The sequence below is a fragment of the Microcebus murinus genome, chromosome 4 (genome assembly GCF_040939455.1).
Source record: "Microcebus murinus isolate Inina chromosome 4, M.murinus_Inina_mat1.0, whole genome shotgun sequence".
NCBI lineage: Eukaryota > Metazoa > Chordata > Mammalia > Primates > Cheirogaleidae > Microcebus > Microcebus murinus.
This window is the reverse complement of record NC_134107.1, coordinates 30,863,770-31,147,946: the sequence shown is the minus strand read 5'-3', so window position 1 is coordinate 31,147,946 and position 284,177 is coordinate 30,863,770. Positions and strand designations below refer to the sequence as shown.

Sequence of the window (284,177 nt, the reverse complement as noted above, 5' to 3'; positions counted from 1 at the left end):
AACAGAAGTCCCTTGTTCCTTTGAGTCTGCTTTCTTAGAAACAGGAAGTAGAGTTTTGCCAAAAACACAAAAATAAACAGATCCCTGGGGCATGGAGTGTAATTTGAAATTCAAAACTCTTGAGGGATGTTGGCTTTTTTTGAGTCTGATTGGTCCCAGCAATGCTCATGATGGAACCACAGATTGGGCTCCCAGGGTGCTCCTACGGCAGGAATACGTTAGACATTGACAAATGGTGCTGGGCTCAGAGCGTGTGTGCGGCACCTGAGTGACACAGAGTGACATGCAAGATGGCAGAGAAGAGAAAGGTAATCTCCGGTCCTGACAACCAGGAAAGGCTCCCCAGAAAGCATGGAATTTAATTGCCATTGAAAGAAAGGAATTATTTTCCTTTTTAATATTATAAGTTTTAAAAAGTGATACCTGATCGTTATTTGAAAAGACATCAAGAAATATAGAAAAACACAAAGAAACACTATTCTAGGGTTCTATAATAATAAAAAGATAGATGGTTTGAGGACTAGGAATGGGAGAGTGGAACATATGAGTGAAATCAAGACTTTACTGTAAAACTTTACATTGGAACAAGGTCAATTTATTAGTTATTCACTAAAGAAACAACAGATAAGTATATAGGCAGAAGTAATTTTATAAAAATATGACCTTACATACTATTTAAAAAGTAAAAATCATTCAATTTGTCTTGAAATCAACTTGAAGAAAAAGAAATGGAAGGAATCACTGAATTCAAATAAATTTTTTAATATAAATCATATTCATCTTTTAAAAATCTTTAAATTCATGAAGATTTTGGAAATGGAGCAATTATGCTTTTTGAAAATACATGTTTCCATTTTAGACACGCTTGATTGACTACTTGCTGTGAAAAATGGTAAAATTAACTCTGAAGTCGTTCCTTACATTTCCTTTCCTCAACTTACTGATTTGGATTAGTATATTTCCATTTTTACATTGGTGAGAGTTAAAAACTTTTATTCTGGCCAGGTGCGGTGGCTAACGCCTGTAATCCTAGTGCTCTGGGAGGCCAAGGCAGGCGGATGGCTCGAGGTCAGGAGTTAGAAACTAGCCTGAGCAAGAGCAAGACCCTATCTCTACTATAAATAGAAAGAAATTAATTGGCCAACTAACATATATAGAAAAAATTAGCCAGGCATGGTGGTGCATGCCTGTAGTCTCAGCTACTCGAGAGGCTGAGGCAGCAGGATTGCCTGAGCCCAGGAGTTCGAGGTTGCTGTGAACTAGGCTGACGCCACGGCACTCTAGCCTGGGCAACAAAGTGAGACTCTGTCTCCAAAAACACACACACACACACACACACACACACACACACACACACACAAACCACTTTTATTCTTTTCGACAAAATCAAGACCAAAATTGCAAAGTTCTTTAGTCTTATATCTAAGTTTAAGTGTGTTAAATGTTTGCCATGGATCCTTTCCCATTGGTTATTCATTTTGCACTTTTTAATTTTGATTCCCCTCCTGGTTGTCTGGATTTCATAACATAATGAATTCCTGTTGGTTCCTCCTGGGCATATATTTCTCTCTTCTCTCTTCCTAGTAGCTCCCAATTTCCCTTGGGGATACATAGAATTCTGAGGAGACTCACTCTTCCTTCAACTGTAGCTGTGGAGCCCATCACAGCACTCCATGTCCTTGGTGGGTGTTACCCATATGACCCAAGATGGTGTGATCAGAGTGTGTCTCAGGACTTTGTGCTGGGAGTGTTGGGACATAGGATGCACCTCCTCAAAATGGTGTGATGTGAACCCCTAGAACTACTGCAACTGTCTTTTTGTTCCATGAGAGAAGTCAGCCTAAGGATAAAGTGAACATGCTGAGGTGGATAGAACAAACCAAATTTCAGAGAACTGCTGCTGGATCCCAGCGACGTCAGGGCTCAGGTTGGGTCTGGACCTGAAGCACTCCCTCTTACTAGACTTTTCAGTTACAGGGGCCAATAAGCTCTTATTTCAGATAGTCTGAGTTTTTTGTTGGTTGCAAAATGAAGAGAACTAGTTAATAAAATTGCGTAGGTAGCTGATGACAAAATGTGGCTCCTGCAAAGTGTGTGCCTATAGAAGAAATGATAGGAGTGAAGCTTCAGAGGCCAGAGAACAGAAAGCATGGGGACCAATCTTTGGGAGTTGAGCTTTTCCTTGTTACAACAAGGGGCCTTATTCTTGTTAAGGAATAGAACATTGTGATGACAGCATGCCTATTACAGTATAAGCTATTTCCTTACAGAAAAAATTTTATCTGGGGCTGGGAAAATGCAAGAGAGCCAAGAAGCACCCAGGAAGAGTTGAGAGATGGGGAAAAGGACTCATCCTGGCTGACAGACAGAGCCCATTTTATTCTCTAGTGGAGAGTTTTAAGGCATTGGGTATAGTTCAGTCCTGGGACAAGTAGAGACAGAATCCTGGGTAAGGGAAACCTAAACTAATACTAATAAAGGTGACAGTTTTTAATCAAAATTCTGATTGCAGTTGTCTGTCTACAGGGCAAAGTTTTCTCTTGCAGTCTCCTGAAAGAGTTCAGCTTTGGAGCTACGAATTGCTGATCTGGTAGAAGGCATCACCTATGAGGAGTGGGCTCTCACCAGACACGAATCTGCTAAACTGCCTTACCCCTGGACTTCCCAGCCTCCAGAACTGCGAGAAATAAATGTTGTCTTTTAATTTAAAAAAAAAAGGAAGGGAAAATAAACCATCCCTATGACAAAAGGGATATAAAAGAATAAAAAAATTAAAGAGTATAATAGACATATGAGGCACAGAAAATAGATTTTAAAGCTCTATAATTATAGTTCCAGAATGAGAAGAGAGAGAATATGCTGAAGTAAAATTTGGAGAGATAATGGGCAAAAGCTTTCCGAAATGGACGAACCCTACAGGTTTAGTAATTGTTGCAAATTCCAAAAGGAAAGAATCAGAAGAAAATCACACCTAGGTTTTCATTGTAAAACCACTGAAAAGCAAAGACAAAGAGACAAAGAGAAAATCTTTAAATTAACAGAGAACAATAAGACAGTAATATGACTTTTCTTAAGAAATGATGGAATTCAGGAGACAATGGAATAACTTCTTCAAAGTGCTGAAAAAGATGTCCAAATTAAAATTCTATACCCAGAAAAAATATTCTTCAAACGTTAGGCCAAATAAAGACTTTGAAGACAAGCAAAACCAAATTGAATTAGTCACTATCAAAACTAAAGTTAAATAAATACTAAAAGGAGTTCTTCAGGAAGAAGAAATGTATCCTTATTTAGAAAAGACTCCAAAAGATCACTCAATCTTTTCCTCTGTCTCTGGGTACACATATCCTCATCTCTCTCTTTCTTGACTACACTGGTCCAGTCATTGAAGACTTTCCTCTTAAATCTCCAAAATTAAAAATTTTACACCACCTAACTAACTGTGTCCAGGCATTGGCAGTCTGTCCCATCTGGACATTTTTCTTCACAGCCAAACGGAATTCCTCTCATTGTTCCTAGGACTAATTGTCTCTTTAAAAACAAAACACTTTTTCTCCCTTGCTATAAAAGTAATTCACATTCAGTTGTAAAATGTTTCTAAAGTACAAAAAATGTGTAAATAAAAGTTATCCATGTATTCATTTCCTTAAATAAATATTTTTAATATTTTCTTTACCATTCTCCTTTTATTGGATATACAGGTTGTATAACAATACTCTTGCATGATGAGTAACCTTATAAACATTCTTTTTATAAATCTATATATTTCTGATTATTTCTCAAGAAGCATTTCTTACATTTCTTCTTTCTTTTCTTTTCTTCTCTTTCCTTTCCTTTTTGAGACTGGGTCTCACTATGTTGCCCGGGCTGGAGTGCAACAGGTATTCACAGACACAATCATAGTGCATTTCAGCCTCAAACTCTTGGGATCAAGCAATCTTCTTGCCTCAGCCTCTTGAGTAGCTAGTACTCAAGTAGTATGTACCACATGCCCATGTCAAGAAATATTTCTCAAAGTGGGTTTTGGGGGTCGAAGCTGTAGATTATTATACTAACTTATGTGTGTACATTACCAAAAATGTATGAGGGTTCTCCTTTCTCCATAACCTTGTCAACACCTGTTATTTTTAACCTTTTTGCTAATAGCCATTCTAACAGTGTGAGGTAATATCTCCTTGTGGTTTTAACTTACATTTCACTGATGATTAATGATGTTGAGAATTTTTTCACATACCTGTTGGCCATTTGTGTATCTCCTTTTGAAACACGGCTATTTAGGTCCTTTGCCCACTTTTTAATTGGTTTATTTGTTTTCTTACTATTGAGTTGTTTGAGTTCTTCATATATTTTGGATATTAACCCCTTATCAGATGTATTATTTGCAAATATTTTCTCCTAGTCTGTAGGTTGTCTTTTTACTCTGTTGATTGTTTCCTTTGCTGTGTAGAGCTTTTGGTTTTATGTAATTCTATTTGTCTATTTTTACTTTCATTGTCTGTGCTTTTAGGGTCATATCCAAAAAAAATGATTGCCCAGACCAATGTTATGGAGTTTTCCCCCGTGTTCTCTTACGATAGTTTTATAGTTCAGGTCTCACATTTAAATCTTTAATCTATTTTCAGCTGATTTTTGCCTATGGTGTTGAGATGAAGGCTTAATTTCATTCTTCTGCATATGGATATCCAGTTTTCATAGCACCATTTATTGAAAAAACTGTCTTTTCCCCTATTGTGTGTCCTTAGTATCTTTGTCAAACATTAATTGAGTATAAACTGAGTGTCATTTATTTCCATGCTCTCTACTTTGTTCCATTGGTGTCTATTTTTATGCAAATGCCATGCTGCTTTGATTACTATAGCTTTGTAGTGGATTTTGAAATAAGGTAGTTGATGTCTCCAGCTTTGTTTTTTTTTTTTTTTGAGACAGAGTCTCGCTTTGTTGCCCAGGCTAGAGTGAGTGCCGTGGCGTCAGCCTAGCTCACAGCAACCTCAAACTCCTGGCTCAAGCAATCCTCCTGCCTCAGCCTCCCAAGTAGCTGGGACTACGGGCATTCGCCACCATGCCCGGCTAATTTTTTGTATATATATTAGTTGGCCAATTAATTTGTTTCTATTTATAGTAGAGACGGGGGTCTCGCTCTTGCTCAGGCTGGTTTCGAACTCCTGACCTGAAGCAATCCACCCGCCTCGGCCTCCCAGAGAGCTAGGATTACAGGCGTGAGCCACTGCGCCCGGCCAGCTTTGTTCTTTTTGCTCAGGATTTTTTTTGGCTATTCAGGGTCTTTTGTGGTTCCATATGAATTTTAAGATTGTTTTTTCTATTTCTGTGAAAAATATTATTGGAATTTTATAAGGATTTTATTGAATCTGTAGATCACTTTGGATAGTATGGACATTTTAACAGTTAATTCTTCCAATCCACGACCATGAGATGCCTTTCCATTTATTTGCATCTTCTTTAATTTCTTTCATCAGAACTAGGACTGGTATAAAGCTCAGAAGCTCTCCGGATTGCTACTTCAGCCCATATACACTTCTTTTCAAGTACTCTGAGGTCATGATAATTTAACGATTGGGATCTATTAATAAATTCAGGGGGGCGATAATATTAAACTCTATTTGTCAGAAGGATGTTCTCACCTTCCCTGTGTTCTTTTTTCCCCCCTAACCTCACCAGTATTTCCCAGTGCAGTGTTTTCATTGTTTCTTATGAAATTCTTCTTATGGAGGGCTTTCTTATGTATAATTCTCCAGCACCATATTCCATGTAGTCCAGGCTCTTACACCATCTTGATCAGGGAACAGGAAACAAGAAGTGACTTCAAGATAACTCATGTTCTTTAGTTATATTTCTGAAAACCCGTAAAGGATAAATGCTGATAGCAATTTTTAAAAAATGTTTTTCCTCTTCTATCTACTTCTCTCAGAACTGCTACTCTCTTTTGCTTCTCACAATCCTTTTCCCTCCTAAAATTCATTCCACCAACCCCAGCTTGTGCTTCCTTCTCTTCCCTCCTTCTATCCCTTTTCTAATTCTGATCCTAATAGTTTGGAAGATTCTTCTGGCAAGGAAAGAACACTTCCACAAGCATGGGGGCTGGCAAGAAATTGAGTAGCCAGGATCTAAGTAATCACTGGCAGGCAGAGGATTGAGGAAAACTTGGAACAGTTGTATATTTAACAATTTTACCTGTTCACATAAGTCTTTCACACAGAGTAAACAGTTTGAATGTGTGTTTGTAGGAATATATGACTTTGTTTCCCTCCAGTCCGATAGCACTCAACCTTAGCCACTGGATTATCTTGATAGCAAACGAGGGGAATCAACTTCCTAAACTGCAGTAGATTGGAAATAGTATATTATAAAGCACCTATGAAGTTCTAGACTCCTGGGATAACCTCAGGCTCTTTTGTTTTTATGTTTTCATGAGTCAAGATGCTCAACAGAGACAAAGGAAATGGTGGAGGGTAATGGATAAGAATATAGGCTTTGGAACTACAGAGACCTGCATCCCAAGCCTGGCTCCAACATCTTTATGATGTTGGAGATAATGATTACTTTGCAAGATTATTTTGAAGATTTAATTATATCATTCAGTCAATAAGTATTTATTGGGAGCTTCTATGTGCCAGTATTGTTCTAGGCACTGGGACTGTGATAATGAACCAGCAAACAAAACTCAGTGCTCTCAAGTAGAGCCCAGTGATAATTGATGTAAAGTCTGCACTTGCCTGACACATAGCAGGCATTCAATAAATGAAAGAAATAACCACACCATTGTTAGATTTCATCTAAAATACTTGCCTTTCTGGTCTTGTTGGATGAAGGATAATAGAAAACTTTCTCTGTTCAACTAAATAAAGTGTTAGAAGATTAAAACGGCTAAGTTGGAAGGCTTATGGTCTGTTTCACTGCTTCAAGGGATTGCTATCACCTTGTAGTCACCCCCCTCTCTGATTGCCCAACGATTCCTGCTTCCTGCTATTCCTATCCTTATATAGTCTGCTCCTGCAATGTGCCAGGTTGGGGACCAACATTATATGGCAGAGTAATGGGATGTCACTTCTAAAATTAGGTTATAGCAGATATTGAGTTTTCCCTCTTGGGCATGCTCTTGCTTCGTCTCTGAGATTCTTTGCTCCTAGAGAATCCAGCTGTCGTGTCACGAGCAGCCCCATGGACAAGGCACTGAGGCCTCCAGCCAATAGCCATGTCGGCGAGCTTGGAAGTGAGTCCTAAAGTCCTGTTCTCTTAAACAGTAATGGTCCTAGCCTTACTATGCATCTAGAAGCTAAGGGAACATTTGTTTACCCTCTGGGCCTGTTTAATCTATAAATTTCAACACATTAGCTAAGAAAGAAAGCTTATATCTGAATCCCTAGGGAAAGTGCCATTTTAAAATTATTGCATTCTGATCTTATCTCTCTCCAGAGTCTGGGTGGAGGGTGGAAGGGGCACTTGTGGTAGAAAAGAAAGGCTTTTCAAGTCATCCTGTTATACCAGGACTGGGAAAGTCAAGGCAGAGGCTGATAAATGAATCTCAGAGTCATGCCAGATCCAAAAAAAAAAAAAAAACCAACAACAAAAAACACATGGAGTCTAAGGCCTGAGCTGTTGAGACTTTAGACGAAGCCTCCCCCAGATGAGAAACCTCTAGTGTTTTTTCTGTTACGACAAGAACCAGGACAGGAACTACCAAGGTCCAGGGCGCCAAGTTGCTGCATTGTCATAATTTGCCACACTGGGAGGACTTTGGAATTTTCTCGTATGTGTGTGAGTGTTATGTACACTGGACTCCAGGGTAGGAGGTAGGTCACATTGCTTGTTCTATCACAGCACCACACAGTTCTGGGCATACAGTAATGTTGAATGAAGGTAAGAACATGCATTTTTCAGCCTCTGAGATTATATTTGCTTATTTTAAGATATATTCTCTTTTTCCATTATAATTCTTAAAAAGCCCCTTCTTCCTTCCACAAAAACAAAACAAACCACAAAACCAAAATAAAACAAAAACCCATTTTGATGCTTTAATAATAACTAACAGCTGTTCGCCTTCTTCTGGGTGTCATTTGCTGTCTATTATTGCATTTTTTTTTTCCCTTCTCAGTTTCAGATCAGAGCCCCAGTTTTCAATCAAGGAAACACACTCAGAAAAGTTATCTTCCTTCTCCAAATTATACACTTCATAAAAAGACAGAGATGGGATTTGAACCTCAGGCTGTCTGACTTCAAAACCCCATGTACTCTCCACTACCCATACTGTCTCTCTCCACATGCTGATGATATAGGCTTTTAGTCTCCAGCTATGTGGCCACCCCCTCTTGACTTAAGAAGTGACGTGCATTTTCGCAACAACCCTATGAGGTGGCCATGGTTGGCCTGTGACTAGGTTCACAAGAAGCAGTCAGTAAGTGGGAATTGTGATGACTACAGTTATTGCTGTTTCAGTGATGTGGTGTTGGGTCAGCTGTGCAGGGTGACTACAGGGAGCACCCACGTGCACCGATGCTGGGCTGGACCCTCCCACATGCTGCCTTCACCTGGTCTCTGGCTGGGAAGGTTGACACCCCTCTGCAGAACTAAGGTGTTTTTCAGGGAGCTCTTTCATCACGTTGAGTTTTCTCCTACCATGGCCTGAAGAACTCGTGCTCCCCTCCTCAACCTCAGTCCCAGCTTGCCTCCCCCAGCCAGCTGGCATCTGTAGGGAGAAGGCTAAAAAAGAATTTTCAGAAAATGCATTAGATTTTAAATTAGAAAACTAGACTTAAGGTCCAGTTCTTCTACTTTCAGACAGAGAAGGAATGTTTGTCGTTCACCATTGATGTGGGACACCTTTGGGGAATCATGGTGTCTCTTGAAGTCTATATTTTCATATCTGAAAAAAGTGGAAAGAGAATGAATATTGAACACCTACTGCATGTCAGGAGATCAATGTAAGTTGTCTCAACTATTCATCCTAACACCCTATAATTATTGTCACCATGTTATAGATGACAAAGAGGTTAAGGGAGCTCAGGGAGGTTAAGAGATTCACCCAAGATCTCACTGCCATTGAGTGACAGAAGAGGAACTTGAATGCAGGTTTTCTGAAAACCAAGCCGTATGCTCTTTCTAGCACATCAACCAACAATTCCAAAGGCTGCTCTAAAACCGTCTGCTATCCTTCCCTCTGTGTATATGGTAGGACACAGTCTCCTCTTTGCTTTGGCCTTTCCATAGGTAAACATTTCTTTGCAAACTACCCACAATGCTGGGGACAGATGCCTGCAGCCTTTCAGTGGAGTTTCAAAGGCTATAACACCTCCACCTGCAGGCAAGGTAGGACTCTACCTTTTGCAGGTAATTTGGAGTAATATGAGCCTCTGGTTATTTCCCGAGAGTGATTCCTCTCTGAATCTTCAAGCTTAAACACAAATCTAGCTTTGGTCCCTGTAACAAACACAATGACACAGCCATGTGACTCACCTACCAGTCATTTCCAGTGGCTTTCCAAATCATGGCATGACATGGTACTGACCATCCAGTATGTCTCCCTGGAAACTGGTTCTTAGGACATGCCTGAGAAAGTCATTTCACAGGTCAGCCACCTGCACTGTGCCATTCTGTTAGGATAGACAAAGGAGGTGAGGAATGAAGTCTGGGAGCAAGGGGGATTCATGGCTTTGAAAGAAAGAAATCTCCTTTTTGCTAGGAGAAATTACTTGATCACTGGACAAGCAATTGGTTTGGGATCTGTTGAGAGCCAAGTGCTTGGAATATAAAAAGAGATGATTTCTGGAACCTTAGGGGCAAAAACAAGGTTGGAATATATTGTCTGACCAGCATGAGTGGTAGAATATTTGACATTAATGACAATTTAGGAAAATCTGGAGTTTTCCAATTGGTGTAAGGCATGGGACTCTGCCTTACAATCTTACAATCTACAACTCTTACAATCTTTCAGTAATGGAAAGTGAAATTGTTGGAATTGAAAGACCTCTCTTTCCAAATGTCCTCTTTTAAACATTGGTTACCTAAAATTCCACCTTGCCTTTTTTGCCTTTAGAATTTTGATCACTATTAACATGTAAGTGTTCTGGGAAGGAATCATACATGAGATCAGGGATAAGCATCACTCATCTTGCTATTTCAATTGATTAGAAGGAAAAAACTGGGCTATTGTGTTGAAAAGGACTCAGCAGAAGGTGGCTGCCCTCCTTGGGCTGGAATGAGAAGTGGTAGGATGGATGCATTCTAGGCGCATTTGTTGACCCTACAAATACATGCATTCATTTACTCATTCAACGGTGATATTACTCATTCGATGGATGATATTTGAGCATGAAAGGAGGATCTAGGAGTAAATCATGAAAATAATCAAATACTTTTTTCCCACTAAAATGAATATTGTAGAGAAGTTAGAAAGCCAAGATGAAAGGCTATAAAAAAGAAGAAAAATCAATAGTTTCATCCCCCAAATATATGTTGTATGTATTAACATTTTCGTATCTTTCTAGCATTTTTTATACATTACTTTTTAAAAACTTACTTGAGATTAAATTACAGTATTATTTTGTGCCCTGCTTTTACATTATTATTATACCATAAGCATTTCTCATATTATTACAAACCTCATTGATACCAAAATAGACACCGTATTTTAAGTACTGATGACCTGTGTGCGCTTGATATTATGCTAAACACTTTGCATTCATTATCGCACTTAAGCTCCACATAAGTTAGCAGGTACAATTACTGTTTTGATATTACAAGGCTGACACTGAGGCTTAGAGAGGTTAGTTTGCTTGTTCTCACAGCTGAAAGTGGAAGAGTTGGGATATAAACCCAGGCTTGCCAGGGTGTTGAACACGTATTACTGTTTTTGTTAAGGATGGCATATGTCATAGTTTAATTGACATTGTTTTTTTCTTACTTAATGATACATAAAATAGGACGCATCTACAATCAATGGCACCTTGGCATAGATGAAATTTAGCTGTATTGTTGCAGGATTACTCATTATAGCTCTACAAATCTCTACACCCTCACCCAATCAATTTTGAAAAAATATTTCATTATCTTTTCTTCTCCATGCATGACCTGCTATTGTCCACAGCAACCATTCTGAATTCCCAAAGGATTGGAAGAGGTATGGAATTTGTTGAATTAAACACTGTTGGCAATGCAGGTGAGCAGGGATACCAGACAAAATGACTCACCAGGGAGAAACTTGAGCTCTGCTGATGAATTTGTGTGCTTGGCCAAGATGCATTATTCCCTTATGTGCTACGAGTCTTTCTCTTCTCCTGTAACAGTGTTATTCATTATATTCTTTCAAGTGGAAAAAAAAAAAGATTGGTTTGATTGTTCTCCTATTCATGGGCATTTCTTTTATTTCAATATATTTACCATGTAAATATGGTAGGAGAAAGAATGAAAAGATGATGGCGGAGAAACTCTAAGGATGGAGGGGAAAAAAGAGACCGCAGAGGAATTGTTCATTTTTTCATGGTACTGTGTTCTTCTACAGGGTGGTCGTAAAGTCTAGAAACATGGGTGAATATACATAATACATGTTTAACTGATATCACACAGTAGATGATATGCTCACAGTGCTCTCATTGTCGATGCACGATTCAAAATGCTGATGAAAATTGCAATGAATGCAATACTTTACTGCATTTCCATCAGTCCCAGCACAGGTATCTGTGATGTTTTGCCTCAGATAATTTGTGCTTAGATTTTCATTGGATATACTGTGCCCATTAATATATCCTGGAAGAGGAAACATAGGGGGTTCAGTCTGTGACAAAGTAGATGTTGGTCACTTTGCTTTATGTTGTAATACACCCTGTATTATGGCTTTTATCACAGTCCGTCTGGTTGAAAAGGAGCATCTGTATATTGCATATTCCTTTGCCTGACAGTGTGACAATACCTTAATATATATATGTTTAATTTCTTTTACACTCATAGCAACTTTTTCCCATGAGAGAATGAGCACTTGGAAAGAAAGAATCTCCTTTAGCTGCAGAGCTAATCACACTCCACGGTTTATGGAACATAATTGTTTTTCATCCCTGAAGGTTTCTTTTTGTTTTACTTATTCATTTATTGTCTTTTATTTCATGCCTACTCCCATTTCTGTACTTCCTCAATGGGCAACCATTCGATTCTATGTAATGTGTTTTTTGTCATGTTAGGTCTTTTTTAATAGGTGTTTTTCAAATATATGTTTTTGTTTATGTGCTTTATTTCAATTTTATGCAAATTGTACTTGATTATATATCTCATTCTATTTTTTATTTTTTCTACTAAGTATAACCTTTTTGAAGGTCTCTCCATAATATGTTTACACCAAATTCATCGTCACAACGAATTCACCGTTTCTCACTGTGATGCCCCAATGTAAGTGTCTCCCACAATTTGCCTCTGTCCTCTCCCAATGACAAATATGCCAGCTGTCTCCAACATTCTGCCACCCCAAATATTGCAGCAGTGAACATTCTTGGACATGGGCCCTTATGGGGCTGAGTAAAGAACTCATTGGGATGTGCAGCTAAGATGGAGCTGCTGGGTCTCCACTCCACTCACAGTGCATGAAGGTTCTCGAGAGTTCTTATCCTCACCAACACTTCCATTGTCTAGCCTGGGATTACTGCTAGTCCAGAAGGTGGGAAGTGATATTTCTTGTTTTAAATTACTTCTCTCTACAACATGGTGACTATAGTTAATAACAATGTATCATATACTTGAAAATGGCTAAAAGAGTAGACTTGAAGTGTTCTCATCACAAAAAAATGGTAAGTATGTGAGGTAATGCATATTAGTTAGCTCATTCCACAATATATACATATTTCAAAACATCATGTTGTACTCCATAAACGCATGTACTTTTTATTTACCAATTTAGAAAATAAATTAAAATTTTTAAAAATAGCTTTTCTCTGATTACTAATAATTTTGAGTGTCTTTCATACACTAAGTAACCTTTTGTGTTTCCTTTTTTGCATATTGTCTTTTCATAATCTCAGTCTATTTTTCTATCAGGGCTATTGTCTTTTATTGAATTTGCTTCAATATTATAGACATTGGTTTTAGGGATTGCAAATATCTTCTAAGGTGTTCTCTTACCTTCCTTTTTTAAGTGCTGTGATTCATCTATTATTTTTTTTTTCATGGTGTCTGTTGATAAACAAAAATTCTTCATTTTGTTATAGTCAAATATTTCATGGTTTTATTGTTTTGTTTTGTTTGCCATAGAGTTTGTGCTTTGTAAGTTTTATTAACTCTTCCCATTCCCCCTACCAACTCTTAGGTCACAAAGATATTCTACATTTTCTTCCACTTATTTTATAGTTTTATAGCTCATATGTAGGTCTTTAATCCACCTAGAATCTACTCTTGTTTATGGAGTTAGATAGGGATCGAATTTCAATTTTCTTCATATCCTAGTCAGTTTTCTAGTCTCCCAGTGATACTGATTTTAAAAAGTGTCTCTCTCAAAGAATCTGTCATCTATCTATCATCTATTTCTGTCTGACATTAATTTCTTCTTGTCCGTTGGCTAATTTGTCTCTTTCTGAACCAATACCACACTGTTGTTATTCTTGATCTTCTAATATGTCTTAAAATTAATGTTGTGTTGGTTATTTGTGAGTTGATATACATTTTAGATAATCAAGTTCCTTGAAAACAATTCCACTGGAATTATAATTGGGATGGCATTAATTTTACAGGCCCTCACCTGAGACCCAAGAGGATTTTTGGCGGTTGGTGACTTTGTGACCCTTGGCAATGGGCCAGATGTGGTGCTCGGTGTCAGGGGAAGGGTTGGTGGTGTCTGCATATCTGGTGAAGCCGGCACTTCAAGGCACTCCTCGGGTTCCTGAAAATCCTCACCAATAGGGATGACTCATGGTTTCGTGAGGAGCTGCTGATCTCATTAGTTTCAGAAGTGATTGCATGGCTGGGCAGGGACTCTCGGGTAGATGTGGCACTGACGGGGCGCCCCTGGGAGCAACACCTCTCACTTCTCCGGAGGTGGTGAAATAGCCAGAAACCAGTTCCTACCCAAACACCGGAAACCACCACCGGCCAGGTCATGTCCACACACCAGCCAGGGTTATCATGAGGTTGTAATCTGCATAGTCCAGAAAAGTCACTCCTCCGCCCCAAATTCTAAATGACTGATGGAGAAAAAATGTTTTCAGTTGCAATTAACTTTCGTTGTTTGTTATTACTAAAGGCCCATGTGCCACACCACACACACACACACACACACACACACACACACACACGCACAAATATTCAGATGAGGAAAGAGCCTAATTATTTCACTTATATTCAGAAAAAATAAAAAATAATTGGACTTTCTAAGCAATAACAAAGATGAAAAAGGAAAAGAAATCCTAAAACCAACAAAAGAAATCCATACCTCCAGAAATGATCACTGTTAAAACCTTAATTTTACTTTTCCTTCTGGATTTTTAATAAATATAGTTGTGAAATATTTCAAACACAGAGGAATATACAGTTTGTCTTTCTTTTTGAGAGACAAAGGATTATAATGGCAGGTACAGTTACAGACCACAGGGTACCTTAGCCCCAGCCCTACTCTCTTCCTTCTCTTCTGAGAGATATTAATAACTACTTCCCTAAGTTCCCATGTTTATTTTTATACTTTAACTACATATGTATGTATCCCTAAACTGTAAATAGCCAAATTTTGCACATTTTAAGACTTTATTTAGATGGTCTTTTGCTGTCTGTATCATTCTGCGATTTGCATTTTATCAATATTGGTATGTGCTGTTCTCTCACCTTCATTTTAGTTCTGAATAGTATTCCATTATATAAATATATCACAATTTATCCATCTCTATTGATAGATATTTAAATCATTTCCAAATTTTTGCTCCAAGGGAAAAGTGGCAATAAACATTCTTGCACTTGTTTCCTTGTGCATGTGTTAGAGTTTCTCTGGAACACTAATTTGGAGAGTGTGAGCATCTTTAGAGTTCCTAGATAAAGCCAAATTGTTTTCCATAGTCGTGGTATCAATTTGCCCTCCTGCCAGCATGCATTAGTATTACCATTCTTCCATGTCCTCACCAGCACTTGGCATTGCCATACTTTTGCCTTTTTATAAATTTGATGGATGTGAAATAGTATCTCGTTATTATTATAATTTGCATTCCACAAGTATTAATGAGGTTGAGCACATTTTTATATATTTATTGTCTTTTCAGTTTTTCTTTTCTGTGAGTCTATTTGTCCCATATTTACCATTTTTAGTTTTCTTTCTTAATGCAGATCCAAGTTCTAGTATCCTTCTAGTATCAGTGTCCTTCTACTTAAAAAAATACTTCTGGTATCAATTAATCTAGTGAAAATGTGAGGGCAGTGAATTTTACCAGCTCTGGTTTGACTGAATTCTAGTTACTTTGCCTCCATATGTAAAATGTATTTTTGCTGGGCAGAGAATTTTAGGTTGATGAAAAATATTCAGCATTTAAAAGGGTTGTTATATTGTTTGATGACTTACCTATATTCTAAGGAGAAGATTGCTATCATTCTGATCTTTGTTTCTTTGTGGCTGGGCAGGGACTCTCGGGTAGATGTGGCACTGACGGGGCGCCCCTGGGAGCAACACCTCTCACTTCTCCGGAGGTGGTGAAATAGCCAGAAACCAGTTCCTACCCAAACACCGGAAACCACCACCGGCCAGGTCATGTCCACACACCAGCCAGGGTTATCATGAGGTTGTAATCTGCATAGTCCAGAAAAGTCACTCCTCCGCCCCAAATTCTAAATGACTGATGGAGAAAAAATGTTTTCAGTTGCAATTAACTTTCGTTGTTTGTTATTACTAAAGGCCCATGTGCCACACCACACACACACACACACACACACACACACACACACACGCACAAATATTCAGATGAGGAAAGAGCCTAATTATTTCACTTATATTCAGAAAAAATAAAAAATAATTGGACTTTCTAAGCAATAACAAAGATGAAAAAGGAAAAGAAATCCTAAAACCAACAAAAGAAATCCATACCTCCAGAAATGATCACTGTTAAAACCTTAATTTTACTTTTCCTTCTGGATTTTTAATAAATATAGTTGTGAAATATTTCAAACACAGAGGAATATACAGTTTGTCTTTCTTTTTGAGAGACAAAGGATTATAATGGCAGGTACAGTTACAGACCACAGGGTACCTTAGCCCCAGCCCTACTCTCTTCCTTCTCTTCTGAGAGATATTAATAACTACTTCCCTAAGTTCCCATGTTTATTTTTATACTTTAACTACATATGTATGTATCCCTAAACTGTAAATAGCCAAATTTTGCACATTTTAAGACTTTATTTAGATGGTCTTTTGCTGTCTGTATCATTCTGCGATTTGCATTTTATCAATATTGGTATGTGCTGTTCTCTCACCTTCATTTTAGTTCTGAATAGTATTCCATTATATAAATATATCACAATTTATCCATCTCTATTGATAGATATTTAAATCATTTCCAAATTTTTGCTCCAAGGGAAAAGTGGCAATAAACATTCTTGCACTTGTTTCCTTGTGCATGTGTTAGAGTTTCTCTGGAACACTAATTTGGAGAGTGTGAGCATCTTTAGAGTTCCTAGATAAAGCCAAATTGTTTTCCATAGTCGTGGTATCAATTTGCCCTCCTGCCAGCATGCATTAGTATTACCATTCTTCCATGTCCTCACCAGCACTTGGCATTGCCATACTTTTGCCTTTTTATAAATTTGATGGATGTGAAATAGTATCTCGTTATTATTATAATTTGCATTCCACAAGTATTAATGAGGTTGAGCACATTTTTATATATTTATTGTCTTTTCAGTTTTTCTTTTCTGTGAGTCTATTTGTCCCATATTTACCATTTTTAGTTTTCTTTCTTAATGCAGATCCAAGTTCTAGTATCCTTCTAGTATCAGTGTCCTTCTACTTAAAAAAATACTTCTGGTATCAATTAATCTAGTGAAAATGTGAGGGCAGTGAATTTTACCAGCTCTGGTTTGACTGAATTCTAGTTACTTTGCCTCCATATGTAAAATGTATTTTTGCTGGGCAGAGAATTTTAGGTTGATGAAAAATATTCAGCATTTAAAAGGGTTGTTATATTGTTTGATGACTTACCTATATTCTAAGGAGAAGATTGCTATCATTCTGATCTTTGTTTCTTTGTATGTGATATGTGTGTTTCTTTGGATAATTTTAATATTTTTCAAATAATCTCTAGTTTTCAGCAATCTGATTATCAAATGTCTTTATGGGTTTTTTTTTTTGTTTGTGCTTGTCTTTATGAGTTTCATTCAAGTTCTTGGATCTGGGGATTTATCACATTTATAAATATTTTGGCCATGTGTCTGGAAAAAATTTTTCTCTTTTTTGTTCTACCTTAAAGACTCCAATACTTAAATGTAAGACCACTTAATATTGTCCAATATATTACTAAGACTCTGTTTATTTCCTTTTAGTATTTTCTCTCTATGAGATTCATTTTGCATAGTTTATATTGCTACATCTCCTAGTTCACTAATCTTCTCTTCTGAAGTTTCTAATCTGCTATTAACCTTATCCAGTGAATTTTTTATTTCAGATATTGTGCTTTTTATCTCTAAAACTTTTATCTGATATTTGAAACATACGTTACATTTCTCTTTTCACTATTTTATATTTTCCTTTAAACATCTGAACACAGTTAAAATAGTGGTTTTATTTGTTTTTCTTTCCTGCTAATTATATCATTTTTGTCATTTATGGGTCTGTTTCTATTGACTTATTTTTTTTCTCCTTGTTATGGATCACATTTTCCTGCTTGTAATGTCTAAGAAATTTTTATTTGCAACTGAATATTATGATTTATATGTAGTTAAATATCTGAATTTTGATGTTTTCCTTTGAAGAATAAGTTTTTTGTGTGTGTTAGGGAGTTAAGTTCCTTGTGATTCAGTGTGATTTTTTTTGTAGACTTGTTTTTAAGCTTAGTAAGGTGGGTCTTGAGTAGGGTTTACTTTAAGAACAGTTTGATTTCACATAAATTGAAGCTTCACTAGCATGTTATAGTTCTTTGGGCATCTTTACTGAATGCACTCAGTGATCAATGAAGATTCTTCACTCTTCATTCTTCTAGTTAAAGCTGGAAACCTTCCTATGTCTGTGTAAGTTCTGGGAACCATTCTGCTCATAGATTCTTAGTCACTCTTTGCTCTATATTATGGGATTTAGGCACATAAATCCTAGTATTCAGGAAATATTCAAGAGGGCATATATTCATATTTGTAGAGTTATTTTTCTACAAGTTTCTCTTCTCTTCAGAATCTACTCCACAACTTCCAGCCACCTCAGCTTTATTGAATTCCAATATCCAGAACTCATCAAGGCTACTATAGACTTATTGTGATCCCTCTCCCTGCTTCATAGTCTAGAAAATCTTTTCAGAAAGAAAGACAGGGCTGGGCACAGTGGCTCAGTTATATATTTTGGAAATAAAATGCCATAATTTGTTGTGGAATATAAGGATAAATAGGAGTCAGGGATGCTAAGGATTTTGGCCTGAGAGAATAAAAGGATGGAATTGCCAGTATCTAAGATGGGGAAGATGTGAGGGCAGATTTAGAGGGGAAAGCAAGGAGCTCAGGTTTAGATATAGTGAGATAGATGCCCATTAGGCATTCAAATGGAGATGTTAAGCAGGCAGTTGGATATACATATCTGGAATCAGAGGAGATGTGTGAGCTACCAATAAAAATCTGGGAGCTGTCAGCATAGAGATGATATGAATGCCATAAAACTGGATGAAATCATTCCAGGTGTGAGTATAAATAAAGAAGAAGTCTAAGGGTGGAGCCCTGGCCGTCCAACCTTTGAAAGTGTAAGGTTGATAAAGAAGACTCACAAAAGGAACCTAGAAAACCAGGCAGATGTGACACTCTAGAAGAAACTGTTTTATGTAGGAGTGATTAATCATGTCAAATATTGCTGGTAGGGCAAATAAGAGGATGAGAATTGGCCACTGAATTTATCAACATGGAGGTCATTGGTGGCCTTGATATCAGACAAAAGCTTTCAAGAAAGAATAGGAAGAAAGGAACATAACTGTAGGGACAATTTGGAAGATGAAGCCACTTCTTGCAGACAATATTGCTCAAGTCTAATCCCCACTGGGCATAAAATATCATCAGAAATTAGATCACAATTTCAAGGAGGAGATATCCTTTATCCACCAGCACAGACAAGCACCCAGGATGACCTAGCTTCTCTACCTACAAAATCTTCAGATATTTTAAGATATGCTAGCTTTAACTTCACTACCTTGAAGTATCAGAAGCTGCTCCTTGTTGCCTCTATTTAGGACACCTAAATGCCTCTATTTAGGGACAAGACCAGTGTCCCTTTCCATGGTATTGCCCTTATATCCAAGTAATAGGGGCTCCTTACTGAGCTCCTCCTTTCAGAAGACTCCACTCTAGCCTCTCTCTTGTTATAACTCTCCCTTCAGGGTGAAGGGTCCATGGGACAAAAGGAAGGGACTCGCCTGGAGCCCACGTCCTTCCTTCAAAGCCATGTTACCAGATCCAACAATTCCCTACTCAAATGGTCTTGAATCTGCTTCAGGGGCCTATGAAGACCTTTTCCCTGGGTTTACTCTTCTGAAGATGAACTGCATCTCTGGGAGAGGGAGTGCTATCATCAAAACTTCTAGGGGGTTTTGATTGAGGTTCAGTTACCACACAAAGAGCCAATTATTCAGACAATGAGGATTGCCAAGGAAGAAAGGGTGGTGTGCATCAAGAAGTCTGCCCAGGGGCCTTCAGAATCTCAATTCCCTTGTTTTTCAGAAAATCCACCATTTTTGGGAAACAACCCAAAAGTTCAAGTAGGTAGTTAAGGAAAAGGATTATAAAAAAAAGTATATGGGCATCATTGAAATTTCTTCATAGAGCTGGCTTATAGTAGCCAGTGGGCACCAATTTTTGAGAAGTATGATGAAGCTTGGATGTGTGGTCTTGGATATCCACATACATGAACATGCAAGACATTCTTGATGCAAGATGGGGCCAGGGGTAGGAAGAGAAGGAGAAGGTTCCTGGAGCATGGCAGGGGCTGGTTCTTCCAGAGCCACTATGTTACAAGGCACTAGAGAATTCCAAATTGTAATTTGGCCTTCTATGTAGTTTTCAAGGTGTATTTGTCAAGTTAGGGAGTAGAATATATTTAACAGTACGTGAGTTTCATTTATAAATTTTAAATACAGGTATTTAGAAATATGACATCTAGACCTTTATTTTAACTCTTGCTCTGAGCTCACCTGAGTGTTCTCCCACCCTAGACACCAAGATACCCTGTGCCTGTAACCTACCATGGTTTAGGCAGATATTCCTTGGATTTCATTCCTTATGGAAGGAGCAGGGAAGGGATTAACCATACCACACTGACTCCCTGCCCACAGATCTAGACAGTTGGAATTATCCAACATGGCCAAATCGAGTTATGTAGTTCAGGGCTTTTTAATTCATGCCAAATTGGTGGGTTGACAGTGCTGAGGAAGCTTGAAAAGTTCCCGGGTCTTGGCTACTTGTCCAAAACCCCATGAACCTGTGGTTTGGCATGGCTGATTTTCCAAAGACGCTTCTCTTGATAAACCAGTTTGGAGTCCTTTTCTGACGTCATTGCAGTTTCTGGTCTGGCACAATCTGGTTGTGACTTTGCCCACAGAAGTAAACTGTGGCCAAACTGAGATTCTACATAGCAGAACCTTATCGCACTGAACAAAACGTGTTCCTTGCCCTCACACAGTTCATACACATGGACAGGTGAATTATGGGAGAGACACTATAATGGAGATACAAAGAGCAGTAAAATAAATTCCAGACCAAAGGAGCCTCCATGGACAAAACCTTTGGGAAAGAAGTAAGATCTTGACATTTTGATGGAGGTGGTAGGGGATAGGTGAGTGGCGAGTGAAAAGGACAAATCAGACAGAGGGAACGGTTGGGCCCAGGCCTCACTGTGGCTCTGGGATGATGATTGGTCCAATGCTCTTGTTGCAGAGTGAAGGGAAGGAGTGGGTGAGTTCCCTGTGTTCCCTCTTGCCTGAGATCCTTCCTGTAAGCTGCTCCATTTGCTGGGATGCCCTCCTCCAACCCCTGCACACCACAACAGTTTGCTGAGTGTCTCATAGGGCATCTACCATGTTTCCATGAAAATAAGACAGGGTCTTATATTTATTTTTCCTCAAGAAGACATCCTAGGGCTTATTTTCAGGGGATGTGTTATTTTTTTTAAGTACAGTACAACAATCTACATTTATTCAAATATACTTAAATTGTCTTCTTCTGGAACATCATCATAACTCTCCAAACCCCAAATGCCATCCCGAATTTCTAGCCACTCTATTTCCTTTAGAACCATTGGCCCCAATCTCCCCTGTCAAGCAATAGAACTCTCATTAAATGAGCAGGACTGGCTTATTTATCAGAGGTCCAGTGAGCACTGGGTCCAGTCTGCACAGTGGAGCAGAAATGATCTCTCTGGGCTCAGTAGGAGACTGCTTGCTGAAGCTTTCCCCTATCCCCTGGTGTTTGTGGGGTGTGAGAGAGGCCCACAGTGCTGAGTAAAATGGCAGCCACAGCTTTCCTTCTTCCCCCTGGGGACACACAATACCTAGAGCGGAGCATCCCGTTCCCCCCCTCACTGAGGAGACTTTCCCCTCCAAGCCTCAGCTTGCAGCACACACAGGATGGCCGGGACCTGACAGGGGGAGCCAACCTTGTTGGTGGGGCTGCCCACACCTTTCCAGTCACCTCTGGGGTAGTAGCTGTCACAATGGGGTAGACGAGAAGGGCTGCTCGTCTTCTTTACCACTCTGCTACGAAATGCATGGGGCTGTGCAGATACGCTGTGTAGCCACGCCTATTGCTAGGTCTTATTTTCGGGGTAGGGCTTATATTGTGCAAATGCTTAGAAATCCTGCTAGGGCTTGTTTTATGGGTAGGTCTTATTTTCGGGGAAACATGGTATCTCTCCTTCATAACACTTGTTGCAATGTAATTAAATAATTAATGATGTAATTATTTGTTAATGTTTTCTCCCCTTTGCTTATATATACAGTCTATGAAGACTGAGATCATTTTTATCTTGTTCATGGCAATATTCCCACTACTCAGCATGGAGCTGTGTACATCATAAGCACTCAAAAAAAGACTTGGATAATGAATAAATGTATGAATGAATGAGTTAAGAAATAACATATACATTAATTACCAATGCATTAATTGATTTATAGGACTGGAAGAGTAGGTTGCAGTTAGAATGTGAAGGTACATGAATGACATTCTAATGAGTTTAGACTTCATCTGGTAAACAATGTTTTATTTATTTTTTTATTCAAACTCAAATAAATATCCATGTAAGTGTTTATTTTCTGTTAGACACTGTGTCAAACACTGAACATAAAATGATAATTAAAACACTCTGCCAGGATCTTACAAAATAGTAGGAGGAAAGAGATAAGGAAATAACTGTAATTAAAAATGTGGGAGATCATTATTAGAGCTATGTTCCATGTATGTGAGAATACAGACAATGGACTAATTTTTTTTGCTTTGGGAGGCAGTAGGACAGTGAACGTCCCCAGAAGAGATGACATCTCACTGAGGAATTTAAGAATAGTGAGTGTTTTCCAGATAGTAAGAGAGAGGAAAGAATGTTGTGGGAATTTCCATTTTCAGCAACATGGGAAACTGGATAGTGTAAAAATTATTTCTGGAAAAAAAAAAGAAAGAAGAAAAAAAAAAGGAAGAAAACCCACTAATGCTGGATAAAACATAAAGTAAGAATCTTCGAAGCCACATAGCTGATATTATATAGTAAGAAAAGATGGGAACCCCTTAGATGCTAAATCCGAAGTTGGAGTATAAATCCACGAAGAAAAGTGAGCACTAAATCTAGCAGCTTCTCTAATAATCTATAACCTAGACTTGTTAGTTTTTGACAGTTGCTGTAACAAATGAAGACCAGGGATAAGGGCTTTAGAATGCTCATCGTGGGAGTCAGAAGAGAGATTGTTACATAAAATTAAGATCCTAAGAAAGCTACTCCCTCAGTGAAATATATGTCTAAGAAAAAAATGTATACACACAATAAGGGTGTTGGCAAGAAAGGAGGTGTGTCTCCATTTTGGCTCAGGGTAGAAAAACTGTTTGCCCCAAGCATTCATCTCTACAAGTAAATCCTCATATGAACTCAGATTATAACTCATACCACCGTGTGCTACAGGACACCTCAAACCGAATATCAGAAGTAGTTCCTGAGTTAGTTCTCTCAACTAACCGGCAAGCGCGAACACTAATCCTTCTGGGGGATTGCCATAGCTAGTGTTTTAATAATCACATAAGTAACCTCACATAGGTTTTGACTTTGACATATATGATGTAGAGAAACTCTTGCTCACAGGCCCAAAGAAAACATAAATAAAATTATTTATTAGTAAAGGTGGCTTCAAGAGTTCAACATTCATATAAATGGAAATCTGAGAATAGCTAGTTTAAAAAAGAAAAGGAAAAAGATACCACTGGGTAGCTTTTGTGTGTTGATGACAATCCCTCTTACATGGGCTTTAAAGACAGGCAGAATGAGGTTTGAATCTGGTCTCGCCCCTTTACTAGCTACATGGCAAGATGCAAGCTGTTTATACTCTCTACGCCTTGGTCTTTGCCTCTGCAGACAGAGGATATAAGACCCATCTTGCAGATCATTGTGAAAATTAGGTATATGATACACAAAACACCTAGCACATAGTAATGCTCTGTGGATGCCAACTATTATTACTGCTCCACTGAACGTATTGGACAGCGACCCACTAAGAAAAGAAGGAAGAGGAAAGGAGCCAGCTACTTACTGAGCATCTCCAACATCTCACTTACTTTCCAAGAGAAGGAAAGATAAAATCTTTAGGGCTGGGTAAATTCAAATGACAGAAGAATATTCCCTCCAGGTAAAATGTGAAGTGTAGGTATGAGGGTGTGGTGCAAAAAGCATAGGAATTGGAGACTCAGGATCTGCATTTGAGTCCTGGATCCACCCCATATTGGATCTGTTACAGCGGGCAAGTCATTTAAGATTTAAGTCTCTAAGTCTTAGTTTATTCTATCTGAAAAGAAAAATAATGTGCCAGACCTTTGTGTGAAGTAGGAGAGAAAATATGCACAAAAGCTCCACTCTGCAAAGGGATATGCAAAAGTCTTAAAATCAATAGTAACGATATGTTTCTTCCTGTTTTTCACCTTTCTCTTTACAGAATTCTCTTCTCTGCACCTCTTTGGCATCCAACGTTCTATAGCTGGTTCTAGGGTTCACCCTCCTATTTGCCAAAAGTTACCCATTCCAAATCCCACATCCTCAGAGTCTCGCTAGAGAACTGGCTGATTTGATGCTTCAATTTGTACTCATCTATCAGTGGATAATCATGGATTCTCCCCCATCCTGTTACTTTCTTGGCTGTTATGTCAGCATTTTAAAGACGAACCTTCAAGAGGGAAAAATCCTTTAATGAAAATACTGACAAATGCTCAAAATTTTAGGTGCCATGGTAGACTGTTGGGTGAGGCCCATTGGGTCAAACAAGACTTCCTCAAATGACACCAATAATAGAATATCCAGATAGCATTTTATGCTGCACACACACACAAAACACTTCCATATCTGTTGTCTCATTCGATTTTTACATCAGTGCCAGGAGGATAAAAACAGAGATAGGGTTTGTGGCTCTTGGTTTTGTAGATGAAGAAGCTGAGGCTCAGGGGGTTATGAAACTAGGTTGCACAAGAGCACACACCTGTCTAGTGGCAGAGTTTACGGTGTCTTTCTTGTGCTCCTCCTTTCTACCCTGTCTTAGAACACTTGGGCACACCTATCACCTGAGCCACCCAAGAGAGTATGGTAAGTGTAGAGCCGGCACAGACTGGTTCTTCTCTTTAGTGTTTGGTGTTACCAATTCCTAGGGGATCAAATTGCCAGGTAGTGCCAGCGGGTAGCCCAGAAAAACCCGTCACAGACTGTTGCTCCTTGTACAGCCTAATGCATGCCGCTAGCACCCCACAGGTTGGGTACACTGGATGCAGAGAGACCCAGCTTTCCAGCGCAGGCTGGGGCACGTGGTGAGGGGTAGACCTGTGTGTCTTCCACCTTCCCCAACTTTTTCACCACTCTCGAGGGTTCCCCCATTTAGAGCAACAGGTAGTTGCCCTTTTGGTCAGCAACTTTAGAAGTGATAATTAAGTCCTCCTAATGACTTAATAATCATGACTTGCGTGTCAACCAGCTGGTGTTTGCAGGCTCCCTTGCAGTCACTAATTAATGCTGCACCCAACTTCTCGGCGGCAGCTGTAGGTCACCTTGATTACCTCCAGGGTGTGGCTTAGTCACTGAGACGAGCCAGGGATCTGTGTAAGGTCACCCCAGCAGTGGCTGCAGCTCAATCACCCCACCAGCCAGTGGCAATCAAGATGTAGAGTCACCCTGCCCTCAGTCCCTTCCTCCCCAGGTCCAACTGCTCTCATCCTAACTTGCCTATGGGTCCATCTTCCTTGGAGAAAGGCTTCCATCCAACTTATGTGTCCAGGTACCCTAATTATGAAAGGTGGTCCAATGCAATAATTTACATTCATGTATTACTGATTAATATGACTTACTGTATTCCACCACAGGTATGTGCATTTTAACAGAGGGTCTTCTGCTACTCCGAAACTTAATCCATAGGGATAAGGTTCTAATGGCACAATTCCAGGCATCTATCACCATCCCTAAATAAGCTGTTCTAGCAATGGGCTCTTTGAGGAGAGGGTCCTCACGCTACCTGCTTGAGTTCTTGCTGGCTTTGCCCCCAAGCCCTTTGTCTCGCTTGGGCTTGGTCATTGGTGCTCTCTCTAGGTTCTGGGGAGATGAGCTCTTACATGCAGGTACAACACATTAATTAAGAGCTGGAAGCCGGTTCTCCCTTAATTAATTCCACCTGAATCCACATTCCCTCAGACAACCCAGCTGTGTGCCAAGCGAACCTTTGTCCTGGTGTGATCTGGGCCAGCCCAGCACATGGTGCCAGATTTTGGGATACTCAAACCCATGACTCACAGTGGCTCGATGCTTGCATGTGTGTGTGTGTAAGTACGTGTGCATGCTTGTGCCTCTGTGTAAGGCAGGGCAGCAGGTGACCACCTGAGGGATGAATCCTGCCCCAGCCACTTTAGCTGGGAAGCCTGTGCGGACCAAACGAATGAAGTCCAATAAAGTGCAGATGGATGACAATGACAGTTGAACTTGAATCTCTCAATTACATGTTCTAATGAGAGGCTAGGGAGGCACAGGGACGCAGTGGCTAATCCCATAGCATTTACAAGGGGTTTAGCTATAATCGGGATGACTTCTTATTTATGCTTGAGCTATGATTATTAAAAAGGAATTGATTGGGATTACAAATTGAGAGAGCCAGGCAGGGCTGGGGTGTCTAAGATTTTGGAAAGCCATCTTGAATAGTTGTGGTTTTCTTGTAGCTCCTTATGCAAAGGGGAGGTCCTGAGCACTTAGTCTGGGTGGAAACAATGGGCTACAAATTATTTTAGCTGAGGTACTGGAAAGATTCTGCAGCAAACTGTTTTATCGCAGGCGTTCTCAGTAACTGGAGTTTAAAGACTTGGTGAGGGTTCTCAAGGTAACACCTATGGAAAATGTACTTTCTCTCCTCCTTCATCTTTCCAAGTCCTGAGCTCACCCCTTGCAAGCTGTGTAGGTTGGTCAAATAACCATTCTCTGAGCCTCAGTTCTTTTATCTGTTGTAATTTGGCAGAGTTTCTGCGATGATTAAGCGAGGTAATATTATAATGATTATGATTCTCATTTGTGATCGTGATAGTTAACGTGTATTGAATATTCACCACCTGCCAGTTTGTGTTTATATTACCAGTTTCCAAATACCTGGTGAGATACAGAGCAGGAAACTGGGGTTCAGGGAAGCGACATAACAGGCGCTTAATAAATGCTCATTTTCTCAAGATAGTATGTGCGAAGTCATTCCATTTGGGTTAGATTGAAAAGCCATTGTGTGGTGATAAAATGGAAAGGAAAACATTACAGTTTTATCTAGGAGGTGGGTCTGTATACAAACCCGATTTTTCTCCTGTTTAGTAATCTGTATTTTCTAAAATGATTACTTATTACCTTGATAGTATGAAAAAAATCATACTGGAGGCAGAGGGTGTGGGCAGGGAGGATAAAGGTATCTCTCTTGCTTGCCACCTGCCCTCGAAGAGAATGGACACTTGCAGGTGAAATTCGACACATTTTTCCTATTTCATTTGCCATTTGCTTTTTTTTTTTTTGAGACTGAGTCTCACTCTGTTGCCCAGGCTAGAGTGCCGTGGCATCAGGCTAGCTCACAGCAACCTCAAACTCTTGGGCTCAAGCGATCCTCCTGCCTCAGCCCTCCAAGTAGCTGGGACTACAGGCATGTGCCACCATGCCCGGCTAATTTTTTCTATATATTTTTAGTTGGCCAATTAATTTCTTCCTATTTTTAGTAGAGACAGGGTCTTGCTCTTGCTCAGGCTGGTTTTGAAATCCTAACCTTGAGCAATCCTCCCACCTCGGCCTCCCAGAGTGCTAGGATTACAGGCGTGAGCCACCCCGCCCGGTCTCTTCATTTGCTTTTTAGGTTAGAATTACAAATTGTATCAAAATCAACAATTCTGCAAGGAACATTGGCTTTATTTATTTACACACACCCATATATATACACACACATGTGTATGTTCTTCTCCCACTCTCTGAAGATGAGTTCTGAACACTTGACCCCAATTCAACTATGTGTGACATCAACTTCTGTATTCAAGGCCCAGAGTGTGTAGGGCAGGCGTCCTCAAACTACGGCCTGTGAGCCACATGTGGGTGTTTTTGCCCGTTTGTTTTTTTTACTTAAAAATAAGAGATATGCAATGTGCATAGAAATTTGTTCATAGTTTTTTTTTAACTATAGTCCGGCCCTCCAATGGTCGGAGGGACAGTGAACTGGCCCCCTGTTTTAAAAGTTTGAGGACCCCTGGTTTAGACTGAGAAGTGAAGGCCCAGACACAGCAAGTTCACCGCCTTGGGTCGTAAAATAAAATGTTTTGGTGAAAGCACCTTGGAAATGGAGACGTGCCCAAACCCCTTTTTAGGACATGGGAACATGGTTTTGTTTAAGGACTGGTCTTGGTACTGTCCATTTGTCACCTATGGTTAAGCACAAGGGCAAGTTCTAGGAGGCAGAGTGGTGTGGTAGAGGGAGAACTTTGGTAGAATAAACCAGGCTCTCACCTTGTGGTACCATGAAGGCCTCCAAAGAGTGGGAAATTCACTCATGAGATCCATGGAGTTGGCGCTGGGGGTGGCGGGGAGGCTGGTGGAATTCTCCCAGATTCTGTCCCCTCAGTGGAGGTGACCCAACCATGGCACAAGGAGGACTTGGCTGGGTAATATTGCTAACAGTACCCTTCATTAAATTTTACGCACTTTAAATATTATCTCAATTAAATCTCTCAATAACCCTAAGAGATAGGTATTAATACTATTGTTAGCAGCTTCACGGTTGAGGCAATTGAAATTTACAGAGGTTAAGTAACTTGTCCTCGGTCAGTAAGTGGCAGAGCTGAGGCTGAAACCCTGGTCTGTCTGACTCTACAGCCCCCATGTTCCTATCTCCAGCAACGTGCTGCCTTACCAAGCTCACCAAGTCAAACTCACATCAGCTTCATGTCCTGCAACAGGTACCACGGTGGCACTCTCTCCACTGAGGGCAGCCAGGTGGGGACTCGCTGTCCTCTGTATGCACGCTCAATCCTCAGCTTGGGATGCTCACAACAGCCCATTCCCCCACCTCCACCTGTTGGAGCTTATGTATCCTCAGGCCCAGCTGAAGTCTTCCCTGATCTTCCTATTTGAAATTAATCTTTCCTTCCTTGGCTCAATCACAGTGAATTGTGCATGAGTAAATAAAATGCATATAGATATACATAATTGATACATGTGTATATGATTTATAATCATATAAAATGTCCTCTGTCCCCCAAAGATATCCAAACCTAGTCCATGGAATCTGTGAGTATGTTATCTTACATGGCACAAGGGACTTTGAAGATGTGATTAAGATTAAGGACCCAGAGAAAGGGAGATTGTCCTGGATTATCCAGACAGTCCCAAACTAATGACTGAGTCTTTGAAAGTGGAAGAGAAAGGCAGGTGAGTGGGTGAGAGAGAAAGCACGTGAGAAGGACTTGACCCAACATTGCTGGCTTTGAAGCTGGAGGAAGGGGGTGATGAGTGAAGGAATTTGGTGGCCTCTAGAAACTGGGAATAGTTCTCAGCTGACAGCCAGGAAAAAACAGCACCTCTGTCCCATAACCATAGGGAACTGAATTCCACCAACGACATGAGCGAATAGAATTCTAGAGCCTCCAGAAATGAATGCAGCATGCCAACACTTGGATTTTAGTTCATGGAGACCTGTGTCAGAATCCTGACCTACAAACTATAAAATAATAAAGTTGTGTTGTTTTAGAACACTAAGTTGATGGTAATGTGTTGCAGAAGCAATAGAAAAGTAATATGCTTTCATTGGGCCTTATACTTTTATTATAGCATTTGTGCCACTCCGCTACTGTGATTGCTTGAGTATGTATATATTTCTCTCACTGGCTTCTTCTTGAATGGACTTAAGTCTTAGTAATTTTCATATTTTTCTCCAGTGCCTCACACAGTACCTGAATTCCATTGCATTGCACTGAGTCATCTACAGTACCTGAGTGACCGATATGTACACAGCATCATCTCATGGGCAGAGGAATAAAGTCAAGTCCACTGGGTATTCAGTGGAACACTTTTCCAGGCACGTGAGAAGAGTGATATGGCCAAGTTCAGTGCAGCCATATCCCTTGCTTTGGCCAAGAGCTACGAACAAATGCTTTGTCCCTGTCTTTCCTCTGCAGCACACTACCTGGCAATGTTCCAGAAGGCAGGGGTCTGGCAGCTTGCGTCCCTCAGCGACTGCAGTGTGCAGAAGCTGCTGGCTGACCCACAACAGACACATAGCATAAGGAAGAAATAATCTAATTGTTTCAACATCTCAGATTTTGAGGTGGTCACTACCGCATAATTTAGCCCACCCTGACGGATAAAGTCAGTTTCTGCCATTTGGGTTCTTACACTCTTTGGGGAGGGAAATAAGGCACATTCACAAATAACTACTGTGTAGATTAGGAATGTTGGTGTTAACTGTAAGTCCTGGTGTTAGTATGTATTCTTCCAGATTTTATATACACACATTCACACATGAACACATCTATAGATACATAAGTCCACAAAAGTAAATGCTTCTTTTTATGAAAATGGGATGATACGCCACCTATTGTTTTGTAATTTGACTCATTGCCCCTTGTAAGAAAGGACATTTAACCCTCTAACATCTGATGAGGTAGGCATTGTCCCTTTTTAACAGATGAAGAAATTGAGCTGAGAGAGGTTCATCAACCACTTCCAGTTCACCCAGCTGCCAAGGGATGGAACAGAAGGACTGCAGGGGTTGGAGCAGCCCCATGAACAAGATAAGGCATGAGCTCTGGAGTGATGTAGACCTGGTTCAAATCCCAGCTTTGTACCATCATATGAGATGCTGGGGAAATTGTTGAGCTTAATTGTCTGCTTTGAAATATGGAGGTGATAACATCCAGCCTGCAGAGTTGCAAGGATTGGGAAGCAATGTACACAGAAAGCGCAGCATGGTGCCTGGAGCACAGAAGGTGATCAATAGGTGACAGTGAAGTCTGTGTCTTCTTCAGAGAAGGAGCAGCTAGTTTGGAGCATGGTGTCACCTAAGTTATTAGCTAACTGGAAGGCAGATGAACTATGGTTCAGAATTGTTGGGGTGGTTTTCAGAACCTGCCCTAAGAAAGGGTTTTATCTATGCCATCGGTATCTTTGCAATGGCTGCTGATGGAACATGACCTCTCTGTGACCTCCAGGTTTGGTGCTTGGATGCTACTTGCAACAGCACAAAGCAAGCCCTGACTCACCACCAACCTTATGTGGGCGGCCCGGACCCTTGGGGCCATAGCCAAGACTTAATCTCCTGGCCACCTGCAGCCAGGTCTGCTCAGGCCTGTGCTTCGAAAAGTTGGAAATCATAGACTTGTGAAGTGAGGAGTGCAAATACGGGCTCCTGGAAAACCATGCACCCTGGGGAGCAACCTACAAGGTTTGTCCTTGGCTTGCTGAAGCCCTTCCTTTCTTCTTTATCCTAGATATTGAAGATACCTCTTACTGTTGGTTTTTCTTGTTACAAAAGCAAAGTACCATCATCATGGAAAATACAGATAAGCAAATCTTAACTCTTTGGTGTTTTTCTATTGTATCTTTCTCTGAATATGTGTGTATATATATATATATATGTATAAAAATAACACATAATGCATTATGTTGGTATTTTTCCTATCATATCTTTTTCTGAATATAGGTATACATATGTACACATATGGATATATTTACATACATATGCACAAAAGTAATATATAAATATTAGAAACATCTCTCCACATCAATGAATATATTTCTATCACATAATTTTTAATGACTATATAGTGTTCTAATGAATGAGGGTACTGCCCAAATTTTTGATCGGGAAGATATTTAGGTTATTTTCACTTTTTAATTTTTATAGCAGTGTATCTATAAGACTATATCCTTTCTCAGATCTTTCATTACTTCATAATTTCCAGCAGTAATATCTCATATCTCTCATTACTTCCTTGGGACAAACTGCAGGGTCAGAAAGAAAATACATTTTTAGGACAGTAATCTTTACTTTTTGTTGGGTCCCCTTCTTCTAATTTCACTTACTACTACTGCAAAACATCTCTGGGAACCAAAGCAGAAGTGGGTGTTGCGTCTTAATATCACTGAGTCCCTAGCACGGTGCTAGTGTCCCAATTAAAGTGGATTTCCCTTCTGGCTTCAGTAGCAACAATAATAACAACTATTACTGCTGTTGTTGTGGCTGCTGTTGTTATTATCTCCTGCACTGTTCTCCTGCTCTGAGATCCCCTCCAGGCGGGCTCACTTGGGAGGAGGGTGCCACTGACTTCCCATGGAGAAGCGCACAGAGGTTCTGGTACATTCTCTCTGTCTGAGCAAGTGAGGCTGAGCTTTGCCTGACCCCTCAGAGCCCCTCAACTCTAAACAATAGGTCTTCTATGCTATTTGCCCAGTGACACCTGCAAAAGTCTGGCGCTCATTGTTATGTCCTTTTCTTGGCAGCTCATCTATTGAGTTTGGCTTCTGCTGACTAAAGTGAGGGAAGCTGACCTAGTTGAGAAGAGCAGCTCAAAAGAAAAGTCTTAGTGTTGCCATATGGCCTGAGGGCTCCATGTGAACCTGTCAAAATAAATATATATGAATTAATCATCCCAAACCTAAACAAGTCCCAGCATTGAGCACAGTATACGGCACATAGTACGGGCACTCTGTAAATGTTTGCTAAGCAAAAATATGGATGGTGGAGGAAGGAGAATATTAATGGTCTTTTGCTTTATCTTATGCAGATTGCATCTCTCATACCCAGAGTCAGGTATTTATGTCTCCGGGAGTCCTTTCCCAAGAGACTGGAAGGATGATGCCTCGTATGTAGGGCTAAATACACACTCCACACTTCAACCCTTAGACAAAGACCAGATGCATGTGTCTAACAAGTGCCGTTAAGTTTATGATAAAGAAGAAGATTGACTTGCCCACCATAAATCAAGTGTGATACATAATAAAAATATTTTCAGATATGCAAGATCTCAAAAAAAGAAGAAAAAGAAGAAGATACTAGAGGATGCACTTCACTAAAAAAAGGAATGGGGATTAGACCAAGACATGGAATCCAGGATCAATTTAGGAGAAAGTTTCAGGTAACTCTTAGGATGATGACAAAAGAAAGACCAGAAGAATAGAAGTGTAGCAGAGCAACCAGCCTAGACTGTGAGTGAAAGACCCCAGGTCTCCAAAAGAGATGTGCGTCCCCAAAAAAGAAAATGGAACTCTTTGATTCTGTGATGGGTTTGACTTCACTCCAAGTTGTTTAGCCTTGTGTGAGAATTTGGGATATGAATTAATATTAGGTGCATAAACCCAAGCAAACGAAAAAAAGACATTTTTGACTATAGAAAAAATGTATAAGAAAGGAGCTCTAAACATGGTACATTATGTGGCTCCTCTGTGAACAATATTTTCATAGGTGTTAGCATGTGAACGGTGAATATTGATTAACGAGTGTTTATATTGTGGAGGGCTACAGAAGAGCAAAGTGGAGGGAGTAGAAAGAGGTAAATTTTTACCCTCCATTATAGAAAGTCAGAAGAGAAACGTCCATGATTGAAAACTCAAGAACTCGCAGTATAAGCATGTTATTTAATGATAGAAAGATACATTCCAAAGAAATAGCTGAAAGGTTGAAAGTTGGTGGCTCTTGGGAGAGCAGCCTAAGGGCAGAAGACACAGAGCAGGGGCTGCAGTTTTTCATGGTAAGATTTTGACTTTTCAAAACTGTGTAGATAGATTATTTTTTAATTCAATTAATATAAGTACCAGAGGGTGTGTAACTCAAGAGAATTGATGCAGACTTGTTCTCTTGGGGTTTTCATAGCCAAATCAGTATTCTTTTTTGTTTTGTTTTGTTTTAAAATCACGTTCCCTGTGATTGCTTCAGGGACAGTCGCAAAGTGAAAAGGGGTAACCGAGGGGTTGAGGCTCTTGGACACTTCTATCAGGTTTATGTGTTGAGGTGCCTGGTGAGAGTTCATTTGAATTAAAGGGTCAATTTCTTAAAAAATTTATTTATTTTTTTTTTAAGTTCGAAAGCACAGATCTAGACATAACCTTCTAGGCCCTAGATTTCCCTGGTGGCCCGGTGGGTCACTGTGCCATGCCCAGGGCCTCCCTTAGAAGAGGCAATGCGTTATTCTCCATGCAGGAGAAGGGGCCACGTCTCACCCTACGGCCTCTAGAAGGAAGAACAGATTCATGATGGACTGTCTGCAACTTTTTATTCATTCCTTCTGGGCCCAGTGGCCTGTGTCTGTGAGTTTAATGATTTGGGAGTGTGGTATGATTCTGGGCGCCTGGGTCCCCAGCCTGCGATCCTGCCTCAGGTGTTCCACCCAGCTGAACCGAGCCACTGGGAACACAAAGCCAGGACACACCAACTTTATGACATACCCCTGAGCCACCATCGAATCTTTATGACTTGCCAGGCACTGCTCTAAGCATCTTGCAGGTATTAATTCCTTTAAGCATCACAACAGCACAAAAGGTGGGTACTGCTGCTCTCTGCGTTTTACAGATGCGGAATCTGAGGCACAGAGACGGTAAGAAACAGGCCAGAGTCACGTGGCTAGCAAGTGGCAGGGCCAGGATTTGAACCCAGACAACCTGAGTCCACAGCTCATGCTCTTAAACAGCTTCTCTTTCTTGTGCCCCTACCATACACGCTTTTGTCCTCCTTTTCCTCAAATGAGCCCACAGACCCCTTCGTGCAGACTTTCAGGAAGGTATTCTCTGCACTGTCATTCCCTCCTATGTCGGGCTTGTTTTTAATTAAGCTGTAGTTTCAGCAAACTTCAGACTCACTTAAAACTGAAGCCGGGAGAGAAATCCTTCATTGACTAAACATCTGGCACACACAAGCAAACCATGATTTGAAGTCATCAGCGGCAATTGGATACCCATGTTGTAATGGTTTGGAATTAAGGGTTTAAGTCTCACACCCAAGGGCTGACACCCAGGGAAATTGCTCACTAATCTCTGTGGTTGGTGCTCAGGCAGGATGGCGGGGGGCCGGGGCTCTCCTGGGGGGGGTGCGCGGAACCGAGACGCCCCTCCACGCAGCAGACAACACCCCCAGGGATACTTTTAGTGGATGGCCCCAGCCACTGAGTGAAGGGACAGGGGACTATGGGTGGGCATGGGAGCCGGGGGGGTAGGGTGGGTGGGAGATGGGCCCTGCCTTCACATGATTGCTCACCCACCCCTCCCCTGACACTCACTCCAGCCTCAGTGGAACTTCCTTGCCTTCCTCCACCATGCCAGGCTAGCCCCTGCCTCCGAGGCTTTGCACTTGCCCTTCCCTCCTTCTCCTCCTCACGTGGGGTTCACCCCAATGCCACATTTTCAAAGAAGCCATTCTGATCACCAGCATTTAAAGCGGCCTCACACTTCCACGATCATTTCTTTTTCACATCCTGTTTCTTTAAAACAAAAAGCAAAAACCCTTCATAGTACTTATTACTGGCTGAAGTTATGTATTTATTTATTTTACTTTACTTATTTATTTACTGTATGCCTCGTCCCCTGCCATGAAAGCTGGGACTTTGCCTTGTAAGTTTCATTACCCCCAGAGCCTAGAATGGTGTCGGTGGACAGTAGACACCCAGCAAAATGCTTCGTGACAAATAAATGGATGGATGGATGGATGGATGGATGGATGGATGGATGGATGAACGGATGGGTGCTATCCACACACTAGGTAGGCAGGAGGACAAACAAGGATGTTCTCACTGGGGAATTATTCTTCTCCTTGCCTTCAGCAAGCCATGTCCTTCTCCAGTCCTCCCTCCAGCGACGTGGCGCTGAAGAACTTGTCTCCGTACTCAGGGACACAGCGTGAAGTGTTCCTGTTGGGAGCTCTGTGACTCTTCTGGAGGACGAAGGCCAGGATTATGTCTAGGCAGAGGGAGCTCTGAGTCCCACTTAGTCCTGTTGTTGGGGATCTCTTGGTGGAGGGAAAGACCAGCCTTCACGGTTGCCTTCTAGGTGTCTGACATTGTAATAGCCTGGCCAGAGCCATTGATCCAGGGCTCTCTAGTCAGCATTTCCCTGACTCCTGTTCCACTCTGCAGAGGTCCCTGGCTAAGGACACCCCTAAGCTGATGAGCAGGGCCAGGCACCTCTTGCACCAGGGGCTGGAACTTGCCCAGCTCGGTAGATGTTCCTCTCTGAGCCTTTTGTCCTCATCCTTGCAACAAGCATATAGTCACAACTGCAGTCATGAGGGACCGCATCCACAACGGAGGTCCCATGAGATTATAATACCATTTTTTTTTACTGTACCTTTTGTATGTTTAGATGTGTTTAGCTACCATTGTGTTACAGTTGCTATAGTGTTCAGTACAGTAACATGCTGTACAGGTGTGTAGCCCAGGAGAGCAATCTATACCATGTAGCCTAGGCGTGTAGTAGGCTGTGCATCTAGGTTTGTTTAAGTGCACTCTATGATGTTCGCACAGTGACAAAGTCACCTAACTAGGCATTTCTCAGAACATATCCCCGTTGTTAAGCGACGTGTGACTGTGCTCGCCTCTAAGACATTCTTACTTTGCCAAAACTATGGAGACCATGATGGTAGGAGGTCAAAGCCGGCTTCGGTGGGACTTTTGACGTGAGCCTTTTCATTCCCTGCCCTCCTGCCTCACCCGGGAGTGGTGCAACCCCATCCTAATGGGTCACCAGACTGGTGAAACCTGAACAGTGGGAGGCCAAAGGAAGCACTTGATGACAAGAGGGTGGGGAGGTGAGCAAGTGGAGGAGAAGTGGGGGCTTTAGAAAGGGGCCTGGGGAGGGCGAGGAGTGCAGGGAGAGGCACTGGAGCTATTTATTTTCAAATAGAGACGGATTTTATATTTCAACTTCGCTGTTTTTATCATAGTGAAATCTTATGAGGTGGATGTGAACGAGGCCCTGTATGCATTGTTATGCTATTTGGTTTTGATAAAAAGTGGCATTGTACAAGATGTTCCTTGGCCACGTAAAAGCTTGCTGCATAGCTAATGGTGGCACGCGGCCATACCACAAGTTGTGCAATGCCACGGCAGGGAAAACAGAGCCGCTTCTCAGGGATTAAGGCTGGTATTTCGGTTTGAACTTTAAGAAAGAGATTGAAGGAGCAAGAAAGAAAAAAGAGAGAGGGGGAAGAAAAAAAAAAGAAGAATGGAAGGAAGGTAGTAGGAAGGAACCTAGGAATGAAAAAGCAAAAGAGAAGGATAAGAAGCAAAAGAAAGAGAAGGATACCATTTAATGGGGGGAAATTCTCTTTGCAAAATAGGAGAAAGCTAATAGATTTGGAAAGAGAAGACATTTCTTTGTTCATTTTGCTACTTTCTTTCCTGTCTACTCTTGTTCCAAAACCTACCCATGGCTCTTTGAGAAGAGCCCTTAGAGACAAGTTGGTTCAGTGGAAGGAGAATGGGTTTAGAATCAGAGAGCGAAAGATCTGGATGCCATGCGGGGCTCTGAGAAGGTTAAAAAGCACCTGGCACATCATAGGTTTATAACTCTTGGTTTGCTTGTTGACAACTCATCTCACCTTACTGAAAATTGTGGGCCATCACCTTATACACAAGAAATCTATTTCTTAGTCTTATGTCTGAGCAATGAACTTGCAGACAGTAAAAATCTGGCCCTGTTTTGGAGGAAAACTCAGCCAAGACATTGGAATTCAAATAAATGCCTTCCATTTTGTGCTGTCTCTAAGAACTATGACCTGACGTAGAAAGAAATCCATCCGATTATTGATGACCTGGAGAACCATGTCCAGACCCAGTACAGACAACAGAGCTGGGACTGTCAGTGTGAATGGTTGGCAGTTGAGTTGGCACCTGGTGAGTTCTTTTTCTGTTGTCACTAACAGTTGTACAACATCTGATGTCCTCCCTTCCTGAGCAGGTCAGTGTTTGCGTAAAGAGAACTTGTCTGAGGCTCCCAGCTTCTTCTCTCACTAAGTCCACCACCTTGTACCCAACATTCCCACCACCCCAAATAAAGTGGACTCTCCAGATTTTATGGGGCTACTGAACATACCCAAGCCTTTGTGCATTCTGTCCCCTCTGTATGCGGTTCCCTTCTTTACCACCTTGGTCTGACGAGCACCTACTCATCTTCCATGATTCAAGTCCAGCCTCATCTCCTCTGTGCAGCCTTTCTCGACTCCTCCCTAGAAGAACTTACTACAGCCTTCCTTGGCCCCTAATGTACCCTGAACAGACTTCTGTCATACCTCCTCTGCCTCCTTCCCTCCTCTGCCTCCTTCCATTCACCTGGAAGCTTTCAGAGCTTAAGGACAATACATGATTTATTTCTAGTTTCTGGCATATAGAGGGGCTCAAAAATTGTTGAATGAATGGATGAAGTGAATAATAGGGCTAAAGAAACTTTCAGAAAATCAACTGAGAGATCTAAAAAAAAGCAAAAGGTTGGTTTTAATATTCTGAGCTATTTTACTCTTGTCATAGTTGCAGATTTATTTAGACCCTCTTCTAATGAATAACCAACACCTTCACCAGGCATACTTGGCATATGACACCATGAATATGCAGGTTCAAGACCAGATGTGCTTTCTGAACAAATGGAACAGAAATATGAGCTTTTAAAATTATGTAGGAGTCCATTATACTCACAGAGGGGAGGGAGTGAGGTAGGGAAGAAGACAGGAGTAGAAGGAGAGAGGAAAGAAGATCAAACCATTGGGCCAGAAACTCTATTAGGAGCTTTTACATACAGTATTTCATTGCTCTTCAGAAAGAGCTTATGGAGGTGGGTATTATTAGTCCATCTTACAGACAAGAAAATCCTGGCCCAGAGAATTTTTATAGCTAGCAGACATAAGAATTGAACCAAAACATGTCTGCCTCCTTGTTCTCAGGGGTTGTAGAATTCTAGAAGTTGGACTGTTTTAAGAGTTTTCTAGATTACCTAGTCGTATTCCTTAAGTTTGCAAGTGAGGAACTAAAGCCCAGAGACATAGGAGTCTTGCCCCTGGTCACCCAGCATTTGATGGGAGAGCCTGGAACTCAACCTCAGGCCCCACAAGCTAAACCTTGTGAGAAGAGGGTTATGGAAGAACGGTTCATGCACAGGTGAACACAGTGCCCACCGCTTGGATGCCTGGAGTGGCTGGAGTGGCTAAGGCCAGAGTTTTAAAACAAAACCAACTTCAGAAACTTCAAAAATTTGAAAAATCATGCAACTTTAGACTGATTCTGAGAAAAGAGAGAAAGTAGGTTGCATACTTCACTGGCCTATGTATCTCATTTTACACTCTTGAATGGATATTCATTTATGTACAGCTAGAGAATACTCTAGATTAAACTAACATTTTAATTAATTGCTCATCTCTATTTTTCACATTGGTAATATTTTGCTGGAATTTTCATGGTGCATTAGAAGATTATACATTTATTCTGATGAATTTAAGACTTCCTTCCTCATCTTCCATTGAGTAATAAATCAGATAGCATAGGAATTCATGAAAAACGTTTTTGTTTTTTTCACCCAGTATTCTGAGGATTTCTTGTTGGCTTTCAGAGAAGAGCAAACTTGAATGAGCTGACTTGGTAACAGCAGCAAAGGAATAACTGGGGCTCCCTCTCCCCTAGGTGCTGTTCCAAGTACTTTAGAGGTATTATTTAATTTAATGATGATAAGGACCCATGAACTATTTATTTTTCTTAAGTCAGTTTTATAAAACTTACATACAGTAAAATTCACACTCTTTTGATGTACAAGATGATGAGTTTTGACAAATGTATGCGGCCATGTAACCACATCACAACCAAAATAGCAAATATTTCCATCACTTCCAAAAGTGCCCTTTATCATCAATCCTGTCCCCCCACCCCCCAGGCAATACTGATCTACTTTATATCATTTTCCAGAATGTCATAAAAATAGAATCCCCCAGTATGTAGCCTTTTGTTCTAGCTTCTTTCAATTGGCATAATGCTTTGGATATTCATCCGTGTTGTAAATTACTTACTTTTATTATCTCACTTTACATAAGAAGAAACTAAATCCCAGGCTGGGTAAGTGACTCACTCAAGCTTATAAATAATGGAGTCAGCACTCATACCCAGCCAGCCTGATTCTCGCTCCTTGTGTTCTTGTTCAACATCCTGCACCTCTGCACTGACCGCAGGGCTCCCGCTGCGAGCCTGGCCCAGGCCATAACGCAGTGAGTGGTCTTGGCTGAATGCTTTACTCGTTTGGATGTTTCCCCCACTGTACAATCATGACGTCAGTTTTACATATAGACCTCCCAGATGTTGTGCCAAGAACACAAACAACTTCATTTTTTTTTTTTTTTCCATTTCTGAGTTTGATCCAGAAAATGTCCTAGCATGAAGCTACAGCACAACTTAGTCAAGAAAAATATTCATCTGCTCCCTAAGGAGAAGTCTCTACCCCCTGTCCTCTGGATTTCTAAGTCCTCAGCTTTGGCTGCCACATGGTGGGAATTGAATGAGTAGTGACTGAATGAATGGTGAATCCTAGTTTAGTCACTTGCTAGCTGGGTGGCCTTGAGCCAGTGGCTTAGCCTCTTGAAGCCTCAGTCTCCTTATCTATAAAATGGGGCTCAAAAAGCTGGATTGAATGTTAAATAAAATAATGCACATAAAGCGGCAGTGTGCCTAAGTCTGGTAACAACACTGTGAGCATTAGGCCTTCTTATTTTCCTTCTATCACAATTATCACTAGAATTGAGTTAAAACTCAGATATGATCATGTTCTGAAATGTAGAAGGAGCCATGCAAATGTAAGATTTAATAAATTCACGCAACAAACATTTATTGGCCACCTGCTACGTGCTGTGCCTTGAACTAGGCTAGAGATGCGACAATGAACAACAGACTCCTCCTAAGCAGGGAGATTATGCTGCTCCCTTGAATTACTCCTGCCCACAAAAGACTTCTGGCTCATTAATTTTGTCAAATGTATATCAGTAATGAGGATAATAATAGCTAACATTTATTGAGCCGTTTCTAGGTGCCAGGTACTATGTTAACAGCTCATTATGTACATTTTTTTTTTATCGAACCCTCCCAATAATTCTCTGTGGTTCCAGAATTCCTTTTTCCAAGTGAGAAAAATGAGGTTCAGAGCATTGAGTGACTTTGTAGGTAAATGACTGAGCTGAGATTTGGAGCCAAAGCCTTGAGCTTTAAACTGCTATATTCACTGGTCTTCAATTATCTAATATTCACTAGACATTGGATAGCAAGAGCTGCCAGGAGGGCTGCCATGATGCACAGGTCCCAACCGCACCTCGGCCTCCACTGTCTGAGTGAGTGGTGCCCCTGGGCGGGTGCGGGGCACCACACCTGGCTGCCAAGGTGAAGGCAAGGGCTGTCCATGGCAAACTCATCACCCAAAAGGATGTTCTTGACACATAGTAGGTTCTCAATAAATAGTTGTCAAATTTAAAACAATTTTTAAAAACCTGTCCTTCTGCTGGTGTGAGCACTTACTTGAGTTTAGAGCCTGAAACAAGAACATTTCTGGTAGAGAAGAAAAACACACAATCACTGTGAGAGGTGAGGTCACCAATACCACCCGAGGTCACCACCTCTCATTCCTGCCCAAGCAGAGAGCTCGTGCTCCTGAGTTTGAGAGGATGAGAAGGAAGGTACCAAAACCCCAGGACTTCCTTTTAGTCAAGGGAAGCTCTGTGGAGGTGTGTTTCTCCGAGGACTGTCACAGGACACTGGTGAAGCTAGAAAACTTTCCCAACACAGACACTGCAGCAGAAGCGCATGCTCATCACAGTGGAAGGAATGTGGCAATTGTAACCTGGCATTTTAAAAAACGAGACTCCTCCAGCATTCCATTATAAAGAGAAGGAATCTCCTTTTTAAGAGGAAGAATAAGAGAATTCCTCTGCTATCCTTCAGATGACTGCCTCATTTCACTATGTACTTTTATGTCTATTCATTTATTTCTCCAGTCAGAGGTTCCCAAACTTTCTCAATTAAGGCACCCTTTGTGTCTTAGTAAACTTTTCACAGCATATTAAGCCAAAAGAAATATCTCACAGTTATTTTATTAAGCAGCGAGGTCCCTACAGCTTCATAAACATTTATATGCTAACAACTTAGTAGGTGCTAGAAAAAAATAATACACGTTTTGTGAAAGAAACAATTTAATTCTTAAAAAACCTACAATTACTAATCAGATGCATGCACCTTTAGGGCACGCACACTTCTCAAATCTTAGACAGTGCGGGTTGCCCTATTCCACAATGACTTTTGCAAGACTGAGGATATTATACTACCTGACTACTCCACATGGAGGGGAAACAGTAGGGATGGAAAGCATTGTACTGACTTAACATCTGGAGACAGGCGGCTGCAGGAATTGGTTCAGCACCTCAATCATGTCAAGACTGACAAGATGATTCTCTTGACCTGTTCCTCCTGTTAGCAAGATGACTTCTACACTCCCAAATGTCAAACGCACACAAAGCAGGAAGGAAGGAAGAAAGGATGGTGTCAACCTCCTTGACTCCCTTTTTATAAGAAAGTGAAAGCTATTTCAGAGACTGTCCCCTAGCCCAGCAGGTGTCCAATTATAGTCATGTGCTGCATAACAATGTTTTTGTCTACCATGGACCACATATACAATGGTAGTCCCATCAGATTATAATACTATATTTTTACTGTACTTTTTCTTTGTTTAGATATGTTTAGAAGCACAAATACTTACAATGTGTTATAACCGCTTACAGTATTCAGTACAGTAACACGCTGTGCAGGTTTCTAGGCTAGGAGCAATAGGCTACACCATCCAGCCTAGGTGTAGTAGGCTATCTAGTCTAGGTTTGTGTAACTACACTCTATGATTGCATAATGACACATTTCTCAGAATGTATCCATGTTGTTAAGCGATGCATGATTGTATATCTCATGGGCCAGAAACTGTGTCATATGCCCATCACTGGCTGCAAGGAACACTGAGCGAGGGACCATTTAGCTGGGAACAACATGCCCCAAGTCAGGGTTCATTAGCAGAGAAGGAAGATATTGGGTAAACAAACAGTGTTTACTATAGATTCACATTTACTTGTACAAAGATCAATAGGACAAGATTAATTCCTGCTCTCAATAATCCTAAGTCTAGCCTGAAGACAAATACGCCCTTCTCAGAAAAATAATTACTATGTGATAACGTAAACAGGTGATATTGCTGTGGGAAGGTACCTAATTTGCCTGGGAGGGTCAGAGGGAGTTCTAGGACAGAGGTGACCACACTGCACTCAGGAAGAAGAACAGCAAGCACAGAGGTCCAGAGACGTGAGGAAAAACGTGTCATGTGGGTTGAACAGCACGTGACCCAGTGTCTGGAGCCCAGGATGTATGGCAGGAGGGTGGGGATGGCAGAGATGAGGGGTTCTGTGGGGAATAGCATAGGCACATCTACTACTTTTCCTTGTTTTCCTTTGGTCCTGCTTCTTCATTTGGGGAAATGCTCTTTCACACACTACAAGACTGCCTTTCACATGGCTCAACTTTCCATTTTCTGAGCGTAGACTCCCGACCCATGCAGAACCAATCACCTTTTATAGGAACTGATGTGCATGCTGAGAAAGAGACTTTGCCCTAGGGAAGGTGTAAACCTGGAGCTGCCAGTAGTTATATTTTCCTCTTTCAGAGTAGAGCTTGTCTGAAGAATGGAGGAGTGGAGTGGAGAAAGAGAAAAGAGAGAAGACAGAAGAAAGAGGAGAGAGGAGGACTAGTAAAATAATTCTAACGTCCTGGATCCAGTTTACCTAAAACCATCTCTATGCCAGAGTTGCTTAAGCTAGTAACATTTCTGCTTTTAGTTAAGCTATTAGGTCACTAAATGTGAAATATCCAATTTCGAACCAAAAGTGTAGTTTATTATATCTCACACATGAGGCAGTACAATTAATCAAAGTATGCACCTAAATTATAGACACTGATTTGCCATCCTAATGGTAGTTTGTTTATGCCAGCAGCAAAGAAGCCTGGAGAGCTAGTGGCAATGAAATCGTGAAAGACATTTTCCATATGTTGTTGAGAATTGAATATTTTTCCTTGCTATACGTGATCCAAAGCCTGGAAGGAGTGGTAGTCAGTGGGTGCAAGGACTGGTGAATACGGCGGATGACAGAGTTTCCAAGTCCAGCTTCTGAAGTTTGAGTAGCATTGTTTGTGTGACATGTGGTTGTGCATTGTCTCACAAGAGGACTGGCCTGTCTCTACTGACCAATCTCGGCTGCTTAATCACTAGCATCCTCATCATTTTGTTCAACTGGTTGCAGTAGACATCTGCTGTAGTGGATTGACCAGGTTTCACAAAACTGTAGTGGAGAATACCAGTGCTGGATCACCAAACACACACCATTAGCTTTTTCTGATGAATATTCAGTTTTGGACTGTGTTCCAGCACTTCGTCTTTAGCCAATCATTGTGCTGAACGCTTGCAATTGTCAAAAAGAGTGTATGGTGTAGAAATATGGTGTAGAAATGGTTCACCTTTATGTTATGACAGCAAAATAAAGCAAGCTTTGAGGTAATTTATCTTCTGACATTTAATTCATGCGGTACCCATCTATCCAGCTTCTTTACCTTGCCCATTTGTTTCAAATGGTCCAATATTGTTGGAATCATAACATCAAACCTTGCTGCTAATTCATGTGTAGGTGGAGATGGATTTGCTTCCACTACAGCTTTCAGTTCATCATGATCCACCTTGGTCTCAGGTCACCCGTGTGGCTCATTTTCAAGATTAAAACCACCAGAACAGAATTTCTCAAGCCACTGATGTACTGTGCATTCATTAGCCACATCCTTCCCAAATACTTCATTGATATTTTGAGCCATCTGCCCTGCATTGGGCAGACAGAACTCATATTTCCACAACAGAACTCATATTTGAAAATGACACAAATTTTTGACTTATCCATGGTTTTACCAAAATTGCTCTGAAAAATATTTGAAAAATAATCACAAACCATGTGTTTGCAAGACTAGGCATGTACCTTCATGATAAAAATAAAACAAGAAGTGTCAAAGTGAAATGTCGGAGAGATACCAACTGCCAAACTTAGTACTTAAGGAAATTGGACATTTCATACTTAATAACCTACTTTGGGTTGAGTTCCTATCACTGGCAGTGGGAAAGGTCATGGCAGGGGGTAGAATCTAAAAGCAGGAAGTCCAGTCAGTAGCTCCCACAACATTCCCTCCTCCTCCCTGGCTACACCCTGACTGCCAGGGAGAGAAGGGAGACCACTTGGCACCCTCCTCACCTCCACGTTCATGTGCAGGCTGAGAGAGGCGCTGGTTCTCACCCAGCTGGCTGGATGGCACCCACTTCCTGTCCTGCGAGTGTCGGCCGCCTTCCCGGGCTGTTATCTGACTCCACTATCAGCAGGGGCATCCAGGAACACATCAGACTTCTAGGAAAAATGATGTTCTACAAGAGCAAACTCATGAGGCCAGAGCCGATGGTAATTCTAGCAGCCATGCACACAATGAAGCCCTGGATGTTATTCACGGCCTCCTGGTATTCAGGAGTCTGGTGCGAGCTCTGGCAGCCAAGATAACCAGCGTTCCTGAGCCGGTAACTCAAATCCTCAGAGGCTGTAGGGCTGATAGCCTTTGCTTTTAAAAAGAATCATCTGCAGGTTTCAGTGGTTCTTACATCTCATTCCAGAGACTACGAGCTGTGTGAGCCTGGGCAAATTACTTCACCTCTCTGAGTTTCCAGTTCTCAGTTTTAAAGAGACGTGATCACGGGGATTACTGGCATGTATTGAGTGCTTACGGTGTACCGGACGTGCTAAGTGCTACACACGTATGCGTGGAGTCACCTCCCTCTCAGGAAATGTAACTGTAGGGAGTGTGCCCAGCACAGTGGCTGGCACACTGTGAGACTGTCATCCAGGTCTGTCATTGCTATTATTATCTGTGGTAGCATAGAGACCATCAACTTGAATCTAATCTTTCAACGGATGAGGAAACTGACACCTAGAAGCAGGAATGACTTGCCTAAAATCAAGCAGCATAAACAGGTACATACACAAAAGCAGCAAAGATTATAGGGTATCTAGAAATGATTTGACCTAGAATAAACATAATTTCTATGGAGAAAACTTCAAAATTCAAGTGGAAAACATAAAAATGATCTAAGTGGCCATATTGCATGCTCTTGAACAGGCAACCTCATATTGTAATGGTAACAGTTATTTCCAAGTTAACCTATGTTAGAGGCTGTCAGATCTCAGTTGGGCTTTTTGAGGAAGTTGGAAAATCTATTTGAAAATGTCTGTGGAGGAAGAGAGATCCATGTTTCAACTTTAGAAAAGAAGAGGAAAGAATAACTTTATCAGTCATTGAGATATATTACAAGGTGGTAGTAATAAAAATGGTATTGGTACAAGAACAAACAGGTTCATAAATAGTATAAAGGCATATATATATATATATCTCCCCTAATATATGGCAGAGGGGGCATCACAATTTTATGAGGAAAAGCCAGGTTGCTTAGTATATGAGTAGAGGAAAGCGCTTCACTATTGGGAGAAAAATAAAACAGCACACCTACCTAAGGACATTCCAGATGAATTACAAGTATAAACATGAAATATAAAATATTAAGTTATTAGGGAAAATTATCTTTGCTACCTAGGGCCAGGAAAAGAATTCATAAACAAAAATATGGACTGCATTTCAATAAAGGACATTATGGGCAAAGTCACTAGACAGATGACAGGAGAGAGAAAGATTGTTGCAATATCTAAAATTGCAAAGGCATTTGTACATAGCAGAAATGGTATCCCGTGACTCAACTAGAAGACAAGAGCAATCCCTGTAGGAAAAGAGTATCTTATGAATAATTACAGAAGAAACCTTAAATGTTATTAAACAAGTTAAACGGTCAACATCATTAATAGTTGATAAATGAAAGTTAAAGCAATAAGATATCACTTTAAGCCTAGTAGACTGGGAAAATTAGAAAGCTGTGTAATGCCAGTGTTGATTGGGTACAGGGATACAAGAACCAATATGCACAGACACTGATCAACACTAAGGGGAGTGTAGACTGATATAAACGCTTTGGAGAAAATCTGGATTATTTAATGAAATGAAGAATATACATCCCCTTACAGCCCAGGAATCCCACCTTTGGGCATGAATCCCAAAGAAATTTCTATCCAACTCTCAAAGGGGTAGATTGTATTGTTGTTCATAATTATTTGCTCCCTTTCCCAATAAAGACTGTACACCCCATCCATCTCCATGTGATTTTCAGTGCCTGTCTATATAGGACATTGTGCTTCTCTGACTCAGTGGCAGGCTTGGCCTTGTGACTTGCTTTGGCAAGTGATGTTTGTCACTTCAAGCAGAAGCTGCCAGTGCCATTCATGTTTTCCTCTAGCTCTGTTGCTCTTTTTCCTTTGCCTGGAGTAGGGCTCATCCCAAATAAGGATTTTTCCTTCAGCTTGGATCCTGGAATGAAGGAGTATGTGGAACAGCAGGGAGCCTGTTGCTACCAGCTGCAACAGGTGGCATGAGCAAGAAAGGAAAATTTGTGGTTGTAAAACACCCAGATGCTTTGTTTTGGTTTTATTATTACAGCAAAACTGACTAATGCAGGAGGAGAGGAGAGGAGAGGAGAAAAAAAAATAAAAATAAAAAAAAAAAAAAAAAAAAAAAAAAAAAAACTGACTAATGCAGGGACTTGTGAACTAATTTTTCATTGTGGTGCCTTTGTGGTGGCAGATTGTTGGGGACAGCTCAATGTCCATTGCTGATAAAACCTGGCACATACTGTGGTGTATTAAGCAGCCATAGCATATGACAGAGCACATGTCCACATGGTACTGTGGATGAATCTTAATAAACCAATGTTTAATTAAAATAATAAGAAATAGAATCATATATAAAGCCAATTCACATTAAAAACATAAAACTATGGTGCCTATTTTGCAGTAATACATACTCATTAAAAGATTAACACATTGGCATGATTGTTCATGGAGTGGGAGAAGAATGGGAGTTGGGTGTGGAGATAAATAGAATTTTAAAATACCCAATCCATTGAAAATTTTAAAAATTTGAAAATTTGATAAAAGAAAAGAGAGAAGGATCTCATATCTCCCAAAAACCTGTTTAATTGTTTTTATGCCCACTGCCTCTTGTATTATTCACATTCCCACAGCAACAACAATAATACCCTAAACCATAAATTGTTTCTTATGTCTTCACTACATTATTTCCTCTGACTCCTGTGAGAACTACATAACATAAAGACTGCAGATACAGCAGTTCTCATTGGACAAATTTATAAGTGGGGCTGAGAGGGTCCACTGGTCTTCCTGGTAAGAGACTAACAAGAGTGGCTCGCCATGACATAGCAAGTACTAGGTGACATGCACTATTCTGAGCATTGTGTAGATATTAACACATTTAAATCTCACAACAATCCCAAAGATAGTTCCTATTATAATTATTATCATCTCCATTTACAGCAGAAGAAATAGGCATGGAGAGGCAGAGGGGCTTGCCCTGCAAACAGTCCCTGGTAGATCTGGGATTTGAATCCAGGCATTCTTTTATTTTTTTTTAAAGTGCTAGCAATTGTACCCATTTAACATCCATTTATTATTAATAGTTTTTTTGAGGAACTTCCATACTGTTTTCCATAATGGCTATACTAATTTATATTCCCTCCAAAAGTGTATAAGTGTTCCTCCTTCTCCACATTGTCCCCAGTATTTGTAATTTTTTTGTATTTTTGATAATAACCATTCTAACAGTTGAGATGACCTCTCATTGTGGTTTTGATTTGCATTTCCCTGATAATTAGTGTTATCGAGCATTTTTTCATATACCTTCTGGCCATTTGTATATCTTCTTTTAAGATGTTTCTATTCAGCTCATTTGCCCATTTTGTAATGGAATTGTCTGGCTTTTTGTTGTTGAATCATTTTAATCCCTTTTATATTCTTGTTATTAATCCCTTTTCAGATAAATAGTTTGCAAACATTTTCCCCATTCTGCAAGTTGTCTCTTCACCCTGGTGATTGTTTCCTTTGCTTTGCTAAAGTTTTTTAGTTTGATATAATTTCTTTTGTCTATTTTTGCTTTTGTTGCCTGTACTTTTGAAGTCCTCTCCATAAAGTCATTGCCCAGACCAATGTCAAGAAGATTTTTCCCCTATTTTTTCTTGTAGTAGTTTCACTGTTTCAGATCTTATATTTAAGTCTTTAATCCATTTTGAATTGATTTTTTAAAATGATGAGAGATAGAGGGTCTACTATTGTTTTTCTGCATATGGATATTCAGTTTTCCCAGCACCATTTATTGAACAGACTCTCTTCCCCAATAAATGTTTATGACAACTTTGTAAAAAATAAGTTGGCTGTAAATACACAGATATATTTCTAGGTTGGCTGTAAATACACAGATATATTTCTATTATCTATTCCATTACATTGGTCCATGTGTCTGTTTTTTTTACCAATACCATGCTGTTTTGGTTACTATAGCTTTGTAGTATATTTTGAAGTCAGGTAGTGTGATGACTCCAGCTTTGTTCTTTTTGCTCAGAATTGCTTGGGATATTCAGAGTCTTTTGTGGTTTCATACAAATTTTAGGATTTTTTTTTGATTTCTGTAAAAGATGTGATTGGTATTTAGGTATGGATTGTATTGAATTTGTAGATTGCTTTCAACCATATGGTCATTTTCACAATATTAATTCTTCTAATTCATATATATGAGGTGTCTTTCCATTTTTGTATGTCCTCTTCAAATTCTTTCATCAGTGTTTTGAATAATAGTTTTCCTTGTAGAGATCTTTCACCAACTTGGTTACATTTAACCAAGGTATTTAGGTATTTAGGTATTTAATTTAATTCCTAGGTATTTAATTTTTTTATAGCTATTGCCAATGGAATGGCTTTCTTGATTTCTTTTTTCACTAATTAGTTGTTTGTGTGTAGAAATGCTACTGATTTTTGTATGTAGGTTTTATATCCTGAAACTTTACTGAATTTATCAGTTCAAGGAGTTTTTCGTGAAGCTTTTAGAGTTTTTTGTAATAAGACTATGTTTTCTGAAAGAGGGACAATTAGCCTTTCTCTTTTCCAATTTGGAGACTCATTGTTTCTTTCTCTTGACTAATTGCTCTGACTAGGACTTCTAGTACCATGTTGAATGGAAGTGATAAAACTGGATATCCCTTGTCTTGTTCCAGACCCTAGAAGTAAAGCTTTCAACTTTCCCCTGTGCAATAGGATGTTGGCTGTGGGTTTGTCATATGCCCTCTATTGTGCTGAGGTATGTTCCTTCTACACCTAACTTATTGAGAGCTTTTGTCATGAAGGGATGTTGAATTTTATCCCATGCTTTTTTCAGCATCAATTGAAATGATCATATGGTTTTTGTCCTTTGTTCTGTTCTGTTGATATGGTGCATCACATTAACAGATTTGTGTATATTGAACCATCCTTTCATCCCTGGAGTGAATCCCACTTGATCATGATGAATAAACTTTTTAACATGTTGCTGGATTCAGTTTAGTAGCATATCATTGAGGATTTTTTTTTTTTTTTTGCATCTATATTCATCAGGGATACTGGCCTGTAGTCTTTTTTTTTGCTGTAATATCCTTGCCTGATTTTGATATCAGGATAATGATGGCTTCATAGAATGAGTTATGAAGAATTCTGTCCTCATCAGTTTTCTGGAAGAGTTTAAGAATTGATATCAGTTCCATTTTGAATATTTGGTAAAAATCAGCAGTGAAGCCATCGGGTTCCTGGGCTTTTTATCTGATGAGAGATTTTTATTACAGATTCAATTTTGTTACTCATAATTGGTCCATTCAAATTTTCTATTTCTTCTTGGTTCAATCTTAGTAGGTTGTGTGTATTCAGGAATTTATCCATTTTCACTAGGTCTTTTAATTTTTTGACGTATAGTTTTTTCTAATAGTCTCTAATGATCGTTTGTATTTCTGCAGTATGAGTGATAATATCTCCTTTTTCATTTCTGATTTTATTTATTTGGGTTCTCTCTCTCTCTCTCTCTCTCTCATTAGGCTAGCTAATGGCTTATAGATTTTTTTTCTTTTTTATTTCAGCATATTATGGGGTACAAATGTTTAGGTTATGGATTCTTTTTAAAAAACTAACTTTTTGTTTTGTTGATCTTTTGTATTTTTTTAGTCTCAATTTTGTTTATTTCTTCTCTGATCTTTATTATTTCTTTCCTCCTACTAATTTAGGGTTTGGTTTGTTAATGCTTTTCTAGTTTCTTAAGATGCATTGTTAGGTTATTTATTTAAAATATTTTTACTTTTTTTGTTGTAGACATTTATTACCATAAACTTCTCTCTTAATACTGCTTTCATTGTATCATATAGCCTTTAGGATGTTGTGTTTCTATTTTCATTTGTTTCAAGAAATTTTTTAATTTCCTTCTTAATTTCTTCCTTGACCCATTGGTCATTCAGGAGCACATTGTTTAATTACCATTATTTGTACATTTTTGAAAATTCTTCTTCTTACTAATTCCTAGTTTAATCCATTGAGATCAGAAAAGATACTTGATATGCTTGCAATTCTTTTACATTTGTTGAGACTTTTTTGTAGCTTACCATTTGGCCCATCCTGGAGAATGTTTTATATGCTGATGAAAATAATATGTATTCTATAGTCTTGGATGAAATGTTATATAAATGTCTGGTAGGTCCATTTAGTCTAAACTTCAGTTTAAATCCAATGTTTTTTTTGTTGATTTTATGTCTAGATGATCTTTCCAATTCTGAGAGTGGAGTCTTGAACCATTATTGTATTGGAGTCTATCTCTCCCTTTAGAGCTAATAATATTTGCTTTATATATCTGGGTTCTCTGATGTTGGGTACATACATATTTACAATTGTTATATCCTCTTGCTGAATTAAGTCTTTTCTCATTATGATCTTCTTTTTCTCTTTTTAGTTTTTGACTTAAAGTCTGGTTTATTTGATATAAGTATAGCTATTCCTGCTCACTTTTGGTTTCCATATACGTAGAATATCTTTTTCTATCTCCTTAATTTCAATCTATATGTACCTTTACAGGCAAAGTGAGTTTCTTGTAGGCAGCATATAGTTTGGTCATGTTTTTATTAATAATTAATTCAGTCTATATCTTTTGAGAGGGGAATTTAATCTGTTTATATTGAAGAATTCAAGATCACAATTGATAGGTGAGAACTTAGTCCTATCATTTTGTTAATTGTTTTTGGTTGTTTTCTATTTCCTTTTTTTCTTTCTTCCTCTCTTAGTGTTTATCACTGCAATTTGGTAGTTTTCTATAGTTTGGTTTGATTCCTTTCTCTTTCTTCTCTGTGTATGTGCTCTCCCAGTGACTTTTATACTTGCATGTTTTTGTAACAATGATTATTGTCTTTTCACTTCCAGATGTAGTATTTCCTTGAGGATTTCTTATGTGGCCATCCTAATGGTGGTGAATCTCCTCAGTTGTGCTTGTCTGGGAAAAACTATTTATTCTTCATTTCTGAAGCATAGTTTTGCTGTGTTTAGTATTCTTGGGTGACAGATTTTTCTTTCAGCACTTTGAATCATCATCCCATTCTTTCCTGTCCTATAAGGTTTCTGAAGAGAAACCTCCTATTAGTGTAATGGGGATTCCTTTTTATGTGACTTGATGTTTTTCTCTTGCTGTTTTGAGACTTCCCTCTTTGTCTTATTTTTTTTTTTTTTTTTTTTTTTACAATTTGACTAAAATGTACCTCAAGAAGGACCCAAAAGAGTAGAATCTATTTGGGAACTTTTGAGCTCCCTGAATCTGGATGTCCATAACTCTCTCCAGACTTGGGAAGTCTTCAACTACTACTTTATAAATAGTTTTTCAATGCCTTTTCTCTTCTGTTCTCCTTCTGGAAATCCCATAATACAAAAATTTGTCAGTTGATGGTGTCTTGTAGCCTTTCTTCACTCTTTTTTTTTTTAACTTAATCCCCAGTATGAAAGTAGCTGTCTTTACTCTTTTTCATTCTTATATCTTTTCTTCTCTGACTGGGTAATTTCAAATTACCTATTTTGAGTTCAGAGATTTGTCTGCTTAATCAAGTCTGCTGGTGAAGCTCTCTTATTTCCTTCATTCAATTCTACAGAATTTCTTTGGTTCTTTTTTATAATTTCTATTTGCTGAATGCCTCATTCATATCATGAATGTTTTTCCCAATTTCGTTTAATTGTCTTCTATCTGTATTTTCTTGTATCTTACTGAGTTTCCTTAAGATTATTATTTTTTTATTTTATTTCTTTTATTTCAGCATATTGTGGTGGTACAAATGTTTAGATTACATATATTGCCTTTGCCTCACCTGAGTCAGAGCTTCAAGCATGTCCATCCCCCCAGACAGTGTGCACCACACCTATTAGATGTGAATATACCCATCCCCTCCTCCCCCTTCCACCTGCCTGACACCCAATGAATGTTACTACTACATGTCCATGTAAGCGTTGATCAGTTAATACCAATTTTATGGGTTCTTCTCCAGTAATTTGTTGATATCTTTTTCACTGAGCTCTGTTACTAAATAGTTATGTTCCTTTGGTGGTGTCCTATTTCCTTGCTTTTTCATGTTTCTTATGTCCATGCATTGATGTCTGTGTATCTGGTGGAACAATTGCCTCTTCCAAATTTTTGAGAGTGACTTTCATGGAGAAAGATTTTCATCTGCAGTTGGGTTTTAGTGTGCTGGGTAGGAAGGATATGGTGACTCTGCTTCCAGTTAGGTACAGTAGTATAGTTTCTGTGCAGCTTCTTCAGCTGCATTCAACATCAGCAATGACTGCGGGTGCCTCAGTGGCTTAGGATTTAGAAGTTTGTGGCAGTGGCAGCAGAGGCATAGGCTCTTAATGTCATTATGTCAATGGCTTTTGGGGTCCTCCTATTCTTGTTTTCCCAACAATGGGGAGACTTAGCCAAGGGGATTCTTCTTTGTGTCAGGCCTGACACAGCCTATAAGCAGGTGCAGTGGCACTGGGTCCCAGGTACAGGTGCTCAGAGCAGCTGTCTCACAAACTTATTTGGCAAATGAGTCTTGGGGTGCAGGGTAGTTCTCTGTGAGAAGGTTGGAGGTAGGTTGCTCACAGAGCCAGGATCTGTCACTCTGAGGCACTCCCTACTAGTTTCGCCCTAGGGGCCTGGGTTGTAGCTGTGATTCTGCCCCTAGGGGGCAGGGCACAGCACCACTCTACTTCAGGGAAGATGAGGTGCTCTGGAGGTTTTGGCCCACGGAGAAAAGTATAGCCATGGAAACCTGAGCCAATAAGGTTAGTGGCAACTTGGGTCCCAGGGATGAGGTACCATGTAGAAGTGACTCTGAACCCTGGAACAGTGAACCTCAGCAGTATCCCAGACTTTCTGAGGCCAGGTGCAGTGGCAGCAAGTGCCCCAGAAGGGTGGAGCTCAGCAGTCATGTGGTCCCTGAGGGGTAGGCAGGGAACAGCACAGAGATGACTCCACTCCCCAGCGGGAGGAGTGTCTTAGCAGCTCATGCTATAGGGGCTAGTCTAGCTCCAGGGAAGCAGGAACTAGAGTTGCTTGGCCTATGGGGCAGGGTGTCTCAGCTCAGCCACTGCTCTGTTTCCCTGGGATGTGGGGTACTACTCACCTCATCCCTGGAACGTGCAGCTGCTCAGCTTGGCTGGGCACCAGTTCCCCAGGGGCAACATACCACTTCATCTGTGGCCTGACGGGCATGACTGCCCAGCCCAACCAAGTCACCGTTTCCTGGGATGCAGAGCACCATTTCCACCTAGGCACCAGGAGGTGTAACTGCTCTGAACAGCCAAGGTGCTGTTTTCCCAGGATGATGCGTCAGGTCAGGCCTGTGGGGGCAGGAACAGGGGTAGCTGGAGTGTCTCCACCTCCCCTTGGCCCCATGGGGAAGGGTGTAAAAGCTGCCTACAGATCTCGCTGTCTCCCAGGAAAAGTAACAGCAGAAAATGGCCCACTGGGTATTTACAAAATGGAAATGGGGAATAAGAGCTAGTTTCAGAGCCCAAAAGCAGTTGGGTCAGGCCCTAGGGGACTTGGGTTGGAGCTGTCATTAGTGGGAGGATAAATCTCCAGCTAGGTTTTGGCTCCATGTCAAAGAAAAAGAAGAGCCTGGTGACATGAGCTCTCTCTCCTAATCTGGGGCTAAATTGGGCTGCTGATGGAAATCACAAAGTGGACATATTTCTACTATTTTGCCATCCAACCACCTCAGAAAGAATTAATAATTACATAGTGATAGGTTAAACCGATGCTTACAAAGTAACAGCATTCACTGGCTTTCTTATATCCCTGATTTCCTTTATACCTCACAATAACCCTGTGAAACAAGTATTATTATTAATAATATTATTACCCATTTTACAGATGAGGAAACCAAGCCTAAAGACATTCAGTTGTTTCCTGAAAGTTGCACATTTTGTAATAAATCCACGTCTATCTGCCTTAGAACTCATGTTCTAGGATGCATATTGGATCCCTACATGAATTCAGTTTAGCAGTTCTCTCCTCTTGCCTCTTGTCTACCAGAATAATGTCTGGTAGACAAATTGGAGTCAACATTCCTCACTCTGACCCATCTATGGATAGGGAGTACTGGTGGTTCCTAAAGGCTCCAAAGATCCTTCATTTCTGATCATTTTCAGGGAGATTATTCATTCTGAGGCCTGAAGTACGTGTTGATTGGAATGGAAACTAATATCAAGAGAATATTTTGGGCATTTTTTAAAACGTGAAAGATCTATATGATCTGAAGAGAAACCAAAGTATTGGGTGTTTTTTTTTTTTTAGTAGAGAAAGAATTACGGATGCATAAAGTTACAGGAAAGTCTTTTCTCAGGAGGGAAGAAAAGAAGGTGCTTGGATGCAGAGAAACCGAGTCACCGTAGCTGGCATAAGGTCAGTGCCCTGTGTCGGTGAGAAAATCTCTCTCCCTCCCCAACCCTGTGGCTGTTGACTCTGGCAGCCCAGAGTCCCTTGGGCATGTTCATCAAAGTACTAAAAATTAAGAACAACTTCTGGTTGCCAAGTCCGTGGAATCTCAACTCCAATCTGAACCCTGAAGCTTAACAATCCTTATTAACCTGCATTAGCTTTTGAAGATGGATAAAAATGAAAGGAGTTGGTGCTGGTATTCAAAGCACCTTAGGGATGACTTCTTCCCCTGTCAGGCCGTGGTGGCCACGGCCTCAGGCGGGCTGCATGCAGGCAGATCCACAGGGAGCCCACGGTTCCTCCCCTGTGCACAACATATCGCAGAATCACAAAATAACCTTCCCTCTCATATGAGTTGCAACCAAAATAGACCTTTGACTTTCAACTCTTCATTTACTTTATCTTTTTAAAACTTAAATTCAAATCTTAAAATCTGAAAAATGGAGAGACTGATGGAGGATTCCAGTTCTGTCCTTGTCACCCTACTATAATCAAATGACTTAACCTCTTTGGAACTTTGTTTCCTTATCCCAATTCAACAAGAGAAGTAATAGTGGGTTTTTTTTTTTTTTGTTTTTTTTTAATGACTAAAAAAGTATTCAGAGAAAACCACTTTGAGAATCCTTTAGTTGCTTTGGGGTAAATAAGATTAGCTTCCTAATAGCAGTTTCTGGCACAGTTCCTCAGCCAACTTAGCTAAACTGAAAAAATAGCTCCATGATGTTGTAATGCTGGGGTAAAGTCACGGTGGGTAGAAAAATTATTAGGCAGCTGCCAAAAAACACACGCAAATTTATAAAGGCAGTAGTGACCTAAGCCTTAGAGATAGAACAAAATTATTCATTTTTATGCAGCTTAACACTCATAGTACTCTTCGGTGTTGGGATATCAGCTTGGTAAATATCCAAGAAAATACAAGAATGGAGACATATTTTGAGGTATTAGAATTCCCAAAAGATAGAGCAGAGAAAGAGTTAGAAACCAGGGGTCTGAGGGGTCTGAAATACTCCAGCAAAAATACTGCATCACTCGAAGCCTTTACATTGAGGCCAAGAGAGTGTCTTCTTTCTGAATGACCTGCTTCATGCCTTGTTTCAGAAAAAGAGACCTACTGGAAAGTGTGCTTCATTCTAATCTGGAGTGCAGTTGGTTAGGCCCGTAGTGATTAGAGAAGCTTATGTCAGGGCACAAGCTTTCTGCCTCCTCTCTTCTTCTCCAGTTGAGTATCAGTGTGTCCAAAGCACATGTGACAAAAGGACTTTGTACAAAACTGCATGTCAGATTCTAAGGATGTAGCAAGATTATATGTTTAAAATATATATATTATGATTTCTTATTTCTACTTCCTCAAGCAAAAGTCATCCATTGTCTGAAGGAGAGTGGGCAAAAGGAGCAGAAACAGCAACAACTTAAATTTATTGAGTCTTTCCTAAGTGCCTGGCATTGTTTTGACCACTTGAAACATATTATTTAATCTTCCCAGCAACCTTATGAGATGAGCGCTATTATTATCCCTAGTTTGCTGATGAGGAAACTGAGGCACAGAATGTTTAAATGACATATCCAAGATCAAAGAGCTAGGAAAAACAGACCCCTGACATGTTCATTGTTCATTTCAGCTTTTGCCTTCCACACTAGGCTAATTTCAGAGAATACAGTAATGAAAACAAAAGCCATTGATTTGCAAGTTCTTGGTTCTCTTTTAAGCCATTTGTTGAAATATAACATTCACACATACCAAAACCGAAAAGTACACAAATCAGTTGTACAAATCAGTGAAGTTTCACAAAGTGAACAGTCTTCTGTAACTGGTACCCCGATCAAGAAACAACATTGCCTCCTCCTCAAATGCCCTTCCAATTGCTAGCTCCCCCACAAGAGTGTGTTGATTTCTAAAACAATAGATTTATTTCTATCTTTTTATCCTTTTATAATTAGAATCATATACTATATACTATGTGCTTTTTTGTGTCTGGCTTCTGTCAACTTAAAAAAATAGAGACAGATGAATCTCTAAGTGAAAAGGTTTTATTTGGGAATAATATACAAGAAGTAGCATTGCTATCCAGGACATATATACAAAGCAGGGTGGCCTCCGGTATGTCCACTGAACAAAGGAAAAGGTTAGGGTTTGGGGGGAGAAAGAGGAGGTTTATGCAAGTTATTTTAAAAGAAAGTTCATTTGGCACTGGTAGCATCTTACAAGAGTTGGAGAGTCCTGACGGGGGAGTGTCAGTAGTTGCTAAGTAGGACTTGTAATTCTGTAGTTGCAGTTAGGCCCTTGCAGTTTTGGACTGGGCTTGTGAGACAATTTTTCAGGCAAGTGTTTTTGTATAAGTGGCTAGCTGTCCTTGTGTTGCTAGCTGTCCTTGTGTAACTCACGTAGTAACCTGCGATGTGGAAAATTTTCTTGTGATAGTTCCTATTATCAGGCAAATGATATGTAAAAGTCCTCCCTCCCTGGCCTTTCCTGGCTCCATTTTGCCAGAAGTTGACACAAATGACTCCACTGTGAATCTGACAACTTTCACTCTTCTTTCACTCGAATTCATGTGGCGAGATCCATTCATATTGTGTTTCTCTCTTAATGATGTATGGTATTCTATATGCATATGCAAAAATGTATTTATCCATCTGGCTGGGTATGATGGGTCATGCATGTAATCCCAGCACTGTGGGAGGCTGAGTCAAGAGGATCACCTGAGACTGAGTGTTCAAGACCAGCCTGGACAATATAGCAAGACCCCCATGTCTACACTCCCCCAAAAAGTATTTATCCATTTTACAATCTGAATGACATTTGGGTTGTTTCTGGTTTGAGGCATAGTATCACTATGAGTATTCTTGTACATATCTCTTGATAAACATAAACATACCTTTCTTTTGGATTTATATCTAAGAATAGAAGTGATGGGTTAGATATTATACCCTATGCTCACTTTATAGATATTGCCCAACAGTTTCCCAAAGTAGTTAAACCATTTTATACACCTCCACACAGGGTATGAACATTCCAGTCGACCCACATCCTCGCCAATATTTTCTATTGCTTTTCTTTTCATTTTAGCCATCATAGAGGGCGGGACTTCCAATAGGACTAGCAGAAAACAGTGAACAGTGAAAATGTGGAGCTTCTTGTTTGAAATTGTTAAGAATTGTGACAGTAACAGCAAAGCATTAAACTAAGTGCAAGGTCCTTTTAAGTGTGAACCCTGTGTGACGGTACAGGTTCCGCGCTCATGAAGCCATCCTGGATGGTGGTGGTGTAGTGATACACGCTGTGCTTTTAATTACATTTCCTTGATGATTCATGAGATTGAACATATTTTAATACGTTTATTAGCCATTTTGATTTCTTCTTTTAAGAATCATCTATTCAAGTCATTTGGATTCCTTCTTTCTTTTTTTTCTCTTTTTTTAAATTTATATTAAATTTACTTTCTTTTTTATTTTATTTTTTTTTTTACTAATCTGTCAGTATAATCATTCCTGAGATGGATTCCTTCTATTTGATTGTCAGTCTTTTAAAAATTAATTTGGAGAAGTCTATCGCTTTTCTGGATATGAGGCCTCATAGATAAACATCTATTTATAGATGTGTGTGCATCAAATCCCTTTTCCCACTCTGTCTTTTGCCTTTATACTCTCTCCATGGTGTCTTTTGTTGAACAAGTTTTTAGTTCTAAGGCATTTTAACTTATAAATTATTTCATTTATGATTAGCTGTTTTTGTATCAGATTTAAGAAATCTTTGCTTAGCCCAAAGTCATGAAGATATTATCAACTGACTTCTTCCAAAACCTTTATTGTTTTATCTTTTTACATTTAGATATAAAAATTCTTTGGAATTTAATTGATAATAAAATTGCAAATATTTATGATATACAACATGGTGTTTTGATATATATAGATGTGTACACATTATGGAATGGCTACATAAAGCTATTTACCACACATGTTACCTAAATACTTATCATTGTTTTGTGGGGAGAACACTTAAAATCTTCTCTCTTAGCTATTTTCAAGTATACAATATATTGTTATTAACTGTAGTCACCAAGATGTACAATAGAGCTCTTAAATTTATTCCTTTTGTCTAACTGAGTTTTCAGGGAAGCTTTGGCTGACCATTTCCCCTTTGCGCCAACCTCTCCCCAACCAACTCATTGAACTCTTTCCGTTTAAATCAGGTTCTTTGAGTACTTTTCTCCACCCACACGAATGCTCTGCAAGTCCATGCCAGTATCATCTCACTGGCTAATTCTGACACACCCTTGAGTTCTCAGATTTAATATCTCTTCCTTTCGGAAGCTCTCCCTTCTCTCCCCAGGACCTGTGGCTTCACCACAGTAAATACACCTCATGTTTATTGCTCAATACTAGGCAATAGTATTGAGACTCCAAGCCTCTCCTGGGGAGGAATGGTGTTTCTCTTGCTTCTCATTGTGTCCCCCACACTTAGCAGTGCTTGGAGGACAGCAAGCACCTAATGAATATTTGTGGAATTAGTAAATGACTTTTGCATTAGAAAGTCTACCTTTGCAGGTTGGCTCTGTAAAGTAGTGTGTTTCAAATCTGTCTCCCTACTACTAACATCATCAGTTGCTCTGTCCCACTCACCATCCTAGGAGTTGGAAATAATTTTCTATGGTCCTTATAATAATCTTGCAAGGTAAGTATGACTGCCTTCATTTAAAGAGGAGAAAATTGATGCTCAGAGAAGGTAACTGGCTTGTTCTAGATGACAGGATCACCCAGTGGTGGATCTTGGGATTGAACCCATGTTTATTGACCTCCAATGCCCAAATCTCTCTCTATGCTCCACGACACTGCATGCTTCCTCTTACTTAAGGTTCTGATGAACTCTACACACTCAGGTGTTATGCAAGCATCTTCCCTTTCTTCTGAATTTCCCCACAGAGCCTAACATACTGTGTTGCACACATGTGGGATCCAGAAAATGAGCAGACCACACTAGTGCATTTCCAACAAACAGATGAGCTCCCCATGGCTCTCTGCTGTCTCACATACCATTTTGTTTGCTTTATCCTAATTCCTTTCATATTTCTTTTCTTCTTTAATTCCTTCCTTGTGGGTGACAGTTGTCACAGCTCACATCTGTTGAAATATTTGCCCTACCTAAGGAAATAGCCAGATAAGCAGCAGCGCTCAACAGTAATAAGAAGGGCAGCAGAGCAATAAAACCATGGTAATGCCCAGGGATGGAGTCTACATTCCTCTAATCCCTCCCTGACTAATTTGCTTTGAACTGGACCCACCAGTACTCTGGGCATCTGTTTGTCTATGTGCCTCATGCATGGCACCTTGCACATGGTTGCGTTCACTAAATATTTCATGAATGTCTATCCTGAAGGAAAGGTTGAAATATCACCAGTCTACTTCCATTTTCAAATTCTTTCTTCCAAGACACTACTTTGGGCTCCAACTCCTAGATGTGTTTATGCCAATATTACTCAAATCTTTTTCTTTCTTTCTTTTTTTAATGTAGAGAAGTGGGTATGGAGTTTAAATTATAAGAATCAGTGGTAGAATAAAACTCAGATTCAGTTCTCCCTCAGCACCTCTTCCCTGTGCCCCAGTTAAACAGATGACCAAAGCCCTTTCTTATGCTGGAACCAAAGGCCAAAACTTAAAAAAAAAAATCCAGCATCCATAAGATGAGGAGGATACATCCTATAAAGGGCTGATAACCAGAATTTATAAAGAACTCAAACAAATCAGCAAGAAAAAAAATCAACCCCATAATGAACAGAACCTTTTCAAAAGAAGATACACTAATGGCCAATAAAAGTATGAAAAAATGCTCTAAGTCTCTAATTATCAGAGAAATGCAAATAAAAACCACCAGGAGATATCACCTAAGCCCAGTGAGAATGGATGTTATCAAATGTTCCCAAAACAACTGATGCTGGCGTGGATATGGAGACAAGGGAACACTTACATATTGTTGATGGAACTTCAAACTGGTACAACTTCTATGGAAAAAAGTATGGAGATACCTCAAAGAGCTAAAAGTAGACCTACTATTTGATCCAGCTATCCCACTATTGGGTATTTTTCAAAGGAAAAAAATTCATTTTATCAAAAAGACACCTGCACTCGAATGTTTATTAAAGTACAACTCACAATCGCAAAGATGTGCAATCAACCCAATCATCAACACAAGTGGATTAATAAAATGTGGTATATGTATACCATGGAGTACTATTCAGCTATAAGAAACAATGGTGAGATAGCACCTCTTGTATTTTCCTGGATAGAACTGGAACCCATTCTACTAACTGAAGTATCCCAAGAATGGAAAAACAAGCACCACATATACTCACCAGCAAACTGGTATTAACTGAGTAGCATCTAAGTGGACACATAGGAACTACAGTAATAGGGTATTGGACAGGTGGGAGGGGGGAGGGGGTGGGTATATACATACATATTGAGTAAGATGTGCACCATCTGGGGGATGGTCATGCTGGAAACTCAGACTTGTGGGGGGAGGGGGGAAAGGGCATTTATTGAAACTTTAAAATCTTTACCCCCATAATATGCTGAAAAAAACCAAAACTCAATAGAAACTAAGTAGTTGGGAAGGGGAAGGAGGGGACAGGTAAATTTACACCTAATGGTTATAATGCATGCTACCTTGGTGATGGGCATGCTTATAACTTTGACTCAAACTACACCAAAGCAAATCATGTAATCAAAATGTTTATATCCCTAGAATATTCTAAAATATTTTTAAAAAGAGGAGGTAAAATCATTTTAGTAGTTCCTAGCTTGGGTTCTCTGAGGTCTTAGGGATCGATAAATTTAAAAATAGTGGTAGTCTTTGGGTTTTCGTGACTATATCTAATAATCTAATGAAATCGTAATAAGACAACAGATATTGGACAGGTTAATGGAAATCTTAACTTTTGTTTGGAAGGTGGGAAGCTGCAAGTGATATAAACCTCATCCAACTTGCTAAAGCAAAAATGTGATAATTTGTTGGTTCTCGTGACTAAGTAGTACAAAGATAGACCATCTTCAGACCCATCAACAGCCAGATGATCAAATAATATCATCAGGACTCTATCCTGGGGTGACTAACCATCTTGATTTGTCTAGGATTTTAAGGATTTTAGAATTGAAAGTCACCCATATTGGGAAATCCCTCAGTTCTAGGAAAATTGGGACATTTGGTCTCTGTTTTCCTCTCTTCATCTGTCAGTGTTGATTTTTGGCTTTTATTCTCAGGGAGGCTTTTCACATGATAGCAAAGACAACCATTGTCAGTTCTAGATTTGCATGATCCCTGTGACTAGTAATCCCAGAAAAGAAAGAGTACCCATATCCTAATAGCTCCAATAACTTTCGGAGTATGACTCTACTTGCCTGCTTTGAGTTACAGGACCTCCTCCAAACCAATTATTGGGCCAGAAAGATTAAATACTTGGCTGGCCAGCCTGGGTCAGATGACCACTCTGAGGTGGGAGATGTGAACCGTATTATTGACTACCTATTATATAAGATGGGGTAATGCCCAGAAAGAAAGATGGTAGACAGACAAAAAGAAGACCCATTAAACTGAGATATTCACTGAGTATTTACTCCATGCTAAGAAATTATAATATAGTTATTACTGAATAAACATTTTAGAGGGAAAGTCTTTTGAATGGAAAATGGGCAACATGTATTTAAAGGGTGCTTATTGGAGGGAAGACTGAGAAGAACTGACTTTGATGACCCACAAAGCCATAGGAGAAACCATAGAAGTGAATTTGTAAAGCTCCATTTAGCCTCTTTACAAACAAGGGCCTCCCTAGTACCATGGTTCTGCTCTGTCCACCTCACATGCGAAGGATCAGGGCACTTGGGGCCTTCCTATGTGTCACAGCAGGGAAACCACCCCATACAAATCAGAGAAGGCAAACGACCCATGAGATCTACCACATGGGGAGATTTTCAAAGCTTCCCTAGGGCCATCTGCCTCAAATACCTTTCCCACTTGCTCCCTTGGCTTCTTGATGCTCAAAGTTTCTCTCACAGAGTTAGAAATAAGCCTTAAAGTACAATTAGCTCTAAGGGGAGGGACCCTGAGATTGAAAATCAAGCTAGGCCAGGTGTGGTAGCTCATGCCTGTAATCCTAGCTCTCTGGGAGGCCGAGGTGAGTGGATTGCTTGAGGTCAGGAGTTCGAAACCAGCCATCTCTACTAAAAATAGAAAGATTAATTGGCCAACTAAAAATATATAGAAAAAATTAGCCGGCCATGGTGGCGCATGCCAGTAGTCCCAGCTACTAGGGAGGCTGAGGCAGGAGGATCGCTTGAGCCCAGGAGCGTTTATTCTACACAACAGCAATAGCTTCTGCCATCTAACATACTATCTATTTTGCTTATTTGTTTGTTTATTCACTTCCCCAAGGGAATGTAAGTCCATGAAAGATCTCGGACAGCTTTGTTCACTGCCATATCCCCAGAATTTAGAATAGTGCCTAGCCCCTAATACATGGTCAGGAAATATTTGTGAAATGAATGAATGAAATTAATTTATACATGTAAAGTATTTAGAAAAGAGTTCAGCACATATTCAGCATTCAAAATGTTAGTTATTACTATTTTCATTATTATGTTGGAGTTCCACAAAGTAGAAATGTTTGTTCTAAATTTCTAACGTTAAAAGAACAAAAAAATAGGATCTCCTTCTCATGATTTTTAAAAAAGAAAGCAAACAATCTGTCCCTAATGTTCTCTGCTGCTCATACCTTTATCTGCTCTAGATCCAGAGCACTTTGTTCTTACCTAGTCTTGATCTCTGCGGTACTCTCACCAGGGAAGGCAAGCTTCTAGGCAAATATATGGAGAAACTCCATATAGGCAAAAATGGCTTCTTTTAGTTATGAGGATCGAGGACACCAGTCAATGCCCATTTAGTAATATAAATATTGATAAGAAGGAAAGCTCCAGGTCTTGTTTGTACCTTCAAAAGTCTGCGTAGCTTAGGGCCCAGTAAGAACCAGATAGTAAGATGGAGTCAGAGTCACATGTGCTCTGTATTAAGGGAACTTAACCTCTCCCTCTTTGAAACTTCATCTTTCACCCTGTGTCTTTCTGGTTGGTGAGCAGTTCTCTGACGCTATTCGAATTCTGCTTTATATATACGAAGGGGCTCTGTTAAGGCTGGAGGTGTCCTTTCTCTCACTCCGAACCCCTCCCTGAAAAGAAAACACAAGAAGATATCAGGCTAGCCAAGCTTCACCTTCACCCACCACTTTAAGAGTTAGCAAGCGGCTTCCCAGACGTGATCAGGGCCAAGTCACTCAGGATTAGACAGGGACAGGAGATGAGGTACTTAGCAAGGGGCCCAAAGGCTTTTTGTATTGATCAAAAGAGGTGCCCACCAGGCAAAGAAAGGCTCCTAGTGCAAAGCACGCAAGACTCAGGAATGGAGTGGAGAGTGTAGGAGCAGACTTTGCGGCCATTAAGAAGCAGCAGCTGCTCCTCTGAAGCAAACCTGAAGAAGCTGACCCCAGGTGAAGCTGGGTGGATAGCAGGGGCCTCACTGCTTTCTGTGTGACCATTTTCTAGGCTGGTGGGAGTCCCAAGGGTGGAACTGAGGTCAATTCCTATTTGTCTTGCATTTATGCATCCTATTTGGGCTCCTGTCCAGCTCCTGCAGACATAAATGACCTCCTCTGTGAAAAGTAAGCACCAGGAATGAGAAGGGACATGTTTTGTCCCACTCAGGATTACCCTGTAGAGCCTGTGGCCATTGTGGAGGCAAGGAAGGCGGGAGAAGATGACTCCATTACTCATTCATCTGTTTGTGCATACTTGCAGGGCACTCTGCTAGGTGCTGGATATAACAATAACAATAATGAAATAATGACTCTCTGTGCCAGGCCTGTGTCAAGTGCCTTCCTTTATGAGCTTATTTAAATTTCACAACAATCCTATAAGGTAGGCACGTTATTTACATTATACAACTGAGAAAATTGAGGTTCGGAGAGGACAAGTAACCAGCCCAAAGTCACACACCTAGCGATGGTAGAAATAAAATTGAAATCCAACTTTGTGTCTGTGTTTTCAGCCACCATAAATATTAGTGTGAGTTTCAACACTCATGAGGTTCATGGTTTAGTGGGAAAGACAGACAGACAAACAAACAGGTGAGAGGTGTGGTCATTGCTAAATAGTTAATCAATTTTGGCCACAGTGTAGTAATTGCCATAGCAGGAGAATTACTGTCTGAAGCTTTGAATGATAACTAAGTACCCTTTATATTCTCTACAAAAGGGTTTCTAACCCTTGGCATTGTTACCATTTTGGTCCAGATGATTCTTTGCTGTGGGGGCTGTCGTGTGCACTGTAGGATGTTTAGCAGATTCTACTTATTACGTGCCAGTAGCACTCACCCCAGTTAGGACAACCAAAAGTGTCTCCAGACATTGCCAAATGCCTGGGATTTTCCCAGAGTTGAGAACCACTGCTCTACAAGAATTAATCATTTAAAAGACAAGAACTGTGTCTTATGTATCATTTCACTCTTCCACCCTCCACCCCAACATACACATATCTATAGAACACTCCACCCAACAGCAACAGAGTACACATTTTTTTATAAGCACCTATAGAACATTCTCCAGGATAGACCATATTCTACATCATAAAAACATCTCAATAATTGTAAAAGAAAAGAACATTAGTCATATGTTTTCTGACCGCAATGGTACTAAATTAAGAAACAAAAACAGAAAGAAATATGGAAATCTCCAAATATTTGGAAGTTAACACATTACAAAATATCCCATGGGTATCAGAAGAAATCACAAAGGAAATTAGAAAATATCTTGAACTGAAAGAAAATGAAAACATGGTATGTCAAAATTTATGGCTTGCAGTTAAAACAATGTGTAGAGACATGGTTTTAGCTTTAAATGCATACATTCTAAAGAAAAAAGTTCAAATATCAATAATCTAGGCTTCTATTCCAAGCACTAAAAGATAGGAGAGGAATTAAAATCCAAAGCAAATAGAAGAAAGAAAAAACAAAGATCAGAGTAGAAATCAATGAAACAGAAAAAGAATCACACCAAAAGTTTGATTCTTTGTAAAGATCAACAAAATTAATGAACCTTAAACTAGATTTACTAACAAAAAAAGAGAGAGAAGACACAAATTATTAAAATTTGGCATAAAATCACTACAGAATCATACAATCACTACAGAACCTACAGAAATTAAAGCATTATAAGGAATACTATGATTAACTTTATGTCAATAATTGGGAAACATAGAAAAAATGTACAAATACGTAAAAAGATATAAAGTATTAAAACTTAATCAAAAAGAAATACTATTAATAAATCTAATTAGACACTATCAAGTAATCGAATTGAATTAATAATTTAAAATCTTCCCCCATGCACAAAAAGAACTCAGGACCAGAAAGGTGGCCTCACTGGTGAATTCTATCTAACATTTAAAGTCGAGATAATACCAATTCTATGTAAACTATCAGAAAATAGAGGAATGAAAAATCCTTACCAACCACTATTACCCTGATACTGAAGTCAGACAAAGAAATCACAAGAAAGAAAGAATTATTCACCATGACCAAGTGGATTTTAACCCAGAATGCAAGGTCAATTTAAAATCACCAAATCAATGAGTATAATACATTATATTGATAGAATAAAGGACAAAAAAATCTTAGGATCATTTCTAGAAACTCAGAAAAGCATTTGATAAAATACAACATTTATTCATGATAAAAATCACAGCAAACTAGAAATAGAAGGAAACTTCCTCAGCCTAATGAAGGACATTTACAAAAACCTATAGCTAACATCATATTTAATGGTGAAATACTGAATTGTTTTTTCCTAAAACTGAGATCAAGGCAAGGATGTCCAGTCTTGCCACTTTTTTCCAACATTGTACTGAAGTTTTTATTTAGTGCACTAAGTCAAGAAAAAAATTAAAATTGTATAGATTAGACAAGAAGAAGCAAAATGGCCTTTATTTGCAGACAGCTCACTTTTTACATAAAAAGCCTAAGGTATCTGTAACAAAAACAACTATTAGAATGAGTAAGCAAACTGATCAAGGTCACAGGATACAAGATTAATATAAAAAATCAATTGTATTTTTATATATTAGCAATGAACAACCCAAAAATAAGATTAAGAAAATAATTAAATTCATAATAGCATCAAAAAGAATAAAATAGTTAGAAATAATTTAACATAAACAGCACAAGATACTTTAGCAAAATATTGCTGAAAGAAATTAGAGATCTAAATAAATTGAAAGCCATGCCCTCGTCATAGTTTGCAGGACTCAGCATTTTAATGTAAAATTCTCCTCAAATTAATTTGTAAATTCAACACAGATCCTACAAAAATCCCAACAGGCTTATTTGTTTAAATTAACAAGCTGATCCAAAATTAATATGAAAATGCAAAGGACATTGAATAGATAAAACAATTTTGAAAAAGAAGGATTTATACTACTTGACTTCAAAATTTACTATAAACCTACAAGAATCAAAACAGTGTAGTATTGACATAAATATAGAATATAGGTCAATGGAATGAAGTAGAAGAGTACAGAAATAAACCCACATATTTATGGTCCATTGACTTTTCAACAAAGGTGTTGATGGGGAAAATTACAGTCTTTTTCAAAAAATAAAATTATGATAATTGGATAGCCATATGCTGTAAAATAAACTTTAGCCCTACCTCACTCTACACATAAAATAGTAATTAAAAATGGATCATAAACCTAAATGAGCTACAAGTATTACATTTCTATAAGAAAACCTAGGGGAAAAAAATCTTTGTGACTAAGCAAATAGTTCTTACGTAGGACAAAAAAACCCACAATCTATAAAAGAAGAAAACATTTATAAATTGGACTTCATCAGAATTAAAAATTTGGCTTTTCAAAAAGCACCATTAAGAAAGTGAAAAGACAAGACACGGACCGAAAGAAAATTTAGCAGATCAGATATTTTATAATGAATATGTATTGAAAATATATAAAGACTGTGCACTGAATAAGAAGAAGACAAACAACCCAATCGAAAACGGAGAATGGATTTGCCGCAGAGGGTTCACCAAAGACATATAGACTACAATAAGTACAAAAAAAGATGCTGAACGTCATCCCTTATTAGGGAAATACAATTCACTGTCACAGTGACATACCGCTGTATACTGACTAGAATGACAATTTACTTTTTAAAAGAAAACACGTGTATTGCATTCTGTGGGAAGAGCTTGACTCAAACAGTTGTTGATGCGGTACGGAATCTGGCTTCCCCACGTGGCGGCCTGGACACACTCTGACTTCTCTTTCCCAGTTCCTCACCTGCGAAACGCAGAGGAGAGATCCCTGCCCCGTGGGTCACCGTGAGGTCAGGTGAGCTCATATTTGTAGAGTGTTTGGAAGAGTACCTGGCATACAGTAGGTACTCTGCAGCTGTTAAATAAATAGACTCGTTTGGGCTGGTTTGGGGCATCAGTTTCCCATGGGGTATTCGGAGGCGCCGCCTGGGAACTGTGTGCGGTACAGATGTCTGCTTCCAGGTGTCGGTGTTTTGGGGCTGGAGGGCGGGGGTGACAACATGGCCAGATGGGCATCTCTGCAGCCATGTTCCAAGGAGCCCGGCGTTCCGTCGTGTGTGCAGGGGTGTGTGTGTGTAAATAGAGCGGGGTGATGTGGTAACAAGCCACTGTGGTCTTGCTGGAGTGTTCCCTTGTGGCCACCTGTGCCATCTCCCAGACCCCGCCTCCCCCTCCTCCGAGAGCCGGCAGCCAGGGCCAACCCGACGCGCACGCGCGCTCCACGTCCCGCACTTGATCTGATCCGCTCGGAAGGGTCACACAGCCCGGCTTCCCACATCCTGTGCTTGCCTTTACTTAAAAGGCCCAAATGATTATTCCAGTGACACCCCTGTGAAAAATTTTCCATGAACTTTGGGCTAAAACCTTCCTTTATTTAATTTCACCTTAATTGCATCAATTAGGCTCCTTTCATGTTTGCTCAACAAACCCTTTTGTTTCTTTCACTCAACTCTGAGCAACAGCTGCCAAGTGGAGTCTTTGTTCTGAGGCCCTTTCCTAATGGTCTTCACACCAGCCCTGTTTGTTCTCTCGGTGGCAGCTCCTAACGAACCTGAAAAGTGTGGCCATTAAGCCACCCAAGGCAAGCTTAGTTGCCAGCTGCCATTTACTCTCATCCAGTTCCCGGAATGGAAAACAAGCCCTTTCTTCTCTCATTTTGAAAGGAGTATGTTTGGTTGTGTTGGGAGAGGCATCAGAAACCCTAGGGTGACTTGAATTTTCCCCACAGTCTCACTTGGTGACACCCCTCACCCCTCCCCCCTCCCCAGCCTTCAGTCCCTCAACCACTGTTGCTGTCTTGGGCTCTAGAGTCTTCCAACTGGCCTCCCTCTCTCCGCTCTCCTGCTTCCCCCATTCTCACTGCTGCAGACACTGATCATTCTCGAATGAAGCCCACCACACCACTCCCGCTCTTAAACTTTTCCATGGCTTCTCGCAGAATCCAGGCAGGCACACTGCCCACTCCTTAGCTTGCTGCTCCAAGCTCTTTAGCCTTGACTCTCCAGCCCCAACTTCTTCAACTCCTGGGCCCCACTTGAGAAAGCTTTTATCCCAGATGGCTGTCATCCTTCCCCCCTTCTGTATGCAAGCCGTTCCCCGTTCAGGGAAGGGGCTCTTACTCCCCTCCCCCTTGGATCTGGCTGGCTGCAGTGACTTACTTGATCATCAGAATGCGGCAGAAGTATGTTCTGAAACTTCAAACCCAGCTCATAAGGAGCTTTGTATCTTCTACCCAGGCCTCTTGAAATACTCACCCTAGGAATATTTGCTCTCGAGGAACCCAGCCACCCTGAGATCGCCATGTCACGAGAAACCCAAGCCACATGGAGGAGCCCTGGATAAAGAGACACCATGCAGAGAAGAAGAGGAGCCAAGGAGTACCCAGGCACCAGAGATGTCAACGAATGCCAAGTAAATGAGAGATGAACCATCCAGCCAAGCTCTTCTGCATTACTTACAAAATTACAACCAAAACAAAATGGTTGTTGGGGTAATTTGTTTTATAGCAATAGACAACCAGGAAGTCACCTCCTCAGACAATTCACTCAGACCTTCTTAAAGTCCATCCAAAGCTATCAACTATATTCCCATCTCACTGTCTTGCACCTGCTATTTTCTCTATCTGAAATAACCTCTCCATTCTTCTCTGTGTGGCTCACGCATGCTTTTTCCTTGGAAAACCTAAGAAGGTTTCCTTGGAAACCTAAGAGGCACTTCTTTGGCAAGACATCTTTTTAACCTTTCCAGTTTGTGTGGAATGGTTCCCCTCTAAAATTCATTCAACAAATATTTATTAAGTGCCTCTTCTGTGCCAGACACTGAGGTCTCAACAGTGGAGTGTATTCCCGTGATGCCCTGTGGTTCCCTGGTATATCAAGGGCTTTGTATTCTGTTCAGAATGGGTTTCTACTTTAGTGTCACATTGAGCTCCCCAAAGGCAGAGACTGTATGCTTCTCTCTCTACATCCTGAGCATCTAGCATGGTGCCAGTATTAATACATAGCAAGTGCTCAATAGGTTCCAACCACATGAACAAATGAATTGTGACCTTCAGTTGGTGTTTGTATGAGCAATTGAGTTTAGGTTTGGCTGAGTCCATCCAAGCTGATTTCTGCCAAATCCAGCTTCCTGAAGTGGAAGCATTGTCACAACCCTGAAATGACAGTGGTGGGAATAAAGCCTAATCGCAAATTTCCTGGTTTGGGTTCTCTTCAAATGCAAATGCAGTGACACTAAGAACCTAAAGATGGAAACACTATAGAATGAGCATTGGGAAAGGCTTGCCCTGAACAAGGCACAAGGAAAGGTTCCTTGCCCTGCACAAGGAAACCTTCCACTAGGATGGTGAAAGGGAAGACTCAGCAGGTGCAGCATCCGTATCACTGTGTACTGTGGGTGTATTACCTGAGCCTCTGAACTCAGTCCTTCTGTCTCTTCCTGCCCTGGGGGTAGCAAACAAATAAAAGGATGAGAGGAGGCCAAACTCCTAGGATTTTCTGTTTTGTTTTGAATATACTAAGTAATCTCAGAAAGAGAACCAGTTCTTAAAGTCAAAGTGATGTGTGCTTGCCCGGGGCTGGATTCAAAAAAGAGATTTATCAAGATGAAAAAACTCCATGTTTTCAGGAAGCTGCCTTGTAGTTACATATTCCTGTGAGCATCACTGTGATGTACTGAGGAGCCACCCAGCCAGTCTGGCAGTTGTTTGTCAACGTGGCACAGAGAGAGCAAAAGCCCAGAGCCCAGAGAAAAAAACAAGCAGTTTGTCCATATTAGCTCAACCAGGGGTGATTTTACCTCCTCAACTCCAGGACATTCGGCAATGACTGGAAACATTTTTTGGTTACCATGTTGGGGTGGGGGCAGGGGACTGCTGGCTTCTAGTAGACAGAGGTGAGGGGCGCTGCAAAACACTCTGCAACGTACAGGACTGCCCCCACTGCAAAGACTCACCCAGCCCATGTGGATAATGCCAAGATTGAGAAACACTAATCTCAAACTCTAGCGTACATCAGACCCACTCAGGCTTGTTAAAACACAGGTTGCTATTTGGTAGCCCTGGAGTAGGGCCCAAGAATTTGCATTTGCACCAAACTCCGGGTGATATCGATGCTACTCTTGGGAACACACTTGGAGAATCATTGGTCGAGAGCTCCCTTCCTATACAGCAAAAGCTGAGAGTGAGGACCTCTCACTGAGGCATGAGGAGGTCAAAGAAGGGAGCCTCCATGCAAGTCTTTTGGGGACCCCTCTGACCGCTCAACAGGAATCTTTCCCTTAGGTCATTGAACTTCATTCCAGTTCAGGCTAAACACCTACTCTGGGTTGAAACTGAACAACAACACAAAACAAAAGCAAAAACAAAAAACATAACGAAAACATGCTTGAAAGAAAAAGAGCAAATGAACCAGGAAGGGAAATCGTCTACAACGTGGGTCAACTTTTTGGCACATTCCACGGAAGGACTCACAGAGCCGCTAACAATAGCTCCAATTCTCTGGATGGGGCAGCCAGATTAACAAAAGTTCAATTAGTAAGTCTTGGCAAATAAAGGCAACAAACAGTTTGGCAATAATAAATTAAGGCCATGTTTGGCTTTCACCCAAGCTCAATACTGTCTCCCTGCCAGGCTTTGTGAAGGGTGGCTTTGAAGGCTTCTGAAAAGGGTCCATTTCTCAAACAATTCCTGCTTTTGTTTGTGGCTGTTCTTCTCTTCTCTTCGCTCCTTTCGTCACTTATCATGAAGGGCACTTACAGGAGCATTAGGCTTCTGTCCGCACGGAGTTTGCCAGTCCACTCCCCCTCTTCCCAAGAGGGCACAAGGAGCCCGCTGCCAGCTCTGCTGTCACGCAGAGGACATCCACGGATGAGACCTACAGTACGGGAGACTCAAAGAGAGGAGCTTTCTAGTTTAAAAATTCCATTTCCAAGAAAACAGAGAACAAGGGTTCCTCATGCTTAGAGACGCTGCTTCCATTCTGACCGTGTTCCTAAGGATGAGGAAATGAAATCATTTGCTGAACGTGGCAAGCACCTTAAAGCTTTGCAGAACAGAGTGTGGCGGCCACAGCCCTCTAGGTCCTCTGCACCCCCTGGGACTTGGATAACAGCGTTAATAAGAGTGACATTATCTAATATTTATTGAGCTTTTCCAGACATAATTCTAAACATTCTGCATCTGTTATTTATTCTATGTGTCCCTTTTTAGAAAAGCCTGTGAGATAGACATTTTATTATTCCCATTTTATGGGAATAATGAGCAAATAGAGATTAAGTGTCTCTGCAATGGAGATAGAGATGTTATTTCTTTTGTGGAAAAATGCAATCCGACTCTTTCCAATGGTGTAATCGTTGTGTGCTGGGTGAATATTCTACAGTCTGTAGAGTGTCCTGTGCCAGTGGTATGTTCTCAGACAGATGTCTCTACTTTAAGCAAACATGTTGGAGAGCAACGCTTATCAGCCTCAGGTGGGGTCCTGCTGGCAGTTACTCCGTGTTTCAACTGTGCCTTGGCTGCTGGCACCGATGGTTTGGGGGCAAGGAGTAATGTTTAGGTTGCACTTGGGCAGCACTGAACGTACAGAGAGGTGAATCCAAAAGGACAAACAGACCTGCCAACAACAACAACAAAGAAATGGCAGACCTAGTTTAAGATTTTGTGAAATTCAATCTCATGGGGTGATTTTTTGGCTTTAGTGATCATCAAGGTCACCCTTTATCTGCAATCCCAGCGTCCCAAAAGGGGCAGCAAAAGCTCAGGAGACGAACCTACCCAAGGATACACGGTAAATGGCAGAAGTGAGATTAGAACTTGGGACCCCCGACCTTATTCTTGTGCTCATTCCATTACACCCCTCAGTCCCTACCATTGGTACGACTGAGGCATGAGCCAGGTAGAATTTCTGGACCCAGGGGATCTGGTAAAATTCACAGAATTGCAGAATCTTGGCATCTAGAGAGATCTCACCTGGTTTAATCTCCTACCTTCTAGGAAGCCGAAGTGAGAGCACCAGGGACATCACAGGCATTTTCCTGTGTCTGCACTTGGAGATGTGAGCTCCAACGCCTCACAGCATTGATTAGCCCAGTGAACAAACCTCGTGGGTCCTACTCGGGGGAGAGGACTGCAGCAATCCAGACACAAGCTAAGGTGCTGACTCGGCAATTTTGTACCTACCATTTACCAAATAGAAATGAAAACATAGCTCCATAAAAACACTGTACATAAATGTTCATCATAGTTTTTTATTCACAACAGCCAACAACAGAAACAACCCAAATAAATGTCCAACAGAAGGATAAGAGATAAAGGAATTACGATTTGTGCATATAATGGAATACTACTCAGCAGCGTGTTAAAAATGAACCACTGAGGCACGAACGTATGCAGAGGAGTAGCGCAGACACCATGCCGAGTGAAAGATGCTGGACGCAGGAGAGAACATATTGTGTTCTTCCATTTATATGAACTTCTAGAACAGCCAAGCTAATCTAAGATGAAAAATCAGAACAGTGGTTGCCTTGGGGGACAGGAGAGATTGACTGGGCAGGGACACAAAGAAACTGGGAGATAAAAATGTTCTAGATCATGATAGAAGCATGATTAAACCGATGTCTTCATTTGTCAAATTTGTATGGCAAGGATTTGTGTTGTGCAAACTCTGTGTAAATGTTACCTTACTTAGAAAATAACTATAAAATAAGAGTAATATTAACTGAGCAAGGAAGGAGGAATGGAATGACATGGTAATTCTAGAAGCTGAGTGATGGGTACACAGAGCTTCACCATACTATCCTATTTATCTTGTATGTGTTTGAGATTTTCTATGGAAAAAAAAAGTTAATAAATAATACTAAGCCTAAAGCAAGGCGGTGGGAAGGACAGATGAAAGAAGCCAGGATAGATGAAAGACACTAAGCATGGACTTGAAGTGCCATGGCAACTACTGGTATATAGAGGGCAGTTTTCAAAGGCAAATGTTGGAAATGATGCAAAGTCTCAGTGCTGATGCCTTTAGCAAACGAGAAATAGGTTCCGGGGGTGGGAGCACAGGCTGAGTGCGAGGATACGCCATTCTGAAGTGCTGGAGGGATGAGCAGGAGAGGCCCAGCAGGAAGATGGAAAGGAAGGAAGACGCCGTCCTATCTCTAGTGTCCTGCTGGATTCGAGCGGGAAACTTCAATGGCTGCAATAAATTACCCCAAGTCTCGTGGTTCAATAAGCTAACCACGAGTAGCAGGTGAGACGCAAGTGCCCAGAGTTATTTACACTGGATGTTTACAATGCGCCAAGCCCTGTATCCTGCTGAGGCTACAGTCTAGTGGGAGAGACAGGCACATCAATATAAGTTCAATATAAACGTGGTTAGTGTGAACATAAAGGTATGCAAACATGATATAGAGGCCCAGAGAGGGGGCTCTTGGCCTAGCCTAGCTGAAAGAAAATGGGATATTCTTGAAGAAAAGCCTTGATCTCAGATGGAAACCACAGCTAGATGGTGCTTTTGGAGTTTGAGAACTTCCTGGATGCCTAAGAAGCACCATGCTGTGAGCCCCACACTCACCACTTGGGCTAGAATTCATATAATCGTAGGCTTTGGGAATGGAACGAACCCTGAGTTGGATTCAGAGGATGTTTAACAGGTGCCTACTGTCAAAGACATTGTGCTAGGTACTATAGAGGGGTTCAAAAGTGAGTAAAAATACAGCCCCTACCTCTAAGGAGCTCTATCTAGTAGTGGAGACAGAGGCAGGTAGACAGCTATACAACTGTGTATCACGGAGTTTAACATGCGAAAAGAGTGGTAACTTCCTCTACACATAAAAAAATAACGCAAAGAAGGAAGAGGTAACGTACAACTAGGACATCATAGAACAACCCATTCATTTTATAAATCAGGAAAGAGAGTTTCAGATAACTCATCTCACCTGTTCAAGATTGCCTAGCTAGTCAACAATTTCAATTGATTTCTGAGAATACTGAGCTATTTGATCCTAATTCTGGCATTCTGACCTAGGCTTCATCTCTAAACCGGAGCTGTTCTGTGGCAGCATTCCAATTCTTCCGTATTTACTATAGTTAACACTTGCTCACCACCCACGCACTGCTCTTCCACCCTCCCCCTTTGCTATAAGGAACTCTGGCTACAAGGTACTCAGAGTGGATCGAAGTCATTGCTCCCCGAATATGAGCCTAGTGCACGACACTATAAAATTCCACCCTGGACAAATGGCACCACTGACTTGCTTCCACTGGAAGCCAATCTCGGCATCAATCACACCCTTTACATAATCTCTAGTTTGTGATTAAATACTTTTTAAAAATACAATTACTTATGGGCCAGACCTACAGAGGCCTTTGATTCATAATCGGCTGATTGTTTCTAGAAAATTAACCAAGGGAGCAATAATACCCAGTTGGCTCTGCAAGACCCATTGCAAACCCACACCCTAATCCCTGCAGCTGCCCAGGGTAGAAAGACTTCTTCCCAAGAGGGCCCAGCCCTACCTCTCTAACCTCAGTTTTCCAAAATGTAAATGGGTTGATGCCTGACTCCCTGGCTCAAAATCTCTCAAGGCTCCCCATTATCCTCTGGATAATGTCCCAAATCTGTCGCTCCCTATGAACTATGAAGCTTTTCATGCTCTGGCCTCTGCCTCCCATCCAGCCCCAAGGGACCTTGCTCATTATGCCCGAGTCATCTTTGCCCCTTGGATCATTGAATCACAGCTGCAGATTCCATTAGCATTCCTATTAGCAAATATTCATTCATATTCATATGTTCTTTCACTCATTCCTTGATTCATTCAATAATATTTCCTGGGACTTCATTACGTGTTGTCCCCAGTGCTAGGCACAAGGGATTAAGTGATGAACTAGGGAGCCAAGGAACTTTAATTCTCAGAAGTAGACATGAATGAAATAATCACACATCTACAAGGACTACTGCAGGAACCCTGCTTGCTGCGGGGGAGAATATTTGAGGCAGGCCCACAAGGAGATTAGCTACTTCTCCCCACGGAGCCAGGTCTCTAAGATAGGGCTCGCCACAGAGGATAAGGAAATTGATAGGCAACAGAGAGAAATAAAAGAATACACAGAGACTAAGGTATAGTTTATAGTTTTATATATGTATATAAAGATCAGATATAACATAGCGGGGGGCACCTAGGAGACTGGCATATCTCCATAAACACCGGCAATATGGTTACATTCATACAGGTTTTTATAATCACAGACATCAATTACAAGTTGTCAGGGTAACACATTTGCATATCAGGGAATGCAGTTGTTAGGGGATACAGGTAGTGGGTTAGGGTCAAAAGTCCTCTCAAGGGGCTTTCAATCTATCTAGGTGAACAAACAGGTACAAAATCTTTCAGGGGCTAACTTCTAAGTTCTAAGAAGTAGTTGTCAATTAACAAAGGTAAAACAAAAGAGGTATAGTAACTCTATATTTCTTTGATTAGTTATGGTGGACTTAAAGGTAGACAGACAGGAGAGAGCAGGAAGCCCATCTCTAATAAATAGGTTGTTTATAACCACCGGGGGGCATCTCTGGGCAAAGTGCACTCATTGTCTCCGGCTCCCATCGTGGGGGCCATATTTGCTTTGCCTTGTGTCTCAAGACACAGGGAAGCTCACAGATTTTGAGATACCAGGAAGCGTTCCTGGAAAACATCCCTACCGGAGATTTGAGAGCTCTCCCATGATAGCAGCCTCTAATAAGTGAACCATTGAGCTCACACATTCCTTCAGGGCAAAACCCTGCAAACTCCTGTTTCTGTCTTTAATATAGTAATATTGGGTTATACAATAAAAATAATGATCTTATGAGCCACATTTCATTAATTCCTCAATCATATTTTCCCAACAGACTACAACTGTGAATGTACAAAGAGTTGAAGAAAGGACATTCGGGCAGAGGCAACAGTAAGGACAAAGGCCCTGGAACTGACACAGATATTGCAGCAAAGGAGGGACAGAATGAGTTGAGGTTGGAGAAATAGCCAAGCACCAACCACGTGGCACCTTGTAAGCTGGGATAAGGAGTTGGAAATTTTTTCAGAAGGGAGGATCTTAAGTACTGGGAATAACACGATATTCTCTGATGTTAAAGGATAGTACTGTGGACTGCTGGGAGGAGAAAGAATTAAAGGCAAACAAACCTGGGAACTGAGAAACCTGCTAGGAGACTACTGTGAAGGACCAGGCCAGTGGGGTGACCATCTAGCCTGGTTTGCCTACAATGGAGGGGTGCCCTGAAGGTGGAACTTGTAGTAGGAAAACCCGGAAAGTTCCAGGTAATCGGAATAAGTTAAGTCACCCTCCAGGAAAGACATGATGATGTCTTGAATTATAGGACGACACCAAATGGAAGGATGTAGATAGCCCAGAGGTAGATGACTCATTGATGGACTGGACCAAGGGGGCAGAGAATAAGAAGGGCTCTTAGCTTCTGGCTTTTGTAACCAGGTAGCAGGGCCTTCTATTGAGAAAGAAAAGAGGGGTTCCCATTTCTGTCTGCCTCGGAGCTTTTTGAGCAGAAAGCAAGCCCACCTAGAACACAGTGAAAGAAGCCATCTGCTGACTGTGTCGCAAATCCCAGGACTTCAGCCAAATAATTGATGTCTTGCACTCAGGCCAAACGCATGGTTACTTAGGATTAACTTTGTGTCTGTCTTGTTTTCAAGGAGGTCAAAGCAACACATAAATGTTATGATGCTCTTCCTGAAATCCCCATGTGGCACCAACTGACCAACTGAGAGATTGACAAGGAGACAGAGGGAAATTAGATTATCATGATTGTTGCTGATAAAGCCAATATCTATCTCCATGTGCTCCCTGGATAACTAAAAGCGGATGAGAATGCATCTTCTTGCAGAGAGCCGGGTAGCCCAATGAGAGGGCTGCATGGTACAAGGAGCACAAACTGTGTGTTCCTGTCCCGCCTCAGCCACGTACCTGCTGCGTGACCTTGGGCAAGTTACCTAACCCCACAAGCCTCCATTTCCTTACCTGAAAAATGACAGCAATAATTACCTACCTTGCAGGGTCATGATGAAAAATGAGATGTTACATGCTTGCTGCGTAACACAGGCTTTCAGTAATGGTACCGAGCATTGTCTTGACTTACATTGTTCTCAGTATGGTATTTAAGCTTTTTGCAATACACTGTACCCTGTTTCCCCCAAAATAAGACCTGCCCATAAAATAAGCCCTAGCAGGATTTCTAAGCATTTGCGCAATAGAAGCCCTACCCCCCACCCCCAAAAGACCTAGTGATGGGCGTGGCTATGCAGCATATCTGCACAACCCAAGCATTTCGTTTCGGAGTGGTAAAGAAGATGAGCAACCCTTCTCATCTGCCCCATGGCAGCTCTATTGCTCAACATGAGAGATTGGGGCCAATGGTTCTAAAGGAAATAGAGTCGCTAGAAATTCATGATGGAATTCGGGGTTTGGAGAGTTATGATGATGTTCCAGAAGAAGACAACTTAAGTATATTTGAATAAATGTAGATTGTTGTACCATACTTAAAAAATAACACATCCCCTGAAAATAAGCCCTAGGGTGTCTTCTTGAGGAAAACTAAATACAAGACCCTGTCTTATTTTCGGAGAAACACCGTAGAAGACAAAAGCAAATCAGTGTTGCCTCTGACCCACTTTCCGGGAGACCGTCCCTGCATTGCCTCCCAAACAGGGGCGATATGGTAGAGCAGATGGAAGCTCAGTTCAGAGCATACACAGACCATCTGTGTCTGAATCTCAGCTCTGTCATTTGTTGGAAGTGTGTTCTAGAACAATTTACCTGACTCCTCTGTGCCTCACTCTTCTCACCTGTAAAAGAAGGATAACTTCCAATGTGAAAACCTTACAGAACTTTTGTGAGTATTAAATGAGATTATCCAGAGTTGGGTGTGGTGGCTCCAGCCTGTAGTCCCAGATACTCAACAAGCTGAGGAGGGAGGATTGCTTGAGGCCAGGAGTTTGAGACCAGTCTGGGCAACATAACAAGACTCCTGTCTCTAAAAAACAAAAATTAAAAATTAAATTAAATTTTTTAAAAATAAAAATAAATGACATAACCCATGCTCAGTGCTTAACATGGTTCCTAGCACACATAGAGAACAAAATAAATATTATCTACTATTTGCTATTATTAAAAGTGGGAAAAGGTTACCACTGGCTCTTCCCACTCTCCCATTCACTTTCACTCATGACTAATATTATACACGTGTGTATCAAGAGGGTTCTCACCTTGTACAGAGACTGGGTTCCAAAGGTAGCATACAAGATAGAAATCACAGGTATTCAAAAGTTTCCCTGAAAATACCTTCCAAATGTCCCAAAATACTGTGTGCTTGGTTTTGTGCTTATAACTATGTAAATTGATATGTATGTATGCATGAGTTTATAATACATTCAGAAATTTACAGTACATAATAAAAATTATATAGGCAAAATTTACTTTTACAATATCTCATAGTATTTTAATATTTTTGGCTAACACGAGTAGCTGAATTTCCGTAGGTTCAATGCATGTGTGATGTGATCCTATGGTGATTATCAAGGTCAGAGTTTCTGTGCAAAGCTAGTTTTTTTCTGTAGCTAAAAATACAACAGATGTAACATTGAAGGGCCAAGAGATGTAGTATTTCTTCATACAAAGTCACAATTAAAAATATAAATAAGCTGTCCATCTGGGTAAATACAAATAAATAGCCATATCTATCATCATTGATTGAGTAACATGCATTGACTATAATAAATCAGCATATGATACATCCCAGACTCTGTGCTAAGTGCTTTCTGTGCATTTGGGAGAAGCAGCACAGCCCTGTGGCTAATTCTCTGGAATCAGCTGCTTGGGTTCCAATCCTTGCTCCACTTTTACTAGCTGTGTGACCTTAAGCAGGTACTTGCCCATCTGAACCCCAAATTTTCTCATCTCCAATACAGGGCTAATAACAACACTTGAGTCATTAGGTTATTATGAGAATTAGAAATAAATACAAAGTGCCTAGAATAATGTTTTGCCTAGAGGAGGCACTCAGATGTTAGCTTGTGTTATTATTATTTCACCTGTACATCAAACCTAGGCAGTAGCAACTATTCTTTTCCCCACCGTTTTACAGAAAAGGGTGTTAGGACAGAAAGTTCATGTAACAATGTTTACTTAGCGTTTTACCACAAACCTGGGACATCGTTGGAGCTTCACCTAAGCTCTGTCACTTCATCCCTCACTTAACCCTTACAGCAACCCCATGAGGTAGGCACCACACCAGTCCCGTCTTTCAAATGAGGACACCCACGCTTGTAGGCATCACCAGTGAAGTCTGAGGACCTAGTTTGAAGAGAAGCCCGCCTGAATCTCTGAACAAGGAGCCAGAACTTCCTTTTCAGTTTATCTACATTCTGGGTAAAAAGAGATCATCTTCCTTTAAAACACTGTTGCTCTTTGCCTGTTACATGTGAAGAGTGGGGGAAACGGGGGGTTATTTATTCCCTCAGCAAGTGTTTATTGAGGGCCTCCCCTGCTGGCAGCTGGAGTCCCTGTGACGAAGCTCTGCTCCCTGTCCCAGACCTGCACTAGGACGCTGGGCCTTCGACCACCCGCGTCATCCCTCCCGTGGCCTGCTGGGAGAGGTTTCCCAGGTAGCATGTCTCAGCCCCAGGACATCGGCCCTGTGAGCTCTTCCCAGCAGCTAATCGGTCCAACCGGCCCTGACTAGCTCTCCCACCGGGAGAAGGCTGTCTTGGGAGATAGGACTGTCGTCAACCAGGGAACACACAGAAAAAGCATGACACGTTGGAACTTGTGGCAGAAGCCTGAATCATTTAATTTTTCTCCTTTTGCAGAAAGATTTTTTTTTTAACTCCTCAGGTTAAACTGGTTCACTTGAGTTGCCCTGATTTATATCTGTTCCTCACAGTTATTGATTGACCAACAAGTTGGGGCAGCAGTACAGGCTTCCGATCAACCTTGAAATGTCCGGAAAATATCTGAGTTTTTGCATAAATGGAATTAGGATTTCCCCCAAATCTGTGTGCTGTGGTCCTTAGAGCTTTGAACCAGAAGCCCTGAGAGTCCAGCCCAACTCTTGGTTTGCCTTGAAAAGTCACGTGACCTTGACTGGGCCATTCATCACCACCAGCTTCCGTTGGGTCTTTTCCCATTAGAGCCAACCAGCCAGCCATCGGGTCGTGTTCAAGACTACCATTCTTCGACCCTTGGATTTGATTTCCAGAAACGTCCTGGGCCCATGAAATCTCCCACCCGCCCATCGGGCTTGACTTTGTATGTTACTGTCAGAACGACGCTGCCGACTCAAGCAGATAGGTAGAGAAATGTGGAAAGTGCTCTTAAACTAGGAAAACCACATATAAACTCATTTGGTAAGCAAGGGGATTTTTTTTCCCTACACTGGGTTCTAATGATGGATTTATTCCCCCCCCCCCAGATGTTCTAGTTTTACCCTTGTGTCCAAACAAGTAGAAAGGCAGAGTCATTTTCTTTAAAACATAGGCAACCCAACAAACCACTTGGTCCCAACAGAGGCATGCACTTCCATGTGACCAAGAAGCGTGAGAATAGCCAGGCAGCCAAGCCATTAGGTTCCTCTTCCTCACCTCCTTCCGCCCTTCCAAATCTAATCAGTAACCACAGGGATGTGGCAGCAGGTATTTTGATACCCAGGATTCCAAGAACTGTACCAAGCTTCTATCAGAACTGTTCAGGTTTTCAGAGCCAAACCAACAGGAAATGACTTTTTCTGTTCCCAATTCATCAAAAGGATAAAAGAAAAATTGCCAAACCTGACTTGCCAAATGACCACGATCATGCCAGAAAGAAGGGGGATGACTGAAAAAAGAAGTCGATAAACCTGAAGCCACCATCCCCACCCCCTGCACCACACACACACACACACACACACACACACACACACACACACACACCTCCACCTCTTTCCCCAGTATGGTCAACAGACAGTTACATCAGTATTAATTTCTGCTAAGATCAAACTTAATATATCTAGAACCCTTAGAATTTCCCCCATAGGAGACCCTAAAGCATAAGAGATAACTCGATTTGTTGCCGTTGGACTCTGGCAAAGGACTCTTCTGTCTTAATTTCTGCCAAAGAAAACAACAAATCTCTCCTTCTCAACTCTTTTACTCTCATGCCAAATAAAACAGTAACTCTTTTCCCCAAACTTCAAACTGCAGTATCAAACCTGTTTGTGACGATGATGTTAATAACAATTTGGAAATTTGAATTTCAAATGGGTTATTCATCAATCGGTAGAAACAAAACTTGATAAATTGGGTGTGCTTCTTCTAGATGATGTCAAGTACCTAGCCCATGGCGTTTTATGGTCTACACTATATGGGCTACAACAATTATGTGAAATTCAGATTATAACCATTAATTCTCCATTGCTTTCTTTTCCACGTAAATATAGGGTTTTTTGAAAAATTGAAACAGCTACTGCTGGCTGTAAGTAAATGTTAATGGAAGAATCATTAAGAAGTATACCTGTGATGTCAATTTTTTATAAGAAATATTAAGTTGAGGACGGGAGGCAATGTTGTGTGGGTCTAGAATTCTAGAAAGACTAGAATGTTCATCACCCCCTTGGTGACAGGGCCAGCTCTACAAAAATCAGTTGTGTGACCTCAGCTAAAACATAACTTCTTTGGGCTTTTTTTGCCCTTTGTTCTTTTATAAATAAAAGATTTGGGCCAGATATTTTCCAAGTTTACTTTAAAAATCTAAGTTTCATTAACTCTATTTTAATTATAATTGGTGCTTTCCTCATTGCCTTTCACTGTCAGTAATTATCACCTAAGCTAACCCTGCCTGACCTTATCCCAGACATGGATTAAAATTCGTTTTTGCTAACACATCCTTTGGTATACAACATCAACCAGGTAAGACTTTGGGACTTCATGACAACTAAATATCAAAAGCCCTTCCCAGTGACATCTCCTCAAGATCTGACAGTGCCTAACAGCTTTTGGTTAGGGCACTTTTGTTTAAGCAATCGTCCCTGCACCTTCTCTCCTTCCTGGGTTTTAGGTTCTTTCGGTCCCCTCCTCGTCGCCTTCTGCAGGGCAGCAAGAGAGAGAAACCCCACACAGACACAGAGAAAACAATAGGCACATGGTAGGTATTGATCTGCACTGCCAAGCCTAGTGACAACATTTTCCAATCACAAGTGGTAATTTTCCACTCGTTTTTAATAAAGAAATATTGTCAACTTTCCAACATCTTAAACTTAATTCCAACATCTTAAACAGGTATTATGTGAGACAAATATACTGGTGTGTCTCTTACAGCAGTCCCCAACCTTTTTGGCCCCAGGTAGGAAGATGACAATTTTTCCACGGGATGGGGGCGGGGGCATGGGAGGTGGAACTCAGACCCTGATGTGATGGGGAAGGGGCAGTGGTAAATACAGATGAAGCTTCTCAGGCTCCTCCGCCGCTCACCTCCTGCTGTGTGACAACCTCCCCCCCCCAAGTTTCAAGGAAGACAATTTTTCCAAGGTGAGGGAGGGAGGGATTCGGAAGGGGCAGCAGAGCTCTGCCTTCCTGTCCCTAACAGGGCTGCCCAGGGATTGGGGACCACAGTCTTAACATATACTTTTTAATCTGCAGGCTTTAAGATCCTTATGAATAAGAGAATATTTCTCAGAAACTACTCTCAGAAAGAAATTGCCCTTTCTATGGCAATGTATTTTAATATGGTCAATAATTTTTTTATATAATTTTAAAGTAATTCATGTACATTATAGAAAATTTGAAAAATACAGGAAAATATGGAGAAAGAAAATTAAAATTAAATGTACCCAGAATTCTGGGATTTTTTCCTTAACTTGGTGTGGGCACATACACATATGCATGTATGTTATATATGCTATATAGTTACATTTTTAAAGAGTCGAAGTCATGTTGGGGGTATAGTGAGCAGGGATTCAATAATGACACATCCAACCATCTCCTTTGGAGCATCACATAAAGTAAGGCTTATTGCCCACACAGTAGCTGGAGAAGGTCAGGAGTGTTGTCTAGAGTTAGCTGACCCTGGGGAATCTCCTTGTGCCAGTACTCTGGTAATCTCATGGATTTCATGGCAGCAGCTAATGGGATTATAATGACCACACATCGTAATCCTCCATGCTTCCAGGACAGATATGATGCCACCTAGACCCCTTCAAAGACATGTTCCTGAAAAAAGAATTTACATTTATGTTTGCTTAATCCAACACTCCTTTTCCAAGTGCTTTCATATCTTTGCTGATAGAGGTGCTTGACAACTTTGCAGTTACAATGGTGATAGAACATCTCATGTTTAGCCAGTCAAAAAGATTTTTCCAACCCTTATATTCCATGTATATTCAAAATTATACGGGAACCCATACCACATGGAATAGTGATTAATCCTAGCTTTGATGTAGCAGGGATAGGGAAGGTCTATGTCTTCATTGAATTGCTATTTCCTAGTTCCTTATTATAAACTGCTAGAGAACATGCTTGGTGCCCAGTTGGTGTTGGCATCTTCATGAGCACTCAGAACTGCACCTTAAAATGATGGTTGAGTTGATGAGCATTGGTGAGGTATATCACCAAGAAAAGAACTGCTAACATTTATCACCAAATATCCCATAGCCATTGTTTTGTTCCATCTCTGGAACCAGCCTCAAGGCAGATCAAAGTGACAATATAACATCATGAGTTAGGTGAAGAAGCTGGAGATAAAATGATTTGCCCTAGGGTCATAGCAGGAACCTCGGGTTAGAAGTAGAATTTGAAAAAAAAAAAAAAAAGAAGTAGAATTTGGGGTCAGTAATTGAACTCAACTGGTCACCAAATCTCTTGCTCCTTTTAACCCTTTAGAACCATCCTAAAGAGTTGTGCTCCCTTCTCTCTTTTGTTTATGCAACTTCTGAACTTGGTTATTTCATTAATTTCAGAAACATTTATTGAAGACCTAATATAGACACAGCACATGGAAAGTAGTTTACATAATACACAACTTTGGGGGTATATGCTGTATAAGTTGGACACTACCGAATTCAAACCTCAGCTCTACTTCTTACTAATTCATTACTTTAGGCAAGAGAATTGGCCTCTCTGTGCCTCAGTTTTAATTTTCTCATCTGAAAAATGAAAATGATAATATTATATATTTCTCAGGCTTGTTATAAGTAAACTATTGAGACTATCATTATTTTTATTACTGTAACATGTGTTAGCCCCCACGAATGATATAAAAACATTCAACTAATTAATATGAATCCCAAGAGAAAGACACCCTATGAAGTGAAAGAAATTAAAGACCAGATGAGGTCGTATGTGCTGTATAAATTCAGAGAGGAGAAAGTCAGTGAGGGATAGGGTGATCAAAAAAAAAAATAGGTTTCATGGAGAATAAATGGCTTCAGTTTTGTTATAGCAAAGAACACACCATGAGCACAGGCAAGGATATTTAGTTGAGAAAAGTATGCCTGGAGTATGTAAGAGTGGATGGAGTGAGGAATACCTTTGAAGCCAAGCTGGGGAGTGATTAACTAGGCAACCAGTATTTATTTAGTGTCTATTATATTTCCAGGCATTTTTGCCTTGATGATGCAATCATAAGCAAAGCATGGTCCATTCCTGTTTATAGTCTTGTAGAAATAAACAAAAATTGGCCAAATGAGAAAGGAAAAGTTTCTTTATTCTGAGCTTGCAACGGAATCAGCCACTGTCTTTTGCATTTTGGCAGAAACACAAAGGGAAGCGGAGGAGCAGGAAAGTTTTATAGGGAAAAAAAGAGAAGGCTTCAGGTATGCCCTGACTGGAGGCTGTTGGCATGGGAAGCTGTAGGCAAGATAACTAGAAGTGGGCATCCTATGTGATTGGTTAGGGAGCATATTTGGTTTTCTCTGGTTGGTCCCAAGTTGAAAGGGGGAACAAAAATTAGGGAATCTGTCATTTATCAATCAAGTCCTGGCCAACTGGGGTCAATTGTTAGCTTCCTAACAATTATTGTCTCTAGAGATAACAATCTAGCTTACTGCAAGTCTGACTTACAGCAGGTTGGCTTCCTGAATTGTTTATTGCAGATAAGGGGGCTGGTTTGCTGGGCAGGTTTCTGCAGGTTGTGAGTCAGAGTTCTATTTTTATACATGGCTGGCCACTGCCCATTTGTATATATTCAGGTTCTCAGTCTAGTGGAGAAGAAAACTAAAAATGTTGTGGGGGATGGGAGCAAAGAAAAAAAGATCAGAGCATTACAGGGCCAATGAGAGTTGGGCTGGGAAAATCTACTTTGAATAAGGTAGTCAGGGAAGTCCTCTCTGAGGAGGTGACAACTATGCAGAGACCTTAAAGGTGAGAAGAAGATAGCTATTTGAGAAGCAGAAGGAAGAACATTTCAGGCCAAGGGGCAGAGAAATACTCTGAGTCATAAAAAGCATGGTAGGTCCAAAGAAATGACAGGTCAGTGCAACTAGACAGGAGTAAGCAAGGAGAGGGGGCATGACATGAGATTCAAGAAGTAGTTAAGATTCAAGTAAGACAGAACTTTAGAGAAAAGATTCCATGGAAACAAGGAGCTTAAGCACAGAGAATATTCAGGAACCTTGTTGTAGCATTCCAGGTGAAAGATGATGGTAGTGACGTGGATTAAGGTCATGGTCAGTTCCTTGAGACATCTTGAATAAAGGATAAAGAACACCTGCTGATGGCCTAAGTCTGAAGGAAATGAGGAATGGGGATAAAGGGAGGAAACAGAGATAATTCCAAAGTTATTGGTTTGAGCAACTGAGTAAATGACTGTGGCATTTACTGAGATGGGAATACTAGACAGAGAGGGAAATATGCTATTGGGGGAGAGGGAAGTTAAGTTTATCTTAGGTATTAAGAAGAGCATTAGTGTACCAAAAGCCATCTGGAGACAAGAGGCAGGATAGATTAAAAAACCAGAGACCACTGGGATGAGCCCATGTTGACAGTTCACACTTTATTTAATTGAGAAAATAGACACTCAAATAAAGAACAGGCAAGAAACATAAGAGCTATAGAAATGAAAGCTGAAAATAAACTTTAATTGGGAATTCCTGGCCCCAAAGTTACTGGTCAGTTCAGTTAAAAAAAAAATGACAACAAAAAGTAGAATTGCTTGGCATTGTGTAGCCCTGTGTAACCTGGTCTATTGGCTGCACTTGAAATGTCTCTTGGTGATGCAGTCATGCAAGGTATTTTCCATTCCTGCTTACAGTCTAGTGGAAATGAAGAAAAGTGTCAGTTTCAGGTCAGCTACTAGTCATTTAAGAGTGAAAACTCTCTGTGAGCTGTTGACCTTGATTTCTATTTCATGGAGTAAACAAAAACAATCACAAGAGAACTTCCAGATTCCCACAATATCTACTAACTGTTGTGCCTTCCCTCTCATCACAATTGGAGAACTATCCATGCTCCAATCTGAAGCCAATACTTCCATTCTAGATCCTATCCTTTCTCACCAATTCAGGGACGTTTTTCCAGTAATTCTCTTCTCTCATTATTGGATAATTTCCACCAGCAATCAAACTGTCTGCTCTTGCTTCTGTTATCAAAAAAATAAAAATAAAAATGCAAAAACAAATTTGTTAACTACTTCACTCTGACTTGACTTCCTCCACCAGCAAATATCTCATTTCACAGCTCTCATTTTCAGCAAACTCCTTGAGAGATCTGTCTCTTGGATGTCTACAATTTCTCTCCTACCATTTTCTTTAATTTTCCTTTGCTCAGGTATATGGAGGTATAATTAACATACAGTAAAACTCACCCTTTTTAAAACATACATTTCTATACATTTTGAAAATGTATTGGTCATGTAGCCACCACTACAATCAAAATATAACACATACTCATCACCTCAAAAAGTTACCTTGGACTTACATGCCAAAAGTCTGAGTTTTCAAACTTTTTACTCAGCCCACCAAGTGACAACCAGGAAAAAATAATGACAAGGTGTCACTTGATCTTTTCTCCCGTAGTAGAAAAATTCACTTGTATTCTGCCAGCCTTCTTTCAGTTATATTTTCATTTCTTAAGAACTAACATAGTTGGGATCAGAGTATAGCAAAGGGAAATAACATGGTCTCTGCTTGGTACTTTAATCCAAAGACAGAAGAAGTGGCTATGTCCCCGAGAAGCCTGTTTCATTTTGGAAATGATTCAGCTTTGTTTCAGGGAAAATCTAAAGTTAATTCACAGATTTAGAAATGAACAAGGAAGACAAAATTTAAATTTTGTTGCCTTGAATCCTGTTCAGAGCACCATTTTGACAACATGACTAATTCCTGATTCTTTCTCATTCGGTAGAGGATCATCTATAACAACTGAAGAAATAGTTTTGTACACAAGTATATTTGGGCAATATATAGCAATGGAACTAAAAACCCATTTACTATCCAGTTACCATGTTTAGGCGCATACTAAGTGTAGCTCTAGACCCTGACCACCAGGAAAATTTGAGAAAACTCTAGTCCCTTCTATTAACAGTTGCCTATGAATGTTATCATGAAGGGGAAAAGTTTGTTCTTGAGGCTATTTCCTCATTAAGTAAATTGGACCACAACTGTGGGGTCAAAATATGGAAGGATCAAAGCACCAAGGCTAAAGACAAGCCAGTTGTGACACCTGCTATATAAACAAAGAGAGCAGCATAGTGCTCCCTTGTCCTACCTTTCTACACAGCACTGGTTCCAATCCACCCATGGATCCCAGCCCTTGATTTCCCCAAATTCAGTATTCCAATTGGCATAGGCAGGATTCAACTTTCTGGGTCCCTTAATTTGCTGTATATATACTCTACAGTAAATATGATTCATTGTGAAAAATAATCTCTTCAAGAAACCTTGATAACAAAATACCAGATTCCCTATTAACAAGAAAAGGGGATCAAGTTTCACAGGCCAAAATGGAAAACAAGAAGTCCGTCAGAACATATATAGATGGCATGAGACAGCTCTGATCTCACGCCCCCTGTGTTGAATGAGAGTCCCTGGCAAACCCCAAAGCAGTGAGAGCTGTAAATACCAGTCACCTGGGAAACAAGAATGTTCCTTTCCCATTTAGTCATCCTCCGAGCTCTCAGCAGAACTTTCATCTGTAGCCACTTTCCAATTTGTGCATCTGTTCTCTCCTGTATTTCATTGTTATTAATAGCTATAGGAATGTGGGCTTTTTTATCTCCCTTTTCCCTTTTGGTTTTCTTAGTGTCTCTTTCCTCACTTTCCTCAGAACTACTGGATGCTGAATCATCTGACTGGGAAGTGTCGCTTTCTGCCTCTAAGAATAAAGCAAAGTTTTTGAGAGACTTTTTCCTGGATTTTGTCTTGTGCTTATGTGGTTATTTCCTTTTCCTGGTACTAGAAGCCTCCGTTTCTTCTGAGAACTCGCTTGAAGAATCTGCTGTTATATCCACGGCTTTCTTTTTGCTTTTCTTCTGTTTTTCTGTGTGACCTTTTCTTATGATTTTTTTCAATGGGATTTCTGTGACTTCTTATGTTTGTGGGATTCGTGGGTAGGTGATTTTACCTGGGGAGATTTTTTTTTCCCATTGGTAAAATCTTGCTGATCACTACGGTCTGTTTCAAAGTCTTCAGGGTATAACTCTGTATAACCACTGTGACCCCATCTCTCTGGCATATTAGTTTCATAATCATTTAACTTCTTGTTCCAGGATTTAGCCTTAAGAAAATCATCTTCCAGTGTCCCAGAAATGTCATTCGTTGGCCTCCTATGGTCTCTTTGGCTTCCTTCATCAAAACCATCACTACACATCTGCTTGAACTGCTGGGTATCATTTTCCTTTCAGTCCCACAGTGAGCATCTTCCATCTGTTTCTCCAGTTCTCTTATTTTCCACATATCTGATTCCTCCTGAATCTCATTGTGAGCATCTGTGTCCCGGATGACCTTCCCCGGGAGGACTTTCCGCAGTGGGACCTAGGACATTCTTCAATCGTGTGGTTCAGCCTCGCATGGTGCGGGGAGGAGGCCACCTGGGAGAACAAGCAAAGAGCTGGCTTAGATTATGTGTTTTCTCTTAAGAGATCCAAGGTAGTTTGTATTATATGAAGAATTTGTCCAATTCATCTAACTTCTCAAATTTATTGGCACCAATGAGTTCATAATATTATCTGATTATCCCATTAATGTCTTTAGGATATGTTGCAATATCCTCTCATTTTTTTTTCTCTCTCTCTATTCTCCTGTCCCCGTTTATTAATTTTATTGACATTTTGAAAGAACCAACTTTTGGTTTCATTGTTTTTTCTCTACCTTTTTTTGTTTTCAATTTCATTGATTTCTGCTTTTCACTTTTTTCTTTCTTTACTTTTATCTGCATTTGGTTTAATTTGCTCTTTCTCTAGTTACTTAAGGTATATCTTGTAACAATGATTGGAAACATTTTTTTCCTTGTATAAGCATTTGATGTTATAAATTTCCCCTTGAGCATTGCTTTAGGTGCATATTATGAATTTATGTATATATTATTTTTTAGTTTCTTCCATTCAGAGTATATTCTAATTTCTCTTGTGATTGTTTTAATTCAACCCGTAAGTATTTTAGAAGTGTGTTATTAATGTTTAACTAATAAATGTTAGGATAGTTTCTGGATATCATTCTATTAATGATTTCTAGAATAATTCCATTGTGAAAGAAGTCACAAGTAAAAAAAATTTAAAATTTAAAAACATTAAATTTTTAAAAACATTGAAATTTAAAATTTTAAAACATTGAAATTTTGTATAATTTCAATGTTTTTAAATTTTTTATGACTTCTTTCATACTCCAGAATATAAATTCTTGGTGAATATTCTATGTATATTTGAAAAGAATATAAATTCTGCTGCCGTTTAGGGGAATGTTCCATAAATATTTATTTCATCAATTTGTTGTTCAACTCTTTGCTAACTTTGCTGATAATTTTGTTTGCTTGTTCTATCAATTGCTATGAGAGGGGTGTTGAAGTACTCAAATATAATTGTATATTTGTCTATTTTTCCTTTAGGTTCTATTATTTTTTCTCCATATATTTTGAAGCTCTACTATTAGATATGTAAACATTTAGAACTGTTATGTCCTCTTGATTACTTTGTCATTATGTAACATCCCTTTTTATCTCTATAATATTCCCTATTCTAAAATCTACTTTGTCTAATATTTATCTGTTCCCTCTAGCTTTCTTTTAGTGTTTGCATAATATATTTTTTACCATTCCTTTATTTTTGTATGTAAAGTCAGACTTTTATCAATAATATATAGTTGAGTCTTTCTTTTCTACCCAATCTGACAATTCTATTAATTGTAGTATTGGGGTTTTTTACATTTAATGTAATCTTTCCATGTGATTGGACTAAAATCTACCATCTTGCTGTTTTGTTTTCTTTTTGCGACATCTGTTCTTTCTTCCTTTTTTCTGCCTTCCTTAAGACTATTTTCCATGATTCTGTTTTCTCTCTTTTATTGACTTACTAGTTATACCTCTATTTTGTGTAAAAAAAATTGTGGTTTCTCCAGTTATTTTACAGCCTCTGTCTGATAGTTGCAACATCTGGGTGAGGTTCAATTTATTGTTATCATTTGACAATGAGTCATCTTATTTTTGATTTTTGATTGAATGCTGGGCATTGTATGTTGCAAAAGAATAGATACTAAGGTGATTAGTATTTACACCTAAAAATTGACACTCCTTTTCTGTCACTTAACGTAGAAAGGTTGAGCTGAGGTCAATATTTTCAGTAATTAATTAACCATGCAGTCCAGAAGACAATGGGATGACATTTCCAGTATTAAAAGAAAATATTGCTAACCCAAAGTCTATGTCTAGAAAAACTCTCCTTCACAAATGAAGGAGACCCCAGACAAGCAAAAACTGAGGGATTTCATCATCACTAGACCAGACTTACAAGAAATACTCAAGGGAGTCCTACATCTAGAAGCAAAAAGATGATAATCACTGCCATGAAAACACATGAAAGTATAAAACTTTATAGATCAGATACACAAAGATGAAAGAAAAAAGAATCAAACCTTATCACTACAGAAAACCATGAAATTTCAGTGATAATAAGAGAAGAAGAAAGGAAAAAGGATATACAAAATAACCAGAAAACAATTAACAACATGACAGGAATAAGTCCCCACCTATCACTAATAATATGAATGTGAACAGATTAAATTCCCCACTTAAAAGATATACACTGACTAAATGGAAAAAATAAAAACAAACAAAAAAACAAGACCCAACTATATACTGCCCACAAGAAACTCACTTCACCTGTAAAGGCACAGATTGACTGAGAGTGAAGGGATGGAAAAGATATTCCACATAAATAGAAACCATAAGCAAGCAGGAGTAGCTATACTTATAAAAGACAAAATAAACTTTAAGTTGAAAACCATAAAAAGAGCTAAAAAAAAAAGGGGGGGGTTGTTAAATAATGACAAAAGGATCATTTCAGCAAGAGGATATAATAATTGTAAATATATGTTTACTCAACACCAGAGCATCCAGATATATAAAGTAAATGGTATTAGATCTAAAAGGGATACCCCTGATTGATTTAGAACTCTTTAAAACTAAAGACTGGGGCTCTGACATTTGGGATGGCACAGCTAAATGGAGACAGAATTTTCATAGATGCATCTCCTACCCAAAGCTTTGGTTCAGTCTCTCATGAGGCACTTGCATAAATACACACGTTGGGAGCATGATGCCTTGATGGGTTTGGTGGGACCTCATTTGAGAGTACCTCATTTATAACTAACTGTTTATGTGCTGGGGGTTGTCCAAGAACAGAAGGTGACCTACACAGGGAGCCCAACATGTGGGGTCCACCCGTTCAATGATCAGCAGTTTCCTTCAGATGCCTACGCTTGAATTGGTAGATACCTTTTTGGGCTGGGAAGAGGCTTGTCTTACCTGGAGGAAAGAAAGGAGCATCTGAGGTTACTGGACTCCTTCTGGAGGGACTCACTCTGAAATGACCTCCTACCAGGAGCTGACAGGGCCTTCACCGAGTTCCTGCACACATACAGAAACAGGCCTCAGAGGACGGTGGCCTGATGGGCATCAACAGTCCAGGGAAGGAGGCCAAGCAAATGGAGCATAAATGCTGGCGATGAGACCATAGACAGACTGCTACAGAGACAGCTAGACAGCTCAAGTTATCACTGTGTTTGGCTACTCCATAGCAGTGCCCACTGGGGGAATCCTTGCTTCCTGCCATTTATACCTGAATCTGCTGCACACTGTCCTGTGGTTGCCCATAAACTTCTTCGAGTGGACCCCCAGTGGGAACCTGGTGAACCATTTCTCCAAAAAGCTGAACACGGTGGACTTCATGATCCTGCAGGTCATCAAAATGTTCATAGGCTCCTTTACTCCATACAGAGAGATAATAGACCCCCCCCCTTTGTAGTGGAGGTAACACACCAAGTAAGCAAAGCCCTACACCTAGAATGGAAATTGCATGAAATCTATATAAAGTGGGATAAGGTATTGCTGCTTGACCCCCTCTGGATAAGGGTGGCCCCTAGAAGCAGGCTTAAGTTAAGCCCCTAAGAAACAGTTTATGGGAGACCCTTCCTAACACCCCAAGATAAGTTTGGTAATATAACCTTAGGTGAGGAAAACAGAGTAAAGCAATTTGTCTAACAATGCACACCTCATTGAAATTGTCAGGAGTGAAAACCTTGGGTCCATCATGCCAGAATAAAGAGGTGTCCTGTGGAAGAAGAGGACCCAAACCCCCAGTGGATGAGTCAGCTTTTAGGTGATCTAAAGTATTTGTTTAAGGAAATGGGAAAAATGAAAATGATGATGTTTTCACTAATCTTTCTTTGGTTATTTGTCCTGTCTATAGGATAGAGGGACAACTCCTTAGTGAGGATTTCCCTGGGCTATCAACTCTTCTCCTGATTTATCTCACTGCTGGGGTTGTTAACCTAAACCTTGTTTGGTGCAAGTATTTCTGTACATGATTTCTGAATTCGCAGAAGCCAGTCTCTCAGATTACCTACAGGCTGCAACTAATAGCTCTGCACTCGGAGGTCCCATGTTTCTTTTTTACCCTGTATCAGACATTGTGTGCAAGGTGACAGGAAGGACTCATGGTCCTGCTGGTGTCTTACATACCAAGAGGAGTAAAAACCCTCTTATCAGGTACCGTCCATCTCACCTTGTCAATCCTCAGGGTTGTAGTTCTTGTGTACGCCCTTTTCCACCTGGTAATCTGTTGCATTCTTTATTTCTATAAATCTACTGCCAAGACTTTGTAATGATATAAATAAATATAAACCTTCCATGTAAAACATCACCCCAATTCAGCAGGAAGTCACTTGCTGGGTACGTCACCCCACCTCCCATAGATAGGGAAGTGGAGAATATGTAACAGAGAAAATGGCCTGAAAAAGGGTAAAAATGTTTTCTGTCTCCTCAAAACCTCCTCACCCTTTTTAAGAACTAAAACCTACATCGCTGCCTCAAGCCAGTGGTCTGGGAGGGGCAGGGGAGTGTCCTTTGTTTTTCGAGACACAGGAGATGGCTTGGGGCAATTGCCTGGGCAGAGGTCACGAGATTGTCTTCCCCAGAGATGGGGTTGATCAGGACCATCAACTGTAGTTAAGCAGCAATAGTCTAAAGCTGAAAACCCTCCCTTTAAAAGCTCTGTATTTCTGCTTGTAGATAGGACTGTGTACTTTAAGATGCGAGGCTGCCATACTCCTCATTTGCCAGCAAATTAATAAATTCCCCTTTCCTTCTTCTCAAACCATTTGTCCTCACTCTTCTGATGCAGCCTTGGGGACAGGTGCCGAACTTTCAGTAACACTCAAATTCCCCACTCCAGTGTTGGGGACCTGACTGTCACAATACTTAGTAAGTTATAAGTTATAGAGATAATAGCATCACCTCATGGAGAATGGATAAAAACAATCTCTCATATCCAACAAGCTGGGCATCGTTGCTCTTAGTATTATAATAGAATTTTTTCTAGTCTTCTACCCTGTATATTTAATATTTAATGTTTCATGGCGGCCTAGGTTATGGCATATGTTAACTCGTTTAATTTTTGTAACAACACTTTCAGCCAGATACTGTAATTATCCCCATTTTAAAGGTGAGAAAACATAAACACAGAGAGATTTAGTGGCTTGCCCGAGGTCACATGCTTGGTCAGAGCTAAAATTTCAATCCATGTTTTCAGCTTCCAGTATGTGTTGTACATTTAGCCACTATCATACCAAACAAACGATTTTACATTCTGGCATGGTGAAGTCATAAACACTTTTTCATGTAGAAACCTATTCATAGGCATTAATTTTAATGTCTATCAAGTCACTATATCATGGTTTCCTTAATCACTTCCCCTACTCTTGGACACTCATGTTATTTTTAAATTTTCACTTTTATAAACAAGGTGAGATAAATATCTTTGTACACAAAGTCTTTTCTGTGGTTAGGATTATTTCCCAGAAATGCAGATACAAAGTTAAAGGCAAGAACATGTACTTGGCTTGGATCTTATCACTGGGTGGTTTTCCAAACTGGCCCACTTTCTGTCAGTAGCCAGCAGCTTCCTGACCTGGCCCTGGATGTTCTGATCCAGTAGGCGCTGGGTGGCTCCCAGGAAGTTCTATTTTTACCAGCTCTCCTGATTCTGACACTGGCCCATTTGGAGAATGACTGACCTATCCAAGTGCTCTCCCTTTTTTTCTCCCAAAAAAATGCTCCTTTATTTATTTATGGATACATTCTAGAATCTTATATGTGTTAACCTTTTGCCACCACATTCAGGAACAAATCAGTGGTAGTACCTCCAATTAAATAGGTGTGGTTACAAACCCTAATTCGTTCAAGCAATTCAATAAATTCATATGAGGTGCTGGACACACAAGAGTGTACAAGACAAAGTCCCCATGTTCTTGGTACTCACAGGTCATATACAAGAAAACAAGTAAAAAAGATGATTTCAGAGAGTGATCTATGCTAAATCACCAGAATGGAAAAATGTAATTAAGAGTGGTTTAGAAGCATGGGGCATGGGAGGGCTAGTTTATACGGGGTGGTCAGAGGAGGTGACATTGTCTGGAAAGGATGGACAGATCTGCCAGAAAATGTTCCAGGCAGAAGAAACTGCAAACTTGAAATGTTTGAGCAACAGGAAAAGAAAATCAACCAGGTGGAGTGTAGCTAGTGAATGCAAGAGTGAAGAGGAATTTGAAGAAGGAGGCAAGGTCAAATGATATAAGGCTTGTGGCCTTGGTAAAGAGTGACTGTGGTCATGTTTGGGATGCCACTGGTGGGCTTTGAGCAGGGAAATGACATGCTGTGATCCATATTTTTAAAAGCTCACTCTAGCTTTTATGTGTAGAAGGGGATGGAGAGGGGCAGAGGAACAATTGAGAGACTCAGGAAACCCCTGAATCCCAGCAAGAGGTGAGGGTGGTTCGGCCTAGCGTAGTGGGAACGGGGATACTGAGAACTGAGGAGATTCCAGCTGTACCTGGAGGCAGGGGGGTGGGGAGACTGCACAGAAGAACTAGAATCTCATGTAGTTTGAGCCAAGAGCAGAAACTAAAGGTTATCCCCCTGATGGATGAATCGAAGCTGAGGGTCTTGGATTCTAGTCCTAGATGTCTTGTCACCCAGCCATGTGACCTTGAGGAAGTCATTTTATCACTCCTGGCCTACTGGTCCACATAAGGCAATTTTTAATTCTAACATTTTTCCTGTCCATTTTTTAATATCACATTCTCTACATCACCTCCTTTTTTCCAACAAATGTTTATTTGTTTGTTTGTTTGTTTGTTTGAGTCAGGGTCTCACTCTGTCACCCAGACTGGAGTGCAGTGGCATGATCATAGCTCACAGCAACCTCCAACTCCTGGGCTCAAGCAATCCTCCTGCCTCAGCCTCCCAAATAGCTGGGACTATAGGAACGTGCCACCACACAGACACATGACACCACACTCAGCTAATTTTTTGTTGTTTGTAGAGATGAGGTCTCACTATGTTGCTCAGGCTGGTCTCAAACTCCTGGCCTCAAGGCATTCTCCCCACCTTGACCTCCCAAAGTGCTGGGATCATAGGTGTGAGCCACCGTGCCCAGCCAACAGATGTTTATTGCATGCCTACTAAGTGCCATCACTTAGTGACTCAGCCAGACACTAAACCTCCTCTTCGAGCAACAGCTTGGAAAAGATGACTGATAGTAAACAAATAATTGTACAAGTAATTATTTACATTGCTATTGGGATAAGAACTGCTAGGGAGACCCCCAGGAATACAATCTCAGGGGACCTAGTCTTGGAGGTTACAGGAAGGCTGCTCTGACGAAGAGGTGTTCCGGCGGCGTCACTGGTGAGGGCGCAGTCTGTGTAAGACAAATCAAAAGCCTCTTGGGCCACATTTCACGAACTTTGGCTCCACAGGCATCAGTTACTTTCTGAATCATTGCATGCGAGGTGGAAGTGACTGTACCTCAGATCAGCCACGAGGGGCCACGTGGTTCTGGGTACCTTCTCTTCCGAGGTCAGCTAGCGCTCTTTGACAAAGCCAAGTATTTTTCCTAGAATTGAATGTCACAGGAGGCAGATTATGTGATCATTTCATATGACCATATGAGTGAAGGCACTTGGCAACACAGCAGCCAACTCGGTTCCTTTCTCTGCCTCCAGCCCAGGCTTCTGGGACGGAACACCAATCGCCACGGGGATAGGGCCTCATTTGGCCTATCCATTGGGAAAATCAGCCCACTGCTCATTTATCAATTTTGAGGATTATGTCAGGAATGAATCTCTTCCATACACAATAGTGAAAAGTGCTTGAAGTTGATCTGGTCATCCTGAGAGTGACAGTTGCACCCAGATAAGAATTGTCAAGCGTGATCACTCCAGCCCTTCCATCTACTCCCCCAACCTTCAGCACCAGCTGTCACAGGAAGACACAGACACAGGATCTCCACTGGGCAAGAGTTTTCAGGATCTTGGGGCTGATGTCCTGTCTGCCTTAGCAACAGGAGCCAGAGAGGGATCGCACTGTTTTCTTCCTCTTTGAAGGCTTCTAGACAAACTCACTGTGGGTAGGATCACCCCCTGGCCAATCCAAGGTGCTAGCCCACCTGGCCACACTGTGGAAGGAGAAGAAACACCGCTTTGTTTGGGGCTCGAGAGCATGAGAAGAAAACAACTGGGCTTTGCGTCCAGGGCCCTCCCCCAGTGTGTCAAGGGCAGCCAGAGCCCATCAGGAGGGTGTCCTGTTGGCCAACTGTCTTTCTAATCAGAAATGCCATGGTCATTTTAAAAACTATCTTTATGTTGTATTTCCATAACGCTAAACCAGAGCCCATGCCCACCCACCCATAGCAAGGCATCGGGGTGCAATGGTTAGGTTAAAAGATCCCGTAGTGAGATGTTTAGTTCCAACTGTAAACCTTGTGACTTCAGGTAACTCACCTCTCAGCTTTATTTTCCCCTCTATCTGGAACAGAGAAGAGCACACCTGTCATAGGTTTGAAATAAATAATAATAATAATAATAATGAGCTGGTGTAGGTAACTGGCTCAGTCATTGATATTGCAGCATTGCTAGATGTCCAGGAATCTGTTCCCTGCTGCTGCTGCTGCTGCTGCTGCTACTGATTGAAGGGTGGTCTGGTCACCAGCTACTGAGCACAAGTGGCCACGTGACAGAGCTACAGATAGGCGATGGACCTGCTGCCAATTCTTCCTGTCGCTGTGGGCAAGTCACTTGATCTGGAAATCCAGGGTCTGAAAATGAAAAGAGCTAAATAAAATTTGCTCTAAGATCCTGATTAGCACATTTTCATCTTTTAGAAGGGTCCCGTTAGTCGCTGCTCCAAGTTAGTGGTGTGCTTTCTGGGCTTCCACCTCCCCTTCTGCATTCTCACCCCCACCCACCAAACCCTTCCCACCATGCTCTCCCTGCGATCCCTGGTAGGAGCGACCTCCTGCTCGTGGATGCTGTGTACGGATGTGAGTGCTGTGGCCCACCCGGAGGCCGTCTTCCCTGGCTCCCTCTCTCTGCAGATGAGGAAACTGGGGTTCAAAGACGTGAAGGGATCTGCTACCATCACACAGCTGAGGGCCACAGAGCCTGGCCTAGAACCCACCTTCTCCTATTCCAAATTCCTCATCCCCACTGCTTCTCCTCCTCCGTCCAAGTAAGTATTAGGGGCACAGAGAAGGTGCCACAGTGCCGAGACTCCCAGGGGCAGGAGCCTTGCTTGGAACTGAACTTCCCAGGCAAAGGCCGTTGCTCCTTGGGCTTCCAAAGAGGCCAAAACACAAGAATCAGAAGGCCCACAATGGCTGTGTGATTTCCAGTAAACAAATTCCTCTGTGTCTTACCCCTCCCCTCAACCCTGACTATTCCCAAAGCCTGACTTGCCCCTAGCTTACCAAGCCATTATGCTAAAAGGCCCTCAGGTGATAAACCCGAGTTTCAGTTATGAAGTCACCAAAGGTAGTATCCAGCCCCCCGACTCCTACTGAGGGAATTCATCTGAAGCTTTAAGCCCCGTTCCCAGGGTTTTGTGCTCAGCTTTGGAGTTTCTCTTCCAGTGAGTGAACAAAGCCTGTTTAGAAACCAAAGCCTACCCACCAGTCCCCGGAGTCTAGGCCCAACTGCTCTATTTGTGCAGCCCAGAGGGGAGACCGTCCGCTGCCCGACTCAATGGGCCCATTATGCACGGCTCATTCCACAGTAGAACACTGTGTCTTTGAAGGCCTGGCAGCAACTGGTCCTGCCTGTTTTAGAGTCAGTACATTCTGTTTGCTGCGGGGATGAAGGAGAGCAGCACACACCACCGTCTCGTCTCGCCACCATAAATGCCGTTTCGGGTTAATGATTACCGCGTACAGTACTACTGTAGTCAAACTGCACACAGCAAGCGCCCTTCCCATGCAGCCTGGCAGGCATCACATAAAGGGGATTATTGTGTGCGACAGGTTAAAGAGTGAGAGGGGCCTCTGGGTGCCAAGTGTGGCCTCATAGCTCATATGCTCAGGAGCGGGGAAGGTTGGGACACTGTGCACATATCTTCTCGTTTTTACAAGACAATCTATTTACATTCACTATTGACACTGGGGTACTGTTACTGATGCCGGAATTTGTGTCATTCAATAAAATACCCTATCAGCCTAACCTGACATTATAGAACATCAACTAGATCCCACAGGGAAAAAAAAAAATGTTCCCAACTCAGGCCAGAACCGGTTCTTTTGCGGCCAGAATGATCCTACTTCTCCCGGGGAGTCGTGTGGGCCTGTCTATAGACCGGCAGTTGGGGGGTGTTTCTAACCACCTGGATGACTGAAGTTGATGGCTATCAGGCCTGAACCAGCCTTTTCTGTCTGCCAGAGACAAAGCAAGAATGTTCCCCTCCTTAGGTGTCAATTTACAGGCTTTTTCACATCGATAATTAAGCAAGGTTTGCCACCTGCACTGCTATTTAATGTTTAGGGGTTCCTCCCAAGACAGTCCTGACAGTGCCTATAATCAACCCAGCTGTGACTTGGCCTGTTTGCATTGCCACCTCCAGAGAGAGGGAATTGCTCCAGGGCTAGAAGGCCATGACCTTGGCCATGTTCATGAATCAATGGAAACCAGATGCATGACTTGGCAGGACCAAGGAGACCCTCTTCTCCTAGGAAAAAAAAATCTCCCAATGCCTAAAATTCCATCCTTAATGCACCATTATTTGGTGTCAGGCATTGTTCTTTGCTGCAATTCTCACTTAAAGTCTAAATAACTCTGGATGGGTAGAAGCATAGGTCTCTATCATTGAAATATGAATTTGTTTATCTGATTGGGAAAGGTGGGATGAAAATCCTGGGTGTTGGAGGTGAGGGAAGCCGCACCAGAAGTGGGAGAAGGGAATCTAGAGAGACGGGAAACAAGTTGAGTGCTAAGAAGGAACGGTGGCATCAAAGGCACAATGACGGTGTTTTCTGGGTGGCCTGAGTAACAGAATCTTGTTTTCTATTTCCAGTTAGAGATCTTCTTGCTGTAGCATGTGAAGAGCCTTCCTGGGAGCGAAACCAATTCACAGGAGCTCAGAACCAAAACTGTCAGAGAGCCATAGTCCTAATGGTATCACCTAGATGTGACTGCACCTGAAGCCAGCATTAACCTCGGACTCTTTAGTTACAGCCAAAACATTCCTTTCCCCTTTCCCTTAAAGCTGTTTGGGTTTCTGATGTGACCAAACAAGATTTTAGTATTAATATTATAACAACTCTATCATGTAGTTCACAATGGTGCTAGTACTAGTAGCATCCTTCTCTACCCAGTTCTGCCAGGTTCCAGTGAACTTGGGCCTCAAACCTGGGCCTTGGTGTACCCCTCAGTTAATTGGGGATGATAATGGGGCAGGGAGCAGGGAGGAAACAAGAATTACTGTTATGGAAGAACTTTGCTCTCCTTAGAAGAAACACATTGTAGAAGACCAGAGTCTTATGTTGACAAAGGCAGATTTCACAATTTGACATTGAGAGTACTCTGGAGTTTTGGCACTCAAAGTGAGGTCCTGGCAGTGGATATCACTAGAATTTGTTAGAACTGTAGAACCTCGGCTTTATCCCAGGGCTACCAATCAGAATTTCCATATTCACAAGGTCCTCAAGTGATTTGTGTGCACATGGGAGGGAGGGACTCACTGTTCAAGAGACCAAGAGGCCTTAGGTACAGTTGCATTTGTTTTATATACTGGGATACCATGCATAGTCTCAGTTAAAAGTAGGTTCTTTGCTTCCAAAAAGTTTGGTGGATGGGTGTCAGAGAAGCAAATAAAATTGTCAGTTGCTAAAAAAAAAAAAATAAAATAAAATTCAAAAAAGCAAAATAAAATAAAATAAAACAAAAACAAAAAGTTTGGAAAACACTTATCTACTTCCATCTTCAATTTCACAGATGGGTAAACTAAGGCCAAGAAAGGATAAATGACTTGGATGAGATCCTCGGCTGCTCAGTGAGAAGCAGTGCTCTGAAAATCTTTGTGACCTTGCGTTAGGCAAAGATTTCTTAGATGTGATAGCAAAAGCATGATCCATAAAAGAAAAAAGATTGATAAATTGAACTGCATCAAAATTAAAACTTCTGCTCTTCAAAAAATACTGTTGAGAAAAGAAAAAATAAGCCACAGATTTGTAGAAAATCTTTCATATTCTTATCCTCTCAAGACTTGCTGAAACAAAGTACCCCAAACTAGGTGGCTTAAACAACAGAAACTTACTGTCTCGCAGTCCTGGAGGCCAGAAGTCTGAGATGAAGACGTTTGGCAGGGCCGGATGCTTCTAGTGGCTATGAGGAAAGGATCCGTACAGGCCTCCTCCTGGGCTTGAAGATGGCTGTCTTCATGTTCTCAAGGTGTCTCCCTGTGTACATCTGTATCCAAATTTCCTTTTTCAGATGGATACCAGTCATACTGGATTAGGGCCCACCTTAATGACCTCATATGAACTTGAAGGAGCTCAGGAAAATTCACCCCACAATATGACTCCGTGGTATACAGAGTATTTTGAATTAAAGGCCCTTAGAGAGCAACGGGCTTTGGAAGGAGCTTTCACTTCTATCTGCATAAACTGGATGGACCCATCAAAAAGAACAATTGACATCCCCTCCCCCTCCCTGTTATCTCAGTATGGTACAGAAAAGAAGATCAAGAACAGCAACCAGTCCTGGCCCAAATCATTTTAAATATAATACCTGTCTCTCAGGTGAATTTAATTTCCAAAGAGAATTATTTACAAGTCAATATGTTTCTCCCCGTCTAATCATTCTCCCAAGTATCTATTCATCCTCCCTATTAACAATTTATTTCCCCTAAACAGAATTACCTATACTCATTTCTCCCTCCCTCTAAAATGAGAGTATATAAATTTCTGGACCCCACTGGGATATTGGGAATTACTCTGTGATGTGTTCATGACCACGACAGACAAGTCTCTATCTCTTATTAATCTGCCTTATTGTGAGTTGACCCTTGAGCAAACCTTCCCCGCACCCCCAACAAACTCAATTACCTCTATAAAGACCCTATTTCCAAATAAGGTGACATTCCGAGGTGCTGGGGGTTAGGACTTCAACATAGGAATTTTGGAGGGCATCATTTAACCCATAACAGGAACACAGGGGAACGTTTAGGAGCTGAAACTATAGTACTATATTTTAATTATGATGGTGGTCTGATGAGTGTATGCATTTGTGAAAAGTCATAAAACTGTATACTAAAAAAGGTAAATTTTTCTGCTTATAGCATAATTTTTAAAACTCCAGAAAATAAAGCAGTTCTCCCCAATTTTTCCTCCAAAAATGATTACCCTTTCTGATCTACTGCACTGTTCAACTATACAGTACCCCGAAGCAGATCACAGTGTCATAGAAGATGCTGTTTTTCTGCTGTATGGATGTATCTATAAACAACATTCCACCCAAGCATAAAGACTCCATCCCATCGAATGCTGCATTTAATGAATTGCTTTTCTGGAGCAGGATGAAGTGACGCAAAGTGAGGACAAGCCGGGAAGATCTGGTTTGGGGCCTGCCAGGCTTAGCCAGGGCTGGGCTCCACCCACTGCAGGTAGAAGCTGCACACCGTGGCCACAAGCGTCTGGAGTCTCAGCCTGCACCAGAGGCCACTCAGAGGTCACCTGCAGGAGAGGGAGACAGGAGATCAAACAACCTGCCAACTCCACTCAGATACACAGGAAAGAACTCAGGAGGTGACCTCATCTTTGCAGGAGGGGGACGGGAGGGCGGACTGCTCTGCACACTCCACGTGTGGGCGGGGGCGTGCATGTGGGTTGGATGCTTGCAGACGTCGTTTCACCAGGGAGGAAAACTGTTCAAGGGGGCCAAAGACAACAAACCTTAGAGCCCTCCCGCCTCCCCGTCCTACAGCTTCTCCTGCCGCTGTGCGTTCTTATCTGTCTCATCGTGCTACCATCTGACTGCCAGCCCCTCCGCAGGTCACTGACCATAGGCCTGCTCTGGCCAAATATTAATAGAGTCGCTTGGCCAGTAGTGGGAGCGGAAAGATCCAAAGTGTGCGACGGCACATGCTGATTCCCTGGCCCCCAGCTTTCAGGAAAGCTGTCCTCTCAAGCAGGTGGCCCCTTCTGAACTTGGTCAGTGTGCTCAGGGCTGGGGTGGCTGGGGCTGGGAACCGAGGGGGGGCACGTGGCAAGAATGGAGCACAGAGCTTATGCTCTCCAGTGGCTCGATCGATGGGAATGTCCCCCAAATGTGGCTGAGCTGGGTTTGGAGGACCGTGGAGCCACATGGCCGCACACCGGGCAAGACGGCCGGGCTCTGGGCAGCCTCCAAGGCGCCTGACAGAACCACCAGCTTGGTTCTTTCCGGTTATCTGTCAGAAGGGACATCACTGTTGTGTTAACCTTCTCAGCCTTCGCATTTTTGTGGACGCTCTGTCTAGCTTCTATCCTGTCTGGTCCTGCTAATCTGTCGCTTTGTGTTTTTATTTCAGGTACTTTTTTTTTTTTAATCTCCTCTTCCTAATTTAATTTCCTAAACTGAAACAAGAAAACTTTCTATTTTCATGGGCTTAGTTTTCTCATCTGTGAAATGAGGGTAGAGGAAGGGTGTTTCCTTCAGCTCTGCGTCCACAGAGCAGGAGATTAGACTCAGAAGGTCGGCGTTTCCAAGTTTCGGTTTTTTTCCTCACACGCCTATAAGATTACCATGGACTGTTATGTCTCACGCACATACTCTCATTTAGTCTTCACAATGACCCTGTGGGGTATTATTACTGTAGGTATTAACATTGTAGTATTTGTTTTCTAGGCTGCTGTAGCAAAGTACCCCAAACTGGGTACAGTTCCATCTGAGGTAACTGAGGCAACTCTTGTGTTTGTGGGTAACTCAGATCCTTGGTGGTGAATGGGAAAGGCTAGAAAAAACTCAGCCACCCTAAACAATTTCTCAAGGACTTTCTTTTTGCCCAGGTTAATGCAAAATGCTAAGTAAGGATTTGAAAGTGAAGACCTGACATCTAAATAATAGCAGTATTTTCAACCTTGTTTTTCACTTAGACCACAATAGGCCAGGAGCCACCAACTAGTTTATTTTCTTCTCTGTATCTTTATCTATTTGGGATAGAATTTAACAGACTTCTCTCATATCACAAGTGGCTGGCAGGCAGGACTTGATTCAGGCATTCTGACCCAGGGTTCACACTCCTAACTATTCCACTGCAACATTTCAAGGCCGGTCACACATCTCTTTGGCTGTGTGGCTGCTGGTGCGTCATTTGGGCTCTCTGAGTTTAACTTTTCTCATTTGGCAAATGGAGACAGTTTCATGGTTCTCGTCAGAAATAACGAGCTGTTCTGTGTGAAAGCCACTCAGCCCAAATGGATGTCTGCCCCTCACAAGAGCTCTCCTCATTCTTGCCTGTTCTCTTCTCTTGCCTCTATGTTGGCTGCCACTTGAGTAATGACTGTGCTATGTTTCCTGGAACATTCTGGAACAAGAGCTAAGTTGTGGAAGACTTACTACATGCCGGGTATTGTACCCAGTACTTTGCGTGTTTCACCTCATCTGCCTTTTATTTAACCTCACAACAGCCCTGGGAGGCAGGTGCAACAGTCCCCATTTTATAGGTGAAGGTGAGGCCAAAGAGGTTGAGCAACTTGCCCAAGGTCACGTAGTGGTGGAGCCAGTTCTCACTCTGACCCATTCGATTACCCACTGTGCCATAGCAGCAGGAAATGTGCTAGGGCGAGGGCAGGGAGAAACTGCATGGCTGAGGTTGGAGGTATCTTGTAAGCTCTACCCACAAGCAATAACAAGAATATAGGTTAGGGGAACCCTTATACTTTTTTTTTTCTTTAAATCAAGCCTCTCATCTTTTTCTCATCATTTGTGCTATTGGTCCATATTGAACTTCTCTAAATACCCAGATATGAGAGAAGCAACTTTTACCTGAAGTTCTGGATGTGCACACCCAAATAGATAAAGATATGGAGAAGAAAATAAACTAGTTGGTGGCTCCTAGCCTATTGTGGTCTAAGTGAAAAACAAGGTTGAAAATACTGCTATTATTTAGATGTCAGGTCTTCACTTTCAAATCCCTACTTAGCATTTTGCATTAACCTGGGCAAAAAGAAAGTCCTTGAGAAATTGTTTAGGGTGGCTGAGTTTTTTCTAGCCTTTCCCATTCTCCACCAAGGATCTGAGTTACCCACGTTCCAGAAAGGGGGAGGAAGAGCCAGAAAATGACCCCAGGCCAGCAGCAGGGTGGGCTCCACTGTGTTCAAAGACCCATGATGCTCCCAGCACAAGAGTCAAGGCCATAAGGTAGAAAAGTCTGGCAGCTGACCTTGCAGGTGCCTCTCTGTTGTCCTGCTGGCTTCTCACCTCCAGGCACTTATTCACTAACTATTCCCATGGGACCATCTTCACCATCAGTTATTTTCTGCTCAGATATTTAGCTATGCTTCAGCTTACATGGACTGAGAGTATTTATATTGTAATAGAGGATATTTGGAGACCCAGAAGAATTAATCACCAATTATAGCCTCTCAAAGAGAAAGGATTGAGCCATCAGCTAATCAAGAGGCTGCAGAGGCACAGGTCTCCACGGGCAGGCCAGCAACTGCAGACGTATAACACAGGCTCATGGCAGGAGGGTATAAGGAAGATTGTGGCAGATTGGAGAACCATGCCCCATCTGGGGGCATTCAAAATCCAGCTTCTGAAACCACTCTTTAGGAAAGATACAAACACAAATACAAAGCAAAACAAACAAATAAAAACAGCTACACTCCAAGTACAATGTAATGTCGGGCTTGGATCCTGGGACAGAAAAGTGACATAGTGGAACAACCAGTGAGATGTGAATGAAGCCTATAGCTTAGATAATAGTAATGTACCAATGTCAATTTCTTTTTTTTTTTTTTTTTTTTTTTTTTTTTTGAGACAGAGTCTCGCTTTGTTGCCCAGGCTAGAGTGAGTGCCATGGCGTCAGCCTAGCTCACAGCAACCTCAAACTCCTGGGCTCGAGTGATCCTTCTGCCTCAGCCTCCCGGGTAGCTGGGACTACAGGCATGCACCACCATGCCCGGCTAATTTTTTTTTTTATATATATATCAGTTGGCCAATTAATTTCTTTCTATTTATAGTAGAGATGGGGTCTCGCTCTTGCTCAGGCTGGTTTTGAACTCCTGACCTTGAGCAATCCGCCCGCCTCGGCCTCCCAAGAGCTAGGATTACAGGCGTGAGCCACAGCGCCCGGCCAATGTCAATTTCTTAATTCTGACAAATGTACCATGCTTGTGTAAGGTGCTAACATTAGAGGAAACTGAGTGGTGGGTATGTGGGAAGTTATGGTACTGCCTTTGCAACTTTTTTTTATAAATCTAAATTATTCCAAAACAATAAGCTTATTTAAAAAATAAAAACAGCTACATCTGCAGGTAAGATCCATGATAATAGTTGCATCATTTAAACAGTTATGGGGCTTACTTACTGTGTCTGAGAGCTTGGTGTATATTAATCCATTTACTCCTCACAACAATTTTATCAGGTAATAAAATTATTCTCCTTTTATTGATGAAGAAACTAAGGCACAATCAGGTTAAGTGCCTTGCCCAAGGTCACACAGCTACTAAGTGGTAGAGCCAAGCTTCTAATCCAAGTGCACAGTATTTTTCCTACAGCAGCCCAAGTGAGAGATGTCAAAACATGTCAGTCAGAACCAGCAACTCAACTGGGTGATGACTTGTACCTAATGGGGCAGGGCAAGACTGAGTCTAGTGAGGCGCCTCCTCGGCTGTAAAATTTAAGGAGGCACTACCACCTCACACCCATTAGGATGGCTACTAAGTTAAAAGAAAAAAAAAACCAGAAAATAGCAAGTGTTGGCAAAGATGTGCAGACATCGAACTGGAACCCTTATGCACTGTTGGTGGACTTGTACAATGGTGCAGCCACTGTAAAAAAGAGTATGTCAGTTCCTCCAGAAATTAAAAATATAATAACTTTTATAATCTAGCAATTCACTAGATGATTCTGATATTCAGTATTCCCACAGCCCACCAAAGAAAAGAATTAACATGTATTGGAGGAAACTGAGATGCAAAGAGGTTAACTTTTACTTACTGGAGGTCACCACTGGTTAGCAAATGAGTTAACGATGGATTGTCTGGGAGCTCAGGGACCAGGGGAGGATGCATTTGGGGGCTGGGGGCTCTGGTGTCCCATTCCAGGGCGGTTCTGCCTCAGGGACCCGAGTTTGAAGTGCTCATGAGGACACCAAGCCTGCACAACCTCCACCAGATCTTTTGGACATTTAACCCACCTTCCGGCTCCAGGCTGATTTTAAAATGTGTTTCAGAACTAACCACCCAGCACCCTGCTGTCCTGTGCCAACTCACTCGGGAAGTTTCAGATCAGGAGGCATCAGAGGGACAAGTCTCTGCAGCAACACCCCAGGTTTAGGCGCCGCCATTAACAATGCAAGTGCAGGGGAGTGACAGTTGATTTATTAAATAGAGCCTTTGGCATGTCCTCAGCCCCGCTAAGGTTCATCTGTCATCCCCTGTCAGCCCTGGGAGCAGAGGTGGATGGGCTACATGTGCTAACCGAGTTCCATTAATGTCTCAGGCTCCGGTTTTATGGAGACTGATTTCTTAATTTTTGGATCCCAATAATTAGAGTCATGAGATCCTGTCACAGTCCTGTAGGCTCCCACCTCTCTCTGCAGGTTCCTGTTTTCTTTACCAGGGAGCAGACAACTCAATTTCTTCTTTCTTGGCCTGCAGGGTCTAGCCCTGTCTGCCTTGCAGCACGCAACAACAGCCCTTCCCCAGGCCCTCTCTGGCTTCCGGATGCAGCCCCCTAGCCTGTGGCTTACAGATGCTTCTCCTTTCATCTCAACTGGGGGCCATGCTGCCTTGCAGGGGACATTTGGCAATGTCTGCAAACATTGGATTGTCACAGCTGGAGCTCAGGGGTGGTGCCACTAGCATCTAGTGGGTGGAGGTCAAGGCTGCAGCTAAGATTCTACAATGCATGTGTTATGCTGATGGGGCATGCCATCCGGAGAATTTGGTCACCACCAGTTTAAAGTAGGGGTACCCACTTGATAAAAGGTTCTCCCAGACTGTATTAAGTAATGCATATATTTTCACCTTTTTGAAAGTCATAAAAGACAAGGACAACTCTGAGTGATAGACAGCAGGACAGGGAACAAGCAAAATTAGTCTTTTGGAATTCTGATATGATTGCATTTTAGTTAACACGGTGGTTAGAAGTTTGGGTGTAAAACCTCATGATCTGGGTTTAAATGCCTGCTCTGCTACTTGGTATGTGACCTGGAGCAAGCTAGTTAACTTCCCTTATGCCTGTTTTCCCATTTATAAAACAAGGACAACTTATTTCATGGGATTATTTTGAGGATTAAATAAACTAATATATTTAAAGTACTCAGGACAGTGACTAAGACATAGTAAGCACTCAGTAGATGTCATTCAACATAGTCTACATGGCCTTTTCTGAGAAAATGCAGGATTTTGGCTTTTGAAACTATTATGGACCTCCTTTTATCAGTTAAGATTAGGCTTGACTGTGAGTGACAAAAAATTCAAAGTAAGAGGTAGAAGTTTGTTTCCAATTCATGGTAGGTGTTGGCAGCTGGTAGGGCAACTCCACAGTCTTGAAAAACCAAGAATCCTAGCTTTTTACTCCATAATCTTCAACCTGAAGATCCTACCTCATGGACCAATATAGCTGCTTAAGTCCCAGACATCATATCTGTGTTCCAAACCAGCTGGAAGGAAGAGCACATGCCATCTACCTTTAAGAACATCTCATGAAAGTTGCACACCTCCTTCTGCATCCATGTTTGGGCCACAACCTTAGTCTTCTGGCCAAACTTAGCTGTAGGAGAGGCTGGAAAATGTAGTCTTTGCTCTGGGCAGCCATGTATTTAGCTAAAATCTGGAGGAGAATCTATTGCTGAGGAAGGACAGACCAGAGGGGATACTAGAGAACAATTAGCAGTCTCTACCAAATGTCCTGACTTAGCTGTTAACATCAGAAGGGCAGAGGCATAGCGGATTGCCAGTAATGTTTCACTGATAATCATAACAACACTGAATCCAGAAGGACATCTACAACTGTTCTTTCCTTTGGCCCCAAACTGGCCACTGTGATTCCTCGGAGCTCACCTTTGGCTTGGAACCTGGGAAGGATTCTGGCTAAACCACGCGTTGAAAAGCTTCTCCTCTCTTGGCCCCTCAGGAAACCTCTTTCTTCAGGGGGAGGGAAGGCTCTCTAGTCACACAGCCCCTGTGGGCCCCAGAACCCCTCAAGTCCTTCTACTTTCTCTTCCCCACCCAACATGTTCCCTTCCTTGGTCTGTAAGCTGGCTTCAGTGTTGTGGTCCCTTTTTCTGGCTAGACATGGAGAGGGCTTAGGACGGCTGTGTGTCGGGAGAGGAGGGGAGGAGGCGAACCGTAACACCAGGCCAGCCAGACCTCTGTGACACAGTCAGACGTGTTTGCAGTGTAAGGGCCACTTTCTTATGCCCAGTCCTGTTACACACGGCTATCTCAGTGTCTTCTCCATTTTGAGGTTATTTCTGCCAAAAGCCCCTCTCATTAGCCTGCCTTGGTGTGTGCCTGCCCCACAAGGTGGGTTCTCAGTTGTGTCCTAGGACAGGTTCCCCACTGTCCCCTTCATGGACCACTAAGGACTCCTGCTGGGAGTTGAGCATAGGATGCTAGCTAGACCCAGGTTACTCATGCAGCCCCCAGAGGGCAGTAGACCTTATATTATCAAGGCCAGACAATTCCCAAGCCCTGCCAACCCTTGCATCAACTTTTACAATAATTTATTACTAAAAGGAAAGGAAACTAATTGTTACTGGGCTAGGAACTGTGTCGGAGACTTAAATAGGTTCATTAAATTGTTACAGCAACCTTTTAAGTTAGGAGATTTCAGCTTCATCTTACAAATGAGGAAACTAAAGCTCAGAAAGATGGAATAACTTTCCCAAGGCTGTAGATCTAGAATCTGGTGGCACCAGGACTGGAGCTCAGGTCTGATGCCCAGACTATGTCCTCTCATTGGCTTATACCTGTAATCCTAGCACTCTGGGAGGCTGAGGCAGGAGAATTGCTTGAGGGGAAGAGTTTGAGACTAGCCTGAGCAAGAGTGAGACCCCCATCTTTACTAAAAATAGAAAAAATTAGCCAGCCAACGAAAAATAGAAACAGGAAGAAATTAGTCGGGCGTGGTGGCAAGCACCTGTAGTCCCAGCTACTCAGGAGGCTGAGGCAGGACAATCACTTGAGCCCAGGGGTTTGAGGTTTCTGTGAACTAGGCTGATGCCATGGCACTCTAGCCTGGACAACAGAGTGAGACTCTATCTCAAAAAAAAAAAAAAAAAAAACCCTGCCTCTCATTAAGTGCATATGATTAGTCAGTGTTGTGGGGAATCAGGTGTGGAGAATCAACAAAATTAATGCAATAAATATTTACAGAGCTTCTACTAAGTGCCAGGCATCAGAGATACAAAGATGAATAAGATATAGCCCCTTGAGAAATGTCAATTTGGCAAGGGAAACAGTCACAGATTATTTCAAGTGTATTATTTCAGGTGTATCTATTCATAAAGATATTACAAATACTCCACAGCATAGTCTATAGCTGGCTAAGAATTTAGGGGAGGGGGCAGGAGACTTCCTGGAGGGGGCAATCTCTTGGCTGAGTCTTAAAGGATGAGTTTGAGGTAGATAGGTAAAGAGCATAAAAGGCATTCCAGGCAGAGGGTACAACATGTGCAAAGATTAAGAGGTAGGGCCAACATAACACCACAGCCATCCCTTCTGCAGGGATTGGCTCCAGTGTAGCATTCTAACTCACATTCAGTAAACATGTTTTATCTAATAAATGCATTCTTCTCCTACAATGCCTGCAGAAACCTTTCTGGCCACATAGTCAACTTGTTGGTCACATTCTGCTTGTCTTTTTCTCATGTCTCAGCCTGGCTCCCACGTCCACCTCCTCCCTTGAGCTCAGGGTCTTTATGGAGAATGTTCTCTTTTTCATCAGCAGGCATTTTTGCCATGCTCCTGAGACTCCATCCCGCTTGCATTCATTGGAAGCCCCATGACTGTTGTCCTGCTTGGGGTCCCACTGAGATTTGGGGCAATGAAAGCACCATCTTGAGTGAGTGAGGTCTTCTCAGAGATTTTGGCCTTGAGGAAGACTGAGCCCATCTTCTTCCCTCACACTTCTCAAACATGGTTTCCAAGCAACGCTGCTGTCAGCTCAGCCCACTGAGGGATCTCTGCCTCCACTGGCTCCCGGATGTCAGTTGCCGGGACACCCAGAGGAGGCGAGCGCGATGTTTGCTCTCACTTCCCCCAGCTTCATGTTGCCATAGCCCTTTTCCACATCTCCATGGTGGGTGCCAACCTCTCTGCTTCCCTTTCTCAACTTACTCCAGGCTCCCCCTTCCCACCCCTCCCACCCCCATCCCCACACACATTGCGTTCTGTACTCAGAAAATTACATCCTACAGCTTTCAGTCAGAGGCAGGAATGTCTCGGGTTGGATCTTATTAACAACATCAAAGTTCCAGGTGATCTTTCTGCCAGTGTTTCCTGGGGTGGGAGCCTCCTCTGGCACCCCTGAAATCACACCAGCTTGCGAAGGAGGTGGTGCTCTACAGACTTAGGCAAATTGACTCCAAACTCAGACAAATCTGAGTTCCGTTCTGGGCTCTGCTGCTTCCTGGCTAGGTGACTCTGGCCAAGTGACTGAAATTCTCTGAGCTTCTGAATTCTTGTCTATAAAGCAGGGATAAGAGTACCACCTCTGGGAGTCGCAGGGCGCCGAGATGAGAGCATGCACGTAAAGCACTTGGCACGGGCACTATGATCACAGCGCCCCTTGCCAGCCTGCAGGCTCTTCTTGCTCATACATTGATTCATTTGACAATGTTTGTAAAAGAAAGCAACGTCTTTTTTTATTATTCAGATCACATCACAGAATAATCAAATTTCTTTCCTTAAATAAAATTTTAGGCCGGGCGCGGTGGCTCACGCCTGTAATCCTAGCACTTTGGGAGGCCGAGACGGGCGGATTGCTCAAGGTCAGGAGTTCGAAACCAGCCTGAGTGAGACCCCGTCTCTACCAAAAATAGAAATAAAATTAATTGACCAACTAAAATATATATACAAAAAATTAGCTGGGCATGGTGGCGCATGCCTGTAGTCCCAGCTACTCAGGAGGCTGAGGCAGTAGGATCGCTGAGCCCCAGAGATTGAGGTTGCTGTGAGCCAGGCTGACGCCACGGCACTCACTCTAGCCTGGGCAACAAAGTGAGACTCTGTCTCAAAAAAAAAAAAAAAAAAAATTTTAAACTGTTCCGTCTTTTCTGATCTCTTTGGAAGTAACACTTTAGTATGTTGCACATGCACAGCAGAGAGTAAAGTTCATTGCAATCGGTCTGCCCACTCTGCTTCAATTTAAATAAGTTATCATGTTGGAAATGAAGAACTTTGGCTGGAAATTTTGCTCCAACTTTTAATCTTCTTAACTCAAGTAAATTATAATTCATCTCCTCCAAGTCAATTTTAACTGAGTGCTAATGATGCTAATGATGCCAACCACTAATGATGCCCAGAGAGAGAGATTATAATTACTTTTAATCATACTGTTTTTGCCATGGTGTACATAATTTCTGGTAGTCCACAGATATATATTTCAAATTCGTAACTACATGAATGTATTTTTATTTTTTTCTATTTATTAATTAGAAACAGATTATAAAGGGAGCAAAAGCAAGTCATTAGTAGGAGGAAAACCACTGCATTTTAAAGAGTTATGATTATTAGCTGGGCGCGGTGGCTCACGCCTGTAATCCTAGCACTCTGGAGTTCGAAACCAGCCTGAGCAAGAGCAAGACCCCGTCTCTACTATAAATAGAAAGAAATTAATTGGCCAACTAATATATATATAAAATTAGCCGGGCATGGTGGCGCATGCCTGTAGTCCCAGCTACTCGGGAGGCTGAGGCAGGAGGATTGCTTGAGCCCAGGAGATTGAGGTTGCTGTGAGCTAGGCTGACGCCACGGCACTCACTCTAGCCTGGTCAACAAGCGAGACTCTGTCTCAAAAAAAAAAAAAAGAGTTATGATTATTAATTATTCAAGTCTGTAAGTTGTGTTCTAGTGCCAGTAATGCAATCTTCTTTCAATTTTAAGGTAGCTGCTGTGTTTGGGCCTTACATTATTCTACAGCTAAGGTGAGGCATGACTTTATTTTTAAGGTACTTAATTCAAAGGTTTTCTTCTATGTGGTAAGAATTGTTATATTAAAAATATATTTTAAAAAACTCAATTGTAACAAAATCTCTTTTCTTGGAAACAGTTTTTACAACTTTGTACCCAGGAATGACTTTGTTACTTTGTAAAACAGTTTCCCAACACAGAAACTATTAACCCAAACAAAGAAATGTTTCTATTGCTAAAATGATTATAATGAAAATGAGCAAAAATCCAAGGAAAACTACGAATCCTGATTTGCTGAGGCTCTGAGGCTTAATTTAAAGGACGTTGTCTCCAATAATGACAGCAAAAATCAAGATGATCTTGGGCAGTGGAGAAAAGCAGAACTGAAGAGAAGAGGCGAGGTGATGTCTCATGAAGTAACCAGGCCATCAGTCACTCGCTCCACATAAATCTCCGAGGCAGCAGAGCTCGGTGGTGTATGCTACCTTGGTTCTCTCTTCTTGATTCCTTCTTGGACTCATTAACCTCATTAAGACATCATCCACTTCCTCCAGAACTAAGTGGGACTTCGGGAGATGAGTTGGGTACAAGTTCAGAGATTCTGGCTTCAAGCAAATCCCCAGGTGGGATTCAGGGCCCCTCACAATCTTGCTGGTGATCTCTGCAGAGAGCACTGCAAAGTCCTGCTCATAGACTTTGAAGTCGGATCACAGGGCTGCTCTGGTGTGACTAGCCCAGAGGAGCCTGGGCTGAGGCAGGGGCCATGCACGGTGGGGGTCCATGGGGTAGAGACCCCAGGAGGAGCCCTCGAGACCAAAACTCATTTGACAAATACTGAATTACTACTGACCATCTGGTGTAGTACTAAGCCCTGAGAACACTGGCCTGAACCAAAGATGACCATGGGTTATGATCATGTGATCGTTCCCCAATGAGTCAAGGCGTTGAGAGAGGTGTTGGCATTTGTGGCTCAGTTGCTTTCAAGGGACAATAGCCCTACTGTGTGGATAAGCACGTTAGAAAAAGGCTGCCCATCAGTTGATTTCTCAGCCTGTTATGTGGCTTCTTCCAGACCGTTTCTGAGGATTTTCTTTAATTGGTTGTGTGGTCTAGGAAAAACATCCAAAATAAGGAATAGGACCATTAGTTCCTATATTCTTGGTGATCTCACAAAATTATCCCAGAAAAACACTTCTTGGAGCTCAGAAAAATGTAGGACTGTCAGTTAGGTAGAAGAAACCCTTATCCAACTGAATGTGTATGTATGTGTGTGTGTGTGTGTATATATATATATATATATATATATATATATATAGCATTACTATAAAATAATAAACACATTTTGAAATTATTCTTATATTTTGGGATTGCAAAATCATATGTGCCCATTGTAGAAAGGTTAAAAAGTACAAATATATATACACATGCACACATACATATACATATATATGTGATTTATGCTAATAGTTGGTAGTTTAGTGCAGCATTCTCAAATCATGGTAAAAAAGACCCCCTGGGGGTCCCTGAGACTCTTTCAAGGGGCCCACAGGGTCAGAATTCTTTTCATAATAATACCAACCCATTAACTTCTTTGTTTACTCTTATTATCTCATGAGTATACAGTGGAATCTTCCAGAAGCTACAGGACATGTGATGACATCATCACTTTAACAGCTGGTATGCTTATGCATTCTTATGTTTTTAAATTTCCTTGTTTTAACTATGAATACGGTAAAAAATGGATAGATATAACTCACACAGACAAAAATTCCCTGTGATCCTCAATAATTTTCAAGAGCCTAAAGGGGTCCTGAGAGCAAAATGTTTGAGAACCACTGGTTCAGTGTACAGCAAATTTTTTCCAGTCTTCGCCCTATGAATATGTCTAATCATAAAAAATTGACATCACATTATACTTAAACTTTTTGTCCTTTTTTGTCACGTATTTAACATATTGGATTTAAATATATCTATATAAGACATTAATATATCTCTGTTATTAAATACCCTCTAAACAATAACAACAGCATTTCTAAGAGCTAAGCTCAGTTCCAAGTACTTCACTAGAGTTACTATCAACACTTTTACAAAGGAACTATTATAATCTCCATTTTAATAAAAAATTAATGTTAATCACCTTGTCCAGGGTTATACAGCTGGGGAAAGACAGAGTAGAAAGTCAAACCTGCACAATGCCAAGGCACAATATTGCATCAGATGAATGTTCCAGAATGTATGTACTCTTTCTGTAATTTTTGGATATTTAAATTTTTAATTCTTCAAGGATATAAAATAACACAATCTGAGTGTCCTTGAATATATAGCTTTGTTGGGATCACTGATTATTTCCTTGTAATCAATTCTCAGAATTATTGGGTTAGGCCATACCAATTTTTTCAGAATTTTGATACATATTGCCAAATTATTTTCTAAAATGTCTATACCCCTTCAGACTTCTACTCTCAATACTTGGAGAGCATTTGTGTCAATTAATCCTCAGTGATATTTTTGCAAACATGATGGACAAGGGAACAATATTTCATTGCTTTACTGAGTATTTCTTTAATCTCCAGGGAAGTCAAATATCATTTAAAATCTTTTTTGACCATTTACATTTCTTCTGGTGTAAACTGTCTGCTCACTTTAAGTTTTACTTTTATTTTTCTCTGACAAGATTAACCTGATTTTTATTCACACATTCATGGCTTTATGCCTCGACATGAGTGTTACCCACATCAGAGTGATCACCCAGACACTTAATCTAATGATAATACCATTTGATAAAAAATATTTGGAACCTCCTTATGGGACTTGCATACAAATCAGTTTATAAACCACACAAGAAAAGAGAAAATTCTTCATATGAACCATTATTATCACCTTTAAAAAATGTTATTTGCTCAGACTCTGGGAGGCCAAGGAAGGCAGATTGTTTGAGCTCAGGAGTTTGAGATCAGCCTGAGTAAGCGAGAGACCCCCCCCCCCATCTCTACTAAAAAAGTAGAAAGGAATTAGCTGGACAACTAAAAAGAATATATATAAAATTAAAAATAAAGTTTAAAAACAATGTTATTTGTTTTGCATTTCCCCGATGATTAGAGATGGTGCTGGTGGGACTGCAAACTAGTTCAACCTCTGTGGAAAGTAATATGGAGATACCTGAAAGTGATACAAGTAGATCTACCATTTGATCCAGCAATCCCATTACTGGGCATCTACCCAAAAGAAAAAAAGACACTCTATAAAAAAGATACCTGCACTCGAATCTTTATAGCAGCATAATTCACAATTGCAAAGATGTGGAAACAACCCAAGTGCCCATCAATATATGAGTGGATTAATAAAATGTGGTATATGTATACCATGGAGTACTATTCAGCTATAAGAAACAATGGTGATAGAGCATCTCTTGGTGCTCCTGGATAGAGCTAGAACCCATTCTACTAAGAGAAGTATCCCAAGAATGGAAAAACAAGCACCACATGTACTCACCAGCAAATTGGTATTAACTGATCAACACCTAAGTGGACAGATGAGAGGAGGGAGGAGAGGATGGGTATATACATACATAATGAGTGTGATGTGCACCATCTGGGGGATGGACATGCTTGAAGCTCTGACTCCAGGGGCGAAGAGGGGGAAAGGAACACACATAACCTAAACATTTGTACCCCCATAATATGCTGAAATAAAAAAAAATGTTATTTGTGTTAAACAAAAAACACACAACACTAAGGTCCTCAGGAGACATGTCTAAACTTATTTGTTTATTAACCTTATTTGCCAGGTTGGATCTAAATAAGATTTTGGCAGTCTGCTGGTATTCAGTCTACTCTCAAGGGACTCGGAGTTGTCATCACAGAAGTTATCTGCAGCGGACACTGTGGGCACCCTGCCCAGTTTCCCCTTCGCCTGGCTGGTGCACGCATCCCCCAGGTGCTATCAGCAAAGGCTGCTAAAGACCTGCAGCTGCCCTTCTTCATAGACTGCTGAACAAGCGTGCCCTCCCCCAGGTTAGGCACCCCATACCCCAAGTGCACCCAGTAGCCAATACTGACACAGGGAGTCAAAAGACACACATCCTTGCCTCAATGGGGCTGCCAACTATGTATGTGGTCAATTTGTGCTCCAGAGCTTTCTGTGGGACCAGACTGACCCTGGTCTTCAGCCGAGACCACATCCTGACTTAACTTTTTTCCCTTGCTCTATACTGCTTCCCTCACTTCTCATCTTTTGAGAGCACTTTTCTAATAAATTACTTTCATGAGAATCCCTGCCTCAGGCTCTGCTTTTAGGGAAACCTACCTAAGACAGTTGGTACCAATAGTGGTCACAGGAAATGGACTCCAAGGATAGGATCCTGGAAGCAGATCACTCACTGACTGGATGACAATGAGGACCCCTCCTGGCAGTAGGTGGAGTATTGATACTCCCTGGCTACTGTGGCAGCGCAATGGCTGAGAATTTTGCCTGTGGTAACCTGGTACGCAGGTAGAAAAGGATGCACTAGTTAGTGCAAAGTCTCTGGCATTTGAGAGATATGGAGCAAATAGTAAACCTAGGACTGTGAAATTAGGAGATGACTGCTAAGTGCCATTGATTCATTGAAGAGAAAATGCAAGTTCAAATGTATTAATCAGCCATTTAAAGCAGAGAGCCTCTTTGGTGGCCTTGGAGGCACTCATCTCCTGTAGGCAGACAGTGGGCAGAGCTGAAGAACAAGAATGGAACCTAATGGGAAGGACAGCAGAACTCTAAAACAGGCTGAATTCTCAGCTTCAGTAAATATCCTACAGCAAAACCAGGACCCTGATAGAAAAAGAGTGGGACCCTAAGACTTGGGATACAGATATCTGGGGAGATGCTCTTGAGAACCTTGAAACCCCAGCTTTCAGATTTCTCTGAACCCTCTTGGTATGCATAAATGGGCCAGTCCCCCTCATTAGAAGATATACCCCCCTCCTTTTTCTTGAAAGAAAATATAATACTAAAACCTCAAATGAGGCAGGTAGTTTATAATGCTTGCTCTTAGGATCAGTCATCACACTCCCTCCAGGCCCCCAGACTTATACTTAGGGTCAAATATCACTAGGTACTGGTAAAGTACCAGGCCTTCAAAGGGAGGAGGGGGATTATACGCCAAAGGAGGTACAGAATCGGGTTAATATGTACCAGTAGGAAGTGGATGAGGATGGCTAGGAGTGGACCAGGAGGATGCTGGACAAAGGCGGAAGGGTAAGGGAATGCTTGTCCAGGTAGGGTTAAGGGCCTCGGGAGATATGTCTAATATACTGATGCAGTAGTTGTTAGCAGCTTAGAAAAAGTGATTAGTTGCATTAAATGAGATAGAGATGCCAGATTGCCTGGTATACTGTGAAAGAAGGGATTAAAAGACTCAGAGAACCAAGCATGCTAGGATGAGTCAAATACATGAGACTGGAAAACCCATCGGCTGTGTTCCCATTTACCAAGGTGACAAGGAATGCACGGGGAAGGGCTGAGGGTGGGAACCAGAACTACTGAGAAGCTCTATGGAGACTGTTCTCTTTAGGCTGGGACTGACAATAGAAGATGCTACTCCAGAACTGGACTCCCTGTAATCAATGAGAATTATTGGGTCCCAGAATAGCAGAGGCCAGGCCACTCAACTTTCAGAAGCAAGATGAACACAGTTACTGTAACATTGAAATGGTACCCAAGGAGGCCTGACCCACAAGTATCTATGAAAGTGATTAATAGTTCCTGTTGTTCATAGAGGCAAGATAAATTGTAGCCAATAATATTTGCTTAGCATGTAAGATCAAATGAGATCAAGAATAGATGAACATACTCAGCTATATTCACTCTATTATTTAAAAAGAGAGAGAGAGAGAGGAAAAAAATTGAAGAACAGAATAGATGAACAGAAGGCCGAGGCCAGCCATCCCAACAGAAAATAAGATCTCTTGCTCAGTTTCTAGACTGGGATCAATGTTCAGATCCACAACCCATTGACTGCAAAAGGGGTTGGGTCCCCATGTGAGAAGGCACTGAAGCATCTTAACAAGTATATACTGTTAGTGATTCACCCAGTATGTCCCAAAGAGACCTGTGGCTATTCACATAGGTAACTATACACTGGGGAAGGGAAATATACAGTTCTTTCAGGTGCTATTGGATACAAGGTCAGAGATAATCCTGACACATGAGGACCCAACATGTCCTCATGACCCCTTTTAGAGTAGGGGCTTATGCAAACCAAGTAACAAATGAAGTCCTCACCCAGGTCTGTCTCACAGTTGGTCAACTGAAGCCATGGATCCACCCAGTGGTCATCTCCCCAGCTCCCCTAAATATAAATGGAATGGACATTCTTAACAGTTGACAGAACACTTGCATTGGTTCTTTGACCTACAGAGGAAAAACAATTGTAGGAAAGGCCATGTGGAAATCCCCAAACCTGCACCCTTTGGTCGAGATAGTATACGAAATTGCTTGGAATCCTAGAGAAATGGCAGATTGGTGCCACCCTTGAAGACATGTATATAGGTGGGGCTGGTGGTTCCCATAATATCTTCATTTAATTTATCAGTCTGGCCCCTAAAAAACTGGATTATACAGGAAGACAATGTACTGCTACAAATTTAACCAAGTAATTCCCCCAAATGTAGCTGTTTTTCACTAGAGCAGATAAACACATTCTTATGTATATGGTATTTAGCTAACATCTGCCAAATATTTTAAGTGCCCATCAGAAAAAGGGATCAGAAGCAGTTGACATGCATATGCCATGAACAGCAATATATTATACATTCACAGTTTTGCCTCAAGGCTATGTTTGTTTTCCCCCTTCTCTGTCACAATATAGTTCAAAGAAACCTAAACCATCTGATGATTAAGCAGCATGTTACATTGGTCCACCTCATTGATGACATCATGTTAATTTAAACAGATGAGAAGTGGCAAATTCTCTGGACGCCTTGGTAAGATACACATGCTTCAAGGGATAGCATTTTAGGGATAAACTCTACAAAGATTTAGGGGCTTGCCACACTAGTGAAGTTTTAGGGTTCCAGTGATTTGCGGCATGCTGGGTTATCGTGTCTACTAATAAAAAGCTTTTATTTGTACCTTATATGACTTTGTACCTTATATAACTAAGAAAGAAGCACAATGCTTGACAGGTGTCTTTGGGAGGTAGCATATTCCATGCTGGAATACAGATCCTCTTATGAGGTGACACAGAATCCTCCTAGATTGAGTGGGGTCTAGAACACTCCTCTAATGAATCGCTTAAAATAGAATTGCCATCTCAGGTTCTGCTTCAGAAGAGACAAGGTTATTTGGAGCCAGGAGACAGAACACTCGGATATGAGTTCTGCTGAGTTTTCTCCTGGCCAAATGACCAGGCATGTTATTTTGCTCCCTAGACCTCCATGTTCTTACCTGTGAAATGAGGGGTTTGTGCTGGCTCGGCGTTTCTTAACTTTCTTCCATCAGATAACAGACACAACAGATGAGATTTACGTGCACGACACACTCCCAAGGGTGTGCCCCCAGCACCCTAAGGAAGGTTGCAGGTTACGTGCAATTCCCAGCAGGCTGGCTGCAACCCCACCCGTCCTTCCCATGCAAGAAAGGAGACCGGGGTGCAAAGTGGTAAAATCAGGATAATATCGTAGGCATAACCTTGACTCTACTTATTTGTTTTTTAAAACATCATTCATAATCTATCGCACTTTAATGTGTTTTTAAAAATTATTTTTAACGAATCTCATAATGAGTATGTCTTGACAACATGATTCAGAAGCAGTGGTTAAAAAAGCTCTTTAAGATTACTTCCTGCCTCCCAAGTTTTAGATTCTCAAAATGAATCCCAAAAAAAGTTTTGAAGCGTTTATGTCATGTCGGTGCGCCTGTAATACCTGAAGCAAGAGCACTCCTTTGTATATACAAGTTTGCGTCTAAGCTGAATTTGTATCTGATGGGCGCTTCATTCAGTCATGTACCTCGTATTTACTGATTGCATAATTTTGTGTCATTTCTAATATTCTGGGATTCTAAGATGTGCTGAGTCGAATTAAAATTTAGTGTCTTTACAGTAGCGTTTCAAAAAGTTCAAATTAATAAGTGTCAAAAGAGAAAAGGGTTCTATAGTCAAAGAAGTTTGGAACAATTAAGATTAATCAGATTTCTTTACTGCAGAATTTAAGTCCTTATCTAATCTGTTAATATGCCTTGTGAATCTACAGGAGAATAATTTAGTCTGCAATGCTTCCCCAAGATTTTGAACATGGAACCCCATAAAACAAATATTTTGAGGAACACACTTTGGAAAAATTGGCCTTACAACAGTAGTAGGTTTCAAGCATTCCTACACAGTTTTGAGATAATTCTGCAGTGATACCATCCATGCTGGCCAGCCCCCATCTAAGAGAATTATGCTCTGAGTGAAATACAGTGTTGTCTAATAACCATGTCTCGCTCCCTCCCCCATTACTTCCTTCACCATCTACACATAGTCCAGATTTCACAAAAGCAAACAAACAGTGGCTCTGCTCTGGAAGGTGTACTGCCACCCCTCTCACTGACAGCCTTTCATGGCAAAAATGGACCAGAGATCAAAATTCCCAGTTCTGGACCTTGCTCTGGCACTAAGTAGTAAGGTGACCAGGGCCTGGAGATTAAGAATTGTATTAATGAGATACAATAATTAAAATAAGAGTAGGTGTGTTGGTAATGAAATGATGTTTTTAAAATGTTGTTTAGATATAAAATAAAATAAGCCACCTACCACATTTTCAGGTACATAGTTTGTGACCATTTTGAATTTGAGAACCTGGAAAGTAATATTAGTGGTCCTGTTTATAAAGCATTCTGTGCCTGAACTGTGCTAAGTGTGTTTCATTCAGATCTTTGTTCATACGCCATCTCCTCAAAGAGGACTTTCCTAACTATTCTATCTCAGATAAGCCCTCATCACTCCCCATTCTCTCATCAGGCTTTATGCTTTATAGAATTTATCACTGCCCAACATTATGATCTATTATTTTACTGCTTATTTTCTGTCTCCCCAACTATAATTTAAGCTCCATGAGGATAGAGGTTTTCATATGTTTTATTCTATGCCATACCCTAATATCTAGAACAGTGCTTGGAACATTACAGGTCCTCAATGAAGTATTTATACATGGAAGACATTGATGAATGAGTCCTATTATTATCCTCATTTGGTAATTGAGGAGACCAGGCCACAAGAGGTTAAGTCATTTGTTCAAGGACATAGTTAGAAGCAGCAGCACCTGAATTCAGATCCAGGTCTGACTTCCAGCTTCAGCCACGTGGCTGTATGGCCTTTTTTTTAATTTTTTTTTTTAAACTTCTTTTTTAAATTTAAACAGGTCTTTGCAAAAACAGAAGCACAGAAGGGAGCATATATAGAATTAACCCTGCAAACTTATCAAGAAGCATTCATTAGCCATTCTGCCGCTTCCTGAAAATAGTTTTAAAATACCTTTACATTTTACAAACTTTGTTAATATTGAACTGAATGCTTTAAAATGTGAAGATTAAAAGGTACTGATTTGTAGTTCTTTATACCAAAAAAACCTATAACCCTACTCACTTTCCTTGGCTACAAGGGGATAATTGGGAAATATATTTTAGTGCCTGGATATGAATTTTTTTAATTGCATTAGATATACAGTTTTTAAAAAGTCCTATGCACTTCTGTTTCTGTGTGACCAAATAGGTTAACAGGTAATTTAGACAGAACCCCACTATTAATAAGGTTAGAGGAACAGATTTCAGATCCTGATTTCAGAAATGGGTAGCTATTAGATAATGAACTCGTGCCACCCAAGCTGCAGACCGAAGGGAATGATGGCCTTTTAATGAATATCTTGTTGCTTCTCAGAAGGTGGTATCTGGCCCCCCTGGGGGCTCATTAAAGTGTAGATTGTTGGAGTTTACTGATACATTGAAACAGAGTAGATGGACAGAGAGAGGGTTGAAGGAGAGTAAGGGGTAGGGAAAGGGAGGAGGTGCAGAAAAAAGAATCGTATTGGTCTCAGCTGTCAATTCCCAAATGGACCAGTCTGGCTCTCTGGGACTCATGTCCAAACCCTCCCAGAATGAAAAAGATACAGCAGAGGCAAAGAAGCTGCAGGAGACCTGGGATGCTTTGATGCCCAGGTAGGAAGACAATAGCCATTAGGCTCTTTTCAGGTCAGCAGCTCTGGCAGCACCAAGAGACACAGCACTGGCCCAGATACCAGAACTATCCTGGAGGACACAGAGGGAATCTCAGGCATCAGACATCCACACGGGGGCTGGAGTAGAAAGTAATGGGGCTGTGTGCAAATGCCTATAAAACACCACCTGGGTCTCCCAGAAAGCCTTGCAAAGTGGGCAGAATTTACCAGGGTCTGAGTTCCCATGTTTAAGTAAGTGTGGGCAAGTAGTAGGCATTATATTTATTATTGTTATAGCAACTCCATTAGTACCTACAAATATTATTTTTCCTCTTTCAAGGTCTCTGTTTTCTTTCATCTGGTTGGATCTGGGTGGGTCTCCTCCCTCAGGCCACGCTGGCCTCCTAGGCTTCTCCCCATGTGTGAGCCAGAAGGCAAGACCAAAGTGCAGCACTGATCCTTCCTTCTTTGGGACTATCTGTAATTCTCTGGTGGCTTTAAACAGAAAATAGAAAAAAAAAGGCTGGAATAACAACTACATGGGAAGATTCAGAATAGCTCTGAAGTGCCACTTCCTGGTGTTCCCTCTCTCTGGACATGGGTGAGCTCCAGAGAAAGAAAAGAGCCTTTTGTCCTTCCCTCGGTCCAGGCCCAAGCACCTTGCTGTACCTAAATTCCAAAGTGTCACAGGATTTGAGTGAAGTTGCCCTTCATTTCTGGTAGCTGAGTTTTCTGGAGAGGCCCCTTCACTATTGAGCTGTTAACTCACCACTCCTTTATTTACATATTAGTTAGATGAAGTACACCCACTCAGGTTGTGAAACAGCATTCATTGTTTTTGGCGAGTTGCTCTTTAGGTGTAGTCCAGAATCTTCATTCTGAGGGGTTCAAAAGTGTTTCATCCCCATGTCAACCGCATAGTTATGGCTGGGAGTAAAAACTTTGACCTCATAGATGAGAAAAACTCCCAACAGGTGAAGAAAGTAATTAAGCAAGGGACTGCATTTTTATTGTGTAAATTATACTACATTTACTGTAAAGCTAAACTCCCAATAACCCTTATAAAGTCCTCCTAGGTAATGACTTAACCATGAATAGGGAGTTCCAGGGCTGCAGAACAGAACACGTTTGTCCTTTAAATGCTATTGGGAAAGAGCAACTAGATCGAATTTGAAAAAGGCAGCTTTCCCAGTCTTCAGTCACCGAAGGTTTGGCGTGGCTTCAGGGGTGGAATTCTGGTTTTCCCCCCAAACCTCCCCAGCACTGGATTATGCAAATCTTAGGTGTAGCAAGAGTTGGGCATGAAATCAACCGCAATTTTGGACTGTTCGTAGCTTGCATGCAGCTTGGTAGCATGTGCTTTCTCTTCTCCTGGGCCATTTTGTTCTTCATTTCCCTGGAAGTGAGAGGCATGTAACCATTGCCTTCAGGCTCACAAGTTTGCAGATCTCCAGGGAGCACTATGACCATAGAATACAATTGAAAGTTGCCTCCTACAGTTGGAGGCAAACACTGACCCTGATTCCTCTATAATGGGGCCATTCATATAACTGCCTGCCAAAAACCATGTCCATGTCTAGTTGGATATTCCATTCTAGCACTGTTTTCCCCCCATTTGGTTCAGGTTAAGTGATCTTTTTAGCCTCACTCTGTTTATAATTTTTCCCATTCTTCATTCACATTGGGACCTTTCATCTGGTACCAAGGGTTACTATATACAACATCTCTCACAACAGAAATTAGGGAGTGAAAGAAAGTTTCTAAGCTGCTCTAAAGAGGCAAAAACATTTGGTCTGAAAATGGTGTGAGAATTGGCTTTGTGATGGAAAATAAAATTCTAGATCCCAGATCTTGTGTCTTGTGTTGAGATGAAATGAAAGCATGGTGTTCGTGGTAGGTGATAAGAAAAGACAATTGGTTTCCCTACTCCCCAACATAAATAGGTTTGTTCTTCTTGCAACAGGACTTTACTTACAAAAACAGCTGGTTCTCTGAAGAAGTATGCATCCAACTAATCCTCCACACAGATACTTGGCTTCAAAAGAGAAAATAAGTTTGCCATATTCAGCATTAAACTTGATTGCACTTGCCTCTCTGCCTTTAAACAAGCACAGTTGTTTTACCCATTGGGACTACAGGCATGGTGCCTAGGCTAGAGCCCAAGAACATTTCAAGAGCCAATTAAAATACCTGAAGCCTGGGGAGAAAAAAGAAAGAAATGTTTTTGTTCCATTGAACATTGCAATATCAAAATTTTTAAATGTGTCATGACATAGCCGTAAATTATAACATATGTCAACTTCATCAATTATTTCACTCAATATTTCTTTTTTTTTTTCTTAGAGACAGAGTCTCACTCTTGTTGGCCCAGCTAGAGTGCCATGGTGTCAGCCTAGCTCACAGCAACCCCAAAGTCCTGGGGTCAAGCGATCCTCCTGCCTCAGCCTCCCAAGTAGCTGGGACTATAGGCATTGGCCACCATGCCCGGCTAATTTTTTCTATATATTTTTAGTTGTCCAATTAATTTCTTTCTATTTTTAGTAGAGACAGGATCTCACTCTTGCTCAGGCTGGTCTCAAACTCCTGAGCTCAAACAATCCACCCACCTCAACCTCCCAGAGTGCTAGGATTACAGGCTTGAGCCACCGCACCCAGCCTCAATATTTCTTTTTTTGAGACAAGAGTCTCACTCTGTTGCACGGGCTAGAGTGCCATGGCATCAGTCTAGCTCACAGCAACCTCAAATTCCTGGGCTCAAGCAATCCATCCGCCCCAGCCTCTCAAGTAGCTGGGACTACAGGCACACGCCACATGCCCAGCTAATTTTTTCTATATATTTTTAGTTGGCCAATTCATCTCTTTCTGTTTTTAGTAGAGACGGATCTCGCTCTTGCTCAGGCTGGTTTCAAACTCCTGAGCTTGAGCAATCAGCCGGCCTCAGCCTCCCAGACTGCTAGGATTACGGGCGTGAGCCACCCACCCGGCCAACACTCAATATTTCTTAAACATCTCATTACAGTTAAAAACAATTTGTGGATTGGATTTCCTCACTTAAAATTTCTCATGGGTACCCAATAGTTGCTGAAAAATCATAGCCAATTGTGAATCAAAGGAGTTACTAATACAAAAGTATTTTCAAAAGCCAAATTAGAAAATACCTTTAAACAATTTTTTTACCCCAAATTATGTTGGATGTGAGTACATTGGCTATGTCTGATAGAAAAATATGGGTGGAGCTGCCTAGGATTTAGGGAATCCCCAAATTGTTCCATGTAGGGGTCATTTCCCCTCCCTGAAATATTCTCTTTAACTTTCTCCACAACCCACATTCTTCCCTGCTTTAAACCGTTAAAGAGCTGTTCCTTCCGCCTTCCCGGCAGCCTCCGCGCGGCGCCTGCGCACGCCGTGACCTTTGGCCCAGCTGCTGTTCTGGCTCCGAGATGCTTCAAAGCGGTATTAGAAATGTGTGGGTCCCCATGAGACCCTACTATGCCCAAGTTTACCAGGATATCTGGATCGGAATGGGCTTGATAAGCTTCATGGTTTATAAAATCAAGAGCGCAGATAAAAGAAGTAAAGCTTTGAAAGCTCCGGCACCTGCTCGTGGTCATCGCTGACCAGCCTCACTCAGCGTGCACAGGAAGTGCGATGTCAGTCTCAGTGAGCGGCCATAGACGGGAACAGGGAACAGCCTGTACACTACTATAAGTGCCGTTTAACACACACACACACGCACACACACACACACACAAAGTTAAAGAAAACTCCCTCAAGAACTTTTCTTTGTTCTAAGCCACTGGGCTCCTTGACTGTTTCTTTAGCAACCAAACTTGGAAAGACTGTATTTGCTTGTGTTTCTGACAACAATCCTATAATTTTATTCTGAGATCTTAAATCTACATTATGTCCTGTTTCTGAATACTCTCAAAAAAAAAATCTACATTATGTATTTATGTTATATTTCTATTAAAGTGGGAGCCTTGGCTGCGAAAGTGTTTGTTCATTCATTTTTTCATTCAGCAAACCTCCCCATATGTTGGGTGCTTGGGATACAATGTTGAGTAAAGCATGGTATTTGGCCCTTCCTTTCAAGACATTCGCAGTCTAGGAAAGAAGATAAGAAGGAAAGCACAACTGCTCCTGGAAGTTTACTCTCTCTTGCTTAGCCTGGCACTGGGCTCAACATGTTTTCATTTATTTAGTAAGTGTTTTCTGTGTGTCAGACGCTATTCACAACACAGGTGCTGTTTAACACTGGAAAATATTAATCCATTTAATTCTCAAAGCATTTCTATGAGGCTTTACTATCCTCACCATTTTATAGATGAGGACTTTGAAGCACAGAGAAGTCATTTGCTCATGATTAGTCACAGAGCAAATAAGTAGCAGAGGTAGGATTTGAACCCAGACAACCTAGCTTCAGAGCCCATCCTGCTGGCTTCTAGGGTATGAACTGAATCATGTGATCAGTATCTGTGGGCTCTTAGAAAATGCTACCTAACTCATTAAGGACAGGTAAGATGAAATAGGCAGGGAAGTCTTCACAAAGGAAATATTTAAATTGCTTTGTATGAACAGGACTTTTCCCAACAGATACATTTAGAGTACAAGATTGAGAAAGGCATTCCAAGTAGAAAGACTAGTCTATGCCATAATCTATATGGATAAAACAAACAGATACCATAATTTGTTCTGGGAAATGCAAATAGTTTATATGACTGGAACTCAATTTGTTTAGAGAGGATTCATGGAGATGAGGCTTGAAAGGGAACCAAGGAAAATACAATCTTGTTGATCATTGTGAGGAGTTTGGCTTTTGGTCATTTCTGACTTTGGTTTGTTAAATGTTGATTGCCCCTCCCCCTGCACTTCTACCCCTTCAAAACCATGAAATAAAATCTTGATAAGTTAAGCTATGCAAAAAAAAAAAAAATCCTTAATATTCATGGAAGAAAATGCCACAAAGTCAAAAGTCAACCAAGAAATTAGGATAAAATATTTATACTGCACCGCACAGTCAATTTTTCTTTATGTACTAAGGGTGAATATGAATCAATAAGGGGGGAAAAGATCCAGCAAATCAAGAGACAAAGACAGTGTAAATAAAAGGAATTTAAACATTTCTAACTGTGCTCTGCCCACTTATAATAAGAGAAATGCAAATGAAGACAAGAATAAGATATCATTGTCACTGTTGGTTTGGCAAAGACCAGGGAAAGAAGCCACTCGTATTGCTGGTAGGAGAGTGAACTGGCACAACCTCCATGAGGGCGATTGGGTAATATCTTTCAATATTATACAAGTGCATATTTTTTAACCTGGCAGTTCTTCTCCTAGGAGTTTATTCTACAGGTATATTCACACATGGATATGATATACTTACAGGGATATGTATATTACAATATTGTTCGTAATAGCAAAACATTGGAGGGAAACCTATGTCCTTCATTAAGGAACTGGTTAAGTGAATTACATTGCATCTATACCATGGAATTTTAGGCTGTCTTTAAAAAGAGAAAGTTGAGACCAAATGAGGAAGAGGAGACCAGACTGGAAGAGGAGAAGAGACTGGATGAGGAAGAATAGATGAGAAAGGAAGAAGAAACAAAACCAGAAGAGGAGACAAGACCGGAAGAGGAAGAGGAGACTAGATCAGAAGAGGAGACCAGACCGAATGAGGACAAGGAGATGCGACCAGATGAGGAAGAGTGTGCTCAATTCTTATGCAATACCTCATTCAGACCTCATGAACCATCCTATAAGATAGGTATTGTTCTTTACCTTGTTTACAGATGAGGAAGCTAAGGTTTAGGGAAGTTATATAATCTGCCCAAGGTAACCCATGAAACCAAGAATAAAAACCAGGCCTGACTCCAGAGTCTCTGCTCTTAGCCATTATGTGAGTCAGGTATCTTCTTTCTGCCTATATGGTTGTTCCCACGGCTTCCTCCAAAGGTCCTCAGGCTGGCCCTGGGCCTGAGCCACAGCTGCTGTCCTGGTGATTTCCAACTCCAGATTTTATTTTTACTGTGGATGGTGGAGGGGCACAGTCCTGGGCTGAAGGGCAGAAATTGGGCTTCTTGTGCTGTTCCGTCTCTGGACACAAGAGGGTGAACTCTCAGTGGGCATCTCTTGCACTAGGCCTCACTTGCCCCACCGGTAACATGGGAAGAATAATCCTACTCCTGGTGCCTGCCAAAACTACTTTTTTCTTTGAGATCATATATGGAAGAAATCTGCATAAAGGATTAGCACTTATTAGACTATGTATAGATCTAGCCCCCAACCAAAGTTCTAGATTTAATTCCCAAAAGTTCCCAGCAAACTTGGAAAACCTCAAAAGGATCCTTACCTCCTTGCCTTTCTTCATGCCTTTCCACGTATCTGAAAGGCCTCCTCATCATCATTTACCATAATCCTATCAAAAGGGCCTACTTTATAGGTTTCCTCCTACAAGTGTTTGTGGACAGCTGCTCTTGAAATGATCCATTTGTTCTACCTAATCTTTAAGACAGGCATCACTCCTAGCCTTACCATATAATTATTGATGTGTAGGGCATCTCTTTGATGGAGGACATGTGTTGGTTTTTGCTTGCCTAATATCTTCTCCCCCTTTTAGTAATAGCAACTTGATTTTCCTCTGGGAAAGTGAACAACCTTCCCTAACTTTTAATCCATATAATATGGATGGGGTCAACCCTACTTCCAAATCCAGAGGTAGGCATGTGACATAGGCCTATTCAGAGTTACTTTAATGGGTTCAGTGAAGGGCAGGTGACTCAATTAAAAGCATTGAGAATTACTTCTAGGACTTTTGCTAGGACCATTGGCATAAAAACCTCTATTTTTGCTACCATTGGATGTAAACATGGAGTGGTGAGGGGCTTTCACATAGAAAAAAAATTCCTGAGAACAAAGCCACCCAAGAGCAGGTTATAGAAAGAGACCTAATCTAGAGGATAACATTGTTGGAAACCCTTGGATCTTAGATTCATCTATTCCTGAAACTGTTAATAGAAGTAACCTGCCTAGGACAAATTCTGTCCCCTGCCCACATTCTTTTTTTCCTTTTAAGCTAGTTTGTGTTGGGTTTCTATAATGTAGAATAGAAAGATAGGAACATATCCTCAATTTGTTTATGAACTTCAAGGGGCCAAAGGTCTGACCTTTTTGACTTTATATCTCTTAGAATGGTACCTGGTAAGATGGAGGGTGCTCGAGGTGTGATGATTGATTCATTCAATCTCACTTTCCCTGGGCACCTACAAGGAGCTGAGCTAAGCACTGGAACCACAAGGAATAATTAGGCATAGTCCTTATTACCGAGGAGTTCTGAATTTAGTACAAGGAGGAGGTATGAAAATGAACACTTTATAACACAACTTGGACTACAATAGAAATCTGAGCAAATTTTTGTGGGATTCCAGAGGGTTGGAGGTTTGGGGAGATGACATGAAGGAAGGCTCCTCAGAGGAGGTGACATCTGAGTTGGGTTCTTAAAGAATAATAGAAGTTTCTAGGCAGAGAAGTGGGCATGGGGAAAAGGTGTCCCAGGGATGATGTATTCCAGGTGGAGAGAACAGATTATATATTAATAATTATAAAATTAATAATATCACCATCTTCTGTTCTTCCTGTAGCCTCTTCACAAGATCCTTCCTCTTTATTTTCCTCTGCCTCATCTAGCAGTGGAACCATCATAGTGGTGAAGAGCACAGGCTCTGAGCTCTGAAAGATTTTGTTTCAGCTAGACAGGGTGCCTAATGCCTATAATCCCAGTGACTCGGGAGGCTAATATGGGAGAATCACTTGAGCCCAGGAGTTTAAGAGCAGCCTGAACAACATGGTGAGACCCCATCTCTACAAAAATAGAAAACTTAGCTGGGCATGGTGGTGCACACCTGTAGTCCCAGCTACTCAGGAGGCTGAGGCAGGAGAATCACTTGAGCCCAGGAGTTGGAGGATGCAATGAGCTGTGATGATGCCACTGCATTCTAGCCTGGGCAACAGAGGGAGACTTTGTCTCAAACAAACAAAGAAAAACATTTGGTTCTGCCACTTACTACACACATGAGCTTGAGAAAAATCACTTACATTTTACAAATAAGGACAATAGTGTATTTGCCTTATAAGATTATCAAGAACATTAAACAAAATTACAAATACAAAGAATGTGCCTGGCACAAGGTCATTCTCAAGAAATGTTAGCTGCTATTATTTTTATTGTCATAATCAAGAACCTTTAAACACTAAGGAATAAAAAACCAAACTCTAACTGGCACAAACAGTAAGGAAATTCTTCATTGCACATAATAGGGGGTCTCAAAGTGCAGCAGGCTCCAGGCATGGAATACTCAGGGCTCTGACTCCTTTTCTCTGCAGTGCTCCCAGCTCTGCCCTCTTCTTTGTATTGGCTCTGTCTCCAGGCTGCCCTCATTGTCCAGAGATGGCTGTGTCACCAAGTCCTATACAATTGTGACAACGTGACAACATTCTTCCTTGTTCACATCCATCATGGAGAGAGGAAAAAACCTCCTCCCCCAAACAGAAATATAAATCTGCTTAGGCCACCTTAGCTTATATGTCTATTTCTGGACCAATGACAGTGACCAGGGCAATTTCCTGTCTTGATTAGCTTAAACCTGGCTTCCTGAACTGGTCACTGGTGAGGTTGGGTGACCACTATTGGCTTAGACTATTTGGGATCCACCCCTACAGTTAGAGATGGCTTCCAGCTTTTTCCTGATCACATGGCTACATTATAGCATGGGCAGAAGGGCTCTGTTAGAGAGAAGGAAGGAATAACTGGATGTTGGATGGACAACCAACAGCGTAGTGTCTCCTGCAATGATTACTATTTCATTTTTTTGCATGCTAGTTCACATGTGTCTCTTGAGGCCTTGGCTCAAATTGTTTCTTATCAGTGAGGTTTGCCTTGACTGTACAAGTCAGTTAGTCAGTAAGTCAGTGAGTCAGTCTGTCTCTCTCCACTTGCAAAGACAGACCTCTTTTGTTTTATAATAAAAAGCTGCTCATGTGAAAAAAAAGAGAGAAATAAAAAGAGAAAGTCTGTCTTACATGTGTAAATGTGGCAGTATCTCTAACACACAATGAAAAAAGCACAGTAAAAAACAGTGGATTAGATTTGTTATCATTTATATGTGAGTGTGTTTAAGGAAATATATACATACAGGCTTGAATATACATTAAACACTTCTGGAAGAATCATAGGAAATTGATAACATTGGTTTCCTTTAGGGAAGGAAACTTTATAGCTGAGATAAGAGGGATGGTGAACATCTACTTCTTAGTATATAATATTGGGGTCTTTTGAGTTTTTGCCATGTGTTACCTATATTGATTTTTGGTTTTTTGGCCATGTATTATCTAGTTTTTAATTGCTAAGTTTTAAAATGTTGGTTGACCCACTCTGCTTGCATTGTTCTGTGTTTAGTAGGAAGGTCAATTGGTATATGTTTCATGGACTTGACCTTCCATAAAACTCTAAACTAAGCTTCTTGGGGGAGGGAAAAGAGTGAAGAGCTTGGACACAATATGCTGGAGCCAAGGGTTGAAGGTGGCCCGAGGAGGCTGGTCCTTCTCCTACCTGCTGGTGTGGAGTCAAGGCACCGGGCTCCCTGCAGGACAGACAGGTGGGAGAGAACACAGATCTAGGGAAAGGCGTGCAGCGGAGCTCTTTGGAAGATTGTGTTTACACTCCTTTGCAAAGGCTGGCTTGCTGGTTAATCAAACCCAGAGATAAAGATTGTGAAACTCCTGTCTGGCCTGGGTTTGGGTTATAACCCTGGGTATGTGTTCACTGCCACATTCTGGCATGTAAGTAATCTTCACTGACCCTAATTAGAACACAGCTCAGTTTTCCTGAAAGGGATGAATTTAGATATCTATTTTTAGTGAAGTATTTGGTATCAGTCTGCTTTGGTTTAATGTGCTTATGTGACCTCGCTGAAGGACGGATTTCCTCAGCCAGTAAGGCTGCAGTGCAGAAGACCAGAGTGCCCACTTAAAAGAGACCACTTAGACCTCACAAGGTGTAATTAATAAAGAGAATCAAGGATCCAAAATGATTTCAACTGACAAGTCCAGGCCCTTCTAACTAGTGAAAACTGCCCAGTTGCCTTGCAATATTTTTTTGCCAGGAGACAACTCCTAACTGAAATGTTTAAGCGACTTCTTGTTGAGCTGGTTTCGGAGGATTAAGCTCAGTGTAATTTCATCTTTCCCAGGTGTGAGACACTTGCGTGTGCAGTAATATGATTCTGTACTGTCAGGGAAAACAGTGTGTCTTTGTCAGCACTGTTTCACAGTCAAACCCCTGAATCATGACCTCACTTCCAGGTAATCACTCTTCGCAGGCTTAAAACTCCTGGTGTTACTACTTGCCCTTCTGCTGAGAGACACAAAGGTTTGGCTGCTGGCGTGTGGTCATGCCGGTCAGCAGAATGGGGAGGATCTGCGCATTCCCTTTCCAATTCCTTGGATTCAGCTTCTGAGGGCTGAGCAATCCTATCTCTATTTTCAAAAAGGGTAAAAACTGACAGCCTGAACGAGAGTGATACCCTGTCTCTACATAAAATAGAAAAAATTAGATGGATGTGGTGGCATGCACCTGTAGTCCCAGTTAACTGGGAGGCTGAGGCAGGAGGATAGCTTAAGCCCAGAAGTTCAAGGCTGCAGTGACCTATGATGACACTACTGCACTCTAGCCGGGGTGACAGAGTAAGACCCTGTCTCAAAAAATAAAAGAAAGGTAAAAAACAAAATGTTTAGTAATTTTTATTTGCTTTAGAGGGTATTTAGATCAATTATTTTTCTGATGCTTTGGGTAATATCTTCAAAAATGGTTTTCTACTGAATGTTTTCATTTTTGATATGTGATATATACCCTGATATATAAAGTACTAGCTACAATTTGTTAATAATAGCCTACATTTATTGAGTTATAACTAAGATTCATGTACTGTTCTATGTGCTTTCATGTATTATTGCATTTGATGCACAACACCGGAATTATCATGTCCATTTTACAGATTGGAAAGTACAATGCAGGCGAAGTTAAGCAACCTGACCAACGGCACTAGGCTGGTAAGTGGGTGGTTGTGGGATTCAAACCCAGGAATCTAACACTGGTGTTAGCACATAACCACGAAGTCATTCTGCCCCCATTAATATATGCCAGACATGTGACAATGCGAAGAGGTGATGTTTGTCATCCTCCTTTTACAGATGGGTAAATAGAGTCTCAGAGAGTTGTCATGTTACCTAAGTCTCACAGGTAGTAAATAGTTACTGCTAGGTCAGATCCAAATCTGAGCTCTTAAGTCACAAATCTTCTGATCAAGAAAGGTAAATCCTATTTCTATCTTGGTCCACATGGAGACTAGCACGTGTGATTGACAGATATGGGCTATGTTGCCATTTGGCTGCACCTGTCCATACAGTGAGGGATTGGAAGTGAGAAACAGTTGTATTCTGAGCTAGGGATTATAGAAATGTGTTATTCTAAGTCTTGCCGCCTTACAGTAGCAAGGAGCAAGAAAAGAGTCTCAAAGAGATGGAGTCTTAAATATCATAGGGCAAGCCCGATAATGTCACAGATGAGAAACTCTTGCCTTAGCAACAGAAAGAAAGCAGCTTACGCAAAGTCACAGAGAAAATGTTAGTGGCCTTGCTGGGGTTAGAGTCAGAGTCTCCTGACACCTAGTCCAGTGGTCTTTCTGCTATACCTATTGGTTTCCACAGAGTTTTGCTGGCCCTTGCATTGCAAACCAAAAGCAAAAAAACCTGTCTGGGCACTGTTTCTTGTTCCATGGTTTAAGGTCAGTCTTGTTCTTCATTATCAGCACTTTAAAGTCTTTTATCAGAAGTCTCTATCCAGTTAGCCTGAACCAGATGGAACTGCTGCTTTTATGAGTCAAAAAGTTGAATATGACAAATTTATAATTGTTCTGATTGATAGCTTTTCATTAGGAAGCAGCGATTAGCATATTTGGCCTTAAATTTTGTAAATTAGGAAATCATGTTCCCTTACTGGATTACTTCTTTATCCCTCTAAAACCCTACCCTCTGAATCTATATGGATACTTGCTACTCTTCCTTTTCCTTCTAGAGGAAAACAAGTAACAACTTGACAAGAACAGAGGAGGTTCACCATAGCTAAGGCTTTCCCAAGGCTACCAAATAGAGGGGTTGTTAATATCTTCCGTGTCCTTGGCAATTAAACTTTAAGATGTTCCTTCCTTAATTCCACCATTTTCACCACCAACTTCTTTATAATGCATTCTCATAGCACTCCATAGCTTTCTCTTGTAGCACTTATAGTTTTCTACTCACTTGTAAGATTTTATGACTAACTTCTTCCAGCTCCATGAATGAGGCCAGAGACCTGACTGGTTTTGCTCATACTACATTGGAGCACTTAGCACATTGTCCAGGGTAAGGGTAGATGCTCAACAAATATAAGTTGAATGAAAGAATGAACAAAAATCAAAACAGAATGTTCTGATTTATTCCTATCCACCCCATCCAGTGAACCTAATGTAAGAACATGCTATTTAAATTTAAATTCAGTAATGGAACTCTATAGAAATATCCCATCTTATCACTTGGAGAGACACACTTGTCTCAGGCCAACCAATGACCTACACTGGGTGCCAGTGTACTCAGGAGGCAGCCCTGGCAAGGGCTGTCTTTGAAATTTCTTTGTATGGCCATGAGGCTAACATGTAGGGTAACTTAAATTTGGATCTCAAACTTTAGGGGGTTTTAAAATCCCTCAGCAAGCCCTCGCCATAAACATTTGGTCATCATGCTTTCTGACCACTGGGATGAACATTCTGGCAACCCCCCGCCCCACCTCTCTGGCAGGCACATATGTGCACAGAGCAGGCCCAAGGATGGCCTTGCAGTAAGTCAAGCCATGTGGACACCAGCTGGTAGAGCCACTACAGCAAACAGAAGCAGGAGTTGGAAGTGTGGAGGCAGAAATGGAAGATTCACTCTTCCTCAGTTCATGAGGGTCAGAGGAGTTTGTGTTGGTTGAGTCACAGTCAGAACCAATTGGGGCATAGTAGAAGGTGCTCTGGAACAGATTTGGGATGGGGTGGGGGTCTTAAGATTTTTGAGTCAAACCATACCTGTCATCCCTTGTCACTGACCAGTCCCTCTTTGAAGAAAATCACCTGACCCTACAATTAATCTATAGACTGTTGATGACCTAGGAAGGCCAAATCCATACAGACTAACCTATATCCTGCCCTCCCTGCATTCCAGAGTGGTACCTGATATTATGCCTGATGTTCCTGCAGAGAATGAGACTTAGAGTGATTGTTTTGTTTGCCTAAGCTAAGGCATAGAAAGAGTGATCTTTCCCCAGCCAGAGTAAGTACAGTATGACCTGGCGCCTTGACTGCTCTTAACTACCTTGTAATCTTCTAGTCCAGATCATTATCTGCAGGCTGGGCATGCTAGAGAGTGGAGTTGCCCCACTGACATCTCAGCAGGGAATGTGATCCTCTCTGTTTGTGGAACAGAAGAGGGCCAGGCCCTGGGAAACAGCTGAGACAGAATGCTTGCTTGAGAAACCAACTCATCAAACAGGACTTATTTAAAGTATTAATAATTGGTCTAAGCTTGGGTTGAAGTTGATGATGGCATAGACATAATTGCCTGTGACTCTGTCTTTTCACTTCCAAACTTTTTCAAGAAGTGGTCTATGCATACTCCTCAAGGCATTCTGCTTAACCCTTTGACATTGGGCTTCCATTTCTCAGTTGCCAGCTCCAAGCTGGGCCACCTCCACTGTTGGATCTGGGTTCGTTGGTACTTTCTATTGTCACTGCTGTTCCCCTTAATGGTTCCCTGCTACCGTTCTTGTCTCCAAAGCTCAAATGTAGGCAAGAGAAAATGTTTTATAGCCTTCCAACTTGGGGTGAATCCAATGCTTGATTTATTCATATGCTACACTGATTGTGGGAGATGTAGAGTCCAACTCAGCCCCAAGTTCTGAGTCATGAGAACCAGGATATATACTTGGTATAAATTCCCAGCTGTGTGACTGACCACAACCTCTATGCTAAAAGATTGACACGTCTGAATGCCAAATGGGGATGCTAAATTGTTATCAGCAGGGTCCCCTTTGATTGCCGCTTCCCCACATCTTATCAAAGGAGGGAATAGGGGAAGACTGTTGGTCTGAGATACACAGACACTGGAAGGTTTTGTGAGAAAGAGCGTGTTGTATTTAAAATTTAAGGACTTTAGGCAAATTTCCTAGAATGCACCAATTTTCCTTTTTGCCAAATTCAAGGGTGCAAAACAAAATATAAAACTAAACTACTAGTTATTAAGCAGTATACCTGACAGTTTGCATACATTATTTCATTTACACAACGTTTAAAGGAGGCATTTTAATCACCAATAAAGATTTGTCTGAGGCCACATCACCAATAAATGGTGGAGGTAGGACTCAAAGTTAGGTTTTTCGAAGCTAAAGTCCATGTTGTTAACTATACTATAGAACAATTTTTTCCTCTATCTTCTTCTTGATTTTTAGCAGTAGATGATAATTTTACCTTCTCTTTCCCTGTTGAAGTTATCACATATTAAACTAAATGCTATGTTCTTCTGGGTTTCCACGTGCTTTCTCTTTGTCCATTTCCTTTGCTGCTTCCTCTTCTCTCTCTTACACTCCAGAATGTACCCCAGAGCTCACTGTTTCTCCACACCTTTGGAAAGACCATGTATATGCACAGCTTCAGCTAACACTTCCAGGACCCCACCAGACTCTAAATTGCAGGACAACAGAGACCAGCTCTATCTTATTCACTGGCAAATTCCTAGCCTCTTACAAAGAGTAGGTGTTTGATACATGGGTGGATAAATGGATGGGAGAATCAATGATCTGCTCAAAATTCTCAGATACTTTTTCTCGAAGTTCCTAGCTTACTAGATCTTTCCACCTTGGTATCTGCCATTGCCGTGAAATGGTAGTAAGAGTTTGGTGGAACCAAATGTGGGTTTCAACAAATTGGCGGGGCTGCCACACGCGACTCTCTCATGTTTCCCCATTGGAGGCAACTGTATTACTAAGGTGTGATATAGATGTTCTACAGGGGAGAATAGTAACTCGATTCCCTCTGATGGCATAGGTTTGAGCTCCTTTGGGAGGGTCCCCGTGAAGCCACTGGGTGAAGTCCTTGCTAAGTAGACACAGATAGAAGATAGCAGGATATGAAATGATTGGTAGCTCATTTAGGGGTGACAATATCACCACATACATTTGGGTCAATGCATCCTAGTATTGACTGCCCAGGGGAGACTTAATTACAAGTCAAGTCGAGACATGGAAGAATAATGGGCTCACAGCTGTGAGAGTCACAGCCCTATCAGGGCTTCCAGATCTGTCTCTTGGTTGCCTCCTTCTGCTGTGAGTCGTCAAATATTTTTATAAAACTAGGCTGTGAATGAATGCCAAATTAGGTGGCTGTCTTTAGTTGCCTGGGGTGTGGTTCACTGAGGATTTGTTCAGTCTGAAATAGTCAAATGACCTCTTGTGGGGGAGGAATTGTCAGGAGGGACTTAGAGGGTGGAAGACACCTACTGGCGGAGTCCTCTTGTCCACCTAAATTTTTCATACCTGTTCTGCAGTATGTGCTTCCTGATGGGTATTAAATTGTGCTTCACGCTTCATGCCTGCTGTCATATTTATTTTCATGCTTCTACACCAGACCAATTGGATCCCAATTTTCCAATCTTTCTCCTTCTAGGCCCCAGATCAGCCAACCAGGCCATTGCCACTGCCAACGCATTTATAACCTCAGGCAATTTCTTTTTTCCATACAAATGAGTGATGAGATTCATCTTCTAAAACTGCCCACCAGAAGAATTTTTCCCTCATCTCTGTCTTTCGAGGCCACCCCTGAGGGGGGATATAGTGCAGCTGCTGACCATTTCTGGTTTCTACCACATAATGAGTTGACCCATCTCTAAACCAAACCTAGGTTTTTTCTCCTCTGTCAGCTGGTTGTAAGGAATCCCCATGTGGCCATAGGGAGCTAAAGGAGGGCACTGGTGCAACAGCAATGAATGACATGGAAGCCTGGGTTACCTGCCATTGCCACTTGCTCACAATCTCTGGCCTAGCGAATGCTTGGCCCCCAGTGTTCCACTTCTATTTATGATACATCATAGCTGGGCCTGTCTGAACTATGTCTTGGTGGGTCTGACAAAACCTAGCTCATGATAACAGATGTTCTGGATGCATGATCACTTGGTATATGAGTCAGGGTTCTCCAGAGAAACAGAACCAATAGGATAGACACACACACACATATGTAGTATATGTATATACACACATATATAGTCACATACACATATAGAGAGGAAAGAGCAAGAGAGAGTGTGTGTTTATTTTAAGGAGTTGGCTCATGAGACTGTGGGGGCCACATGTCCAAAATCTACAGAGCAGGCTGACAGGCTGGAGACCTGGGGAAATGCTGATGTTACCATCTCAAGTCTGAAAGCAGTCTGGAGGCAGAATTTCTTCCTTCTCAGAGGACCCTGGTCTTTTCCCTTAAGATCTTCAACTGACTAGATGAGTTCCATTCATATTATAAAGGATAATCTGCTTTACTGAAAGTCTTCTGATTTAAATATTGATCATATCTAAAAAATACCTTCCAAGCAACATCTAGACTGGTGTTTGACCAAATATCTGGGAATCATTGCCTAGGCAAGTTGACACATAAAATTGACCATCACCCTTGGTGTTTCATAGACAAGTTCCATCCCTAACAGCACCCAGTAACACACTAGAGTTTTTCAAAAGGCAAACAATTCTCCATTGCAGATAGCATGGCCTTGCTTCAGAAACCTGGGGACTTGCATAGTCAACCTCCGACTGGGACTTAGCACAAACTACACATGACGTTTCTCACCACAGATTCTCAGATATCATAGCATCTTCTGGGTCATCTGGACCAAATGTCAAGGAGCTGCTATAAAGCTCTTTCCTGCTCTGGGACCCACTCAGAGCTGGCAGTCTTTTAAAACACCCAGTGTATGGGCTGGGGTAGTATTCCCAGGTGTGGAATACCCTAGCCTCAACGATGCCTAACCTCTTCAGAATCTAAAGAGGTCTACAACACATTGTGCTTCCTTCTTTCTAATAGGAAATATAAGATGTAATAATTTGTCTTTCACTTTGGCCGGAACATCCTAGCATGCCCCTGACCACTGGATCCTTAAAATTTTCCATAATGTCAAGCCCCTGAATCTTCATAGGGTTTACCTCCCACCCCCTGGAGCAGATGCCAGCCATTTCTTGAGCACTCAGCCATTTAGTGTAATGTCATCGATGTGGTTGATCAATGTGATCATGAGATACACAGAAAGCTCAAATCTTTTTGGATTGTATTATAGGAGTTAGCACTGACATAGCCCTGAGGGAACACTATAATTCTTGCCTATTTCACACAAAGTTGAACTGCCTCTGATCTTCTTTTCTGAAAGAAATGGGTGGCTTCACATGACATACCCCAGGCCACATTTATCTGCTCCAGCACAAATGCCATATCCACATGGCAGCTGCAGTTGGGTTTGCGTCGTCTGCTCTCATCCTCTGTGAGATCTGTCTCATTTCTGCAGGGGCCCACACTGGCGAGTTAAGCAGAGATAAAAAGGGTATCTCTACCCCTGCCTCCTTTAGATCTTTAAGGGTGACATTAATTTCTTTCATCCCTCCAAGGATATGAATTTGTTTTGTATGTAATATCTTGCCTAAGGGCAAGGAGGGAGTGGATAGCTGTTTCACAAGTTTCTACCTGGCCTTCTCTGCTGATACAGCTTTTGCCCCACAGGCCAAGGATCCAATGTGCAGGTTGCACCATCTTCCAAGTATGTCTAATACAAGTACACATTTGGAAATGACCAGCAGGTGCATCCATGGACCAAATGAGCCCACTGTGAGCCAGACCTTGGTCAACTGTCCATTCATAACCTGGTCCCAAATGACCCTACTGTAACAGGGAGGACCATGATGACACATTGGGTCTCCAACTATCAATATCACCTCAGACCCTGTGTCCAACAGTAATCAAAGTTCCCCCTTCCCCCAATGTAGAACTACCCAAGTAAATAACCAAAGGTCCCTTTAAGAGAGGACTAAAAGAATAATATCTCCTGCCATGGTGTTGCAAAGTCCTTCTATCTGGAGACTGTCCTCTCCTTCAATCAATGGGTTCTAGGTCCAGATCACAGTTGAGGTCATGTAACTGGATAGGGGATTGTGAGTTTTCATTCAGTTGACTGCCCACAGCCTCCTGACCATCCACCCTTTTTTTCTTCTGATGGTACAATTTCAGTGCCAGGCCTCTGAATCTTTGTAGGGTTTATTTTTGGGTGCCTTTGTTGACTACCCATATATTTTGCTCTTACAGATGCTGTGTTTTTTAACTAGCTATATAATTCTGCCAATGAAGCCCCCTTGACTGAAATTTTGACCTTGCCACTCAATATCAGGTAATCGCAACCCCTAGCTTTTGATGGTGAGAAGCTATCCCCTGATCTCTATTGTTTTGGGGTCTTATCATCATTGCTGCTTGTGAGCCGAGTGCTGTGATAGTCTTTCTTACTACCACCCTGGGGTGGTTGGTAATGCTGGGCTCCCTTTTGTCCAGTGCTTTCTATATCCAGGCCTTCTTGTGCAATGCAATAATCTGGTGTGCTGTCCAGCCTTACACAGTACATCCACTCCAGCCTGCCCACTTTCCTAAATCTTTTAATGCCTTCTCCCACCATCTGCTATGGAAATTCTGTGTCTCAGTTCCACTCAGGATGGTCATTGCTTTTTCCATACTTCTAGGACCCATCCATGTAGCAAGTTGTCTCCATCCGCTGGGATCCTAGCCAAAGTGTTAAATCCTATACCTAGGAAAATAAATAAACTCTTTCATAACCAGCCTCATGTCTCAGCTTTCTTGATCAAGCACTCTTGGAATTCATTTCCCCAGAACTCCCCTGGCTCCTGCTGGTACATGCTAGCGAGGTTGCAGTGCCTTTGGGGTCCCTTTCCTCCCTCATCAAGCCTAGTGCAACCAGGGCCATGTCTCTGTGACTTAACCCTAGTTATGCACCTAGTGGCCAGGAGGAAAGGTGGGAACAGATAATGGGAAGATTTCCTGTTGTCTTGAACAGGAGAGACAAGGGGTCTCTTAATTAGGGAGGGAGTTCACCCCCACAGGCTCAGAAAGTTCAAGGAATCTGAGAGCTAAAGATTTCAGAGCCATTAATGCTGATTTCCCCATCCCATATGTCAAGAGTCCTATTCTTTTCCAACAAGGGGCTTGACCTTGTCATGGCAAACCAGCCTTAGTTGGGAGTTTAACATTCTTTTAAATGTCAGGTATTCTGAGGATTAAAACCCGAGCCTGTTCTACAGTTTTCTCCGCCCTCCTATTACAGAAGATAAGAGTCTCTTGGCTACCAAGGAAGCCCTGTGGCTTTCACTCTTGGCTTTTAGTTGCCTATTAATCACTTTTTAAACACCCTTTTGTTATGTATAATAGAGCAACAATCGCAGTAGCCATCCAGTCCTACTGTCATTATTGCAACTATTTATCCCATAATTTTAAAATGCCTGATATACTGTGTATGCTGGTGTTTTCCCCTCCTTGGAACACTATCCCACTTCACTGTCAGTGAAAGCTTTAACAATTGGACATCACCTTATGCCAGGGGCTATCTGCTCCTCCTACCACTGGATGGGTCCTCAATGCCAGCCTGATGGTGAGAGATTCAGCTCCTCCAAAACTATTTCACCACCTACTTTCTCAGACCACTCCTGCTACCGACCGTCACAGGCTGAGTTCTCCAGGAAGCAGACTCTGAGAGTGAGTTTAGGGTACAGGATGTTTATAAGGTGGTGTCCTTAGGATCAACGCATGTGGGTAGGGTGGCAAATTTGTCCCGGTTTTCATAGAACAGTCTTAGTTTTAGCACTGATAATCCAGCATCCTGGGAACCCCCTCCATCCTAGGAAAATCAGGACTGTCAATAGAAACGAACCCAAACTCTGTAAAATAATTTAAACAGGCTTATTCTGAGCTGAATATGGATGGCCATGTCTGGACAGCCATGCCCAAGAAGACTTGAGCAAGAGAGCTTGCTGTGGTTGGGTTACAGATTGGTTTTAAACATTTTAGGGAGACAGGAATTACACATAAAACCATAAATCAATACATGGAAGGTGTACATTGGCTTGGCTTGAAAAGGCAGGATACCTTGAAGTGGGGGCTTACAGGTTATAGGTAGGTTTAAAGAATCTTTGATTTTGTAATTGGTTACAGAAATGAAGTTTTTTTTTTTTTATCTAATAGCTTGGAACATTTTAAGATAAAGAAGACTGCTAATCATAGACAAGCCACAGGACACATACAAGACATATACCAAGACTCAAGTGATCTGTTGAGTAAAATTGATGACCTGCTGGGGTGGTTTAACCTTTGTCTTACATGGTCTTAGGCTTGTTAATGACTTTATTTTTTACTGTTACAAAGAATAACTCCAGCATAACTAGGCATACCTGACCTCCCTTCTCCTCATGGCTAGCAACTTAGCTTTAAGGTTTTTTGGAGGGGGTAAGAGGTCCTTGGCCAAGAGGGTGTCCATTCAGTTATCTGGGAGGGGGGGGGAGGGAGGTTAAGATTTTATTTTAGTTCATAGGACTGTTGGTAACCCCACCTAGGAAATAGAGGAAGCAGAGAGGCACTCAACAGAGGGTGAAGTTAAGCAGCAATGCAGGCCTGAGGGCCTCCGTGGACCCATGGAGAGCTCTAGAACTAAATTGGCCCATCAGACATATCCAGTATCAGGCTGATATGGCTGGGCCTTCATATCCATGATCCCACTGCATGTGGGCTGGCCTGGGCTGGCCTTGAGTGAGCAACTCTGCAGCCAAGAAGATCTCTGAATGGGGCTGACAGCGAAAGGCTGTCTGCTGACAGCACTCCTAGGAGTTGGGGCAACAAGTGTAGACCAGGCTGAGTCTGGGCACCTTCACTCGCAAAGAGATCTGGGTAGTGTATCCCTGTGTCCAATGCAGATGTGTGTAGACATATTCTTATATTTGCATAGACCTTCTGTGGAGGGATGCACAAGAAATTGGTAACCATGGCTGCCTTCAAAGAGAGGAAGTAGGTGACCAGGAGAACAGAGTGAAAGGAAGAGTTACTCTAAGGGTATACTCTTGTACATTTTGAAGATTTGAACTCATGTCAAATGTATAGGTACATTATAAGCATGAATTTAAGTTTGAAAAACCCATTCCATAAATAAATAAACATGGATATAAGAAATAAATGAGAATCTAAGGATAGAAAGTAGTTTTTAAAAAATACATTCTGGACCAGACATTGTGGCTCACCCTATAATCCTAGCACTTTGGGTTGTTGAGGCAGGAGGATTGCTTGAGGCCAGGAGTTCAAGACCAGCCTGGGCAACATAGTGAGACCTTGTCTCTACAAAAAATAGAAAAATTAGCTGGGTGTGGTGGCGCACACCTGTAGTTCCAGCTACTTGGAAACTGAGGCAGGAGGATCACTTGAGCCTGGAAGCTAAGAGTTACACTGAGCTGTGATGATACCACTGCACTCTAGCCTGGGCAACAGAGTGAGACCCTCTCTCCAAAAATTATATATTCAATTAACAAATACTTATTGAGCATCTATTATATGCTGAATCCTAGAGATCCAAAAGTGAAAAATAGACAAAACCCATGTTCTCATGGATCTAAATAAATATACCACATCTTTTATTAGACAAATGGGTAAAACTATTTAAACTCTTCTACCAAATTCATGCTCTTATTTTTTAATCTAAATAAACACAGCCAGCTGGGTAGCATGAGATGAATAGTAATATTAATAAACTGGTTTGTTATGGAATTGCTACCTTATTTTACACAAACTCCCCCAATACAGCCTTTACAACATCCATTTTGTTTTAGCTTTAGTCTTACCCTTCAACTTTAATATCTATATTTCTATTTCTTCCTTTTCCTCCCAAATCATCATATTATGAAATTTTTATATGGTCCTGTGATGTTGTACAATACATATCTTTGGTCTTTGTCCCAGGTTTCTTGGCATACATTTCCTAAAATCCTTAGACTCTTCAAAGTGCTATGTGCCTTTTTGTATGCTAATGAGTTGACTGACAGCTGGCAGCCCCTAGGTAGCTTCAGGATGAGAGTTGGACATCAGAAAGACCAAGGCAGGGCCAGGCATGCTGGCTCGTGCCTGTAATCCTAGCACTCTGGGAGGCTGAGGCTGGAGAATCACTTAAGGTCAGGAGTTCAAGACCAGCCTGAGCAAGAGTGAGACCCCATCTCTACTAAAAATAGAAAGAAATTAGCTGGACATCTAAAAACATATAGAAAAAATTAGCCAGGCATGGTGTGGCACATGCCTGTAGTCCCAGCTACTTGGGAGGCAGAGGCAGAAGGATTGTTTGAGCCCAGGAGTTTGAGGCTGCTGTGAGCTAGCCTGACACCATGGCACTCTAGCCCAGGCAACAGAAAGACCAAGGCAGGATTATAGAGTTGAAACTTTCAGTCCCACACCCCAACCTCCAAGGAGAGGAGAGGGCTGAAGGTTAGGTTGATCACTAATAGCCAATGATTTAATCAATCATGCCAATGTAATGAGGCCTCCATAAATGCCCAAAAGGACAGAATTTGGATGAGCTTCTGGATAACTGAACATGGAAAGGTTCCTAGAGGGTGGCACGCCTGGGGAGGGCATGGAAGCGTCACACCCCTTACCCCCTACCTCGCCCTGTGCATCTCTTCATCCGTATCCTTTGTAATATCTTTTATAATACACAGGTAAATGTAAGTGTGATCGGCTTCATGAACAAATATCAATGATCCATCCCTATATGTTTTTTTAAATACTCTCCCTTAACTAAATACTTGACCTTTTCAGTTTTTCCCAGAAATGGTGGATTTTCTGCAGGACAAAAGAGTTGAGATTCTGAAGGACAGACTTCTGACAACTCACCATCCCCCCAACCTGTCCCCAATGCTTGTAGCCCCTTGTTAGTTACACCATGACCTGCCCCAAGACATGTGGCTCCTCCTTTAAAAATCCATGATCTCTGTTAGTCAGAGAAATGGATCTGAGGCAGCTTTTGCTGTTCTCCCTAAAGACATCTTTCCTATTAAAAAATTTCTTTCCTCCTTGGCAATCCTCATCATCTCAATAATTAGATCTTTGTGTGACTAGTAACTGGACCTAGGCTGAAACTCCCTGTGGTTTTGGCAACAGTGTTTCCGAGTTCTGTGAGTTGTGAGCCACTCTAGCAAATTATTAATAATTGAACCCAAGGAGAAAGTGGTGGGAACTCTGATTTACAGCAAGTCAGTCAGAAGCACAGGTCCCAACCTGGGACTTGCAATTGCCATAGGAAGGAGGCTGGGGGAGGCAGTCTTGTGGGACTGCGCCCCCAACTGGTGGGATCTGACACTATTTCAAATAGATATTACTGGAAATGAATTGGAGGACACCCAACTGGTGTCCACTACAGAATCCACTGGTTGCTGGTGGGGAGAATTCCCCATGCACTTCTTTTTATTCATTTATTTTTTATTTTATTTAAACTTTTTTTATTCTATTTAATTTTTGTTTCCTTTTTTTTTTTTTCTTTTTGCTACAGTAAGGAGGACCCATGCACTTCTTGGTAACCAGAGGTCCCAGAAGTTTTCTGTGGTGTTGAGTAAGAGTATAGAAAAACTAGTTTATTTTTACTCTCTATATCTTCAGAGGTCTTCAATCTGTTTCAGGATGAGTATGGGTATATCCACATGTGATATAAATGCTTTGACATCATATATGTATTTCTGAAAATATATGCTATGCTAAAAATAACAAGGCAAATAGGATAGACAAGGGTGAGGCAGACACTGAATGTATGGAACCATGTAACCAGAACACCAATAAAAATAATAATATTACTAATAAAAATGTCAGCACAGTTAGCTCTCTTTCAGTATTTTTTTTAAGTTACTATTTTTTAATAAGTAGAAGGAGTACACTCTAAAATAATGATTAAAAGTATAGTATAGTAAATACTAGGCTAGGAAATTTTTCAGCTCCATTTTTCAGCTCCATTTTATGAGCAGTCTCTTTCAGTGTTTATCACTTAATCCTTTTCTTCGTTATAATTTGCTGGGGTTGTTTCCTTTATTTAAGATGTAGGTATTGGCCAGGCCTGGGGCATGTGCTTATGCCTGCCGCTAGGGAGCAGGAAGGACACTGTGATTGACAGTAATCCCAGAACCTGGTGGGACAGGCAGTGGGTGGAGGTGGGTCCAGTGAATGAGAGAAACTGGGTAGACACAACCAACACCTTACCTCTACATACATGCCAATACCTGAGAACTGAACAAGTACTGAGTATAAAAGATTAGCTACAATTAGGAGTTAAAAGTCCTTTAGGAAATGCCTACCAAAAAAAAAAAAAAAAAAAAAAGATAGAAAGTTAAGTGATTCTGTTCAAGGTCAGTGGAGAAGTATTAAAAATGCTAACACATATGCTGAGAAAATAGGTGTGAGGAGAGAAAGTGTAAGTCAAAGTAGAAGATTAAAAGTGTAAACTAAAATAAAATCTTGAGCTCCTCCCCCCCAGCCAACCGAATGGTCTTGACGAAGCCGTCCCCTCTCCCCAAAAAACACCTTAAAGCTGAGTTGTTGGCTACAAGAAGGGAGGTCAGATACGCCTAGTTATACCACGCCCCTTTTGGAGTTATTCTTTGTAACGATGGTACAAGATCATTGACAAGCCTGAGGCCGTGTAAGAAAAAGGTTAAATTACCACTGCAGGTTATCAATTTACTTAACATATCCGTTGAGTATTGATATATGTCCTGTGGCTTGTCTATGATTATCAGACTTTCTTATCTTAACTTAAAACATGCCAATGGCCTAACAGGTGGCTCACGCCTATAATCCTAGCATTCTGGGAAGCAGAAGTGAAAGGATTGCTTGAACTCAGGAGTTCAAGACCACCCTGAGTGAGAGTGAGACCCTGTCTCTACTAAAAATAGAAAAATGAGGCGCCTGTTGTGGTAAGCACCTGTAGTCTCAGGTACTCGGGAGCCTGAGGCAGGAGAATTGCTTGAGCCCAGGAGTTTGAGGTTGCAGTGAGCGATGATGATGCCACTGCACTCTAGCTGGGGTGACAGAGTAAGACTCTGTCTCAAAAAAACAAAAACAAACGAAAAAACCGCAACACTCCGAGCCCTTAACCAAAGCTTCATTTTTTTAACCAATTACAAATCAAAGAATCACTAAACCCACCTATAACCTGTAAGGCCCCACTTTAAGATGTCCCACCTTTTTGGCTCAAACCAATGCACTCCTTTCCATGTATTGATTCATGACTTTATGAGTAATTCCTGTCTCCCTAAAATGTATAAAGCCAAACTGTAAACCCACCACAGTGAGACCATTTGCTCAAGGCTTCTTGGGCATGGCTCTCCAGGCCATAGTGGTATGTATTTGGTTCAGAATATATATCTTTAAATTATATTACAGAGTTTAGGTTCTTTTCCATTGACCAAAGAATAAAACAAAAGATGTATGTTTAGGCCAGATGTGGTGACTTACACTATAATCCCAGCACCTTCAGAGGCCAAGGCAAGGGGATCACTTGAAGCCAGGAGTTCAGGGCTAGCTTGGGCAACATAGCGAGACCCCATCTCTACCGAAATTTTAAAAATTAGCTGGGTGTGGTGGCCTACACCTATAGTCCTAGCTATTTGGGAGACTGAGGCAGGAGTTGGAGACTGAAGTGAGCTATGTTATACCACTGCAGTCCCCTGGGCAACAGAGCAAGACCCTGTCTCTAGAAAAAGAAAAAAAAGTGTATGTTTAAAGAAAAAAATGAAGAAAAAGGCAAAAGAGAAAGTAATATAGCAATGAATTAAAGCTCCCTAATTAAAAGTGGATGGGCAGAAGGAATTGAAGAATGGAAAAACTATTAGGAAAACTTCAGTCTCAAGGTGAGAAAGCATTAAGGAAGATTATGAATGATAACAGATATACAGTATCATCGGGTTGGTTTATGGCAAACTTTTTATTTCATGTTGGAACTGTAGGTGGTGATTTTTCTTAAATAAATAGGAATTATACCTGAAGAATATGTGCGTGGCATAGAAAGATTGAAGATTAACAGCTAGAAGTTGTTAAGGCTTCTACTTAAAATCACACTTATTTGTAAGCTTGATGAGTCAGAATCATTGTGAACGCTAAATGGTAATTCTTACCGAGTTACCCAGAGCAAAAATAATGTCCTTCAAAATGCCAGCTTTCACAACACAGAAAGGTTTTGGGGTTCTTTTTTTGTTGTTTGTTTTTTCTTTTTTTAAACAATATCACTCTTGGCCAAAAATGGAAACCAGCAACTTGAAGTTAAGAGTTCAATTTTGCTTTCTGGATAATAAGAGGTAAAGGGGGAAATCATAATAGGTTCTGAATTTTAGGAAAATAGAGGAAAGAAATCTTTTTCAGAGTATTTCTATAAAAGGCACACATTGCTGATATGACATTGATGAATGTTGTTGGAAATGAGTGAATTCATTCTATTGTGTGATAAGATCGCTAGAGATGTCAATTTAACTGCAATAATTGTTAAAAACAAGGGGATTTAAAGGGCAGAATTATACCTGACATCCTGTGAATAGCTTTGAAAGTGCCTTTGGAAAGTGTTACTTAGGTGCAAAGCCCTTAGAAGTTTGAATTTAAAGCATAATCAACACATTTTGAAGCTATAGGAGACAAAGGTTATCAGGATCCTCATATCTGTGAACAATTACTAAAACAAAGTGAAAAGAGCAGAAATGTGAAGGTTTATTAGTTTGTTTAAGTTCATTCTTAATAATTGTAGAGGGAGATAGGGAAATAGTTGCTTTTTTGATAATATCATAATATTCTAACATTGTGATATTAATCACGTCTATGAATATTGTTAAAATATGTACGCTTTTTACTAAAATATCACAGTATGCCTGCCTAAAATTTGCATAAGGATTAAAAACAGATAAATCAAGCTAAAAATGTACCAATGTATATAATCTTGAACAATTTTAAAATGCATGAATCAAACACATAATGTGCATTTGTTGAGAAATTTGTTCATCCAGGTTGATAAATGCCAAAGAATTTAGAGCCAAAGGCCTATGACAAATTCTCAGTTCTGCTGCCCACGAGTCTTGAGCAAGTTAACATTTCTGAACCGTGTTTTCCATGGTAACATGAGGATTTATTCAAAAAGCAAAAATTGTTTAATTGTCTACCATGATTGGGGACAGGGTTATGGAAATAGATAAGACGTGGCCCTGGCTCACGAGAAGCTTATATATTCCGTGGTGGGTGGTGATAACACTGACATCAGGATTGTAGAGAAGATGACTAAGAGTGAAAATGCTTGCTGAACTATAAGATTTTATGCAATTATGATTAAATACAGTTAATGTATAAAGTGACTCATAGTTTGCTAATGGGAAGACTCAAAAATTAAAGACGTCCAGTAAAGAGATATCAGATAAGCTTTATTGGCTCAACCACATTTTATAATCCTATTCTTCCCAATTCCTTCCTTTGAGATGTAATATATTACTCATGTGTTTATTTATTAACCCATCCCTCCAATTCTATCACAAACAGGGATTTAAGACTCCCAGCATACTCCACTAACTACAATGATCAATTATGTCCCATAACATAAAAGTTTACATGACAGTCATTCTTCCTAGGCCCCATTCTATTACAATGAAATTGGGAAGAGATGAAGTAGACATTTCCTTTTATCCCTCATTCCCATCTGCTTTAATACTGATGAAGGGTCGTTCATTCTACATTTATGGACATCTAGTTACTTACCCAAAGTTTATAGCAATATTGTTTAAGGAGTAGATTTCCCACCTAGTCTTGGGCAGAAATATTCAACGCCCTGAGGATGTCTACACCCATTCCTCTGTATCCTTCTTGGGGTGTCCTTTTCAGCAGCCCCAGACCTTTTTGGCACCAGGGACCAGTTTCATGGAAGACAATTTTTCCCGTGATTGGTGGGGAGAGTGGAGCTCAGGCGGTGATGTGAGCAATGGGGAAGGGAGCTGCTGTAAAGACAGATGAGCTTTGCTGGCTTGCCAACCACCCACCGCTCACCTCCTGCTACGCGCCCCCCTTCCTAAGTTTCATGAAAGACAATTCTTCCATGGTCCCGGGGGAGGAGAGGTGCAGAGATCTGTGGCCCAGTCCCTAATAGGGTGTGGACCCAGGGTTGGGGACCACAGCTTCAGATCATTTATATCAAACAGGGTAAGTTACAGATGGTCATCAGGGCTTTGACCGGGAGCACTGCACACCAACACAACTGACTGCTTCAAGAGTGTACTATTCTTTATACTAATACATGTTTTTCTTTGGCTTAGGGTATTTTGCCTTTCACCCATTTTTAAAAAATAATGCAAGCCTAAATAAGCATAAGATCACATATACACAATCTTGTTATATTGAGAGCATGGGAAAGAAATGTTTATTAATAGAAAATTTTAACCAGGCATGAAGAAAGATAACAGATCCTAATTAGCTAGATCATAAGTTCTAATCAGAGTGTATTGAACCATTTTTAAATTAACCTAAAGGGATTATATACCAGGGCAATATTCACTTTAATAGATACATTAAACCTGAAACCAACAATGAGCATTTGTGAAACTGCAAAAAGAAAATCACAGCCTCAGGCAAGTGTGAAGGGCTGGCCCCACAGGTCATTCATTGATTGAGAAAGTTTCTTGCTTACCCCTATAAGCAAGGACATGCAGACTGTACCTATGTCTAGCACTTAAAACTAAAGCCTATCTGATTCCACACTAATAATGAATTACAAGTTTATCTTACAGGTAACAGAACTGGAGAGGAGACAGAATCAGGCATTCTTCCACCTACCCAAGACATCTACATAACTGATGCTTCCTTTACTCCCTTATTTTATGTAACATGTAGATTTCTTGGGCATCATAAGAATGTAGCCACTACCTTATCAGGGCCCTATCCCCCTATCCCACTCTGCCTTTTTCCTTCTCTGTGTATGCCTTTAAAATGTTGAAACTTCCAACCTCTCCTTCAGAGTACAACAGCCACAGATTGTTCTGCGGTTTGAGTTTTTTCCCAGGTGCATCCTCAAACTCTTGGCTTAACAAACCTCCACTGATTGAGATTTTTGCCTCAGTCATTCATTTGGGTTGACAAGACCAATGGAAAAGTGTGTGAGTGATTTTAAAACACACTGTTAAGGTGGAAGGTATTTACATTGGACAACATCCTTAAGAACATCCTCAAGAAAGAAAACAAAAAATGATTACTTGAGGACCATGGATAAACACTACAGAATGAATGAAAGAACTTAGATTAAATTCACAAATCACTTATGAAGTACTGTATGTTAGGGTGATATTTTACAGTGATTTTGAGTATTGGGAATTTTCACTTTATTCAACTTTCAAACCTAAGATGCAGCTCTACTGCATATCAAAAGAAATAATTCCCTGGCTTCATTCGCAAATCTGTGGTCCTTACTGCAATAATGCATAATATGAAGTAGGGAAAGTAAAAGATACTAAAAGTGTAAAGTATAAAATAATACAAGGAATACTATGTTTATATTTAAAAGGATAAAAATTAATTATACAGTTGAATAATAAATGAAAATCCATGGCAAAGTTTTCCTTCTCAGAAGGGAATTATTTGAACAAATTGAAATATAAGATGAAACACTCCTTAATATAATATTATGACTTTACCACACTTCAGAACTATTATCTGGAACATTCTCTGGGAAACTATATTATTTTGAAGTATTTCATAAAAGACTTGGGTAGAATCAAAGGGTTCTAGAATCATTTGAGAAACAAATGACAGTCTCTTGACTAAAATATGTTAATCCCTTATCCAATCTGAGAGCGAATGGCATGTCCTGTACTAAATGAAATACAAAATGCGTTTGATCTAGACCCCTTACCAGTTTAACCCCGCATTCGTAACCAAACTTTCCCTTTTATTTAAAGAAGTAGGAATAATTGAGAGAACAGTCATAAGGGCATGTCAAGAATGCCCGTTGCCTCCTCCCATGTGCACTCAACACCTATGTACCAGGCTCAGAGAATTAGCCCTCCTAGCCTGCGTTTATATTTACCTTTGGACCTTAGCTCCTAGCAGTCACGTGGGAAGGATCTTTTTTTTTTTTTTTTTTTGAGATAGATTCTCACTCTGTTGCCTGGGCTAGAGTGCAGTGGCATCATTACAGCTCACTCACTGCAATCCCAAACTCCTGGGTTTAAGCGATTCTCCTGCCTTAGCCTCCCACGTAGCTTGGACCACAGGTGCCTGTTACTGCACCCGGATAATTTTTCTATTTTTGTAACAACAGGGCCTCACTCTTGTTGAGGCTGGTCTGGAACTCCTGGCCTCAAACTATCCTCCTGCCTCAGCCTCCCAGAGTGCTAGGATTACAGGCATGAGCCAACGTTCCCAGCCTGGAAGGATATATTCTTAAAAAAAAAAAAAGAACATTAACTAGGAGATACAAAGCTGTTACCCCACCTCTAAGCAGGTTTTGTAAATCTTTTCTGCATTCACAATGAAGAAACATAAAATTGGAGATGTGCTGCTGCAGCATAAATGACTTACTGGAATGACAATTATCTTGAGGACAGCTAGGGGAAGGATTTTTAGGAAAGGAAGTTTATATTGTGAGTGCATACCTAGTCTATGACAGGTACTGTGTTAAGGCTACATTCTCTTATTTAAATTCTACATATTTATTTTTCCTATCTGAACTTCAATTTCCCCATTTAAAAAAATCGAGGATAATGCCTACTCAAAGACTTATTACGAGGATTAAATGGGACTTATAGAAACGGAGGTAACTTTTATTGAACATCTACCAGGGATCAAGCACTGTGGTTTGTTCTTTCACATACTTTATATCATTCATTTGATTCTTTGTGAAAATAAGGGAAATGAAGTTAAGGAGATGTGACTAAAGCTAGTTTTCCCATTAGAGAAGAGGAATTGGACAGCGAGAATACAGCAACCCTTTTGAGAAACTCTTAAGACAAATGCAGAGAAATGAGGCAGTATCCGGGAAGAAAGTGGGTTTGAGACTTTTAAAGATGGGAGAGATAGGAACACATTTTTCTCTTTTGTAAGAGTTGAAGGGAAAAGTCTAGTGAGAAGAACAAAACTGATGGTGTTTTTTGGGGGGTTAAGAAATTGCTGGAATGCTGTCTTTCAGTATGAGACAGGAGCATTCTACTGCAGAAGTGAGGAGGCTGGCCTTAGTGGGCACCAGGGAGAGTTCATCTGTACGTACTACGCAGCATCTGCAGGCAGGCTAGAAGCCTGTGGAAGTTCTCTTTTGATGGCTTCTACTTTTTCAGTGCAAGAGCGATCAAGGTCATTGGCCAAGAGTTGAGTATGCAGGGAAGTGTGAGAAGTTTGAGAAGGGAGAGAGAAACAGTTGTCCAGAGGTGTGGAGAATGAATAGATGAGGGAAAGGAAGTAAAATTCCATCAGCAGTAAAGGCCCAATCGACGTTAACAAGGTTGTGTTTTTCTTCTGCCACACTCACACATGCAGGTGCTGAGTCAGAAGAGAGCTGGAATTCACTAGGATGGAAGGTTTGCTGAATACAATGCAACAAGGGAAGGGGAAAGACATTTAGCATTCAAGAAATTCACTCACTCCACCCCCAGTCCCAGGGGTAAGAGAGGAAGTGAAACCACCACCACTTCAGGGTCAGGGGAAACTGTCTTCAGAGGAAAGACAGGTTCCATTTAAAGCCAGAAAGTGAAAGCAGGAGGACAGAGGGAATTTGGTTACTCTTGGTTAAGAGCTGCTTTAGTGGAGTGGTGTCGCCAGACTGGAGTGGACCAGGGAGCACATGGCAGAACAGAAAAATGACAGAAGGATGGAAAACTTTCAAATGTTGCTCTAAAGGTGATGGAGTTAGCTGAAGGTCAAAGGCAAGGTTCGTGTTTTAAGAGGTGGTATCTGTTATGGCATGTTTCTATAACAATGGAAAAGACCCAGTAAAGAAAGTAAAAATGTGAGAGTACAAGGGAAGTGGGATAAGTGTGGGGATCCTTGTACAAGCAAAGCCCTTGGGGAGAGGACAATGGATCCAAGGCAAAAGTGGGAGACCTGAGAGCCAACCCTGTAGAGGGACAAGTGGCAAAGGTGGCCGTGGGTAGGAAGGCTGGTGAAAACGTGAGGTGGGATGATTAGTTAATTCTCTTCCTAATGAATCTGTTTTATCTCTTCATATGTGAGGCAAAGTTACCATCTGAAAGTTGGTGGGAAAAGAACGTTGGAGAGTTGATGGAAAAGAAGGAAGTGTGAGGAGAAATAATCATGAGATTGGGAAAATGACTTCCTAGGGAATTGCAGCAAGATTGTTCGGCAGTATTGAGTGCCCCATTTGAACTGAGAGCAGTCAATGTGCCGTGTACTTCTCCCCCAGCAGGGCTTGTAGCTGTGCGCAGGTGCCGAGTAAATGGAAGTGACCTTGATCACTCTTGCACTGAAAAAGTAGAAGCCATCAAAAATAAGGACTGAGGTCATTGCCAGGTGTGTATGACTAAGGAAACAAGACACAGGGGGCTAAGATGTTTGTAATGAAGTGCTGCGAATATTGGGCCATGCAATCTATGCTTTACTAAGGCAGGAAGCAAGAAAATGAAAGGAGTAACAGATAATGAAAAATGGTGAGATCAAGAGATTGGGAGTTTGGATGAGGTCAAAGAATTGTTGCAGTGAAAGATCTGGAGAAAATGGCTCAGAAGGTTAGAAGATGGTGATCTGAGAGGTGGGAATACTGAGATTAACATTTTGGAGATGGTGCATTATTGATTTTGTCCCCCAATTTAAAAAAGCATTAATCAAATAAAGCCTTTATGATTAAGTTGATGTTGCTTTTTGGCTACATTTACAAAGCACTGTCTGATTACATCACTGGTTTGGTCAGGGTTTGTTAGGTTAGGAGAGTTTGAATTAATAACACCTCATTTGAATTTCACAACTGACTCCAATATAAAATGAGGGCCCTACATTACGTTATAGGGGAAACACTACAGCTTATAAGGGAAATCTATAAAATTGTTTAGACATCAACACTGAGGGATACATTTGGCCTTCATGTTTCACATAAATTTGATATGACTATTAAAACAAGAAAGTGTTCATTCCATGATTAAGTGAGAGTTTCCCAATAAAGAGTTTACCCTCACCAGCAGTTTTAAAGATTAAGAGGAATCCTGTGAGTAGACATAAAGAAGAAATTAAGTTAAAGACAAATATTTTGCTGTTGAGGATTTAAAAAGAAACACAAACAATACTGAGTATAAAATTTTTATTCCACTACCTGATCACTTAAAATTAAGAATATAAGCAAATACCATCCAATGTCAGAAGAGAGTCAAAGTGACCATTTGCAGTACGTAGTGACAAATATTAGCATGGAAATTTTCAGTTCATTTAAAAAAATAGTCAAATTTCACTTAATATTTAAGTTGAGCTTCATCTGTGTATATGATTAAACTTCCTTTGACTTATACAATTCCATTTTCTCCAACTGGGAGCTGTGCAGGATCAAGTCCCACTTGTTTCATTGATACAGCAATATCAAACAAATAGTCATAACACTCACACCTGTAAAAGAAAAAAACGAACTGAATGTGTTTATTGAAACAGAGTTCTCTAATCCTAAACAATCACATTTCTCCTCTCTGTCCAGTGAACTCTATTTTGTTCCTAGTACATTTTTCCCCTGAATTCTAGGCAAAATTTTTCTTATTTTGCTCCCACATTTTTAAAACACAGAAAGGAGGAATCATATTGAATCATGCAACCAAATTATATGCTTCTCAGGAAAACAAAGGGAGTTTAAAATATACTACTTACATAAATTTATATCTTTTTACTATGTGCCACTTTCTAAAATAAAACTTACGTAGCTTGGGATCTGTATTTCCTTCTTCTTTCTATCAAAGTCCATAGAGCCTTGCCAAATAATACTCACCCAATAAATATTTCTTAAGGAATGAATACATAATAAAAATAAAATATCTAGAAATACTAACAATAAACTACTTAAATTTAAATCTATTGACCAATAAAACATAAAAAGCATACTTCATTTTAAATCATAAAACATATCTCATTCTCTTTCACATCTAGAGTGTGGTAACTTGACCCAAATGTTCTCTGAGTTACACTTACATGGTTTTAGCCTTTTCCCATGTTTCTCCCCACACATACACTCCATGACGTCTGACTAGTACCGCACAAGAGTCCGGGTATTCATTCATTGCATGAGCCATTCGATCTTTGAGGTCTTTCTCCTCAGGTGTATTCTCAATAATGGGTACCACTAACATATCATCGTATCTGTAAGACAAAACAAGCCATTTTTTCCAATTAAAACCAATAAAGGCATTCATATTTATACAATATGTAATTTTTTCAAGTAACCGGTTAGACATTCTCTTTATATCTGGAAAGCCACTCTAAATTATGAACAAGATGTTGCATGTTATTCTGTGTATCTTGTGTAAACATCTATATCAAAAGATACCTTGGGAATTTGGCAGGCATTGTTCTAATCCTAAGTATAACTGGCAGAAATTTGTATAGCATATACCAAAACCTAACAAAGAAATCATCAAGATCATACAAGCATTTCCTTGAAGCACGGACAATCATAATATTTTTAACAGGAGATGAGAAATGATAGATTTCAAAATCAGAATCGTAGAAAGGATTAAAAACTACATTACATATTAAGTAAGAATTTCCCAATCATACAAAAATCATAATATTTCATCTCTACAGGACTCCAAAGTGTCTTGGATAAGGAAAATCAATATAGCCAAGTGTGGTTTGCAGCACTAATTAACAAGAACCTTCTAGAGATTAACTACTAAATGTATGATAATACTTTCCGAGCATTCTCAAATCTGTAGCATTAGAACTACTTCATTTTCAGGAAATACATGTGATAAAATCAGAATGTAATAATATTTAAACAAATAACTTAGTTATTGGCAAAATTAAATCTATTCTTGAGGTCATAACCAATCAAAACTCAGATAAGTTTTCCTTTTTACATGAATTTCTCTTGCATTGTTAATGTAATATCTACCTCTGTAGTGCTGAAACTTAAAGCATTAAGAAATTGCTACTTTAGTCTATGGCCATACCACCCTGAATGCGCGCAATCTCATCTGATCTTGGAAGCTAAGCAGGGTCGGGCCTGGTTAGTACTTGGATGGGAGAAATTGCTACTTTAGGCAGGTATACACTAAGTAACTGTCATGTGATAACTTGGCCAACCATTATCATTAAGAATATGCAGTTGCCCATTATTTCATCTAAGTAAAACAAAGATAATTACAAAATATCCTTAAATATGGAAGGAATGAATTGCTAGTCCCAAATCTTTCCTAATATTGGCCAAGAGAAACACAAACTTAATATTTTCTTCTAGCACACACTGAATGGTAAGAAATATTTCCAGCTGCAAAATAATTTCACAGCAAAAATAAGACCTGAAAGCTAATTCAAGCCAATCTTTCCATTTTACAGACAGGATGATGATCCCGACAAATTAAATGAGAAATAGAGCCAGAGAAGTCCTTGACCATCAAGCTGCATTGCTTTCTCTACACGATAGGCATGTTGCTTCCAAAAGGAAAGACAATTACATTTATACATGTTAAGCCCCCCTGGTAAGAACTAGTGCAGTCACGCACCACATAACCACCTTTCTGGCAACAATGAATTGCAAACATGTTGGTGCCCCACAAGATTGTAATGGAGCTGAAAAATTCCTATCGCCTACTGACCTTGTAGCTGCTGTAAGGTCACAGCATAACACAGTACTCACATGTTTGTGGTGATACTGGTGTAAACAAACCGACTGCGCTGCCAGTTGTATACAAGCCTAGCTCATACAATTATGTACAGTACATAATACTTGATAATAAATGACTATGTTACTGGTTTATGTATTTACTATACTATATTTTTATTAGAGTATACTCCATATATATATATGAAAGTTATTTATATACATATGTTATATGTATAAGTTAAGAAGTTATATATATAGAATTATATAGAGAGAAGAAACAGTCTCAGGCAGGTCCTTCAGGAGGTATTCCAGAAGGCATTGTTATCACAGATGACAATCCATGCATGTTATCACCCCTGAAGACCTTCCAGTGGGACAAGATGTGGAAGTGGAAGACAGTGATATTGATGACCCTAACCCTGTGTAGGCCTAAACTAATGTGTATATTTGTATCTCAGTTTTTAGTAAAAAAATTTAAAAGGTCAAAAAAATTAAAAATTTTAAGAATAGAAAAAAGCTTATAGAATAAAGATACAAAGAAAGATTTTTTGTGCAGCTCTACAATGTGTGTTTTAAGATAAATGTTATTACAAGAGTCAAAAAGTAAAAAAAAACTTTTGTAACTTTATAAACTTAAAGTTTATAAAGTAAAAAAGTTACACTGTAAGCTAAGGTTAATTTATTACTGAAGAAAAAGAGTTTTAAATTTAGTGTGGCCTAAATGTGCAGTGTTTATAAAGTCTACAGTCGTGTACAGTAATGTCCTAGGCCTTTGCTTTCACTCACCACTCACTCACTGACTCACCCAGAGCAACTTCCAGTTCTGTAAGCTCCATTCATCGCAAGTGCCCTATACACGTGTACCGTTTTTTATCTTTCATATTGTATTTTTACTGAACCTTTTCTATGTTTTAGATACACAAATAATTATCATTGTGTTACAACTGCCTACAGTATTCAGTACAGTAACATGCTGTACAGGTTTGCAGCCTGGGAGCAATAGGCTATACCACATAGCCTAGGTGTGTACTAGCCTATCCCATTTAGGTTTGCATAAGTGCACTCCATGATGTTCGCACAAGGACAAAATCACCTAACCATTCAGTCCTTAGAAGGTATCCCTGTTGTGAAGTGACACATGAGTGTATTTAAAGGAAAAGAGAATAGAGAATATTCAACCTCCATCCTTTCTTTCTTCATTCAACTTTCATTGGCCTTCTTTTGATTAAACTCTTAGGATTCTCTCCAAAATCAGATAAAATATCCCTGCCTCCTAAGCTTTGATAATGACCCTGTTACTCATTTCTCAGCTAGACTCCAACAGAACTGCAAAGGGCATCTTACGAATGTTTTTATTCTTCAAATTCTGAAATATTCAAAATAATATAAAACATATATTACACATAACAAATGGAATTTTTTCATTCATGTCCTTCTTTTCCACAAAATCCTAAAGGCTATTATGCTTCCTCTACCTCTCCTTTTCCCTGTTTTCAGAAAAATAGTTTCTTATGACCTATTTTTATTTCTTCACCAAAGCAATCAAATGCGTATGTAACTGATAACACCCACATACCTCTCCTTTAAGACCCAGATATGGAAAAGGTAATATGGGGCCATACTCTCTTTAGTATGTTCACTTGGCACAATTTAAATATTTAACTTTTGTAAATAGGTGTTTACAAAAGCACCAAGGAACACAATTTATTGTGTAGGCACACAATAAATACTAACTGAAATCAAATCAAATTATTTTCTCAGCACACCAACTTAAACATGTATGCTCTGTTACATGCAGTAACAATATGATATTGCTGTAAGAATGCTCTAGTAAAACTGGCACCCTTTTCCTCTAAAAAAGCAAGGCAAGGTAGAAACAGGCCCTTTAGGAAATTAAGAAAGGTGAAGTCTCAGGAATAAGAATGCTATTAAACTCAAATGAAATTCTGAGCACTGAGAATATGTTTCTTCAGCAATTGTTTTCCAGATTTAAGAAGAGTTACCACACTTTTGTGGGCTGGTGGATTTATTTAAACTTATCTAGAAGATCACTGTTCTATACTTACTATCCATACAACATTTTACACTGAAAAATTCTAAAAATATAAAGATTTACATAATTAAAATGATTAGAAAACTTTTATAAATATGAAAATGTTCTAGAAATACATTACATAAACAGAAAGCCTAAACTTTAGTCATGGTTCAAATCTCCCAAAGACAAAGTGAAGGTGAGGAGAGCTTGCTCTCAACATAGAACACAATCTCTCCTTCTCTATAGAAATCTCAGCAGAGATTTTTTTCAGTTTACTTAAACAAATACTTCATTATTCTTATTGCTAATAATTTACCATGGCTGGGGCAGGGGCAGGGGAGGAGGGAAGCCATCCAATTTGTGTCACGAGAATAGATCTGGAAGTGTAATATTAAGTGGGGTATTACTTAACACGGATTCCACAACACCTCGTTATACACACAAAAAGATCAGTATCCCATTTATCAAAGAGAAGGAAAAATTCTTTTCAAATTATTTAAGCCAAAAAAAAAAAAAAGAAAAAAAAGAAAATACCTATAATACCCTCCTGAGGTGCATTTCCTTATCCCTTTTATCATCTCTTGATGTGTAATTTTAAACTCCCGTCCTGGAAAGAGGAGGGTGGCCATGACAGCAGCTTTAGAGTGGGTGTGAATCACTGCGCCTGCTCCTAAAGGAGGAAGCAGAAAGTCATACACTCAATGAAGACCAGATTATAACTTTTAAAGAAAACAAAAATTTATTTCTGTGTATTTTTATGGTTATGGATTTATTTTTCCTGGCATGGACTAATAAGTTGGTGGTGGGTAAGGAGGTAAATGGAATAATAATGGACCTTCCTCACAGGCTGATGGGAGAACTGAATGAGTTAATGCGTTTACAGTTCTTGCACGTAGTAGGCACTCATGCAACGTTAACTCAAATAATAGTTAACGGTAAAATCTCTGCAGATATTCTTTATGTTGAATGCATTTTCTGCATACCTCTCATTGTGTAAGCGTTCATGAAAAGAGGAGTACACTGGCTTTTTTTTAGCTTCTTAGATGGTGAAGGTCCACTTATGTCCTTTTCATTTATATCACAAACAAACATGTCTTCAGGCTATTCATAGAGGAGGAAAATGAGAAAAACAAAGTTTATATAATACAATATCAATATAGATATGATCAGTACATAGTAATGCCCCTTTTCTTTTGTGTGTGTGTATATATATAGCATATGCACACATACAGAGTGTTAATATGCATGTATAAATACTTAACTCATACTTTAAACCAGGGGTCCTCAAACTTTTTAAACAGGGGGCCAGTTCACTGTCCCTCGGACCATTGGAGGGCCGGACTATACTTTAAAAAAAACTATGAACAAATTCCTATGCACACTGCACATATCTTATTTTGAAGTAAAAAAACAAACGGGCAAAAACACCCGCAGGTGGCCCGTAGTTTGAGGATGCCTGCTTTAAACATTCATATAATCATAGTTTCTCAAAATATTTTAGCACTTTTGAGAAATAAAAAATGTTTTCTAACAAAAATATTCTTGAAAATCTAAAAAATCATCTTCCTTTAGAATTTGAAGAAAAAAATTGATATGGAACATTAATATGTATGTAATAATGTTGCTGTCATTTCATCAATTTAGCTTCTCAACTTTGCCCTGTAATTTCACAGTTCTATTTCAGAAAGACTATATACAGAAACCAGCATTCCCAAATGGGTGTTACAATCCCCTCCCCCTACATTTCATAAAGAGCAAAAATTTAAAGTAAAGTCTTCTTATCCCCTGAGAAACATAACTGGTACTCAGAAAGGTAAATTGCAATAAGATATTCTTCTTAAAGATTTAAGGAATTACATAGATCTACAGGTTTTTCTCAGTAATGCATGTGTATTTCTGACTTGCAACTTTCATTTGTCAGGGTTTATTTGAAACTACAATATAAATGTCTTATTAATAAAGCAGCTTTTCTTTTTCTTGCCTTAGATAGAGTTAAGTATTGTATGTTTGTTTTAACTAAATTTGGGGTTTTATTCCAGCATTAATAATTGAGAATAGGTCTTCTCAAAATTTAAAACAAAGTTTCTAACTTGAATTTGGAATAGCTTTGCTATTAAGAAATAGGAATCATTTTGTTCCATCTGACACCATCAATCTGATTACCCCACTAGCCTGATAATGTTACAAGGCTACAAAGTTATAATCACTCCAATTATGATTTAAGATTACACTATTCACTTTTACCCTCTACAGATTGAATGAGATTTCAAAACATTCATTAGTTATATGGAGGGCATTTACCACCTTAAAAAAACATTTAATAGTTACTCAACAAATGTTTATTGATTTGTTATTTAAATTATCACAATATAACCACCCTTCAAAACTAACATTTTCATTTACAATTAATTCCACTTCACAAGACAATAGTTAAGTACACAAGACAAGACATTTGAGTTTTAGAAGAATCCCTTTTAACCATACCTGAATTCGTTCCTTTTGCACTCCGGAAGGAGCAATGTAGATTTCATTGCTGGTAACACAAAATATAGAAATTGGTATTTATTTAACTAATTTCTTGCTTTTGTACAAAGGAAAGTATATCTTTGCAGTCCAATCATTAATGTTCTTTATAAATCAAGCCATACAAAATAGCTGCTTGATTTAATTATAGATCTAGGCTGCATAGGAAGAATGCCAAACTACTTTAATGCCTTTGTGATGTTGGTGGCAAACTAAAATGCTGGTAGTTGCTTTTATCTTCCATGTGTTCATACATGTTCATTTCTTTTTAAGGTGTAAAATCAATGGTAACTAGGCTCCTATCTAGTTAGGGGAAATAAAAAATCTGAATACATCTTTAAGTACTAATAAGCAGAATTTACCCTATTATATGTGAAATATATTTATTTAAAAATCTGACCAAGAGAAAATATGCTCAAAAGGAGTATATTTCTGGTATGCAAAGAATCAGGTTTAATTTTATTGTTTAAAATGCTCTTATTATAAACCATGAAGTTCAGAGACCTCTGCTGGACAATTTATTAAATTACAGCATTAACACTGGGCTACTTTTGGGACAGAAGCCTATGCTTCCTATTTGAAAAGCACATGTCTCTTGGAAAGAAAATACGTGGTAACAAAGTTAAAACAATTGCAAAAAGCAGTGAGAAGAATGGCTACATGTGGAGATCTCTTTGCTACAGGATATTGTGCTAAGGGAGATGCTAAGATGCTACGCTCTACCATTTACCACAGGGACTCTCAAATTTGATGTGGAGATTAATTTTAAGATCTTCTCTAAATTCTCTCCACACTCAACAAAGGTCCCTTGGCTCACTTATCAGTTTCAGTTGCTGTCAGAGAGAATTAAAGAGCTGCCACATATATGCAAACCAAAAAATGCCAGCACCTACATGCCATAGCTTCTGCCACCGAGGCATGGACATAGTGAACAAGTATCAAATGTCTCACAGTGAAAATGAGGATGATGGCCTATACCAAGCTGTCAAAGTCAGGGTTACTAATACACCTGTAGGCTTGGAACTGATAAAAATCTAAGGTGAAATGAAAGTTTCTGTAGGGTTCCATTGGTAAAGTCTAGAAAATAAATGCCTAACAATGTGAGAGAAGTCCGATGCACACTAGGCTTGCATGCAGGCACTCGCTTTCATGAAGTGGCTATCATTTTAGAGCTCTGCTATGTAAGGATAGCATAGACGGACATTCCTCTGGAACCAGTGGCTATGGGTTGGGGTCATACTATTAAAAAGGGCCCTTTACAACTAGAATCATGGATGGTATAGAGTCTACTCACCTCCACAGGTAAGTGGACTTGTAGGCCTTTTCATGTGGGGAGAAATTTATGCAGTTCTGGGAACAGACCCAAATAGAGTACCAAATGGTCCACTAGTAAATAAACCCATTTATAAAGTAGAGAAACCAAGGGTATTTGTTTTGTTTATTCAAGCGATCTGGTATGCTAAGTCTGTTTTTATTACTATCTTTGTAAACTGGAAATCAATTTAGACTTTGATCAACTTTGGGTAATTAAAAGATTAAAAATTGGAAAAAAAAAAGATTAGCTAAATACATCTAGAAAAAATATATTTACACCTACAAAGAGATATCCAGATAAAAATACAAAGATGACAGAGCTTTTATTTTAGGAGGGAAACATGCCAAAGACCAAAGTGAAGTATTTATTTGGGGCTATAAGCCACAAACAAAAAGCATTTTGAATTTCAAGGTATTAAGTTTAGAAATATATTTTTCTATACTCCTTGCTCTTTCACTGTGTGGTAAGCAAGAGCCAAAACCCAAGAGTTCATAATACCCCTATGTTCAGTTGCTTCTATCTTTACTTTCTAAATTAAAAAAAAAAATTATATCTTACTATGCCCCAATTATCTTACCTATAATATGGGTTTATTAACTGTATTCTAATAGCGTGCAACAGAATTAGTGTCTCTGACACCTGCAATTTATTATACCGTGAAAACAGGAAATGTTAAGTTTGAATGGTAGGGATCCTATGTAAACACAATGGCTGAACATCCTGGAATTGCCTTGATCACTGTTATTTTCTTGGTCCTCTATTTCCTTCTTCTGATTTAACTCATATGTGTCTTAAGCTGTCTTTTATATACATCTTTTGGTACCACACATTAAAAGCATAAGCTAGAATGGTACCAGCCAAACCTTGGAATTAGAAAATCATTTTATATTCCCAAAGAAGTTATTGTTAGTATTATTTTGAAAACATAATTTATGGGTCTGTACTTCTTTCCAGATTTACTTGCCCTGAGCATCAGACTAAGAAGACCTAACTTTCACTAACAACATGAGAATAACATTGCTGATAAAGCTAATGATGTGGGCTTATGAAGTCATTTAAATATTAGGGAAAAAATTCAATATTTTACTACAAAATACTCATTTTACTTTGTAAAGCACAAATTTAAAAAGATTCCAAATACGGTGCCATAAAACTGGCTCTTTCCATCCATAGCCTCCAGGAGGAGCTCCTCGCCCATTAAGAATTTAACCAAGGCGGAAGCATTTTACCATATGATTCAACTTTCCTATAAACTGAATGTAGTACTATAAAAGCCATTTAATTTTAAAAGATGTGCCAATGAGTGAGTGGTTTATAGTGACCACACACAGTTGTAGTGCACAGATTAGTAAAATTCTGCTAGAAAGAAAATAATTCCTCCTTTTTGATCAAAAAAATTCCCTCAAGTTCTACATTCTCCTGTTTTTAACTATTATGTACGAGTGTTTTTTAAGACAGAGTTAGATATGGTTATTTTAGTCAGTTTGGTGGAAAGCCCTATTTTGTACATATACAAACTATTTCTACACATGCAAATAGAAAGCAGTTAACTAAAGGCAACATTTAGAATATGATTTATTTATAAATAATATAATTAGGAAACCAAATGACTAGGACTTAACTTCTAAGTGGATAAATGCAACAGGAATAAATGTTATAGAGTTTGCTGTGAACAGGACAATTTTAAAGTTCTTGCAAAATAATCTGAAAGCTTGCACAATGCTGAATTTACACTCTAACAACTGGGGTGATGTAAAGAGAGGCACAGATTAATGTACTGATCTACCACGTGGAACATGATCTTATATCCATAACTGTGCTAGTGGTCGACTAAGGTGCCCCTTGTTATTTCCCACTGTTTAATGATTATTTTATAAGTTACTCGGTAATTTAAAGCAGAAGAAATTACAGTGGTATTATATTATGGTATGCCATAAAATCCCTTTTGTTCAAATTGTTCTGATTTTATTTTACATTCTATTCCTTACTATACAATATGGCCTCCTTAGGGCCATAAATACTTAAAATTAAAAAAAAAATTTTTTTTTTAAAGAAAGATAATTAGGATAAAGAAACATCACCCAGTTTAACATGCAGCCTCCAGATAATAATATTCTTAAAACATTTCAGGAGGAAAAACATTAATCCTATTTCAGAAACCCTTGAGAGACGAGTATTTATTGCAGCACAATTCACAATTGCAAAGACGTAGAATCAACCCAAATGCCCATCAATTCATAAGTGGATTAATAAAATGTAATATATGTATACCATGGAATACTACTTAGCCATGAAGGATGACTTAATGTCTTTTGCAACAATTTGGAGGGAACTGGAGACCATTATCCTAAGTGAAGCATATAAAGAATGGAAAAATAAACACCACATGTATTCACTATTAAATTGGAACTTACTGATGAGCACACATGCACAGAGGGAAATAAATCTCAAAGAAATCAATCAGGGGAGAAGGGGAAAAAAGGGATGAGTAAAAACCTACCTAACGGGTACAATGAACATTATCTAGGTGATGGGCACACTTTTAACCCTGATTCAAGCATTACAAAAGCAATTCATGTAACCAAAAACATTTGTACCCCATAATACTTTGAAATTAAAAAAAAATTTTAAGATGAATAACTATAAAAGAACTTTTTAGCATACAAGAATTTTTTTTTTTTTTTTTTTTTTTTGAGACAGAGTCTCACTTTGTTGTCCAGGCTAGAGTGAGTGCCGTGGCATCAGCCTAGCTCACAGCAACCTCAAACTCCTGGGCTTGAGTGATCCTTCTGCCTCAGCCTCCCGAGTAGCTGGGACTACAGGCATGCACCACCATGCCCGGCTAATTTTATATATATATATCAGTTGGCCAATTAATTTCTTTCTATTTATAGTAGAGACGGGGTCTCGCTCTTGCTCAGGCTGGTTTTGAACTCCTGACCTTGAGCAATCCGCCCGCCTCGGCCTCCCAAGAGCTAGGATTACAGGCGTGAGCCACAGCGCCCGGCCAGCATACAAGAATTTTAAGGAAAGAAGATAACTAAAGAAATCATATAATCCAACCTAACACTGTGGAATAGAAGTATAATACAAGTTCTACATATGTAATTTAAAATTCTCTATACAGCATATCTCAATGTGGATACTATTTTCATTGGTTAATATGAAATGTATTCCTACCAAAACAATAAATTTGTCTTACCAGAAAAAAAAAAAAAGAAACCCTTGAGAGAATAAAATTCCACAATCTTTATTTTCGTTGTTAGTAAGTTACTTTTTACTAACACTAACTTGTTATTTCTTCATCTTCTTGAATGAACGACACTGAATAAATCTAATGAACAATTAAATACCATTTATTCTTTCTGTGTCAACTTAAGTCCAATATCTCGTTTTATTCTCTGAGGAATACAGACTAGAGGTATCCACTAATAATGATACATGAGCTTAGCAAGGCATATTACTTTTCTTTCGACTTGATAAAATTTTTAGCATTTTCAATGGTTAGTAGTATGTATTTGTGACTTTAAAATATGTTTCTGACCCTTTGAAACAAATTATGTCTACCTAGGGAGGATCCTTTATAATTCCAGGCATATAAATATACTTGGCAGCATGTTGTTTAACTCTGGCACTCCAAAAATTGAGGACCAAATTATTCTAATTAGAAATCATGGTTCTTAAATACTTAGGTATTTATTCTATCTGCAACTTCTGCATCCTGCTTCCATTCAGTTATGCCAATGTCTGTCCATTTGGAAACCAAATATCTTCAGTATTACATAAAACTGATCATCAGTTGTTCTCTGGACATAACGAGTTAGGCTCTCTGTGGTCTACTCACATAGAGAATTTCCGGTAATAAAATCTGCCAGAAACTTACCCATGCTTCAAGCTAATTCCTCCTCCAGTTCCAGTGACCCAGCCCAAATGGTAAAACTGTTTGCAAAGTTCTGGAATCAAGTATCTTGGGTGTTCCTTGTCCTTAAAAAGATAATGATTTTCAAAACAGACATTATTTTATCAAGTAACTATTCCAGCTGACATTTCTAATGAGAAACCAATTTAAGGGAGTTTGAGAAAATTTACCATAAAGAGGGTACAGTCAGAAAGAAAATTCTTACAAACATTTTGTTTTTAATGTTTAGAAAGTAGATCTACTACATTATTTGGCAACCTGGGATTATCCATACTGTCCAACACTAAGGAATAGGTGGCAAGAACAAGGTGGGAAAATGCCCAGTATATTATTATCATAATGTATCTATTGAAATGGTAGAAAGAAAACAGAATCTAACGCTGAAGGAACAGTCTGTCCAGAAAATTTTTTACACAAAACACTGTATTCAATTAAGACTTGATGATATAGATATTGGATAGTTTTATGTTCAACACACACTGTGTTACCAAAAACTTGGCACTTGTCCCCAAGGCTGCATCTGAAGAACGAGAGGACAAGTGGTTTGAGGAGAAGGAAAGAGAAGTTTATTAATTTGCCAACAAATGAGGAGGATGGAGACTCCTGTCTAAAAATGTCATCATCCTAACAGTAAGTAGAAATACAGAGATTTTAAAGGGTGGGTTCTCAGCTGTAGGCAGGTGTTTAACTATAGTTGATTATTTTAATCATCCATCTCTGTCCTATTTCTGCTGAAGATAATCCTGTGACCTCTGCCCACCTAGGAGGCCCACCTGTACCTCCAGGACATCTACCCTGCCCAGACTGGACTGGCAGTTCCCTGGGTCATTTCCTGTAGCACAAAGAACAAAAGACTTTTCTCTGTCTCTCCCAACCACTGGCCTGAGGCAGGAATGTAGATTTTTCATTTCCAAAAAGAGTGAGTGAGGTTTTAAAAAGACAGAAAATATTTCTGGAGGGGGAGTGGTTTAGGCCATTCTCTCTGTTACATATTCCCCAACTGTTAACATTTCCCTTCCATATCTGTGGGAGGAGGGGTGACTACTCAACATTACAACTTTATGTGTTGGTTCCATTTTATTTTTATTCCAAAAATGTCCTTTTTTTCCATTGTGATTTTATTTTTCTCTCTTATTACAAAAGCATTATACACTCATTATATAAAATAAAATGATGCAAATAAAAAACACTCAGAAATAATCCTAATTAATACTTGCTAAGCACATTTCTGTGATGGTATATATTTATGAGTGTGTGTGTATATATCTATACACACACCAACATAAATATAAAGCTTTATTTTTATACAAGTCCAATGTTTACTTCTTTAGGAAAAAAAAAACACATCAACTTTTTCCCTGCCTTTTTACAGTTTAAATTAATGAAAACAATAAAGAAGAAATACAATAAATTCCATTTTCAGTAGTATGATATACAACTCTTACCTTGAAAATAAGTAAAAAGTCTGAAGAACTTATTTTTCAAAATATTTCAAAATAAACTGCTGAGCTGGCAAGAAAAAGTAAGGTTTCACAGGGGGCATAAAAGAAAGAGAGTGAAACTACCTTGGAGGGACTGAGCTCTCCAAAGCAGAATTTCCCTGAAGGTATTGCAAAACTCTGGTATCCATGAGCTTCAATTTTGATAGTTATGCAAGCCACTAGATCCGTGAGATAAAAAGCCAGGACTTGCTCAAAATGGAAGCATTTATGAGACAATTGCCACATAAGCTTGAGACACCAACTGGCTACAACCTCAAGGTAAGGGCAAATAAAGATGGACTCAATGAGAAGAAAAGTACAGCAGGAAGCTCACCTTTATTGATCTTGGCACTGGGTAAAGGGAAAAAAAACATCTTTGAGTCCAAAGAGGAATTATTATTTGACAGATTAAATTCTCAGCTAACTTAACTGGATACCTGAAATTATGGTGTTTTTCCAAATTTACTGTTTATGTTCTACATATACATTTTATTTTAGGTAAATATTATGAATGATGATTGATGGAGCAACCTTCAAAGTATAAAATTAAGAACATGGGAACCTAGAAATTTTTAAAAGTTCTAATTCAACGGAGGCTTGGAGTTAATAGACAAAGTTAAATCCACATTACACTATTTACTGCTTATACGACTTTGGGTCTCAGTTTACTCATCCTTAAAATTAGAATGATGTGAGGATTAAAATGAGATCCAGTGGATATAAAGCACCTAGCACAATATGTAACACAGTCAATGTTAGTTTCCTTCCCATTTTAAAGAGTTAAAATTTCTTGAATTAAAATAATAAAACCATGTTGGTATTTCTTATATCTGTCTTTAGGAAATCTAGCCAAAATTATCCATGCCCCATATAATTTGCTATTTCCTTTTTTAGGGCTATAAATGATATTTTAATTATATCTTAAAGTACAGCTAATGGGAAGACTCCCGCAGTTTTCCAATCCTTAAAACCATCAATTTGCCTAGCAAATTGCAAACATTATGGAAAATGGTCTGTTATTATGGGTCTCCCCTTTCCTTTTGTCTTTTCTAGCAGCGAGGTATTATAGCAATTAGCCAGCTTCATGCTACAGGAATAACAATGATAACGCAGCTGCTGTTAATAAATTTTCAATCATTCAGACCCACAAAATTACAACTGCAAAAAAAAAAAAAATCACTTAGCAGGCATCAACAGAGATACATTTGGTGCAAATGCAGTCATTTAAACTGTCCAAAGGAAAGCAAGATTTGACAAGAAGGAAAGATTTAGTTAGTATCTAGTTCCCTCCTGAATGTCAATAATATCATTTGCCTACTATTGCTAGATCTGGTTTTCAATTAGAATAAGAATTTTGAAGTATATATCTAAAGATCCATTACAGTCAACCACTTATAGTAGAGGTTCTATAGGGAGGAAGGAACATATTTAACAACATTTTGTAAACATTGAAAACATTAAAGTCTAGAAAGTTTTTGAGTCAGTACTTTAGTTTTCTAATTTTTCAATCTAGGTATTTTAAGAAAATCAGCCCTGCTTGTCACTGAGATACCTACTCACAGCCAACATATGGCTGTAATCCCTGCCCCCACCTTCTCCTCCAACTTAAGCAAACACAGGCATATATTCCTCAGATAAAGTGTTTCCTGAAAGACTCTCATATGAATATAGAATAAGCATACATCAAAAATATTATTTAATTCATCAGTTAATGAGGAAACCAGTAAGATGTTGCAACTGGTTCAAGAGAGAATTCAAAATACACATACATATATATAAATAATCAGGATTCCTGACTTTACAAATAAAGCAAAATTGGACAATATTCACAGAGTAATAATAAATTGAATCTCCACTGAACACAGCCTACATTTCTATGAATAATCATCTGCATTACTGTCAATATCCTACAATTTAAGAGTTGTAAAATAGCTTAAAGATAATCCCAAGACACCCAGTGAGTAATCTTTTTTTGCTCATTTCAAAGTCTTTCACAATTTTTCCTGACATTAACCTTAGGAAGGACCTGAATGTATGCACAGCAAAGATGTCAGGATTTTCTCTCAGTCTTTGGTCTTTGTTTCTTTCTGCACATCTGTTTCACTCTCCCCTCTGTGCATATTGGTTTTCCTCACTTAAATGCCCTTCTCCTATCTATTAAATACTTTCACCGCACTTAAAACCTCTCCTCTTGCTCCTTTTTCTTCTTGTTGATCAAGTGTTGACTAGAGATCAGAAGCCATGGAGCCTACTTTCAGTTCTGCCACCCACTAGCTGGTGCCCTAAGGCAAGTCAGTGACACTTTTTAGGTATCAGTTTCCTCATCTCAATAATTTGGATCAGTGATCTCCAGACTTATGAATTTCAAGGCCAGCAGTTTTTTCTATATTGGTATTTCTTATATCTGTCTTAATGGAGGATGGTGGGAGCATGTTGGATAGGTGAAGAAAAGGGCATTTCAGAGAGAACTCTCAGTGGTTAGAAATGGTTATAAATTAGATTCTGGGGGATAGAGGTGGAAGGGAGGCAGAGTATAAAGGATCTTTACACTTTGGGACTATATTTTATAGAGGACTGAAAACTACCGAGGAGTTGGAAATAGCGGAAGGCATGATCAGATTTTGTTTCTGAAACATTTCTGCAGCAGCAGTGAGAGAAGAGGCTGAAGCGTGGTGACTAAGAAAGCAAAAGCCCAGACCAGCAGGGAGGCTGCTGACAGAGTTAAAAACGAAATTGGCAGGAGTGATGGTGGAGATGGGTTTGGGAGATCTTTGAAAGGTTAAACAGAAAGAAAGGACTCTGGGTAAGAAAACTGAAGGACAAAGGAAGGCCTCAAAGACTCTCAAGTTTTTGGCTGGCTGAGTAGCTGAGTGGACAGTGACACTATTCACTGGGACGTCAGTCAGAAATATTTACAGAGTGCTTACTATGTGCAGAGAGCTCTTCTAGGCCCTGGCAATTTAGCCACGAATGAGACAAAATTCCTGCCCTAAAAAAGTAAACAAGAATAAATAAATTGCAGTAGTGGTAAGAAAGAAACAAAGAAGGGGCTTAGAGAAAAATAGCGGGGATCAACTTTGATCCAGGTGATCAAGAAAGGCCTCAAGAATGTGAAAAAAACCAGTGTGTGATGAATGTGTGTGCACATGCAAAGTTTTGCGTCAGGGAGAGGCAGGTACTCCAGGCAGAGCAAGCAGCAGGTGTGAAGGCGCTGGAGTGAGCAAGTGCCTGACAGGTAGAAGACCAGCTGGCTAGAGCAGAGCCATGAAGTGCTGAAAGTGGCACAGGATAAATGTGTAAGGGCCAGAGACTTGAAAGCCATGCAGATGACAGTCCTGTCAGAAAGGAATTGATTCATGGGGAGAGACACAGGGAGAGGAAGAGAAATAACTACAGAAGGTGAGAGGGCCTGGAGATCCTGCTCTAGCGGAGGAACTGGGCTTCAACCATTTCATGAAATGAAAAGAAGATGGATTCATGTTCAGCAGATCTGTAGGTTTTTGTGATAGGCAGGCGAGAAGTTCATATCTAATGACTTCTATTTTCTTAAGTATAAACAAAGTTACCAGATGAATGAGACTATGAGGACAGGGTATGAGAGGTTTGACAAGAAAATTAAAGGTGTAAAATGGTCATCTCAGGATTTGGGACAGTGAACTACTAGGGAAACATGAGAGGGTTGCTGGGCAGCAGTAGGGCCGATTTGGCTGCAATCATGAATGTGAAGGGAGGCGGGGCAACAGAGTTACGTAACACTCTCCAGCAATGCTCAGCTGCTCAGTGCAGGCACAGAGATGGTGGGTAGCAGGGTTCATCCTGGTTAAAGGTTTTGCTAAGCCAACTATATTTGTAAATTAGGTCAACCAGGACCTTAAGTAACAAATGTTTCAACAGATTGGCTGTGGAAGCCAGATGGCAGCGAGCGTCACTCACTTTCATTTAGAAGTGAATGAAAATGGGAGGTATGGAATTCCAACGACTCTTTCCATAGTGTTGCTATAAAGGGCTAGACAGGGCAATAGAAGGGAAAACTAGTTAATAAAGACAGTTTTCAGTCTATTATGTGCTAACGGTAAAATGGGGAATAGGGAGAGATTAAAGGTAGAGGAGATCAAAAGTCTAAAAGGTCAGTCATTGTAGAGACAAAAAAGTTACAATTAGGACAGGGAAGTATCTGCCTTAGGAAGAAGGGCAAAGATGCAGGTAAATATGCAATAATACCATTGGTAACAAGAATTCCTAACATTTATTGTTTATTTTGTGCCAGGCATTCTTCTACAGGCTTTATGTGAACTACTTTATTTTATCCTTATATCACCCTATTATACTAATAAAGATTAAGTAACTTGTCCAAGGCTGCCAAGATAGCAAGTGTCAGAGTCAAACAGTCTGTTTCTAGATCCCTAGTGCTTAACCTTTATTTATATTATAGTGCAGGTGGGAAGAGAAAGAAATTAAAGTTGAGGAGTTCACACCTTTCATTTTGTTTGTGATTTTGGAGGCAAGGTCATCTTCAAAACAGGCTTGGGGTAGAGGATGAGGTGAGATGATGAGGTTTTGGAATGGCCACTTAGGCGAATGTGAAAGGCAGCTCCCCCAAGGACTGCCATGTGGTGCTCAGGGGCTACCTGCGGTAGGACACCAGAATATTTTGTAGAGACACCAATTCATACAGTTGAGTGATCCCTCCAACTCTTGGGAATGGTCTCAGCAAGTAAAGGCAACTATTTGTAATACAGTGTAGAAGATCCTTTGATAGTGGGTACACAGAGGGAACTACAGGAACAGAAAAGAAAAATCCCTCATCCCAAAAAAGGTGAGAGGAAGGTGCAGAGGCTGGGCAGGGAAGGCTACAACCATGGGAATGGGATGCTAGAGTAAGAGGGAGGCAAAGATAAACAGTACTGATTGAGGTCAAAGAACAGAGAGGGTGGGGTACTGGATAGCCTTGTCTTGTAGTCGTAACAAAGAACAAATATTTATTAAAGGTCAACATATATAGGACACTGTGATAGGTAAGGTAAAATTAAAAAAATAAAAAAATAGAAATAGCGCCTACCTGGCTCTTCTCCCCAACTAAGCAGAACTCCCTAAAGGGAAGGGAACAGGTTCTCAATATAGACATTCCCACCATAGTGCTTTGTTCAATAAACATTGGTTGAATTAAGATCATATCACTTACATTAAGAAAAGTCCTGTATCAGAGGTTACAAATTGGTATCTTGTGGACAAAATCAGACTCATAAGAAGTAGTTTATTTGGTCTACACAGCGCTTAGAAAGACTCTGCACCCACATTTTAAAATTAAGAGATAACATACAAAATCCAAGTTTCTAGTTTCCCTTAAGAACACAGAACTAGACAATGGGCCGACACTCTTACATATCAACAGAGGTCAGTGCTGGGTAGTGCTTAAGAAAGGGCATATGCTGGCCCTAGTGCCTTCTTTTTGGTTTCCATCTCTAAATCTGGGCCAATCTAAATGCCAGATTCTGCATAAAGCCTTCTATGAATCACTCTTTGAAATTACCTTCCCCTTCTTCTGCACCTGTAAAATATTTTATCCTTTTCTTAAGGAACTCAGTCCTCTCCCCCACCATCCAATGCCCAGTATTGGTATGCAGTATATTAATTACTGGCATGCATTTACAACTGCCTAAGTTTCTCAAGGGCAGGCACAGTGACTTATCCATGTTTGCATTTTTCAGAGCTTAGACTTTTTAAATATATAGTTTCTGAATAAATGCTTTCTCTCTTAGGAAATACCTCTTGACTTTTGTTGATGTTAGAAAAATTAAGTTCAAGAGCCAGAAGTCAGGCAGTGGGGGTTTAATTTCAGAACTGTAAAACTAGTTTAGAGTTTACTGCTAAAAGCTGAGTTTAACCTGAAAAGAATACACTCAGTGCCGGAAGAATCTTCAGAGTACTAGAAGAAAGTCTATAAAACATAAATCACTTGGGAATGTTAGAGCAAAGGACAATAAAATATTACTGAAAGGGCTATAGAGGGAGGCAAGTAACATAAGTTCAGAAGAGGGTGTCTGTCAAAGAAAGAGCGATAAATACACAGCTCTCAAGGGGGAAGGTTTTAGTGAGCAAGTGTTCCAAATCTTTATCTCTAATCCAGCTCTCCCTCCTAGCTTGAGAGCCACCAATACAACTACCCAGTTGATACACAGTACCACACACTGAGCATGTCCCTCAAACTCAACATGTCCACAAAACGCTCATCATAAACTGCTTCTTCCTCCTGTGTTCTCTTTCTGGTAGGCCACCAGGCCCCAATCACTCATCAGAACCCTAAAAGTGATTTTTTTGTTTTTTTTTTTGTAGAGACAGGGTCTTACTCTTGCTCAGGCTGGTCATGAACTCTGACGTCAAGGGATCCTCCTGCCTCGACCTCCCAGAGTGCTGGGATTACAGGTGTGAGCCAGTTGTAGTGTCCAACCTCCCTGAAAGTAATTTTTCATTCCTTCTCTCGCTACATACATCTAATCAATAACCAAGTCCTCCTGATTTTACTGCCTAAATTCCTCACTTAGGCCACAGTTTTCTAGTTTGTCTCCAAGCCTCTAGTCTTTAACTCTAGCCAGCAACCCTCATGCTCAGTCATCTTTCTGATTATCTCATTGCCTTCAGTATAAAAATCTGTATTTCTAGGATTGGCTTAGAAGGTCCTCCAGGTTTGGTCCTAGCTTTCCTCTTTAGTCTTATCTCTTCCCAAGTCCCTGCCCCCTACTTTTATGTTCCAGTAACACCAAACTTCTTTTTGTAGGGGAATGCACCATGTCCTTGTCTCTAAGCCTCTGTATATGCCACTTCCTCTACTTGGAAAACTCTTACTTTCATTTCAGATGGTTATGCCATTCTGATCCTTTAGGCCTCAGTTGATACCTTCATTTTCTTCTGAGGCATTCTCTAACCCATTCAAGTTTGTACTCCTATGGCACCCTGAACTTTGCCATCATAGTACTATGTCATATTGTCATACTGTCCTTGTCTCTTTACTCTTTTCTATCTCCCATTATGCAGCATGCTCTACGTAGGAAGGAATCAGATGTAGCTTGCACTACATTAAATCCACAATGCGAGGCACATAGTAGGCATACAATAAATATTTGTTGAATTAATCACTCATAACTGAATGCCCCCCTTCCTTAAGGCTAACGAGACTGTCTCTTTCAATTGTCCACAACCCCCCTAAAACCACACTGAAATTTTATGACTTCTTAAAACCTTTCTCATTGTTCTTTTTATTTATTTGTGCAAAATCAGGCAAACACAAATGTCTAGAGGAGCTCATGTATTTCAGTGCATATGCAAATCTAGTGAGTAATGGAAGCTGGGGTAACCTGGCCAGCACATGCCCTGGGGAAATGGGTGCTCACTAGCACAATCCAGATTTCATGAAGGAATAAGGGCCCAATGCTACCATTCTGAAGTTTTAAAAACTGAAATTATTCTGAATTGTGAAGTGTTGGCTCAAATTTATCATGAACATTGAGCGGTGCAAACAAAAGATGCCTGTCTTAAGTTGTCTGTGGGTCATGTTTGGTTTGTGAATCAGTTTATTCTCAGGTTCTTTGACTAGTCTTTGACGCTCATTTAAATGACATTTCATGGGAGCATGAACATCTGAGCTATTGAAACATCATTCTACTAACAGGTTGATTTTATGTTTCTCATTCCCCATACACACCTGCCTTGGAATGATCTCTAATTACCTGTCCCATATCAAAGATCTTTCTTCCCATTCAATCTTGCCAATCTAGCATTCTATAGAGTCGTCTTTGCTCATTTGGGGAAAGTCATTTATTCAAACAAGATAATGGTTGACAAATGTTTAGCAATAAAATGTCTCAAGAGTTATTACTTTTTAACTGGGATCTTCAGCCCAAGAAACAACAAGAGGAACAAGGGAATTAATTTTAGAGGGCATTCCCTGCCTCTTAAGCCAGTTCATCACACTGTATTAAAACTGTTTATCTGTCTACTTCTGCTGTGGACCGTAGGCCAGGGGTGGTGAACCTGTGGTCTTAAGGCCACATGTGGCCTTCTAGTTCCTTAACTGAATCCAAATTTTATAGAACAAATCCTTTTATTTATTTTTTTATTTTATTTTATTTTTTTTGAGACAGAGTCTCACTTTGTTGCCCAGGCTAGAGTGAGTGCCATGGCGTCAGCCTAGCTCACAGCAACCTCAAACTCCTGGGCTCAAGCGATCCTCCTGCCTCAGCCTCCCGAGTAGCTGGGACTACAGGCATGCGCCACCATGCCCGGCTAATTTTTTCTATATATATTAGTTGGCCAATTAATTTGTTTCTATTTATAGTAGAGACGGGGTCTGGCTCTTGCTCAGGGTGGTTTCGAACTCCTGACCTTGAGCAATCTGCCTGCCTCGGCCTCCCAGAGTGCTAGGATTACAGGCGTGAGCCACCGCGCCCAGCCCCTTTTATTTTTATTAATACATTTTTGTCTTTTACATTTTATTTTTAAAATTAACATAAAATACCAAAGAATAAAATAATTTTCAACAAAATAATCCTCCCAGATTGATCAGCATAATTAGGACATTAGTAAGCTGTAAAGGCTAAATTAAAGGCTGCTACTCTCATGGTTTAGTTCTAACTTCCCCCACCTGACTGGTACCACTACCACACAAGGCTGGCTGGTGAGAGTTTAGAGGGATGGAGTATGCCAGTCTTATCAGCTTTTGACAACAGTGACTGTGTTTCTGTTTGAAGTGGAATTTGTGAATAGTTGTACAACTCAACAGTATTTTTTAATTCTGTCTGCTTAATAGCCCATCATGTCAAAGAAGACCAGGAGAATGATGAAGGAAGAAAACAGATTTTTTAATGAGGATTGGAAATTGCAATATTATCTTGTTTCTGCTAAAGATAAGAGGATTTGCTTGCTTTGTGATATTGCAATATCAACATTTAGAAATTCAATGCTCAGCATTACAATATAATACTCACAAAGACCACAAATATTTTAAATTAGAGGGAGAGGTGCGAAAGGTTGTACTGCAGAAATTAAAAGATAAAAAGCAAAAGCAGAGACAATTCCTTCAAGCAGCAATAAGACCTGGAAATAATGCCACTGAAGCAACTTATAAAGTAGCTTATATGCTCAAGAAAAAAGGGAAGTCATTCAGTAATGTAGATATTGTGAAAGAATGCACAGTCGAAGTTGTAGGATGCTTAGACCCTGATAACATATCAAAATATAAACAACTGCCTCTTTCAAGGAGAACCAAAACTGACTGGCAGCATGAATTAGCCTTCAACTTAACTTACTGCAATACTTCAAAAGGAAAATATATATTATTCAATTGCTTTGGATGAATCAACTGATATTACTGACTCCGTGCCGGTTTTATACTTCATTTGGGTCACAATAGAAGATTTTCTTTGCTACAAAGAGTTACTCACTTTGGACACTTTTGCGAACAGAACACAGAGAATGGATATTTTCAACAACTTTCAAGATAAATGTGAAGTTGGACTGAATTTGGTAAATTTAGTGAGTGTAGGTACACATGGTGCACCTTCCATGACAGGAAAACATGAAGGGTTTATTGCACAGATAGAGAAAGTATCAACAGATATAGATGCTCCTATTTCTTTTCCTTGTATCTTGCATCAGCAAAATCTCAGTGCTAAAGCTACTATTTTAAGTGACAATTTGCAAAAAGTTGCAAGTATATATTGTTAAGTATATTCATGCAAATGCAACACAGCATCATCAGTTCCCTAACATGGTAAAGTTAAATGATGAGGTATTCAGTGTGGATTTGCCATATCATTCTAAAGTGTGTTGGCGATAGCAGGGACAGGTGTTAGCCAAAATTTTATCTCTGCGAGAACAGATAGGTAAATTTTATGAAGCACAGAATCAGCAACGTGAAAGATTGAAAGATTTCTACAGGAACGCAGCATTTCTGTGTGATATCATGTCAAATCCAAACAACTTGAATATTTCTTTGCAAGGTAAAACTAAGTCTATATGTGATATGTGGCCAAAAAATCCAAGCATTTTGAAAAACGCTATCTTTTTTCAAAACAATTCTTCTTCAAAAGGAAACTGGATGAACCTTTTCCCCAGTTAGCAAAGGTCACTGATGCACAAGATGATACACTCGAATCATCTGAAGAATATGCCACTGTTACAGACCCATTAATTGGAGAACACAACGAAAGGTTCACCGACTTTGAGAATCATCACATCACACTCAAATTAGCATTTCAGCCTAACCTAGTTGAGGTCACCAAGGCACCTAAAGAACTACAGATGGAATTGATTGAGCTCTTGTAGATGACATGTTAAAGTCATTGTGTGATGCTAAGAAAGATCCAGTTGAAATAAGAAATATGCAGAATAACCACGCCTTTGGCAACATGTCCGAAAAATGCTTTCTTGCTTTTCAATCACTTATTGCGGCGAATCCACGTTCTTCTACCTAACCTAAATCAAGACACCCTTAAGGTCACAAATGACTGATAGGCATATAGAGGATCGACTGAAACTGAAGACTTCCATGCTGTAACCAAATATTCAAATGCTTTCCTGCAAAAGGCAGACACGACAAAGTCAGTAAAAGGTTAGTTAACTTTAGTTTTCATGTTTTGAAATCATTAGATTTTTACAAAATAATGTATTTTTAAAGTCTAAATAAATATCTAATTGAAGTTTCTCGAATGCGGCCTCAGAGCTAAATTAAAGCGGCATTCCAACTTGAAATGGTTCCTCACCCCTGCCTTAGGCCATTCGTCTTATTCACCGCTATCTCTGTCTCTCGGTATAAAGGTAGGAGGCAAAACTGCAGGTGTGTGCGCGGCCTGAGGGTGGATCTCTTTGACTTCTGCTTAAGGAAGAATGTTCCAGTGGTCATCCCATAACCAGTCTACACTGAGGCAGGCACGGGGCAACCGCTCCGAGGAAAGCGCCGCCTACCGAGACAGCTCCGGTGGGCTCCCGTCTCCCAAGTGCCTTCTGCGCGCCCACGGTCGGGCTGGCAGCCAGGGCTAGGAAGTCAGCTCGAGGAGCTCCGTCCCGGCTCCAGCTCCACTCCGGGGCTCCACGATTCCTTCTCTGGCCCGTCTGCCCACTTAAGTCGCCCAATGCTCCCCTCCGTTATTCGTCCTTTTTCGACGTGCGGTGCCCGGCTCCCGCCGTCGGGGCGCCCCGCCCCGCCCCGCAGCCTCACTCCCGCAGAGGAGGGCCGCGGGGCGCGTGCGGACCCGCTCGAAGTCCCGGTCCCGACCCCGCGCCCGGCCTGGCTCCCGCGCTCGTGCCCCGCCGGCGCCTCGCCTGCCTGGAATACCGGGCAGCGGCGGCCCCGCCCCTACCTGCGCGCAGCACCGCCGGGAGCCACAGTCTCCCTCGGGAGCGTAGCAGCCAGACATGGCCGGGACGAGGGGAATCCGCAGCTCCCAATCTTCAGCCCGGGCTAGCGCGACAGAGCCGCGAGCGCGGACAGGCCGCACCGAAGGCAGCCCGGGGGCGGGGCGCACAGGGCGGAAGGCGGGGCTTGGGAGGGCCTAGCTGGCGGGGACTTACGGCGGCGCAGCTGCCTGACAGGGAAGGCGTGGCCAATGAGGTTGGAGGCGGGGCTAGGAGGGCTTCAAGTTTACGAGACCTGGGGGCACGGCTAGCATCCAGGGGGCGTGGCCAACGAGATAGGAGGCGGGGCCTTGGAGGGCTTTGACACACAGCGATCAGGCTGTGCCGCGGGCAGCCCGAGAGAAGGCTGGGAAGATGGCGGCCTCCTGGAGGCTGGGCTGTGAACCGCGGCTGCTACGCTGCCTCCTCGGTTTCTCTGTCCGCCGAAGAATAGGGCTGGCTAGGGGGGCTGCTGGTTGGTCCTCCGGCCGCGCAGCTAGTTGGAGATGGTTTCACAGCACGCAATGGCTTCAAGGTGAGTGGCCGGAACTCTTTTCAGCTTCTCAGTGTAGCTAGCTGAGCGATGGGCCTGGGTCAGGAGCAGTCTTGCTTGAGGGCCTGCATTTGGGTGTGGAGGTGCCCAGGCTCCCAATTCTTGGGGTTCTTGCTCCCTTCTCCTTTTCTTGGGGTGGGGTTCGTCAACTTGGCTTAATACATGCCGCAAAGGGCTTTCTTGGGAGCTGGGAGAACTCGATTCGGCCCCTGGTCCCCTGGTTTGTATGGCTTCTTTGTGACCTTGCCTTGGAATTTGGGTTGTTTGTTAGGCTCCAAGAGGTTCCTAAATGCTCTTCTCTCAGGCCCCTTCCTAATCACATCTTAGATTTCTTCAGGGTTGTCTAAACATCTCCGACTCAGAAAAGCTGCCTAAGGTCGCCGAGGTTCAGAAGTCACTGTTAGTGGTTCTTATTCATTCTCTAGGCCTTTCTCTGTTGGGAGATCTTTTAATGGAGGCTAGTCGGGTTAGCGTACGCGATGACTCCTAAAAGATTTAATTTGTAAACACCTACGGCATCACAAACATAGATCAGGGAAAATATTTCAAGCAAACATTCTCTGGTAACAGTGAAAATTTAGGAGGGGAATCATACCAATAAGGTTATTATAGGAAAGTGTCGTTTAGTAGTGACATTGACACAACACAATTTTTTTTGTATTTAACGGTATGTAAAATGACATGACATTGTTTTTCCTTACTTGGAGAAGGGAATGGGGAGGGGGAGGGTGAAGAATAGGACTAACTTTTTCTAGTGTGGTGTATTACTTGCCAATCAGTCCTTGCACTCCATAGAATGAATTTTAATCTAAATAACTAGGTGCAGTAGACATTGCCTTTATATTCTGAGATATCAAGGCTCAGAAGAAATAATTTGCACAAAGTCATACAGTGAGATGAGTGCATTGACATTTCTAAAGATTCAGTAATGGGAACAATTTTTCAGTTTCTTTGGTGTAATGTTTCACAAAACACTCCTTGGAGCAGTGATTTTTTAACCCCTCTCTTCCCTCCCCCTCCCCCCAGTTTGTTAAAATTAGACTTTTTTACAGCTTCTAGAGATTGTCTTGGGTGGGGCTCAGGAATGTGCATTTTACAAGCAACAGTTAGATAAGTTTTGATGTTTTATTTTTATGTTTGATGGACTACTCTATGAGACTCATTGCCTTAGAAAATCATGGAATATTAAAAGCTTAGTATTGGTCATAATCTAGAAAGAATGTTCTTAATGTTTGTAAACTAGATCCTTTTGCGAATCTTTGAAAATGCTTGAACTCTGTACAGAGAAAAGGGCATACGTGATTATATGCACAAAAATGTTCATGCATAGGCCCAGTTAAAAGATTCCTGCCTTTAGAAACTCACTTAGGCAATCCTTATCTGAATCATCTTGGCATTTTACCTACTCCCATTCCCTAGACACACACGGTAAACAATTTCTCTAACTCAGTTTGAACACCAAATGTAACAACTTCTCTAACTCAATGTGAATACCACCTGTAAGGGAGAAGGGCTCTATCCCAAGGCAAGCTGAATTAGTTCCTAGTGCTGCTGCAACAAATTACCACAAATTAGTGCCTTAAAACAACACAAATCTATTATCTGATAGAAGTTCAGAATAGATCTCACTAGGCTAAAATTGTGTTGTTAGGGGCTGCTTGCTAGGGGTGGGGAACCTGCAACCTTAAGGCCACATGTGGCCTTCTAGGTCCTTAAGTGGGCCTTTTGACTGAATCCAAATTTTACAGAACAAACCCTTTTATTAAAAGGGGAACAGCAGAGAAAAATGAAGCTTTTCTTGCCTCCTTTGGTGCTTAAAGAACAATCTTGAAATCAGAAGTCTATAGGTTCTCCACCCCTGTGCGGGCAGCCTGTTTCCTTGCCTTTTCCAGCTTCTAAAGGCTTCTGAGATTCCTTGACTCATGGCTTACTTACATCTTCAAAGTCAGCAATGTTTGGTTCAGTTATTTTTTATTTATTTATTTATTTTAATCTTTTTTGAGACAGGGTCTTGCTCTGTTGCCCAGGTAAGAGTGCAGTGGCATGATTATAGCTCACTGCAACCTGGAACTCCTGGGTTCAAGTGATCTTCCTGCCTTGGCCTCCTGAGTAGCTAGGACTACAGTCTGAAGCCACTATGCCCACCTTTTTTTTTTCTATTTTTAGTACAAATGGGGGCTCGTTTTTGCCCAGGCTGGTCTTGAACTGACCTCAAGCAATTCTCCCACCTTGTCCTCCCAGAGTGCCGGGATTATAGGTATGAACCACTGTGCTAGCCTTCAGTCTTTGTCATCTTACATCACTTTTGACATTCTCTCCTGCCTGCCTTTTTCCTCCTACTTATAAGGATCCTTGTGATTACATTGGGCCCACCTGGATAATCTCCCCATAATGGGGATAGTCTCCCCCATCTTAAGGTCAATTAATTAGCAAACTGAATTCCATCTTCAACCTTAATTTCCTCTTGCCATGTAACAACACATTCATAGGTTCTGGGTATTAGGACATGAACCTCTTTGGCAGGGGGCATTCTGCATGTGAAGCTGTATTGTTGAGTAACTCAAGTTGTTTGGAAATTTTGGAAGTTTTTCCTAATAGCGAGGCAAAATTTATCTCCTTTTGACTTTCCCCTACAGATTTTTGCCATGCTGAATACACGTGGCAATCTTTGAACTATTTCTTTTACAAAGTGTGAATTACACTGGTGTTTTTTTCTCTGAGTTGGTAGGAACTATCATTTTATAAAAACTAAGCAACTATTTGGATTACTGTTGACTATGTGAATTAAGTATGTTTATTGAACTATTTCTCCTTTCACACATCTATCCAGGATTTAAAAATTTGTCTGTTGGAAGTACCTGTGGAGTTTTAGTTTTCTTAAGAGGTACTGACTGCATTTTTATGTGCTTTGACATATGCCATTTGCTTATCACTTCCTAGAATTTCTTATTCACTTCTCACAACTTAGTAAAGTTGGCATAATCTGCATTTAGTTGGACAAAAATTTCAAGGCTTAGTAAAATTATGAGGCTCTCAAAGGCCCAGCTATAATGCTGATGAACTGAAGAGCATTTATATATTTATATACATATATTTATTTGTGCTTAACAAATCCCTAATTCGTTGTATTCTCTCAACTGAGATGTTAATCGAGAAGGCAGAGACTATGTTATTCACCACTGCTATTATTGAACGATGAGTGAAGACATGATCATGTATTGGGTGCCAGACATACGATAGCCTGCTTGGAAAATAATTGGCCAGCTCAACAAAACAGATTCTCGGTATTCTGCCACGTGGCCGAGTTAGTCATATTTAGCTTCGGGATGTGCAATCCTAAATTCCGTGTAGGCCTTATACTTAAGGTATTTGTATTCTGCTTGGGGACATAAATAATAAAAGCATGATTTCAATAGTGTGTGCAGGGAGCTCTGAGGGGTAAGTTCAAGTTATAAGAAATAAGAAAGTATTAATAGTACATAAGAAGGCTTCCTAGAGGAAGAGGTGGCAGCCATTCCAGGTTGAAGGAACAGTAGAAACAAAGGCCTGGAGGTCAGGTGTCACTGACAGCATTTGTAAAGTTTTCAACCTACCTTAGGCAATTCACTTTGAAGCATTTATATTGTCCTTTTAGAGTAGGTGGCATGATTTGGTAATTAATAAGATGTTAATAATAGTGATTTTACATTGTCTCTGAAGAATAACGTTGAATTTAAAATAATGTGTAGATAGAAAAATAAATGAGGTTCAACCTTGGTAGTGATTTGCATAATTTATAATTATAGACCTTGTATATTATACATATTAAAAATGTCTAGGAAGCTAGAAATCTAGGAAGTTATAAAAGGACCCTAAAGTTTATAGTCGGATTCCAAGTTGGCAGCCAGTGAACTGACCCACATCATTTTAGAAGAAAGTTTATTGACAACATTTAAAAACTAGGAGACTTTACATAAAAACACAGATTTTTGTATCTCCTTGAAAATTTAAAGTAAACCCTATTGTGGGGGCAGTTGCCCAAGACTGAATAATGATCGTTCTTATTAGGTAGGAAATTCTTTCCTGGTTTAACACTATCCCTCCTATTCTTCATTGCTTCTCAGTCAGCAAGGCTGACTATCCCTTGGTATTTGCTATCACCTCTAGTTGTCATTCTTTTCTTGTACCCTTATCTCTACAGAAAGCATAAGATAAAAGTAAAAGATAGACCAAGAAAAACAGGAGAGAGCAGATGTTGTGTATGTGTGTATAAAGGAGGAGATTCTTACCAATTTACTATAAAAATAAAGGATGTCTGAATCTAAAGCAAAAACCTTTAAGATACTAGCCCTCTTTTACCTGCTTGTTTTCTGTAGGCATCTGAGTTTTTCACAAGGAGAGAGGCAACTTTGATGATAGTTGATTGTATAGTATTAACACTATATTAATACGTCTTCAAACTCTCATTTAACTGTGAAAACAAACACATAGAATAGCTCAAGTAAAAATAGGATTTAGAACACCACATATAAAGTGCCACTGGGCCACAGGGGAATCATAATGATTCCATCTATTTCTTCTAGGGCTCCTTTGTCTGTCTTTTCTCTTTCTCTGGTTTTTTTTTTCTAGGCAGACTTGTCAATCTGCTTCCTGATGGTTTTCTTTCTCCATAATGTCAGCTTGCTTTGCCTTATTGGTGATTCAGGTCTTTATGCACCATACTCTGTCAGTTTAGTTCAATTGTTCACCATCATTTCTCTGATCTTCTTTCAAATTCCCTGGATAGAGAATCTGATTGATCCATTGTAGGTCAGTTGGAGAATTGGGTACCCAGAGCTGATAACTTCAAAGGCTATGGTTTGGACATTTTCTTTAAGATGGTAGTATGAGTTGGGAATTAATGATTGGTATGTCTCTTACTGTGACAATCTGATTAAAATATTTATTTTATTTATTATTTATAAAATAATTATTTTTAGGCTAAATAATGACTAAGGAAAATGTATCATCACCTGAGCAAAGCAGATATAGGCTACTCAGTTGAGGTGTGTGGCCATTGAAGGAAAATAGGAAGTGAGTAAATGAGATCTTAGTAGAAGCAGCAACATGAGGGACTAAGAAGATTTAGGTTATCAGGAAATACCTTGTATATGTTTGCTTTGCTTTCAAACACTTCACTCTGTATATGAAAGGGAGATATTAGAAGTAGCCATCACATACTGAGCACTCACTATATTTGGATTAGTTCTGATCACCATAAGAACACTGCAAAGGTTCATCAGGTTTTATCAGAGAGGAATTAGAGACTTAGAGAGGTTTAGCAATTTGCCCAAAGTTAGTGAGCTAAGTGGATGACTACTTTGGAACTATGTACGTGATGATGTCCAGAGGAAAAAAAGGATATTTTTTCTTGGATGTTTCTTTTGCAAAACAAAGACATGTCTTCTACTGTTACCACAGCAGAATTCCCTTATATTGTATTGACCCGGATTGGGTCAAATGCCCTTAAGTCAGTCACTGCTTGACTTCACTGGTGTAAAGAATGGACTGGCTTTGACTAATAAGGGGCTAGGTGATGGAATCACTAACCCTGAGCACATGTGCACAAGAAAAACAAACAGCTGCACAAAATTGAGCCTCTGCCAGTAAGAAAGTTGTTCAGGGAGTAGGTTTGTAAATAAGTATTAATAGCATTTATTGAGAGCTTGCTTATATTAATACCGTACAGCCTTCTAAGCATTTTACATGAATCAACTCATTTAGTACTCCCAAAACTAATGCTGTAATCTAGTGATAGAATTCCAGTTCAGCCCAGGCTTGACACCAATGCCTTTTTGCTTAACTACAGCCTACCTCAGTATCAAATGATAGCTTGATTTCAGACACCAGCAGAACCATGTCAACATACTGAAGTTTTATTCACCATGTGTACATTCTAAGTGAACACTTCTTTTTTTTTTCATAAAATCAGACATTTTAGTAATAATTACATTATGGACTAGCATTTTAGTGACAGCCATGGTATCACTATCATTTTAGAAAAATTTAAGACATCAAAATTCTAGACTGTGTATAAAGGTGGCAGGACTAAGAGTATATTTAAACTTCCTGCTATCTATAAATAGATAGACTCTTCAATATACTTTCTTATTTTTGTCTTGAAGTTAATTTGCCTTTTGCAACAAAATGTATAAATCCCCTATCACGTGTGTGTTCATTCTTATTATGCTAGACTATAAGTGCCCTTTTCCCAGTATGTCAAAATAAAGTGGGATTCATGTAGAGTTTTAGTTTTATAGTTTAATACTAAGAAGGTCAGTATTGTAAGCTGAAACCTCTTATAAAGTGGGTTATTTAATTCAGAGGAAATACATTCTATAGCCATATGCTACCTAAAAATTCCAGTCAGCCTTGTTTCTAAGGTGTCATTGGATACTAAGTAAAAGTGTAAGAAAGAATCAGCAGATTCCATAAACAAAATGAATCATATGGTGATATTTTTGGGGGTAGGTGCTACATTTATTTACTATACCTAATGATCTACTTGACACCTTTCTGTGACTATATAAATCAAAGACTTTCTTCTGTTAAATGAAACATTCCTAAGAGAGAATTAGGATTGACAAATGTATAATTCAGGATAGTTTGTTTGGGAATCTATTAGCCCTAGTTTTTAGAGGGGTACACATCTATTAGAAGGTATACCACTTATTCAGGAAAATGCATACATGAAAAATTTTGTGTATAATTCTGAGTCAAGGAGACTCTTATCTCCCTGTTACCCATAATACTGCCTAGTCTCCAGCCTCCTTCCATAAACATTTTGATCATTTCTTACAGAAAGTAGTTCTGCTACATTGTGAGGATATTTAACATATCTGAGAACAAGAAAGATGTGTTTTAATATAGGGGTTCTGATTATACATAAATGACTAGTAGATACATTTACATAGGTGACCATAGCAAAGCCTATAATTTGGAAATCTTGATTCAGATCTGGTTGTGGGTAAGTTTACTTGTGCATTTAGGCTCATCAGACTGTTCACCTTCCCCTAAATATGTCTTCCCTCTCCTTTCTTTTGTTCATACTATTCCTTCAAATAGAGTGACTTCCATATAGTTTGAAATATTTCTTAGTACTTAGGTGCAACCCTCTCAGATCTTACTGTATATCTGAGAGGGTCCAGGCAGGATATATACTCTCAAAAGGGTAGGTTGAGAAAAGTTTAATAAGTGACCATTTTTGTGAATTCATTGTGTAGAGATTGTGCTTCCATCAGCTATTACATTTTGTTTATATTAATACCTCAGTTTTAGCACTTAAACTGTCAAGCACTGTATTGTATATGTATATGAGAACAAGGCTGGATTAGGTAAAGGAGAGAGTAAAATGCAAATCTTCACGTTTAGGCTGGGAGGGTGAAAGGAACCTGTGCATCCATCTCTTAATAACCCAGGAAGGAATTGTGACATGCTATGTTGTGGGATATTGTGATACGTCTAGCCAGCTATCTGGATGCCTCCAGAATCTACCCTCTTATCCATTTCTGTGCTCTCTATCAATAATAAACAGCTAACATTTTGCCAGGCCTCACTGTAAAGACTCTGCATGTGTTACTTTATTTCTTTACAAAAACCTATTTATATCACCATTTTACAGAAGAGGAAACTGAGGCACAGAGTGATTAAGTAACTTGTAGGTGGTGGATCTGTAATTTGAGCCTGGGCAGTTTGGTACCAGCGCTTGCTTTCTAATCACTATAGTTTCCTGCTTCTCCTCTAAAAAAAATATTTTATTAAGTAATAAGATATTTCCTTTAACACAGTAATACATACATATAATTTAGATAGTCAAAAGGCTACTAGTACTAAAAAGCTTATAACAATACAGTGAGTCTCTACCCCAGCTCTCCGCATTTCCCTTCTTCCTTAGAAGCAACCATTTTTGTTTGTCTCTTAACTTTATTTTGGCATTTGCCCATCTCTCTGTCTCTATTTTAGACATTATCTGTGAATGACTTCTGGTCTCTGTTTTTCCTCTCCATTGAAGTTATTCTAGTTAAATCCATTCCATGTTTACACTAAAAAAAATTATGCACAATGGAGGATTGTCATATATTGCCCCATATTTTGATTGTTACTGTTTTTGCTTTTCCTGTGTAGGTAGAACTTCCATTCCAAAGGCCCTCTTTTTGAACCCTCTCCAGAGAAAACAATCTCCAGTCTTCTGTTGAATGAGGATAGGTTGTAACCTAGCATTGGATTGAGAGAGGATCCAGGTATCTAGCTGCTCTGCAAACAGCAGCCACACAAATCCTCCCTGGCTTAGGGTATCTTAGGCTTTCTAGGGTCTCTTTAGTTGATTATTACTCATCTATTTACTATTCTGCTTCCAAAATTGTGTGCCAGTTTCTCTCTTTTGTGACCTGGATTTGTTTAAAAAATAACAAAAACAAAAGCACATTTTTTTTACTTAGTATTAGGTAAGTTTGGGGGAGGGAGTGAAACTGGATAAATGTATTGTAGAAAAATATTAAAACGTAGTTTATAAGAAACAAATAAAAAGCCCTTATGGTAATATCACTAACTAGAGATAACTACTACTGTCATTTTGGAGTATGTCCTTTCAGTTTGTGTGTGTGCTGGCCAGGTAGAAATTGGATTATGCCATATACAGGTTGAGTGTCCCTAATCTGAAAATCTGAAATCTGAAACTTTCGAGCATAGACGTGAGGCTCAATAGAAATGCTCTTTGGAGCATTTCATATTTTCAGATTTTTGGATTAGGTATGTTCACCCAGTAAGAACAATGCAAATATTCCAAAATCGGAAGAATAAGAAATCCAAAACACTTCTGGTCACAAGCATTTCAGATAAGGCATACTTGACTTGTATATTGTTTATGGGTTATTTTTTGTTTGTTAGCATAAGTAAATGCTATTTTCAGACAAACTGTTGTGCATTTTCTTTTGTGGTCCATTAACATTTTCAATCTATTTTTACACCAGTACCACACCAAAATAACTATTTGAACAAAGAAGACTTACATGGCAAACACTCCTTTAAAAAAAAACAGCTCCTTTTGTTCAAAGCTGCGTATTCTGTGCCCTGGTGCTAATTTTAAAATTACCTGTACTTCATTCTGCCTTATTTCATCCAGCCTGCAGATGGCAGACTTGTTTTATTTGAACATCAATTTTAAAGGTTCAATTTTATTTAGTTCCTGCATTGAAATGAGAGGCAATTAAATGAGTAGTCTCTTTCCCTGTTAGAGAAGAAGCAAATTAATGTTAGGGATGGGGGAGGCACACTAAGAAAGTACTGAGTAATTTACTTCTTCATTTGGTCTATCTTCATTTCATGATTTTTGTGCTTGGATTATAGTTGTATAAATGAACTAGATAGAGCGTGACACTTCAGCTTTACCAAATGTAAACTGCCGAATTTCCTTAATTACTTTAGTCAGAGTAATGGAGCTTAGATTTGCTTCATATTAACCACAAAGCAATTTGTTCTGCATTTGTATTTTGAGAGTTTGCTTGTATTAATTTTTTTTTTAATCTGGAGACCTTTTAGAGTTCATGTATAAATCATCAATTTAAAGCTTTGATATAATGGAGTTCACTGAAGTGTGAGTATTCTTAGGATAAAAGAAATACTTTAGGGAACAAGAAAGTAGAAACAGATGAATGTACCATATTTGGAATTGAAGGAGGAATTGTACTGCAAAAAATTGGAAGAGCAGATTTGGAGAAATACAGGAATTGCTCAGAGGAGCTACTATAAAATTCAGTGATTGATAGATTGCTTGTATAGCTGGCATAATGGAAAGTAACAATATACTAAGCAAAAACTTTATTATTTCTGTTGACAAAGAAAGATTAAAAGTCCTAATGATTTGTGTAACTTTTCAAATTACTGTGTTTAAATATAAACTACTGGACATATAGATCACCACAGCCATCTTAAAAATTTTTAGATTATGTTTTGTAACTACTATAGAAGGGCAGATTTTATGAGCCAATTAAATAAAATTTGCTAGCTTTATAAAAAGGAACAGAACACTAAAATGACTACAGAAGGGTTAAATTTTAACTAAATTTTTAATACTTTTTGAGTACTAGTAGAAATAACCTATATAATGAGTGGAGCAAAAACCACATTTCCTTTATTCTTACCCATAGTTGTGCAGAATTAATATTAGTAGGAAATTGGTGCACATTTTAGAGCCGCCTTAATTTGACAGGTGAATGATAGAATGTATTGCCCACTGGAATGAGGAGGAAGGCTGTATTTAATTTCTAATGAAAATTAAATGATATTAAGTATAGGTCAAAATTCCATTCCAAGGAGTCTAAAAATCCTACACTATCTTAATAAAGTTGACAACAGTCATAAAACAGATATTATGTGTAGCCCTGTCACTCAAAGCTGAAATTTTAATTGTATAATTACTTTCCCACTGGAAAAATATATTTGGAAATGATGTATATATAATGTTCTAATCAAGAGAGGATATACTAAAATGAAATATGTGCTGTTATTAATACATTAATGCTAATCTTTTGAAATGATTTTTCTTGCATGAAAATCTGAGAATAGATTGGTTAGAGTGATCTGAAAATATAGTACATTTTACTCTTCATGATAAATGAGTATAATCGATCAAGAGATATTATAGTACTGAATAATAGAGCTGTCCATAATATCCTTCTTTGGTTTTTGTCACCTTCATTTCAGAGTAAGGGTAGTGATCTGTTACAGAATTTTTATATTTTATTATCATTAGTCAGAGAAGCAGTTTCAATTTATTCCATGAAGGGTGACTGTGTGAGGAATGATTATGTTGTTTTTATTTTTAAAATATGGAAATTTTTGAGGTTCTTTGTGGCAATTTGGAAAATAATACTTAATGAATAAGGTTTCATAATATAGTCCTTAATGTCAAGATTAGTGGAAATGTAAAGGTTTCTTAGGTCACAGATTATAATAGGAGATAGAATCATAAAAATAAATATGAATTGTATCATGGCAAGTAGAGTAAAAGTACAAAAATATTGAAGAGAGGTAAAAAACTTGAGGCAAAGCAAGGTGGTTAAAGCCAGGTGTGGATCAGGGAAGTGAATAGCGGGAACGGGTGGAGTTTGTAACCTAGGATTTATTTTCTATTTTTTATTACATTTTTAAAATATTGCATATTCTAAAGCTTTCTTTTTTTACTTATGGAGCTAACAGAGGAGGTGTCCTAGGATTTAGAAGGAGGGTTCTCGGCTAGGGGAGGGTCGGTCTGGGTCAGTGACATAAGCGCCCAGCTACTCCTGAGATAGGAGTCAAAACCCAGAAAAGGCCAGGTGAGTGGGTGGAGAAAGAAGTCATGGAACAGCTCAAGAGGAGGGCGTCTATTGGGTCAGGTGCGACTATAGGAATGGGGCGGGGCACCTCCTCACCAGGCTCCCGTAGGCCGTGACCAACGGGACATTCTGTACCAGGATAGCCAGTTACTGCCAGACACCACGGCTCCAGATCTCGGTTTACCCCGCTGCCCTGCCTCGCAGCCCCGGGCTCTACCAAAGCCACGGCGCAGCCCTGGTGTCCTGGAGTCCCCGGGCCTTTTCTTTATGGGGAAGACCAAGACACACCTGACCTGAAAACATGGCGGAAGGGGGAGGTGGTAAAAAAGTAGACTGACGCCTTCCTGCTCCCCCCATCCCCAGCACACACGTGACTTAGGCAGGTTGGGACACCGAGCTGCGCATGCGCAGAGCTGCGGCTCCGCGCCAGTAGGAGGAAGCTGCATAGTTCATTTCTCCATGGGACGGGAAGGACGTGTTGAGGTTGGCGTGCCCATTGAGGACCCTGACTGTCATGGCTTCCAGCGCTTTGACAAAGCGCACGCGGCCGGAGCCCACGCGTCCTCGGAGCGTTTGGTGTATCCCTGGGGGTTGTAGCTTTTTATAAGTTTGCTGTGGCGGAACCAAGAAAGAAGGCATATGCAGATTTCTATCGAAATAATGGTTCTGTGAAAGATTTTGAAGAGATGAGGAAGGCTGGTATCTTTTAGAGTGCAAAGTGACTTTGGAATATAGAGAATTTCTTTGAGTTGATTTACATTGAAATCTGTCACTGACCTGTGTTCCTGAGTTATGAATATGTGGGCTGAGGAATAGTTTCTCTTGATGAATAATTAACAAATACTGAAAAAAAAAAAAGAGGAAGGGGAGGCCAGTACGAGCCTTTGTTTTCAGAGAATCAATTTAGTATTTGTCTGGAATCTGAGTATAGAATCATTGAGGTCCATTTAGTTGCTTTTTGAAAGTGGAACTCTATTTGATATATAGATTTAATATGTATATGTTTATGAAATATTCTGCGTCACAATACCAGGCTTGAACTTTTTGACAGAAGAAACATATTGGGGCTTTGTTTGTTTGTTTTTAGCTATTCTTTTCAAGATGAGGTTGGCCTCTTATGCTGGTGCTATTTAGATGGTAGGGGTGTTGTTTTGGGGTTTGTTTGTTTATTTTTACCCTTTTTAAAATTAAAAAGCTCATTTGTCATTGCGAGCTTAACAAAATTAATGCTGAGCCTTGGGCTGGCTATATACATTCTTTGGGCAAATGTTTTTATTTTCTTCATCAGGCCATGTAAAAAAATGAAAAAGGTGATAGTCGCACAACATAATGTAGAGGATTAGAACACTCGTTTTATTATTTTGAAATGTGTAGTGTATTGAGCTTGGAGCACTTTTTAAGAATTTTTGCAATTAGATGTAGGATTGTTATAGTTTGGATTTTGAGATGCATCATTAATGTTACAATATTTCCTTCTGTGTATGTGTGTGTTCCCTAAGCACACTTTGCTAATTCTAGTTCACTCCAGAGTTTGGTACTCCAGTGTTGTAAATTGAAGTTGTGCGTGGTTTAATTATTTTCTACCTAATATTTTAATGTGCCTATTTTAGTTCACAAGGACTTATTTTTCTAAGGAAAAAAATGCAAATATTTTTAAAGCTATGTTCTAGTTATAATTTGCATTTTTAACTAGGAGTAGCTTGGGAATTAAACTATTGCAGCTATAATTATTGAGTTATAGTGGATTGGAGTTGGATGGCCTATGTTCTCTAATCTCTTCTGAAATAACTGTTTTCATAGTAAATTAAGAGTTAGGAAACTTATTGTGGTTATTTTTCTTCCCACGGTTCCAGTATATAATGGACCTAGAGATTACCTGTTCTCTTCCACATTTGCAATTTTCATTGTCAGTAGTAAAAGTGGTTTTATAATACAGGAATATGCTCAAGACAGGGAAAGATTTTATTAGGATCTTTGATTAAACATGAAGAATGCTCACATGGACTTGATATGTCTGGTTTGCTATGTTTGAATTTCTGGGTGAATAGGCTATAAATAACTGGTGATTAATTGATAATCCACATTTGTAAGGAACACTGAGACATAAAGTTAGCACAGCATAGTAGAATACAGCCTTGAGAGTTAAGCAGGTAGATTCACTAGATTCACATCCCTTAATTAGTCTGGATTGTGGTTTTCTCATTGATGGAATGGACATGTTGACTTGGAATATGGTTTGAGTTCTATCATCATTGAGGCATTTAGGGGTGATAATTCTACTTTGCTAGCCTTACTAGAATTTGGTACCAATTGAGAGAGAGGAAAAGAGTCAGGTGGAATTCAAAGTAACGGTCCTAATGCTGATGGTTACATTGAGTTAGAGAATATAACTTAGATCTGTGGGCTTCTACAGTTGATCTTCTTAGTACAACCCTATATTTAGACTTTGGGCTTTTTGTTTGAGAGGGAGAGTTCGTGTATGTAAAGCAAACACACATATCTGAATTGCTACCTTACTCCCTGTGAGCCCTGATGATAGGAACAGAGGTGGCTCTGTGGATATGATATGCCTTGAAAGGCAGGTCCATTTATGCCTTGCACATGGAAGAGCTGGGAAGAAACTGCAGTTCCCTATAGGCTGGAAGTTCTTTAAAGAAAAGGAGGAAACAGCTGAGGCAGGTTTGTATGCTTGCATCCTTCAGTGAAGAGCAGCCAGAAGCTTTCTTCTAAATACTTCAAAGGGATGGAAGTGCCTTTGTCTTGAAGCCATAGGAGCTCTCCATTTGAAATTACAGTAAAATTAGTTAAGTTTCCCAAGGGAAATATTTAACCTCATTTAACATTAGTGCTATATTCCCTTGTTTTTAATCCTAAAGCCTCAATGGAGATAAAGGAACTGTTCTGTCCTCTTCCACATTTGAAATATGTTAGCTATACTCTATAGTGTTTTGCTTGTTTAGGTCTGGAGATTTGAATAATCTGAGGAGAGAATAGGTTCTATGGAAGACTTCAGGGAATGTAATTTGGTACCACGAAATATTATTAGTAAGTTGTAATCTAAAAACTGTATGCTGTTTGAGTATATTCCCGAACAGTAGTGACTATTGAGAGAAGCTCAGGTGGACAAATATTTGGTGTCTTCTTCTTTGGTACCTAAGGAAAAAGTAGTTATGCTTCATCGAGAGGTCATTCTGGTTTGAGGTCTACCCTTTTGGATCCCCAGTTGAATTGTGGTATGGAACAAAATCTGAGATTAATTTAAACATTTAAGCTCTCTTCCACGGTCATTCTTGACAAGGCAGACCTTTTCGTTCACACTTACTAGGGAGAACCTTTGAATCTTGAGTGATATAATATTAGAGGAAAAGAAAAGGCCAATTCTTAAACTCTGATCTTCATTATTCTTATTAACAAAACTTAAAACCCCATTTTTGCTGTTACTGTTTTTTCCCCAGTCTTTTTCTTTACCTGTAAATGTTTTTTGCAAAGACAAAAGGGAAAGGAGGAGATGAAACCTAAATCAGTTTTTCTCTTTTTTAATTTTTAATTTAATTTTTTTTTTTTTTTTTTTTTTTTTTGGGAGACAGAGTCTCACTCTTACCTGGGCTAGAGTGCTATGGCATCAGCCTAGCTCACAGCAACCTCAAACTCCTGGGCTTAAGCAATCCTTCTGCCTCAGCCTCCCGAGTAGCTGGAACTACAGGCATGCGCCACCATGCCCAGCTAATTTTTTTTTCTATATAATTTTAGTTGGCCAATTAATTACTTTCTATTTTTAGTAGAGATGAGGTCTTGCTCTTGCTCAGGCTGGTTTCGAACTCTTGACCTTTAGCGATCCTCCCTCCTTGGCCTCCCAGAGTGCTAGGATTTTTTTTTTTTTCTTGTGAGCACCTGCTTGAAAACATGCATAGAGTATTGGGGAACTATGAAAAAAGAGTTGAAAATATTCCAAAAAAAGATTTTTATTTATTTTTTTAAATTTGTTTCCATACTGTTTATTAGACACTTAGTTTACCAGTTGGGAGTCTTTTAGACTTTTGAATATCTTTTCTCAAATAGAGTTTGATATTAATTTACTTCAACTTTATTGATGCCTCATGAAGCACATTATTTTTTGTGGCTAATCTTTCCTTTTTTCAATTTCAGTTGATCCCATTAAGATACTAATGCCATCACTGTCTCCTACAATGGAAGAAGGGAACATTGTGAAGTGGCTGAAAAAGGAAGGTAAGCAAGTACATCACTAATGTCTTGTGTGCTTTGTTATTTGGTCATTTGGGGTTTTTTTCTAATCAGTTGTATAATACATAATATAAATTAAATAAATTGTGTTCCTTTGCTAGTTAATGTAAATTCGTTTAAATAAAATTGTCCCATGGTAATGTAACAAGGATTTTCTCGGTTCACCCTGTATCTTTTCACAAACACAGAATGTTAAAATATTTTAAGGCTTTTTTCCTAAGTTTTAGTCCTTATATATGGCTTTAGGTTTCAACATCATAAATTTGTCACTCCTCTTAGTTTATAACTTTATCATGACTGTGTGCGTCTGTGTGTTTTCTTGGAACTAGGCAAGTACATCATACATTTCACAGGAAAGAACAAATAAGTAGGAATATAAGGAAAACCCTCAAAAGAAGAGTAGTGGAGGAAGGTTGTAGCCTAACTAGTTATTGAAACATATTAAGCTTCTAGAATTAAAACTGTGGGATTGGTGCTTAAAAAGACAGACTAATGGAACTGAATAGGAAATGAGGAAATAGATGGAGTTACATGTGAATGTTTGATATATAAGAAGGAAAACAGTATTAGATTTATTCTTTGTATTATGCCAAGGTTAATTTGTAGATAAATCAAACACGTAATGTAATAAAAGTGAAACTATGTAAGTACTGGGGAAAAAAAATGGTAAATTCCTCTGGACCTGGAAATGAAATAAACACCCTAACAATAACTCAAAATCCGGATACAATAAGGGAAATATTGGTAAATTTGATGGTAAAAATAATAACTTTGTATAGCTGAAAACATGATAAATCAAGTAAAAAAACAAGTGACAAATTGGAAGTGTATTTGCAGTTTTATATCACAAAGGTTAATATCCCTAAAAAATAGAGACTAAAACTATAACTCCATAGAATAGGTAAGATGTATGAACAGATGGTTTACAGAAAAAGCATTCCAGTGCCTCTTAAACATAGAAAAAGATGCTTAACCTTTCTACTGATAAGAAATATGCAAACATACTTTATTGAGATATCATTTCTTGCTGATTATGTTGACAGACATTAAAAAGTTTGACAAGCTATTCTGTTGATGAGACTGTGAAGGGAATAGAAGGAAGCAGGCACTCTCACACATTGCTAGAGAAAATGCAAATGGTATAAATGCCAGGGGAGAGAATTTGCTGCTATCTAGAAAAATTGCATTTATATTTACCTTTGTCCCAGAACTCACTTCCAGGGATCTATCTCAATGTTACACTGGCAAAAATGAAAAAAGGACAAACACATGAAGCTATGTATCGCAGCATTGTTTGTAATCATAGCAAAAGGTGCAAACAACCCAAATGTTAGTCAGTACAGTGTTTTCACTACAATACAGCCACAATTGTAAAATACTGAAGAGGTATCTCTTTATACTGTTGTGGAATGATTGTCAGTGAAAAAAGCTGGGTAGAGACAAGTGCATATGGGTATGTATCATTCATCAAGGAAAGGGGTAGCAGTGCTAATATTTAAAAATTAAAGAGTTAGGAAAGACTCTATGGTGGTACATTTTCTAGCTCTTTTTCCTGGAAATGCCTAAAAACAAGGATCAATCCCATAGCACCGATCCCCTAGCACTCAGATTAGTCTCTAAATACCAATTCCCACTAAAGTAAATGAAGGCTCCTTGGAGAATAGCTACTTACAGATCTGGGGCAGGAAAGGTACAGGTGAGTTTGGAATATTGGTCACTTCAAAAAACAAGGAAACTATCAAAACTCCTTAGGGCATCTTAAAGGCCTGAGGAGCCAGAGATGGTAAGAGGATCAGTAATAGCTATAGTATATTGAAATACATTAAGTATATTTGAGTAATACTAAAGAAAAAACTTGGCTGGACGTGGTGGTTTATGCCTGTAAGGGGAGGCATGAGCACTTTGGGAGGCTGAGACGGGAGGATCACTTGAGCCCAAGCCTGGGCAACATAGTGAGACCCCATCTCTACATAAAAACCAAAAAATATCCAGGTGCCATGCGCACACCTTTTGTCCCTGCTACTCGGAAGGCTGAGGCAGGAGGATGACTTGAGGTTACGGTGAGCAGTGATTGAGCTGCTGCACTCCAGCCTGGGCAACAGAATGAGACCCTATCTCTTAAGAACAACAAAAAAAACTCTGATAATAATTGGTTGGCTTTGAAGGATGCCGGGAAATTATCTAATTTTGAATATTGGTAATGAATGGAAAGACTCAAGCATTTTTTTCTGCCTTTTCTCTGTAAATTATAGCTCAGTATAACAAGTAATTGAGGAGAAGTTTCTCATTGGCATGTCTCAGCTGTTAAGAGATGGAAGAATCATAGAATGTCGCTGTATCACCATTTTGTAATCTTTAGTGAAATAATGGATATAGCTAGAGATCATCGATGGCTTTTAACATCACAAAAAGATAACCAGATATTGTGTGCTTTCCACTATGAAACAGTCTTGCCAAAAAATTGAGCCAAATATGCTCAAGCCTGTAGATATAACTACCATTTTTGAGGAAATACAGAGGAAAGTAGATTATGTTCAATGAGACCATGAGGAATGTATCAGCAAAAGCCACACTGAGGAGTTCTACAGGCCAGTTTTTTCAACAAATAAATTTCAGAAGGAAATAGGGGAGGGAGGGTGAACTGATGGCATAAAAGAGATATGAGACTGATGCCAATGTGTAGACCTTATTTTGGTTATGATTCAAGCAAATAAAACTGATGGGGACATTTGAAAACTGGCTGGATATTTAATAATATTAAGGAGTTATTAGTTTTAGAGCCTTCATAATGATATTTTAGTTATTTTTTTAAAAAAAATTTCTTGTAAGAGATAATGAGTTGAAATACTTATGTATAAAATGATAGTATGCTTGGGATTAGCCTCCAAATAACCTGGTGGAGGATAAGAGTATAGGGAGGGGTATAGATGAGGAAACAAGAGTGGTCATGAACAGTTGTCATTTGTATAAGTGGGTGAGGGATACACATGGCTTCATTAACTTTCCTTACTACTTTTGTATATGTTTGAAATTTTGGCAATAATATATATATTTTAAAAAGTCATACATGCTGCCTTCAGGATATGATTTGAGGTGAGAAACTATTCTTTCCTCGGCTTTTTATAAGTACCAGATAATTTTGAATGTTAGTATTATATTTGACATAGTACCACCTATAAAGCTGTGTTACACTACTGTGCCTAGCAATCATTTCATGAGATTTTAAGCACCTAATATAGCGCTTAGAAAATATGACCAAGAATATGAGACCCAAAGAGGTGAGTATGCTCCAGTGCTCATCATATGGAAGGACATAGGAGCAGGTGATGTGAAGGAAGCTGGAGAAAGAGATTTTCTATTTTTCTGGTGGCTGCTTTCTTTTCCTTTTCTTCTTCTGGTCATTGCCAGGTGTGACAGTAGAATCACCCCTCCAGGTATTGGCCACACAGTATCCTCTTTTAGTACTCTCCGTAGCCATCTTTTCTTATGTTTGACTCATTCTGCACCAGGTTAAACTTTTGTGGTGGAAAGAGGGTGAATGTGAATTCCTATCAGGGATTGTTAGATATACAGAGAAATTATAGGTGACCTGATGAGTTCCCAACAACCATTATTATGCTTCATCTGGAGGAATGGTAAATCAGATGTTAACAAGGGTAAGAGAGAAGGGAAGAAGAAGTTGAGAAAGAAGGACATGGCCTGGAGAGGACTTGTCTGCTACCACACACTATCCCTGGCAAGGACTTTCAGGATGTCCAGATGTGATTCAGTGGGCACAGAGGTCATTCAGGCAAATGCTGGTATTGAATGGTTCAGTCTAGTGCCTATAAAGTAGCATTGAGAGAGTTTAGGCAGCAGGCAGAACCTCAGAGCCTGGCAGAGTGAGTTATGCTGAGATTGCAGGAGGTCTAGTCTATCATGGCATCACTTTTGCCAGTGATGACAAATGTGGAGATCAGGAAGAGAGCTGGCAAGTATTTACTTGAGAACCCTAGCCAAATGAGTTTGGGAGTTTGCGACAAGGCCCCAGTTCCTAGAGAGTCCGGGCTGCTAGGAAGGGCAACAGGATAGATTATGGATAGAACTATGGATTGAGCCAGTATGGAGGTTAGGAGGTGTGGCACAGTGAGGCTCTCCAGATGATCATGGCTGATCCTTGATGTACCTATGTCTGATTGGAAACATTACTTAATTCTATTCCTTAGTGGGGAGTATGTCTGAGTTTGTTAATATGTTTCCTTTCCCTTTTATGAGTAGCATATTAATTGGAACAGACCTAGCAACACTGTAAGTGGTTGATTAATAAATGTATTGGCAGAGGGGAGAGTAAGCCAAAAGCAGCGTAAGTGACAGGGACCCGGGAAGACTTTGCAGATGAGGTAGTATTTGAGCTAGTCCTTGTAGAATAAATGGGCTTTAAAAAATAAAGCGAGAAAGAAGAGTGTTCCAGTTAATATGAACAATACTGGCGAAGTCTTGGAAGGAGAATGTCATGACACATACTTTGGCCGCGGGAGGTAGTTCTGGCTGCATTGAGGGCATAGTAGGTGTGAGATAAGATAGGTTATGGGAAGGATCTTGAATACCAATCTGCAGTTTATCAGTCTGTGAGAGTTATTATCCTGAAGCCAAAATATATCTACACTTGTGGTTATTTACTAAGAAGTTGTTTCTACATGCTTTTCCAAGCCCTGTTAGTAGTAGCATTGCACTGAATGGAACAGGCCCTAAGAGTACTCTGGTATCGAGATAACTATAGGCAATTTAAGTAGGCTCCGTTGCCTGCTCCCATTTGAAAATACAGCACTGAGGGCTTCTAATCATTCTGACCTTCTAAACAGATGGGGTAAGGCTTCTTCTGTTCCCTATTGGATATAATATTATAAAACAAACCTTTTCAGTGTAAATTGAGCTTAAACGCAGGAAAAGGGAAAATCACCAGGTGTCCCAATATCCAGAGCAGTAAGTGGGAGTTGAGGCCATATGCACCACCTGGCTTGAGCTGGAAGGTTGGAGTTGCTGAGATGAGGAACAGCTGGGTTTTTTGGGGGGATGGTATATAGAGGAAGGAAGAGAAATCATGAATGAGGTTCAGATTTGATGTGGTAAAATTTGAGATGCTTATTAGATATTCAAATGAAGGTGTTCAATAGATGATTCGTTTTAGGAGATGAAGTTCAGGAGTGAAGTCTTGTTTGGAGATATTAGTAGAAATTTGAGAGTCGTCAGCATATAGATATGGAATTTAATGCCGCATGGTAACAGGCAAATTTATTCGTTTGACTTTTATTCCTAAATGGAATAAAAATACCTCCTCCCTTAAAAATTTGCTCTCATAGTTCTGTCCTCTTGAGGCTTTGGGGTTCAAATTTATAGTACTTGTATTTTCTGAGAATCTACAGATAGAGATAAGGTGGTCCTGGGCAGATAATCTTCCTGGGTGGCCTGGCAGAAGCCATTATTCTAGAAGGATACAGCCTCTAATTCAAGCCACACAGGATTCACAGATAAAGTCCCACTTACCAAGGGTTCATAATTTCAAATTTAGTAATGCACATGGAAACAGTCTTTTAGGAGCAAAAGTCAGTAGGTGTAAGAAACAGCACTAGAACTCCAAGAACTGCAGATAATTGGAATTATCATATTAGGTTCATAAAAATATGTTTGACAGGATTAAACATGTAAGAGAAGGAATTGAAAATATGAGAAAAGACAGACACCATCCAAAAAGCCCAAGCAGATTTAAAAAGGACAAATAGAACCTCTAGTAATGGAAAATATTGTCTCTAAAATTAAAAAACAAAAAGCCTCAAGGTTTGGTTAAAGTGTGATTAGACATAATTGAACAAAGAATTTGTGGACTGAAGAACAACCTGAAGAAATTAGCCTGCATGCAGCACAAGAGATAAGCCCCTGCAAAATAAGAAAGAAACGTTGAAACATGAAAGATAAAATGAAAAGCATCCAGTGATCCAATAGTAGAAATTCCAGAAGGAGAAAAAAGAGAGAATGAGGAAGTAGAGCTAATATCAAAGAAAAAACTGGCAGAGAATTTTCTAGAATTTAAGACAGACACGTGTTGTATAAATGAAAGAGCCACTGCTCCACTGGGAAGCACTTTGAACAGTTGACTCTGCATGGCTGCTGCCATCTTTTAAAATAATTATCAGTATCTCAGAAAGTTTCACCTTTATAAATAATGTGATCACTTGGGATCTATTTTTAGGTTTCTTTTCCCTGATGACTCATAGAGCTTTGGCTATTTCCATACTCAATGTGACAGGGTGGTGGTATCATTAAATAATGATTCAGACACGGAACACCCTTTTAGGGATGATTTTTAAAAGATTAAATTTCTTCACACTTTGAGGCCAGTAGAAAAGAAGATTTTGGGGGGCCACATTTATCTCTCAGACGTCTGGCTCACTGGCAATCTGATAAGTGATTCATACCCATTAGACCATGGACAGCGTGATAAAGGGCCAGGAGACGCATGATTTCATCATTCTGTTCTCTTTTTCTTTTTTTCTTTATTGCAATGTGCTATTTTCACATAGGATGGGCCAAGATGTATTTTAAGCCCCTGGAACATGTTTCCCTGAAGGTTGCTCTTAAAATTCTGTGTTCTGCCAACTGAGGGGAATTTTTTTTTTTAACCAAAACATGGTAAGTAATTGAGAGCAATCTTAATCCTTGGTTGATAGTAGTTCACTAGTCTCTTTTTAAGAGTGATTTAATTGTGATTTTTTGAGTGTAATTTGCTTCTTTCATTAACACTTATATAATATACTGTACACATGGGTATGACTATATGTGTCTAAGTGTGCCTGGTGCTTGGTACATTTATGATAAGTTGGTTCAGTTGTTTTATATTAAAAACAAATTTATATTCTGACAGTACTTTTTTCTCTTACTAGTTATGTTTTTGTTTGATTTTGAGATCTGTATTAATGAATGGTCATCATTATTTAAAACAATGTGTTTAGACCATTACACATGAAGTTTGAAATTTTTCTTGGGAAAAAAAAACAGCGTTATATCTAATTATGAACCTAGTTTATTTTTAAGGAAAGGCCAGGTCAGTGGATAGCAGTTCAATCTTACAAACCCTTAAGGTTTCTTGAAAATCTGAGACTCTCTAATTCACAACTACTTTCACTAATGCCATGTGTGTATGTTTTAAGCCAAGGGGATTAGGATACAAAGGAAAGGACTCTGGCTCAGGAATCATGGTTTGTCTTTTGGGGTGCCATGAACTGCCTGGGAGTGAGTTGAACTAGATGTAATCTAAGGTACCGTATATCCTGGCTTTGAGTATTAGAATTTCAGTCTGAAGATTGAAAATATGTATATACATTGTAGTATTAGTAGAGAAAAAACTGAAAGTGCTAGGAAACACCCACAATTTCAAAATCTCTTGAAAGGTGAAGTGAGCTGTAATTCTGTATCTTTATTACAAGTTTTTTATTTGGGGGGGAAGTGTGTATCAGATATGTTTAGTTTAATCAGACTGCACATAGTTGATTTTTTTTATCAATTGAAAGGTCAAGTCTGTTAAAGTCTGTTAAAATGACAAAAAGAAGACCTACTTTCTGTCTTTAAAACTTTGCCTTTTCTGGACATTTCATGTAAAGAGACTCATGCGTGGTCCTTTGTGACTGGCTTCCTTCATTTGCGTGATTCAGGTTCATCCATGTCGTAGCATTTACCAGCAGTTCATTCTTCCCTTTATTACTAAATTGCATTCCATTATTATACTTTTCTACAGTGATTGCTAATATTGGTATTATATCAGAATTTTAAAATTGGTGAATGGAATCAGAATACAGTAATATTCAGTAGGACTTTCTGTGGCGATGGAAATGTTCTGTGGTAAGCTGTCCAATACAGTAACCACTAGACAGATCTCATGTAAAAGGCCAGAGGGATGTGTGGGACGTTGTCTAAGGGCCCCTTCTCAAGTTGCTGCTCATGCCTTCAGCCCTTAGGACAGGACCTGAATCCTCTTTGTGTGTGATGAAGTGATAGGGTTGACAACACTGACTAGGGATCCCTCCTCTGGATTCCCATTCTGCTGTAGGTACTAATTGGATGGGATTGGCATTGGCTGCTTGTTGTACTTTTCTTCAGACAGATTAGGAACTTCTTGAAGCAGGTCTGTCTTATTACTATTTTTATCACAGTGTCATTCACATAGTGGCACCTAGTAAATATTTGTTGAGTAAACAATTATTTTTGTTTCTAATGATTGTCGTCATGGTTCAACATAGCACTGAGAAGAAGCTTTTTTCTTTAACATTCATGTAGCTCTGATTTACTTGGTCTTACAGATTAAAAACTAACTCTCTTCTACCACTACCACCACATATCTTTTAAATAGAAGCTTTAGTTCTAATTTTTTGGCAGAACAAAAATATTTTATGAAAGCCACAGGATGTGTTTAGTTAATAAACATCATTAACTGTGTCTGACCAAGACTATACTTGATACCTAGAATTTAAAAAGAGAAAGGGAAACCTCTGTATACTGCAGTCCTCAGCTCTGGCTCTGCCCACCTGGACAAAGGAACAGGACAATGATGCTGGCCTCGGTGCTGGGGAGTGGCCCCTGGGGTGGGCCTTGCTCTGGCCCCTCCTGGGGTCCTCACTCTCGCTCTGGGCCCGCTCCACCTCCACCACTGACAAGGAACACAAGAAGATGGTGCCAGTAACACTCCAGGGCGTCCATTTCCTGCAACCAGTCAGCCATCAACATGGCAGCTGAGAAGCCGTCTATTACCTCTCGCTGGCCATGAGCCGCTATCCTAGCTGCTCAGTCTTCTTTCTTCTCCACTCAACTGTTTGTAGACTGAAGCGTATCTTACTGCTGTTGTGATACCCAGTGCATAGTACAATGCCTTATACATCAATGTTTGTTGAATGATCTACTGTAATAGAAATAACAATATGGAATAGGAAGCCAGAATTTGTCTTAATTCCTAATGGTTATATAGTTAATGTTTTATTTTCACCTAAAGATATTGTAAAGTGTTACCTAAAGATGTGAAGTGTTAGCACTTCCAGTTTCATGATATTTTTTTATAGAGCTGTGCATTCAGCGTTTTCCTGAGAGTCCAAGAGATTTAGTAACTTGGTCAAGATCACTAGTAAGCGTCAGAGCTTGGAATCAAACTCACGTCTGAGTTGGGAGAGGGTCCTTATAACTATTTTGCCAAGCATTATTTCTAAATTATAGCACTGAATTGTTGATCAAAGCTGAAACTTAGTAGATTTGGAATCTTTATGGTTCATTAGTCTCAAAATTTTCTTTTGGCATTTACATTATGATTATTAATAGAACCTTAGTTTTATGATAAATTAGGGATAATTCTTTCATATATAATAATACTATGTTTTATACCTTGCTATGGTTCACAGGTAAAAGTGATTCAAGAGTAGATAGATTTTTCTGTGTGTTTCTTCTCTCCCTTTCTCCTTCACCCTCTCCTTTCCTCTTCCCCCCTCAGCAATCTCATACACCTAACATATATTGTCTGTTATATGAATAGATGTAGGCATAATTAAAAACAAAGTAAAAAGGCTACCAGTCTTTCTAAATGTCAGAAACATGTTACAAAGCAAATGTGAGAACCAAAAGAAATATAAAGGTTTGATGTATAGTTCGAACGATGTATACCTTATGAGGAAATAAGGATTTGTGAAATTATTGTCATTTTTTTCTAAAGCACTTTCATCTAAAACTCATTATGTGTGGGGCAGTGGCCTGAGACCTGGGGAATGGGGAGAATATACAGCACTTATGGTGTATCCTATTGTGAAGAAGCTCATAATCTAGTACCCCCAGGTTGTGGACCAGTACCAGTCTGTGGCCTGTTAGGAACCTGGCTGAACAATAGGAGGTGACGGCAGGCAAGCCAGGGAAGCTTCATCTTTGTTATAGCCACTCCCCATCAGTTGCATCACCGCCTGAGCTCTGCCTCATGTCAGATCAGCAGTGGCATTAGATTCTCATAGGAGCACGAGCCCTACTGTGAACTGCACATGCGAGGGATCTAGGTTGCACGCTCCTTATGAGAATCTAATGCCTGATGGTCTGAGGTGGAGCTGAGGTGGTGATGCTAGCACAGGGGAGTGGCTGTAAATACAGATTATCATCAGCAGAGAAGTTTGACTGCACAGTAAATGTAATGCACTTGAATCATCCCCAAACCTGCACAATCCGAGGAAAAATTGTCTTCCCTGAAACTGGTCCCTGGTGCCAAAAAGATTGGGGACCACTGGTCTAGTAAATACAAGAAACCCCAATCTTAAAAAAATAATTAACAGTAATGTAACATTTTATAATGTAATTTGTGATTCTTTTTAAATTCATTATAACTATATAGGAATTTAGAAACAGTAACAAAATCATGTAGGTTAAGTTACTCAGAGAAAGAGGGCTAAAGTAGAATTTGTAGATAGATCTTCAAGGTTGGTTGGAATTTGAATATAGGTGGACATAATTGACATAATATTATCTTATTCTGTTTTCCTGTGGCCATAATTTATTTTCTAGGCATCTAAGAAGTATTTAATTGCTAGGTTGCCTAGTTCAATAGTTTCTCCCATGGTTACAAAAGAAACATATAAGGGTGTGATTTTTTCCCCCTTTTGAAATATCTGTTGTAACTACTAAAACATCTGTCATATAAAGAAGTATGATATAATCTGTCACTGTAGCTTTCTCTGTATGACATACAAAAGTCATTTTTGTTCTATTCCTGTTTATTTTACCAGCGTAATCTTACCACTTCTCTTACGTACTGTTTGCCAGTTCCTCCAAAGTTCCATGTTCTCTTTGCTTCCAGGGCTTTGGCTATGTTGCCTTCTGCCTGGATCACTGCCCTTTTACTTGTCTCCTCCTCACCTTTTCAGGTTCAAATTCAGTGTTGTTTTATTCTAGGATGCCTTCTGTCATCTTCCAAAAACTGAATTAGTTTTGAATGTTCACAAAGCATCTTGACTTCATCTCATCCTACTGTAATTTCCAATTTATTTGTCACGAGATATTAATCAAGCTTCTTGAGGTTAGAAATTTGAAGTCTGTTGTTGCTGTTGTTCACTGCTGTATCCTCAGTGCCCCAATACACTTTCAGTAAATATTTGTTGGCTAGGGACAACCTTTAGAAGGTAGATGAGGTACCTTTTAGGTGACCACTGAATATCATCTAACAGATAAGTTTATTTCACTAAAATAATTTATATAGGTGACTCTGAATTGTTTTAACTGATATAACTCTGAGCATCTTGGAGTACAACGAAGTAGTGTCTGTATAGTGAACTTTCAGAACATATTTGTTAACTTAGTGTTTTAGATTCTCTTTCATGTTCTCTTACTGTGTTCTCCTGTTAAAATATTGCTACTTCAGCTATTTTTTAATTTATTTTCAAATCACGTCTTTTTTTTTTTTTTTTTAAATGAGATAGAGTCTCACTCTCACCTTGGGTAGAGTGCAGTGGTATCATCATGGCTCACTGCAGCCTCAAGCCCTGGGCTCAAGCAGTCCTCCTGCCTCAGTCTCCCAAGTAGCTGGGACTACAGGCATGTGCCATGACATCCAGCTAATTTTTCTATGTTTTTAATTTTTCTATTTTTAGTAGAGATGGGATCTTGCTCTTGCTCAGGCTGGTCTTGAACTCCTAAGCTCAAGCAATCTTCCTACCTCAGCCTCCTACAGTGCTAGGATTATAGGCATTAGCTACTGTGTAAGGTCTCAACTATATCTTCAATCCTGTGTCAGCTATTTTGTGTGTGTGTGAGGAGGTGTGTATGTATGTTATGTATTTTTCTATTCCTTTATTTTTTATTTTGTTCTTGTTTTAGGTCTATCTCTTGTAAGCTACATTTACCCAAATTTTATTTTTGTATCTGTTTTTATAATCTCTGCTTCTAATAGGTGATTTTAATCCATTTATATTTATTGTGATTACTGATATATCTGGTTGTGTTTCTACCATCTTTTGTTTATTCTTTGCTTTTTTTCTTTTCATGTGCCTGCCTTCAGTTAGATGATCATTATTGTTATTTTGTATTTTTTCTCTGCTGTTTTTAATCCTGTAGATTATATTTCTATTTTTAAATTAAATTTTGCCAATATTTTTTCCTCACAATCGCATGCCTTATCACCTAAACATCCCCCTATCTATCTTATTATTTTTTAGAGTTTGAGTTTTACACTTTTTAAACCCTGAAATGTTACTTTTTGTATGGTTAATAGTTAACATTTTAGCAATTTCTGTGATAATTTTTTTGTTGTATCCCATGGGTCCTCTGTGTCCTCTTTTCTTCCTGATCAACTGCATCTAGTAAGAGCCCTTTTAAGTGATCTTCAGTAGGTGGTAAATTTTTTTCCCTTTGAATGTCTAACAAGTATTTTTCCTTCATTCTTGAATGATGGTTTGGCTGCATATAAAATTCTAGACAGTTATTTTTCCTCAGCTTTTTGAAGATCTTCCTTCATTGTTTTCTGACCTCTCTTGCATCTGCTGAGAAGTGTGTTCTCAGTCTCATTCCATTGAGGTAAACTGTATTTTTCCCTCTGATAACTTTTAAGATGATATTTTTATTAATATTGATGATACGCATTTACTCTATAGTATATCTAATGTAGATGGATGTTTATATAGTCTAGTACTCTTTTTTCTCTGTTTAATGTTTTATCAAGGTCTAGCTTGCCTAAAATATAAGCTCAATTAAATTTTATATACATATATATCCATGTTACCACTACCTAGGTCAAGATTTAGAATGTTCCTAGCAAACTGTAAGGCTCAGTTGTGCCCCCTCCAAGTCAATACTAAACTCAGTCAGAGCTCTTATGAGGATGCATATCTCTAGTTCTGGGACATTCTCAGCAGTTGTCTCTTCGTGTGTTGCTTCTCCACACCAGTTTCTGCCCTTGGGACTCCATTAGCAAACATCACAGCCTCAATGTTTTGTTGTTTTGTTATTTATCTTTTTGTCTACCTATATTAAGTTCCAGGTGGTTACCTTTCAGTTTTACTAATTCACTCTCTCACTATGTCTTGTACAGAATATATTTCATTGATTGTTTCTTTTTATTTCAATGACTTAATTTTTTTATTTTCAAGATTTCTAATTAGTTTTTACCTGATGTTTTATTTCTGTACATTATGTTTTTAATTTCTTGGTCTTGTGCTGGCTCTTCCACTTTCATTTATATTTTTGAATATCTACAAGATGCTTGTTTACTTTGACAGATTGCACTAAATAAATTGCTTCTGAAATGAATTTTTTTTCCTTTTATTGATTTTTGTGGCTTGCTTCTTAGCATTATATTTCTTCATATGTCTCAGAACTTTGATTTGGAATTTACTTTTGAGTGGAAGTTTTTCCTTTTTGTTTCAATGTCTCCCCTCCTATGTGTCCCTTACCCTACCGCCCCCACCACGGGATTTTGCTATTGATTTTGGGGCTATTGGCAGATGCATTCCTGGAGCCAGAGGATGGCTGGCTCTGTTCTTGGTACTGAGGCTGTGTTTTTATCCCTCACCTTCCTAGACCCACAGTTTGTGATTAAAATCATCAGGATGGCAGTCTGCTCTCTGTTCTTGGTATGCTCTTGGCCAAAGAGTGACCATACTCACCAAAGTGTCAGGTCCAGCCTTTTGGCAGACTGTCATCCTAGTTCTTTGGCTCCTTGCTTGGAAAAAAAAATCACAAGCAGGGCCAGTGTGATGAGTGACCACAAGCAGGAAGCAGTTTCACACGAGTAGGTTTTTATTATAAAATGAGACAGGTCTGTCTCCACAAATGGAGAAAGACTGACAAGACAGACTTACTGATTCTCTGGGAATTCTCGAGTTGTTTCCTTTTATTGGCCTATTCTGAGGAAGGACTTTTTTGGAGGTTTGGGATGTTACCAAATGATTAACAGGTGTTCTCAAGGTTGTATCTGCATATACAAGCTCCTTCTCTAAAAGCTCTGCCTTAGAGAGGGGATGAACCATAATGTGGATTTAAGCTAATGACATAATAATTAGCCTTAGGTTACTCTAGGTCACTTTCCAAATCCTAGGCTGGGAAATTTCCCAGATTGGTAAAAAGTTCCCTCCTTCCCCAGGTGTGGCAGTTGCTCCGGATAGGATTAAGGGTGGGGCAGCACCAAAGCAGGGCATCTAGAGGAACAGGAGATCCTACCTATCTGCCTAACAAAACCATAGTCTCAGTCAATAGGTTTTAAATGCTTTTTTTTTTTTTTATCAGCTTCATATTATGAGCGGAAGAACCCTGACTTAGCCCTACCTTCAAGTAGTGAATCTGATATGAGTCCCTTATATCAAGCAGGCTACTTTTAGTTCCCTTTAATCCCTAAAGGAAACCACCCCAAACCTGCTTCTAGATCCAGAAACCAGTGAGTCTGTAGCTCCAGGTCCTGCTCAACATTTTTGAGTTTGCCGATTTTTTTGTTGTTGTTGTTGTTGCACAGAAATGATCCTTATTTGGTCTCAGCTGTGTCTTTGTTTTTCTCTCTTTATGCTTTATATGCTTTATCCATTTATGCTATATGGTGCCAGCAGGGTTTCTTAACTTCTCATAAGATTTTAGTCCAGAAGTGCTATTAATTGTAAAACTATTCTTCATGGAATAATAGGCAAAGTATTTGAAACAGGGGGGATGTGGAGGCTGGAATTGATTTGTTCAGTGGTGAATACACATTTGTTGCTGTTATCTCCAAAGTGCCATTTCATTTTTAATATTTGCTTGGTAATCTTTGTCATAGTTTTTTATTATGATAACAAATAAAATTTATGTCCATTATAGAGCTTTTGGAAAACACAACAAAACATACACATATACACACATATAAACACACACACACCATGAGAGTTACTTGTATTTCCACACCCCAGAAATAGCTACAGAATATTTTGGCATTTATTCACATTTTATAGAGTACACACTTATACACATACTAATATTCATATTTTTTTCCTAAGTTTTTCTTATTTCAATAGATTTAGGGAGTACAAGTAGTTTTTTGTTACATGGATGGATTGTGTAGTGTGAAGTCAGGGCAATATTGATATTTTTAAAAGCAAAACAAACCTAGTCTTGTTTTGTAGGTGAAGCTGTGAGTGCTGGTGATGCGTTATGTGAAATTGAGACTGACAAAGCTGTGGTTACCTTAGATGCAAATGATGATGGCATCTTGGCCAAAATAGTGGTAAGTTTTTATTTTTGTTAACCTTCAACAAGAGTGTAGAGTTCCTTGAAATAAAGTTACCTTTTATTTTTACCTCTTTATTTATAATGTTATATTATTTACTACAGTAATACATTTTTATTTCTAGTGTTTAAAATGTTTTAGTGTTAAGTTTCTAATAGCCTATTTTTCTGAATTTTCTAAATTTTCTGTAATGTGTATGTTATTTTTGTAATGGAATATTAGAGCTCTGTGAAAAATAAGTGAAATGAAATGCTTAAAGCCACATATGGTAAAATCATAACTATTGAGGATTGTGTGGTATATTCACTGATGGAGCCAACAATCATGTTTGTTTCTTAGCTTCACATTTAGTATGGGGCAACAGCTACGACTGGACTCTGGAATCACACTGCTGACTAATTCATATAGCTAAAAAGTTCTGCCAGTTATTGGTTTTATAATGATTAGCAAATTCTTTATGCATTTTTCTTCATAGTAAAGTGGAGATGATAATACTACCTACATCAGGGAATGATAGTAGGGCAGGTTATGAGAGACAGCACATACACTCATCCCAAGACTTGTTATGTACCAAGTGCTCAGTAAGTGTTGCTTTTCCCATTATTACAATTGTTTACTCAGCTCTTAGTGACCATTAGCCCTCATGTCAGTCAGTATGTTTGCCTAATAATTTGTATTCGTTGGTTGTCACTGGACAATAAGTATCCCTTTGCACCTCTACAGTTTGATTTGTACAGATCAGCTGTACATCTAAGCAGTCCCTTGTTGATGTGTTTTTAGTTCTGACCCACCGGCTCACCTCTGCTTCGGGCATGGATACGATAACTGTGTTTGTGTATTCTATTCAGAGACCACACTCCGGAATGTTATACTCTAATTAGATGTAAATCTAAAAACAGTCTTTTATTGTCATTTTTACAAGAAAATTCTATTTCTCTTTTTTTCTAGCCAGTTATGTTTTATTTTTGGAATCCTAGTATGTCCAATTTCCTTTACTTGTCATCTGTGCTATTAACAGCCAGGTTGAAACACATGTTAAAAAAATAGTTAACTTCCTTGTAGGAAATATGAATCAGAAGCTAAAATTTTCATAGTCTTATAACTAAGAAAATATAAATAGTCATACCAAAAATAGTTTTCTTGAAAAATAGATGCAGCATTTTGAAAAAGATTGCTTGAATTGCCATATGTCATAAACCTAGCTAAATTTTATTGTGTGTGCTTTTGGCAGTCTGTGTTCTTGGCCCTTGTTCTAGATTGGTTGGCTGTGAAAGTCTTCCAGAATTGATAGCATTTTCCACTTAGCTGCTTAGTAATGCATTTCAAATTGCCAGCCATGTCAGTGGGTCAGCAATGCCTATTCATCTGGCCCTAATGCTCTGAAAAAGGTGGGGGCAGGGGTGGATATAGTTGATAGCAGCTTTAGTGTCACAGCTATTTCCTTGCCAAAGAAAAGTTTGTATGTATATTTTAGGCCTTTATAGCCTTATTGTTATTCCACATGCTTTTTGGATAATGGGAACAGGAGCATATTCATAACACAATGTATGCAATTTTATCAGGAAAAATTGGAAAAAAAAGTAAGGTGATATTACTGGTGTTTTGTTTTTTGTCTTTCCACCCCATGATACCTCCCACTCCCATCCACAATGACTAGCAAGACTTACACCTTTATCACCTTTCTCTTTCATTGTGGAATAATTCTCATGTTAGCACACATAATAAAATGATTTTTCTAGGAATACATGTAAGTGATTTTTACTGCCAGAACCAAGGAGCTGGATAATTGAGCCTACTAAAAAGCAGGGGATAATGTAAAACTAAAGATTAAAAATAACACCTAAAATTCTAAACACTGACTCTAGTGTTTAGTTTTAGCCCACATTTTTTAAATGATTAGAAATTATAGCTTATTTTTCTCTTTTTAGGGACTTATTTTCTTAGTCTTTGAGAGGATTTTGTATTCTTTTTTCCCCCAACACTTTTGTTTCATTAAGCATTGCTCCAGTTTTTTTCCATTAGTAATTAGTAAACTTAGAAAGTTTCCTAACCCTCAGAACTTATGCCTCATTATTTTAAGAATAATGCACACATACTAATAAGCATCACAAGTAGTGTTACTCTGAAATGTCACTCATTCTAGAAGTTATGCTTTTCCTTATAATTACTATATTAGTGAATATCCTGCAGCCTATCATTCTATTATTCATTAAATATATCTGTAATGAATCTTAATTTAGAGTAATTGAAAAGAAATAATAGAAAATTTTAAAAGTATGACATCTTCCAGTGCTGAACTTACAAAATATTGTTATCTGACCACTTTCCAGCAACTTCTTTTAGTAAGTAAATTAGAATCAGCCCTTTCTTTATAAATTAATGCTACTGAAATGCTTAAAATATATTTATCTTAATTTTTAAAAATCACCTATCTTATTTATATTTTATTTTTTAGATTTTGTAAGTAGATGTAGAGAAAGAAGTAAATATAAAGAAAGATGTAAAAACTATACTTAACATTTACAAGAATGGTTAACCAATTCTGTCTATATATGGAACGTTTTTTTTTTTTCTAGAGACTAAGTTTACTGAAAAGATTTTGCTTTACATTTTAATAAAGCAAATTTTGGGGGAATTAATTCTTTCTCAGCTCTTGGAATTCTGAAGCCATTGTATAGAAACTATCTAGGAAAAACAAATAGTTGAGATATGTAACCAAAATTTCCTGTTTTAGATTTGTATGAATTAACATCAGAAAAGAAGATGCTAGATGTATTGGCTCACACCTGTAATCCTAGCACTTTCAAAGGCAGCTAAGGTGGACTGATTGCTCGAGGCCAGGAGTTCCAGACCAGTTTGGGCAACATAGCGAGACCCCATCTCTACCAAGAAAAAGAAAATGATAATGATAGCTCTTATATATTTGAAGGTTGTCAGGAAGAGGAGAAATTCTAGATTCTTTGTTTATTTCAGGAGGTAGCATTAGTAACTGGAACAGGGAGAGTGGTAAAGGAAGGTATAAGTGGGAGAAGGTGGCGGGTAGAAGGTGAAAGCAAGCTGCCTTGAAAGCAGCTTTTATTTCATATTAAAAGATCTTTCTAACCAGTGCAGAATTACCCAACAAAGGAATAAAGTACTGTAGTCATGAGCCTTTCCATCTCTCCAATTTTTTTTTGAACATAGGTTGAAGAAGGAGCTAAAAATATACGACTAGGTTCACTAATTGGCTTGATGGTTGAAGAAGGAGCAGATTGGAAACATGTTGAAATTCCCAAAGATGTAGGTCCTCCACCACCTGCTTCAAAACCATCAGTGCCTCGCCCCTCACCAGAACCACAGATTTCTATACCTGTCAAGAAGGAACACACACCCAGGACACTGCAGTGAGTATGTTTATTTGAATAAGGATGTTAAAAAAAATTGTTATGGCAATTTTAGTCATTATTTTAGTCATTATCATAATTCAAACATCTTTGTACATTAAGTAGGAAATTGCTGATATTAGCATACTCAGACCTCAGAATGTTTATTTTATCATCATTATTCATTCAGTACATGAATAGTTATTGAATACCTGTACTCTGAAAGCCCTGTATCCCCAGTGGAGAACAAAACAGTCTGTGTCCATGTTGAGCTTGAATTAAGTTTTAAAATTCCTGATGGAATTCAATATATCAAACTTCATATTGTGTTCTCTTTCATGGAATTTTAATTATTGTTATGTGAATTCCAGTTTCAAATGTATAACTGTTAGAATTCTCATTTTAACATGCTATTCTTTTCAAACCTTTGAGATTCTGACACAGATTAGAGCTCAGTGTTGTCTAATTGTTCTGTAACAACACAGATACTAAACATCATTTTCTTTAGCTTTATATAGCTTTAATTGATGGAATTTGCAAATTCTAACAAGTTTCACTTATTTTGGTATTCTCTATAATTGTACAAAATTACTTTTGCTTTATAAGAAAAGTTCTTCATAGAGAAAAGCAGACCTTTTCATTTTTTAATATTTTTTCCTTTTGTCAGTTCTTATTAGAAAAAAATCTCAGTATTTTTTAGAAATACTAATTTTTAAATTCCCTTTATCAAATTATTTCTGACTCCATTGCCTTGACTCCTCTTTATTTTTTCCTCTTTCAGTTACCATGAATATCAGAAGACAGTCTCGCTTATGTCTTGTACTCAGTGATCTTTCCTTGCAGCGATAATAGAATATGTCCTAACTGTTGAGATCGGTCATCCTTAGAGACTCACGTTGAGTCTGAGACCCCACTGTGTAGGCTACAACCTGATTGATATGTGAACCCGTTGGTCCACACCCTGGGTTTCTTTAAAAAAATTTTTTTTGATTGGTCAGTTACTAGTTATTCTTACATAAAAATTTAAAAATTCCAGTTTCTCTTGAAAAATCTAAAGGTTTGATAATGCTGGACCCATATTAGCTAAGCAACTTCCGTGAAATGCAGTAAATGCCACAGTTATTCCTCTCTGTTTCTTAGTTTTATACTTCTAGACACAGCCTGTTTTAATCTATACTAATCGGGTTTATTTTCTTTAGCTGACTTTGTAGTCATTTATGTTTGCTGCTTTGCTTGAAGGTCATAGTAGAAGAGAGATACTACTAGGCATGTGACCCTGGTTATGCCTTACTTTCTGTACCTTTAAAATCAGTGTAATTGTTTTTGTCTTTCTTATTCTTCTCGAGTATATTTAAAGTAAAAGTGCTTTCATGTAAATACTAAGGTCTTTAAAAAATATGAAAGCTGTAATTCAACCTCAACAAAATAACTCAATTAAAAAATGGGCAAAGGAATTAAATAGATATTTCTCCTAAGAAGATAAATAGATGGCCAGCAGGCACATGAAAAAATACTCAATTTAGGGAAATGCAAATCAAAATCAAGATGAGATACCACTTCACACCCATTAGGATGGCTATTATCAAAAAAACAGAAACAGAAAAACCCTGTAATATAACAAGTATTGGTGAGGATGGCGAGAAATTGGAACTCTTGTGCCTCGCTGGTGGGATGTAAAATGGTGCTCCTGCTGTGGAAAACGGATGGCACTTCCTCAGGAAATTAGAATCACCATATCACCTAGTAATTCCACTTATTGATAGGTATGCAAAAGAGTGGATAGCAGGAGACTGGATGAGATGTTTGTACATCTACATTCATAGCAGTATGACTCCCAGTAGCTAAATAGTGGGAACAACTCATCTGTCCAAAATGCTATTTACATACGATGAAATGTTATTCAGCCTTAAAAGGAAGGAAATTCTGACCCGTGCCACAACGTGAACCTTGATAACATTATGCTGAGTAAAATACACCAGTCATAAAAAGACCTTTGTCTGTATGATTCCACTTCAGTGAAGTACCTAGAGTATCAAATTCAGACAGAATAGAACTATGGTTGCCAGGGTCTGGGGAGAGGGAAGAAAGGAGAGTTAATTGTTTAAAGAAACAGAATTTCAATTTGGGAAGATGAAGTTCTGGAGATGGGTGGCGATGATGGTTGCATAACAAACAGTGTGATTGTACTTAATGTCACTCAACCATACACCTAAAAATGCTTAAAATGGTAACTTTTATGTATAGTTCAACACAATAGAAAATATATGAGGGAACAATATAATTAGTTCCTTATTGATGTGTGCGATGAAGAGCCATGTGAAAGGGTAGTCAGAATGGAAGCTCTTTTCCTTAATGAATATTTACTCTTATTAAAAGAGTATTTTGAAATAGTAAATAGTTAAATTTTGAGACTCGGATAAACCAGATTGTACAGATTACATTTGACCGTGACTATCTATGGGAGTCACTGTAGCTTTAGTGTAAGATTTAATTTTTTTAATTATCAGCAAAACTGTTGACATTTAGATCTATTTGGATCAAATCTGAGTGTTAATTGGTTCTGTTAACTTTCATGTTTTCTTCTTAGGTTCCGTTTAAGTCCAGCTGCCCGCAATATTCTGGAAAAACATGGCCTGGATGCCAGCCTGGGCACAGCTACTGGCCCTCGGGGGATATTCACTAAAGAGTATGTGTTTGTTTTTTGTAATAACCAATTCCATTATTTATCATGATTATCTTTTTCTGAGAGTTTAAAAAGAGCTTATTCAGTGCTAAGATTTAAAAGGAGGTACACTGTTCTTTTCTACTTTTAATTGCTTTTGTCATTGTAAATTGATTCTATGCAAGGGTTATTTCTGAGTAATTACAGCATTACTGAAGAACACTTCTAATTTAATAACTAAGCAAGATCCTTAGAAATGGTGATGAATGCAGAAAATTAGAGTGCAGAACAGTGAAACTTATATGGTATTGTTTTAAATTTGTATGAAATTATGTAACAACATTTAAATTTCTAAAACATGGAAATATATATTTTAAATAATTTCATTATCCATTTGGACGTTATCCACTTGTAATGTTACAAAGCAATTTCTGTATCCAGTTGGATCTCTTTGGATTTTCTTTTCTATTTCATTGATCCGTCCATGAATTAGTGCCACACTTTTAACTATAAATATTTTATAGTATACTTTGAAATCTGTTAGGAATAACCTTGCTCTTTTTTTTTCAACTAACCAGTTTTCTTGGTTTACTCTTATTTTTTTATTCTTCCAAATGAATTTTAAGCAATTCGTCTAGCTTCACAGGTAGGAGTAGGGGCAACTATGGTATTTGTATGGGATTGTATCACATTTTAAATTAACTTACTGAGAACTAACATCTTGATGATGAATCTTCCTATTGAAGAACACTGGTATGTCTTTCCATTTGTTTAAATTTTTGTGTCTTTGAAAACAGATGGTCTATGCTCTGTTGGTGCTCAGTTTACTGGAGAAGACAATGATTAATCAAATAGACTTATGAACTAATGTAAAATCTCACTAATGATATGTTCTACATTTCTGTTGGAAGTAATATTAAACATTTTGTTTATTCCATGTTTATCTAATATTGATGAGTAGTAATATGGCAAGTTGAAATAGAGCAAAGTTTATGAAATTATTAAGTGACAGTGCAGGGTCAGGCAGCTTTTCATTTTTCTACTGGGTTATTTTACTCTGAGTTAAAGCATTGATTTACTGTTGGATGTTTATCTTACTGAGAGTAGTATATAACTTTAAATCTTAGATATCCTTGTTTATCTCTATTACAGCCTTATTTGTTCACCAAATATGAGTGTGTGGTTCTATTACACACATACTGTGAAGTTGATGCCACGCTACATGAGTTGGAAATCAACTGTCCTGAGAGCTGACTGAAATGCAGCATCCATGACTGTAGCATTTTAAGTTAAAGGACTTAAAAGTTTCACTAGCCATAAAAAGTTAAAATTAAGAATCCTGACAGTTAAGCCTAGTTTTTTCTCCACATCAATCCTTATTTAGTATGTACTATTGGTTTCTTAATTTTGTTAGTCTTCTACCAGTCTGTGCCTTAGTAGAACTCTCTATAAAAAGGAGATAAAGCAACTATTAATTATAATAAGATAGACTTGTCTTGCCTAGAATTCTGAGGGCTAAGATGAATAAAAAGTCTTTATTTAATTCATCAATCATTAAAGATTTGGTGAAATATAAAATAATCATAGGAGTATCATAGAGGAATCCATTTTCCAAATTGTGTAAGATAAATCAAAGCAGAAAAAGATAAGGAGATAAATTAATAGGCTTATAAAGTAATCCAGGTAAGAGATAATGAATACTTGAACATGAGTAGAAGTAAAAGGGAGATTCCTGACACAAACATTATAAGGATGGAATGCAGAAGCCTTTGTAAAATATTTAATGTAGAGCATAGGCCAGGATAGCAACAAATCAAGGAATAAATTTGGGATTCTGGTCAGGGTGATGAAAATTTTGGCTCCAGAAATAGAAATAAGAGATTTGGGAAGCATTTGTCTTAGTGGAGTAAATAATGTTTGAAGTTTATTGGCAGCACTTAGAAGCCAGGTATCAGAACTAATGAGATGTATTGGAGGAGATAGTTTGGGATTAGAGAGGTAGGTTTAGTAGATAATAAAGCAATAGTTGTAATTGACATCATCAATAGGGAAACATTTAGAAGGCTAAAATTTCTGTGAGGATATCTGGGAGATGTACGTGTTGTACAAAAGCATATAAACTTGACTTTGCCTGACTATTTTAAGAAAGCAAGTGTCAGAGCCATAGTTAGAAGCAGAACATATTTAGATCCTTTGCCAGTAGTTTCAATGTCTTTGGTGTATTTATATCTTAAATCATAGTTGTAGTTAATATTTGTGTTCATATCACGGCATCCAAAATCTAGTAAGCATGACAAGCAAATGTCTGGTGTGTTTAGTGATACTTCTTTTCAAAATTAATTCATATCACACACAGTTGAATTACTTTCTGAGGAATCCAAGTAGACAAAGTTCTACCTGAGTGAACCTCCAAAGCATCCTTGGCCTTTCTGCAGATGTATATGGTGTATTTGTTTTTCTCTTTTTTTTTTTTTTTTTTTTTGAGACAGAGTCTCACTCTGTTGCCCCAGGTAGAGTGCAGTAGCTTCATCATAGCTCACTGCAACCTCAAACTCCTGGACTCAGGGGATCCTCCTTGCCTCAGCCTTCTGAGCAGCTGGAACCACAGTGCACACCACTGTGCCTGACTAATTTTTTCACTTTTAGTAGAGACGGGGTCTTGCTCTTGCTCAGGCTGGTCTAAAACTCCTGACCTGAAGCAGTCCTCTTGCCTCGGCCTCTGAGAGTGCTAGGATTATAGGCGTGAGCCACTGCGCCCAGCCTCTCCTAATTTTTGTAGCTTGTAGTGCCCACCTAATTCTTCAAGCTTAGTCTGATTAATTATTTCATATATAGAAGTCATTAAAATCATTCTCTACATTACAGAAACTAAGTTGCTGGTTGTTATAAACAATAATTAACATTTTTGCGTAATGAGACATGTAAGTGTAAAATCAGCAATAAAAGTTTACTGTGAACCAATGGCCAGAATTGATTTTCTGCTTGGCTTGTTTATGATTAACAACTCCTTTATGAGGTGCTGTTTGACCCAAGAATCTTAATTTACTGCAGTGATAAAACTAAACTGTCTTTTTTCTTAATAAAATAATAAGTAATAATTATGCTAATAGTGAAATAAAAATGTGTCCATTTAGTTTCACCAACCTTTTTTTGAAAAACAGGTACATTCAGGCATCAGCAGTGTAGATTTTTGTAGCCTTCCTGTGTTCATTGTTTTTTGTTTGTTTTTAACTGAAGACTGAATAAATTGGTGATCTGTATGGAAGGAAATTAACATGTTTTGGACATGTCACTCTGATGCTAAACTCTAGTTTAAAATCCAGACTGACATTACATTTTGTTAGAGAGATGTGTTTAATTGGCCTATATGAAATGGAAGTAGACCGTTACGGTTGGGCTATGACTTATAAGTGCTCTTAAAAACTTAATTTTGTTTTTGTTGTTGGAGGCATTTTACTGAATCAACAGAAGTCCTTATTTTATATCAGTGCTAACACTTTTTTCTATCTGGCCAGGATTTGGGCTTATGATGTAAATTTCCAGCTATGGTATTGGCAGTCATTTCACTTGACACAGAGATGTAATGACAATTAACTAGAAAATGGTGCTTTTGATTATAAATGTCATAAGCAGGTTAAAATTTGATTTCCAAATAGTTTATCAAAAGCCTTGATATTAATAGTACATATGATCATTGGCTAGCACACGTCCCTTGTCCACTCCCTCAGTCTTTCTGTCACTATCCTGTGTTGTGCCTCACCCTGTCACCAGCATTGCCTCCAGTTTTGCTCTTGTTACCTTTTGTGTGGTTAGTAAAAGGCCTTTGTCAGGAGGTTCTACTTTTAGCTTTAGATTAGACAGATCCCATTTCTTTGTTCAATCTCAGGCTTGTTGTGAATCTGAGATATACTTTATTCTTAAGAGAAAAAATATTCTAACTCCTCTTTATATTTCATTTGCATAGTATATGCATAGATATTAGAAAAGTAGTAGGAAATGCAGTCTTTGGAATGGACTGTATGTACCTGGGTTGGATCCCAGTCCTGCTTACCTCTCAGACTTTATCTTTCAACCCTACTTGCTTTGTTCACTTTGCTCCTTCCACACTGGCCTTCCTTCTGTTTTTAAAAGAAGCTACATGTTTCCTGCCCTTATACTTGCTATTCTTTCTGCCTAGAAACATGCTATTCCTAGCTCTTCTTCCAGATTGCTTCTTTACGTCACTCTGCACAAATGTTATCTGCTTAGGCCTTCCCTGACCATTCTGCTTTAAAATGACCTCTCTCCTCATCCACCACTCTCTCTCTCTGATTACTATGCTTTATTTTCATCATAGCGTGTCACTGTTCTAATTTGTTAACTTGATTAATGTTTAACTCTCTTTGTAGAATGAAGCTCTTTGATGGTGGGAAGTGTCTTGTTTAACATTGTATCTTCACACCTGGAGTAGAGTAGGTACTTGAGAAATACTGACTTTAGACATGTAATTTAACCTTTTTGAGCCTATGTACTCCTCTATACATTGGGAATAATCTTACTCTTTCATATGGCTTGTGGAAGATTACTTAAGCATGTACTTGACACAGAATAGACTCATTTTTCTACTTTTACCCCCTCTTCCAGTACTTAGGGATTCAAGACAATATAGTATTTTAGATTTCCTTGTCAATATGATATCTCAAGATGTCAGCTCTTTAATCTTAAAACAAGTAAGTTAATTGCACTTATAGTTAAGTTCATACACCCTTTGCTGGCTCTGATAAAAAGCTTGGACCCTTTTTCCTTAAAAATGTACCCGTATAGTTTGTACATTTTATGGGCACGTGCCACTTTTGTAATCTCAGCTACTCTGGAGGTTGAGGCAGGATGATTACTTAAGCCCAGAACTTTGAGATCAGCCTGGGCAACATGGTGAGACACTGTCTCAAAAAAATGAACATAAATAAGAAATAAATGTACCTTTACACTTTGGGGGAATTCCTGCCTGTGTTGATTATTGCTGCATAAGATTTTAACAACATACTAAGCAGCTTAAAACAACACCTGTTTATTTTCTAACAGTTTTGCAGGTCAGAAGTCTGGCCACAGTATGGCTAGGTTCATAACTCACGGTCTTACAAGGCAGAAATCAAAGGGTCTGTCAAGGCTGCGGTCTCACGTGGAACTTGGGGTCCTCTTCCCAGCTCATGTGGTTGTTGGCAGAATTCAGTTTCTTGGAGCTATGAGACTGTGACCCCTGTCTCTTTGCTAGCTATCAGCCAGGACTGACCGTCCAAGAGGCTACCTTCAGGGCCTTGCCATGTGTCATCTCCTTGGCAGTCAATAGCATGTCTGCTTGCTTTTCCAACGCCAGCAGTTGGATCTCTCAACTCAAATATCTTCTTTCAGTAAGGCCCAGTTTCTTTGAAGAGGTTACTTGATAATGTCTGGCTCCAGGATAATTTGCCTTTTGATGAACTCAAAGTGATCCACTTGATTGCGTCTATAAAATCCCATCAACATTGTCACACAATATAACCTAATCATAGGGGTGACATCCATCATATTCATAGGCCCACCCACACTCAAGAGAGATTATATGGGATGTCTATAGCAGAAACAGAAATACTGGGCCATCTCAAAATTGTTCCTATCATGTTGCCATAAATAAAAGGTTTTGTTTTGGGGAGGATAATTGTCATCTCAAATATACTCAACAGATACTAGGTTTTTACTTTTACAAATTCTTTTTATAAACAATATTAAATATTAACTGTGTTTCAGAAAGTTTTTCTATAGATTTGTGTCACCCCGAAGTAGTTTTTATATTACGTACAACAGATTTTTTTCTTAAATTGGAAAAAATAGTTCCCGATTAATTGTTGGATATTAAAATTGGGAAATTGTTGTAATAAATTATTTTGCTATACACCACTGTAACTCAGTATAGTGAATTGAGGGCCTGACGTATTTACTAGCCTAATTATCTCCTTCTATAAAACAAAAGTACCTTTGTTTTAGAGAGTAGTACAAAGGCAAGTCTGTAACTATTTTTTATTCTAAATGATGTTGTGGATTAGATTTAGTATATTAGGTTGTACTGATAGCATATTGAGCAAAATTAAAAGTTGTGTGATTTCCTGGCCATAAGCAAGCTGATTTGTACTAGAATAAACAATAATATAGTAAATATCCTATTTAAAGCCATAGGTACAATAAACTTGACACTTTTTGAATGCCATGTGAAAATTATTCATTAGCATAAAGAATGAGGTTATAGTTTAATTAATGAATTGCTTATCTGCCAAATGACATCCATCCCATAGGGAAAAATAAACTAATTTCCACTTCAAAAATTACTGTGTATACCCAATACATTGATAAAATTCTAATTATTGTTTGGTTTCTAAAAATGTACAAGTATTATGGCCATTGACAAATGACATGAATCAGCAGGCCAGGTAAGAGACAGATTAATTTTCTAGCTCAAATACCTGGTTTTGCATTATAGCCTTGACATCTCTGTATTTCTGTATCTTCCCTCCATATCTCACCTTCATTTTCTGAAAGCTCTCTTAGATTCATTCCTTGCTGCTAATCACGGTTATCTACTTCCCTTTTATTTCCAGGGATGCTCTCAAACTGGTCCAGCTGAAACAGATGGGCAAGATTACTGAGTCCAGACCCACTGCAGCCCCTGTAGCTACCCCGACAGTACCTTCACCTCCACCGGCCGCAGCTGGGCCATCCTATCCTCGGCCGATGTTCCCAGTATCAACTCCTGGACAACCTAATGCAGTGGTAGTGTCCTCTGAGTAAACTTTTACTTTTCAGATTTCAGTGAAAGGGAAAATAAGAGCAATTATTCTATGTTTTATGGCTACTTTTGTCAGTCCATTTTAGTAGTAGCTAGAAGTGATAAAGAAAAAATACTCCAAATACTTGGGTTTACAGATTTCCTAGCAAAAATCACATTTATCTGTACAGCACTAACTTCCAAATAAGAACATTAGAACTATGATTTTACTTGCATTTACCACAAGTTCCATAACATATATGCCTATAATCATGATCTTTTTTTTTTTTTTACAAAATTTTTACGGGGGTACAAACATTTGGGTTATATCTATTACATTTGCACTGCCCAAGTCAGAGCTATAAGCGTGCCCCTCCCCGACCATGTGTACAGCACCTATTAGATGTGAATTTACCCATCCCCTCCGCCCCCTCCCACCTGCCTGATCCCCAATGAATGTTACTTCTTATGTGCACGTAAAGTTTGATATAATAGTGATCCTTTTCATGTCTTTTTTTCTTGTGTCATACTACTAATTGGTAGCTGACACTAACTCCCTTTTGTAGATATGTTTCATTTTTTGATTAGGGATTGACAGTCTCACTGTGAAGAACTATTAATATATAGACTATATAGTCAATCATTCTTTCCTTTTCAGATACGTACAGTATAACAGCCCTTTTTCACTTTCAAATTACTCCATTTTGCCTCTCTACCCTCCTTACCTAGTACCTTTCAGGTCATTTGCTTCCCATCAGAAGCAGTGTGAGGTAATCAAGTTTATTTAAAATCGAATAGGCGTTTAAAAAAAAGTAAAAGAAAAATAAATAAACCTATCTTGCTCCTTCTAATGGAGAAATATATTCCAATATATTTTCAAGGAGTTGAAAACAGTATAAGTTTCATGGGAAATAGATTTTTAAATAAATGTTTATTAATGATTCATGACTACATACACAAAAACTTTGTGTAGTCCCATCTTATTTCTTTAAAAAGTAGGTTATTCAAATGAGGAAGGTAAACCTTACTTTCAGATTCTTATACTATATAGTGTGCACTTATTTCATTTGATCAGGTACTTTGCTAACATAAAATGTTTAATTCCTTAAGAGTATTTGTAAAAAAGAAATCAGCTGCACTGTCAGCTGCTTTGTATTATCCTGAAGTGATTGTAATGAAATCCCAAAATAGAGTGAAGGACAAAGAAGGGATTAGTTGTAATTTAAGGTCTATCATACATTTGTGAGAGGTTTAAAGAACAGAATGGAAAAGCTATGGTGAAGTTACAGGAAGATTTATTACCTCATACATACTTTCTATTAATTCCTAGGAACTAAGACAGGATTTTTTTAAAAATTACAAATCAAAATAGAAATAATTGGGCAGATTATTCAATATATTGGATTATTTTCTGCTATATACCATTTTTATAAGAATTGCCTATACAGTAGGTGCCCAATTTGAGATAGTTCAACTTACAATTTTTGACTTTATAATGGTACAAAAGTGACATGCATTTAGTAGACAGCAGGATGATACTCTGTTGTGAGGCTGGGCAGCTACAGCAAGCCACAGCTCCCAGTCAGCCACGTGATCACAGGGTAAACAATCAGTATTCTGCAGTGTGCTGTGTTGCCAGATATTTTGCCCATCTGTAGGCTAATGTAAGTGTTTAAGATAGCTAGTCTGATGTTTGGTGGTTTAGGTGTATTAAATGCATTTTCGACTTACGATATTTTCTATTTACCATGAGTTTAATCAGGATACAGCCTCATTGTAAGCTGAGGAGCCTCTGTGGTTTGTTGATTTATTGGCTACTTTGAGTTTTATTAAGTGATACTTATAACAAAAGATGCTTACAGGTGGCATTTATATATGTCTGTCTTGTCCTGCCTTCTTCCTTCCCCTCCCCAGCTCTGTATATAGATATAGTTTGTATATAGTATGTGTATATATTCATATGTATATATGTATACAAATTACACATCCATGGGGGAATTATTCATTTAGTAGATATCTTTTTCATCATCTTAAACATAGTAACATACAATGTCCCATTCACAACTGAAACATAAAATTTTACTGCTTTTTTCTGTAGTCATATACTGTAAAACCAAAACTCCTGAGATTTTTTTTATATTCCCCCTTATACTAAGACTTTTTAATAGTATTTTTCCTATATTAATCTTTAGTTAATATTGTAAGTTAGGTCACTGAGAATGAATATCATTTATGGAGTTGCTTAGTTTTTGGTTTTTTGGGGTTTTTTTAAATCTACTTATGGTTAATGGACAGATTGCTATATATATATATATATATTTTTTTTTTTTTTTTTTGCAGGGCACATTCACTGAAATCCCTGCTAGCAATATTCGAAGAGTTATTGCCAAGAGGTTAACTGAGTCTAAAAGTACTGTACCTCATGCATATGCTACTGCTGACTGTGACGTTGGAGCTGTTTTAAAAGCTAGGCAAGATCTGGTCAAAGGTTAGTGAAGTTTAATTTACTTAATACACATGCTGACTTAACTTTCATGAAATCTTTTATTTATAAAATTCACATTGTGTAGCTTTTTATTTTAATTTCATAATTTACTTGCAGTCTATTCTGGGTATATTTTTCTGCCAGAGAAAAAGAATTAGATCTGTTTTTCTATAAGAAACAAATTGGCTCCATGGTATTAAATAAACTACAAATGTTATTACTTTCATGCAGAATGAGGATTTCTGTTCTACCTTTGTTTTATTCCCCCTTTTGTCATATTTGCATAATGTCCATTTAGTTAACATCCATTTAGCAGGCAGTTGTTGAGTTCAACTCTGTGTTACACACTGAGCTCTGCAAATACAGATTGAGCATCCCAAACCTGAAAATCCAAAATGTTCCAAAATCTGTGATCTTTTAAGTGCCAAGATAATGCTCAAAGGAAATGCTCATTAGAGCGTTTCGGATTTTGGATTTTCACATTAGAAATGCTGAGGTGGTAAATATAATGCAAATATTCCAAAATCTGAAAAAATATGAAATTTGAAACACTTATTATCTCAAGCATTTTGTATAAGGAATATTCAACCTGTATTATTATGGTTTGGTTGGTTGTTTTTTTTTTGAGACGGAGTCTCACTCTTGTTGCCCGGGCTAGAGTGCAGTGGCGTCAGCCTAGCTCACAGCAACCTCAAACTCCTGGGCTCAAGCGATCCTCCTGCCTCTGTCTCCTGAGTAGTTAGGACTACAGGCATGTGTTACCATGTCCAGCTAATTTTTTTTATATATTTTTAGTTGGCCAGTTAATTTCTTTCTCTTTTTAGTAGAGACAGGGTCTCACTCTTGCTCAGGCTGGTTTCGAACTCCTGACTTCGAGCGATTAGCCCACCTAGGCCTCCCAGAGTGCTAGGATTACAGGCGTGAGCCACCGCATCCTGGCCGGTTGTTTTTTTTTTTTAAATCATAATGTAGGCTTAATGTTTTGGTTTGCTTTAGCTTTTACATATGTAAATTTTTTATAAGGACTTATGAATGACTTGCTTAAAGCTAAATGGTTATTTTGTTTTGAATAGTTTTGGGTATGGTATCTTTAAAAAACAGTCCTTAACATTTTAGCAAGTTTACAATACAAAACTCTTCAGAATATTTTAGATTATGTCTTAATACTCTTCTTTATACAAGTTTTAATCTTATGTTTCTTGTTCAAAATGAATTTTCAGGTTATTAGCTTTGTAACATTCCTCCCAAAAATCAATTAAAAATAAAGTTTCTGCAAGACATATGGATTTTTAGCATGAACTGATAGTTTTATGTTTTTATTTTCAATCTATATGGCTTTTCTTGTCTTCACTGACCAGGACCTCTGATATGATGATCAGTATAGATGATTAAGTATAGATTAGTAAAAGCTGATATTTTTGCTGTATTCTTGATCTTGAGGGGAAAGCATTCAGTCTTTAACATTAGCCAGAGTTTTTGTAGATTATCTTTTTCAGGTGGAGGAAGTCCCATTCCTAATTTGCTCAGAGTTTTTTATCATGAATGGATATTGAATTTGTCAGATACTTTTAATGCGTCTTTTGAGTTCCTAAATACTATGTCCACATATTTGAATTTGTGCAGACCAGATCTTTCATATATGGTTTTCATTAAAAGTCTGTAAGCGCTAGAAATTTATTTATATTCTGCTCCTACAGGGGTTTTAAACACACAAAAATGTTTATATATTTCTGGAAATCAAAATTAGAAGAGCCGTGATACTGAGCAGCTGATAGTTACCATGACAGTGTGACAGTATTTAGGAAGTCTCCAGCATGCCTTTGGAATGAGCTGCTGTTCATGTAAAATTCCATAATATTGTAGTAATAGGGTATGTGTTTCTTGCCACATACCATGGACAAGATTTTGATCTTAAAGTCTTTCTCTAGAAGATTTTATAAGAAAGAAAGAATCCAGTGTGTTTACATTTTCCAGCACTTTTATACCCATGGGCAGAAGCAAAGGTATAAACCAAATGCTTTAGTTATGATCAGCTCTGTTGGAAGTGTAGGGATCCCAGCTTTATCCTAAAATTATTATGTATACAGGAAAGAAATTCAAATGCATTCACCATGAACTAGACAGAGAACTTCATTTTATTTCTTGCACTAGGGCCTATGCCAGTATTGCTTCATCTCTGGCATTTGTTATATCCTGTTTTGTTAAGTTAAAAAGCAGCTCTTATTTAATGCAGTGGTCTTAAATTTTTTCCATATACACCACATTAGTAAAAAAAATTTTGAACATTCTTCCATATGTATATGTGTATAATTATATATAGTATCTACATGTACCACTGTTCTGATATAATCAATATGTTATAAAGCATATAGAGAAAAAGGACATCTGAAAAGGAGGAGAAAAATGAATCATCTTGTAAACTTCCTGGCTTCACACACCACAGAGACCATTTGTCTTTTGAGAGACATAAAAATTGGTTCTTTTTTTTCTGATTATGCTTGTAATATATCCTTCAAGTTCTCATGTATGATATCTGAGCAATTTTTAAAAATTATAAACAAGGCCTAGAAGTAAACTTATTCATGGTTAATATTATTTATCTAGGACTTCACAGAATGCAAGTTTTTCTAATCAGGGGAACATTATTGATAAGCAAAAACCTGTAATATTTTTCATCATTGTTTGTCATTGTATTCTATAACTTATAAATTTTGAAATCATAATCATCAGGGTTAAATTTATATTATGAATACTAATTTTACTGTACTAATTTTTCTTTCAGATGACATTAAAGTATCAGTAAATGATTTCATCATCAAGGCAGTAGCTGTTACCCTTAGAGTAAGTAGCAAAGCCCAGATAATTTTGTCTTCTGAAGGAGTTTCATGTCTTAGAATTTTCATAATGAGAAATAGAATTCTTAAGTCACAAAAATTTTATAATTTTACTGCTAATATTATTTCATCTCCCTCATTTTAGGAATGTAGAAACTGTAAATAAAAAGGGCTCACAACTAATTATGCAAAATAAAAACCATTTATTCAACAAATACTAACTGATCCCCTATCTTATGCTAAATATATTTTAGGCATTAAAGATATAGCAGTAAACAGAAGCCTACATGATTTCTGCTCTAACAGGGCTTAGGTTTTCATTGGAAGGAACAAGCATATGTCGGATGGTGAAAGGGCTAAGGAGTAAGAGGAAGCAGGGTAAGGGAACAAAGTAACTGAGGGTGCCTTTTGCAGACGTGAAGCCAGGGAAGCCTCTCTGGCAGGGTGATAATTGAGACAAGGCCTCAGAAAACAGAAGAGTGAGCCAAAGAGGGATCTGGTAGGAGAGCATTCCACACAGAGTGACTCACAGCATCAAGACTGTGAGGAGTGGAGTGTGTTATCCACAGGCATGGTGTAGCATGCCTAGAGTGGAGAGGGTAAGGGGTGACGTTTTTTAAAAAGTGGGGGAGGAAAAGAAGAGGGACCAAAGTACATAAGGGTTGGCCATGATGGGGCCAGGGATTTTATTGTGAATGAAAAGGAAGCCCATGGAAGGTTTTGAGCAAAGGATAGGCATGATCTGACTTACACTTTAAAAAGAAAAGGGAGAGACTGTCCTAGGCGCTTTGGGGAATACAGCCTGTGGAGAGGCAAAGGTGGAAGTAGTGATTTCCCTAGGAGACTGTAGAAGATGGCAGTGACTTGGACAAAGGTGGTGACAGTGGAGCTGGGGTGAAGTTGGCTCTACCATTTCAATAGAGCCAACAGTATCTGCTGATGAATTAGATATAGGGTATAAGAGAAAGAAGACCAAAGGTTTGGGCCCAAGCAATGGGGGGAATGGAGTTTTCCATGTACCAAGATTGGGAAAAGTAGGAGAGGAGTAGATTTGAAGTTAGGAATCTAGAGTTTGGTTGGACATGTTAAATCTGAGGAGCCTAAGAGATGTCCCAGTGGAGGTGGCAAGAAGGCAGGTGAACATGAGCCTGCAGTTCAGTGTGTGTCTGGCTGGAGATGTAAATGTACTAGAACTCAGGCCATGCCTTCCTGCTCAGCACCAGTTCTCATCATGCCTTCTTTCTGTAATGAGGCTGTTTTCTGGGATCGCTGCTTGTTAACAGTACTGTATTTAAAGTGCATTTATAATGAATTTATTTTTATGTCTTGAAAAATACATTAATATAGAACTTTAAAGTCATACTTTTATAGTGTACATCTAATTGTTCATATGACTTTTCTCTTTTGACCGAATATTTTGAATTATATTAAAGATTTCCTAATTGTGAATCATTTTTACATTCCTTAAATGACTCTCTAGTGGTCATAAGCTATTTGTTAATATTTCATTGCATAATTTTGTATCCAGAACCATATGTAGATGAAATTTAAATTTTGTACTACCATTATCAGGCCCTTTTTTGGTTTTTTTTGATCATTGGCTTTATTAAATTCAATTGGATTCTTTTTTTCTTTTCCTTTCTCTGTGCTCATTTCAATATGATAATGATTTTTATTTCTTGTGGTTTTATAGAATTCACCAGTAAAAATACCTGAACTTAGTTTTATCTTGAGGAGGGAATCTGGGCAACTTTCTCATATTTTCCCCATAATAACTGATTTAATTTTCAGCTTTTTCTTGAATCAGTTTTGGAAGCGTATATTTAAACAGAAAATCAGTCATGTCATCCAGATTCCTGAACTAATTAGCCTAGAGTCATTTAGTTTTTTATTGTTGTTGTTGTTGTTTTTTGAGACAGAGACTCACTCTGTTGCCTTGGCTAGAGTGAGTGCTGTGGAGTCAGCCTAGCTCACAGCAACCTCAAACTCCTGGGCTCAAGTGATCCTACTGCCTCAGCCACCCAAGTGGCTGGGACCACCCAAGCTGGGACTACTGGCATGCGCCACCATGCCCGGCTAATTTTTTCTATATTTAGTTGTTTGGCTAATTTATTTTTATTTATAGTAGACATGAGGTCTCACTTCTTGCTCAGGCTGGTCTCGAACTCCTGAGCTCAAGCAATCCTCCCAGCTTGGCCTCCCAGAGTGCTAGGATTACAGGCGTGAGCCACTGTGTCCCCCCAACACCTCTTGCTGCTAGAGTCATTTAAATTTCTTTCTTATAGTTCCTTTAATGTCCTAAACTCTGTCTTGCTCCTATTGTTGCATGTTTATGTGCCTGCTTTACATTGTTTTGTTATGAATGTCTTCCTTCATTTCCTTAGGTTCATTTTGGTTGGAAATATTTGTTTAGAAAACTTGAATGTGTAATTTATTGTAATTCTTTTTTTAATCAATAAGAAAGTGTAAGATTATAGATTTTTCTTTGAATACAACTTAATCTGTGTCCCATGGATTTTTGTTACATAGTTTTGTGATTAAATTTATTTGTCAGATATTCTTTGTGAACTTTTTGGGTTTTGTTTGGTGTTTTTATTTTTTGTATCTCTTTTACTTTAGTGTTGTCTATGAAGAATTTAAAATCTAAGAGGTTGGAAGTTAATTTATTCTTTCAACATAGTGATATTGATAAGTGAATGAAGGAGCTGATCCTTGAAAGGTGGGAAAAGTGGAAGAGCAAAGAAAAATGACATGAGGGTAGTCCCAAAATGGAAATGAGTGTAGCATGACAGAAGCCCGAGTAAAGTGGAAAATTCCTCGTGGGGGAGTGGTCACAAGTAAAATGACATAGGTGGAGTGGAATCCAATTGAGTGTTGCCATACTTAAACAATATGCTGGGAAGACTGGGTCTTTATCTGTAGAAAGTAAAGAATTTTTAAGAAGAGACTTCCTTTTTTTTATTTCAATTTTTTGGCATCATTTTCACCTGTGATATTTGGCAACATTATAAATGCACACTGTTTGCAGGCATCTAGTCATTGTGTCCATTTTTTTATCCTTAGTATAGTTTGTATGTTAAATATATGTATGCTTATACATGTTATGTATCATGTTTATGAAGCTTTAAGAAATCTCTTTTTATATAGAGAAGTCATTTACTGAGGGCCTGCTAATATATATCATGGTGCTAGGCTAGAAAGTCAGACTTCCTTCTGCCAAAGGAATAATGTAGCTGAATATCACTGCCGTTTTCCAATCCCCTCAAAATCATGCTGGTCATCCTATGAGGCAGAAAGTATAACAAACATTAAGTACCTTGTAGCAATCAGATTTAACAAAGAAGGCCTTTATTTTCACCATGACGTAAAGAGATCAAAACATGTACATCAGAATTTTCTCTTTAAGTTTGCTTCAAAACGGTGTTATGTTTAATTATTCTTCCAGACATAAAAGACAATTGACACAGAAATCCAAACCAGTTTTTCAAACCAAATTTATATTTATTTCCTCCTGTCTAGATATAGTCACTTTGAAAAATGCATAATAATTTTAGTTATTTTTCTGTAACCACTTTGGTCTAAAGCTACCTCTTTAATAATGTGTTTTTTCTATTTCTAGCAAATGCCAGATGTTAATGTAAGCTGGGATGGAGAAGGCCCAAAGCAACTGCCCTTTATTGACATTTCAGTGGCTGTGGCAACAGATAAAGGTTTAATTGCACCAATCATAAAAAATGCTGCTGCTAAGGGTGTACGGGAAATTGCTGACTCTGTTAAGGTATGTCTTAAGAAATACTGTGCTTTCAAAATGTGACAAGGTACTTCTAGGTAATTACTTTGCGATAAAGTTTTGACATGATCTGGTCACACTGTGATTTTGAGGGAGTGGAAGGGAGGAGAATTATTTGAAGTTACCTGTATATATAAGTTTTTGCTTTAATCCAGGTATGACCCATTTTAAGAAAATCAGTATTCAAAAATTTAGAAATCACATATAGGTAAATTAGGAAATAACTTCATTCAAGTTAAAGACAAGCTGTATTTCCCAAAGTCCAGAATCGACCCTAAAAATGCTATTTCAGATAGATTTTAAAGTTGAAGTAAACCTGAAACTATATTTTTATGAAAGTGGTAATAGGTAGACCTCAGTGTTTTTTGTGGGTTTTAGGGGGTTTTTTGTTTGTTTGATTTTTAGTGAGACAGAGTCTGAGTTGCCTGGCTAGAGTGCAGTGGCTTGTGATCATAGCTCCTTGCAACCTCAAAACTCCTGGGTTCAAGAGAGATCCTCCTGCCTGAGCCTCCCAAGTGGCTGGGACTCCATGCATGCACCACTATGCCTGACTAAATGTTTTCTATTTTTAGTAGAGACGGTGTCTTGCTCTTGCTCAGGCTGGTCTGGAACTCCTGGCCTCGGCCTTACAGAGTGCTAGGATTACAGGTGTGAGCTACTTACTACACTCAGCTAACCTAGGTGTTAATAACATTTGAGTCTTAAAAGATAAAGTTCATTTCATTCATTTCTTCTCTAAAACTGAGACCATTAAAAGTACCTAGCATTCCAGAGGCAAGGTACTTTTGTTTTTTCTAGGTTTGTTGAAAAGCAACTTTTGTAGCCCCGATGTGGAGAAATCTGATTTCACCAAAAAATAACACATTGAATAGGCAAGAACACAGTCAGTAGGTAAGCTTTGATAGCTTCAGGAATTTCCACGAATATCTTTTGGCAGAAGTATCACAGGTCTTGAAGTATTTGCATTGAAAATTTCAGATTCATTTGGACAAGTGATTTTTTTCCCATTTGCCATGGATCTATTATATGTATAGTATAGTGGTAGGACAAATTATAAGAGGAATAAAAGTAGAAGATAAGGCTTCTTTGGGAAGCTGACATATAGATACATAGACCTACTTGCCCAAAATAAATAAAGCAATGCAAATTAATCTGGTTTTAAAAGGATACCTATAAATATTGTTTACTTGGAATTTTAGAGTGAGATATAATTAAAGACAAAACTAGTAGAATTGACATTTTTTAGGTCTTTCTTCACTCCTCTTTGAAAAGATTTGCAGAGTGTGTTTGTATAGATAAAAATGTAACTATTTTTCTTAATCCAAATGTGATGTTAATTTAGTCAATTTAAAAGTCAAAGTAAAAGATTGGTTGACTGGGATGTATAGTACATGCCTTATGTTCATCAAGAGACTTAGATCTAATGGTATTCTTAATTCTTCATTAATTATAACAGTTTTAAAAGGCAGAGCAAAGATTACCTTGTAAGTACCCAGTAAATTTTTTGATTGAATTAGCAAGGTATGTGATATATTATAGAAATATTTGCTAGTCTTCTTTTATTATATCCTTTCAGTTGGATGCTTCAGGTAACATGTACTTAGATTTTTAAGTTCACATTGCCAAGAGATCCCAATGAGAATTACAGATTTTCAGAGCCAACAATCCTCCTCACTCTGTACTTATTTCAAACTCTAATTAGAGTTTATTGACAGGACTATCCAGCTGATATATTTAGGGTCTACAGAGATTTTTTTTTTTGAAGTATAGTATGTGTGCTTGAAATCTCATCCTTAAAATGAATTTTGCTTTTTTATTTATTCCAGCCTGGTAATTCATCAGGACATCAGCCTGAGATCATCGGCCTTTAAAACAATGCCTTTCAAAGTTTATATATGTGTATGCTCAAATCATGTGAATAATTATGTTGATTAAGGCAGGAAAAATATATTTGTAGATTGTTCTCTCTACTTCTCATTTGCAAGAACTATACAAATAATTTTCTAACTAACTATATCCAAATAGTATAAATCTATAATTGTGTTTCAGTTGCCAGTAAGTCACAGTAATGTATGGAGATCACTTTTTAGATTTTTGAAGAATATTTTAGTTTTCAAAAATTAAATCATCTGTGGCTTAAAATTAGTTATCAACTCTCATGAATTAATTTGTAATTTTTTTATATGTGATAATTCAACCGCTGTTCCCTTGCTTTTGAAGCACTGAAAAATAAAGATTAATAGTAGTGTGGTTAATTCCGAGTACAAGTGAGAGGAAATTTTAACTACTTTTCTTATAACCACTCTCAGTGTCATCTATCTTTCCCTCTGTAAGTTTTTAGAAATTGATATTGTCAAGAGTGATATGAAACTACTAATTCTTATATTCCTGTGGGCAATGTAAATTAGACTAGCTCATTTCAGGAAATGTTTTAGCTATAGGATCAAGAACCAAAAACATCCATTCTCTAGGGCACTGTAATTCCACTTCTGAAAATTATCATGAAATAATTCAAAAGAACCAGTTTATACCACTAGGAAAATTTACTAAAGTATGGCAGATGCATTCTTTAGAATGTTAACCAGATTTTAAAAAATCATCTATAATAACTAACAACACAAGGTAAATATTAATATATTGAGAAGTGAAATATAAAATTCTGGGGTTTTTTTTTTACCATTATCTGAGATTTTGTATATATGTTGTGGATAAAGATGAAGCAACCTTTGAAAGATGATGAATGATATATAGTGGTTGTGGGATTGTGGGTGTACTACTTTGGTTGCCATTGGATAATTTATTTAAAACCTCCTAGATTGACAAGAATGGCTTCTTATATTTTATCTTAGAAGAAAAATATTTATAGGCAAAATAGAAAATTGCATTGTGTATACAGGAAACAGTATAAAGCATTCTACATAATAATGGTGCACAGGGTAATGCCAATATTTGAAAGTTTTTTAAAAGAAAGTGATTTTTCTAGAGTTTTGATTAACATCTGTAGCTTCTTGGATTATCTGTGCTTTAACTTGTTTATTCTTACAATTATATTAAATTTTTTATATATGTAATGTCTTATAAAGTCAAATCAAGGCATATCAGAGATGAAAGTACCACCATGTACAAATATTTCAAGTGACAAGATCAGCTGTATATTGTTAGTTGTCATCCTCTGATGTTCTGTTTGTATTTTTCGCAGGCACTGTCAAAGAAAGCAAGAGATGGAAAATTGTTACCTGAGGAATACCAAGGAGGATCTTTTAGGTAAATTTTTTTTGTGGCTATTGATTTTTTCTCCCCAAAGTATCATAGGGGTACAAATGTTTTTCGTTACTTGGATTGGTTCTGTAATGCTTGAGTCGGAGTTATAAGTGTGCCATCACCCAGATAGTGTTCACTGTAGCCCTTAGGTAGGTTTTTGCCCATGCCTTCCATCCCCCTCTATTCTGCTTGATTTCCACTGAGTTTTACTTCCCTCTGTGCACATGTGTATTCACTGGTTAGTTCCAATTTAATAATGAGTGCATATGGTGTTTTCCATTCTTGAGATACCTTGCTTAGGATAATGATCTCCAGTTCCATCCAAATTATTGCAAAAGGTATTAATTCATCCTTCTTCGTGGCTGAGTAGTATTCCATGGTATACATATAGCACATTTTGCTAATCCACTCATGAGTTGATGAGCACTTGGGTTGATTCCTTATCTTTGCAGTTGTGAATTGTGCTGCAGTAAACATTTGAGTGCAGGTATCTTTTTGGTTAAATGACTTATTTTCCTTTGGGTAAATACTTAGCAGTAGGATTGTTGGATCAAATGGTAGGTCTGCTTTTAGTTCTTTGAGGACTCTCATACTTGTTTGCTGGTTTTGATCTTTGTATAAATATTATATATTGTTTAGTATCTGACCCCTCCTCCTGCATTAATGTCTGTGACATTAATTATCATGCGAAGCAGCCATTTATTTGTTACTGTTGCGGTATATAGTATTCTGTTGGATAAATATATCAGAATCCATTTTACTACTGTTGTGCATGTGGGTCGTTTCCAGTTTGGCACCATTACAAATAAGGGTGTGATGAACATTCTTATTAGTTTCTTGTGGTGAACATATGTACTTTTTTGTTGTTGTATAGACCTAAAAGTAGAATTGCTGGGTTAGAAGCTCTAATACATACAAAAACAATTTTCCAAAATGGTTATACAAATTTACATTTCCATCAACAATGCATGAGAAATCCCATTGTTCCACATTCTTGCTAACATATAGTAAGTTAGGTTTTAAATTTTAATAATTCTTGGGGTTTGTAGTGGTACTCTGAGGTCAGGGAAGTGCAAATTAATGATATTGCATACTTTTTCATTTATCAGCCATTTGGATACCTATCTGGTAACTCATCAGGTAAAGTACCTTTTGAAGTCTTGTGTCCATGTAAAAAAGTTATTCATCAGATTCCTTATTCCCAGATACACAGACATTGGTAGGCTATATGGTATTTCAAATACCTTATCAACTCTGTGGCTTACTTTTGGGAATCTTTTGGTGATGTTTTTAATGAAAGAAGTTCTGAATTTTAATGAATTACTATTTATCAGTATTTTTCTTTATAGTTGGTACTATTTGTTTTCAGTTAGGAATTTTTTATGTCCCAGAATCATGAAGTTACTCTTCTATGTTATCTTTTAGAAGTGTTCCAACTTTACTTTGCATGTGTATATCATAATTCATCTAAAATTGGATTTTGTGTGTAATGCAAAGGTCAAGATTCTAATTTTTCCCCTATATGGATATTAAGTTAAAACAACATCATATTGAGAAAGGTTTCTTCTGTTCATAGCATTGAGAAGGTGACCATATGTATGTTTGTCCGGTTCTGTGTTCTCTCTTTTTTTCCACTGGTCTGTTTGTCCTTGTTTTCTACCATCAAAATGTAACATTTGATATCTGGTAATGAAAGTTTTCCAATTTTGTTCATCCTCAAAATTGCATTCTGGCTCTTAGTATTTCCAAATAAATTTTAAAATTAATTTATCATTTTTCACACATATATACTGCCTTACTGAAATTTTGATTGGGATTGTATTAAATATTTTGACTAGTTTGAGAATTAACATCTTTACAGTATTGAGTTTTCCAGTTGATGTAGAAGTATCATTGTTTGTTCAGTTCTTTGATTTCTTTCAGTTTTGTAATTTTTCTGTGAAGTCTTGTATATGTTTCATTATTCTTTTATATATGGTTTTTGATATTATAAATGCTATTGGTTTTAAATTTCATTTTCTATTTATAGCAGCTTGTATATACAGTCACGCATCACTTAACAGGGATATGAAAAATGCATTATTAGGCTATTTCATTGTTGTTTGAACATCACAGGGTGTACTTACACAAACCTAGGTGGTATAGCCTATTGCTCCTAGGCTACAAACCTAGGAGATCACAAACCTATCACAAACATCACAAACCTATGTGATGTTACTGTACTGAATAGACAATTGCAACTCAGTGGTAAATCCTTAAATATCTAAACATTAAAAATACAGCATAAAAGGTAAAAAATAGTACATCTATATAGGGCACTTACTGTGAGTGGAGCTTGCAGGACTGGAGTTGTTCTGGGTGACTCAGTGAGTGAGTGAAGGCCTAAGATGAAGGCCTAAGACATTACTGTAGGCTTTATAAATACTGTACATTTAGACTAAATTTATAAAGAAATAATTGCTATATGACCTTATGAGAACTCTAATGTTACTAGTTGATAGGAATTTTTTAGCTCCATTATAATCTTATGAGACCACCATTGTTTATGAAGTCCATTCTTACACGGCACATGACTGTAGATATAAAACAGATTTTTACAAGGGCTGTCCAGAAAGTATCCAGCCATGTAATATGTTGTCTACGTTAACAATGGCTGGATACTTTCCAGACAGCTCTTGTATATTGATCTTTTGTCTGATGTCTTGGCTAAATTACATATTAATTTACTAGTTTATCTGTAGAGTCTTAGATTTTTCTATGTATACAATTAATTTATCTGTGAATAATAAGTTTTTCTTTTTTTAGTACTTACACTGTATATTTCTTTTTCCTGCCATATTTCACTGCCTAGGTACTCCAGTTCAATGCTGAATTAATTAATGTTTGATAGTAGATATGATATTTGTATGTGTGTTGCTACATGTTCTTTGTTTGAGTAACTTAGTATAAAGTTAAGTAGCAAAGTTTTTAAGTAAAACTACATGCTTAAAGGAAAGTACTTTGGTTAAGGACGGGTCACCTTCAGAGCTTTCATTTTCCCTCTAGTATTTCCAACTTGGGGATGTTCGGCATCGATGAATTTACTGCAGTGATCAACCCGCCTCAGGCCTGCATCTTGGCTGTTGGGAGATTTCGACCTGTGCTGAAGCTCACTGAGGATGAAGAGGGGAACGCCACACTACAGCAGCGCCAGCTTGTAACAGTCACAATGTCCAGTGACAGTCGAGTGGTTGATGATGAACTGGCAACCAGGTTTCTTGAAAGTTTTAAAGCAAACCTAGAGAATCCTATCCTACTTGCCTAGTCCTCAAAGATGAGAAGTTGGTCTTTGGCTTAGTTAATTCAGTAGCTGTTACCAAGAAACATAACGTTATAGAAAAACAACCAGGTATTTAAGTTTGAAGTGAATGAAATGTGTATTTATTTAAGGTGAAAGCATTTGACCCAAGTTGTTTTCATTTTCAACTTGGGTTTAATGTTGTAGAAATAAATGACAATAAACTAATAAAAAAAAAAAGAGAACATTTGGTTAGTCAGATTTTATTTTTAACCTCTGGTGCTGTACAAAAGGGGTATTAAAAACTAGATGTAAATCAAATTATATATTTGGCTCATTTGAGCATTTTAGGATATTTAAGAATGTATGATACATTGTAAAATGAAAAAATTGTTAGAACTCTACCTTAATGGAGTTGAAGTAAGTGGTCTTCAGAGAGATGCCCATTAATTTAGCAGTGAGACCTCACTTTTATGAGCACTGCTCTAGATATACTTGAACAATTTAATATGTACAGTTCTGGATAATAGTCAATAAGGATCACATTATATTAGGGGTTGTGGCAACATTATTGAATTTTTTATGTATATAAAGCCATATGTTTTAGAGTGGTTTCTATCTTATATTTCACTTCTGTAACACTGTGAACTTCTAAAGAATGGAAGAATAGAATAACAGAAGCAAGAATGAAGAGAGAGATGTTTCAAAAAAGTTGTGTAGTTTAATGAAAAACTATAGCTAAAATATGTAAACCTTTTGAAATAAACTGCTTACCTTCATCCTGAGTTGGAATATATTTAAATAAACTGTTATATTCTGCCATTTTAAGTTAGTTTTAATGTAAATACAAAATGTTTCTTAATGCATTTTAATCAATTTTGTATTGTGCAATAAAATGTGAGATAATACAGAAATTTCTTTTGTATTTTAAATGTTAGGACACTGAAGTTTACTTAGTGTTTTTCTAGAGCATTTCAGAAGGGACTCTACAGAAGGAAAGAATGATTTTAAAATTAGTATGACATTAGGAAAGTAACTGATAGGAAATGTAAAACTCTGAAAAGAGTGGAAAAGAAGACTTATGAAGCCAAAGAGATGAGAACTGTCCTTTTTGTTCCATTGGTAATATGAGCTGAGCGCAGTGGCTCACACCTGTAGTCCCAGCACTTTGGGAGGCCAGGGTTGGAGAATTACAAATTAGCCGGACATGGTAGAACGCACGTGTAATCCCAGCTATTCCAGAGGCTGGGGCAGGAGGATCTCTTGAGCCCAGGAGTGCCAGGTTACAGTGAGCTGATCAGCCCACTACACTCCAGTGTGGGTGACAGAGCAGAAACCCTGTCTCTCTCTCTTTTTTTTTTTTTTTGAGACAGGGTCTCACTTTGTTGCCTAGGCTAGAGTGAGTGCTGTGGCGTCAGCCTAGCTCACAGCAACCTCAAACTCCTGGGCTCAAGCAATCCTACTGCCTCAGCCTCCCAAGTAGCTGGGACTACAGGCATGCACCACCATGCCCAGCTAATTTTTTCTATATATATTAGTTGGCCAGTTAATTTCTTTCTATTTATAGTAGAGACGGGGTCTTGCTCTTGCTCAGGCTGATTTCAAACTCCTGACCTCGAGCAATCCGCCCACCTCGGCCTCCCAGAGTGCTAGGATTACAGGCATGAGCCACTGCGCCCGGCCAGAAACCCTGTCTCTTAAAAGGAAAAGATAATAGGAAATTTTCACTAATCATTGTAAAGGTTAGAAGAGCTTATTTTTCTCTTCTGGCAACTCTGCCATAACTGGCAAGATATCTATTTAAATTGGATGGTAATTAATGGTAATTTAATTAACTAGTCACAGAAAGAGTCCTGTTAGTGTCAGCTGACATGAATCACCAGAAGAGAGTATATGGTATAAGTTGTATGGTATGGCATGATGAACTATAAGCCCTAATAAATGAGTCTTCTAAAGTAATTAGTGCCCCAATATAGCAATTGTTAAGAAATCCAATTACTCAGTTTTAAGCCATTTTTTAAAAAGTCTTCAGAACTTTTGTCACATTAACAGTTATACTGAAAATTATTATTTTTCTTTTTTTATATTTAGTGTTAGAGAATATACTGAAAATTATAACCAATGCTATTTTCAAAATAATTTTTATAAGTTACATTATTTTCAAGGTCAGTTTTAACTGAAATTGTTTGGGTCTTTTCCCAAATAATTTTTATATCTGAGGAATAGAACGTGAGTCAGCCATAAATAAGCCCTGACTTTGAGCTGTTTTCCATTGACTGTCACGGAAACAGTAGTGCATCTGTTTCCCTGTAAGTGAAACGGGCGCTGTTGTCCCCCCCAGCCTGCCTTAGAGAGTTGGGAGCCGCACAGGAGAAACGGCTGTATAGATTTAAGACATTTTAATTCTTTATGGATATCACAGCAGGGCTTTTCACATAATCAACTGATTCTCCTGGTTTGACTTCTCAGCTTTTGGTACAAATGCTTGTTCATTCTGACTAAAAGTATTTTCTCTAGTCTTTCTATACCAGTTAGGCTTCTCTGTGGAAGTTTTCATTTCTAAAAGGTATTCTGCTGAACTGTGGGATCAGAGAAGGACGCTGATTTAAGAAAGGAGTAGGCATACTTGGTTTCAACTGTTTGCTGCATTAGCAGGCCTCTTCCACATTATGCTACTAATTTGTTTCAAATAGAGATCACCCTGAGAGAATATAAAAAATGAAATTTTGTAGCTGTTCATCTTTTTTTCTCATTTAAACAGGGAAAATAACTAAAATATTGGGAAGACTTCCAGGGAAAAGGAAACACATACTCCAGTTATCACGAAAATATCAGTAAATACTTGAATTTACAAGTCAAAATGACTCTTATTCTCCCTGATTGTTGCAATTTCTAGTTAACATTTACACACACAGTTTGTTCATTATTTTGTACTAGATTAAAATCATTGGTATACTGCTGGCCAGACTCCTTTGTTTGAAACATTACTAAGAAATTTATATATACGGTTGCAGGTATTTTATAGAAAGTCAAATGGAACTTACTACTTTTAGATTTTTTTTACTTTGGACTTAAGTTGACACTAAATTGTATAGGCCAGCTGTATGGGCATTTTACTAAAAGTAAAACTAGTTCTTAACCTTTCATTGACAGATAGGTGGTGCTGCAAGCTGATATATTGTAGTGATAGTGTGTGGGGGGAGGAATTAAAACGTTATTTAAATCTTAGTTTTCAAGGAAAATTTGTCCTCTTTACACATTGCTTCTCAGGTGAAGTGAAGGAATGAAAGAACCAAGTGCGTGGCAGGTAGGAGTTGACCATTAATTTAATTATGATGTTATTCATGAAAAGCTTTTAATGATTTTTGAAGTAACAGTGGAGATTTACTTTACTACCACTCTGGCTGTAAGGCAAGTAGGTCAAAATAGAGAGGACAGCAGTCATAGAGGAGCAGTTGGAACATTTTGCTGTGATGAAAGCATGAGTTGATGAGGGATCTGCACTAGGTCAGTGTCTTTAAAGAAGGGAGAAAATGAGTAATATTCAACATGTTACCATGCTGTGGTGTCTTATACATATATGGTGCGGGTGTGTTCAATCGATAATGCAGCAACAATGATATAATTTTCCATCTAAAACACAATCCTCCATGGCTCACGTTCACCAGTGTCAAAAGGAGGAAGATTCTGATAAGTTACGTACAGCAAATGGTTTAAGTAGATATTTGAACTTTTTATAAGTGGAAAAAGCAATAGTCGTCTGATAAAATTATTTTAAATAGTTTTATATTAAAAATTTATTTCTAGTGTCTCCATTGGTTCCAGGTGGTAGAGGACAGGCAGGATGGGGGGTGAGGAAGGTATGTTTTCTTTAGATTTGTAATATTGAAGGCACCATTTAATTGAAATTATAAGGTATAAAGATAATTAGTATATCTTAGTAGCAGTCTTTTGTTTCTTTGATCATATAAAGTTCATTTTCACATTTTATGTCATATTTTTTCTTTTTTTGCAACAAGTCTAAGCAGCCTTTTTTTTCTGGGAGAGTAAATATGTTGTAAACCTGTTAATTTAACCTTTATGGTATGATACAGACCCTTAAGCAAAGCATGAGTTTTCATTAAAAGTTGAGAAATTACTAGCAAAATCATTAGCTATGATTTGCCTTTTTTCACACCTAAAATCTTTTAAATTTCTTAGTTTATGAAATTTTATCACTGCTATCACTAAAAGGCAAATCTTGTTAAGGCTGTTGTGATCAAATGAAATAACATTGGTGATAGCACTTTATAAAGTATTAATATTATGTAATATATTAAATTTTTAATATAAATTGCACTTATCAGTGGCTCATCATCAGTCTGTTTAATAAAGAATGGTGTTTATCAGGAACCTGTGTAGTATGGTATTTAATAAATTATCATCCTTCCCAATAGAACTACTGGTCATAGGTACATACTTTGTTTCCCAAGTTTGCATACTTTTAAAATCAAAAGTACTTGAAGCCTAGTTCAACTTTATCTATAAATTACTGCTCTCTTGTCAAAAACTTTATTTCTGTGCTTCAATATTCTTACCTATAAAATGAGGAAACAAGAAGGAAAGTTAATCACCCTAGTGGTGCTTGTCTTGTTTAATTTCCTCAATTCTTTGTGAGAGTATGCATAAAGATTGCAAAGTAGAATATACCTCCCACATAGAATCTCAGAGATTGTACATACAAACTCAAATTATATAAATTGGCCAAAGCTCATAAGAACCATAACTGGGATTTGAACCCAAATCTGTGCAGCACCAAAGTTCAAGCTCAACTGCATTGTGAGATACAGCCTTTTAAGTTGTAACACTGCAGCTGAAATGTAGTTCCACATGAAGAAATAGTCTTTTCCACCTACAATAACTGAATGTGCTGTTCTTCATTAATAAAACTAATGTGTTTGTGTTTGCCCCATAGTCATCTTAAAATCAATTTATATTTTCTATATAGTGGTTCTCTTTGTGCTTTTCAGGTAAAAGTATGCAGAAAGTATTCAGGGATTTCTTTTTTCCCCATTACGGGCAACTACTCTTAACCTGAAATACTAAAGTTAAGTGTTACGACTTGTACCTCTGAATGGAAGGTTTAGAAAAATAGAAGTTTATAAAACAAAAAAATTAGGGGCTTAGTGCTGCTAGGAGTAAAAATAATGATATAGACCATTTTACCTTTAATAGCTTTGATTCTGGTCCACGTTGAGAAAAGTAAGTTACCTTAGTGTTAATGTCAGAGGTTCCAGACTTCTATATTGAAAGTCCTATCAGTCAGGTCCAATCAGTTAAGAGTTTATTGGGTTGCCCAGGCCAGACCTGTCCATAGTCGCCAGGTGAATAGGAAGCAACCCTCCAGGGCACCGGTGAGCCTCAGCTGGGGCACGCTGAGGAGGGGTGAGGGTGCCACTGCAGGCAGGAAGCCTAGAGCATACTGTGTCTGTGTTGGGAAGACCACAAGAAGGTAGTCATCAGGCCAAACTGGGGTTGCCTTTGGGCACCCAGCAAAGTCAAAGCACCACCGGATGTCCTACACTGCTGACCAGAGCCACACACTGGCAGAAACAAGCAGTGTCTACTGAGAAAACTTAACATCATGCTTGCTGGAAAGGAGAAATACTTACAAGAATCACATTGCTAATTGCAGAGCAGGCATTGAAGGGTAAATTTGAAACTGAGAGACAGTAAATTCAAAACTGGCACAAGAGACCAACCACAGTGGCTGGGAAGTAAAATGTAATCTCATCATTTAGGACTAACGCCAAATGAAAAGACAGCTGAGAATGGTATATAACAGTCTATATTGGACCTGCTTTGTTGGTAAAAATCTACACTGGAAGTGTTATTTTGAAGTGTCTATTTATTTTACGTGAATTACTTGATATCCTGGGTGAGACATTTATTAAAATGTGAAAAAAAGTAAAATGTTGAAATATATTCATTTAACAGTTGAGAACATCTGCTGCATAGCCAACAGCCCTTACCCCCAGTCAGCTTAAACCCGGGATAAGTGATATTTATGTGCAGAGTAGCAAGTTCTATAATCAAAGTATGTGCATAGTTGAGAGGAAGGCTTCATCAAAGAGATAACATTTTAACCAAGTTTTTGCATTACCAATTATAACCCTCCTTTTTTTTCTGGTTTTTCCAAATTCAGTAACCAAATATTTAGCATTCAAATATACAAGCTTGCTGGTTCAGTTTTCCAAAACCTTGACTTAGTACCTGTACATATCACAACAATAACTTTAATTTCAACGAAGCTTAGAAACTTTTAGTAGGAAGGAAAGCTACTCACATGGGGATTTGCTTGGACAGAGAAAACTTTCCAGGGGTCCTCAAACTACGACCCACAGGCCACATGCGGGTGTTTTTGCCCATTTGTTTTTTTACTTCAAAATAAGATGTGTGCAGTGTGCATAGGAATTTGTTCATAGTTTTTTTTTAAACTATAGTCCAGCCCTCCAACGGTCTCAGGGACAGTGAACTGGCCCCCTCTTTAAAAAGTTTGAGGACCCCTACTACTCGCAAAGAAAATGTTCTTTGCCACATCATGGGGTCTAAAGAAAGGAATAAACATTCATTCTTTATATAATTGAGATGTATTTTAATTCCTCCACTCTCTTACCCCTTCTCTAGCCCCTACATTTTTTTGGACAATGTCCTTGTGTGTGATTGTATCTTTGTGTATCTCCATGCTCATTGTTTTGTTCTCAAGGAACCATCTGTTAAATTTGTTTTCAGGGAATCAGTCATAATCATCTTCAGGCTCTCCAGCAAAACTATAGGAGCAAGTGAAAGTCAAGTTTTAGTTTTAGCATTAAATATTTTTAATGCTAAAAGTCAAGTGAGTATGGTCTTTAAATTTATTGGTTCAGAATGGACATTTGAGTTACCGAGGCCAATTTACTCACCTGCTAGTACCACGTAGCTCTTCACAGGTTACACAGCTCCCACGGTTAACTAGATTTTCGTACTTACTAAATACATTATGCTATTTGTGGGCATTTCATGTAGACACAATTATCTATTACTGATAAGAATGTATTCTGTTTTGTTAATTAAATACTAAGTATCATGATGAGTTTCAGGTATTCTCTTTATACTTTGAATATTTGATACAACTGTGGCAGAATGATAGTGGATGCTAGGTTTTATAGATGCACCTGTTTTTGAGAGCAAACTCTAATATACCTCCTTTTAAAATTTTCAATTTTAGCCATTTTAGTTAGAGAATGATTAAAGTCATTATTCCTGTAAGCTGAAAGTATGTGAGCCTATGACTTGGGGAAAAATGGAAAACTCAGTATTCAATGGGATACAGAGCTTTCGTATATTTCTTTTCTCATTTCCCGAATGAGTCATTGCAACTTTGGAAAATATTGCGAGGAATAACTTTGTAAAAAAGTCTTAAAAATGGAAAAACTGCTAATATGGGATAAATAAAAAACAAAAGTATTTTACTTGGGAAATTATAGGACTTTTATTTTCTAGGTAGATATTTCAATGTTTTTCTAGCTATGTCATTATTTAGTTCTTGTTAAGTAGATGTAGACCTTTTCTTTAAACTGTATGCTGACCATGAAAATATAATAATATGGAGCTAATAGCTAACTTACTATATTCCAAGCATTGTTCTGAATGCCTTATATGTACTATTAACTCATTGAATCCTCACCACAACCCAATAAGTATTAGTATTACCTGTATTTCACACAGAGTATGCCTTAAGTAACTTGTCTATGATTACAGAGCTAGCAAGTGGCAATGAAAGGGTTCAAGGCAGGCAGTCTGGCCCCAGAGCCTCACAGGAGATTCCTTTTAAAAAACATCAATTTATTAGGAAATTCTGGAGTTTAGCACATTAAAAAGGCTTTTATGAGCTGGTTAATGCCTCTCTGTTGATATAGTGAAAACAGCTTGTTGAACGTAGTAGCATCTCCTACAGGAATTGCACATATCATAGAAATAAGTTTATGGCTGAAGCCACAGTAATCTGACATTTGATTTCTTCTAGATTTTAATATTAATGAATAATGTGTTTAACTTTTTGATTCATGAAGGGGTGGTAGCTGGTGTGAATTAATAATTAAGGGTCAAATAGGAAAACAACACCTCAGTGTTCTTATTTAGAGGGCTATGATCAAAGAGTTCTTTAGTTTTGCTCTAGGATAACAAGTCATAAAGAAAGTCTAATAAAACTCAAAAAATAAAACATAATAAATGTCTTTGTGGTTGAAAGTACAAATTCTTTCTATGCAGATACCAGCACCTGGTAGGTACAAATAATCTTGATTTTTCCCAGATTGTTTTGCTAGTTTAAAGTTTATTGCTTCTTGAACCCTCATCTCTCCAACACAATTATCAACTTGTGAAAGATTAATACAAGGCTTATATACATACCTTGTAGGCCACCAGGCTCATTGGTTTCTCCCCTCCATCCTCCTCAGTGTGTCAGTCTGACCTGTTCACCACACACATTCCTTTTTTAAAGGACAGGGGGGATCTTACTGGAACAGTTCTGTACCTCGCTGTCAAAAACATACTGATTAAATAAAAGCACTATTATTTGTCATGACTAGCCTGTAACATTGTATTTTCTTGTAAGATGTTCTGAGGCCATTTTTTCTTCTATGGTGGGTAGATATGTGAATGTTTTATGGTGGTAGCATTGACTCATCTCTTATTTGGAGGCCAAAGAAGTCTTGTATATTTATTTTTTGCAATACTATAAATAAGACACTCAAAAGCAGCTTTCTGAAGACTTTTTTCTTATCTACACCAATTGTGTTTTTTCGTAAATGAAAAATTTTACTCCCTTTAATTGGGGGATGACTCTTTAGCAAAAGTTTCCACCTTGTTATACTCAGGTAAAAACAGATATTTGATGGGCTTTTGCTTTTTTTTTTTAAAGGGAAAATTATTAAGAAGGTAAGCAGGGAATAAAACTAACAAAATGGAAAAATACTCATGTTTAGTGAAAAATATAGAACATATGAGGTCTGTCTAGATTAACAGTGGCTGGATACTTTCCAGACAGACCTCGTACAATTTTTTGTAGTACTGTAAGTATGTAAAAAATTGAATAGGTACATGGACAAGGACTCAAGAATAAAATACACTAATCTGATTTGATTAGAGCCAGGACTGGCCATTTTTTTTTTAAGTATGAAAACTTTCATATTTAGTTTCACTGCGTTTTTTTCCTGCACCAAAGGGACACTTCTTAGTGGTTAGTATTGGTTATTGACATTGGCGAGAGTCAACAAACAACAAGACCATAACATAACGGGATTTTTAAAATTTCTATACTTGTTTGTCTAGTAATAGTGTTTTATTTCACCTTTACAAAAGCATTTTCAAGTCACAAGTAATGATGATCTCAGAATAATTGTGTAAGCAGCCGTGGTGTTCACACATACTCCATTTGGTAAAAGGTGGAAGTGCTCACTGATCTTTTGTTATGTACCCCAAACATTACTAGATTTGACATGAAGATTCAGACTGCTTTTGTTCTCTTCTCCTACCCCTCTGCCCCCAAGGAGCCATGGGATATGAGCTCATCAAAGAGGAGGATGTTTTTTAGGCTGTGGTACCAAGACTGCCATGTGTTAGGATTTGCTTTTACTTTTCCACAGGGCAGCTGTGGTCAGATCAGCCTAAAGCTGTCCCTACTTGAGAGGCAGCCTTCTTAGGAAGGGCTGGATTAGGCCGATTAAATTATCTACTTTGGATCTTAGGGACTATTTCTTTTTGATTTAATTGTACATACTTTGTATTTTTCTTGACAGGGGAATGGTAACCTCAAGGTCTGAGATAAGGGTGTGGACCTATAGGATAGAAGCCAAGGAGACTGTTAACTGTTTTTGGCTTAGGCAGTGGCTTGCTGGTAAATGTTTAACAAGCAGCTCTTTGAGGAAGAAGTGTGCATAAATAATCAAACGTAAGTCTATTATAAATTTTACTAATATAATAAAATACACAATTTACAAATAATAGTAGAGCATATGATACTCTTTATTGTAAATTTTATATAGCTAATTGATTCTTACAGAATGCTTTACAGAACTCTTTTATCTATGGCCAAACTGTGGTTGCAGTTGATGAATAAATACGGTTACTGACCTGAATGTTGGTTGATATTTTTCTTTACACAAAAGAGTAAAAGTTAAATAAAAGTTTAACTTTCAGATGAAAGTTGAAAGATGAAAGTTAAAACAACAAAGTCTTATGTTGGCGTTCCACTTGTTTGTCAATGAAGAGAGTATTTTCTTTATTGAATTAGATATTTTTCAAATACTGGAAGAATATTTTCTCCAACGTTGTGCTGTTCATAGCACACCAGCTTATAGATGTGACATTTTTAAGTTTAACCTGCATTATTTACATTTTCTCCATCGTTTTAAGTCTAGAGACAATCAACAATAAGTCAAGCCCAGAGTTGTAGTGTTTGCTGATTTCCATGGGATAAATGCCCTGCTTTCAGGATTCTGGTGTGATATCACCGAGTGTGGTGTTGTGAAGAGATGTGTAGTCCCACAGTGTTGTATACTATTCTCACCATTAAAGAGACAACAGGTATAAAACCATCAGTAATGTAGATGATAGTAAATGGTTAGGAAATTATGAGCTTTGAGTATGCAATATCTTTGTTTTTGATATAATTTAATCAGAAGCTTATATAATCTGACTTTCAGTAATGGCCGTTTTTAACAGCTGGCTTGCAGAATTCCTGAAAATTTAACAGTGGGCTCTCACAAGCTGGTACAAGCCAGCTTCAGCACGCCACTGGCCTTAGGCCTCAACTTAGATCAGCAGTTTCCTAATGGCAATGGTGGTGGGGGCAGGGTGGGGGGAGACACATGCCTATGTGCCTGTGCCATGTTTTTTTTTTTTTTCTTTTTGAGACAGAGCCTCCCTCTGTCACCTGTGTTACAGTACAGTGGTGTCATCATAGTTCACTGCAGCCTCCAACTCCTGGGCTCAAGCGATCCACCTCTCTCCGCCTCCCAAGTAGCTGGGACTACAGTCATGCGCCACCATGCCCAGCTAAATTTTTTCTATATTTTATAGAGATGAGGTCTTGCTTTTGCTCAGTCTGGTCCCAAACTCCTGAGCTCAAGTGATCCTCCCACCCCAATCCTAGAGTGGTAGGATTACAGGCGTGAGCCACCACGCCCGGCCATGCTGTGCTTTTTAAAGTATGGAATCCGGGACTGCACCTGTGAAGAAAGTCCCAAATGAGACATCAGGGTTTGAAGTAGGAACCCCATTAACAGCATCTCTCTCCCTTTGCCAGCTCTTTCTTATTCTCTGCTCATATGCCACATCCTTTAGGGCCTCGTGGGGTAGAGAGTGGAACAGGGGGCCGAGGTCGGAAAGAGTTCACCACTCCAGATCCTCAGGCTCGGCTGCTCTGTCCACCGCGTTAGCGTGGGGTACCTGGGCCAGCACCACCCTCCTACAGAAGTGGAAACCAACCCGATTCTCAGTTCCTAACCAGACATGAGACTGTTCAAGACCACTGAAAAAGCAGAACTGAATACGAAAGGCTGTGGGCTGTTTAGTTGGAACCATGAGATCTTTTGCTGGGCTTGGCTACCGACTCACAGAGGAACTTTTCTGTCTCAGGAGCCCACATTTTCAAATGTCATTGTGTAGTATGCTTAAGGGCGAAGCATGATTGACTCTTGTGTTGATATGAAGCTTACTAGATAAAAAGGAGGGCCACCATAATTTTTTTTAAATTAGTACATGAAAATCTGAACTTAGAACACATGAAATAGAGAATAATGTTTGTTTGTTTGTTTGTTTGTTTTCCCCCCAAAACAGCCTTTGCTTTATGAAAAGATTCACAGAAAGTTACTTAGAAGATACCCTTTAGGCAGTTTTGAATGATGCTTATAAAATCCTTACTTGTGGATATGTTTGCAGAAATATACCTATTACATTAAACCTATTTATTGTATAATATCCAGAGACTACCTCATTATAACCGTAAAATAGGAAATGTGGCCCTAATGGGGAGGACAGGGAGGGAGGGGTTACATACTAGCATGAAGGTGTGCTCAGGACAATAACAGCAGAAAAACTTCTTTACTGGGCTGAGTCACTTGTGGGCAACATGACTGAGCCAGTAATTTTGAAACTATTTTGTAGTGTTTACAACACATCCTGGCCAGTGAAGTCACTGATGAAAATGGAGGCACCTTGGCAGAGAGAAAGTGTTAAACTTTTGTTTTCAATGCCTTAAAAATCCATAATAAAACATACACACGAGGGTAAAGAGGATGGGTGGTCGTAGAGCAGCAAGGGTGCTGTGAAGTCAGACAAACCAAAAGTAACCATGCACTCAGAAAATTCTGTTACTATTTATGCATTGACTTGGCCCAAAATTTCTCATGGAAAAATAAAAAGGCCAGTGTCCAGAGGAAAAAATAAAAAGAATTGTTCAGGGTTCTTTAGGAGTCTCTTTGTTTTCCTGAGCAGTTTCCAGGCCTGTGTTGATCTTTAAGTACATTAGTGCACGTGAACTACAGATAGGAGCAACAAGAGGAGATGATTGAGGCATCACTTGAGGTTCTTGTTGGGTGGTTGGTTTGCTTTGGTTTGGTTTGGCTTGGGTTTTGGTAATGACATTTCCATTGGAAAGTTCCCTTTAGCTCTGTGACTGCATGATTTCAAAGGGAGAATGTCTAACTTGACATAACAGGCTATTCTCGGGCATGGAGAAAAGATTAAAAACAGAAGCATGTGATTATTTGCCACTGCCTCACATTCATGCTGAGACAATTTATTTCTTTGTGCCTTAGCTTCTCCAATTGGGAAATGTGTACTAGTCTGTGTAGCAGTGTTTTCGTGGAACAAAGGGAGCCAGCGGATGGTCTGATCCCTCTGAACTTAGAACTGTGCCTGCCACCTGCCCCCACCTCCTTGTTGTATGATATGTCACACATGGGGCTTGCTGGCTTGTGTCTCTGCCTCTCTGCACACGCTGTCATCTCATCTACAAATGCCATTTACACTGCCCTCTACCATCTGGATCCCTCATTTCATGACCCTGTGCAAAGAGATTTTGTTCCTGGAAGGCTTCTAGGATGATCACTATCCTTTAACCTTCTGCAGACCAGAGTACCAGAACAGGCACAGCTCTCTGTAAGAGCTTGAAGAAGGTCATTGCAGTAAGTCGCCTGGCGAGATAGACTGGATTCAGGAATTGGCACTAAGCCTGAGCTAGTCTTCCCATGCTCTGTGTGCTGTTGCTGGGGCGCAAATGGGCACACACAATCTTACTAACTTATGAACTTAGCAGGGATTTTGTCCGTTCATACATGGTACTATTGCATACATGGTAGCGTTGGTGGCTCCTCTCTACTTTTAAAGATAGGGTTCACATTTCTTAGCCCAAGGGACAAAGCCCTTCATGATCTGGCCATGACTCTCCAGCTTCCCCTTTCATTACACCCCTTTGCTTCATCCACGTCAACCCATCCTCGGTTTGGACTCCGCCAGAATGACTGCTACTTGTCTTTTAATGTTCGGGTCAAGCATAACCTCTTCTTGGCTCTCGGATGGGTTTTTCTGAACTCTTCCAGACTGGGTCAAGCACTCCTTGGCACACCTATAAATTCCTTGCTTACCTTTCCTTAGAGCATGTCCTGCTTTGTTTAATCATGACCTTTCTTATCTCACTCAGCACATTATGAGCTTCCTGAGAATAATCGTGTTTCTTCATCTCAGTGTTTTTGGCATGCATTAAAGTGCCCAGAACATGGTAATAACTAAACTAGCGTTTAAATGAAATCTGTAGCATTTCTTGGCAATTAAAATTACTGAATAAGAAGGGCAAGGTAAGAGACTGTCTCAAAGCTCCACTCCTAAAGAAATCAGAATTTTAACACTCCCCAGTGACCCGTGGAAGGCAAGAATACACGCCCCCTGCCTGTGATTGTGGAATGTTGGAAATCCGACTGCCTGTGACTCAGGTGTTCCTAGGAATAATACAAAACCTTGAGGGAAAAAAAGGGCAAGCAGACGCTGAGGAAGGGCTTGAAAGAAAAATTATCATTAAACAAACACTGAGGGAGTGCTGTCTTCAATACGAAATAATGCCCTAAGAATGCATCAAGATTCAGAACAAATAAATCTAGATAAAGAGGAGATTGTATCAAAAGTAACCTGTTTTGTTAAGCTGAAAAGTTAGGAAGGATGATTCATAGCTCTCCCAGGTTACAAAGTACAGTAGGTGAATTCATGGCATAGTGGGGAAGAATCAATAGCTGCTTATAATGGTGTGCTTTTAGCTCAAAGGAAAGAAATATATTTCATTCAGTACAAAAACATGCATGCCACATAGCTGTTTGGTCGATAGGATCAAAGAAAGTGTCAATACGCATAATTCTTTCCAAGTTGCCAGTAGTATGGATCAGTGACAATTGGCAGCCTGAAGCTGTATTAAATGGCACTGTTGTGTTGGTTTTCCCCAAAATGTGGTACGAACTTGTGGATACGCTGGGTTGCACAAGGACGACTGCAACCAGCGTTGTATAGTGTTGTTCCCAGCTCAGCCCCACCCTGCTCCAAGAGGATTAATGATGGAAAAAACCCCAAGGGCACAGAACTAAACAACAATAATGTTTCTATGATACTTTCTATGGTAAGTAAGCATTAAAAAGAGACCCTATTCAGGACTATAGGCCCTAACACAATGAGCTTGGAATCAAGACGGCATCGCAAGTTCTCATCACTACCTTTCTGCAGTGGACAGGCAAGCAGCTTTCCTGCCAGAGTCTTGTTTGGTGTAGGGGTTCTCAATGGACCTGTTTTCACAGTGAGCGAGCATGTTGTCCTTTCCTCTGCAGAGACCTCGCTCAGCAAGGGTCAGGCTCAGGGAAAGGCACTTGCTTCTGAGGAGACCCATGCGGCGGGCAGAATAGGGCAGTCAGTGTTTTGAAGACCCCTGGAATCAGCTTGTTTCTCCAAACTAGTCTCAAGAGTCATTCTCTGTCCAGCCTCTTGTATTCCCTTATCCAATGTCATCTGAGTATTTTCCACCCCAGACCGCCTCAGTATACTGATGGGTCAGTTGGTGGCAAAGAGATCCCAAGATGATCATTGTATCTTAGAGCGATTCTGGGCTTTGCTGCCAGACTCCTACTAATTTACACCATGGTTATGAAGTTCTTATGCTTTTCTAGGGTGGCGTTGGGCACTAAATAGTGCAGGAGAATCCAGCAGTAGGGAGGACACTCTCTAGTTCTGGTCTTGCTTCTCTGGAAATGCTGTTGATGGGCAAATTCACGGTGATTCCCACACTCCCTCTCTAATCTTCGAAGTGTGCAAACATCAAGGAAGCTCATTCCTCAGATCTGCTCATTATCCCGTACACGTGGTGGTTTAACCACCCAAAAAACTGGTTTTATAACTACTGTATGACAGGTCAAGTTACGCAGCCCCTCTCTCTGTCTTTTTTCCCCATCTAAAATATGGGGGGCATAATTACAATACCTCATAGGGTTATTGAGAGGGTTAAATGAGTTAATACACTTAAGCGTTAGGCACTATCATTTTAAGCCCCTTCGGCATGCACACGTTCTCAGATCTTTAACCTTGCAGTTGCAAAGCACAGACCATACCTGCAGGAGACGTGACTGTCTAGCCACCTTCTCATTTTTAAAGAGGAGAAAACTAAAGTCCAGAGGGAAGATGGGTCTTTTCTCCAAATTAAATGGCTATTAGGGATAGAGCATGGACTAGCATTTGGGCTCCCTGCCATCTGAGGCAACTTCTCTGTGGTCCATGGTTATGGGGCAATAAGAGGATCCGATTTCCCTAGGGCTAATAGCTATTTCCTAGATTAATTAGTCTTGCTCCCTTTGGCTTTCTGAATGGGCGTAAAGTAGAGGACCTTATAATTTAAGAATACAATGCCAAATTCTGAGTGTGTGAATTCAGAAGGAAATACAAGGATTTCAGAGGGCAAAACATTAGGTAGCCAATGGCCAGGGCTCTCTTACTTTGAGGGCCACTTTGCCTTGGTTAGAACCGATGGCTAGAGAGTGACCAGGGGAGGCTGTCTAGGAAGAGCAGGAAGTATCCGCCAGCTTGGGCTAAAAAATAATGAAAAGACCTGCAGTTCATATCCATATTTGGTTTGGCAGCACAGTGATAAAATTGGCTTCACCAGCCAGGCAGTAAATTCAATACCTTTATTTTACATCCACATCCCACATGTTATCTGCACAGAGTCCCTGTCCTCCCTCCCCCAAGGTCATGACTATCCTCACCAACCAGACAAAGTAGGCATGATGGCCTCTCCCCATTCCCTCTACCTCCTTCTCCCGTTTGTGGCTCCTTTTGTGGCTCCTCCATATAAAGATTGGGATGGGGCACAGTATGAACTGCCATGACAGGCAGGCAAGAATTAGAAATCACTCTTTAGAATAATACCAGCCCACCAGCCCAAGTAGTAGGTGAAATAAGGTTTCTTGCTTTTTTTTTTGTGGGCAGCTGTCAACCTTACTGGGAAGGGGGTTTCCTAGAGCCAGGGACTCAGAGGCAACCCCAGGGCAGGAGAATAGTTCCTCTCCAAAGCTGCAGAGCTCATGATTTCTTTATTTTTATTGCATCCGGATAGTCCCTTCTTGCCCCTGGTGGCTGAGGATATCTCTTGTTTTTATCTCTTGGGTTCTCAGAAACTGGCAGTTAACAGATTTTGTCAGTTAGTTTATTTAATTTATTGTTTATGCCTCACCAATCCCCAGCAGGTTGAGAAGTAAGTGGTGTTTTCTTCTAGAATTGGACCTGCTGACCTTTTGAAATAGCCCAGGACCACCTGGAAGATGTAGCTGGGCGTGCTATTCCTTTGAGGTCGGACAACTTCCAGTCCACCTGTCTCTCCCTTTTCTTCAAAGTAGGACGTTGGCAACCAAAGATGAGGCTTGGTATGAAAATGAGCAGCCTGAGAAAGCGTAATAGGATGTAAGTCAATTAAAGAATTGGGTTTTTTCCCTTTGGTTTTTTAGGTAGAGGGGAATCTACCTATGATAAAAGGTTAAAAGTACTAAGATGAATGGACGCACGGGCAAGTCCAAAGCCAAGATGCTATTTTTGCTCTAGGTAAATCCACTGAAAAAAATTAATTGAAACTACTGCTTTCATTATTCTTTCTATGCCCGATTCTCCACTGTTTTCTGATGGGGGGGCCTTAGGGTTTATTCCAGGAGAATTAAGTCATTGGGCTAGATGGTTGCAGAAACTAATGACGTGGTACTTGGAGCCTTTACAGAAAAGGAAATCAAAGTGCTGCCTGCGGTTGACACATGCCAAGGCGCTTGAATGCAAGGCAAAGGTGACAAATTAAGGACTGAGATTGCAGTGAGGGGGAAGTACACTACTATTTCAGTAATTAAAGAGGGTGGCCCTGAATTCTCGGAGCAAGAGGGCTGCAGCTTTGAGGTTGCCTGCCACAAACCCTAGAAAACCCAACCATCAAGGATGTTTTGCCTGCTGGCTCTGCCCTGAGGGGTAGAGCTGGCTTACTAGGTTTAATATCTCAGTAACCCAAATTTCAGGGTCCTGTTTATTGAAATGCATCAGCCAGCTTTCTGACCCTGCTCTGGTTCCTGATTTCCTTGAATTAGGTGGCCCCAAAAAGCCCCACAGATTGAACTGTCTGATCGAAAGAGAAACTTAGCAGCAGGAAACTAAAAAACATAAAAGTTAGCAGTTTCTAAGAGCAGGTTTTCTTGGTCTCAAGTTTATGTTTCCACATAGCACCATTAACTGTGCTATTATTAACCCTCTCCATTAACCCTTTCCATTGAGGCAATCTAAATGGGCTTTGCAACTTTTACTCTGCAAGATTTGCCTGCTTACAAGGAAATGTTGCTTCTTTTATTGCTGTTGCTTTGAAATACAGTTGCTTTTTGTTTTCCTCCTGCCATGGCAACCGGAATAAATAAAGAGAAGCATGGTTTTCGAATGGTCTGCAGCTCTAGATGCATTGTTGCTTTCAAGACCAGTCAATAAGCACTTCCCTGCCCAGTTACTTGCAAGATGATGTAGCTGTGGGTAATAAAGAAGGGGGAGAGGAAAGGGGAGTACTAGAAGCACTGTCACCAAGTCTAGGCTTCATGTCAATGTACTCTTAAACCAGTTTGTAACACTGAGTGGCAGTGTTTTATTCACAAAAGGATGGAGTGTGTGCATTATACTATTTCTTTATCTTAGAAAATTGGGTTAAATTCATTTTTTTGGGGTTTTTTTTGTTTGTTTGTTTGTTTGTTTGTTTTTACCATCACTTTGCATGGTGTCAGGCAGACTCATTCCTGTGGAATGCAGTTAGATGGTCCTAATGCTCTCATTCCAGCCATGGACATGTGTTTTTATTTACAATGTGCTTTGATGAACCATGTGGATGCTTCATTCTATGGAAGACATAATTTGCAACAGAAGACTTGGAATAGCAGCATCTTGCCTGCAAACTTATTTAAGGGAAAAAAAGACCTTCTGATTAATTCCCAAATCATAAACTGTCCTTCAGATAGGAACCATTTTAAGTAGTTAACCGAATGGGATTCTTAAGGGATTCTTAATCGTAGGTCCATAACAGCCTCACCTGGATGGAACATTAGCCCCTTCTGTTCACCCCATCATGCCCAGGGATTCTCAGGATGTTTTGGGTGGGGCCTTGGGTGGGTTGGTGTATGTTTGTATGCATACATTTTAAAATATAAACATACATATTTATATTTATTTTAGATATGTATATATCTCATCTTAAACAACACAGGTAAGTTTGAAGCTCAGTTGTTGTTGAGAACCACGGAGTCAAAAAATGTGATCTTTTAAAAGCAATTTGCTTTAATGATAAATAAGAGATACATCTAAGAATAGGAAGAGGAGATGTTCACAGAAATAAAGACAGTTAAGTAAAGCCTATGTTCATGAAAGGGCTTGCTTCGTGGTTATAAACAACTGTTCTCTTATCTTACATTTGACTTTACGTAAAGGTAAGTGCTATAAAGCTCCATAAACACTCTATCATGTTTCTGGAAGCAGAGGCATGGGAGTAAGTCACCTCCAGGTGTTAAGAAAAAAAAAAAGAAAGACTGCCATGTCACTGGTGTAAATCTGGCCTCACAGACGGAAGTGACATGCATCAGTTAAGTCCACAAATAAGGAGTTTTTAACTATCAGGACAGTGGCTGACTGGGTTCCTGGTAAACACAGCTGCAGCTGGAGGTGGACCCAAGCTACACAAGAGTTGTTCAGCATATACAACAGGCACACAAGCTGATAATCATTCACTATGTGCCAGGCACTGTTCTAATGCTTTGCTTACACCACCTTATATTAATAACATCTCAACAACAAGGTGAGTATTATTATTCCTGTTTTATTCATGAGAATTTCAGGCACAGACACTTGCTCACATTTGCTCAGCAGTAGGCAAGGACTGGAACTCAGATCTGTGTGACTTCAAAGCCACACAGCAACCACTATAGCACATGGTCACACACCTGTGGAACAGGCCGAATTGGAAGAAGACAGACCACGGAGCTGACAGATATGTGACCACTTCAGAGAAACATGAAAAAGACTAACATGCAAGAATATGTTCAGAAGACATGTTATAGCAAAAGGCCAATGTTCTCGTTAACGTGGCAATAATGACTGAAGAGCTTTGTTAAAAATATATTAAGCATGCACGGTAGGTTAACCTCATAAATCTGGGTGGTTTTGTTTATCTCTCTATTTTTCCATTTATTTGCAATATTTCAATCACCCTTGGGCAATGGAACATGGAAGAACTGATAAGCTCTTTTGCATTATGAATTATTCAGATAGTTTTGCATAGACTGGAGGGCAGATAATTGCTGATATAACCTCAACAAAGAGATAAGGTAGAGGAAGGAATGTTTGCTAATTAACTACAAAGGAAAGAGAAATGTGAGAAATAATTAAATCATCTGGTTCTCTGTGCACTGTGGTTCCCAACTCCTCCAAAGCAGTGTCCCCAGTATGTCACTTCCAGCTTAATGACTGAGAGCAATTAGCCAACAATACACTCTAGGAGAAAAGAAATCATGTCAGTGTTGTATATGATGCCAGTTGTGGGTGTATGGTTTGCAAAAATTATATTAGTGCTCATGAACTGGAGCTGCTGCACTTTAGGCACTCAAAATCATGAGTCCAGGTGTCTCAAGTGGCAGCTCAGCTTTTGGAGTGAACCTCAAAGGCAGCCTTGGCTAGGAGGACCTTCCAGATTCCAGCAACTTTTGTTCACAGCAGGGCATATCTTATTTACACTTGCTTCCAGAGTTCAATGTGACACAGAAGGTTATCCTTCGATTTTGACTATTGGTGAAATTTCATTTTCTAATCTTGCATTTCAGAACAGCCGACACGTCTCAGGTGACATTCACTGTGTTCACATTTTATAAGGAAGGAATGGCCATTTCTCTCATCGTGTATAGGGCTGTGGGCATTAATGTATATGTCTCGTTAGTGGGAGCTGTTGATTTTAGGGAAGCTAGTTATATAAGTAAGCTGTGCTAGAAAGAACTCAGCCAAGTTTTAATGAGACATCTCAAGTCTCCCTCTGCTAAGTTAAAAAATTGAGTCTGAGACTTTAATCTCCAGTAAAAGTGACAATAGAAAAAACAGTGTAAGAAATACTCCTTGCACGTGTTCGTAATACTAATTTTGAAAAAATTAAAGTCATATGTAAAATAACATTCCACTTTTGATTTTAAAAAGTTCATAGATGCAATTAAATAAGAGTAGAATATACAAACTACAAACCAGAATGCTCAAAGTTGTTAACTTTCTCTTGAAGATAATATTTTAGATTATTTTTACTTAATTTTATTATTTTACTTTTCTGCTTTTTCAGAACTCTCTGTATCAAGCCTATGTAGCTTGTTTAGCAGGAGAAAAAATACAATGAATGTTTAAGGATCGGGGGAAAAAGGAAATGAATATGTACCTATATGGTACAAACAGAGCATTTCTAGTGATGAAAATGTCTCGAGCTTTATTCCTCACTTTGCAAATGAAAACCACGGCACTGCCTGTGAGCATAGCCACTGTGGTGGGCAGGAGGAATGGTGTCAGTTCTCCACTTTCATAGTCAAACAGGTCTGGAAAAACTCACCTCCCCCCCCCCCAAGGAAAGCTTGGATTAGTGGAAGCTTCATTAGGAAAGAGGGCAAGGCTACAGGCAAGTCTAGAAAAAGTCTCCTATCAAATGTATTGTGACAGCAACATGAGTTCAGCACAAAGTGTCATACAGCCTGGTGCCTTACATAGAACAGGTGCTCAGTAGTGCTGGATGACAGCGATGTCCCAGCTCTTCCAGGACACCATAGAGCGGGCATTTATGGAATCATAGAAAGTCACTCAAAGAAGGGATTTTAGTAGTCACTTGGTTCAGCAGGCTCACTGGTTACCCATCAGAATTTCCTGGGGAGCCCTTCAAAATGCAGATTTCTGGGTTTTGCTCTCAGAAATTTGGGTTCAGTGTTTAAAGATCTGCAAGTAATTTACGTAGACTGGTTTGTTTGTAGGATCTACTTTAGAACAAACTCTTTCCTTTTACAAAGAATTGAGTCAATGGAATTGTTTCTTTTTTCCTTTTCACATTATGCTGACGTGCTTGTTGTCCCCTTTCAAGTGTGTCCCTACAGAAATTCCATGGTTATTCCATTGCCTTTGCTCAAAACACTGTTGTGACCCTTTTTTTAAACACTGCTTTCAGAACACATAGGATTCTTTCAACAGTCCTCAAAAATAGGCTGGCAGCCCCCTTTGGAGAGGAGGAAGGAGTGCTAAAATAACTTGGTTTATATTTTTAAAGTATTTGTTGACTGAGAAACCTTTTGTTATATTAATAGAATAACAAAAACTATTCTACTAAAAATGTTTTCAAAATCCTTTCAAATAAACTGAGAATAGCATATGCTTGTACATTAATGCAAAAAATTTTAACTGTATATTGACTATCTGATCATTACAAATTACATTGTCAGAATAATTATTCTCATTCAATCAGTTTCTTAGTCATTTTTTCCTTTAAAAATATTTTATTACTTATAACATGTAATATGTGTAATTGTGTACATAAGTAATGAAATAAACTTACAAAAATGTTATTTTTAGTGTCAGAATTTTATACAATACAAAAATAGTAATATGTTATGAATGTGATATCTTGATTGATCATAACATTTTTCTGGCTTACATTTCTACAAATTCATTTATTAGGTCATTATACCTTTAGCAACTTCACTTTTTATGCTTTAATATTTTTAATAGTTTTTTTTTTTTTAGAGGAGTTTGGATTCACAGCAAAATATAGTGGAAGGTACAGAGATTTTCCATATGTCCCCTGCCTCCACTCCCCCATTATCAACATGCCCCACCAGAATGGTGGATTTGTTGTAATTAATGAACCTACATTTATACATCATTATCGCCAAAGTCTATAGTTTACGTTAGGGTTAATTCTTGGTGTTGTACAGTCTATGGGTTTGGACAAATGTATGGTGACATATATCCACCATGACATCTATTAATATCTACTCATGCAAAGTAGCCTCGCTGTCCTAAAAATCCTCTGTGTTCCACCTATTCATTCTGAGCCATTTTTAACTCTAATACTGTGTTATTAGTATTTTTCTGAAGAACATATTTTATAGTAGAATTTAATTTTTTTTGTTGTCACCCATTCTGATCCTCCTGCCTCAGCCTCCTGAGTAGCTGGCACTACAAGTGTGTGCTACCACACCTGGGTAATATTTTTTATAATTTTGTAGAGACAAGATCTCACTATGTTGCCCAGGCTGGTCTTGAACTCCTGGCCTCAAGTGATCATCCCTTCTTGGCCTCCCAAAGCACTGTGATTACAGGCATGAGCCACCATGCCTGACCTAATTTAATTTTTGTGTGTATGTGGGGGTTTTTTTCCATAAAATTCCCAAGACCTTCAAAGTTATTATTTATAGCTAATAAATTTGAAATTCTTAACATATTAACTGATGCTTTTTGTAGCAAAAAAATATTTTTTAGTTGAGAAAATATCCAGTTTTACAGATGCTGAGGTAACTAGCAAGATCAGGACGATTTATGGTAGATGGAGAATATTCTCAATTCTATTTTTTTGTATTGAAGAAAATTAAATATTTCAGACTAAATATTTCACAGATATTATTTTCAACTTTCATTCAGAGTAACTTTTTTTCAAATATTTTTAAAAACACAGTGAACAAAGTTTACCATAAAGATTGTCTCTATTTTTCTTTTTAATGTTTCACTAAATTTAAACATTGAAAAATGGTAGATTTTCTGAATTTTACTTCATTCCAGCACAGAACATCAATTTATCTAATTAAAAACAGAAACCCCACCAAAATATTCTTCCTAGATGTTGAGATATTCTAAGCTCTACCAATTCTCCAAACCAAATTTCTTACACTGTTTGAGTGATCACTATTTTATTTGTTCAGATCCATCTTTGCTCTAATAAGAATATCTTTCAACATCTTCTTGTCTGCAGGCTTTGTTTCTATTAATGCCAGCTCTCCAGAAGCTTTAAAAACTGCACTTTGGGAGCTTTCCATTTGCTGTGTACTTTAATTAAAGATTTCCAACTGATTTTTAGTGAAATTCAGCCAAATTTAGAGCTCTTATTTCTAAATAAGTAAATAAATAAAAGTTCAATATATTGTAGGACACTTACATTGATTTCCATAATAATAATTCAAAGGCTTAAAAATTTCTAATATTGGGTTGATTATGGGCAGCAAAGAAATGAATCTCATGTCCTCATGCCAAGATTTTTAAGAAATTCAACATTAGCCTTGTTAAGAAAAATTGGTCATGTGTTTGTGTAAATTCTAACAAATATAGCTTTGATTTTTATCGATAGACTATTGTAGCTTATTTGTACAGAATGATGGCTTATATCATGTTTTAACCAATTTTAGGTACAATTTTGCTCCATAGGCTCATTTCAATCAGTAAGAACATTTACTATGATGCTGTGCTTTGCCTTAATTTTTATTTATATTATCCATGGAAAAGCAAATAAGTGTATCATCATTGTTAAATGATTTAATTGAAACTTATAATAGCATTCAAAATAGGGTTAAGTGTTTTACTTTAGACAGGATGAACTTCCAAAGCTTTTGGATCCATGAGTTGGATTAAAGCAGTCCAATGTTGAAAAATAACTGATTATCTATTTTACATATCAAGTGACTGTGGTATATAAAACTAGCATCATTTAACTGTTTGCAAATTTCTACTAATAAAGCCAATTTGTTAATAACTATCACTTCCCTCTCCCCTCCTTTCGTTGGCTCTTTCAGACATTTATTTCTTTTTATTTATGGTTTGTGTTCAATACTAATCAATTATGTAACATGAGAAGTTACGATGAATGGAAGTACAAATATGTAGACACGATATACAAGTAGATGTACAGCATTCAGGTATGAAGCAAAAGGGAATGTTCATTCACACGCACAGAGCTTTAGGAGTTGGATCTGGTCGTTTCATGGTCGGTTTCTAAAGATGGAAAAAAGTGACTGGTTATCAGGACAACTGTGGCCATATCGGACACTGGAGAAGCTCCAGTGTGCGCCCATGCACACAAAGGACTTCAAAGTGTTGGCTTTTAAAAAGGTTTCTGCGTGACAAGGCAGTTGGAAAATATTTACTTTCCAGAAACAAGCCCACTTTAGGCTTAAAACCAGGTTCTAACCATCTAAAAATAATGACGTAGAAAGTGGTCCTCTGATGTATAATGTTTTTACAAAAAAAAGGATTTACGGAAGGAGTATAAAACTTTTTGTAAATTTAATGCACATTGGATTCTAGTTTTCACTTCCCAAATACTTGATTTACAGTTTTGGCTCCTTCACATCTTTGCCTTTTTGATTTCAAGAGTTGTCAATTTTACCTTCCAAATAGATAATTTTGTTAAATTGTAAAGTGTTCAACATAAGCAGAAATAAAAAGGAGCATCTTGAAATTAGTTAAAGTCAATGCAATTCTACTCTTTGAAATCATTTTAGCTAAATGAATCTGGTGCTCCTGTTGAATGGGAATAGGGGATGGGAAATGCCTGTCATTTGGCTTTTGAAGAATATAAACAAGAGTTACTCATGATGCTTGATTTAGTATTGTATTTTTACATTTGTTTCGAACTCTTGACCTAGAGCGATCCTCCTGCCTCAGCCTCCCAGAGTGCTAGGATTACAGACGTGAGCCACCGTGCTCGGCCTGTATTTTCACATTTGTATACATTTCTTTTGACTATGAATAGTGTCATGTACTCTGTAAGTATGAGTGCATAGTTTTGATAAATTTTAACTGTTTTATACTAGATTTGTGTATATTCTATGGTAATAAATGATAAACTAGACTACCACCTATATATACATTATGCATTCATAACATATCTTTTTGTTAATTCTTTCAGTATTTCTAGGCTATGCATTTCATTTACCAGTTTTTATTCTCACAAGTCTCCAAAAAGTTTCCCAATATATTTATTGAAAAAAGTATGTATATAAGTAGACTGACACAATTCAAACCCATGTTTTGGGTCTTTCTATTTATTAGTGTCTTCTTTAATTTTTTCAGCAATGTTTTATAGTTGTTGGCTTATAAGTCTTTCACTCCCTTGGTTAAGTTTATTCCTAAGTATGTAATTCATTTTGATGCCGTTTTAAATTGAATTGTTTTCTGACTTTCCTTTTCAGACTGTTCATTTTTAGTATATAGAACTACAACTGATTGTTGCATATTGGTTTTGTATCTTGCAACTTTACTGCACAGTTGATCTTTGAACAACTTGGGGATTAAGAATGCCAATACCCCTTGCAGTCAAACGTACAATGTATAACTTTTGACTCTCCAAAACTACTAATAGCCTACTGTTGACTGGAAGCCTTGCCAATAACATAGTTGATTAACATATACTTTGTATGTTGTATATATATTATATACTGTATTCTTACAATAAAGTAAGCTAGAGAAAAGAAAATGTTATTAAGAAAATCATAAAGAAGAGAAAATATATTTACTATTCATTAAGTGGAAGTGGATCATCATAAAAGTCTTCATTCTCATCATCTTCATATTGAATAGGCTGAGGAGGAGGAGGAAGAGGAGAGGTTGGTTTTATTGTCTCAGGGTGGCAGAGGCCAAAGGGGTGAAGGAGGTAGAATGGAATGCAGGAGAGTCAGGCACATCTAGTGTAACTTTACTGAAATATATTGTAATTGTTTTGCTTTTTCATTTCTTTAAATGTTCCTATATGGTACCAATTCTTCTTCCACCATTTGCTTTAGTTTCAGTTCCCATATTACAGAAGGGTCCATGTGGTAAAAGAAGTCAGAAGCAATCTTAATTATCAGAACTCTTATGCCAGATTGCCTAATGTTAATTTGTTCTCTGGCACTGCTTCTTCTACATCTTCTTCCTCATCTTCTGGCACTGGTTTGGAACTCTCATCTCCACCAAGTCATCTTCCATTGACTCCTCTGCTGTGGTGTCTTTTAGCTCTTGAATTTCTCCAAGATCCATATCTTGACACCCTTCACCCCCCACCTGTTTTGCCATTTCCACAATATCTTTCATGATTTCCTTGACTGGCTCTGTCATGAATCCTATGAAGATGCACAACATCTGGATACAGTTTTCTCCAGCAGGAATGTATTGTTTCGGACTTGATGGCCTTCATGGTTATTTCTATATCAAAGGCAACTTCAATGGTGTAATCTTTCCAGATTTTCAAAATTTTCTGTCTATTGGTGTTCTCTTCCATAGCAGTGACAATTCTTTCCATAGGGTGCCATGACCCTATGACCCTCTGATCCAGAGGCTGAATCAGAGACATTGTGTTTGGAGGTTAAGTATTAATAGATCACTTCAATGCATTCAGTGCTGAACTCATGAAGTTCTGGGTGGCCCAGGGACATTATCCAATATCAAAAGAACTTTAAAAAGCAGTCCCTTACTAGCAAGGTACTTCCTGATTTCAGGGACACAGCATTGATGGAACTAATCCAGAAAACGGGTTTTCATTGTGCAAACCATCTTGTTGTACAACAAGAAGACTGGCAGCTGGTATTTATCTTTTCCCTTCAAGGCTCAGGGGCTAGCAGCTTTATACATAGAGGGCAGTCTTGATCATAAACCCAAATGTATTTGCACAAACAGTAGAGTCAGTCTATCCATTCCTGCCTTAAATCTTTGTGCTCTCTTCTCTTCCTTACTAATAAATGTCCTTTGTGGCATTTTTGCCCCAGAATAGGATGCTTTCATCTGCATTAAAAACTGGTGGAGGCAGATACCCTTTCTTTTCAACCATTTTCTTAAAGGCATCTGGGAACTTGTCTACTGCTTCTTGGTCAGCAGAAGCTGCTTCTCCCATTATCATGACATTTTTTGAACCAAGCCTCTTTCTAAAATTATCAAACCATGCTTTGCTGGCATTAAATCCTTTAGCGTTAGATCCTTTACCTTCCTTTTGCTTTAAGTTGTCATATAATGACTTCACTTTCTCTTAAAGCATATCAGACTCTACAGGTATGTCTTTTTTATAGCAATCCTGCACTCACATAAAAGCTAAATCTTCAATGCAAGACAGAAAGGTATTTTGAAAAAAGTGCAAGGAGGTTTTCGTGCCTGCTGGAATAGCTGTAGTGATGGCTTCATGAATTTCCTTTTCTTTTTTTTATGATGGTCTTTACACTGGATTCATTTATCTTGAAATGGGCAATCACAGCTGCAGACCTCAATCTATAGTACATATCAAGCAATTCAACTTTGTCCTTGAATTGTTTTGTCTGGCTTTGGTATCTGAATAATTCTGACTTCACAGAATGAATTTGGAAGTGTTTCCTCCTCTTCAATTTTGGACTAGTTTGAAGAAGACTACTGTTGCTTCTTCTTTAAATGTTTGGTAGAATTCACCAGTGAAGCCATCTGGTCCTGGGTTTTTCTTTGTTGGGAGATTTTTGGTTACTGAGTCAATCTCCTTACTATTTTTAGATCTGTTCAGATTTCCCATTTCTTCATGATCCAGTCTTGTTAGGTTGTGTGTTTTGAGGAACTTGTCCATTAAAGAGAAAATGTTAAAGGCATAATCCATGGTATAATCAGTGAGAAGTTTGCTCTTACAACTTTCATTGTTCACTCAGTTCTATCCTTCCACAGGTAGCCAATTGTATGCTTTCCTTGGGCAGTCTTCCATGGTTTTACATACCATTATTAGCAAATTGGATACATATATACACTCTTATTTTCCCTCTTTCCTAACACAAAAGTACCTTGTTTTATCACTTGACAATGTGTCATGATATTCTTTCCATTGTGACCTTTCCTTGTGTAGATGAACCGTATTGTATTATTGAATGAAAATTTATCTGGGTTTAGATTTTTCAAATGACAGAACTGTTGCCTCCGCACTTTGAAGATATTATTTTATTATTTTTATTTTTATTTCTCATTAGCTTTTGGGATATCTGTCTTTTATTTCTGATTATTTTTATATTTTAAAAATTATCTTTGATATTCTAAATTTTCCTTAGAAATTGGTTAGGTAAATGTTTATTTTTATTTATTCTGACAAATACTCTGTACTTTTTCAGTCTGAAAACTTGTGTCTTTCTTCATTTTGTAAACTTCTTAGCTATTATGGTTTTTTGTTTGTTTTACTATCACTTTTCCCCCTATCTTTTCTATCCTCACCTCTGGAATTCTTATTAAATAAAGGATGTTATACAAATCCAAGAAACACCCTTTATGTTGGATTCCTTGTGAGTGGTAGCTCTTAGAATCGTGCAGCATGACATCCCTTAATTCTTATCTTCTGGGTTTTCTCAATCTAGCCTTCATATTTTCTAACGATTCATTTGTATTTGCTATCTATTCTCTGTGATATATTTGAGGTAATATCCTTAGTTTTATCTTCTAGTTTACTAATTTTCTTAGCAGCTGTGTCTAATATCTTGTTAGTTCTTAATTTTATTAGGTTTTTTTTTTTCAAATCTGTTTTTCCCCCCTATACTGTCCTCTTCTTTCACTATGGATATTATTCACTCCCATCTTTCTTAAAACTCCTTCAATCATTTGATGCCCCTGTTAGATTGTCCTACCAAGTCCAGCTCCTAGGGTTCTAAGTCTCTTGTTTATTGTGCCTGATGGCTCTCTATTATGGTGGCTTATTCCCTCACATTTTGCTGCTGTTGATATTGTGAGTTTATATCTAGCAGAGGGCCCTTGCATCCTGGATTTGGGAAGTGTCCGTAAATAAATGTTTTATATTAGTTTCTATTTCTAGGACTTTCAATGATCTTAAACCAGTTTTACTGTTTATTCGTTGGATGGGATTTTCATACAATGAAATGTTTGTGTTTTTTACAAGCTTGAAGTGTTTATATCTCAAAGACAACTTTTTTCTTTACTTATGAACTTGCTAAGTATCAGGCTTCCTATATATTTCACTGAGTCAGCAGACAAACATTTTCTAGCCTGGTTTTTCATCAACAAGAACAGCTCTTTGCGGTTCCAGGTTTACTATATAGCAAGTTTTTCAGCTCTGGCTCTCCATTTCTTATGGCTCAGGCAAATCTTGTGTCTTTATGTGAGCATTAGAATTTTGGTCCCCAATCATTAATGCCGGAACTGTATGCAAAGTTATTTGCCCATAGGCTACAACATCAGCCTTTGCTTATTGCTACATATTCAAGTTCTCCTTATCTTGCCCTTGGGGATTTCCTTTATTTCCTTTGAACTTGCCATGTAGTTCAGCCAGGATTTCTTTGGGTTTTTACAGGGAAGGACCCCATCTCTGTTACTTGAGTCTGCCATGTTATGAGGGGGTTCCTTTTAAAATAATACAGAAAAACTGTGTATCAGTTATCTATTATTGTGTAAAAAAAAAAAACAAAAACCCAAATTAGCACCTTAAAAGAATAATCCGTATCATTACTCACAAGTCTAGGGGTGAGTGGATGGTTCTGCTTCTCCAGTTCTAGCCCAGTTAATCATTCATTTGTGTTCGGCTGATCAGTCAACTGGGTGCTGCCTGACCCGGGATGGCCTTGCTCACTCATATGGCTGTTAGCCATTCATTGACTGGATTGAAAGTGGGTTTGGCCGAGCGTGGTGGCTCACGCCTGTAATCCTAGCACTTTGGGAGGCCGAGGCGGGCGGATTGCTCAAGGTCAGGAGTTCGAAACCAGCCTGAGCGAGACCCCGTCTCTACCAAAAATAGAAAGAAATTAATTGACCAACTAAAAATATATATACAAAAAATTAGCCGGGCATGGTGGCGCATGCCTGTAGTCCCAGCTACTCGGGAGGCTGAGGCAGTAGGATCGCTGAGCCCAGGAGATTGAGGTTGCTGTGAGCCAGGCTGACGCCACGGCACTCACTCTAGCCTGGGCAACAAAGTGAGACTCTGTCTCAAAAAAAAAAAAAAGAAAGAAAGTGGGTTTGGTGAGGTTATGTTACTCATCAACCAGCAGGCTAGCCCAGATTCATCCATATGATGGCAGCAGGATTCTAGGAGTAAGATTGGAAGCTGCACAGTCTCTTGAGTACAAGACTTAGAGCTTATACATCACTACTTTTGTGCCCTTCTAGTGGCCTAAGTCACAAAGCCAGCCCAGATTCAAGGAGTAGGGAAACAGATAACCACCTTCTGATGGCAAGAGTTGCAAAGTAGCATTACAAAGAGCTAGTACAGAGAAGGGAACAATGTGGCCATTTTTGCACACAATGTACCTCACCTAGGAAAACTAAATTTTTGGATATATGATCATTAGATCCTATGTAACAATCTTTATTCTAGCCATCAATCATGAATATAGAGTTTTCCATTCATTTTGAAAGGCTGTAGCTTTCAAAAATATACATTAATTTGGAAGGATGCAAAGAGAGACCAACAAAATTAATTTAAGCAATTAGTACTAGGACTATTGGGCAAATGTAAAGATAAGGGGATTACTTTTAAAAACAATCCAACATTTTATATTGCATTAAGTTTTCCATGTACTTTCATATGCTTCATTGTTTTGAGACCCTACAAGATATGTAAGTTTCCTTCACTTTATATGTAAACCTCTGAGACTCAAAAACCTGCCCTAAATCATTTAGTAAATGGCAAAAGTAGCACTTAAACACTTAAATCCTGGTCTTCTGACTGTGACCCCATGCACTTTCTACTTCACTCTGCTGCCTGCCGGTTACAAAGGGCTGATCTAAATAAAGGTATGCCAATTTCTATACAATTTTTAAGAATTCTCAAATTCTTGAAAATCAAATTCATAATTTAAATGTTGTGATAAATGTTTTCAAAAAATAAATAATCACCTTCTAAATAGCCAAAAAGCGACTCTCAGCTGTCATTGACTGCTGTGGATAAAAATTTACTGAAAGAAATGAATTATGCTCTTGAGTTTGCATATGAATTCAGAGGTAGCTTAAGGTAGCTTGGGAGTTCAGGGTTTTCTAACTGTGGGTTCCCCAAGCCCTCTTTTTTGGTGGCACTGACAGCTTCTTGGGAAAAGTCAAGATGCCTCTGTTTTGGGTGTGGCTCCCACATTTGCTTCTGTAAGTAGTGTGACTCATTTGTTGAGCTCACTTAATGCAAAGTGGTGGGAAGTTGTGGGAAGTGAGCTACTTACCAGGAGAAAAAGATAGTACTTTGGGGCTTTCTAATGGCTTTCCTGAGACAAGGTGTCTGCTGAGCTGAAACAGCATAAGGACTTTGAAGGGTGAGTTCTGTGTCTGACGGAAAACCTAGAATCAGTATCATCTGATGAATTCTCATAGAGACTGACACTTATTAATCACCAATCACGTGTGAGATCTTGTGCCAGATGCTTTGCATACATTATTATCATACTGTTTTAACCTTCATAAAAACCCCGTTTTGTAAATACGGGGACTAACATTTAGAAAACTTGGCAGGCTTGTTTGTGGTCGCACAGCCCGTAGGTAGTGGAGCTGGGATTTTAAAGCCCTTATTCTTTCTGAATCCACCAGGCCTGTAAGGATATACAGTAAAATCATACAATGAAGTCACTGCTGGGAAAGTAAGTAAAGGGCTTAAATTAGCAGCTGCACCACCTGAAGAAAAATTAAAGAGAAATTATCTGTGGTGAAGGGAATTTTTTTGTCTAGTGAAAATTTGTATCACTTTGTCTGGACTTCCTGTCCAGATGCTATCTTCAGGGTGCTCAGCGTATTTTTCTTCTCTCCAACCGAGTCCCTTAGTCCTCGTACAAGGCCGAATTCTGACACCCAGGATGAGCGTAAGCAGATGGCAGGCTGGTGTCTTATTTTATGAGTGAGCGCTTCTGAGCTAACTGCCATGAGCTGTGACTCACTGGGCTTCTAATTATAGCTCGTCCTGGCTGCTCAGAGAATGGGTTTGCCTCAATGGTTTCCAGGGACAGATGAGCTCAGCCCTGTGTTTTGTGGGCCTTGGGTGTCCAGCCAACCCATGTTGTTCTTTGTGGAAATTGAGAAAAGATTGAAATGCTGTCAGGAATTTGAATGGTGCCTCTGAAAGGTTTCACAGCAACTTAACAAGCCTCTTAGCAAGTGGTCCTGGGTTCTGATGACTGGGGCAGAGTCTGGCAGTCCTGCTCCAGGTTTCAACACTAGAGTGTGCAAATCCTAAAAGGGCTTTGGTGCTGTGAGAACATTAGTGCCCATGGCTGCCGTGGTGGTGATGGGTGACTTTAGACTTTAGACCCCACAGAGGCAGCTCCCAGGGCCCCCTGCAGGCAGTGGCAGTGGGCAAAATAGGGGGCAGAGCAGAGGAGGAAAGAAAAGAGGATATCAGATGAGCTGTGGAAACTGACGGGTCTCTTACAAGTACACATGGGGCCCCTCCTAGACTCCTAGAAGTAAAAGCAGATGAGGACAAGAGCTTCTGAAACCCAAGCTGTGTTGACCCAGAATGCTGGGACTGCAAAGGGCCTGAGAGGGCCTAAATTTGACTGGCACACCCTTTAGCACCTTCAAAGCACAACGTATATCTAAGTTATCCTTCAAAATGAAAAGATTTTCCTGTGTTTGTGATTCAGTTGATTAAAACTGAGGCCTTTTTCTCTGCCATTTAAAAAAGACATTGACAGCATCATTCAGTGGCATATTTCCACCTGTAAGATCATTAGAACTTGATCCATCTAAAGTTGAGTATTTACATTTTTCGCACAAAAGTTTTTGTAGCTGGCACAAAGCCCAGGATTCGGAGGATGGATTTGCTCCTGACACTGCCTTTTCTGTCCTTCCTGTTGCAGCTACGTTACCTCTGCAGCTCAGACACTCACTGACACTAACTGAATCACAGAGCTGGCTCGGGATCGGGGTGGGATGACGGGGAGACTAGAAAGAGGGCAAGAGGGGCTGGGGCCAGATCTCAGCCTGAGTCAAACTTGGAAAAGACCAGGACTATATGCCAAGCAGAGAGGCTCAGAGGCAGAGCAGAACCAGCCCTTGGAGTGGAGCAGAGACAGGACCCGGGGAGAATCGGGGGTAGGCAAAGGAGGAGGGTCTGGGGAACAGCAGAGAGACTTTCTTTCTAGTGCCCACTCTCATCACCTGGGAGGAGCCCCAGAGCAATGGATTAGTGATGAAGCTTCGCAGGATTGTTCTATAACCCACCAGCATTGTCTGCTGTGGAAGACAAAGGAACAGTAAGAGCCCATGTGTTGCTGTGGTATGTGGCAGTATGGCCAGATACTTAAAGTGCAAACTCTGCAGGCGGACTCTTCTTGATCCCTTATGGCTGGTGACCTCGGACAAGTCACTTAACTCTCCAATGTCTCATTTCCCCAATAGGTAAAATGGGATAAAAACCTATAAAGGTTTTGAAAACAACCAACACAATAATGTAGGAACATTGCCTAGGATAAAGCCAGGGACACAGTTGGCACTCAGTAAATGTTAATTGTTACAACAGAGCTATCCCTGATAGCTCTCGGACACTTACCATGAGCAGCTTTGGAGTATCTGCGACGTGCAAGGATGAGGATCAGATTTAAAAGACCACAGCAAACTTGAGGTTAACTGGACAACTTCTCTTTTTCTGATAATGTGTTTTGAACCTACAGGTTTAAAACAAAACTTAAAAGTATGTTTTGAACCCGAATGCTGGAAGGGATGCTCTCAAAACAGTGTCTATTACATAGAAACAGCCTCCACCTAATCCACATTGGCACTGAGTGTGGGCTTTTGTTTAAACCACTCGTACCACTTAATTAGCTTGCTCTATGGTTATTTTTAGTCTGCAAACTTTTGAAAATCCTCCCCCTGCACTGAAAGTGAGGAATGGAGGGGTGGGAGTGGAAGAGGCTCTGACCAAGCAGGCTTGGACCTTGTGTTGTGTCACTGACCTCGCCTTGTGCAGGCAGGGGTTGAAGATGATGTGACCTCCCCTCTGAACTCCACCCCACTGCCCTGCGTGGGACCTGGCAGCCCCTGAGTCCAGCACTTTACCTCCACGGATCTCAATCAGGGGCTGTTTATTTGCTCACACCCCATGTACGTCAGGTTCGGGAGGTGGAGGAAGTGCCACCTCTTGTTCCTCATGCCTCCAGCCTCTTTGTGCTCTCTTGCTAATCTTGCTCTCCCTCCTTTCTGCCCTCAGTCCCCAACCTGCTGGGCACACGCCTCATTATTGGAGAACTTAAACCTCTGTTTTCCTATCTAGGCCAAATCCCATTGTCATTTTCAGTGACTCAACTTTCAGGGGGACTTTGAAGTAAGTACATTGTCATGTCCATGCTATGGATGGGAAACCGAGTCATGGAGTGGTTATGTGTCTTGCAACCCACAATTGGTAAATAGTAAGATTTGGAATTTGAAACGAAGTAATTGGTTCTATCTGCTAGACAGAAATTTTTATACGTATTCTTCCAACATGTTCTCGTGACACGTTACTCAAGACAGAAATCTGAAAGCCATCTGTGGGTTATTTCTTTCCCTCACTCTCCACATTTAATCCATTTGGAGTTCCTGGTCATTTTAGCCTCACCATGTGTTTTGAGTTCAATTATTTCTTTCCATTTCTCCTGCCATCACTGAGCCTAGAGGTTTTTTTTTTTTAACCTTGGAACTACTGACATTTTGGGCTGGCTAATTCTTTGTTGTGGGGGCCGTTGTGTGCATTTTAGGGTGTTTAGCAGCATCACTGGCCTGTACCCAGTGGATGTCAATAGCATTCCCCGGCTGTGACCATCAAAAATGTCTCCAAACACTGCCAAGTGTCCCCTGGGGAACTGAGAATAACTAACTTAGTCCAAGCTCTCATTATCTCTTCCCTGAACTACAATAGTAGTCTCCTACCTGGACTTCTTGCTTCCACTTTTATTCCTATTTTTCCTATTTTTATTTTGTTGTCCACAAAACAAGCAGAAAATGGAAATAAGATTATGTTATTTCTCTGTCTAAAATACCCCGATGCTTTCCTATTGAATTTAAAACAAAAACTTAGGGGAAAATATAAGATTTTTACAAAAGTTTTGTGTGATCTGGGCTCTGCCAAACTCACCAGTCTCATTCCATATCATCTTCCCTTTCGCTTCATCCACATAGAACTTCTTTCAGCTCCTGGAATCAGTTGAGTTTTCTACCAACCTGTTCTTCCCTCTGCCAGAGAATCTACAACTTCCCTTTTCCTCAGTGTATGCACACTCACACCCCAACACACTGCTCCTACCCCACCCTGTGTTTCACGAGTGTCTCCTTATCATCATGTGGGGATATCACCTTCATGGAGAGACCTTCTCTAATCACCCTATCCACATCTGCTCCCCATTATTCTCCATGCCTGCACTGCACCCTGTTTCTTTTTTTGTAGCACTCGTGTGTGTGTGTGTGTGTGTGTGTGTGTGCGTGTGCGTGTGTGTGTGTGTGTGAGAGAGAGAGAAAATCTAATTTGGTCACCCTGTGTAGTGTGCAGTGGCATCATCGCAGCTCACTGCAGCCTCAAACTCCTGGGATCAAGCAATCCTCCTGCCTCAGCTTCCTGAGTAGCTGGGACCATAGGTGAGTACCACAATGCCTGGCTAATTTTTCTATTTGTAGTAGAGATGGGGTGTTGCTCTTTCTCTGGCTGGTCTTGAACTCCTGAACTCAAGCAATCTTCCCTCCTCAGCCTCCCAGAGTGCTAGGATTACAGGCATGAGCCATTGCGCCTGGCTCACTCATTGTGTTTATATATGTATTTGCTTTCAGCTGCATGTCTTCCATGTCCCACATGGCAATGGTCTGCAAGCCCCACATGGCAATGGTCATGTCAGTGTTGTTTACTGTGGGGTTCTGACCTTTGGCATAGTGCCTGATGCATAAAGACACTCAATAAATCACTCAATGAAGAGGCTGATAATTGTAGTCCACTTACAGTGATTGAAGAATTTCAAAGATTTCCATAAAAACACCTGATGATGAAATGTCTTCTTGGGAAGAATAACATGAGTAAAGGAGGGGGATTTACCCATAACCGGGAGTTTCATCAGAGCCAACATGGTTTGTCTTGGAAAAAAGGAAATCCTCACTGGGCTGCCACTGTGCATTCTTGAGCTGTAAACTGGTCAGGTTTGTTATTCCTGGCCGCAGTTGCCCACCACTGAACATGTCCTTGGGTAGCATGGTTTCCCCCCTTTCAGTTTGTGGTTGCAATTTGGGGGAAGTACCCCCATTATCAGTTCTGCTGGGCTTCACACTCAGGATGTTAGGAAACAGGAATTAAGTATAACTCCCTTTGAGGCCGTTTCAGCAGCTGTGGTTTCCGAGGAAGTTCTCTTCTCCCAGAGTCAGCTTCCGGAGAAAGAAGACTCAGAGCAAGGCTAGCGTCCGTGACTTTCTTCTGGGAGTACACTGGCGGCATCATCCCTCATGCCCCAGAATGGTCTAGTCATTTCTAGAGCTCGAAGAGCCTCTAGGCAATATTTAGCCCAATGTCCTTATTTTGTAGAAGTAAATTAAGGCCATGAGAAATTTGACCTGCTCAATGTCACATGGCTGCTCAATAGAAGAGGTGGATTCAAACAAAACTCAGGCCTCCTTCTACCATATCTTCTTGTCTGGAAGGTCCATTTCAAAACATAACATGATTTTTTTTTTTCCTGATTAAAGAGTAGTATGTACTGAAGATGCACAACTGCCACTCTGGGTGCTCTGGGAAGACCACTTCCAGCTTCCTTTCTAAGAGGCAGCTCTTGGCAGAAGCCATTGTCAGCAGGAGTGGCATGTGTCTAGGTGAAATCCCAGCCTTGTCCTCTGACCTCAGCCCACCCTTGTATCCCTCCCCTTTTGCTTTCTTCAGTTTCAGCTGTGATCTATCAACCAGCAGCCAGCCTGCTGGGTTCCTCCTCTAGCCCGTCCATCCACAGTCCCCTCTTAATCACCTGGCCAACCCTTGCCTTGACTCCAGACCCTTCACTGGCCCAGTTCTTGCTTGTCCTGAACACGCATTAGCCATGCTCCATGCCTGCAGACCCAGCCAACCCAACCGCCCATTGCCTAGAAGCTCGCCCATTGGCACAGAGCACCCCCTTGACTCACCAAGAGAATGTAAGAACCCAGGCCAATCCCATCTTCCTGTCTCCCTCCCCCTACTGAAGGAGTACGGAGAGGAACAGCTACCACACGGAATGCAAGAGCATTCCACCTTACTATGCACTCTTCCGTTTTCATTTTTCGTTGAAGGGCTTTACAGTGTATTAGTTTTTGTGAGCCATCGCAAATTCTTCTTGGAAAGAATAGATAGATATTCCTATTAATATTTATCAGGGAATAAATAGACATGAGCACAAACAGTATAGTCACTGTGATGGAATTGACCAAACAAGACCAAACCATCGAAGACTGCGCCTGCGCCTGCGCCTGCGCCGAGTCTCTCGGAGGTGGCGCTGGCAGACACGGGGGAGGGCTGGAAAAGCTGGCGCTGGAGCGAGGACTGGAGTAGCTGCCCGGGGAACCCGCGGCCGGCGCCCTCCAATCCCCCCCCCCCAGAAGCCCAGGTGGCCCCAGGGATGCGCCCTGGGCAGCGAGGTGCATTGTTTCTCTGAAGAGAATTGGTCATATCAGAATGAAAAGACGCTTTCTGAGCAGACTGCTGTCTGTGGAACCTCTGAAGACAATAAAATAGTGTTTGATTCTATAGGTATCTTCTCTGGATCAAGCTATGGTGAAAAATGTTTCAGAAAGGCAAAAAACGATACAGCAGTAGCAGTTCCAAAAGTAGTGAAATCAGTACTAAAAGCAAGTCTGTAGATTCTAGCCTTGGGGGTCTTTCCCGATCCAGCACTGTGGCCAGCCTTGGTACAGATTCCACCAGAAGCTCAGGACAAAGCAACAGTCATTCAGATACCTGTGCGGAATTTCGAATACAATATGTTGGTGCCATTGAGAAGCTGAAACTCTCTGAGGGGAAATGTCTGGAAGGGCCACTAGACGTGATAAATTACATAGATGTTGCCCAGCAAGATGGAAAGTTGCCTTTTGTTCCTCTGGAGGAAGAATTTATTATGGGAGTTTCCAAGTATGGTATAAAAGTGTCAACATCAGATCAGTATGATGTTTTGCACAGGCATGCTCTATATTTAATCATCCGGATGGTGTGTTATGATGATGGTCTGGGGGCAGGAAAAAGCTTATTGGCTCTGAAGACCACAGATGCGAGCAATGAAGAATACAGCCTGTGGATTTATCAGCCTGGAACAAGCACAAGCAATTTGCAAAGTTTTATCCACTGCTTTTGACTCCGTGTTAATATCTGAGAAATCTTGAATTCTGCAATCAAGTGGAAGTCAACTTCATCTGGAAGTTCAGCTGTTTTCTGAACAGTTGTTTTCAATCTGTAATGCTGAACTGTTATGGAAATACACAGTGAGCCCTTGCTCTAGATTTTCTGAAGAAAATGCAATGTATAAAATCGATCATTTGTTTTTATATTAAAATGTGTTGTAATATATATAACCAAACCATCTGAGCAGTGAGGACTATCAACTGGGTTCCTTTGAGCTAAGAGTTTTCCTTATGCTCAACATTGGATCTTCAAAGGAGGAGAGGAGTTGGATACAGTCACAATGGACTATAGATTTGGACATATCTGGACAAGATTGAAATATGGGATGGATGCTACCTCTCTTTTTTTATTTTTGGCCATCCGCCATCCTATTTCCTCAATTTGGGGAGATTTCCTTACCCTATTGTGTTTGTATTGGTAGAACCCAGTGCCCTACCTCCTCCCATAGAAGTTGAAAGAGGGAACTTCCTTCTCCTGAGTTCTGGCAGCATGGGCTTATCCAATCAGTTGGTCTACGTAGGACTTGGAATCTTTTGGATGAAAATAAAGTCATTGCAGCAACAATGGTACAGCAGCAATGGTGGAGACAACTGCCACAGGTAATAGTCACAGCACTGGCTGTACCCACAGCAGGTGTTCAACAAGTTCATCCCAACACGTGATCTTGATCGTGCTTACTGTTCCCTACACCTCTGAAGCTGCTCTGTGTTGGCATTTTTTGAAGACTCACTCCCTTGCTTTTTTGTCTATTCTGTGAATTTCTCTATTTTTCTCCCAATAAGTTTATTTTTTGCTTTGGTTAATCTAGAATT

At 39.4% G+C, this 284,177-nt stretch overlaps 2 protein-coding genes, 2 long non-coding RNA genes and 3 pseudogenes across 6 annotated transcripts; 3 read left to right on the top strand and 4 right to left on the bottom strand.

Annotated features, from left to right (window-relative positions):
• Positions 1-90,643: 90,643 nt before the first annotated feature.
• On the bottom strand, positions 90,644-91,528 carry LOC105866197 (uncharacterized protein NKAPD1 pseudogene; annotated as a pseudogene).
• Positions 91,529-127,268: 35,740 nt separating this feature from the next.
• Positions 127,269-129,352, bottom strand: LOC105866195 (uncharacterized). The gene is made up of 3 exons (XR_001151767.2): positions 129,197-129,352; positions 128,014-128,235; positions 127,269-127,434 (listed from the first exon to the last, which is right to left on the bottom strand). It is a non-coding gene; the product is annotated as an uncharacterized LOC105866195 (long non-coding RNA).
• A 126-nt stretch (positions 129,353-129,478) lies between these two features.
• LOC105866196 (ATP synthase F(0) complex subunit j, mitochondrial pseudogene) lies at positions 129,479-129,655 on the top strand (annotated as a pseudogene).
• Positions 129,656-159,510: 29,855 nt separating this feature from the next.
• On the bottom strand, positions 159,511-184,840 carry APIP (APAF1 interacting protein). 2 transcript variants are annotated; one of them, XM_012755411.3, is made up of 7 exons: positions 184,657-184,840; positions 171,786-171,886; positions 166,549-166,597; positions 165,048-165,165; positions 164,599-164,734; positions 160,397-160,564; positions 159,511-159,826 (listed from the first exon to the last, which is right to left on the bottom strand). In XM_012755411.3, exons 1-7 carry the CDS (start codon positions 184,711-184,713, stop codon positions 159,727-159,729), a joined length of 729 nt encoding a protein of 242 aa, XP_012610865.1. In that variant the 5' UTR covers positions 184,714-184,840; the 3' UTR covers positions 159,511-159,726. The 2 variants fall into 2 exon arrangements, with proteins under 2 accessions (XP_012610865.1, XP_012610866.1); XM_012755412.3 differs by lacking the exon at positions 184,657-184,840 and adding an exon at positions 173,387-173,563.
• Positions 184,841-185,006: 166 nt separating this feature from the next.
• Positions 185,007-246,449, top strand: PDHX (pyruvate dehydrogenase complex component X). Of its 2 annotated transcripts, none has more exons than XM_012755413.3 (11): positions 185,007-185,225; positions 200,720-200,800; positions 215,941-216,041; positions 219,228-219,427; positions 221,994-222,092; positions 228,677-228,848; positions 231,184-231,331; positions 234,111-234,169; positions 237,782-237,940; positions 241,152-241,216; positions 244,259-246,449. In XM_012755413.3, exons 1-11 carry the CDS (start codon positions 185,066-185,068, stop codon positions 244,515-244,517), a joined length of 1,503 nt encoding a protein of 500 aa, XP_012610867.2. In that variant the 5' UTR covers positions 185,007-185,065; the 3' UTR covers positions 244,518-246,449. The 2 variants fall into 2 exon arrangements, with proteins under 2 accessions (XP_012610867.2, XP_020142105.1); XM_020286516.2 differs by lacking the exon at positions 185,007-185,225 and adding an exon at positions 198,216-199,252.
• A 9,112-nt stretch (positions 246,450-255,561) lies between these two features.
• Positions 255,562-282,390, bottom strand: LOC105866211 (uncharacterized). The gene is made up of 3 exons (XR_012918946.1): positions 282,120-282,390; positions 278,545-278,659; positions 255,562-255,739 (listed from the first exon to the last, which is right to left on the bottom strand). It is a non-coding gene; the product is annotated as an uncharacterized LOC105866211 (long non-coding RNA).
• Positions 282,391-282,652: 262 nt separating this feature from the next.
• Positions 282,653-283,491, top strand: LOC105866210 (integrin beta-1-binding protein 1 pseudogene; annotated as a pseudogene).
• Positions 283,492-284,177: the final 686 nt, after the last annotated feature.

Coding starts and splice junctions, on each gene's coding strand:
- APIP (XM_012755412.3), bottom strand. CDS start 173,548: ATGTGGCAATTGTCTCATAAATGCTTCCATTTTGAGCAAGTCCTGGCT. Junction 171,887..173,386: donor GAGAGCTCAGTCCCTCCAAG/GTAGTTTCACTC, acceptor TATCTTTTTAAG/GACAAGGAACACCCAAGATA. Junction 159,827..160,396: donor TGGGAAAAGGCTAAAACCAT/GTAAGTGTAACT, acceptor TTTCTTTTACAG/GTGTGAGTGTTATGACTATT.
- PDHX (XM_012755413.3), top strand. CDS start 185,066: ATGGCGGCCTCCTGGAGGCTGGGCTGTGAACCGCGGCTGCTACGCTGC. Junction 185,226..200,719: donor CAGCACGCAATGGCTTCAAG/GTGAGTGGCCGG, acceptor TTTCAATTTCAG/TTGATCCCATTAAGATACTA. Junction 200,801..215,940: donor GAAGTGGCTGAAAAAGGAAG/GTAAGCAAGTAC, acceptor CTTGTTTTGTAG/GTGAAGCTGTGAGTGCTGGT.